Genomic DNA, 288,358 nt, shown 5'->3' on the forward strand with positions numbered 1-288,358 from the left:
TACTCTGTGTCGGTATTCACTCGTGGGAGGGACAGCGTAAATATAGACATCAGGGGAAAGGACTGTGATAAAATTAAAGAAATTAACGTAGACAAAGAGGAGGCTCTGAGTAGTCTGGCAGGCTTAAAAGTAGATAAATCTCCAGGGCCGAATGAAATGGTTACAATATTCCAAAATTCCCTGGGCTCAGGAAAGGTTCCAGTGGATTGGAAAAATGCTAAATTAATGACTTTATTCAAAAAGAGAGGGAAGCAGAATGTGGAAAATTACAGACCAGTTAGTTTAACATCTGTAGCGCACAAAGACTCCGTGAGACGAATAGAGTGAAGTCGATGAGGCTTTATTAAGCGTGTCTGTTCCCCCGCAGCTCGATAGTAGAATGGCCTGCGGGGGAGGACTCCGGCTTCTTATACTCCGCCTTCAGGGCGGAGCTAGAGGTCAACGGCCAACCAGGACCCGGGGATCTGTCAGCCAATGACATTAGGGCTTCCAGTCCCACATGACCCCTAATACATACTACCACATTCACCCCTTGTCAAAAATGAACCCGGCGGGGTGATGCTTCGCATGTTGGTAAGGGTTTACAGGGCTGGTCCTGGGAGGAAAACATTCACATGGCAATACAGTATGTACAATTTTGTCCTGTTTCAACTATTTACGGAAGGTATCGGGAGAAAAGCAAAATGTTCTTGTGAAAAGCCCATATATTGATTTAGATCGACGCCACAAGTCGGTCGGGCGGTCTGGTTGTCCGTGTCGATCGCCTCGGCCCCAGTGGTGGTGGTGGTGCTTGTACCGGTGTTGTCGTCTCCGGGAGCCTTACGGTTTCAGCTTGGCCTTTATTCTTGGTCGGGCCTGAGGGGAGGGGAACCGATCCTCCTGGGAAGGGGGCGGTCGCGGGGTGCGGCGGTGGCAGGAAGGGGGGGGTTGGGTGAATGGTGTCGGGGGGGTGTGTGTGTTGCCGGCGGGCGCCAGATCCCGCAGGGAGACCGTGTCCTGTCGGCCGTCGGGGTACTCCACGTACGCGTACTGCGGGTTCGCGTGGAGGAGGTGAACCCTTTCGACCAACGGGTCCGCCTTGTGTGCCCGCACATGCTTTCGGAGCAAGATGGGTCCTGGGGCCGCCAGCCAGGTCGGCAGCGACGTTCCAGAGGAGGACCTCCTAGGGAAGACAAGGAGACGCTCATGAGGCGTTTGATTAGTGCTCGTACACAATAACGACCAGGTGGAGTGGAGAGCGTCCGGGAGGACCTCCTGCCACCGTGAAACTGGGAGGTCCCTGGACCGTAGGGCCAGTAGGACGGTCTTCCAGACCGTGCCGTTCTCCCTTTCTACTTGCCCGTTCCCCCGGGGGTTGTAGCTGGTCGTCCTGCTTGAGGCTATGCCCTTGCTGAGCAGGAACTGGCGCAGCTCGTCACTCATGAAAGAGGACCCCCTGTCGCTGTGGACGTATGCGGGGCAACCGAACAGTGTGAAGGTGGTGTTCAGGGCTTTAATGACTGTGGCCGCAGTCATGTCAGAGCAGGGAATGGCGAATGGGAAGCGGGAGTATTCGTCCACCACATTAAGAAAGTATGTGTTGCGGTCGGTGGAGGGGAGGGGCCCTTTGAAATCGAGACTAAAGCGTTCAAAGGGGCGGGAAGCCTTAATCAGGTGCGCACCATCCGGCCTGAAAAAATGCGGTTTGCATTCCGCCCAGATGTGGCAGTCCCTTGTGACTGTACGGACCTCCTCTAAAGAGTATGGGAGATTGCGGGACTTGATAAAGTGGAAAAACCGAGTGACCCCCGGGTGGCAGAGGTCCTCGTGGAGGGTTTGGAGGCGGTTAATTTGTGCGTTGGCACATGTGCCGCGGGATAGGGCATCGGACGGCTCGTTCAGCTTTCCGGGACGATACAAAATCTCGTAGTTGAAGGTGGAGAGCTCGATCCTCCACCTTAAGATCTTGTCGTTTTTGATTTTGCCTCGCTGTGCATTATCGAACATGAAGGCTACCGACCGTTCGTCGGTGAGGAGAGTGAATCTCCTGCCGGCCAGGTAATGCCTCCAATGTCGCACAGCTTCCACTATGGCTTGGGCTTCCTTTTCCACTGAGGAGTGGCGGATTTCTGAAGCGTGGAGGGTTCGAGAGAAAAAGGCCACGGGTCTGCCCGCTTGGTTAAGGGTGGCCGCTAGAGCTACGTCGGAGGCGTCGCTCTCGACCTGGAAGGGGAGGGACTCGTCGATGGCGCGCATCGTGGCCTTTGCGATATCCGCTTTGATGCGGCTGAAGGCCTGGCAAGCCTCTGTCGACAGAGGGAAGGTCGTGGTCTGTATTAGGGGGCGGGCCTTGTCTGCGTACTGGGGGACCCACTGGGCGTAGTATGAAAAAAACCCCAGGCAGCGTTTCAGGGCTTTTGAGCAGTGCGGGAGGGGAAATTCCATGAGGGCGCGCATACGTTCGGGGTCGGGGCCTATTATCCCATTGCGCACTACGTAGCCCAGAATGGCTAGTCGGTTGGTGCTAAAAACGCACTTGTCCTCGTTGTACGTGAGGTTCAAGGCTTTGGCGGTCTGGAGGAATTTTTGGAGGTTGGCGTCGTGGTCCTGCTGGTCGTGGCCGCAGATGGTTACATTGTCGAGATACGGGAACGTGGCCCGCAACCCATGTTGATCAACCATTCGGTCCATCTCCCGTTGGAAGACCGAGACCACGTTTGTGACGCCAAATGGGACCCTTAGGAAATGGTATAATCGCCCGTCTGCCTCGAAGGCTGTGTACTTGCGGTCACTTGGGCGGATGGGGAGCTGATGGTAGGCGGACTTGAGGTCCACGGTGGAGAAGACTTTATATTGGGCAATCCGATTGACCATGTCGGATATGCGGGGGAGAGGGTACGCGTCTAGTTGTGTGTACCTGTTGATGGTCTGGCTATAGTCTATGACCATCCTTTGTTTCTCCCCTGTCTTCACTACTACCACCTGTGCTCTCCAGGGACTATTGCTGGCCTGGATTATGCCTTCCTTTAGTAGCCGCTGGAATTCGGACCGAATGAAGGTCCGGTCCTGGGCGCTGTACCGTCTGCTCCTAGTGGCGACGGGTTTGCAATCCGGGGTGAGGTTCGCAAACAAGGACGGGGGTTGCACCTTGAGGGTTGCAAGGCCGCAGATAGTGAGTGGGGGTATTGGGCCGCCGAATTTGAACGTAAGGCTCTGTAGATTGCGCTGGAAATCTAATCCCAGTAAAGTGGGGGCGCAGAGTTGGGGAAGGACGTGTAGTTTGTAGTTTTTGAACTCCCTCCCCTGCACCGTTAGGGTAACTATGCAGAAACCTTGGATCTGTACGGAGTGGGATCCTGCAGCTAGGGAAATCTTTTGTGCACTGGGATAGGTGGTCAAGGAACAGCGTCTTACCGTGTCGGGGTGGATAAAGCTCTCCGTGCTCCCGGAGTCAACTAGGCATGGTGTCTCGTGGCCGTTTATTAGCACGTTGTCGTCGTCGTCTGGAGTGTCCGGGTCCGAGCTTGATCGAGCGTAATTGAAGCGAGACGTGGTTGTATTAGTGGAGTGGGGTCCGTTGTTGCCGTCCAAGATGGCGTCGGGGATGAACAAAATGGCTGCCCCCATACATCGCACATGGCTGGGGGGTCACAAGATGGCGGCGGGGGTGGACAAAATGGCTGCCCCCATACATCGTACAGGTCTGGGGTGGTCCAAGATGGCGGCGCCCTTCCTCCCCTCGTGGTGGCCGGGACCCAAAATGGCGGCGTCTGCGGGTCGCACATGGGGCGCTGGGGGGGTTGGGGAGCGTTAGGACCGCGCGGGGCTCCCTCATCTCTGGGAACAGCGGTGGTCGGGACCCAAGTTGGTAGCGCCGGCGGGTCATACATGGGGTGCGGGGGGGGGGGGTTGGGGAGCGTAAGCGGCGTGCAGGGCTCCCTGTTCTCCCGGGACCGCGGTGGTCGGGACCCAGAGCGGCTGCGCCTGCGGGTCGTACATGGGGCGCTGGGGGGGTTGGGGAGCGTAAACGGCTTGCAGGGCTCCCTGTTCTCCCGGGACAGCGGCGACCTCGCGGGACCGGCACACAACCGCGAAATGGCCCTTTTTCCCGCAGCTCTTGCAGATTGCTGCGCGGGCCGGGCAGCGCTGCCGGGGGTGTTTCGCCTGGCCGCAGAAATATCAGCGGGCGCCCCCGGTGCGACTTGGCGTTTGGACCGCGCAAGCCTGTGGGGTGTCCGGGGGGGGGGTGGGTTTGTCGCGACGGGTACGTACGGAGCCCAATGGGCTGCCACGCGGTCGGGGCCGTAGGCGCAGGTATTACGCGCGGCCACGTCTAGGGAGGCTGCTAGGGCCCGGGCCTCAGAGTCCTAGCGACTCTCTTTCTAGAAGTCTTTGGCGGATTTGGGAGGAATTCATACCTGCCACAAAAGCATCGCGCATTAACATGTCCGTGTGTTCATTTGCGTTCACCGAAGGGCAGCTGCAGGCTCGTCCCAAAATCAGCAGCGCGGCGTAGAACTCGTCCATCGATTCTCCGGGACCTTGCCGTCTCGTCGCGAGCTGGTAGCGAGCGTAGATTTGGTTAACTGGGCGGACATAGAGAGTTTTCAGTGCTGCGAACGCCATCTGGAAATCCTCCGCGATTTCGATGAGGGAGAAAATCTCCGTGCTCACCCTTGAGTGCAGGACCTGTAGTTTTTGGTCTTCTGTGACCCGGCCGGTGGCCGTTCTGAGGTAGGCCTCGAAACAAGTCTGCCAGTGCTTGAAGGCTGCTGCTGCGTTCACTGCGTGGGGGCTGATCCTCAGGCATTCCGGGATGATCCTGAGCTCCATAGTCCTTTTTAGGCACGCTTAATAAATTGTAGCGCACAAAGACTCCGTGAGACGAATAGAGTGAAGTCGATGAGGCTTTATTAAACGTGTCTGTTCCCCCGCAGCTCGATAGTAGAATGGCCTGCGGGGGAGGACTCCGGCTTCTTATACTCCGCCTTCAGGGCGGAGCTAGAGGTCAACGGCCAACCAGGACCCGGGATCTGTCAGCCAATGACATTAGGGCTTCCAGTCCCACATGACTCCTAATACATACTACCACAACATCTATTGTTGGGAAATTGTTAGAATCAATTATCAAGGAAGTAATATCAGGACATTTAGAAAGTCAAAACACTGTCCTTCAGAGTCAGCATGGTTTCATGAAGTGCAAATCATGTTTGACTAATTTGCTCGAGTTCTTCGAAGATGCAACAAGCAAAGTGGATAATGGGGATCCTGTAGATGTAGTATATCTGGACTTCCGGAAGGCGTTTGCTGAGGTGCCACACCAAAGGTTAATTCACAAGGCTAGATCACATGGGATTAGGGTAATTTACTTGCTTGGATAGAAGAGTGGCTGACGGACAGAAGACAGAGAGTCGGTATAAATGGGTCTCAGTTTCTGGATGTCAAGATGTAACTAGTGGGGTGCCTCAGGGTTCGGTCCTTGGGTCCCAGCTATTTACATTCTATATAAATGACTTGGATACAGGGATAGAAGGTTTTATTGTCAAATTTGCAGACAGCACAAAAGTAGGTGAGACAGTAAGTTGCAATGAGGAAATAAGAACCTTACAAATGGATGTAGATAGGTTAGGAGAGGGGACTAAAATGTGGCAGATGGAGTTTAACATGGATAAGTGTGAAGTTATGCATTTGGTTGGAAAAATGGAAAGGTAACTTATTGTCTAAATGGGGAGAGACGTCGGAATGCTCCGATGCAAAGCGATTTGGGGTCCTTATTCATGTCACAGAAAACTAGCATGCAGGTACAGCAGATAATAAAGAAAATGTATGAAATGTTAACATTTATAGCTAAAGGAATAGAGTATAAAGAGAAGGAAGTGTTGTTGCAACTATACAAGGCATTGGTAAGACCGCACCTGGAGTATTGTGCACAGTTTTGGTCCCCTTATTTGCAGAAATATGTAGTGGCATTGGAGGCAATTCAGAGAAGGTTCACTAGGTTGATTCCAGAGATGAGGAGTTTCTCATATGAAGAGAGATTGAACAGTTTAGGCCTATACTCTCCAGAGTTTAGAAGAATGAAGGGAGATCAAACTAAGTGTACAAGATGATAAAAGGTATGGATAAAGTACAAGTGGAGTGGATGCTTTCTCTTGTGGGGCAATCTGGAATGAGAGGTCATCGATTTAGGATAAGAGGTAGCACATTTAAAACGGAGTTGAGGAGAAACTACTTATTCCAAAGGGTTGTGAATCTGTGGAATTCTCTACCCAGAGTGCGGTGGGTGCTGGGACAGTGAGTAAATTGAAGGAGGAGTTAGACAGATTTTTAATTGGTAATGGGTTGCAGAGTTATGGATAATGGACTGGGCGGTGGAGTTAAGGCCAGGATGAGATCAGCCATGATCGAATGACGGAGCCAAATGGGATGGGCCAAATGGCCTACTTCTGCTCCTGGATCTCATGAACTTATACATGCATCCCACGTTGTTGAGTGAGGCGAGGGAGGAAAGAGCAGGGGTGCTGGCAATAAATTTTCAATCCTCTCTGGCCACAGGAGAGTGCTGGAGAACTGGGGGATAGCCAATGTGGTACCATTATTCAAGAAGGGATAAACCAGGAAACTACAGGCCAGTCTGTCTAACCTCAGTGGTGGGTTAGCTATTGGAAGCAATTGTGAGAGGCAGAATTAATTGGAGAGGCAGGGATTAATCGGGAACAGTCAGCATGGTTTTGTTAAGGGGGGATCAAGTCTGGCCAACTTGATTGAATTTTTCAAAGAATTGTCCAGGTGTATAGATGAGGGCAATGCATTTGATGTAGTCTACTTGGATTTCAGCAAAGCTTTTGATAAGGTCCCACATGGGAGACTGATAACGAAGGTAAGAGCCCATGAGATGCCCGGAAATTTGGCAAATTGGATCCAGAATTGGCTGAAAAATGAAATGAAATGAAAATCGCTTATTGTCACAAGTAGGCTTCAATGAAGTTACTGTGAAAAGCCCCTAGTCGCCACATCCTGGCGCCTGTTCGGGGAGGCTGGTTCGGTAATTGAACAAGGCTGCTGGCCTTGGTCTGCTTTACAAGCCAGCTATTTAGCCCACTGTGCTAAACCAGTCCCTGATGTGTTGGGTACTCTGGATCTATGGAGACTGCGTTTACCTTAGCAGTAACATAGACATGCTACCAACACTTGTAATAGTACAACTCTATTTTATTTAACTAAGAGCTGTTAAACATACTTGCACTGTGGGTCGACACTATGTTAGATTGACTGAAGACCTATGCCTAACCTGACCAGCCTATACTGCTAGCACATGGTGGATGTTTGTGCTACTGACTACGGGCTCTGTCTGTCTCAGAGGCTGCATCCCGAATCTGTGGGAAAACTAGTGCCCTCTGTCTTTATAGTGACCGTGCCCTCACTGGTGATTGGCTGCTGTGTTGCGTGTGTTGATTGGTCTTGCAGTGTGTCAGTCAGTGTGTGTCTCTGCAACATCATACACTGATGTGTATATTATGACAGCCCCTATGGCAGAAATGGCAGGAAGCAGAGGGTGCTGGTGGAGGGGTATTTTTCTGACTGGAAGCCTGTGTCCAGTGAGGTCCCACAGGGATCAGTGTTGGGTCCCTTGCTGTTTGTGGTTTATATAAATGATTTAGACTTGAATGTAGGAGGCTTGATCAATAAATTCCCAGATGATGAAAAATTGGTGGGGTGGTAAATAGTGAGGAGGACTGCCTTAGATTATAGAAGGATATAGGGAGGTAAGTCAGATGAGCTGATCAGTAGCAAATGGAATTCCACCTGGATAAGTGTGAGGTGATGCACTTGGCCATACATGATGAACGGCTGGCCCCTGGGAAGCACCGAGGATCAGAGGGACCTTGGTGTGCATATACACTGGTCCCTTAAGGTGGATGGAGTGGTTAAGAAGGCATGTGATATACTTGTTTTTATTAGCCAAAGCATTGAGTTTAAGAACAGGAAGATTTTTCTGGAAGTGCATAACACATTTGTTAGGCCACATCTGGAGTATTGTGTGCAGTTCTGGAATCCACATCATAGGAAGTATGTGATAGCACTGGAATGGATGCAGAGGAGATTTACCAGGGCTGGAGGTTTCAGCTATGAAGAGAGATTTCCTTGTTTTCCTTGGAGCAGAGGAGACTGAGGGGGGATGCGATTGAGATGTATAACATTTTGCAGACCATAGATAGAGTCTATGGTCTACAAAATTATGAGGGGCATAGACAGAGTGGATAGTCAGAGACTTTTTCCCACGGTAGAGGGGTCAATTACTAGGGGGCATAGGTTTAAGGTGCGAGGGGCAAGGTTTAGAGGAGATGTACGAGGTAAGTATTTTTACACAGAGGGTGGTGGGTGCCTGGAACTCGCTACCGGAGGAGGTGGTGGAAGCAGGGACGATAGTGACGTTTAAGGGGCATCTTGACAAATACATGAATAGGATGGGAATAGAGGGATACGGACCCAGGAAGTGTAGAAGATTTTAGTTTAGTCGGGCAGCATGGTCGGCGCAGGCTTGGAAGACCGAAGGGCCTGTTCCTGTGCTGTACTTTGCTTTGTTCTTTGAGTAGAGAGAAAGAAACCTTTCCCCTTGGTGAAGGGATCAATAACCAGTGGGCGCAGATTGAAGGTAAGGGGCAGGAGGTTTAGAGGAGATGTGAGGATGTGCGGACTGCTGACCCAGATTTTGTGTTCCAGACGCTGGAGTGAAATTTGAATGACCTCCTCCTGATTCAGAGTTCAGAGTGCTTCCCATTGAATAATGGTTATATTTCTGAACTGTTCATTTTATACATTTTTAGTTTTGTGAAATTATTTATGCTTTGAGTACATTTTAGCCTGTGGCATATTTCTACCATGAGGACAGTAACTGCATTGGAATAATATTGGAACAAGGTGAAATTAAATATTTCAGTGGCCTGTAGCCGCTAATTATTCCTTCAGAGTACGGGTTTCACTATGATACTCCCACAAAGTTTTACAAAGATTTAATCCTCACGGTTGCTTATTTGAAAATTTCCCAGATTTCCATTACTGCTGAGATACCCTGAAGCTGACATCACTATAGCACACAAATACAATGCCGCAGATGGACAAGCAGTGCCTTCAGGGGCAGATTGACTTTTCAACTCCTCTGTATATTATGCTGTTTCCCATTCATTTCCTAAACTGCCCATATCAGATTTCATTTGAGCCCAAGTCCTGTTGGACTGGAGTATCTGTACGTCTAACTTCAGTATTGTTCGGCCTCTCCATTTTCTTGTCTTTTCCATAGAATTTTACACCAAGCAAAAACAGAATACTCAGTTCCTGGTCTTTGCCAGTGTTTATGCTCCATGCACTGATATGTATGTCGGCAAGCCAGTGAAGGGTTAATTATTACATCTCAGTGTGATTCATCCACTAGAGGGCACCACCAGTTCTCAGTATATAAATCAGACCTCAGGGAATGCTGGGTAGTTAGCAAAGGAGAAAGCCCGAGAACAGCACAAGGAGTAGATTAGATTAGAGAGAGTTAACACGAGGATATTATTAATGACTAAAAGATTGTTGCTTACTGCTATACAGATTCAATATTACTTTATTATTAACTATAGCGCTGTAGTGTGTGTGAACTTCATTTAATTTATCGTCGTCCAATAAATTTGTTTTGTTTCAATCTAATGATTGGTGGTTTATTTGTCATCAAGTCAGCGGACCATTCTGGATCAAAATGCAAAGAGAACAACGACATATAACCACCAAGGGTAACATAACACTCCAACCGCCTCTCGCCATATTTAATCTAGCCCTATTAGAATAGCCATATATTCCTTTACCCCTCATTTGCTTACCTAGTTTCCCCTTAAATCATTCATGCGCCCACCTGAACTATATGTTCTAGACTCGAGTTCCATATTCTAACTGATGTGTTGAGTGTTCTGGATCACAAACAGGTCACCAACACTGGAAGTGGTGCAACTCTATTTTATTATAAGGTTAACTATATTAACATACTTGAACGGTGGGTAAATGCAATACCAGCTTTAACTGTTGACCCTTGCCTAGTCCTAACCAGGTGATGCACTCAGCACATGGTGAATGTCTGTGTTGCAGGCTGTGAGCTCTGTGCTCTGAGCTGGCTGCTACTAGAATGAGCGGGAACTCTCCTGTCCCCTGTCTTTATGGTGTGTCGGCTCTCACTGGTGATTGGCTGCGGTGTTGTGTATGCTGATTGGTCCCACTGCATGTCCATCAGTGTGTGTGTCTGTGTCTGCACCATTATATACTGGTGTATATTATGACATCCTCCCTTTTATATAAAGAACATGTGCCTGCGTGACAATAAATATCATGTAGTGTATGTACCTGACTATGTGTGTGCGTGTTATTTACATGACTATGTACATGAGACTAATCTATTTACACGGGAAGGTGCCTGGTGCAGAGAAATAGGGTGTCACACCAACAACGAAATGAACATTATATACAAACTACTGGAACGATGAAACAGGATAACAGAACAGATCAAAGAGTCCAACATTGTAAAACTCATAAGTCAAGTCTCTGAGGTGGGGGACAAATTCTGGTTGACCGCCTCAAGGGTGGGTCAGGAGCCACCGGCTGAGGAACAGGCTGGGCCATGGCAGAGTGAGGAGGATGCAGAGTATTTGAAATCTCCACATAGTCCAGGTTGGGGACAACAGGAGGGCGTGGCATCGGTGGAGGATCACGTAGCGAGCGTGGAACGAGATGAAGGGCACGCCGATTGCGGCGGCGAATGGAACCATCTGGCAGACGAACCAGGAACGAACGGGAAGACACCTGCCGAAGAACCACAGCAGTTGCAGACCAGCCACCCTCCGGAAGATGGATGCGGAGGTTGTCATCCGGCGCCAGAGCAGGGAGATCAGTCGCCCGAGCGTCATGCACCGCCTTGTGTTGTGCACGAGACTGTTGCATCCACTGAAGGACCGGAACGTGGTCGAGGTCTGGGACGTGAATGGACGGTACCGTGGTCCTGAGGGTGCGACCCATGAGCAGCTGGGCTGGCGAGAGGCCCGTGGAGAGTGGGGCCGAACGATAGGCCAGCAGGCGAGGTAGAAGTCGGATCCTGCATCAGCAGCCTTGCAGAGGAGCTGTTTGACGATGAGGACGCCCTTTTCCACTTTGCCATTGGATTGGGGGTGCAGGGGACTGGATGTCACATGCACAAAGGTGTACCTGCTGGCAAAGTTGGACCATTCCTGGCTCGCGAAGCAGGGGCCATTGTCCGACATCACAGTGAGTGGGATGCCGTGACGAGCAAAGGTCGCCTTGCAGGCACGGATGACCGCCGATGATGTGATGTCGTGCAGGAGTACGGCCTCCGGGTAGTTCGAAAAATAGTCTACAATCAGAACATAGTCCCTGCTGAGTGCATGGAACAGGTCAACACCTACCTTAGACCAAGGGGACATGACCAACTCATGGGGCTGTAGGGTCTCACGTGGTTGGGCCAGCTGGAACCGCTGTCAGGTGGGGCAGTTGAGCACTGTGTTGGCGATGTCCTCATTGATGCCAGGCCAGTGCACAACCTCTCGGGCCCTCCGTCGGCACTTCTCCACGCCAAGATGGCCCTCGTGTAGCTGTTCCGAAGCGAGCTGGCGCATGCTGTGCGGGATCACGATGCGGTCCAGCTTCAGGAGGATACCATCGACTACTGCCAGATCGTCTCTGATATTGTAGAACTGCGGGCATTGGCCCTTGAGCCACCCGTCCGTCATGTGGCGCATGACACGCTGTAGTTGGGGGTCAGCCGCAGTCTCGAGGCGAATGTGGATAAGGCGTTCATCCGTGGCCGGCAGGTTGGAGGCCGTGAAGGCCACATGGGCGTCAACCTGGCAGACGGACCCCTCTGGGTCACACGGGGTGTCGACTGCCCTGGACAGAGCGTCGGCTATGATCAGGTCCTTGCCCGGGGTGTATAGGAGCTGGAAATCGTACCGCCGGAGTTTAAGCAGAATGCGCTGGAGGCGAGGGGTCATATCATTCAGGTCTTTTTGTATAATGTTGACCAGCGGGCAATGGACGGTCTCGACAGTGAATTGGGGGAGGCCGTACACGTAATCATGAAATTTGTCCACCCCAGTCAACATGCCCAGCCACTGCTTTTCGATCTGCGCGTAGCGCTGTTCCGTGGGGGTCATGGCACGTGACGCATATGCAACGGGGGCCCATGATGAGGCCTCATCGCGTTGCAGGAGCACCGCCCCAATGCCGGATTGGCTGGCATCCGTTGAAATTTTTGTTTCCTTCATGGGATCAAAAAATGCCAATACCGGGGCCGTGGTAAGCTTGGTCTTAAGCTCCTCCCATTCGCGCTCGTGGGCGGGAAGCCATTGGAAGTCTGTCGTCTTCCAGGAACAGCTGACCAGGTTCCGGAGAGCTGTGGTATGGGAGGCGAGGTTGTGGATGAACTTCCCCAGGAAGTTGACCATGCCCAAAGATCGGAGGATCGCCTTCTTATCCGCTGGCTTCTACATGGCCGTGATGGCTGCCACCTTGTCTGCATCCGGCCGCACACCCAACCGGGAGATGTGGTCCCCTAGGAACTTGAGTTCCGTCTGGCCGAAGGAACGTTTGGCTCTGTTGAGGCGAAGGCCTTGGTCCCGTATTCGTTTGAAAAAGCGCTGGAGGCGACTGATATGCTCCTGCAGGTTGGTGGACCAAATGATGATGTTGTCAACATAGACGCGCACACCCTCGATGCCCTCCATCATTTGCTCCATGATCCGGTAGAATACTACTGATGCCGGTATAATCCCAAACGTCATCCTGTTGTAGCAGTATCTGCCAAACGGGGTATTAAAGGTACACAGCTTTCTGCTGGACCTGTCTAGTTGAATTTGCCAGAATCCTTTCGAGGCGTCAAGTTTGGTGAAGGTGTTGGCCCGAGCCATCTCGCACGTGATCTCCTCGCGCTTGGGGATAGGGTTATGCCCCCTCATTATGACGCAATTCAGATCCTTTGGGTCACTGCAGATCCAGAGCTCACCGGAAGGCTTCTTTACGCACACCATGGAACTGACCCAGTCGGTTGGTTCCGTCACTCTGGAGAGCACTCCTTAGTCCTGGAGGTCCTGTAGCTGCTGTTTGAGGCGGTCCTTGAGGGGTGCTGGGACTCTGCAAGGTGCATGAACCACAGGCTTGTTTGAGCAGGATTTTGTAAGTGTATGGAAGCGTGCCCATGCCTTCAAAAACATTACGGTGCTGGTCGATGATGGCATTGAGTTGCGCCCTGAAGTCCACATCCTGGAAGGCAGACGTGTCCTCTGGAGAAAGAGAGTGTACTCGTTGAACGAGGTTTAGGAGTTTGCACGCCTGTGCGCCTAGCAGAGAGTCCCTTGACGAGCCCATGATCTCGAAGGGAAGGATGGCTTTTCGCGAGTTGTGCGTCACTTCGAGTTGGCATGAACTGGTAGCAGGAATGACGTTGCCATTGTAGTCCACTAGTTGGCAGGTCGACAGAAGAATGGTTGGATTAACCCCAAGGGTCTGAAAGTCTGACCACGCTAGGAGATTAGCGGAAGCACCAGTGTCCAGGCGGAATCATATCTGGGATCGGTTGACCGTCAGGGTGGCACACCACTCGTCGTCTGGATCAATGCTGTGCACCGACAGCGGCTGGTGGTTTTGATTCGGGGACAGTCTGTTCTTTGTTCTAACAGCGACTCGAAAAGGCTCCCTTGGGTCCTCGGTGTCACTGATCTGCGGGAAGTTGGAATCGGACTCGGTGAACGTGGGTTGAATTGCCTGAACGTTCCTGCGAGGCTGGCTGAAGCGATGTGAATTGGCAGGCTGAGCTGCTCGACAGCAGGCAGCATAGTGGCCAAGTCTGCCACATCGTAGGCATTGTCGCGACTTTGCAGAACATTGCCGCTTTAAATGGGCGGAGCCACAGTTGCCGCACGTCGTGATGTCAGTACGCTCGTTGCGCCACCGCGCATGCGTGGTGCGGTCCTGCATAGTGCACGCCTGTGCATCACGTTCTTCCACGTCACCGTCCCCTCGTTTGGCGCGTACAAGTGCGGGAGGCCGCGAAAAGCGCGCAAAATGGCTGCCCTCATCCAGGCTGCAGCCTTGGAGGTGTTCAATTGTTTGGACCCGTTCCGCTGGTGGAGACCTTGCCGCACCGTTTCAGCCGCCTGTATGTGGGAGTACCGGCTGGTGGCATTTTCATGCAGGACACAGGTCTCGATGGCAGTCGCTAGGGTGAGTTGCTTAATTTTGAGGAGCTGCTGACGCAGGGGGTCCGACAGAACACCAAATACGATCTGGTCGCGAATCATGGAGTCGGAGGTGGGCCCGTAGCCGCAGGACTGCGCAAGGATGCGGAGGTGTGTTAAAAAGGATTGGAAAGGCTCGCCTTACCCTGCAAACGCTGCTGGAAAAGGTATCTTTCGAAGCTTTCGTTGACCTCTATGCTGAAGTGGGTATCGAATTTGAGGAGAACCGTCTTATACTTTTTCTTGTCCTCGTCGTCTGCGAATGTGAGGGAGTTGAAGATGTGGATGGCGTGTTGCCCGGCCGTGGAGCAGAGCAATCTTCCTTGTGTCCGAGGCGTTCTCCCTGTCCGTGGCTTCGAGGAAGAGCTGGAAGCGCTGTTTAAAAATCTTCCAATTGACCCCGAGATTGCCGGCAATGCGGAGCGGCGGCGGCGGGTTGATGTTCTCCATACTTCAGGATGCCGGAATGCTGATTAGTTGCAGGTGGGTCTCAGAAATGCTAGTATGCAACCACTCCTTGTACCATGATGTGTTGAGTGTTCTGGATCACAAACAGGTCACCAACACTGGAAGTGGTGCAACTCTATTTGATTATAAGGTTAACTATATTAACATACTTGAACTGTGGGTAAATGCAATACCAGCTTTAACTGTTGACCCTTGCCTAGTCCTAACCAGGTGATGCACTCAGCACATGGTGAATGTCTGTGTTGCAGGCTGTGAGCTCTGTGCTCCGAGCTGGCTGCTACTAGAATGAGCGGGAACTCTCCTGTCCCCTGTCTTTATAGTGCGTGTGCTCTCACTGGTGATTGGCTGCGGTGTTGTGTGTGCTGGTTGGTCCCACTGCATGTCCATCAGTGTGTGCCTGCACCATAATATACTGGTGTATATTATGACACTAACCACTTCCTGGGTTAAGAAATTCCTTCTGATTCCATAATGGGTTTATTCCATTTGTGGTCCCTAGTTTTTCATCTCCCTCACAAGTGGGAACATCTGGGGCGGGATTTTCTGGTCGTTCCTGCCGGTACAATCCATCTGTCCTGCCGACGGCGACCCCTTCAACCCGCCAATCTGGAGAGTGCAAAGAACGGGAAGTGCATCGACAGCAGCGGGACCGGAAGATCCTGCCTCCGCCGCCACAAAACACGCCGCGGGGAGAGCGGAAACTCCGATCCCTGGTCTACATCCACCTTGTCAAATACTTTCATCATTTGAAAGACCTCTATTGCCTGACCCACAAGCCTTTCAGTTTCTAGAGAAACGAGCAGCAGCCAGTTCAATGTTTTGGGAACGCAGATGAAGGGAGGGCGATGGAAAGGTTCTTGTGTTTTGCATAATAATTGTTGTGATTTTAAAACTCAGCAGGCTGGATGAATATATCCTCCATGTGGAAGTCAGCAAGGTTACCAGTTGTAGAGCAATGCGTGTGGACTAACAAGGCCAAACCCAGACTGAACAAGGGGAAACTTCTATGTTGTCCTAATTCTCCTTCTCTGGTTCAGTGTCAACATTTAGCTGCTTACAATCCCCCAGATTAAGACCTCGAATAGTTTTCTGGCATGAACAATTCTTGTACTTCTTTGTCAAACGATCATGGCACCATTTCTCTCCATTTCATCTGCCATCATGGACACGCAGAGGAAAGTAAAAATCGACAGACAGATGGAAAAATTAGTAGCCCATAGGAAAAGACAGGAATACCGTGGTGTTTTACAATAGCGCTGCTCACGCAACATTTTGTCAAGGGCTGCGATCCCAAGCAATGACCTGTCCAAGGAACACTATCAGGAAAATCTGTTCCTGTCATACTATGGAGCGAAGGAACCCAACTCCACAAGGACGTTCCTCATATGGTGCCTACCCCGTTCCAATCATGCCTCAGTGCTGAGTTTTGCCAGGTAGCTATTCTACACATGCTATATTCTGGGACTGGCTGACCTACTGGTGATCCCTCATTTTCTACTGGAGAGCAAGCGAGGCTACAAACCAGAGGATCAGGGATGGGAAGCTCAATCTCTCAAGTCCCTTCTGCCATTAAATTTGATCATGTATGATTTGCATTTTAACTATCAAATTCTGGGGTGGCACAGTGGTTAGCTCTGCTGCCTCACGGTGCTGAGGACCCGGGTTCAATCCTGGCACGGGTCACTGTCCGTGTGGAGTTTGCACATTTTCCCCGTGTCTGTGGATATCACCCCCACAACCCAACAATGTGCCAAGTGGGTGGATTGGCCACGCTAAATTGCCCCTTAATTGGAAAAAAACGCTATCAAATTCTGCTCACCGACACAACCTCGATTTTCATCGCTCTACCATTGGTGACTGTGGCTTCAGTTGCTTTGTTTTATCTACCTTTGTTTAATATTCCTCAATACATTGACCTAACATGAAAGATATTGATCTCCGTTTTGGATACTTTCAATTGATCTAAAAGCATCAACAGCTTTTTGATGGCAAAAGTCCCAGATTTCCATTATCCTTTGTGAGAAGCGAGATGTAACAGCATCAGGCCCAACTCTAGGCAAAGCTTTCAGTCAGGAGGACCATTAATGGAAACTCAGGGAAGCAAAATAGATTATTGAAGGCTAAAGATAAAGATGGCCTCTGAGCCCAACCACAAATTAGTGGAGCCATCCTGCTGTGGACCTTGAAATCCCAGATACCTCAGAGGTTTCACTGCTTTGGAATGCAAACACGGCCGTTAATGAGCACAACTTTCTTCCCCCGACATGAAAGCTGCCCCAGTTAATGATTGAATAGTAACTTTAATAGCGGGACTTCATTAAGGAAAAGAAGCCTGCTGATCCAGCATTGCAGCCGAAACAAAATCATTAATGCAAATGAACTGCATTGTCACAGATGGTGGAGACACACTCAATTATAGTCAGTGACCTCCTACCATCTGATGGGAACCCTCAGAAACAGGACAAGTTATGTGAGGACTCATTAATTTTGAAAAAGCAATTGTGTTCATATTCAATTGTACATCAATTACAATTTCTCTAATTAATGTTTAAAATGGTGGCTCGCTGTGATATAATTCACTCACGTGGCTTTTATGTAACTGTTGCTCCAAAAGCAGTTTTTCCCCCAGCCCAGTTCCAGAGTTACAACAGCTGAGGTGATTTGCAGCAATCAATGTTGTTGATGGGTGGTCTGTGGTACGAAAAGGATTCTCCTTCCATGTTACCCAACTGCTCTACGCCAAATTCGATGACTTGGTTTATGAGGAGAGGCTGAGTAGATTGGGACTATACTCATTGGAATTTAGAAGAATGAGGGGGGGCTCTTATAGAAACATACAAAATTATGAAGGGAACAGATAAGATAGAAGCACGGAGGGTGTTTCGACTGGTGGGTGAAACTAGAACTAGGGGGCATAGCTTCAAAATAAGGGCGAGCAGATTCAGGACTGAGTTGAGGAGGAAATTCTTCACCCAAAGGGTTGTGGAATTGTGGAATTCCCTGCCCAGTGAAGCAGTTGAAGCTACCTTATTGAATTTTTTTAAGGCAAAGATAGATGGATTTTTGAACAGTAAAGGAATTAAGGGTTATGGTGAGCGGGTGGGTAAGTGGAGCTGAGTCCACAAAAAGATCAGCCATGATCTCATTGAATGGTGGAGCAGGCTCGAGGGGCCAGATGGCCTATTCCTGCTCCTAGTTCTTATGTTCTTAATTCAATTATTCTTTACTTCTCTTTATCATTGACTCCTGGAACTGCACCACCTAGTGTACAGGCTGAGCAATTTTCTACACAACAATCATGTGTGTGGATCTGACAGCAACAACTCGCATTTATATAGTGCCTTTAATGTAGTAAAATGGCCTACGGCGTTTCACAGGGGCGTTAACAACAAATGTTGCCCTGGATCACAGAGAGACTTGTGACTGAAATCTCACTCAAGGAGTTTCATAAGGATACAGGGCGTCCACACCGAGTAAAAATAAGAACAAAGTTTTATTTACAAATGTTATATCTCGACACTACCCAGTCGCCCCCTACCGGGTTCCTGCTTGGTCGCAGCATTACTGGCCAACCTTATATTCACTGGGTAATTGAGATACTCCATCCCCGAGTGGGAGAGCTTGTACTCCACATTCCCACCTGTGTGGGGTATTACAAGGAAGAAAGCATTAAGGAGCATTTTAAAGGATGGTGGACAGGGGGAGAGATTTGGACAGGGAATTCCAGAGCTTGGGACCCAGGCAGCTGAAGGCACAGCCACAATGATGGGGCAATGAAAGCTGGAAATGTGCTAGAAACTAGAATCGGAGGAGCACAGAGAGCTCTCAGGGTTGTAGCACTGGACAAGGTTACAGAGATTGAAGCAGGCGAGGCCAGGGATCGGTTTCAAAATAGGGATGATCATTTTTTAACTTTGGATTTTGCCAGGCAGGGTGCCGCTGTAGGTCAGTGAGCACAGTAGGTGGCTGGATGAACAGGACTTTATGCAAATTAAGATATGGGCAGAAGAGTTTTCAATATTCTCAGGTTTATGAGGTGTAAATTGAGAGATTGGTCAAGAGAGAGTTGGAAAAGTCAAGGCCATACATAACAAAATGTGGACAAGGGTTCCAGAAGCAGCTGATATCTGAGATCAGTAAGAAGTCTTACAACACCAGGTTAAAGTCCAACAGGTTTGTTTTGAATCACCAGCTTTCGGAGCGCAGCTCCTTCCTCAGGTGAATGAAGAGGTGGGTTCCAGAAACTCATATATAGAGAAAGTCAGTGATGCAAGACGATACTTTGAATGCGAGTCTTTGCAGGTAATTAAGTCTTTACAGGTCCAGACGGTGAAACTGTATAGAGGGATAATCACAGGTTAAAGAGGTGTGAATTGTCTCAAGCCAGGACAGTTGGTAGGATTTTGTAAGCCCGGCCAGATGGTGGGGGGTGAATCTAATGAGACATGACTCCAAGGTCCCGGTTGAGGCCGCACTCATGTGTGCGGAGCTTGGCTATAAGTTTCTACTCGGTGGTTCTGCATTGTACGTCCTGAAGGCCGCCTTGGAGAACGCTTACCCGAAGATCAGAGGCTGAATGCCCTTGACTGCTGAAGTGTTCCCCGACTGGAAGGGAACATTCCTGCCTGCCGATTGTCACGCGATGTCCGTTCATCCGTTGTCGCAGCGTCTGCACCTTCAGAAAAGATTGGGAAAGGCAGAATAGAGGTGGGGGTGGGGGGGAGGGGATGACCGTACTGTTTAAGAGATACATTGTAATGTTGGAAAGGGGTGTGAATGGGCAGCAAGGTGGCACAGTGGTTAGCACTGCTACCTCACAGCGCCGAGGACCTGGGTTCGATCCCGGCCTCAGGTCACTGTCCGTGTGGAATTTGCACATTCTCCCCATGTCTGCGTGGGTCTCAACCCAAAAAGATGTGCAGGATATTTGGATTGGCCACATTAAATTGCCCCTTAATTGGAAACAAAATGAACTGGGTACTCTAAAGTCAAAGAGATCTAGGAGTACAGGTCCACAGGTCATTGAAAGGGGCAACACAGGTGGAGAAGGTAGTCAAGAAGGCATACGGCATGCTTGCCTTCATTGGCCGGGGCATTGAGTATAAGAATTGGCAAGTCATGTTGCAGCTGTATAGAACCTTAGTTAGGCCACACTTGGAGTATAGTGTTCAATTCTGGTCGCCACACTACCAGAAGGATGTGGAGGCTTTAGAGAGGGTGCAGAAGAGATTTACCAGAATGTTGCCTGGTATGGAGGGCATAAGCTATGAGGAGCGATTGATTAAACTCGGTTTGTTCTCACAGGAACGAAGGAGGTTGAGGGGCGACCTGATAGAGGTATACAAAATTATGAGGGGCATAAACAGAGTGGATAGTCAGAGGCTTTTCCCCAGGGTAGAGGGGTCAATTACTAGGGGGCATAGGTTTAAGGTGAGAGGGGCAAGGTTTAGAGTAGATGTACGAGGCAAGTTTTTTACGCAGAGGGTAGTGGGTGCCTGGAACTCGCTGCCGGAGGAGGTAGTGGAAGCAGGGACGATAGGGACATTTAAGGGGCATCTTGACAAATATATGAATAGGATGGGAATAGAAGGATACGGACCCAGGAAGTGTAGAAGATTGTAGTTTAGTCGGGCAGTATGGTCGGCACGGGCTTGGAGGGCCGAAGGGCCTGTTCCTGTGCTGTACATTTCTTTGTTCTTTGTTCTTGTTCTTTATTTTTTAAATGAAAAAAAGAAAAGGGAGTGTGTCCTTCAGGGGACAGGGGCAGAATCGATTTGGTTCGAATTGAGAAGCAAGAAAACACATGATCACACGACTGGGAGCATTCTATATGCCTCTATATTGTGAGAGAGAGATAGAGGAACTGGGATGACAGTGCCACAAGACCTCAAAGATGAAATATAAATGCAATTTATTTTCCAAATCGCATTATTTTTCAAGTCATATCTTCAAAAGTAAACGATAGTCTCGCAAATGTCATGTTTGTCATACCAGTTTGCACTGCTCATTGATCAGGAATGTCAAGAACTCCCTTTGAAATATTCAATACACAACTGGATCTTTGCAACAAATGTTTCAATGAAGCTTGGATAAAGACATCTTAAACCGACGCTAAGTATTTAAAGAGTACCTGATAGCTTCAGGCCCGCATACAGTGAAGCTGGCTGTGCTTTGTTTGAAACTCAAATTGCTATGGTGGGACTTAAGCTCACGTGAGTGCAACTCACTGCAAGCACACGATTGCCAGGCTAGCAGCGTAACCACTAGACCATCAGCCCCTACTGAGGCTGAGTGGCTTTAGCCATCCCTATATGTGTTGTGAGTGCCCCATACAGCAATAATATAACACCTTGTCTTTTATGCTCATGTCCATCTGTTAGGTTATCTCCACAAGTCAATTTTCTTCACTGAACCGTTGACGCATAAAATTCAAAGTGCTTCAATAGAAATTGAATTTCCGTGCCCTGTTCAGTGAAAGTTCTAATTCTAATTGCAAGAACTTGTCACAGAGAAAGCAATTTTTATTTTGGGTTATTTGGAGGCCAGTGGATCAAATCCACTTATTAATTCAACACAGACACTCCACCCTTTAAAGCTAATGGGTTTTCCTTATATGTCAGGAACTCAGTTTGAAATATTCAATGCTCCTAATATTTTATAATGGGCCTCGCCAACAAAAGGTTCAGTGAAGCTTTGACAAAGGCATCCATCAGCTTACTTAAGACAACAATAAGCATTTAAAGAGCTCAGCAGAGTACTCATTTTTGCCACAACCTACTAGCCTTCTAGTCACCTTTGTACCTGGTGATTCAGACATAAAACGGATTCTGCATTTCTTATATAACATTCACATGGCTGTCATTTCTCTAAGAAGGAGCAGGGTTGAGAATAACCTCCCCAGTGCACACCCCGACCCGCCTCCATGTTAGCATGCACATCCCTTCAAGGGAGCTTTATCAGACAAAAATTGACACCAAACGATTGAGGGAGATAGTAGGACTGCTTGGCTGAAGGGGAACCAGCATCAAGTGAGCTCCTCCTGAGTGCATCACCAGCATTCCTGTCCCATCCTGTACAAGGCCTGGAAAACCCCTCCTGATCCCTGTTCCCATAATTTTGTACACATTTCAAGCTGTTTCTGTAAAAGATCCTAATTAAAGATTAAATGAAAACATCTATAATAATGTTATAATTCTTCATGTTTTCATTTAATATTTATCAGCCAATGAAACAACAGTGCTAAGAAAGAAATTGCATTCATATAGTGATATTGGTTTAGCACACTGGGCTAAATCGCTGGCTTTTAAAGCAGACCAAGGCAGGCCAGCAGCACGGTTCAATTCCCATTCCAGCCTCCCCGAACAGGCGCCGGAATGTGGCGACTAGGGGATTTTCACAGTAATTTCATTGAAGCCTACTTGTGACAATAAGTGATTTTCATTTCATTTTTCATTTCATATTAGGATATGGCAAAGTGCTTTACAACCAATGAAATATTGCCACTGTTGCGTGGGCTATAAAGATATAAAAACACCATTCACTCATAAGGGATTGTGGAAACACACTGTGGATTCAATTATTAAGAACAGGCATATGTGAACAGATATACAAGGACAGCAAGCTTGAAGACATCAAGAGCAGGGCTGTGTCTGCTGTGTCTTGCAAAGTAAAACTGAGGCTGGATGGAACACATGTTACAGTTCCCAAAAGTGATGGCCTGCTGCCATCTCTTAAAGGCACACTACAGCAACCTAATACCTGTTGAAGTGTCGGCTGGGACCAGAGGGTACCTGGTGGGGGGGCACCCAAACGGCCCGTGGCACTAATTTCCCAGTGGGCAGCACAGTAGCATTGTGGATAGCACAATTGCTTCACAGCTCCAGGTTCGATTCCGGCTTGGGTCACTGTCTGTGCGGAGTCTGCACATCATTCCCGTGTGTGCGTGGGTTTCCTCCGGGTGCTCCGGTTTCCTCCCACAGTCCAAAGATGTGCAGGTTAGGTGGATTGGCCATGCTAAATTGCCCTTAGTGTCCAAAATTGCCCTTAGTGTTGGGTGGGGTTACTGGGTTATGGGGATAGGGTGGAGGTGTTGACCTGGGGTGGGGTGCTCTTTCCAAGAGCCGGTGCAGACTCGATGGGCCGAATGGCCTCCTTCTGCACTGTAAATTCTATGTAACCGCTGTGGTAATGTACGAACAGCAAACACACAAACAGCAATGAAATAAAGGACCAGACAATTGATTTTTGAGTGATGTGGTTTGAGAGATAAATATTGACCAGAACAATGGGGAGAACTCCTCTGCTGATCGTCAAAATAGAGTCATGCAGCGGAGTTCTCCGTTTACGAGACTATGTGCTGACGCAGGGACTGGATTGCAAGTGTTCTATGTTGACAAAAGCAATGCCATTCCCCAAGGGATTCAGGTCCTGTATATGGACGAGCCGGACCGGTGCCTCATAGAACTCGTGCAGCTCCAATGCATGCCAAACCTCATCCCAGCCAAGAAGATGGCACTGGTTGCGCTGGAGCATGCCCATCCTGTTGAGATGTCGGCTGGGACCAGAGGGTACCTGGTGGGGGGGCACCCAAACGGCCCGTGGCACTAATTTCCCAGTGGGCAGTCAGCGGTATGTGCAGCCAGGATGGCTGCCTTGCAGGCTGCACCAATATTGGTCCATGCCCGGCCACACTGACCCCACGGCCCACCTCCTGGCCGCACCACCCCCAGACCTTCCCCGGCCCTGGCAGATGACCCCCGGCCAACGGTACAGCCGTCAGCACACTAGTGATGTTGGGCACTTTTTGTACCTCGTCTCTCTCCCTCAGCAAACACATCTCCGGTTTCCCGATTTGAAAGACCACAAGTGAACCTCGCCATCAATCCACCTGACGGACGCAGAGCATCGCTGGAGGCCTGGAAATTGCCAGGACGGGCCCGTAAATGATCTGCCCATGGCGTTTACTGTACAATTTGCATGGCCACACCAGCGTGCAGCGTAGAATGTAATCTCATCGCTGTCGAGGACTGGCGCCGGCCTCGACTTTCAGACAACACACGATTCTCCCCAATCGTGTTTTGCAATTCTGCCGTTGGCCGATGGAGATTCCCGCCAATGGAACGCTTTAGATCCAGCTGCGAGGAGGGATGGGGGTCTCAGTTTCAGATTTCATACAAACGTCAGCACCCCTGAAGGGCGGGATGCACCTCCTCAGTATTTCATTGGACTGTCAGTCTAGATTTTCATGCTCAACAAACATTTTTCTTTTTAAATATTTTTTTATTAAAATTTAGCAAAGTTTTTCATAATAAATAGTAATAATCCTAACACAGCAAAATAGAGTGAACATTAACATAGTGCAAAAAGAGAATATACAACAGTAATTGACTAGACGTGATCCCACGCGCCTCAGTCTTCCCACACACACCCTCCCAACGGAGCACTCACCCCCACTCCCCTACGGGTCGCTGCTGCTGCTGACGTTTTAATTTTCGCTGAGAAGCCATCGGACGGTATTATGCCCCCGCTCAACAGCAGCAGCTCTGTTCACTTGGCAAAATTATTTACACACAAGTGGGCATATGTTTGTGGTGTTGTCGTCCCTTGCTTCTCTCAGACTGAGTTTGCTGCCGTTGTCGTCTCGTTCGGCTTCTGCGCACTTCCGCTTCTGTGGCCCGTCCGTCTTCCCCATTTTCTCTGTTCCTTTGGATGTTTAGTTTGTTAACGTTTCCCTGCCTCCCCCTCCCTGGCTCTCCTCTATTGTTCCCTGTCTCTTCCATCTATCCCCCCTCCCCCCGCTCCTGCACCCCCCCGCCCCCACACCCCCCCACCCCCCCCCCCCCCCCCCCCCCCCACCCCACCCCCCGTGGCTCGCCTTTCCTTCCTCTTAGATTTAGCTGTCCCCCCCCCCTCCCTGTCTATCTCTCCTTCTCAAGCTTTGGCTACTCGCCCCTGTTTCTTGGCTACCTGGCTATTCTTCTGCTTGTTCGTTGGCCACAAACAGGTCTCGGAACAATTGGGTGAATGTCTCCCACGTTCTGTGGAAGCCGTCGTCTGACCCTCGGATGGCGAATTTGATTTTCTCCATTTGGAGAGATTCTGAGAGGTCGGACAGTCAGTCTGCAGCTTTGGGTGGTGCTGCTGACCGCCAGCCGAACAGGATTCTACGTCTGGCGATCAGGGAGGCAAAGGCAAGGGCGTCTGCCCTCCTCCCCAGGAATAGATTTGGCTGGTCTGAAACCCCGAAGACTGCCACTTTCGGGCATGGCTCCACCCTCACCCCCACCACCTTGGACATTGCCTCGAAGAAGGCTGTCCACAAGTCTGGGGCAGGACCAGAACATGTGGGCGTGGTTGGCTGGGCCTCCTTGGCACCGCTCACATCTGTCCTCCACCTCCGGGAAGAACCTACTCATACGGGTTCTTGTTAAGTGGGCTCTATGTACCACTTTTAGTTGCGTCAGGCTGAGACTTTCACACGTGGAGGTGGAGTTGACCCTATGCAGTTCTTCGCTCCAGAGTCCCCACCCTATTTCGATCCCCAGGTCCTCCTCCCACTTCATTCTAGTTGCGTCCAATACGGTGTCGGCCCCTTCTACCAGTCGGTCATACATGTCACTACAGTTTCCTTTATCTAGTATGCTTGCGTCCAGTAGTGTCTGTCGTGGTTGTTGTGGGTATGTCCCTGTCTCCTTTTGTAGGAAGTTTTTTAGTTGCAGGTACCTTAGCTCGTTCCCCCTGGCTAGCTGGAATTTCTCTGTCAGTTCGCCCAGTGTTGCGATCCTGCCGTCCGTGTATAGGTCCCTGACTGTCAGTGTCCTTCTGTCCTGTCCCCACCTTTTGAAGGTGGCATCAGTCAGCGCTGGCGTGAACCTGTGGTTGTTGCAGATGGGAGCTTTACCCGACATTCTGGTCAGGCCAAATTGTTGCTGTAGTTGGTTCCAGGGCTGGAGGGTGGCTATTACCACTGGGCTGCTGGAGTGTGTTTTGGGTGGGGAAGGGGATGGGAGTGCCACCATGGCGAGGGCCCGGAGGGAGGTCCCCATGCAGGAGGCCTATTCCGCGCGCACCCACTCGGCTTCTGGCTCCTTGATCCATCCCCTTATTCGCTTGGCCGTCGCCGTCCAGTGGTAGAATTGTAGGTTTGGGAGGGTAAGCCCCGCCCTGGATTTTGTTTTTTGTAAGACCTTCTTTGGGATCCTGGCATTCTTCCCCCCCCCCCCCCCCCCCCCCCCCCATACGAACGCCATGATTAGTTTGTCTAGTGCTTTGAAAAAGGCCTAGGGATGTAGATCGGGATGGATCTGAATAGGAAGAGGTACCTGGGCAGCACGTTCATTTTGATCGTCTGGACTCACCCCGCGAGGGAGAGTGGGAGTGTGCTCCATCTTTGCAGGTCCTTTTTTACTTCCTCTGTCAGACTGGTGAGGTTCCATTTGTGGATCCCTTTCCAGTCATGGGCTATTTGGATCCCCAGGTAGCGGAATTTGTGTTGGGCTTGTTTAAACGGCAGTCCCGTTAGTGCTGCCCCACCTACTTGTGGGTGTACCAGGAAGATTTCGCTTTTGCTCATGTTGAGTTTGTAGCCCGAGAAGGTTCCAAACTCTTTCAGGAGCGCGATGATTCTGTCCATGCTGCTCTGTGGATCCGAAATGTAGAGGAGCAGGTCATCTGCATAGAGTGAGACTCTGTGCTCTCTACCTCCCCTTCGGATCCCCCTCCAGCTTTTTGCTGCTCTGAGCGCGATTGCTAGTGGCTCGAACGCTAGAGCGAACAGCAGCGGGGACAGTGGGCATCCTTGTCTGGTGCCCCTGTGCAGCTGGAAGTATCGGGAGTTGGTGTTGTTGGTCCGTACGCTCGTCATGGGAGCGTTGTATAGGAGCTTTACCCAGGAGGTGAACCCTGTTCCAAGCCCGAACCGCTCCAGTACCTTTATGAGGTATTTCCATTCGACTCTGTCGAAGGCCTTTTCTGCATCTAGGGAGACGATTACCTCTGGTGTTCTCTCCCTGGATGGGGTCATTATCACATTCAGCAGGCGCCTGATGTTCGAGGTAAGCTGTCTACCTTTGACAAAGCCTGTCTGGTCCTCTGCGACCACCTCAGGTACACAGTGTTCTAACCTTTTAGCTAGGATTTTGGCCAGTATTTTGGCGTCTGCATTCAGCAGTGAGATGGGTCTGTATGACCCACATTCCGTTGGGTCTTTGTCTTTCTTAGGTATCAGCGAGATTGAGGCCTGTGCTAGCGTGGGTGGCAGTGTGCCCCTCGCTAGCGAGTCTGTGAACATCTCACGCAGGTGCGGGGCCAGTGCCGTCGCAAATATTTTGTAGAAGTCTGCCGGGAACCAGTCGGGTCCCGGCGCCTTCCCCGCCTGCATGGAGCTAATGCTGTCCATGATCTCTCCCAGTGCTAGTGGTGCTTCCAAGCCCCGTTTTTTGCTCTCCCCCACGACTGGAATGTCCAGTCCATCAAGGAACCGTTTCATCCCAGACTCCCCCATTGGGGGCTCTGAGGTGTACAGCCCTTGGTAGAAGGCCTTGAAGGTTTTGTTGATCTTATCTGTTTCTGTTTCTAGCGTGCCTCTGGTATCCCTGATTTGTGCAATTTCTCTGGTGGCTGCCTGCTTTCTCAGCCGGTGTGCCAACAGGCTTTGTCTCCGTGTTCGTATAGGGTCCCACATGCATGGCGGAGTTGGTGCACTGCTTTCCTGGTGGAGAGCAGCTCAAAGTTCCTTTGTAGCTCTTTCCTCTCCGCCAGGAGCTCTACGGTCGGGGCCTCAGAGTATTTACGGTCTACCTCCAGTATGGAGTCGACCAGCTGCTGCCTCGCCACCCTTTCCTCCCTATCTCTTCGCGCTTTGAAAGCGATGATTTCCCCTCTTAGTACGGCCTTCAGTGCTTCCCAGAACGTGGAGGGTGAGACCTCCCCGTTCTGATTGTTCTCGGTGTACTCTGCAATGGCCCGTGATAACCTTTCAGTGAAGGCTTTGTCCGCTAATAGTGCGGCGTCCAACCTCCATGTGGGGTGTTGGGCCCTGCCCGTCTCCAGCCTCACGTCCATGTAGTGTGGAGCGCGCCCCCCCCCCCCCCCCCCCCCCCCCCCCCCATGATTAGTCGATGCATCGCTATGTCAGGGATTTCTGCCATAGTCTTCTTGATGAAGCTCATGTCATCCCAGTTGGGTGCGTACACATTAACTAGTACTACCGGTGCCCCATCCAGGGCCCCGCTGACCATGACATACTGTCCCCCTGGGTCCGTAACCCTCTTTGTCGCCCCAAACATCGTCCTCTTGCCGATCAATATCGCCACCCCCCCTGGCCCTTGTTCCATAGCAGGGATGGTAGGTCTGTCCCACCCAGCCCTTTCTTACCCGCAGCCGGTCCTGCTCTCTCAGGTGTGTCTCTTGGAGGAAGACTATGTCGGCCCTCATATTTCTTAGGTGGGTGAGGAATCTGGATCTCTTCACTGGGCCTTGAGTCCCCTTACGTTTCGTGTGACTATCCTGGTGGGGGGCTTCTGCCCCCTCGCTCCAGTGGGATTAACCATACTTACCTGGTGGATGCGCCCCTGCCCTCCGGGGTTTCCCTTTGTTAGGGGGCCGTCCAGGATGGCCGCTGTCACTGCTCTCTCCATGTGGTCCGGTCCCTGCGCTCCAGAGTTTCCCTTTGTCCCGGGGGAACCCGACATGGCCGCCCACTGTGCGTCTGCCATGCGGGTAGTCCCCTAGACTCTGGGGTCTCCCTTCGCCCAGAGACCGTACTGGGTGGATGCTTGCAGCGATTCCTTGTTTTGAGCCCTTGGTTGTGGCACTTTGTAGCCCTATTGCTATTCCTTTTCTAGCCCTGTTTGTCCCTCCTTCCCTGTGTCGCCCCTCCTCGGTCTCTCCCTCCATGCCCCCCCCCCCCTCCCGGTCTCTCCCCTTTTCCCCCCCTCTCCCTTGTACCCCTCCTTTGTCCCTCTTTCCCCTGTTCTTGTCCCAGTTTGCTCTCCCGTCTCTATTCAGTGTTCCCCCCCCCCTTCCCTCCTGTTGGGGGCACGCTGCGGCCCTGCTTTGTTGCATGCCCCCAGCGCTGGCTTTCCCGTTAGTACGGTGGCCCCCCTCTCGGGAGTTACTGCCTTGCTTCTCCCCTGCCCGGCCTCTACGGTTTTCTGCCCGCTCTTCCCCCGCTCTACCCTGCACTCCTCTTGCTTGCTCTCCCTTCTCCGCTACTCTCGTTCCCTCGTGCTGGGGCCTGGCCTCCCACCTGAAGCGGTCCCTCAGGCAGTGGTTTGTTCTTTGCTCACGGTGCGCTCGCCGTGGCGGGGGCAGGGGGGCCTGGCGTTGCCTCACCCCTCCCCTCCCCCCTCGTCGGCGCGTTGTTGCCCCCTGCCAGGGGCCCCTCATTTCTACCCTCGCGGGTGGTTTTCCAGCCCATGTTCCTCGACGAACTTGTTTATTTTGGCAGGGGCTGTAAAGAAGTATTCTCTTTCTTGGCATGTGACCCAGAGTTTCGCTGGGTACAGCATACCAAAACGCACGTTGCTCTTGTGAAGAGCTGCTTTCGCTCTATTAAACTCGGCCCGTCTCCTGGCTAGGTCTGCCCCAATGTCCTCGTGAATTCTAATGGCATGTCCTTCCCATTTGCAGGTTCTGTTTTTCCTGGCCCAGCGTAGGATTGTTTCCCTATCGTGGTCCCGATGCAGTTTAGCTATAACTGGTCTCGGGTGTTCCCCTGCTTTGGGCTTCGGGCGCAGCGACCGGTGTACTCTGTCCATTTCTGGTGGGCTGGGAAAGGTTTTCTTCCCCACTAAGTTGCCCAGCATTTCGGCCACGTATGCCGTGGGGTTTCTATTTCTCCTCTGCTCTGCCCACGACCTGCTGCACCTCCGCCAGGGCCTTGGCCATTGCTGCCTGCACTGCGGCCTCTATGTCTGCCCTAGCCTCTGCCTTGTTTACCTGCTGATGTTCCCTCAGCGCATCGGCAAAGGCTGCCTTCCAGTTCCAGCTCCCCCCTGGCCCGGGGGGAGACTGCGCTCAACAAACATGAGAGACAAAAGTGTGGCCAATTAAGCCATGGCTCATTACTTATTCCAAGAGATATGAGGCACAATCTAATTACCTCTTCGTGCTGGGCGCGAATCCGCACGAGCCGGTTAGATCGCAGGAGAGGTCGAAATCCTGAACACGGCAGCCGATCGGTTTTCGATCTAACTGGTCCATTCCCGTTGGCAAGATTTGGATCCCGGTGTGGCGAGAAACCAATAATCACAAATTAAGGCCAATCTCAATCCTGTTAATGGGAAGGACCTCTATCAAACGGCCTCCCGTGGTCTAACTGGCTCCCCAGCGAGCGGTCACGCTCAATTTAAAAATGTGATGCTAGCAAAATGGCCGCTGTGGGGATCAAAGGAGGTGAGTAGCCATCTTGGAAATAGGGCAAACAACTTGGGGGCACTGGAGCTGCTGCCCCAGTGTTCAGGGCGAGAGTGGGTGCCCCCAGAGGGGACAGATCGGTCGGAGGTTGGCCATCATCACTGAGGGTCATCCCTGAGCTGGAGGGTGATGGGCTCAGCGCCTACTGGTCCAAAGTGCCACCCCCCCAGATCATGTATACCCATGCCAGGGGCAACTTCAGCATCTGCCTGTCCATCCGATCGAACACTGCCAGGACAGGGCCCTGTCCATGGTAATATGTGATGGTCACTGCAACTCCCTCAGACCGTGATGGCCTCAGGCTGCATGGCTCAGGGCTATTGCTAATAGGCATTAGGCATTGTCAGCTACATGAGCACTCCACAGCTCCCAAGAAAATTCCCATGGGGAGACGTAACATTTTGCAGATGAGTGTTACTGCCTGGCACCCTGATCAGTCTGTGAGGCCTGGACACTCTGCCTGAACACACGAGGCATGAGGCAGAGGCAGCAGCCAACAATAAAACACCCAAGAGCTGGGCCTCAGCACTGGGGACATCCCCAACACCAGAGGATGGGTGGGTGTGGATCGAGGCGGGAACCTGAGTCGGGTCTAAGTAATGTTCCCAGCAGGGGTCTGGGTTCCAATGCCCAGGGGTCCCTGTAATGGCGCAACCTGAGAGCTCGCATGAAATGTAAGGATGGGGGAGTGTTGGGGGACCTGAGGGTCCCAGGATGGAAGCCCTAACTGATTATCGGTCTCTCAACCTCTCCAATTCCTTACAGGTATCACATTATGGATAGTATTTTGGACCCCGCAGCAGCTGTCCTGGCGCTGGCATTGGCAGTCCAGGCGGCCAGATGCTGGCAAAGGTGGCCACAGAGGCTCGATGCGGCAGCCCATGTGAAGAGGCCCGCCCCGCATTCTGAGGACCCGGCTGTCTCTCAGGCCAGGGTAGGAATCCAGAAGGGGAGGCCGGCGATGGGCCAAGGTGTACAGGCATCACTGGTTGAAGAGATGTTGGACAGCATGTGTCGCAGGAGGCTCCGCCTCAACAAGAGGAAGGTGTGGTACCTGTGCCATGTCCTTATGGATTGAGCACCACGAGGAGGGGGAGGATACCCATTCCCAGTGGCCGTCAAGGTCACCACAGCTCTGAACATTTACATCTCGGGATCATTCCAGGGCTCTTGCGGAGAATTTTGCGGCATTTCCCAACCAATAAAGTCACAAATTCCCTGTTTACCTGGGCAGCTGTCTATATAACGTTTGACCTGGACCAGGCCCCGGGTCCAGGGAGTAATAGATGGCACGCATGTCGCCTTGCATGCATGTCACCTTGATGAACTCTGTCGCACATGAACTCTGTCGGGGGTGGGAGGAGTGGAATGTCAGGTCACAGTGCCTTCCCCGTCTGCATGGAGCTGATGCTCTCCATGATTTCTCCCAGATCTTTTGGTGCTTCCAGCTCCTCCTGTCTGTCTTCCCCCACAACTGGCAGTTCCAGTCTGTATCGGAACAGTTTCATCCCCGCGTCCCCGTCGGGGGGCCGGAGGTGTGCAGTCCCCGGTAGAAGGTCTCAAATGCTCGATTGACCTCCTTTGGTTCTGTTACCAGTCTGCCTCTGCTATCCTTTACCTGCGCTATTTCCCTCATGGGCTGCCTGCTTTCTCAGCTGCTGAGCCAATAGGTGGCCAGCCTTGTCTCCGTGTTCGTAGAAGGTCCCCCGTGTTTGGCGAAGTTGGTACACTGCTTTCCTAATGGATAGCAGGTTAAAGTCCATTTGCAGCTTTTTCCTCTCCGCCAGCAGCTCTACGGTCGGGGCCTCAGAGTATTTTCTATCGACCTCCAGAATAGAGTCCACCAGTTGTTGCTTGGCCACCCTCTCTTCCCTATCTCTGCTTGCCTTGAAGGCTATGATCTCTCCTCTAATCACGGCCTTCAGTGCCTCCCAAAACATGGAGGGTGGGACCTCACCATTTTGGTTGTTACTAATGTAATCGCCTATGGCCCGCGATGTTTTTTGGCAGAAAGCCTTGTCTGCCAGGAGGTCGATGTACAGCCTCCACGTGGTGCGCTGGGCATAGCCTGTCTCTAACCTCACATCCATGTAGTGTGGAGCGTGGTTGGAGATAACGATCGCGGAGTACTCCGTTCCCGTGATCCCTGGAAGCACCGATTTCCCCACTGCAAAGAAGTCGATACGGGTGTATACCTTATGTACTTGTGAGAAGTATGAGAATTGCTTTTCTCCTGGGTGCAGAAACCTCCATGGATCCACCGCTCCCATCTGCTCCATAAAAGCTCCTAGTTCCCTAGCCAAGCTAGCCTTTTTACCTGTTCTGGGGTTTGATCGGTCGGTCAGTGGGTCCAGCATGCAGTTAAAGTCGCCCCCCATAATCAGTCGGTGTGTGTCAATGTCGGGAATTTCCACCATGGTCTTCTTTATGAATTCTGTGTCATCCCAGTTGGGAGTGTACACATTTACCAGTACGACAGGTGCCCCTTCCAGGACACCACTGACCATGACGTACCGTCCCCCTGGGCCCGTAACTGTCTTGGTTTCTGTAAACCTTGTCCTCTTGTTAATTAGTATTGCTATCCCCCTATCCCTCGGCCCATAACATGAATGATACGTCTGTCCCACCCAGCCCTTCCTTATCAGCAGTCAGTCCTTCTCCCTCAGGTGCATCTCATGTAAGTAGATTATGTCTGCTTTCAGGCTTCTTAGGTGGGTGAAGACTCTGGATCTTTTCACTGGGCCGTTGAGTCCTCTTACATTCCAGGTAACAATCCTGGTGGGGGGTTTTCGACCCCCCGGTCCTGCAGGAGCACCTTGCTTACCTGGTGGACGCGCTCCTGCACTCCGGGGTTTCCCTTTGTTAGGGGGGGGGGGGGCGTCCAAAATGGCTGTGGTCGCCGTTCTCACCATGAGGTAGGGCCCCCGTGTTCCGGGGTTTCCCTTTGTCCAGGAGGCACCCAACATGGTCACAAGCTATGTGTACACCACGTGGATGCACCCCTGCGCTTCGGGGTCTCCCTCCGCCCTGATGCCCTCCCAAGTGCTGTTTGCGGCGCCATTTTGGTTCCTCCCCCTGCTCCATGCCTGCCAAGGCCTGTGTTCATTCTGTTTCTCTACCTCAACCTTCTCTTTGCTTCTTTTTTGTTCTGCGCTCCCCCTGACCCCTCTCCCCCCTAGCCCCTGTCCCTCTATTCCACCCCCCTGTGTTCTTCCCCCCCTTCTGCCCCGCCCCCCCCCCTCTTTGTGCCAGGCGCTTCCTCTCCCCTGACAGGTACGCCGCGGCCCTCCTTTCTTTCTGCCCTCCCATGTTGGCCCTCCTCGCTAGTACAGTGGCTCCCCTCCCAGTACTTGCCCGGCTCGGGCCCTGCTTTACCCTCCTTCTTCCAGCCCTTTTCTCGCCCTTCTGTCTGCTTTTCTCACCCGCGCTCCCCTTGCTCCGCTCCCCCCCATCGCATTGGGAGAAGAGACGAGCCGAAAGCAAGGCAGCACAGTCCCGTGTAAAATACAAAACAAATGTGTACAGTTCATGATATTACTGTCTCTATTTGCAGGCTGTCCTCCGCTCTTTGTTCCGATTTTTTTTTTTTTTTCCGGCCCTGCAACTTTTATTGTTGTTGCGGCTGTTCCTCCCCCAATTTATTCGATTTAACAAACTCAGGAGCCTCCGCTGGGGTGTTGATATACAGCTCCTTTCCCTTGAATGTTGCCCAGAGTCTGGCCGGGAATAACATCCCACATCACACCCCACTTTTGTAGAGTGCTGATTTTGCTCTGTTGAACTTAGCCCTCCTTTTTGTCAGGTCCGCCTCAATGTTTTGGTACACACTTATCTTCTTCCCTTCCCACGAGCACAGTTTTGTTTGACGGGCCCACCTTTGGATTGTTCCCTGGTCCTGGAACTGGTGCAGCTTCGCGATAATCGCTCTGGGCTGCTCCCCGGCTTTGGGCCTGGGTCGAAGCGACCTGTCCACCCTGTCCATTTCTTCGGGGTTTGGAAAGCCCTCCCTCCCCACCAGCTTGCCCAGCATTTGGGCGATGTAGTCCGTTGGGTCTCTGCACACTATCCCCTCTGGTAGACCCACTATTCTGAAGTTCTGCCATCTGGACCTGTTTACCTGATCCTCCACCTTCCCTATTAGGCTCCCCTTGGTTGTCACCAACCTTCTCACCTCGGCCTCCAGAGCTACAATCCTGTCGTTCTGGTCCGAGGCGGCCTTTTCCAACTCCGGGATTGTTTTCTCCTGCGCCTCCACTTTCCTTCCGAGGCCTTCGATGGTTCGCTGCATTTTGTCTGTCGCCTCCGACAACACCTCCTTCATCATCGTATGGAGCTCTGTCCTGATCGCCTCCTTTATAGCGTTAGCTCCCTTTTCAGCGTGCTTCTCCATTCTTCCCCCTGTGCAGGGGGACGGGACAGGCGCCGCAACCTATTCCTGCTCCGCTGTTCGGTTCGCTAGCTTTTCCCCTTCCTGGTTCGCCTGAACCTCCGTCCCGCCTCGTAAGGTCGCCTGCCTGCGCGCCCGCAGCTCCTGTCCTTTCCCTTCGCTGCTGCTCCTTACATCTCGCCGTCTCCTCAGTTTTTTATTTCCAGGCATATTCCTTTTATACGCCTTTCGCCTTTGGCCGTCTTTTGGTGGGCTTTTTAAGCCACAATTCCCGATAAATTGCCTCTGTTGGGTTTGTTTGAGAGGAGAGCCATCTGATGTGCGTCCGTTCAGCACATCACCGCCACTGGAAGTCTGCTCGGGCTTTAATGACCAAATATCAGGGGCTGGACTCTCTGTTTTTGGGACTATGGCCCCACGCCATCGTAAAAACTGTGGACTTTCACGCCAGAAAAACTGGCGTGAAAAGGCCACATATTCCGAGCCCTGCAGGGGGCTAGCAGTGAACCAGCGTGAAACCAGCAGCTTTAGCTGCAGTTCCGGGCCCCCGCACTTCCGGATCAGAGGCCACGCATGCCGATGGCCTACAGCGGCCGCGCCGTGCTCCATGGCGGACTCAGATCGCAGAGCTGGACCTTAAACATCGTGCCCCGGATCCGCTGCGCGCCTGAACCGGACCGCTCGCCCCAAAATTGCCCGGTCGCATATAAGGTCCCCGCTGCTCTCCGATCGGCACGCCCCCGACCAGGGCGGCCGCGGACTGAGTCCGCAGCCATCATGCTAGTGTTCCGACCGGCAGAACTATGTTAGATCCACACCGTCGGGACTTTGGCCGGCCGGGGGCGGAGAATGGCAGGCCGGGCCTCCAGCAATGGCTGCGGCACGCCGTACTCTCTGAGTACGCTGCTTTTTGGGGCCCGGAGAATCGAGGAACCAGCGCCGGTTCCGATTCCATGCGGGGAAATGGATTCTCCGCCCCGGCGCCGGCCGCAATTTTGGCGTTGGGGTGCGGAGAATCCAGCCCCTAAGGTTGCAAGGCAGCAGTTTTGAAAGCCTGAATTGAACAATGATTCTACCACCTTTGTTTGATATCAATAGCCGTAAAATGAGAAAGTGAGAATCAATGTAGTTGACCGTGTTTTTACCATGACCTAGGAATACAAAGACCGATTTCCTCACAATGGCTGGTGCAACTTCTTCAAGAATCTTTCTTGTCTGTTGTCCTAATGGCCAATTGAAAGGAAATGAAAGCATTTTCTTAGAGGATTGTAATGGCATCTAGAAAGCCATAGGTAGTATTTGTTGAGTTAAATGCATTTTTAAACAAAATGCAGCAAAATTCAACACATCTGAGAATCTATGATTCCTCCTAGAATAAAAGTATATGCGACAGAGTTCATTTAATTCCCACACTTAGCATGGTTTTATTATCGCATCCTGTCCAGCACTGCAGAGCAGCGAGGGGCAGCCTCCTGTGCCTTTATTCCTTTATTCCTGCACACAAGTGAAGAGTTTGAGGTTGCACAAGCTCCCTTATCATGCTTTCAGGTTTTTACTATTTTAACTGGGTGGAATTTTGTGTAAGTGCATGGCATATCGCTTCTGGTAATGTAAATTGGATTCAGACATGCAGTCTGTCCAGAATGATAATATCTGCTCACCATAGATAAATCCACATAATCCCTGTAGCGCAGAAAGAGGCCATTCAGCCCATTGAGTCTGCACTGACCCTCCAAAAGAGTACATTACATAGGCCCACTCCCCCGCCCTATCCCTGATCATGGCCAATCCACCTAACCTACACATCTCTGTACTGTGGGAGGAAACAGGAGCACGCGGAGAAAACCCACGCAGACAAGGGGAGAATGTACAAACTCCACACAGATAGCCACTGAACGCTGGAATCGAACTTGGGTGGCACTTACTGTCAGGTAGCAGTGCCAACTGGCATATCAGTTTAAGACAATCTTTAGAGTAATTCCGCAGCTAAACATATTTAATTAAGAGATTGTTCTGTTTGTCATCAGGGCACATTACCTAATTTATTAACTAGATATAAAAGCTGGCGTGCCGGCTCGCAAAGATGTAGACAATTGCACCTACTTCTGAAAGCAATCTAAAACATGGAGACCATTTTCTTCCATCCATCAATGATGCAATTCACAGCTGTTTGGACACTTGGGATCCGATTCTTATGGAATCAGGAAGACTCCACGGATCTTCAAAAATGGGGTCCAGATGTGGAGAACCCATTTCCCATCCCACTCCCCCGCCATTTCCAACAGATCCAATTTTTTTGCCAATAGGGGGAAGGGCTATTTCATACGGGAGGGAAACCTAAACTCAGCAGGACTATTTCAACTTAGCACTGAATTCAAACAGACTCCATTTTGGCTGTTGCAAGGGCCCTTGATGTGGGTACAGTCTGTGTAACTCTGATAATCTGATACTTTTTAAATCCCCTGCTCTTTAAATTTAAAAAAGGCCATTCCAGTCACTCAGTTTTGTTTTTTAAAACCCTGCTGGACTTGTTTGATTGGCAGGTCATCTGCTGCAGGTTAGAAAAAACAATAGCAGCTGGTCATGCAGTTTCAGTATTTCCCCAAGAGCTATCATTTAGTAATTGTGAATGCTTGGCTCAGTTTCAAAACTACAATTATCTCAGTGGGGATTCTGAGTTCACAATTCCAATGACAGTTTAAAAAGCCTATTGAAAGACTAGCTGTCTTTGATAAATGTTCTGAATAGAAATGTAATTATTTTTAAAAGAGCCTAACCACTTGAGGAGATTTAAAAGCTTTGAATGGATTTTACGAATGGCAGCTTTTCACAATCAGGTGTGTGGAATGAAAGCTGTATTAGCCTGTTAGAAGTGTATTTCGGATGCGATTTATCAGGACATAAACAGAGTGCCGTTTGGGGTACGTTTAGCAGGGTGCGTTTCAACGCCTGCATTGCCAAGAACGACACTGCTATTTAACGGCACTTTGCCGGGTTTTCTTGGCCCCGGTGAGGAACGCCGCACTTAGATCATCTCCTTCACTGGCGAACTGAGCTCGCTGGTGCAGGAGGAGTACTCCCGGATAGGAGAGCCATTTTTAAATGCCGTCCTGATCTTTCGATCCTTTTCAGCCACCCCAATGCGGCCTCCAGACCTCCCCACTGCACCCAACTTACCTCTTCCGGGGCCCTCAAACACCCATGAGAGGCAGTTTGTGAGATTCAACGGCCTCATCACATCATCAAGTCAGGCGCGGAGAGGCCATTAGTTCCATCTTTCACCTCCACATGGCTCCTGAGGTCTGCCTCTGATGGAAAGGTGGCTACAAAGGTGGCATAGAGCATATGAGGGGCAATGAGAAGTGGGTGGCAGTCATTAGTTGCATTGAGTTGGCATGGAGTGTATGAGGGGCCATTGAAGGGATCTGAGGGTGAGAACTATGGGGCCCAACAACTTCCATAAAAGCTGGGGGAAAGTACCAGATAATCAAGGTAGGCATTCTAGCCAGCCTGCTTCTGTACTTGCCTGTCCCTGTAGCCACCTACATTCCACTTGTGGATTGGTGGACCCATGTCCACCCACCCCCACCTCTCCTCACCCTCCCTCCTCCCCCCTCATCACCAATCCCCCCTCCCCCATCCTGCCTCCCTTCCTCATTTCTAAACTGTCCTGTCCTGTCCCCCACCCCCAACCGATCCTGCCCTTCATCTTCAAAATGGAAATCACACGATTCAGGGAACCTTTTACCAAGACAGGTCTGGCATATCGGGACAATTTACAATCAAACTAATTGCCTCAGTCCAGCTTTAACCCTTAAACTCTAGAATGTCCTCCCTAAATCCCTCTGCGCCACTTTCTTCCTTTAAAATGCTAATTAAAACCCATCTCTTTGAACAAGCTTTGATCTAATATCACCTTACTCAAGCTCAATATCAAATTTTGTCTCTTGGCATTTTTATATAGCACCTTGGAATATTTCCCTTTGTAATGGGCTGGAATTTACAGTTTCCATGGGGCTAAGGGGATGAAGGGGGTTGGAGGGGGGGTGAAACTGGAAGTGTGTTGTGTGCTTGCTCCCTCCTCCGTTGTTTGACCACAGTGAATCAAACACTGGGCAGACAATTACCGCTCATCTGGCAGGAAGGTGGCCCATTTGTATTGGGAAGGGGGGCTTCGCACCCAATCGGGCCTCTAGGTAGAGATGCCAAGTCGGAGAGTGATTTTGCCATAAACCAGAAGTTAGTAACGGTCACCAATATAAAGGCCCCTTCTGTCTAACTCTCTGCCTATTTGTTATAACAGCCAAATGCTGTAGTGAGATGGCGAAAACTCAGTCCTATATAAATGCAAGTTGTCATTGTTGGTTTTTTGGTGATGTGTGAAGCCAGCAGGGAAACAGGACAAGCATAAATCCCATATCAGGAATGCTTGATCTACCAACATCATCTTGGTCTCCAGTGCATCATTATTTATTCATTGTGAGATGAACATGCATGAAGACAATTTTAGGCTCCTCTTCATCACTGCAACCAGCTAAATAACCTAATTGATCAGGGATTCACTGACCTAACACAGTGTTTGATGGAAACAACTTAATAGAAGTCTTTCCTTCAATATTTATCCATAGTTAAGCTACTTAAAAGTCACATTTAGAGACAAGATGTTCACGTGTCTATTAGTAATGAGAAATTAGATGGCTACAGCCATGAAATAGGAGATTTCCTGTTGACAGCCTCACTTGTTCCTCTGTTTGGTGCCAGGTTGAGTCAGCTTTTAATGAACAAATTTAAATTAACATTGTCAAAGTCTTCTCATCCATCGTGTACAAAGGAACTGATAGACAGTGGATGTGGCACAGTTTCCCCACAGGGGCCCAGTCAGCGCTGTGGCCATCCATTTGATTAAGATTTTCAATTAGGTACCAAAGTAAAAAACCCTCATTGTGCTGGGACGGGCATCGGATTGAAATGAAGGAAACAATGAAGTCTGTTTCACTTCCTTCAAGTCAGGAAGCCCAGGGATGTGGGCTAGGCCAGGATTTATTATCCATCAATGGTTACCCTTGAGAAGGTGGTGGTGAGCCGCCTTCTTCAACCACTGCAGGTACACCCACTGTACTGTTAGGGAGGGAGTTTCAGGATTTTGACCGAGTGACAGTGAAGGAACATATTTCCAAGTCAGGATGGTCAGTGACATAGAGGAGAACATCCAGGTGTTGGTTTTAATAAGGACACAGGGAGTCCACATCAAGTCAAATAAGAAATAATGTTTTATTTACAAAAAAAGATATGTACACTATCCGGTAGATCACTACCAAGTTCTTTTTCTGCTGGTGTCTTACTGGCCGACCTTGTATACATGGGTTAATTGAGATACCCTGCCCCTCGCGGGGGAGCTCGTACTCTGCCAGGAGCACAGGGAAGACAAGCATCCCCATCCTGTGCTGGATGTTACAGTGGTGTTCCCATGTATGTGCTGCCCTGGTCCTATTAGGTGGAGAGCTCGTGGTTTTGGAAGGGTTGCCAAAGGAACCTTTGAGAGTTCCATTAGTGCATCGTGTAGGTCATACACATTGCTGCTATTGGGCATCAGTAGTGGAGGGAGTGAATGCGACAGCGGTGTTAATCAAGTGGGCTGCTTTGTCCTGGATGGCTTCAAGCTTTTTGGGTGTTATTGGAGCTGCACTCATCCAGGCAAGTGGAAAGCATTCCATCACTCTCCTGACTTGGGCCTTGTAGATGGAAGATAGACTTTGCGAAATCAGGAGGCGAGTTACTCAGAATTCCCAGTGTCTCACAAGCACTTGTAGCCACAGCATTTAAATGGCTGGCCAGTTATGTCTCTAATCTATGGTAACCTCCAGGTTGTTGATAGTGGGGGATTCTGTGATGGCAATACCATTGAATGTCAAGGGGAAATGGGGAGATTCTCTTTTGTTGGGGGCTGTCATTTCCTGATATTTGTGTGACACGAGTGTTACTTGCCACTTATCATTGCGAGTCAGAATGTGATGGAGAGCCCTCCACCAGCCTGGATACATATAGTCGCAACAGCACTCAACAAACTCACATCATCCAGTGCAACCCGCTTGATCTGCGCCTCACCCACCAGCTTACTCATTCAGTCCCCTGCCACCAGTGCACCGAGACAGCACTTCCCAAACCCACGGCCTCCGCCACCCAGAAGAACAATGGACACAAAGAAGCAGAAGGAAAGCCATCGCCTCTGAAGGCTTCTCCAAGACATGGACTATCCTGACTTAAACACATCTCTCCATTTCTGTACCACTGCACAGCAGTGTGTGTCAGCACCTTCTGGAGAGGAATAAAAGGGCAATGGCTTGGGGGGGAAGAGAGAGAGAGAGAGTTGCTGGTGGGTGGGAGGCTTCTGAATCACATTCAGTAGAGAGTGGAGAAAGCGCAAGGAGGGAGGGTGGAAGGGGTGGTTACATTACTGAAGCCTCAAAAACTAAAAGCATATGAAACTAGGACGGCAGTTTGTGACCCATAAGTAAAATGGAACTGAAGTGAGATATTATTTCTAGTCTGTAATCATCAACTCAAACACTAAATCTCGCACTCCCAACCTGTCTGGTCCAGATCACTGGGACGATAGTGATAGCAGTGAGTCTATTGCTACTGTCACTTTTGCGCATGGTTGCAATGTAAATAAAGCACAGCTTCCAATGGAACACTGGCACCTCAGGTTAAATTGTTTTACTTCCTAGTAAGGGGCCAGCATCCTTCATCATCAATCGCAATCCCGCTTGCAGGCCCGAAGTTAAATGAAAAATAAACAGTACATAGCAGGTATCCGGCGTTCCTGCCTCTCGGCTCACAAGGCAATAGCTATAAGTCTGCATCCAGACATCTGGGCACATAATTTGAACTGACACCTCCAGCAGAGTGCTGCAGTGTTGGAGATGCCACCGTTGGATGATATATTAGCTCAAGGTCTCACCAACCCTATCGGGCCGGTGACGTGGAAGATCTTGTGACACTACGCAAAGAAGGGCAGTGGAGTTCTCTGATGTCTTAATCAACATTCGTCCCTCAAGAAAACCTCATTAAAGCAGGTAGATAAATGGAGCTGGAGATAGAGGTCACTCATGATCTAAATTTCTGCCCCATGACATCAACCTTTGAAATGAATCTTTTAACTATTCCCCATCTCAAGTCTTCCCATCATTTTGTTCTCTCCTGATAGATTATCCCTTAACCTTTTCTGCTTCAGTGAATTTGACCTTCCGTTATGTAAAGCCTTCCATTATTTATATTCTCATCCTGGCGGATTGTCTGTTGAGTGAGGCTGAGGGAAGGTGCAATTCCGGGAATGAAGATGTTTAATTCAAAATTACCATGCAAGTAGCTTTGGTAAGATAAATCTGTAACAAAAAGCTGCCTTCTCGTAAAGTTCATTCTTGCTTCCCTTTCTGTCTGTGCTGTGTTAAGGTTACATTGTTTTCTGTGCGAAATTCTGAGCATCAAATAATAAATTCTGCTCTCCAACACTCATTAGTTTTCTGTAATACAATCAGAATTGATTGGAGGGCGTATAGGAGTCAGTCTAAATTAGAGCTGTTTGCCGTTTTGAAGTTTTCTGATGTTTAAAACCATTATAATTTATAAAATTTAAGCAACAGTGCAGGTCTTGATTGGCTACGTTCAAAGTAAGATCCAACTAATATTGTGATTCAGCTCCCACCACCCTGCCACTTAAAAATATTAAATTACCAAGTTTTATTTTGTTTTAAAATAATATATTGTTACAAGCATTCTCCCACCTGACAAGGCTGGTGTTTTGTATCTGGACAACAGCAATGATTTGCATTTATATAGTGCCTTAATGTAATGCTCTGTAGGAAACATTAACTATCAAACAGAATTTGACACCAGTCAAGTAGAGTGTAAGGTACATGATGAAGGTTGAATAAAAGAGAATGGCTGGGAGGTTTAGGGAGGAAATTCTCGTGTGTAGCACATACTTTGATGGAGTATGGCTTCCATAGAATATGTGGGTGGAATCTACCGGCTGTTCACACCAACAGGATATTCCGGTCCCACTGATGGTGCACGGGTTGCCCGGCAACAAGGCATGCAGTCGATGGAAAATCCTGTTGTCAACGGCGGGACCAGAAAATCCCGCTGGCGGGCCTCCTCCACCGCCAAAAAACAAGCAGCAGGATGGTGGGTAAATCCCACCCTATAACTCGGGAATTTGGCGAGCGAGGGAATTCGGCCCAGTGAAGGAGGGGGTTGTTTTTCTGAGATCTTAAAAAACCAAGGAGTGGTCTGAGAAAGAGAGGGACAGACAGTGAGACCTGAGAGTTGAGGTCTAGATTAGTGGGCAGGTGATTCATTGGCGGGTGTTACATTTTTTTTCTCTAAACTAGAACTGCAGTTCAAATTATGACCAGAGAGATAGGAGAAAATTATTAAATTTATAACTTAACTAGTTAGACTATTTAATATACCCTGTAACTACAAATAATCACTGAGTAATATTTCAAAACATGAAACCCTAATTAGTTAAATAAAGTACAATGGGGATTGTGGGGCAGGTAATGTGCTGAAGGCGTAGCACACAGGAGCTGGTGGGTAGCTGGACCATGTGCAGTAACTGTCTACACCTCGAGGGACTTCGGCTCAGAGTTGATGAGCTGGAGTTTGGGTTGCAGACACTGAGATACATCAGGGAGAGAGAAGGTTAACTGGGCATTCTGTTCCAGGAGGCGGACACAACCCTTAGGCTAGGTACTTCAAAATGTGCTCAGGGACAGAGCGTGCCACTCCGAATTAGGCCACAATAGAGATTCAGAAGGCAGCACAGCAGCTGCCTCAGTCCTTGTCACCTCTTTGCCATTGATCTGCTAGCAGTCTCTCTCTCGCTCGCTGCCTCCCTCCCACCCACTGCATCTTTCCCACTTGCCAACCTTCCTCCTCACCAATCCTCCCACTTGCCTACCCTCCCACTTACTGACCCTCCTTTTCATCACAGGCAGGTTGGCAAATTGATCATTTTCGCAAGGGGGTTTTAGTCCAGGGGTAAAGAAGGCTTGCTGGAGTTGGAGCCATGGTGAGACTGCACCTGGAGCATTGCGTGCAGTTTTTGTCTCCTTATCTAAGGAAAGATAAATGTGCCAGCAAGGGAGTGCAAAGAAGATTCACCAGACTGATCCCTGGGCTGATGGGGTTGTCCTATGATGGAAGATTGAGGAGACTGGGCCTGTATTCTCTGGCGTTTAGAACACTGAGTGGTGACCTAATTGAAACATGCAGAATTCTGACAGGGCTCGATGGAGTAGATGCAGGAAGGATGTTTCCCCAGGCTGGGGGTCTAGAATCAGGGATACAGTCTCAGAATACCAGGTAAGCCATTTAGGACAGAGATGAGGAGCAATATTTCACTCAGAGGGTGGTAAATCTTTGGAGCTCTCTACAACAGTGGGCTGTGGAGGCTAGTCAGTGGAGGGATTTTGCACTCTGTCCACAGAGTACTGGCTGAGACGAGGAAATCATCGTGTATCTCTCTAGCTTGACAGCGACTTTTCTCTCCAGATATTCAGCCGCACAGTGCACAGAAAATCTGGAGGTGTGGTTCACACCATCACAGTGGCAGGGCCTGATGGAGCCGGCAACCATGGCTCCAAAGAGACCGGGGCACCACTTATAAAGAACACCCTGATCTGCGCTGAAAAATATACTCCCCCCGCCGTGCCCTGGATATGGGACAACCTCCCGACAAGCAATGTGGCAAACCTCCCCCACCCCACACACATCAGGGAGCCCCTCCAATGGAGCTCCCCATAGGGCTGCATTCCCATGTTGGCACTGCCAGGGGGCACTGCCAAGGGGCATTGCCAGGCTGTCAGGGAGCATGTCCCTCTCCCCTCGGGGGTTATACTTAGTTTTGCACCCCTGGCTGGTCACACTCGACAGCTTCACGTTTTTCAAAAGCAGTTGTGAAACCCACTGACATCACGTGGGCTCGGGCGAATTTTAATTGTGGGGAAGCCCGATAATCATATTTAAATTTACTCAAATGTATTTACGTGAGGTCCCCGCTCTTTCTGGGCAGGAACCTTGTTACATTACCTGCGAGGGGCAGGGAAAATCAGAAAACAATTCTTGCCGATGAGGATCCCGTTTTCCTATTCTCGAGTGATCTTGCGCTGACTTTGCCTTTTGCATTCCCGACTAACACGGGCAAAATCACCCCCGTTACATTCAAGACAGATTGATAGATTTCTAGATAGTAAAGACATCAAGGGATACAGAGATTGTGTAGGGATCTCATTGAATGGAGGAACAGGCTCGAGGGACAGAATGGCCTACTCCTGCTCCTATTTCCTATGCTCCTGTGTTCAGATTAATGACTAGTTAAAGGTGCAGCAGGTAAGGTAGTCTCCCTGGTCAGTTTGGAGTGAGTTGGAGCTACCTTTCCTGACTGTGAAGCATTGTTGGAGTGGGGAAGAGAAGGCTGTGACACCTGGAAGATGCGGTCAAGGCTAGATTGAGGGGAGAATTAGCCCTGGTGGAGTGTGTGGAGACCTGGGTGTGTTCTATATATCAGCTGTGGGCTCCCCATTGGTCCACAGTCATGAAGTTGGGAAGGAGGGTCAAATAGACCATGCTGACCAGCTCATTGCCAGCCTTTTATCCACGCAGGTCCCTTCAGACAGACAGGATGGGTCTTGATGTTGTAGCAGTGGAGGATAGGAATCTACAGAGGATGGCCCATGGTCAGGGCTGGGTGCAGGAATAGCCAGAAGGCCACCAAAGAGCAGCAGCAGAGAGCCAGGCCTTGAACATTAACACCACCATTCCAGGGTTCCATTAGGGACGTGCGTCAACATCCGCCTGCTACCCACAGGTGCTTAAGGGAGTTCACCAATTAAACATTCAAAAGGGTCAATGATTTTGTGTGATACACCTCAGACACTGAGGACCGGGCAGCCAGAGCTGGTGGGTTCAGCACCAAGTACAAGGGACAATTGATTGTCCATATGTAGCATTTAGTGCTCCCTGTTAACAACCAGCAGCGTCCATAAAAGTTATTTCATTCCATCAATGTGCACTGAAAATTAATCATGTCGACTCGTGCTCCCTTCCTAGGGAACTCTCATGACTTGTACATTCCCAGTCACTCCCAGCTGCCACAACAATTTGCTTCCACTGTGAAGCTGCATGGATGGCTCCTGTGTGACAGGATATCCTCGTAAGACCTGACTCGTGACACCTGTGTGGAACCCATGGAAACCTTGTCAGAATATCCACGCATGTATATAATGAAGTGCAGACAGGCAGTGATTGACATACAGGATGACCAGTAAGCACACAGCACAGTGCAGCCAATCACCAGACAGGACACTACCACTATAAAGCCAGAGGGCACTAGGTTTCCCGCTCTCTCTGGACCCAGCCACTGAGACAGTCAGAGTCCACGAGCTAGCACAGTGCAAACACCATGTGGTAGCTAGTCAGTCTGGTCAGGCTAGTACAAGGTCTCCAGTCAGTTCAGTATAGTGTCGACCCACAGTTAAATATGTATGTTAGCTCTATCGTTCAATAAAACCATGTTGGATCTTCCAGTGTTAGAGGTCTGTTTCTCCCATCGCTGCATCAAGTGCAGTCCACACCGAACCGACCTGCCTAACACATCATGGTACCACGGAGTGATACTGAAAATTGACGGACCTACCTCGAGTGAATCAGCATTGACCAGCAAGCAGCCATCCGGTGACATGGAAAACATCCAGCCTCCTCCGCAGCTCCGGCAACCTCGGCACAAATTGGAAGCTCTTCAAGCAAAAGTTCCTCTGGTACATCGAGTCCTCCGACCTCGAAGCAGCATCGGATGCCAGGAAGATCGCGCTCTTTCTCTCCACCGCGGGGGACCACGCCATCCACATCTACAACTCCCTCACGTTCGCTGACGGCGAAGAAAGACAAATCAAAATTCAAAACAGTCCTGCTGAAGTTTGACAGCCACTGCGACATTGAGATGAATGAGAGCTTTGAACGGTACGTTTTCTAGCAGAGGCTTCAGGGTAAGGATGAACCTTTTCAGTCCTTCTTCACCCATCTCCGCATCCTAGCGCAGTCATGTAACTATGACTCGACGGCTGATTCCATGATCCGGGATCAGATCGTTTTCGGGGTCAAACAGTTGACCCTCTCTGTCCTATCGAGACGTGCGTTGTCCATGAGCGTGCTAAGAATCGTTACTCCCACATCAGGGCGGCAGAAACTGCGAAGCTGGCCTCCCACGAGGCAGAATGGGTGCAGGCCATTGCACAAATGCAGGGCCTGAGCATCGAGGAGAGTGGCCATTTCGCGCGCTTTTCCCAGGTCCCTGCGCATGCGCGCCACGACCAAGTGGACGACGGGCCCAACAACCCGACTGCGCAGGTGCACACGTCGACCGACCGCACTGCGCATGCACGATGGCGCACAGAATGCGCTGACGTCGGTGTCATGACGTGTCCGAATTGTGGCTCCACCCATTTAAACCCACATAAATGGAAACTTGCAAGCTGACATAGATGACATCATCACGCAGTACCACAATGTGTTTGACGGAATGGGCATGCTCCCATACCGATACAAAATCCTGCTCAAGCCGAACGCCACCCCTGTAATTCATGCACCTCGCCGGGTGCCGGCGCCCCTCCAGGATCATCTGAAGAAGCAATTACAGGACCTCCAAGACCAGGGCATCATATCAAAGGTCACAGAGCCCACAGACTGGGTCAGCTCCATGGTCTGCGTCAAGAAGCCATCAGGGGAGCTTCGCATTTGCATTGACCCTAAGGATCTAAACTGAAACATCATGAGGGAGCATTAACCAATATCAAAACGAGAAGAGTTGACCAGTGAGATGGCTCATGCCAAATTCTTTACTAAGCTCGACGCCTCCAAGGGTTTTTGGCAAATACAACTGGACGTGTCCAGTCACAAGTTGTGCACGTTTAACACCCCGTTTGGTCGTTACTGCTACAACTGGATGCCTTTTGGCATCATATCTGTCTCCAAGGTATTTCATCGCATCATGGAACAAATGATGGAGGGCATCGAGGGGGTGCGAGTGTACGTTGATGATGTCATTATCTGGTCCACAACGCCCCAGGAACACATCGCTCGCCTCAAAGGTATTCCAAAGAATCCATGAACATGGTCTTCAGCTCAAGAGGGCCAAGTGCTCATTTGGTCAATCGGAGATCAAATTCCTAGGTGACCACACCTCGCAGCAGGGCGTACGGCCAGACGCCGACAGGGTCTCGGCGATCAACACCACGAAGTCCCCGCTTTCTCGGAATGGTCAACTTCCTCTGGAAATTCATTCCCAATATGGCATCCCACACCACGGCCCTCCGCCACGCGTCAAAATGTCGACGGAATTCCAGTGGCTGCCCACACATGAAGAGGAATGGCGCGAGCTGAAAGCAAAGCTCACCACAGCCCCGATCCTAGCGTTCTTCGACCCAACCAAGGAAACCAAGATATCAACTGATGCAAGCCAGGACGGCATTGGGGCAGTGCTCCTTCAGCGGGATTACTTCGCGTCCTGGGCTCCTGTGGCGTATGCCTCCAGGGCCATGACGCCCACTGAGCAATGGTACGCTCAGATTGAGAAGGAGTGTCTGGGCCTCCTAACAGGGATAGTCAAGTTCCACGACTATGTTTATGGCCTGCCGAAATTCACGGTAGAGACAGACCACAGGCCTCTAGTCCACATAATCCAGAAGGATTTAAACAACATGACACTTCGGTTACAGCGTATTCTTCTAAAGCTACGCCGCTACGACTTCGAACTGGTCTACATGCCAGGTAAAGAGCTGATCGTTGCAGATGTCCTGTCCAGGTCCATTACCACACTGCATGAACAAAGTGACTTCATCTGCCACATAGAAGCCCAAATGCAGTTGTGTGCCTCGAACCTTCCGGCCTCTGACGAACGGGTGGTCCCAATTCTTGAGGAGACAGCCTAGGATCCTCTGCTGCAGCGCGTGATGCAGCACCTCAGCAACGGCTGGCAGAAGGGACAATTTCCCCAGTTCTATAACGTAAAAGACGACCTGACGGTGGTGGAGGGAATCCTTGTGAAACTTGACAGAATCGTCATTCCTCAGAGTAAGCGTGCTATGGTGCTGGGCCAACTCCATGAGGGTCACCTTGGGGTCGAGAAATGCCAACGCAGAGCTCGGGAGGCGGTCTATTGGCCGGGCATCAGCCAGGACATTGCCGACACATTCTTCAATTGCCCTACCTGCCAGAGGTTTCAGCCAGCTCAACCCAAAGAAACGTTGCAGCAGCACGAGATTGTGACCTCTCCGTGGTCCAAAGTCGGTGTAGACCTTTTCCACGCCAAGGGGCATGACTACACACTCCTGGTCAACTACTTCTCCAGTTACCTAGAAGTAGTGAAACTGTCCGACCTCACGTCGAAGGCGGTAATCGAAGCCTGCAAAGAACCGTTCGCCAGGCATGGGATACCGCTCACGGTAATGAGCGACAACGGTCCTTGCTTTTACAGCCAGGAATGGTCTGACTTCGCACATTCCTACAACTTCCGTCACGTTACCTCCAGTCCCCACGACCCGCAGTCAAACGGGAAGGCCGAAAAAGGGGTCCATATTGTAAAGCGGCTGCTGTGCAAAGCTTCAGATTCAGGCTCCAATTTTAACCTGGCGATGCTGGCATACTGGGCGACCCCACTGTCCACTGGATTGTCTCCAGCCCAGATGCTCATGAATCGCACTCTGAGGACCACTTATCCAGCCATCCACGTTCCCGACCTTGACCACCTCATGGTCCTACAGAAAATGCAGGAGTCACGGGCCCAACAGAAAGCCACGTACGATGCCCATGCCATGGATCTGCCTGAGCTGGCCCCAACTGATCATGTTCGCGTACAGTTACCGGAGGACGGCTGGTCAGCCACAGCTGTTGTGCGCAAACAAGTGGCCCCAAGATCATTCCTTGTCCGCATGGCTGATGGCTCCCTGTTACGGCACAACAGACGGGCACTGCAAAGAGTTCCACGCCCGCTATCTGACCGGCGTGCCCCGCTGCCTACGATGCCTCCTCCGGACGTACCCTACCACGAGGCCACCGATCTACCAGCAATCCTGCCGGTCCACGTGCCCACCGCAATGCCAGAGATCCCACCTCTCCAAGCGCAGGCGGCTCTGAATCCGTCTCTGCGGCGATCAACAAGAATTCGCCGCCCACCACAGACTACATCTATAGGCTGAGCTTTTGTACATTTTTGTGACTTCACCAATTGGACCTCTGTACATATCATTTTGTTTGCCATATTTCTGCAGTACGACAACCTTCCTATGTAGATACGTTCATTTAGACATCTTTCTGTATATAGTCAGGTGTATATATATATATATATATATAATTTATTTTTTTTAAAAGAGGGGGGAGATGTCAGAATATCCACGCATGTATATAATGAGATGCAGACAGGCAATGATTGACACACAGGATGACCAGTAAGTATACAACACAGTGCAGCCAATCACCAGACAGGACACGACCACTATAAAGCCAGAGGGCACTAGGTTTCCCGCTCTCTCGGGACCCAGCCACTGAGACAGTCAGAGTCCACGAGCTAGCACAGTGCAAACACCATGCGGTAGCTAGTAAGTCTGGTCAGGCTAGTACAAGGTCTCCAATCAGTTCAGTATAGTGGCGACCTACAGTTAAATATGTATGTTAGTTCCAACGTTCAATAAAACGGTGTTGGATCTTCTACAGTGTTAGAGGTCTGTTTCTCGCATCGCTGCATCAAGTGCAGTCCACACCGAACCGACCTGCCTCACACATCAAAACCCAACTGATCAGAGGTACAATTCCTCCCCATGCCTCAACAAGCGTAACCATAGAAAAAACCCTTTCACTCCATTGCTGGCTTCCTCCCACATGTCTGCCCTTTTCCGAGCCCTCACTCAGAGAGAGGGATCGGGAGAGGAAATCGAGAGGAGCAGAGTGGGAGAGAGGTGGTGAGCAGGAGGGTGGGGGAGGTGAGCAGGAGGGTGGGGGAGGGAAGCAATGAGTGTGGCAGTCAATAACCAAGAGCAGCAGCGAGGGGGAGAGTTAGCGACTGGAAGGGATGGCGAGTGGGAGAGCCGGGGAGGGTAGTGGAGAACAAGACAGTATTTTTAAAATTCTACCTGTGGCCTGATTAAAATTATTCACTATCCCAATTTTCCATTTCTATTAATGAGCACTGTTTTGAAAGGAAGCGGGATAATTTCATGAGGGGGTAAAGAATGGAAGGCTGTGTTAATGAGGATAGATGAAGGGAGGAGGCTGCACAAACAGCAATTGGGGACCAATTGGGTTGAATGGCGTGTCTCTGTGCTGTAAAATTCATGGTATTCTATGCTTACTTTACAGCGCTGTTGTCAAAACCAAGGTTGCCACCAGCAACAGGAGAGTACAGAGAAAGAAGTGTCATCTGTCTCCAGATGTGACTCAGTCCAAAGTCTGTGGAAGGCCCAATTCAAACACAGTTTGGAACCAGCTGCCATCCCGTACTGTTTATTACCCTAACCTTAGGTGCTGAACACCCAGCAACTAAAAGCCATAAAACCTTCCCTTGCAGGTATATTTAACCAAATAGAACGTACTCATTTAATTAAAGCATTTTGCAATAATCCCTCTCCAGACACATGAATCATCGGTAAAATTAGCATACTGCACACACTCTGAGCTACCTGATTATCATATTGCATAATATCTGCCTTCCTCACCACTCGACATAGAAGAGTGCTCCGTTGCTAGGAAAAACAGGCCTAAAAAAACAATTTTCCTCTCAGAGCTTCTGAGAACAAATGTTACAAACTACAAGAGGAGGCAATCGCTGGATCACGACAAGACAATATCATTGTCTGAGTAGATGGAGGATACTGCCCGTGAAGCAATGCTTGTTGTGCAACACCTCCTACTGGAGGCTAAGTTGACACAGTCGTTACCTCAGGTCAAATAAGACACCAAAAGAAAATGAGAAAGAGTGAGAGATGGTTTGTGCTGTGACCCTGCTGATAAATTAGAGAGCTGTTGGGCTAGCTGAATAAACAGTACACACTGTACAGGCATTCAGCTGATAAAATGTTCAAGCATTTAAAAGATAATCACAGAAACAAAGGTCACTCTTAATAGTTAACAGTGCAGACGGTTTTATAATCCAAAGACTCTCATTGATTTTACTGCTAATAACAGGCCGTGCATTTTAAACCCGAAACTGCCTGCTTGCTTGGAAGTAGTGCTGTAATTTGCAATTTGTCAAACCTAATGGACACAGCTGTTACTCTGAGGCTGATTCACCACAGTGACTATTTTAGCTGCTTCTAATTGTCTGAGTGCACTCCAGAAGTATTTATTTTTTCCCCCTCCGTTCCTTTTAAGACTGCTGCAGAAACACAAAGCTACTCTGACCCATGAGGAGGTCTACCTCGCTTCCCAGTTGGGATTGCCAATTCTGTTTGGGCATATCCCAGGGGTTTTGTCAGATGACCCCCAGCAGCCCACTGCCCCACCCACACCCACCGCTTGTCACCTGATGAGTCCACCTTTTTACGACAGTCCCATAGATTCCCTGCAGTGCCGATGGGTGCAGAAGGAAGTGCACCGACCCTCTGAAATAGCACCCGATCCCCTAACTAACCATCTTTGGACCCGAAGGGGCTATTTTTTAGCATGGCCAATCCACCTAACCTGCACATCTTTAGGCTGTGAGAAGAAACCGGAGCACCCGGTGGAAACCCATGCAGACACAGGGAGAATGTGCAGACTCCACACAGTCACCTGAGGTCAGAATTGAACATGGGTACCAGGTGTTGTGAGGCAGCTGTGCTAACCCCTGTTCTGCCCTCTGTGCCACCGTGCTGCCTGCTATGCCACTGTGCCCCCTCTGTGCCACCATACCGCCTTCGCAACAGTGCCCCAAAGGCCAACAAAGAAACTCTTCCTTACCTGACTGGATGACTCATGAATGTCTGCCAGTCTATCACCCATGTCCAATATTTTTACAACAAATAACCAAAAGTGCTGGAAGAAATTTAAATAAAAAACACCATTATTTATGGCCTCTCTGATTTTTCTCCCGAGTGTTGCTCACTGCAACAAGATTGAATCTTGATTGCTGGAGACTCCGGGGCAATCCAGGAAGGTTGGTAACACTATTCTGAGTCAGTTCTATGATTTCTTGTTGATTGAATGTGGTCATGTATTAATTCCATTCAGAAGTATGCAATTGGCTGTAAAGCACTGTGGAGTATCCTATGGTTGTGAAAGACACTAGACAAAAGCAAATCATTTCCTTTCTCTATCATATACGGCAGGAATTTTCGACCAATTTGCTTCTGCACAGCCCCACCCCTGCCGCCACCCACCCATCCCAGCGCACCCCTCCACTGCCCACTCTCCGATATTATAAATATTTCACAGCTTGCTTGCAATACAACTCAGTACTTTTCTGCATGAAATAGAATTATACTTTTAAATATGTCTTCATTATTTTTGATTTCTTGACTTCATGTGAAACTCGGGGCTAGTGCAAGACTCAAGTGATGTGTTGCAGCTCCGAACCTTCTTACTTCTGTCTGAGTCGTGAAGCTCAGTTAATAAGCTCCTGGTTCAATTGAATAGGTGTGATGCCCAAATACAGGTTTAAAATTTCACTGAGTGGATGGGAGGCACATAGCTCGCATTCTACAATTTCTCGGTTTATCTTTGGCAGACCCCTCGAAAATTCCCGTGGGCCCCTAGGCCCCAAGACCCTGCTGGGTAGCTCCACATTGGCTGGTAGTGCCCCAATGCCTCAAATTTAAAATTCTCACCCTTGCCTTTAAATCCTTTCATGGCCTTGCCCCTCCCTTCCTCCAGAACAATCTTCAACTCTGTAACTCAGCCAGTACTCTGTCCCTTGTACATTCCCATTCCCCTAACCCCCACCATTTACAGAAATGGGGGAAGATAGTGTTTGGAGGGAGGCAGGATGGAGATGAAGCCTCGGGGTTTCAGAGGCTTTAACATGAGAATGAGAATTTTTTTTAAAGGTGGTAAGGGACCAGGATCCAATGTTAGGGAATGGGGTGATGGGTGCTTAGGACTTGGGGTGTCATTTAATGCGATCTTCTGTGGCGAATTTAGTTGCATGGAGAGCGAGAGAGGTTTAAACAAATGACTGAGAGAAGCAAGAGGCCTGGGCTTACCGCTCAGCACCACTGCACTCATTCACTCACAATTCATTCACTCCCTCACTCTGACTTCCTCACGACCTAAACTCCTCAACCCGCTCTGTGCGCCCTCCTCGTGCATTCAAATTAGATCCGAGAGGGTCAGTTAGGACTGTTTTCCTTGGAGTAAAGAAGGTTAAGAGAAGGCTTGATAGAAATGTTCAAAATCACGAGGGGCCTGGGCATTGTAGACAGGGAGAAACTGTTCCCGCTCATAAAGCGGACACAGATTTAAAATAATTAGCTCAAGAAGCAAAAGCATCGTGAGAAAGAAAACTTTTTTTACACAGTGAGCGTTTAAGGTCTGGAATGCAGTGCATGAGAGTGTGGTGGGGGGTAGGTACAATCGAAACACTCTGAAGCGAATTAGACAGTTATTCAAAGAGGAAGAATGTGAAGGGTTATGGGGAGAAGGCAGGAGAATGGCAAGAAGTGAAATACTCATTTGGTGAGCCACTGCAGACAGGGGGCTAAATGTGCTGTAACAATTCTGTGAAATTCCACAATCTCAGCTTGATCAGTTCACTCCACTCCAGTGACATTGAGCGGTGACACAGCGCACAGGTGTGTTGCTTCAAAACAAGTGATGGATTATTAAAGCAGGTTCCTTTCTCCCTCTGGGAGACATCTGATGTGAAGTTTATTGAGCAAATTGATAGCTGAAAGGAAATGACTTTGTGAATTACGTTTTTGCCCGTTATGACAGGGAAGTGTGGGAACTAGTTGGGTAAACTTAAAAATTATTACAAAAATCAAAATCAGAAAGTGTAATTCGGAAAGTACAGCAAGGGCTGAACGTTAACGGGGTTGGAGCGGGTTTCTGGCTTAACCAAAAATGGCCCAAACCCGGAAGCCACCATTTGCAGTGTAGGCAGGGGGGAACAGGGTTCATACTTCGCACATCCATGGTTCACGGAGGCAGCTGCACATGTAAAAGGCAGCTTCAAACAGAGTAGGTTCACTAGGATGATCCCCGCTATGGAGGGATTGTCATATGAGCAAAGGTTAAACAGGTGGTGTTGTGTTTGGTATTTCTGAGTGTTTCGATTGAACCTGTCCCCACCACACTCTCAGGTATGGCATTCCAGACTTTAAACACTCACTGTGTAAAAAGGTTTTCTTTCCCTTATTGAGTCTCGTGTGGTTAGATAGCAATCTGATATAGAACACGTTATCATAGAATTTTTTACAGTGTAGAAGGAGGCCATTCGGCCCATCGAGTCTGCACCGGCTCTTGGAAAGAGCACCCTACCCAAGGTCAACACCTCCACCCTATCCCCATAACCCAGTAACCCCACCCAACACTAAGGGCAATTTTGGGCACTAAGCGCAATTTATCATGGGCAATCCACCTAACCTGCCCATCTTTGGACTGTGGGAGTAAACCGGAGCACCCGGGGGAAACCCCCGCACACACGGGGAGGATGTGCAGACTCCGCACAGACAGTCTGAAGGGCGGCATGTGGCACAGTGGTTAGCATTGCTGCCTATGGCGCTGAGGACCTGGGTTCGAATCCCTGCCCTGGGTCACTGTCCGTGTGGAGTTTGCACATTCTCCCCATGTCAGCGTGGGTTTCATCCCCACAACCCAAAGATATGTAGGTTAGGTGAATTGGCCACACTAAATTGCCCCTTAATTGGAAAAAAATTAATTGGGTACACTATCATGGAGTCTGATGACTACTCCTCTGGAACTGGCACCTAGCTCTGACCATTCACATGTACGTCTTATTACCCTCTCAATCTTCTTAAGATGGCTGGATGTGTCTCCCTTTGTATCTGAGTCACAGGTCACATGACTTTGGTCCAGCGACCGCATGGCGTGCCTGTACTGCCATCTGCTGGTTGGAGGTCACGCATCATCCAAACATGATATAGCCCATAGGCATATCACCACAGTTTGGGGCTCAACTCATTGGAATTTAGAAGAATGAGAGGTGATCCCATTGAAGCATATCAGGTTCTTAAGCGGCTTGACAGGGTAAATGATGAGAGGATGTTTTCCCTCATGGGAGAGTCTCGGACCAGAGGGCATGCTGGCAGAATAAAGGGATACCAATTTTAGACTGAGATAAGGAGGAATTTCTTCTCTCAGAGGGTTGTAAGTCCTTGCCACAGAGAGCTGTGGGGGCAGAGTCCTTGTGTATATTTAAAGCTGAGAGAGATAGATTCTTGATCAGTAAAGAAATCAAGAGTTATGGGGAAAGGGCAAGAAAGTGGTTGTGAGGAATGTCAGATCAGCCATGATCCTATTGAATGGCGGAGCATGCTCGAGGGGCCGAATGGCCTACTCCTGTCCCTATTTCTCATGGTCTTATTGAAGGGAGGCTGAGAGGTTGAGGGAAGGAATTCCAAAATTAATGGTCCAGAAATTTGAAGGCACAACCACTGATGGTGGTGTTCGAGACCAGCCTTGGGAAGGTCGAATGCAGTGATCTTGGGTATTGGATGAGCTTACAGAGACAGAAGGGGCAAGACCATTGCAGGATTTGAACACAAGGATTTTACATTTGAGTCATTATTAGATCGGGAGTCAATGTAGATCAGAGATAAAAGAATTGACAGATGCAATTCTTGGTTGATCTTGGGGGGAGGAGGAGGTTGGCGTGAGATAGGTTTTGGGCAGAAAACCTATTGATGATCTTGAGGCAGTCAAACCTCAATAGATGAATTGCAAACTAACCAGCGTAAGATACAACTTGCTTCAGCTGATGAAGCAAGGTTTCACCTCTTGGGTTGCAAGTTTAAATAGCAATATATTTGATAGGGGGCATCTGTCACGTTTGGGGTGCCCTAAACCCTCAAGAGTTCTTGTACAACCCTGACTTTCAGCATTCCACATCATTGGATGCCAGGCCGTTCATAGCTACAACCCAAAGCTCGCAACCTCCACCTGCCTCCTCCTTTAAGACATTCCGAAAACATACTTAGTCGTCCAAGCCATAATCCCTGATGTACTTGGTGTCAAATTCTGTTTGAAAACGCACCTGTGAAGCACCTTAGGACATTTGACTACATAAATTCTATATAAATGCAACTTGTTGGCATGTGGTTGGCTTTCAAGCTGAGTCGCAAGATTTTTATTTCAGGAGCGACTGACTATTTGCACAAACATTCACTGAAACAAGCATTATTTTTGCTCAATTAACAAGTTGCGCCTCCGTTGTTGCTGTCATCTCTTGAGTCTGAAACATTTTTGCTTTCCTTCCATGTTATCAGTCAATGTCTCCAAGTAACTCTCGGAATTGCTATTTTAAACTTTGTCCTGGTTTTTTGTGGAGATTTGTTTCAATTTTTCTTTCTGTCCTTGACTTCCCCCACATTATGAACCTGGCTGGAAGGCAACAGCCAATTGAACCGGTCTTGGACTCCACAAAGCTTGGGGGAGGCACTCAACTCTCCAGGAGTCTCCAGGAGTCTCCAGGAATTTCACCAGGGGTTACCTGCGAGGAAAACCCAGGAGAAAAGACACTACAGTTATTTTTTTTCAAAAATTATGTGCTTTTATCTCACTTCCTTTGAACCCATGTTTAATTATAAGAATATTGGAGCTGACCATTTAGCTTGGGGTGGTGCTGGTTGGAGGACGGAGGCCATGTGACGAAACTTGCAGCAGGCACCCAAGCATAGGACCCCTACGGTGCAGACAGAGACCATTCAGCCCATCGTGTCTGCACGACCCTCCAAAAGAGCACCCTACCTAGCCCCACTCACCCAACCTATCCCCACAACCTTGCCTAACCTTCACATCTTCGGACACTAAGGGGAAATTCAGCATGGCCAATCCACCGAACCTGCACATTTCTGGACTGTGGGAGGGAATAGGAGCACCTGGAGGAAACCTACGCAGATATGAGGACAACATGCAAATCCACACAGACACCCAAGGCCGGAATCGAACCCGGGTTCCTGGCACTGTGCGGCAGCAGTGCTAACCACTGTGCCGCCAGCAGAGTTATCAGCGCTAACCAGGATGTTTGCTACATAGGTATGACTTGTGCTTCGAGTTCTCTTCTCCATGGCAAATAAGCACTTAATACCGATATCAAGACTAATGATCAGTTCTCAAAGTCTTATCATGACAGTGTTATAGCCGATGCCTCCTGACAATCTCTAAGGCTGTGTATCATTCCTGGGTGACACTTTGTCCTTCAAGATCAACTTCTTCACATTCAAATAAAAGACCCGGGAGCAGTTGGAGGCCCTCTGTACAAAGCTGTGCTACCCTGGCTGCAGTCATCACCTATATTCAAGAAAACCAGGTCTCTATGTGGCCTAAACCTAACCTGCATGGAATTAAGGTGCCTGGCCTAAAACATTATGGGCGGGACTCTCCAATTTTGAGACTAAGTGTTGATTCCAGAGAGGATTCGTGGACGTTCACACCCATAAAACTGGCGTCAAACCTGGATCAATTTAGCGACTGCAGAGGGGCTAGCACCGGTGCCACAGGAACACAATCGATTCCAATGAAAAATGGCGACAGATTCGCAGAGTCCATGATTGACACTCGAGAGGCTGACAAGCTGCAGCCGCATATACACACTTCACTCCCCACACACACCATCCCAGCCAACAAGATGGCACTGGTTGGGCCTAAGTGTGCCCATCCCATAGATGGATCCACTGGCGCCAGAGGGTATCTAGGGGGCTGGCCTAGGGAACACCCATACGACCTGTGGCCCTAAATTCACAGTGAGCAGTCAGCGGCGTGCGCAGCTGCATGGCTGCCTTCCCGGCTGCGGCAATGGTGTTCCGCACCTGGCCGTCTCCTGGCAACTACCCCCGCAGCTCCCCCCTGGCCCTGGTCCCCCGACCAGCGCCAAAACTGTCAGCAAACTATTGCAATGTTGAACATTTTCCTTCCCCCCCACCCCCCCCCCCCCTCTCTCACTCAGCAGCCACAAAGCGAGTTTCACGATTCTTAAAAGCATAAATGAACCGCATCATCAGGAATTCAGCCCATCGGAGGCGGAGAATCGCAGAGGTCACGGAGAATACCGAGTCGGGCTCGCTAACGGCATGCAAATGATATTTACTGTACGTGCATTCCGGACCTCATTGACGCCGCTGATGAGGTGATGGAGAATTGCGATTTGACATCAAATCGGCGCCCGCCACGATTTTGGCGTCGGAACCAATTCTCCACCCAATTTGCGATTTCAGAGTCAGCCAATGGAGAATCCCACCCCATATTTTTGAAATACTTCTTTGATTGAGAAGCCCAGAGGAACAGGAGAGCTCAACCCCATCACCCATGCCAACTCCCTCTTGCATTAAACCCATGAGGCATTGTCGCCACCTCTCCCACCCCCTACGGATTACTACCTCAACTCCTTCCCCAGTCCCACCTCTGGACCCCATCCCTCCCCCTTTTCTTATCTCCTGATCACTCCCCTCTCTTGCATGATCTTCCTACATTAGTGGCAAAGCCCCAGATTCTGCTTGTTCTCCAGGGAGCTGCTTGGGAGGCCAAGCAGTCTGCAATTCATTGCCCCCGATGTGAATGGGGCTGGTCTGATATCAGATTTGGGGCACACGGAGGTTCATACTGCTGCTTCACAGTGCCAGGGACCCGGATTCAATTCTAGCCATGGGTGACTGGCTGTGTGGAGTTTGCATTCTCCCCATGTCCTTCCACAGTCCAAAAATGTGCAGGTTAGTTGGCTTGGCCATGTTAACAATTGCTTTAGTGTCCAATGATGTGCAGGTTAAGTTACAGGGATAGGGCAGCAGCGGAGTCTTCGGTAGGGTGCTCTTACAGAGAGTTGGTGTAGATTTGATGGGCTGAATGGCCTCCTGATGCACTATAGGGATTCTACAGATGGTGCTGTTCCATCAGGATAGCTGTTCCAGCAGCGGGATCGAATTCTGCTTCCAGACCATTGCAAACCAATTTTTAGGTCTTGTTTGTTGTGTTCCGTGATCTTTTCTTGCAATGATTCTGCAGATGACTTAGCCAGATCTAGGATTTATTAATGTCCACGTGGTAAGGGAACGATCAGGTACAGATACAAGTTATCATAGAGTTACATTAGACTCTCCTGGAACTACCCTTATGTGCAACTGTCCTCGTGTACGCCTTACAACCTTTGGCTGGTAGCCGGATGTCACCTGACTAATGTCTGACGCCACCCTCTGGTAGGTGGTGATCCTGATGAGTACATGGCCACCTGCTGGTGGGAGGTCACACTGCTGAGTATGTGTAATATTATCTACAGGCATATCACCACATTGTTATCTTCAATACACAGTTTAACAAGCGAGAGCTGCTGCTGAAACAGAAAAGTCTGGAAATCTCAGCAGCACAGACAACATTTATGGAGAGAGAAAAACAGAGATATAACGCTTAGGGTTGATGACCTATAGCCAGAACTGGGTAAACTGATCTGAAATTATAATTCAGTTTCTATGTCTCTATAAACGTTGCCACCTGAGTAATTTCAGAGTTTCCTGTTTTTATTTCAGATTTCCAGCATCTGCCGTATTTAACTTTTGTAGAAGTTTGCACTATGGTTGTACTGACCATCAGTGCAATGAAATGGTGAAACAGTGACACTGTGTGGTCACTGTATTGAATTACAATCGTGTTTAGCTGGAAAGCGGTTTCTCAAAAGTCAGTTTTCCTAAAGCTGTTTTGCAGAATGGTGGGTGGGATTTTGCAATAGGGATAACAGCGAGGCTTTATTAACCTCAATATGCCACCACTTTACGTAACTGGACGAATGCTCAAATATTTCTCAGGATATCATTCTCCAAGAGTTCCATTAAATAGAAAATGACAGCAGGAGTGAAAATCATCATCACTTCTCAAACAAAAATAAACTGAAGTCAGAATATCTTCATTTAATAGAACCAGTATGGATCGTTCGACCTGAAGACCGTGGAAGCAGATTCAATACTGACTTTCGAAAGAGATTTAGATAAATATTTGAAGAGGAAAATATTTACAGGACATGGGGGGGGGGGGGGGGGGAGCACTTTTTGTATAATTCTACAGAGAAGTGGCACAGGCACGGTGGTTCAAACGGTCTATATTCTGTGCTTCATGGTTCTAGATAAAAAGCAAGGTCTTTCTCTCTTTCAATGAGCTTTGGGATGCTGAAGATCTGAATGGCACTGTATAACCGCAAGTTCCTTTAATTAGCACTCCAAGCAATAAGTCATCTAATGGTTCCTATTTGCCATTGCAAAATACACTGGTGTTTATTATTCTCTGCACGCAGCTCTTTAACCTCAAACAAAACAGTAGTTTATCACAGCCCTATTGTGAAGACAACGTCCCCGAGTCCACTGCTGTATTAACTCCTTTCGATGGCATTCATTTCAGATGCTTGGAACTAATTACTTCAAATTCACCAACTCTTCAAATAAATCCCCAGAATTGTGTAATTAGTACACAGATCATTTTGCCAATTATAATACGGAGTCAAATTCTTAGATGTATTGCAGGAACTTTTAAATTGAGGGGACATTGCTATGCTCAAGAATCGAGGAATCAATTGCTTCCAATTTTTCTTTTTCATGCTGCTGCTGTCAATCATACAGGCTGATCACAGAGACAAAGGACATTCTTTCAGGTTGCAGACTAGGCCCCTGGTGCCCACGGCCCAGGTAGCGATACGGTCTTTCACTGAGGAAGGTTAGAGAGAGAGAAAATTTGACCTATGAATAACAAAGCACACACAGCAGAATGATCTGATATCCTCTGTCAACATGACGCCATTAACAGTCTGCTGCTGCACCAGGTGTATTAATAATTAATGAGCAATACTTCAGACAGCGAAGGCTGCTTCACTGCTACAGACCAAAACCACTGCCTGGAACTAATTCCCCAGTCCCAATAACAACCATTAAGTGCTTTGGCAGTATCATTGTCTGCCAATTTGTCACAAGATTCAGTCTTGACGAAGTATCCCACCCAAAACATTTACCTTTTTCCCCCCCAGGTGAATTTCCGACATCAATATTTGTTGCCATTTTTTTTTTTTTTAAAGTATCAACATTACAGTCCCTGCACAAATTCATGGAAGTTTTGAAACAGAACTGCCACATAAATACGAGTGCTGATTTGGAGTAGGGCGTTGATTTTCTTTTTCTACTTTGAGTTTGTTACTTAATGTTCCCATTTTTTATATCTGACAGAATTAATGGCCTGTTTCCCTTTTGCAAAGACGGTCACTATAGGCAGTATTTGAAAAGCACTGAACCCTCTGGCAATACCAAGCGCCAACTCACAAAGTTCTTTCTCCCAATGTTGCTGGAATCAAGGCTCACTGGTGGCAGACAAACTGAGGGAAGGGAAAGGCAGGTACTGAGAAAAACCATTCATTCTGCTTCCATTTTGTTTCAACCATGTTCAAGTTCTTGTTCTGTCTGTCCTCTGGTCACTGCCTGTAGGTTTCTTGTTCAGCCTGAAGTGTGGTTGATTTGCCAGTCGGATTTCTTGCTATCCGTAGGATCGGTGCTCTGCCTGTGGGATTTTCTCTCTTCCTGTAGTATGCTAGCTCTGCCTATACAGGTTTTGGATTGCTGATGCTGCCAGGCACATTGCCCTACCACCGCATAGAAAAGATAGCACCGGTGACATACCAGTCAAAGGGCAAGGTAGAAAATAATTATCATAGCAGTATTAATTTACTTCATTCCCAGCAATGGTCAGGCCCGTGACCATGAGGAAGTGTGAGAATTCGATGTTATTTCTGAATCATTATGTCAATATACAATCAATATATCAGTACAAGCAGGAATCTGAAAAATATAAAGAGAGCTGAGGCAGGAGATTAAGGGCGCGATTCTTCGCTCCCGCGCCGGTTGGGAGAATCGCCTGGGTTGCCAAATTTTCCCGCGACGCCGGTCCAACGCCCTCCCGCAATTCTCCCAAGCGGCGAGAACGGCCCCGTCGAGTTCCGTGCGGCGCAGGTCGGAGAATCGCCCGAGACACCCAAAATGGTGATTCTCCGGCACCCCTGCTATTGTCAGGCCCGTATGGGCCGAGCAGCCTGCCCAAAACGGCAGGTTCCCCCCGGCGCCATCCACACCTGGTCGCTGCCGGTGGGAACAGCGCAGGAACGCTGGGGGGGGGGGGGGGAATCCTGCACCGGGGGGGGCCCTCAAATGGGGTGTGGCCCGCGATCGGTGCCCACCGATCGTCGGGCCGTCCTCTCTGAAGGAGGACCTCCTTTCTTCCGCAACCCCGCAAGATCCGTCTGACATCTTCTTGCGGGGCGGACTCGGAGTAGACGGCAACCACGCATATGCGGGTTGGCGCTGGCCAACCTGCGCATGCGCAGGTGATGCCAGTTATGCGGCGCAGTCTTGACTTGACGCCAAGGCCTGGCGCGCGTAAACAACGCGGTGCCGCTCCTAGCCCATTATCGGGCACTGAATCGATCGGGATAGGGGCCGTTTCGCGCCGTCGTCAACATCGACGGCGTTCACGATGCCGCGAACACTCTGCCTCCATTTCGGAGAATCCCGCCCTAAATTACTCTGGGACGATGGGAGTGCCTTCAAATTGAGGGCGACAATGGAGTGCCTTCAAATGGAGGGTGACACGGTAGCAGTGGTGAGCACTGTTGCTTCACAGTGCCAGGGTCCCAGGTTCAATTCCCGGCTTGGGTCACTGTCTATGTGGAGTCTGCACCTTCTCCCAGTGTCTGCGTGGGTTTCCTCCAGGTACTCCGGTTTCCTCCCACAATTCCCTAAAGGCGTGCTTGTTCGGGGAATTGGACATTCTGAATTCTCCCTCTGTGTACCATAACAGGCGCCGGAGTGCTACGACTAGGGGATTTTCACAGTAATTTCATTGCAGTGTTAATATAAGCCTACTTGTGACAATAATAAAGATTTTTTTTAAAAACATGGCTCAGAACAGTTTACAGATGTGTCACTAATGTTACTCCACTTAGGATAGTAAAAGGCATGGGTGGTTCAGACCAAGAGTAGTGGCGAGTAAGTGGTGAAAACAGAGACACAGATGTGTAGTCGTGAGGGAAGGTAGATCAAATGGACCATGGTGAGAGGCAGACATGAGCTGAACGAACCAGCGGGAGGGATAGAGAAATAAAATCGGAGATGGAATATACAAAGAAATTGAGGCAGCCTACTATTGGTTAAGGAATCTATCAGTCAGTCACCACAGTCTCCAAAAGTTTGCTTGATTTTCTTTGGAGATCAGAGGAGGAAGAATATCCCAAGGCTTTCCTCTGAACTAGCTCAAAGATTTTTTTCTTACCTCTCCTAGTTCCTTTCATTTGAGTGCCAAGCCTTACAATTTGCTGTGTGGACAGACTTAACACTTTAGAGAAGGAGTCCAGTAATAAGTGAAGAGCCTGGTACGGCCTCACCCTAATCCTGCCAATTTTCATGGCAGAAACTCATCTGAAAAAGTTTGGACAGCGGCTTGACAGCCATCCAGATTGCTTGCCTGACAGTGGGCAGTAGTGGCAGAAGGCTGCAATCGAGGACCCAAGGGCCTGCTGCACTAAACAGCTGGGTGAGGGTAAGTAATAATGCTATGACCAGGAAGAGGCAATTTGTTGATGGCTAAGTTTAGGAAGGGGGCTTCCATGAGAGGTCTGCAGAGAACATTCCTGCTCCACCTCGGAACTCCCTCAAGAGTTAGTGTTGGCAGTTAACAGTGCATTATTCCGTGTTCTGAGCTGTCCCAAGTCGTACCCCTCCATGGTATCAATAAGCCTCATTCTTCTAGGCGCACTGAATCAGAAGAAACTGAGTGAGATATCTCTTCCCCCCCGAGTTAGCACCTAGGGGTAGGGGGAAAGTGGGAGCAAAAATGCAGAGCAATAAAAAGACAGAATCGGTATTAAAAACAATGCCATTTTTTTTTATTTTGTGTACATATGCAAGGAAATAAACTGCATTAGCATAACAGCCGCTGAACTGGCACACCGTATAATCTCAGCTAATTCCAATCACATTAACACGCATGCTCAGCAAGACAGCTAGTCAGCAAACTAAAATTATACAGTGTCAAAACATTGCAATATTGAAATAAAACACAAAGGTGAAGTAAATGGCACCATTCCAGACAAGGTTACTGGACCTCATATCTAATTAATACATTATCCAAGTGGACTCTGCTCCCCAACAGTGGAAAAGATAGAAGAGTTTGGGTGTCTCTATAAATTTTGCAGCATGCACAACAGCTGTGCTACAATTAGTCCAGGTCAATGAATGGAAACAGCAATACAAACAAAAGTCTACCGGTTTTATCACTTGGGGGGGGGGACCAGTCCACATTTGCTGCCTATTGCACATAGCTTGCAACAATGCGCCACGGCAGAAGAATTGAGGTGACGTTTGAGGAAGGTTTGGGGGAGTGAGCAACCTACAGAAACCAGTCTCTGGTTCGAAACATGCCACTTTCACAGATCTAGCACTGCCAATTCCAGAGTTTCACTCTGCAAATGAAAAATAAAACAAAACCTTTTCCTGGGAACAACTTAACCTTGTTTTTACACCAGCCTGTAGTTATATCACAATGGGTGTTCAGCTCAAACAGTGACTACTAGACATCCTCTCACATTTCAACTAAGGTGAATTTGCACCTGAATGACACTTCAATGCAACGATGAAAGCTATCATGCATCAACATGAACTATGTAATTGACCTGGTAGATCACACAGGGCCAAGCAGTTTAGTAGCAAACACACAGGGTCACAGCGCAGAGCGTGTTCCCAGGCACAAACGTGGGGGAATGTGGGTTTGATCAACTCTCTCTTCAATAGTGGCATAGCTTAAGATACTGCACCCAGCAAAAGGAAAAAAAATTCCTAACTTTCCTTCTGCTCATTATGCAGGTCTATGGAGATTGATTGTATCACTACCTGCCCATCAACACAAACCAGTTCCTGAAACTGGACTAAGTACAGGTCAGAGCAGTAGTACATTTACTGAGCCATTGGGCGACTTCCAATCAGCCTTTCAGTGACAAGAAAATTAAACTTTTCATGGGCTTTGGTAGACTTTAATTTTAGAAAAAGCAAACAGAAACTGAGCTGAAAGGCAGTTGGCTGTATTCATGGGAGTAGTACATTTTGGGGAGTGGGGGGGGGGGGGGGGAGGCCCCTAAGTGATGTATCTTGTGCCGGACTCGGGTGGTGTATCTAATGGAAGCAAAAAAAATGAATGGCCACAGGAGTCTATTGACATATTTTCCAAACACATCATTGGGTCAGTTATTGATCGGCAGCTGAACACCACAAAACCGTCGTGAAACCCTTATTGGATTTGAAATGTTGGGCTTCATGATGTCTTCTAAGGGGGCTGGGCGCAGCAGGTTGTGAACCCACAAGGCGTAACCCATTTGTGATGTTCTGCCAGAAAGACTTCTTCCCTCTTCCTAATCCCTTCAGGCGAAATTTAATAAGATATCCAGGTCAGGTGCATCCAAGTCTTGGATCAAGTGAAAAGCAATTTGAAGGCACCAGGCATCTACGTAACCAACTGTAGAAACGCTACCAGGTGGTTTTATTCATGGGACATTTGTTAGACAATTCGCACATGTGTTCCCTACATTTTCAGGGGTTCTTCTCCCATTGCTAGGTTTTTATGCTAGTTAAAGGGTCTGACCTAGATCCTATGTTAAGACACACCCTTACAGTTTCATGTGAAGCTAACAACAGTTTGGAAATAAGTGGCCATATTAAAAGAATGTTCAACAATTTTCAACCAATCATTTAATGCATGATTTTGATTATCTTTAAAGGCTTTGAGCCTCTGAAAATAGTACATCTTGGGAAACGTAAAGCTCATTTCTAATTTTATTTTTAAAGCTTGACCATCTTTCAGCCGAGAACCAAAGCCAAATTTAACATCACTTTCCAGTATAATGCTAACAAATGAAGTACAATTCCCCCCCCCCCCCCCCCCCCCCCAGGCAATGAAAAGTCCTCTATTTGTGCTTGGGCGACAGAGAGTTGAACCAACAAGCAGTGAATCAACCCAGTGCAAATAAAAACACAGAACATGTGGAATGGGATCCTCTAGCAGAGTCCTGAGTTCTAATGCAAACAACACAATGCACCAGCTCCTTTCCCTACCTGTTGTGTATTTGCAGCATTCATCTGCCATTCTAATGGCATGGCAATCAAACCATCAACTTCTCTGCCTACTTTGTAATAAAAAACACATTTCTAGCTAGCTTACTTAGGCATGCACAGATCACACATCCAAGTCTTCCTCTTCCCCCTCAACAAAATAGAGAACTTGGGATTAAAACAAAAAGTGTCTGGATATGCATCTCAAACCAAGGGCTATGGATCAAATATTGGAAAGTAGGCTGGGTGGCTTGTATTCTGGCTGGCACAGACATAATGGGTCAAGTAGCCCCTTTCTGTGCTGTTAACCTTCTATGATGCTATTTTTTTTTTTTAAAAACTAGAAACAGAACCCCATCACATATTATCTGCCATTCCAGAGCCTATCAGCAAACAGAATTATCTGTCGCCACCAATTTCTACATGTCACATTCCTCAAACTGGTGCTTTGGGTCAATTTTAAACTAATCCACCTGCTGGGGAGGCCAGAGGGCTGGTCAGAAAGCCAGCTTTACACCCTGCTTGATATTGTTCTCCATAGATTTCAAGAGTAAAATGGGGTGGCTGTAAAACCAGAATCACACCCAATTCCATTGCATTTCAAGCTGGTGGGCCAGTTTAAAATTGCCCCTTTGGTTTGATCTTTTCCAACTCCATATAGTGTGCCTGAAAAGAGAGCAGTGCACTGCCTTCCAAAAAAAAGGATTACTATGTCTTGCTCACATCAAGTATAGTATACACAGTGGGCAACTCCAGTATGATCTTCGGCTACAAGGCATTTTGATTTGAAAGTGGTCTTTTTCCTCTTCCCCCTCAGTTCGAATTTGGTATTTTGGGACCAACATGGGAACAACCATTCGGAATATAATGTCCACATATTAGATAACCTTTGAAGGAGACAGGCACTTGAAACACTGCACTAACATACAATGGTTGCAAAACTAGCCCATGGTACTGCCTATTCTGAACCTGTATTAAAACTAGGGACCCAAAAATAGAGAATTTTTTATCTTAAAAAAATCAATGAAGATCTTATGCAAGTACATTTACTCCACCATTTCGGAATAGAAAATCAGCTATCATTCCTCTACAAGTTCATAAAAGTTCTTAAGCAACTAGAAACTTTTAACAGCTGCATATAGCCAGGTTATATACCTATATAGTTTATAGAGTACAAAATACAAGTGTCATCATTTGCAAAGCTTCAAGTATGTTTTTTGAAATGTAAAGCCATATTACTAAAACTACACAATTCCCAGAATTGATTAGCTTTAAAACCAATGGAAACGATAATTTGACGAAGATTAACTGACAACAATTAATTGACATTTACAATGACAATGTTGTTCCGTCTGAACATTTCAGTGTGACACCAGCCTACATGAGGAGCTCAGCAACATTCACATTAGAACTCACATGCAGTCCAATAATTAAAGTACACTCAATACCCACCTACAATTTTAAAAAAGCTTTTTCTTTGGTAAATTGAATTAAAGTACAAAATGATTTCATTGGGAATTAGACCACAAAAACAACTCCTGCAATTACTTTTACTTTCCAAATTCCAAGTATGGCCTGGAAGTTGGAAAGCACCATGCCCGTTTTACCTTCTGAAAATGAGCATGTAAGAGTTCAAAATGGCAGCAACACATGCATACTCAATCCACACGGCCTGACATATTGGCTAGGACTTTTGCTGAGGTGTGCACCTGAAATTGGCATTAAGCCGATGTCCCCTTTGCATTTTGTGCTACGCATTTTGTGGTTAGTTTCTTTAGGTGCTTTGCAGCCAAATCAACGATCCTTGAAAGGACTTAAGGAGTATCCCTCTTGGCTCCTTATTAAATGTGTGGGCTGTAGCCGACCCCTGCTCGTGCCCCAATCCAATTCTCACCCACACCGCTTCCAAACCCTTCTAAGCTCCTCAACTGGCACCAGTGCTGATGTTCCCACTGCTGCCCACCCACACCCCCAGAAGCCCACAGCTAATCAGTGAAAGGCAAAGGAGTCCACGGACCAATTTGCCATGGTCTTGCCGCCTGCCTCAGTAGGCATGGACAGTGCACCAGAATTGCATCCCAATTCTGACAATCCAATTTCTTGATTGTTGATTCTTCTGTGAGGTACGAATTGGCAGGTGCCGTTCAGTATCTCACCCTAGTGGCTATTGTTCTTATGTGAACTTTAATGTTGAATGGTGCCAGATTATTTGACTGCAGAGACATCGCAGCTGAGCCTTCCTGCCCTCAATCAATCTTTACCCAATCACATTACAGGATGGATCAGCCTAAAGGCATCAGGTGTGGGAACGCAGGGTCGATTTCTCCACCCCAAAGGCAGAGATACCAAGGCCAATTATCTCTGATAAAGCAAGTTAACTTAGACAGCATGACAATCAAACCCGCGACCTTCCTGGCTTAACTGCCCATGAGACTTCCGGAGTCATCTTACAGCCATTGACTGTAAAATACTATTTAGCAAATAACAAAGTGTTTATGAACACTTGATTCCTAAAAGGCCTCATCCGTAACATCCCTTCCAGCATTCTGGCTAAGATGAGCAAACTCTGCACAAACCAGTCATTGAACCTGGAATTTTCCCAGTCTATGTGGCTCAGTTCCGCACTAGGCAGTGCACTTATTAACTGAGTAACTGAGGGAGCTATGCAGTGTATTTCTAAATTATACAATTCTACTAGATGTACAGTATATCAATTGTATGAGATTGTATATTTCCTGACAATACAGACTGCCATATAAATTTGCATGCTTTTGAAAAATGTCTTGTACAGTTGTGCAGCTTCAACAGAGTAACTTTAGACCGACGTAATTTATAAAATATGCTTAACCACATGGATTTTTTTCTGCACAGGCCATTTTCTGTTGATTTGCATATATCTTATTTTTTAACTGTTACAGTAGGTGTAGCAACCATTTCTGACGTCATTTTTTAAAAATAAAAGCAGCACAGCAATGACAGCTCCTCACAGAATGTACCCAGTCAGTGGCTTCTTGATGCAGGACTCAAATGCAAAGTATACAAGCTCTGCAGGGACCTCAAAACATTTATCAACACCTATAAAACAAGCAGCAGATGTAACACAGCTTGGCAAAACAAAATGGTGCATACAACAAGAGTAATGAAGTTGGAATGGCTCTTTCCCAGTCACCTCCAAACATCTTATAAAGTTGGTCGATGCTCATTTTTAAATTCCTGAAGGTCAAGATCCAGTTTGCTCCTATTTCAATCTTCAGACCTGGAGTGGAGTGGGGTACATTTTTACAAGTCACTATAGAGTTTCATTATTTCTTTCTTTTTATATTCCCTCCTTATTCTGGCAGTGCCACTACCTCCGTTTCACCCCCCTCCTTTACCCTTCAATAGCACTCAGCATTTAGAAAGCAGGATGCCAAGTCTATACCAGCATACATAATTAGGGAGTATGTTGCTGTGTCTGAGGAGACTTGTCCTCCTATTTTCCGTGGTGTGTGGGAGCAACTGAACCCCACTTAACAACTTCCCAATGACAAATCCACAATACTCTCCTGTGTGGATATCAGGAACAAACCCTCATTTTGAAAGAAATGTATGAGAGGAGAGGGATCAATCACCAAGATCTTTCCTCATTTACTACCTAAGATTGCCATCAAATTGTGCACCTTTTCACAGAAGCTGCATTAATTCTGCTAGTTTTCACAGTAACTGGTCTACTTCGCGATCCTTGCAAATTTATGAAGTGCTACACGTTTAAACCCCATTAGTGACACTCGATGATAAACCATGCAACAAAAAAAAAGATAAACATAATCAAGTGTCTGTCAAAAATAAGAACTTTTTGCTTTCTGTTCTTTACAACCAGGATGCTTTCACTTAAATATATACAGTCAACACTATCTGACCAGGAGTGGAATTATCAAGAGGCTACGGCTGCTTGGGCTTGGATCAAATTGAGAGAAACAAAGAACATGGTCAGAGACAGGGCACAAAGGCCATATCATCTCCAGGTCAGCTTTATAATAGGGGAGCTAATAGCTGTGCTCTTCTCTTCTCCGCTCCCCTCAATGAAGGGACAACTGGGTTTAGATTTGCTTTTTAGGTTGCAAGTCCTGGTTTTGGATTTTACAGCCAGTGCCAGCTTGGCCTCTCAGAATCTCTTGAATGTAGCACAGAGATATCTGACCAGCATGGAACAATTTGCACAAACGGCCATAAACTCAACTGCCTCTTCTTAAGAAACTAGATTCACTTTTAAATAGAAATCCCATTCGATGATAAGTGAGAACAAAAAAGGAATCAATGTTTTATTTATAATTTCCTCAGACGTCAGATAGGATCATTTCCTAAAACCTCTTTTACAAAGGAGGCCACATCTGTTTCGTTGGCATCATGCATCTTGAAGAAAGGGTGCTCCTGTTGAGAAAAAAATAGAAAATTTTCACATCGACTGCAAGACTGGTAAATGTAACCCATACATTCAAAATGCAGTGACAGAAGTGAAGGACTTCTCACCATCAGGTCAATGTAGTTCATTCGATCTTTGGGGTTCTTCTTTAAACTAAAAAAGGAATCGGAATAAAATCAGAATCGGATATCTCAACATTATTAATGCTAGAACGTGCCATGGGCTATCATAACATTACTACATACTGACTATCCCCCCAATCTCTCTCCCACCACCACATCTCTGTAACCTCTTCGAGCCATTCACCCCCCTGCTCAGAGCTCCTCCAATTCCGACCTCTTGTGGATATCTGATTTTCTTTGCCCCACTCAGCTTTCAGCTGCCTGGTCCGGAAGCTCTGGAATTACCACCACAAGCCTCTCCTCCTCTTCCACCTCCTTAAAATCTACCTCTTCAACCAGTCTATTGGTCACGTGCAGAAATAACTCCCTTATGTGGAACAGTGCCAAATTCTGCCCAGTAAAGCTCCTGTGAAATTTCTTGGTACTCGCTACTACGTTAAAAGGTGCTAGATAAATTTAACTAGCATTAAAGTCGAAATTAAAATATTGTGAAAGGTTATTTTGTGGTTTCTCAAAGACACAAGGATCTATTCGCAGTAAGGGTTAGAACCTGTAGTTGAAGAAACCAATAGGGTTTTCTCTTCATTAGCTTGTAGGGATTCTATGGACTCGCAAGAACATAAGAGCAATGAAGCTTTGACAAAGAGTCATCCAGACTCGAAACGTTAGCTCCCTTTTCTCTCCGCAGGTGCTGTCAGACCTGCTGAGATTGTCCAGTATTTTCTGTTTTTGTTTGAGGTTCCAGCATCCGCAGCAATTAGCTTTTATCGATATGTAGCTATCAAGTCAAGTGTCAAAACTTTGTGTGGCAAGATGGCATAGTGGTTAGCACTGCTCCCTCAGTGCTGGGGACCCGGGTTCAATTCCGGCCTAGAGTGACTGTATAGAGTTTGTACATTCTCCCAGAGTCTGCATGAGTTTCCTCTGGGTGCTCCGGTTTCCTCCCATAGTCCAAAGATATGCAGGTTAGGTGGATTGGCCATGATCAATGCGCAGGGTACAGGTATATGTCGGGGAGTGGGCCTGAGTAGAGCCTTCTTTCAGAGGGTTGGTGCAGACTTGATGGGCCGAATGGCCTCCTTCAGCACTGTAGGGATTCTATGGACTCGCAAGAACAGAGCAAACAAGAGATGATTTTGAAACACATTTTAAAAGATGTCTCAAATAAATATCAACAATAATAATTTGTCATTGAGGAGTTATTAAACCATACATTTTCTAGAGCACTCAAGCCAATGTGACAAACCTCAAATATATCTGATTGTTCATATTTGAGAACACATTTGAAAACCTTACAATATTTCCTTATTTAAAAACTAAAAACAATGACATTTAATATTTGTGAAACATTGCCTTAAGGTTGTCTCCCTCAATCGAAAATTGGAATTGCCCCAGCCCATGCAACCCCCACCTTCCATTCCCACCCTGCCAAGGAACAAGAACTTGATTTCTGTATTATTATAATCTGGCCAGTTTAAAAGTCCCAAGGCAAGAAGTAACAGAGACATGTTTACAAGCTTCACAGACTTACCACTGCACTGTGAAATCCACAAACTCCTTGGAGAAGCGGTCTGCAGGCAATTGTGGGGAAGGTTCTTCCACAACTTGCTTTAGCTGTTGGAATGGTGTCCCCCAGGATTCATAGGGAAATCGTAGAATGGCTAGTTCAATCTGCAAAAATATATATTTTTTAAATTCCAGTTTTATATATATATATATATATTATATATATATATATATAAACACAATTAACTGCAAAAAAACACACGCAACTGATCTTTGAATTTATTATATAGTCTTTTCTTGTTAGATCAATAGTTGCAACCCCACTATACAAAGGCAGACTATTGCAGCACGAGGGAGGGCTGCACTGTTGAGGGTGCCATTTAATAAGACATGAAACCAAGGCTCTGTCTGCCCTCTCAAGTGGAAGTAAAAATTCTGATGGTACTATTCCAAAGGAGGGCAGGAGAGTTATCTGTAGTGTCCCGCCCAATATTTATTTTCCAATCAACATTACAAAAAATGATTAACTGGTCATTATCACTCTGTTGTTTGTAGGGACTTACCGTGCGCATATTGGCTGTCATATTTCCAACATGACAACAGTGACTGCATTCCAAAGATGTTTAACTGGCTGTAATGCACCTTGTGATGTCCAGTGTTCATCAAAGGTGGTTTATCAATGTATGTCTTTCTTTTTATAGCTTACCAACGTGATAATCATCTTTTCATTATATTGTTTAAATGCTCATTGCACCTACAGGAAGAAGCTCACAGAGCAGCTTTAACATTTTTGGGCCTATTATTCTCCCCTTCGCCTCCTCCTCAAAAACAAGTGGTTTAGCTGTCGTTGGGGTACTGTCCCACTAGCACTATAGCTCTCTTGTACCCAACCCAAATGGTTTTTTATTATGTCTGTATCTGTATGGAGAACATGAGCAGTCTGTTCAATTAGCCAGTCCTTAATGTTCTGCTGACGAGGGAGGGACTTGAGCTCAGGGACAGAGAAGAGGTTGGGGGCAGGGGTTGCCTGGGGATGGACCGGTGGAGGCGCGGAGCACGGGCTGGAGGCGGGCCTAAAAAAGGGAAGGCTGATCGGCCCGGGGGGGGGGGGGGGGGGGGGGGGGGGAGAGGCAATGAGCCCCCCAACTAGGCTGATCACCTGGAATGTTCGAAGGTTAAATGGGCCGGTCAAGAGAGCATGTATGTTCGCGCATCTTAGGGGATTGAAGGTGGACGTGGTAATGTTGCAGGAGACGCACCTTAGAGTGACGGACCAGGTTAGACTGAGGAAAGGCTGGGTCGGTCAAGTCTTTCACTCGGGATTAGATTCAAAGACTAGAGGAGTTGCGATCCTGATGAATAAGCGGGTGGTGTTTGAGGCGGGTAGAATAGTCTCAGACGTGGGAGGTTGGTACATTATGGTCAGTGGGAAGCTAGAGGGGGTGCAGGTGATATTAGTAAATGTGTATGTGCCAAATTGGGATGATGTGGAGGTTATAAAGAGGATGCTGGGGAAGATACCAGACCTGGATTCGCATAGGTTGGTCAGGTCATGAGAGAGGACTTCAACACAGTTATGGACCCTGGCTTCGAGTGGTTAAGCTCGAAAACGGGCAGGGTGCCAGACCTGGACTCGCACAGGTTGATCATGAGGGGGGACTTCAACACAGTTATGGACCCTGGCTTGGACCGGTCAAGCTCGAAAACAGGCAGGGTGCCAGCAATGGCAAAGGAACTAAAAGGGTTCATGGAGCTGATGGGAGGAGGGGGGGGGGGGGGGGGGGGGGCTGGATCCATGGAGGTTTGGGCAGCCGAGGGTGAAGGAGTTCTCCTTCTACTCACACATGCATAAAGTGTACTCCTGGATTGATTTCTTTATTTTGAGCAGGGCCTTGCTGGCTGGGGTGGTGGACACGGGGTACTCGACGATTACAATCTCAGACCATGCTCCGCACTGGGTTGACCTGCAGGTTAGTACAGACAGTAATCAGCGCCCACACTGGAGGTTGGATGTGGGGCTTTTGGCAGATGAAGGGGTGTGCAAGCGGCTGAGGAAATGTATTCAGAGCTACCTGCAGGTTAATGACACAGGGGAAATTTCAGCAGCGGTGGTGTGGGAAGCACTGAAGGCGGTGGTCAAGGTGGAGCTGATTTCGATCCGGGCCCATAGGGAGAAGGTGGACAGGGCAGAGACGGACCGACTGGTAAAGGAGATACTACAGATTGATAAGAAGTATGCGGAGACCCTAGAGGCAGGGCTTTTAAGGGAACGGCAGAGGTTACAGGCGGAGTTTAGCTACCTGTCCACAAGGAGGGCGGTGGAGCAGCTGAGAAAGGCGAGGGGAGAGATCTATGAACATGGAGAGAAGGCCAGCAGAATGCTTGCACAGCAGCTTAGGAAGAGGGAGACAGCTAGGGAGATAGGGAAAGTAAAGGACGGAGATGGGAACCTGGTTGGAAATTCAGTAGGGGTGAATAAGGCGTTTAGGGATTTCTATAGCAGGCTGTACAGGTCGGAACCCCCTGCGGGGCCGGAGGGGATTAGACAGTTCTTGGAGGGGCTGAATTTTCCAAAGATGGACGGGGAGCGGGTAGAAGGGCTGGGGGTCCCGACCGGGTTGGAAGAGATAGTGGAGGGTCTGAAGGCCATGCAGTCGGGTAAAGTCCTGGGGCCGGACGGGTACCCAGTGGTGTTCTATAAATAATTCTCTGGGATATTGGGTTCGGTGTTGATGAGGATGTTCAATGAGGCAAGGGAAAGAGGGGTGTTGCCCCCGACGATGTCACAGGCAATGATTTTGCTGATTCTTAAGCGGGACAAGAACCCGGAGCTGTGTGGGTCCTACAGGCCGATATCCCCGTTAAATGTGGGTGCCAAGTTGCTGGGCAAAATCTTGTCCTCCAGGATTGAGGATAGTGTTCCAGACGTTATTGGGGAGGACCAGACAGGGTTTGTTAAGGGCTGGCAGTTGGTGGCCAATGTAAGAAGGCTGTTAAATGTGATCATGATGCCCCCGGAAGGTAGGGAGGTGGAGGTAGTGATTGCAATGGATGCAGCAAAGGCTTTTGATCGGGTAGAAATGGGACTATCTGTGGGAGATACTGGGACGGTTCGATTTCGGGCAGGGCTTTATCGACTGGGTCAGGTTACTGTATCAGGCTCCTGTGGCAAGTGTACGGATGAATAGGACAACATGGGACTATTTTAGGCTGCACCGGTGGACGAGACAGGGATGCCTCCTCTCCCCACTGTTGTTTGCGCTGGCTACAGAGCCGTTGGCAAATGCTCCAAGAGCCTCGAGGGGCTGGTGAGGACTGGTCCAGGGGAGGCGGCATGTGGGAGCATCGGTCTGGGCCCCAATCTGTGACAATCACCGGAAATTAATGCCCCGGGGAGTATGGAAGGGGGGGTTGCGGTTATGTCGGAGAGCGGGGATTGAGAGGATGGGGGATATGTTCATAGAGGGGAGCTTTCAGAGTACGAGGGCGTTGAAGGAAAAATTTGGGTTGGCGAGGGGAAACACATTCAGGTATCAGCAGGTGCGGGACTTCCTTCGTAAACAGGTGTCGACTTTCCTGCTCCTACCTCTAAGGGGAATTCAGGACAGGGTAGTTTCCAGAGGGTGGGTAGTGGAAGGGAGCGTCTCGGACATTTATAAGGAGCTTATGGGGTCGGAGGAGATGCAAACCGAGGAGCTGAAGTGCAAGTGGAAGGAGGGGCTGGGAGGTGAGATGGAGGGTGGTCTCTGGGCAGACGCGTTGAGTAGAGTTGGCGCGTCCGTAACATTTGCCAGGCTCAGCCTGGTACAATTTAAGGTTGTTCACCGGGCTCACACGACGGTGGCCTGGATGGGCAGATTCTTTGGGGTTGAGGACGGGTGCGCAGGGTGTGCGGGTAGGCCGGCGAACCATGTCCACATGTTTTGGACATGTCCAAAGATTGGGGATTTTGGCGGGCGTTTGCAGACGTCATGTCCATGGTGTTAAAAATGGGGGTGGCGCTGAGTCCAAAGGTGGGGGGCGGACGTTCTGGCGTTTGCTTTTCTGGTAGCCCGGAGACGGATACTATTAGCCTGGGGGGGCTCGGGGCCCCCGAAGTCGGAGACCTGGCTATCGGACATGGCTAGCTTTCGCTGTTTGAAGAAAATAGAGTTTGACTCGGGAGGGTCGCTATTGGGGTTCGCCCAGGGGTGGCAACCATTCGTCGACTTCTTTGCGGGAAATTAATCAGCAGCAGAGAGAGAGGGGGGGGGGTAGTTTAGATTAGAGTAGGGGGTCAATAAGGGTGGGACCTGTACGAGAGGTTAATGGCTTTTGCACTATGTTTATGGTTTCATGTATATTGTTTATTTTGTTGTTGTTACTATACCAAAAATACCTCAATAAAATGTTTTTTTTTTTTAAATTAGCCAGTCCTTTACTCAACCACCACCCACATCCAATAGGAATGATTACACATAAAAACAGAAGTGCTGGAGATACTCACTGGATAAAAACAAATGACTGCGGATGCTGGAAAATCTCAACAGATCTGGCAGCATCTTTAGGGATAGAAAAGAGCCAACGTTTCGAGTCCAGATGACCCAAAGCTTTGACAAAGGGTCATCAGGACTCGAAACGTTAGTTCTTTTCTCTCCTTACAGATGCTGCCAAACCTGCTGAGATTTTCCAGCATTTTCTCTTTGGTTGCTGAAGATACTCAGCAGTTCTGGCAGCATCTGTACAGAGAGAAACAAAGTTAGCGTTTCAAATCAAACATGACTCTTCTTTGGGTTCTGAAGAAGATTCACAGTTTGCTTGAAATGTTAACTCTGTTTCCCTCTTCACAGATGTTGTCAGAATTGGAGTATTTCCAGAACTTGTGTCTTTATTGCAGATTTTCAGAACCGTCAGCATTTTGATTTTATTATAGAAGTGATGACATGATGTAAAGGGTCAAGAAGCCTACTTTCTCATTCAATAGACTAGGGATGCAGAGAAAAAGTGCCCCAACTATTTCCCTGGCTGAGATTGCATACAGACTGGATATCAAAGCATGGACCTTCTGATCTGCATGACTTAGTAATGGACTGGATAGTGCATTCATCCGAACGGTCGTTGTAAGTTATGTGGAGGAATTATTCAAACAAAAATAAATTTTAAAACAGATGTTAGGAAGAGCTTCAAATTAAAAGTGTGTCAGATGTTCATGAGAATCTAAAAATTATAGTCATAAAGTGTGTTCAAAATGGGCTTGGAAGTGCACGAGAAGGACAAGCTTTGATGAGCCAAATGAACTTTTCTCATTACTGATTGTATTCAAGCTTATTTGATTCTGGAGTTGAAGGGGCAGTCCTTGAAGGAGGGAAACACGCTCTTCAGAACTGAAAATACAACTTCCGAAGATCTAAGGAACCCCTGAAAACGTTTCTGTTAAGATTAACCAGCTGATTTTATTACATACCATCGTGATTCCTAAACTCCAGACATCAGACTTCACATTGTACCCTTTCTGGTTCAGGTCTGGGTTAATCCTCTCGGGCTGCAAAATAAAACAAACTTGCACCATGATCAACTGGCAGGAAAGTATGGTGCAAAAACCACCACCATTGAAAAAGGGAGTGCACAAATAGTGTTACAGAACCATTAGAGCTCAACTCAGATGAAGTATGCCTTTTCCTTTGATCTAATATTATCTCTAATTTCTCTTGTAAGACATGGTTTGCCATTTTTCCCGTTTTATTTTTGCGACAAGCAGGAATGAACAATTGTTGAAGTTCACCCATGCACTCTTTGAATGCTTGCCATTGCCTACCCACCGTCTTTCCTTTATGTAGCATTCCAACTCATCATAGCCAACTCATGTCTCATATCATCGCAGTGTCCTTTATTTAGATTCAGAATCTTGGTCTCAGAATCAACTACGTCTTAAATTGCATCAGGCTGAGCCTGGCACATGTTGCGGACGCGTTGACTCTACTCAACGCGTCCACCCATAGACTCTATCGCTCCTCCCAGCCCCTCCTCCCGCTTGCGCTTCAGCTCCTCAGTCTGCGTCTCCTCCGACCCCATAAACTCCTAGTAAATGTCCGAGACGCTCCCTTCTCCGACCCATCCTCTGGAAACTACCCTGTCCTGAATCCCCCTTAGCGGTAGGAGCGGGAAGGTTGACACCTGTTAATGTACGAAGTCCCGCACCTGCAGATACAATTCGTTTCCCCTCGCCAACCCAAACTTCTCCTCCAGCGCCCTCATACTCGGAAAGCTCCCCTCTATAAACATATCCCCCATCCTCTCAATCCCTGCTCTCCGTCATATCTGGAATCCCCCATCCACACTTCCCGAGGCAAACCAGTGATTATTACAGATTGGGGACCAGACCGATGCTCCCTCTGCTCCCACATGTCTCCTCCATTGCCCCCAGACTCTCAGGGCCGCCACCACCACGGGGCTGGTGGAGTACCGTGTCGGCGGGAACGGCAGAGGCGCAGTTACCAACGTCCCCAAACTCGTGCCCTTGCATGAAGCCGCCTCCATACGCTCCCTTGCAGACCCCTCCCCCACCACCCACTTCCTGATCATGGCTATATTCGCCGCCCAGTAATAGTTACTACAATTTGGAAGCGCCAGCCCGCCCTCTCCCCGACTCCGCTCAAGCATTACCTTCCTTACCTGCGGGGTCTGGCCCGCCCAAACAAAGCCAGAGATCATTTTGTTGACCCGTTTAAAAAAGGACCGCGGGATAAAGTTGGGGAGACATTGAAACACGAACAGGTATCTCGGGAGGACCGTCATCTTCACCGTCTGCACCCTCCCAGCTAATGACAACGGGAACGCATCCCATCTCTGAAAATCGTCCTTCATTTGGTCTACTAGCCGAGCCAGATTTAATTTATGCAGCCGGTCCCATTCCCGCACCATTTGAATGCCTAGGTGCCTAAAGCTTCCCCCTACTAATCTAAACGGCAGCTCCCCCAATCGCCTGTCCTGTCCCCTCGCCTGGGCGCAACCATCTCACTTTTCCCCATATTTAGCTTATACCCCAAAAACCGGCCAAATTCTCCCAGAATCCTCATGATTTCTTCCATCCCCTCTAATGGGTCCGATACATACAGAAGCAGGTCATCTGCATAGAGCGAGACTCTGTGCTCCACAACCCACCAGACCAGTCACTTTCAACCCCTTGAGGCCCTCAAGAGCCATTGCCAACGGCTCTTTAGCTAGCGCGAACAACAGTGGGAGAGGGGACATCCTTGTCTCGTCCCCCGGTGCAGTCTAAAATAGTCCGATGTTGTCCTATTCGTCCGTACACTTGCCACAGGAGCCTGATACAGCAACCTGACCCAGTCAATAAAGCCCCGCCCGACATTGAACCGTCCCAGTATCTCCCACAGATAGTCCCATTTCTACCCGATCAAAAGCCTTTGCTGCATCCATTGCGATCACTACCTCCACCTCCCTACCTTCCGGGGGCATCATGATCACATTTAACAACCTTCTTACATTGGTCACCAACTGCCTACCCTTAACAAACCCCGCCTGGTCCTCCCCAATAACGTCTGGAACACAATCCTCAATCCTGGACGCCAAAATGTTGGCTAGCAGTTTGGCGTCCACATTCAACAGGAATATTGACCTGTAGGACCCACACAGCTCCTTGTTCTTGTCCCGCTTCAGAATCAGCGAATCGTGACCTGTGACATCGTCGGGGGCAGCACCCCTCTTTCCCTTGCCTCATTGAACATCCTCATCAACATCGGCCCCAATATCCAAGAGAACTTTTTATAAAACTCCACTGGGTATCCATCCGGCCCCAGGGCTTTAACCGCCTGCATGGCGTTCAGACCCTCCACTATCTCTTCCAACCTGATCGGGGCCCCCAGCCCTTCTACCCGCTCCCCGTCCACCTTTGGGAAATTCAGCCTCCCAAGAAGTGCCACATCCCCTCCAGCCCCGTAGGGGGTTCCGACCTATACAGCCTACTGTAGAAATCCCTAACCGCCTTATTCACCCCTGCTGAATCTACGACCAGGTTCCCATCTCCGTCATTTATTTTCCCCATCTCCCTGGCTGCCTCCCTCTTTCTAAGCTGCTATGTAAGCATTCTGATGGCCTTCTCTCCATACTCATCGATCGCCCCCCTCGCCTTTCTCAGCTGCTCCACTGCCCTCCCTGTGGTTAACAAGCCAAACTCCCCCTGTAGCCTCCGCCGTTCCCTTAAAAGTCCTGCCTCTGGGGTCTCTGCATACCTTCCATCGATCTGTAGTATTTCCTTAACCAGTCGGTCCTTCTCTGCCCTGTCCACCGTCTCCCTCTGGACCCGTATCAAGGTCAGTTCCCCTCTGACCACCGCCTTCAGTGCTTCCCAGACCATCGCTGCTGAAATTTCCCCCATGTCGTTGACCTGCACGTAGTTCTGAATAAGTTTCCTCAGCCGCTCGCACAACCCTTTGTCAACCAAAAGTCCCACATCTAACCTTTACTGCGGGCGCTCGTTATGGTCTTTACTAACCTGCAGGTCAACCCATGGCCTGAGATTGTGATCGCCGAGTACACCATGTCCACCAGCCCTGCCAGTAAAGCCCTGCTCAAAATGAAGAAATTGATCCGGGAGTACACTTTATGCACGTGTGAGGAGAAGGAGAACTCCTTCACCATCGGCTGCCCAAATCTCCATTGATCCACCCCCACCAAATGCTCCATGAACCCTTTTAGTTCTTTTGTCATTGCTGGCACCCTGCCCATTTTCGAGCTTGGACGGTCCAAGCCAGGGTCCATAACGGTGTTGAAGTCCCCTTCCACGACCAACCTGTGCGAATCCAGGTCCGGTATCTTCCCCAGCATCCTCTTTATAAACTCCACATCATCCCAATTTGGCGTATTCACATTTACTAATACCACCTGCACCCCCTCCAGTTTCCCACTGACCATAATGTACCGACCTCCCATGTCCGAAACTATTCTACCCACCTCAAACACCACCCGCTTATTGATCAGGATCGCAACTCCTCTAGTCTTTGAATCCAGTCCCGAGTGAAAGACCTGACTGACCCAGCCTTTCCTCAATCTAACCTGGTCAGTTACTCTAAGGTGCGTCTCCTGCAACATTACCACGTCCACCTTCAATCCCCTAAGATGCACGAACATACATGCTCTCTTGACCGGCCCATTTAACCTTCGAACATTCCAGGTGATCAGCCTAGTTGGGGGCCTCATTGCGCCCACCCCCCTAGTAACTACACCATATCTTGATGAAGAATTCGGCCATATTATGGCCACTCATCCCCAAGGGGTTCCTCAACATGTTAGTCCAGAAAACCATCCAGGAATTCCTACTCTTATGGTATTGTTACCAATTTGATTTGCCCAATCCATCTGCAGATTTAAGTGATCTATAATTACAGATGTTTCTTTAATCATATGCATCTCTAATTTCCTATCTCCAACATCACCACAACAGTTTGGGGGTCTGTACACAACCCTTCACTAATGTTTTTGCTCCTCTGTTTCTGAGCTCTACCAACACAGACTCCACATCATCGGAGATAATGTCCTTCCTCACGAATTATTTCCTCTTTAATCAGCAAAGCAACTCTGCCATCTTTTCCTTTTTGTTTGTCCTTCCTAAATATTGAATACCCCTGGGTGTTCAGTTCCCATCCCTGGTCACCCTGCAGCGATATCGCTGTAATCCCAGCTATATCATACCAGTTTACCTCTACTTGCGCGATTAATTCATCCACTGTATTGCGAATGCTCTGTGCATTAACGCACTTATCCTTAAGGCTCCCTTTTTAACATTCCTTGTTCTGTTCCCATTATGTTTCTTGTGACCCTGTTTGATTCTGGCCCTTAGTTTCTCTGCCTGTTACTTTTCTTATTCCCCTTTGACTTTTATTCTTATTTCCTCCTCCTCTGACTCCTTGCATAGGCTTCCATTCCCCTGCCATTTTAGTTTAAACCCTCCCCAACCACTCTAGCAAATACTCCCCCTCGGACATCAGTCCCAGTTCTGCCCAGGTACAATTCACCCAGTTTGTACTCTCCCAGAACTGGTCCCAAACTCCCAGGAATCTGAAACCCTCCCCCTCGCACCATCTCTTCAGCCACCTATTCATCGGATATATCCTGCTATTTCTGCTCTGACTAGCAAGTGGCACTGATAGTAATCTGGAGATCGCTATCTTTGAAGTCCTACTTTTCAACTAACTTCCTAACGCTCTATATTCTGCTTTTAGGATCTCATGATTCTTTTTTTACCTCTGTCATTTGTACCAATGTGCACCAGGACCATTGGCTGTTCACCCTCCTAGTACAGAGGAACTGGGTTGCTGTTTTTCAGATAATTTTCAGATTAAACGGAGGCCCCGACTATCTTTTCAGATGGATGTAAAATACCCCACAGCACTCTTTTGAAGAACAGGGGAATTCCTGCTGGTGTCCTGGTCAATATTTATCCCTCAATCAACATCTCTACAACAGACTATCTGGTCATTATCACACTGGTGTTTGTTGCACCTCATCTAGTGTCATCTGGTTGCTGTATTGTGTACATTATAATAGTGACAATACACAAAAAAACACATTATTGATTGTAAAGTGTTTTGGGGCATTGTGAGGTCTTGAAAGGCACTGTCCGCTGTTGTCGTCGTTCTCCCCCCCGCACTCCCCCTCCCCCCACTACATCCAGCACATTAATGGGTACAAATATTCACCAAGAAGCACAGTGCTCTCGGTTGATATAAATATTGAGGACAAGAGAGACATAATTCTAAGTTTACACTCACAGCCATGTACGGTTTGCAACCTGCATCCATCGTTTTGGCAACCGAGTCCACCAGATATCCACTAATACCAAAGTCGCACATTTTCACATGACCCTCTTTGTTAATAAGAACATTTGACGGTTTCACATCTGTAAAGGATAACCAGCGTTAAATATCAGTTACAAATAATTATTATGCATTCTTGCGAAGAGGGGGCAAGAAATAGGAATAAATTAATGTTGAATAAATAATAAGACTGAAATTTCATAAAGTGTGGGACTTTGCGGAACTTTTAAATTAATGAGAACATGTTGTCACCTGGCTACTATTTACCTACATACACGCAGGTAAAGGCACACTCCAGATGACAGAGGACAGGAGGTCCACTTTCAAGAGTATTAAATGACACTGTACCAGAGCACAATATTTCACCTAAAATGTGAGAAAACACATTCCACGAAGGAAATTTGTTTATTCAAAAGGAAATATTACAGGCAATGCAATTCCATACATTTCTTGCATTTTGTTTGATAATCAGCCAGTCAAAACAACATAAAACAATACAGCACAGGAACTGGCCCCTCGGCCCTCCAAGCCTGCACCGATAGTCCGTCTATTTAGAGTGCCAATTTCCATTCTTTACTATTGGTTCTACCTACTACAAAGCCAGAATTAAAAGGTGCCGAGCTTTTGCACCCTGTTCGGATTGCTTGCTACAAAATTAAACATTGGTTTTGAAAACTGAAGCCATTTTCAATTCTAAAATTAAAATTAAATGGTGAGGATATTAAGGGATATTTGGATTTATTTGTCCTTTATGTCCAAAAGTGTTCATTATCTCTCTTTCCCCAAATGTCTCCAGGAAACGGGTAAATAATATCATTTTTAGCTAAATGTCTCCAGGAAATGAGTAAATAATATCATTTTTAGCTTGGTAATATGTTGTTGCTTCTTTGCTGTGGTAACACGAGCTGTCAAGAGGGAGATGCTAAGTTTAGACCAGATCCTACACACGTGAATAGCTCAGATAGTCAATGTAGACCTCCTCAACAGAACTCTAATCAGCTGGAGGGCAGCCCTGAAAGCATTTAATTTGTGGTTCCAGCACACCAAATGAAAGAAAGGAGAATAACTGTAATAAACAGTGCAGGTTTAGTTCCAAGCCTTTTACAAAAAATACCCTCCAAATTAACAATACAATCAAATGATGCTGCAAAAGCACCTTGCTGCCACCTACTGCAGTGAACATTTTCACTCTCAATTAACTTGAGCAAGACACGATTCATTGGTCTGTTCTGTCTGAAATGGTAGCACTCACCTCTGTGAATCACAGACAGCTTGCTATGCAGGTGTTCTAATGCCTTTACAATCTGCAATAGAAAAAAAAAACACAAAAGAAAACCTTTACTGACTTTCTATACATACTGCAATACTGCTGTCAATACTACGCAGCTTTCCTAAACAGGGCACATTGGTGTAAAAGCAAAGAACAATTGTTGAATAAAACTGAAATGGTTTGACAAAGGATTTCTTTCAAATGTTGACCCATTGTTACTCTTTTGAAGTGCTGATGGATCTGTTTTATGTTTCCAGCACATTCTGATTCATTTACAGTCTCCATCGTTTGCAATTTCTCCCCTTCAATCGCTTAAACACATCCTTATGTATTAAGAGGCACATCTTTTGTTATCAAAAGGATAATTACAAGTATGCTGCATTTTCACCACAAGCAAGTGACATGGCAGTATTCTTTTGTCACAACCTGAGAAAACGTACGTCATTGCAATGACGAATTTAGGACGTACATTTTCATGTCTTTTGTCAGCAATTGAGGAGAGAATTATGAATCGGCAGTGACTTTTCCTTATGCATGGGAGAAGGAAAACAGTCTTTCACCTTATTTTTGTGATATCAGTAGGTGCCTTAAAATATGCATCTAGTTATCTGCACCAATGGGCCAAACAATACTGACTCACCCCAATTGTTAAATGCACCAAATATACACTTAAACACCCATTGCAAAGGGGAGGTCAATACGGTGGGATTTTACAGCATTAAATAGAAGGAATAAAGAAGGTAGGTAAACAACAGAAAATTTTGATAGTGCAATAGTGTAAAACAGATGATAGGAGATGGTCTACTTATTTTTCATTCCATTAAAGTCATTGGAATAAATGCAAAACAGGCTGCCGATTCCCACAACCTATTTAACACGATCACACAAAGTCAAAATTTACCCTGAAGAGACCTGCTTGCTGTTTTCCAGGATGGGGACACTAATGCGTTTGATAACCTATTAACCTGCATGATGTATGTGAAATGATGCATATTCTATGAATTTTGCAGGAGGAAAATAACCAACATTCTATTTACATTCTCAAAATTCAGACAAACTCAGGCACTGACAGGTGTACTTTCAAATGCAGTTTCATGTATGGCATTACTCTGCAGTTCCAAAATGGTATGTGGCACAGACACAAGACACTGTTATAGTGTGTCGAGAGGTCTTACATATGCTGAACTCCGGTATATGCAAATTCAGTCCTTTGTATGCGCATTCACAATTTTGCCTCAAGTAAATAGTGAGCTGAGGAACCCGTCTCTCAAGATGTTCAACCACACAAAAACACAACAACCAAATATATAACCTGGCTGCCATGCTAGCATTCGACCTCTAAACGTGGGAGCAATTCCCAGCAGTCTTGCACATCCAGGCTACATGATGTTGAAACTCTCAGGTGTAACCTGGGAGCACTTTGTTCTGAACCATGCTGGGTCTAGATATTATCTAATAGCTCATAAATTAATTTGAACTGACTTTGTTTTAGACAGGATTTACCAGAAAGGATCCAAGAAAACAGAATGATTTGGTTGGGCAAGAAATGAGCAAAGTCTAACAATTGCATGCTATGTAATTACTGGGTTGGTTAGTTTAGTTGGTTAGAACGTGGTGCTAAAGACTGAAAGCACATGAGAACATGACAAAGAGGAGCTGTTCCATCAAGCTCACTCTGCCATTCAACAGGAACCTGCTTGATTTTCAACCTTAACTGTACAATCTGGCACTATCCCCATTTCCATTAATACCTAAAAAATGTATTTACTGCTGTTTTGAATATACTCGATGAGTAAGCATCCACAGCTTTCCAGAGATTCACAGCCCTTGCGAGTGAAGAAGCTTCTCTTCATCTCAGTCCTTTCTTTTTTAAGCAATTCATTTTCCCTAAATTAAGGGACAATTTAACTTGGCCAATCCACCTACCCTGCACATCTTTGGGTTGTGGGGGTGAAATCCTCGCAAACTCGGGGAGAATGTGCAAACTCCACACGGATAGTGACCCAGAGCTGGAATCGAACCTGAGACTTCGGCCCCGTGAGGCAGCAATGCTAACCACTGCACCACCATGCTGCCCCTTCATCTCAGTCCTAAATGGTCCACCCTAATTCTGATGATGGTGTGACCCCATGTTCGACAGGGAAACATGTTCTCCGCATCTAGCTTGTCAAGGCCTTTAAGAATGGTCTGTGTTTCAGACCATCTCATTCTGCTAAATTTCAGGGAATGTAGGCTAAGTCTGCTCAATCTGTCCTCAATGGACAGTCCCATCCTCCGAGGGACCAATCTAGTGAATGCTGACCAGTAATTCTAGGACTTCTTTAGTGAGACGTGAAACTGTGTCATACATCCACAGAAGGCTGATCATTCCAGGGCAGTGATCAATCACTCACCCTTTCGGTAATGCCAGACTTGTCCACTCTCCAGTTGCTTTCCTGTTCAACAGACAGCCAGCCTGGGAAACGTGCAGAGAGGAGTTAAAACAGATCCTGCCATTAAATTCAGCAGGATTGTTTTTCATGTCAAAGTAGAAAGCACCGGCAACGGTTCAACAACAGCGGCTAAATCACCCAAAACAGGAATTACACTGAATGGGTGCCAGAAATAGCAGAGGAAATCAAACTCAGTCTTATTAACACGATGCAAGACTGGCTTTTACAGAAGTAAATGTTGGAAATTCGGCCCATGGTTCGCGAACAGAGCGGCTGCAGCAAAAAGGCTCCCACAGATCCACAAATGCGGCATTTTTCGGGGGTTTTCCCGGCGGGTTTTTAAAAAGAATTAAAACCCTGCGAAATCCGTTCCACGGGACTGAAGAGAAAAAGAAGAGGAGAGACTGGTCCTGGTCAGCGGAGCAGCTGCATGTGGAGGAGGAGTGGGGATCGGACTAAGAAACTGCCTGAAAGTCGGAGCATGGAGGGGATAAGACAAAAAATAAATAAAACATTTTATGCAACTTTTTTTTCCCCCCCCTCTCCTGTAAATTAAAAAAAAAATTCAAATGAAGACTCACGAAAGAAAAAAAAAAAAAAAATCATTTTTAAATTGAGAAAAAACCCTTGGGAGTTTTTTCTTTGGAAGCAAAAAAAATCTCTATCGTACCAAAACCCAGGGGAAAAAAGAGAAAGGCACATAACAGGAATATGCCTGCAAATAATAAATCGGGGGGGATGGTGAGATGCAAGGAGCAGCAGCGAAGGTGAAGGAAAAAAACAGGAGCTGCGGCCGCGCAGGCAGACGACCCCACGGGGCGAGGCGGGGGTTCAGGCGAATCAGGAAGCGGAAAAGCTGGCGAGCCGAGCAGCGGAGCAGGAACAGGACGCGGCGACCATCCCCCCGCCCCGCACAGGGGGAGGAATGGAGAAGCGTGCTGAAAACAGAGATAAACTCCATAAAGGAGGAGATAAAAACGGAGATAAATGCCATTAGAGAGACACTCAGGATGGGGCTCCACACAAAGATGAAGGAGATGCTGGCGGAGACAACGGACAAAATGCAGCGAACCATCAACGGCCTGGAAAGGAAGGTGGAGGTGCAGGAGAAAACAATTCAGGAGTTGGAGGGGGGCGCCTCGGACCAGAGCGACAGGATGGTAACTCAGGAAACCGAGGTGAAAAGGCTGGTAACGACCCAGGGGAGCCTAAGAGGGAAAGTGGAAGACCAGGAAAATAGGTCCAGACTGCAGAATGTTAAAATAGTGGGTCTGCCAGAGGGGATGGAGGGCAGAGATCCAACAGGCTACGTCACCCAAATGCTGGGCAAGCTAGTGGAAAGGGAGAAGTTTCCAAACCCCCCAGAAATCGACAGGGCGCACGGGTCTCTCCGACCCAGGCCCAAAGCCGGGGAGCAGCCCAGAGCAATTATCGTGAAGCTGCAAAGGTTCCAAGACAGGGAAAAAATGATAAAGTGGACCCGGCAGGCGAAATCGAGCATGTGGGAAGGCGAAGATCATAAGGGTGTACCAGGACATTGGGGCGGACCTGGCCAAAAGAAGGGCTGAATTCAACAAGGCCAAATCAGCACTCTACAAAAGTAATGTGAAATTTGGGATGCTATTCCCGGCCAAACTCGAAGTAACATTTGAGGAGAAGGAGCTGTTTTTTAACACCCCAGCGGCAGCGGAGGAGTTCGTTAGAGCGAACAAACTGGGTGAGGGACAGCCGCAACGGCCATCATGAAAGCGACGGGGATGGAAAAGAAAGGGAGAATCGTAACAAAGAGCGGAGACAGACCGCAAACGGAGACAATAAGATCACGAACTGTACACACATGTTTGGTGTACTGCTCGAGACTGTGCTGACTCGTTCCATCTCTCAATGCAATGGGGGGGGGCAGAGCAAGGTAAACGAGGGTGAGAAAGGCGGACAGGAGAGCGAGACAAGGGCTAGCAAAAGGAAGGTAAAACAGGACCAGAGCAGGGCAAGTACTGGGAGGGGGACCGTGCTAGCGAGGACAGCCAACACAGGAGGGTAGGAAGAAAGGAGGGCCGCAGCTCGCCTCTCAGGAGACGCGAAAAGCTGGAAGGGAATCCGGAGAGGAGACAGAGAGCACAGAGTCTCACTCTGTGCAGATGACCTGCTCCTCTATGTCTCGAAGCCACAGGAGGAACTGAAGGCAAAACTACAAATACTGAAATAGTTTGGAACCTTCTCGGGCTATAAACATAACCTGGGCAAAAGCGAGACATTCCCAGTGAATCCAAACGGGGAGGGAGAGAGCTGGAGGGGCTCCTGTTCAAAACAGCCCAGAACAGATTCCGCTACCTGGGGATCCAGATAGCCAGAGACTGGACACAGATCCACAAGTGGAACCTGACCAGCCTGGTGGAGGAAGAAGCGACCTTCATAGGTGGGGCTCACTCCCACTCTCCCCGACGGGAGATGATCAAGATGAACGTACTGCCAAGATTCCTCTTCCTGTTTAGATCCATTCCGATCTTCATCCCCAAGGCCTTTTTCCAAAACGTAGACAGTCTAATGATGGCGTTTGTGTGGGGGGGGGTAAGAACCCGAGAATTCCCAAACAGACACTGCAAAGAAGGAAAATCAAAGGGGGCTTGGCCTTACCAAACCTACAATACTACCACTGGGCAGCAACGGCAGAAAGAGTGAGGGGATGGGTACAAGAACCAGACACAGATTGGGTACAAATGGAGGAGGCATCCTGTAAAGGAACGACCCTCTGGGCCCTGGCCACAGCAGCACTCTCATCCTCCTCAACAAGATACACAACGCTGAGAACATGGACCCAGCTGAGACAACATTTCGGGATAGCCAAAATTTCCTCCATGGCTCCCATATGCGGCAATCACAGATTCCCCCCAACCATGCTGGATACCACCTTCAAAAGATGGAGGCGGGGCGGGGGCACATTGACGGTCGGGGACTTCCACGTAGGGCACAGACTGGTGACACTAGACGAACTGACGAGGAAGTGGAGGCTAGCAAAAGGACAGGAAATGAGACACTTCCAAACAAAACACTTCCTCCGCAAAGAGACAGTAGGGTACCCCAGGGCCCCAGAAACCACACTACTAGATGACCTGATAGGCACAAGCAACAAAAAGGGGGGCTACGTGGGAAAATATACAGACAGAGCCCGGACTCCACTGGACGAGACCAGACAAAAATGGGAGGACGAACTGGGGACAGAGGTAGGATGGAGACTCTGGAGCGAAGCACTGAGCAGGGTGAACTCCACCTCCTCCTGCGCAAGGCTAAGCCTATTGCAGCTAAAAGTGGTGCACAGAGCGCACCTGACCAGCAGCCGAATGAGCAGGTTCTTCCCGGAGGTGGAGGACAAATATGAGCAGTGCCAGAGGGGCCCGGCCAACCACACCCACACTGTTCTGGGCTTGTCCCAAATTTGCTGGGTTCTGGGCAGCCTTCTCCAAGGCAATGTCCAGGGTTGTGGGGGTGAGGGTGAAGCCATGCCCAATAGTGGCAATCTTCAGGGTATCGGAGCAGCCAGAGTTACACATGGGGAAGGGGGCCAAAGCCCCTGCTTTCGCTTCCCTAATCGCACGCCGGAGAATCCTGCTCGGCTGCATCACCCATAGCTGCAGACCGGAGAAGATTAAGTACGCCACCCGAGGGAAGGCTTCCTGGATACTTGGGGGGCAGTTTGTCAGGCTGTTCCAAAACCTGTTCGAGGCCAGCAACGAGGAGTAATCTAATAAGAATTTTATTGGGGGGGGGGGTACTCCCCCCTTTTTTTCTTTCCACTCTGTCCAGAAAATAAAATAAAAGCACAGCAGAAGCTTGGGGGGGGGGGGGGGGGGGGGGGAAACACACAACGGGGAAGGGGGAGGAACCATAGATCAATCCAGAGGGCAACGAAATGCACATAGGGTCAGTTAAACGAAGAACAAACTAAACCACTCTGTATAATAAAGGAAATTAGCGTGGCAAGAAAAATGTGATGCAACTGCTTATAAATATGGGAAATGGCAATAAAATGATTTTTTTTTAAAAATTCAGCAGGATCTATGGAAAAACCCATGCAGGTAAACAGTCTGCAAATCTTCTCTTCCTGTGGCTCTCTTCCCAGTTCCAGGTTATCGGGTCCCATAGGTTCAAAACTAAAATGAAAAGTCCCTTCCTCATCTGAAATTTTCTTGCACTGGGAAAACAAATATTGCCTGTAATTTGGGTTGGAAACTGTTAAACATGCCAATGAGTCTTCATTGTTCTTAGATGCCTGGCTAGCCACCTTAAAAATAAATGGAACTGAGTGTTCTATTCCCGAACACTTTGATTGACACAAAATTCATTGCCAAAAATAGCTTTAGGAGATGCAAGGAAAAGCAGAACTGTTCGCCATACACTGATCTTTATTCATTGTGGAACTCGGGTGTCACAGGGAGCCATGCAATGCAAACCCGAAAGGCACTTATTGATTTACACGTGTAGGATCCACAAATGTATTTATTTAACTGTTTTAAAATAGAATAGATAAGTTTAGTAATTGGAGTAAAATGCATTGAACATTTTGCTAAACAGTATTATCTCAGCCTACCAAAGAGCCACTAACGTGGACCTCTACACTCAAAAGGTTAATTAACTGGAATCCATCAGAATGCCAAATACTTACAGACACAGCTATTTTCCCCAAAATGTCCTCTGGGAATATTTTCCCTTTCTCAATTACTTTTTTGTAAAATTTATCCAGTGAGGTGTCCAGTAGTTCCATACATATCCACACATCACCCTGAAATACAGAATATGATCACCCAAAAAATTAACACTAAAAGCAACATAAACAACTTAGATTTTTACATTTCCATTTACTTTGTCTATTATACTGAATAAACAGCCACTAGGTTTCAAAAGGTTTATTAATCTCCAAATGCATGACAATCCTTTGCCTCAGAGTCCAGCTTGTTTCTATGGTAGAGACACGGAGGAAAAAGAAGCTGAGCTTAGCTTCTACTACCTTCAATAATTTGGAGGAATTTATAATCTAATTCAAGTGCACAAGATGCCAATATTTTTAATAACATCAAAATACTACAGATGCTGGATTTTGAAATAGGGACAGAAAATGCTGGAAAAACTCAGCAGGTCTGACAACATCTGTGGAGAGAACATAGAACATAGGAAATACAGCACAGAACAGGCCCTTCGGCCCACGATGTTGTGCCGAACCTTTGTCCTACATTAATCATAGATTATCATTGAATTTACAGTGCAGAAGGAGGCCATTCGGCCCTTTGAGTCTGCACCGGCTCTTGGAAAGAGCACCCTACCCAAACTCAACACCTCCACCCAACACCAAGGGCAATTTGGACATTAAGGGCAATTTATCATTGGCCAATTCACCTAACCCGCACATCTTTGGACTGTGGGAGGAAACCGGAGCACCCGGAGGAAACCCACGCAGACACGGGGAGGACGTGCAGACTCCGCACAGACAATGACCCAATCCGGAATCGAACCTGGGACCATGGAGCTGTGAAGCAATTGTGCTATGCACAATGCTACCGTGCTGCCCTTAAGAACAAATAAATCTACACTATATCATTTTACCGTAATCCATGTACCTATCCAATAGCTGCTTGAAGGTCCCTAATGTTTCCGACTCAACTACTTCCACAGGCAGTGCATTCCATGCCCCCACTACTCTCTGGGTAAAGAACCTACCTCTGATATCCCTCCTATATCTTCCACCTTTCACCTTAAATTTATGTCCCCTTGTAATGGTGTGTTCCACCCGGGGAAAAAGTCTCTGACTGTCTACTCTATCTATTCCCCTGATCATCTTATAAACCTCTATCAAGTCGCCCCTCATCCTTCTCCGCTCTAATGAGAAAAGGCCTAGCACCCTCAACCTTTCCTCGTAAGACCTACTCTCCATTCCAGGCAACATCCTGGTAAATCTTCTTTGCACCTTTTCCAGAGCTTCCACATCCTTCCTAAAATGAGGCGACCAGAACTGTACACAGTACTCCAAATGTGGCCTTACCAAAGTTTTGTACAGCTGCATCATCACCTCACGGCTCTTAAATTCAATCCCTCTGTTAATGAACGCGAGCACACCATAGGCCTTCTTCACAGCTCTATCCACTTGAGTGGCAACTTTCAAAGATGTATGAACATAGACCCCAAGATCTCTCTGCTCCTCCACATTGCCAAGAACTCTACCGTTAACCCTGTATTCCGCATTCATATTTGTCCTTCCAAAATGGACAACCTCACACTTTTCAGGGTTAAACTCCATCTGCCACTTCTCAGCCCAGCTCTGCATCCTATCTATGTCTCTTTGCAGCCGACAACAGCCCTCCTTACTATCCACAACTCCACCAATCTTTGTATCGTCTGCAAATTTACTGACCCACCCTTCAACTCCCTCATCCAAGTCATTAATGAAAATCACAAACAGCAGAGGACCCAGAACTGATCCCTGCGGTACGCCACTGGTAACTGGGATCCAGGCTGAATATTTGCCATCCACCACCACTCTCTGACTTCTATCGGTTAGCCAGTTTGTTATCCAACTGGCCAAATTTCCCACTATCCCATGCCTCCTTACTTTCTGCATAAGCCTACCATGGGGAACTTTATCAAATGCCTTACTAAAATCCATGTACACTACATCCACTGCTTTACCTTCATCCACATGCTTGGTCACCTCCTCAAAGAATTCAATAAGATTTGTTAGGCAAGACCTACCCCTCACAAATCCGTGCTGACTATCCCTAATCAAGCAGTGTCTTTCCAGATGCTCAGAAATCCTATCCTTCAGTACCCTTTCCATTACTTTGCCTACCACCGAAGTAAGACTAACTGGCCTGTAATTCCCAGGGTTATCCCTAGTTCCTTTTTTGAACAGGGGCACGACATTCGCCACTCTCCAATCCCCTGGTACCACCCCTGTTGACAGTGAGGACGAAAAGATCATTGCCAACGGCTCTGCAATTTCATCTCTTGCTTCCCATAGAATCCTTGGATATATCCCGTCAGGCCCGAGGGACTTGTCTATCCTCAAGTTTTTCAAAATGCCCAACACATCTTCCTTCCTAACAAGTATTTCCTCGAGCTTACCAATCTGTTTCACACTGTCCTCTCCAACAATATCGCCCCTCTCATTTGTAAATACAGAAGAAAAGTACTCATTCAAGACCTCTCCTATCTCTTCAGACTCAATACACAATCTCCCGCTACTGTCCTTGATTGGACCTACCCTCGCTCTAGTCATTCTCATATTTCTCACATATGTGTAAAAGGCCTTGGGGTTTTCCTTGATCCTACCCGCCAAAGATTGTTCATGCCCTCTCTTAGCTCTCCTAATCCCTTTCTTCAGTTCCCTCCTGGCTATCTTGTATCCCTCCAATGCCCTGTCTGAACCTTGTTTCCTCAGCCTTACATAAGTCACCTTTTTCCTCTTAACAAGACATTCAACCTCTCTTGTCAACCATGGTTCCCTCACTCGACCATCTCTTCCCTGCCTGACAGGGACATACATATCAAGGACACGTAGCACCTGTTCCTTGAACAAGTTCCACATTTCACTTGTGTCCTTCCCTGCCAGCCTATGTTCCCAACTTATGCACTTCAATTCTTGTCTGACAACATCGTATTTACCCTTCCCCCAATTGTAAACCTTGCCCTGTTGCACGTACCTATCCCTCTCCATTACTAAAGTGAAAGTCACAGAATTGTGGTCACTATCTCCAAAATGCTCCCCCACTAACAAATCTATCACTTGCCCTGGTTCATTACCAAGTACTAAATCCAATATTGCCCCTCCTCTGGTCGGACAATCTACATACTGTGTTAGAAAAGCTTCCTGGACACACTGCACAAACACCACCCCATCCAAACTATTTGATCTAAAGAGTTTCCACTCAATATTTGGGAAGTTAAAGTCACCCATGACTACTACCCTGTGACTTCTGCACCTTTCCAAAATCTGTTTCCCAATCTGTTCCTCCACATCTCTGCTACTATTGGGGGGCCTATAGAAAACTCCTAACAAGGTGACTGCGCCTTTCCTATTTCTGACTTCAACCCATACTACCTCAATAGGGTGATACTCCTCGAACTGCCTTTCTGCAGCTGTTATACTATCTCTAATTAATAATGCCACCCCCCCCACCTCTTTTACCACCCTCCCTAATCTTATTGAAACATCTGTAACCAGGGACCTCCAACAACCATTTCTGCCCCTCTTCTATCCAAGTTTCCGTGATGGCCACCACATCGAAGTCCCAAGTACCGATCCATGCCTTAAGTTCACCCACCTTATTCCTGATGCTTCTTGCGTTGAAGTATACACACTTCAACCCATCTCCGTGCCTGCAAATACTCTCCTTTGTCAGTGTTCCCTTCCCCACTGCCTCATTACACGCTTTGGCGTCCTGAATATCGGCTACCTTAGTTGCTGGACTACAAATCCGGTTCCCATTCCCCTGCCAAATTAGTTTAAACCCTCCCGAAGAGTACTAGCAAACCTCCCTCCCAGGATATTGGTGCCCCTCTGGTTCAGATGCAACCCGTCCTGCTTGTACAGGTCCCACCTTCCCCAGAATGCGCTCCAATTATCCAACAATCTAACTCCCTCGGTCAACAAAATGAAAGGAGCACCTTACTCCCTCCTCACCTAACTCCCTCGGTCACCAAACTCTCACTATCGCACTCAAAAAGCACCAAATTCAGCACTCCCTCGGTCACCAAACTCTCACTATCGCACTCAAAAAGCACCAAATTCAGCACTCAGAGAAACAGAGTTAACGTTTCAAGTCCATATGACTCTTCTCTGAAGAGTCACCCAAACTCAAAATGTTAACAAACATCATTACCTTGCATTTAGTGCTTATATTATCATTTAGGGACTAAACACAAAATCTAGGCTGACACTTTAGTGCAGCAGGAAGGGAGGACTGCACTGTTGGAGATGCGGTCTTTCAGACGAGTCATTTGCCCTCAAGAGGGTTGAGAAAGATCGTACAGCACCATTTCAAAAGATCATGGGAGTTGTCCCCGATATCCTGACCAATATTCATCCCTCAATCAAAACCATTTTAAACAGATTATCTGGCCATTGTTATGCTGCTGTTTGTGGGGCCGTGCTGTGTGCAAATGGAGTGCCATGTTTCTCAAGTTACAACAGTGACCACACTTCAAAAGTACCTCTTTGTCTGTAAAGCAGTTTGAGGTATCCTGAAGTTATAAAAGCCCCTCATATAAGTGCAAATCGTTTATTCTTGAAGATACTGGAGGGCTTCTATTAGAGTAAATGAGGAAAAATAGTTTCTACTGGCAAGAAGGTCAGTAACCACAGGACACAAATTAGCAATAGCAGCAGGGGGCTGGGTGAGTAGATTCAATAGTAACTTTCCGAAAGGAATTGGATAAATACACAAAATAAAAATTGGAAAAAGATCGGGAACAGTTGGACTAATTGGATAGCATTTAAGGAGCCAGAGACATGATGGTCTGAAAGGCCTGGTGCGATTTATGATACCACGTTCTGTGATACTAATATGGCACTGGAGGTAAAAGCCACATTAATACTTTGCTAAAGTATTTTTATGTGGCGCCTGAAGATGATCTTAGATATTAAGAGATGGTTTCAAAAATAGAATCATTCTCTTGTGTACTGCTAATGAGAAGTTCATGTAGAACATTTCATCAAAACAAATACAGGTTGCTGCAGAAGAGATAAACCGGTTACTTGGTGTCAATTTATGTAGGTCTAGTATCCGCTAAACAATTAGCCAAGTGTTATACAGCTTTGTGCAGCCAAGCCACACCCGTTCATTGCCCAACTACACCATATTGATGTGAGAAGGGCCAGTTGATAATATCAAACAGCACTTTATCCTCATTAGGCCAGTTGTTAACTCATTATCAAGAAAGTAATCTTGAAGCCAATCCTAATGCAAGCGCAAAAGTGTATTTAGAAAGACAAAGGGGGAAAATTTCACCTCAAATTGATTGTCAAGAGTTTGTGGGGTTAGCAAACATTATTTTAAATAGAGGCAAAAATACCTCATTTTCAAAATTCTCAACCCTGCTTTTAAGATTCTCCCACCTCCCACCATGGCCTTTGTCCTTCCCTATATAACTTCTTCCAGCACCACATCCCTCAGAAAGTCCAAAGGTGTGCAGGTTAGGCTGATTGACCACGCTAAATTGCCCCAGGGATGTGCAGGCTAAATTGCCCCAGGGATGTGCAGGTTAAATTAAGGGATTATTGGGATAGGCAGGGAAGTGTGCTTGCGTGGTGCGCTCTTTCAGAGGATCGATAGGCCGAATAGCTTCCTTCTGCACTGTGGGGATTCTATGAAAAATATCTGCATTCCTCAAATTCTGGTCTCTTAAACAACCCCAATTTTAATTCCTCCACGATTGGTCACTGTGCCCTCGGATACCTGGGCCCCCGAGAGTCTGGAATTCCATTCCTAAATCGCTCCACTTCTCTTTAAGGTGCTCCCTAAAACTTCCCTCTTTCTTCCTGCTCTTAAGGTCCCCTTATGTAGCTTAGTGTCAAATGTTGTTTTACAATGCTCCAGTGAGACTCCTTGGGATTTTTTAGAGGCACTACATAAATACAACTTGTTATTATTACCTCCATTCAAACTTTTAGCTTCACATGTCCAATGCTTTGCAGTTGATTCTAATCACTGTTTTGATACAGAAAGTTACAACAAACATACTTGGATTTATATAGCGCCTTTAAAAGGTAAAAGAAAATACCTAAGGTGTCTGGAAAATGGACACTAACCCAAAGAATGCAAAATTAGGACAGCTGGTGAAAGATTAAGAAACATTTTCTTTAAAAAGTTAAATAAAATACAGAAAGGAAATTTTAGACTCAATTTACGTATATTAAAATGCAAAGGAAAGTTGGAAACAAAATCTATACTAAAATTAACGTATTCAGTCCATCAAGTCTGCACCAAGCCCCCTGAAAGAGCACCCTCACCAGGCTGCCATCCTATCCCTGCAACCCCACTTAACCCGCACATACCTGGACACTAAGGAGCAATTTAGTATGGCCAATCCACCTAACCTGCACATCTTTGGGACTGTGGAAGGAAACCGGAGCACCCGGAGGAACCCACGCAGACATGGGGAGAAAGTGCAAACACCACACAGTCACCCAAGACCGGAATTGAACCGAGTCCCTGGCTCTCTGATGCAGCAGTGCTAACCACTGTGCCACCATATGATTTAACTTTTGAAAATCAAAATCCCCTCAGGAAAAGATGCACGGATTAGCAGACATATTATTACTTGAATAGTATTGTGCTAAAGTTGCTTTTGCAACAGTAATGAAAGAATAGACAGGTAAAGGCCTGACCCTGGAGTTTAGAGAAGGTTCAACAAAGTATTGTGAGCAATATGCGGCGTGCAAGTACCAAGATAGTATCAGCGATGAAATATCCGATTGCCTGATACATTCATCATAAAATGTGCAGCAAAATATTATTTTGATTCAAAGATTGCCCTCTATTTCCACAACAGAGTAGACATCAATCACAAAAGTCAAACTAAACTCATTTGTAGCTATTTCCCTTCTCCTAAAAGGTGACGGGAGAGTAATGATGCTTTGATTGACCCATGATAAGATTCTAAACCTCAATTTTCAAACTATACGGTTGAAATTTCTTTTAAAAGATGCTTTCTCCTCTCAAAATTGTCATTAAGCATTTCTCACTACCTCGCGAAACAGAGCTCCATAGAATGTAACTGTATAGAAACAGTCAACAGTTCTCATTGAGATATCGAGGTCCATTAGCAATCTCTTCTGTTCCTGGCTGTTCACAGTTGCCCGGATTCGCTGAAATACAAAATGACAAAATATGCATTAAAAATTTTTATTCCAAGCCTTTCCCTGATGGCTTGAGTGGACAAATGTTTCAATTGGTGAGCAGCTTAACCTTAGCCAAGGTAGCAGTTAGAGAACAAGGGGCCACAACATTGCTGGGCTAGAGAAGTGACCAGTGGCCTTGTTATGTGTGGACATCGCAAGGAAAAAGACATGCATTAACACAGCACCTTTCATGATCTCCAGCACCCTCATAGCCAATTAAGTACTTCTGAAGTGTAGTTACTGTTCACATATCGTTCTGCAGATAGCAAATTTCCATGAACAGTAATATGATAATGATCAGATAAATTATCTTGGTGATGTTGTTTAAGGAATAAATATTGGTGAAGACACTTAGGATAACACCACAAAGTGCTGGGAAAATGCAGCGTCTGTGGAGTGAGAAACAGAGTTAAATTTTGAGTCCAATATGACTCTTTGGAACTCGGAAAATCCAGGCCAAAGTATTCCATGGTACAATTTTCAAGCAGAGCAGAGGCATTCTTCCTGATATCCTGGTGAATACTTATCGCCCAAACAACATCACTAAAACAATCAGCTGGTCACAATCACATTGCTGTTCATGGGACCCAATTCAGTGCAAACTGGCTGCTGTATTTCTTTTGTTGCAACAGTGACTACATTTCAAAAATACTTCACTGGACGCAAGGCATTAGAGATTATGAAAGATACTCTACAAATGCAAGGAAGATGGGCAAATCAGTGAGGGCCTTGCCCTTTCACAACAACAAATCCTTACAGCTGGACTCTGCAAGGTGCAAGCTGCAGTTGAGAAAAATATTTGCGCATCAAAGAATGGTTAAATTGTATGATGACGCTAGGGGACACAACATTTATACATGATGGGCAATATATCACCTCATGTTTGCAATCTACAAATGGGCAATTACAGATTCAAGCAAGCTGGAAGGCCTTGACACGGTGGTCAGATTTAATGTCACAGCAGTGATGCTCAATAAAGAGCAACTCACGTTTGGCCTCGAGTGTCATAATTGAACAAATAGCATTTGACAGTTTTGAGTATTTCCCAGAATGCAGAGAAAGCACAATAAACCATGAAGATAGTTTGGTGCCCGACTCCCAAGAAATTTCAGCACAGAACAGCCAGTCATCCAGGCCACAACTGCACACAGGTGTTCCTTTAGTGTCTGTAAAAGTTTCCTGTCATAAGAGTTCAGAAACATAGAAGCAGCACAAAAGGTTCAGCTTACTGCCAACTCGCAACCAGACCAAGTCAGTGGGCTTACCGTATTCAAAACTCATGGTGGGAAGTTGATGCCATTGAGTTTGGAGGCCAAAATGCTGGGGTTATCCCTGAAATGCTGGTGGGGTAAATCATAAATCCGGGTTAACCCCCCCCCCCCTCTATTAAGGGGTGTCAGCAGAGATTCGGAGATACAGGAGGTAGGTACCTATTTCATATTAGGGTGAAAGCTAACTTTCGATAGTGAACTTCTAATTCTAGTGTAAACAAAACACAAATAATGTGTGAAAATGGTCAAACATAATATCTCACACCGCAAAATCTCCAACAGCTTTATGTACCTCTCCAAGTTAGACCAATAAAAGTGGATATTTCCTCAAGTATTTGGCTGTATATGGGCAAGTAAATAGGCTGGTTTAGCTCAGTGGGCTAGACAGCTGGTTTGTGATGCAGAACAAGGCCAGCAGCGCAGATTCAATTCCCGTACCAGCTGAGAATTCGGAATTCTCCCTCTGTATACCCGAACAGGTGCCGGAATGTGGCGAGTAGGGGCTTTTCACAGTAACTTCATTGCAGTGTAAGCCTACTTGTGAAATAAAGATTTTTTATTCAAATATTTATTGTTTTCAGTAAGACTCCGTTGTGCCAGAGAAGGAAGGGACAGGGGAGGGGGATGGTGAAGGTGGCAAGTCAATCCTGGCAAGAAACTAATGAGGGCCACAACAACCCATTATTCTTACAACTGAATGTTCCAGCAATCATCAACAACAATGAATCATACTCTGTCTGGGACCTGAAAAGCTTGTTGAGCATTATGCAAACGCAGTACATCAGGAGACAGAAGTTAACTGGACAGTGTGATGGAGCAAATCCAGCTGCATTTGCCAGCCTCCATTTTTCCACCAATGATGGAGCTAAATGGCTGTACGGTAAAATGGAGAACAGAAAGAGAGAATTAATTATACCTTCTACATTTCGTGCAACATCAGCTAATTTTTGAGAATTAGAAAAGCAACAATTGCATTGAATCAGTGCAGTGCACTAACCCCTACCTATAGCCACTTTACGAAGTCTTACAACACCAGGTTAAAGTCCAACAGGTTTGTTTCGATGTCACTAGCTTTCAGAGCGCTGCTCCTTCCTCAGGTGAATGAAGAGGTATGTTCCAGAAACATATATGTAGACAAATTCAAAGATGCCAAACAATGCTTGGAATGCGACCATTAGCAGGTGATTAAATCTTTACAGATCCAGAGATGGGGTGACCCCAGGTTAAAGAGGTGTGAATTGTATCAAGCCAGGACGGTTGGCAAGACGTGCCAGATCATCGACATGGATACCATTATTACACGTGAGAACACCACCCACCAGGTACGCGGTACATGCTCGTGCGACTCGGCCAACGTTGTCTACCTCATACGCTGCAGGAAAGGATGTCCCGAAGCGTGGTACATTGGCGAAACCATGCAGACGCTACGACAACGAATGAACGGACACAGTGCAACAATCACCAGGCAGGAATGTTCCCTTCCAGTCGGGGAACACTTCAGCAGTCAAGGGCATTCAGCCTCTGATTTCCGGGTAAGCGTTCTCCAAGGCGGCCTTCAGGACGCGCGACAACGCAGAATCGCCGAGCAGAAACTTATAGCCAAGTTCCGCACACATGAGTGCGGCCTCAACCGGGACCTGGGATTCATGTCGCATTACATTCATCCCCCACCAGCTGGCCTGCGAAATCCTACCAACTGTCCTGGCTTGATACAATTCACACCTCTTTAACCTGGGGTTACCCCATCTCTGGATCTGTAAAGATTTAATCACCTGCTAATGATCGTATTCCAAGCATTGTTTGGCATCTTTGAATCTGTCTATATATGTGTTTCTGGAACAGACCTCTTCATTCACCTGAGGAAGGAGCAGCGCTCCGAAAGCGAGTGACATCGAAACAAACCTGTGGACTTATATACAAACCTATATACAATAGCAATTGACTAGATGTGACCCCACGCGCCTCAGTCTTCCCCCACACACCCTCCCAACGGAGCACTCACCCCCACTCCCCTACGGGTCGCTGCTGCTACTGACGTTTTAATTTTCGCTGAGAAGCCATCGGACGGTATTATGCCCCCGCTCAACAGCAGCAGCTCTGTACACTTGGCAAAATTATTTACACACATAAGTAGGCATCTGTTTGTGGTGTTGTCGTCCCTTGCTTCTCCCAGACGGAGTTCGCTGCCGTTGTCGTCTCATTCTGCTTCTGCGCACTTCCGCTTCTGCAGCCCTCCCGTCTTCCCCATTTTCTCTGTTCCTGTGGACGTTAAGTTTGTTAACGTTTCCCTGCCTCCCCCTCCCCCTCCCTGGTTCTCCTCTATTGTTCTGTCTCTTCCCTCTACCTCCCCTCCCCCCCTCCTTGCTCGCCTTTCCTCCTCTTAGATTTAGCTGTCTTCCCCCACACCCCTCCCCCTCCCCTCTCCCAGTCTATCTCTCCCTCTCAAGCTTTGGCTACTCGCCCCTGTTTCTTGGCTACCTGCCTATTCTTCTGCTTGTTTGTTGGCCACAAACAGGTCTCGGAACAATTGGGTGAATGGCTCCCACGTTCTGTGGTAGCCGTCGTCTGACCCTTGGATGGCGAATTTGATTTTCTCCATTTGGAGAGATTCCGAGAGGTTGGACAGCCAGTCTGCAGCTTTGGGTGGTGCTGCTGACCGCCAGTCGAACAGGATTCTGCGGCGGGCGATCAGGGAGGCAAAGGCAAGGGCGTCTGCCCTCCTCCCCAGGAATAGATCTGGCTGGTCTGAAACCCTGAAGACAGCCACTTTCGGGCATGGCTCCACCCTCACCCCCACCACCTTGGACATTGCCTCGAAGAAGGCTGTCCAGTACTCCACAAGTCTGGGGCAGGACCAGAACATGTGGGCATGGTTGGCTGAGCCTCCTTGGCACCACTCACATCTGTCCTCCACCTCCGGGAAGAACCTACTCATACGGGTTCTTGTTAAGTGGGCTCTATTTACCACTTTTAGTTGCGTCAGGCTGAGACTTGCACACGTGGAGGTGGAGTTGACCCTATGCAGTTCTTCGCTCCAGAGTCCCCACCCTATTTCGATCCCCAGGTCCTCCTCCCACTTCATTCTAGTTGCGTCCAATACGGTGTCGGCCCCTTCTACCAGTCGGTCATACATGTCACTACAGTTTCCTTTATCTAGTATGCTTGCGTCCAGTAGTGTCTGTCGTGGTTGTTGTGGGTATGTCCTAGTCTCCTTTCGTAGGAAGTTTTTTTAGTTGCAGGTACCTTCGCTCGTTCCCCCTGGCTAGCTGGAATTTCTCTCTCAGTTTGCCCAGTGTTGCGATCCTGCCGTCCATGTATAGGTCCCTGACTGTCAGTGTCCTTCTGCCCTGGCCCCACCTTTTGAAGGTGGTGTCAGTCAGCGCTGGGGTGAACCCATGGTTGTTGCAGATGGGAGCTTTACCCGATATTCTGGTCAGGCCAAATTGTTGCCGTAGTTGGTTCCAGGACTGGAGGGTGGCTATTACCACTGGGCTGATGGAGTGTTTTTTGAGTGGGGATGGGGATGGGAGCGCCACAGTGGCGAGGGCCCGGAGGGAGGTCCCCATGCAGGAGGCCTCTTCCGCATGCACCCACTCGGCTTCTGGCTCCTTGATCCATCCCCTTATTCGCTCGGCCGTCGCCGCCGCCTCCCCCCACCATACGAACACCATGATTAGTTTGTCTAGTGCTTTGAAAAAGGCCTTGGGGATGTAGATCGGGATGGATCTGAATAGGAAGAGGTACCTGGGCAGCACATTCATTTTGATCGTCTGGACTCACCCTGCGAGGGAGAGTGGGAGTGTGTTCCATCTTTGCAGGTCCTTTTTCACTTCCTCTGTCAGACTGGTGAGGTTCCATTTGTGGATCCCTTTCCAGTCATGGGCTATTTGGATCCCCAAGTAGCGGAATTTGTTCGGGCTTGTTTAAGCGGCAGTCCTGTTAGGGCTGCTCCACCTACTTGTGGGTGTACCGGGAATATCTCGCTTTTGCTCATGTTGAGTTTGTAGCCCGAGAAGGCGCCAAACTCTTTCAGGAGCACGATGATTCCGTCCATGCTGCTTTGTGGATCCGAAATGTAGAGGAGCAGGTCATCTGCATAGAGTGAGACTCTGTGCTCTCTGCCTCCCCTTCGGATCCCCCTCCAGCTTTTTGCTGCTCTGAGTGGTTCGATCGCTAGAGCGAACAGCAGCGGGGAAGTTGGGCATCCTTGTCTAGTGCCCCTGTGCAGCTGGAAGTATCGGGAGTTGATATTGTTGGTCCGTACGCTCGTCATGGGAGCGTTGTATAGGAGCTTTACCCAGGAGGTGAACCCTGTTCCAAGCCCGAACCGCTCCAGTACCTCTATGAGGTATTTCCATTCGACTCTGTCGAAGACCTTTTCTGCATCTAGGGAGACGATTACTTCTGGTGTTCTCTCCCCGGATGGGGTCATTATCACATTCAGCAGGCGCCTGATGTTCGAGGTAAGCTGTCTACCTTTGACAAAGCCCGTCTGGTCCTCTGCGACCACCTCAGGTACACAGTGTTCTAACCTTTTAGCTAGGATTTTGGCCAGTATTTTGGCGTCTGCATTCAGCAGTGAGATGGGTCTGTATGACCCACATTCCGTTGGGTCTTTGTCTTTCTTAGGTATCAGCGAGATTGAGGCCTGTGCTAGCGTGGGCGGCAGTGTGCCCCTCGCTAGCGAGTCTGTGAACATCTCACGCAGGTGCGGGGCCAGTGCTGTCGCAAATATTTTGTAGAAGTCTGCCGGGAACCAGTCGGGTCCCGGCGCCTTCCCCGCCTGCATGGAGCTAATGCTGTCCATGATCTCTCCCAGTGCTAGTGGTGCTTCCAAGCCCCGTTTTTTTGCCCTCCCCCACGACTGGAATGTCCAGTCCATCAAGGAACCGTTTCATCCCAGACTCCCCCATTGGGGGCTCTGAGGTGTACAGCCCTTGGTAGAAGGCTTTGAAGGTTTTGTTGATCTTTTCTGGTTCTGTTTCTAGCGTGCCTCTGGTATCCCTGATTTGTGCAATTTCTCTGGTGGCTGCCTGCTTTCTCAGCTGGTGTGCCAACAGGCAGCTGGCTTTGTCTCCGTGTTCGTATAGGGTCCCACATGCATGGCGGAGTTGGTGCACTGCTTTCCTGGTGGAGAGCAGCTCAAAGTTCCTTTGTAGCTCTTTCCTCTCCGCCAGGAGCTCTACGGTCGGGGCCTCAGAGTATTTACGGTCTACCTCCAGTATGGAGTCGACCAGCTGCTGGTCGCCACCCTTTCCTCCATATCTCTTCGCACTTTGAAAGCGATGATTTCCCCTTTATGGCCTTTAGTGTTTCCCAGAACGTGGAGGGTGAGACCTCCTCATTCTGGTTGTTCTCGGTGTACTCTGCAATGGCCCGTGATAACCTTTCGTTGAAGGCCTTGTCCGCTAGTAGGGCGGCGTCCAACCTCCATGTGGGGTGTTGGGCCCTGCCCGTCTCCAGCCTCACGTCCATGTAGTGTGGAGCGTGGTCTGATATCACAATTGGGGAGTATTCCACCTTGTCTAGCCCCAGAAGCACCGTTTTCCCTACCACAAAAGTCAATTCTCGTGTATACGTTGTGTACTGGGGCGAAGAAGGAGAATTCCTTCTCCCCCGGGTGGGCGAACCTCCAGGGGTCCGCCGCTCCCATCTGCTCCATAAAGTGTCCGAGTTCCCTTGCCATGCTTGAGGTTTTCCCTGTTTTGGGGCTTGATCTGTCTGTCTTTGGGTCCTGTACACAGTTGAAGTCCCCCCCCCCCCCCCCCCCCCATGATTAGTCGATGCGTCGCTATGTCAGGGATTTCTGCCATGGTCTTCTTGATGAAGCTCGTGTCATCCCAGTTGGGTGCGTACACGTTAACTAGTACTACTGGTGCCCCATCCAGGGCCCCGCTGACCATGACATACTGTCCCCCTGGGTCCGTAACCGTCTTTGTCGCCCTAAACATCGTCCTCTTGCTGATCAGTATTGCCACCCCACTGGCCCTTGTCCCATAGCAGGAATGGTAGGTTTGTCCCACCCAGCCCTTTCTTACCCGGTCGGTCCTGCTCTCTCAGGTGTGTCTCTTGGAGGAAGACTATGTCGGCCCTCATATTTCTTAGGTGGGTGAGGACTCTGGATCTCTTCACTAGGCCATTGAGTCCCCTTACGTTCCAGGTGACTATCCTGGTGGGGGGCTTCTACCCCCTCGCTCCTGTGGGATTAACCATACTTACCTGGTGGACGCGACCCTGCCCTCCGGGGGTTTCCCTTTGTTAGAGGGCCATCCAGGATGGCCGCTGTCACTGCTCTCTCCATGCGGTCGGGTCCCTGCATTCCAGGGTTTCCCTTTGTCCCGGGGGCACCTGAAATGGCCGCCCACTGTGCGTCCGCCATGCGGGTAGTCCCCTGCACTCTGGGGTCTCCCTTCGCCCAGAGACCGTACTGGGTGGGTGCTTGCAGCGATTCCTTGTCTCCAGCCCTTGGTTGTGGCACTTTGTCGCCCAATTCCTTTTCTAGCCCGGTTTGTCCCTCCTTCCCTGTGCTGCCCCTCCCCGGTCTCTCCTTCCCTGTGTCCCCCCCTCTCCCTTGTACCCCTCCTTTGTCCCTCTTTCCCCTGTTCCTGTCCCAGTTTGCTCTCCCGTCTCTGTTGAGTGGTCCCCCCCCCCACCTCCAGCCTGACGCCTTCACCCCTGTTGGGGGCGCGCTGCGGCCCTGCTTTGTTGCATGCCCCCGGCGCTGGCTTTCCCGCTAGTACGGTGGCCCCCCTTCTCAGGAGTTACTGTCTCGCTTTTCCCCTGGCCGGCCTCTACAGTTTTCTGCCCGCTCTTCCCCTATCCTACCCTGCACTCCTCTTGCTTGCTCTCCCTTCTCCGCTACTCTCGTTTCCTCGTGCTGGGGCCTGGCCTCCCACCTGAAGTGGTACCTCGGGCAGTGGTCTGTTCTTAGTTCAGGGTGCGCTCACCGTGGCGGGGACGGGGGGGGGGGGGGGGGGGCTGGCGTTGCCTCACCCCTCCCCTCCCCCCTCGTCGGCGCGTTGTTGCCCCCTGCCAGGGGCCCCTCATTTCTACCTTCGCGGGTGGTTTTCCAGCCCATGTTCCTCGACGAACTTGTTTATTTTGGCAGGGGCTGTAAAGAAGTATTCTCTTTCTTGGCATGTGACCCAGAGTTTCGCTGGGTACAGCATACCAAAACGCACGTTGCTCTTGTGAAGAGCTGCTTTCGCTCTATTAAACTCAGCCCGTCTCCTGGCTAGGTCTGCCCCAATGTCCTCGCGAATTCGAATGGCATGTCCTTCCCATTTGCAGGTTCTGTTTTTCCTGGCCCAGCATAGGATTGTTTCCCTATGCTAGTACCGATGCAGTTTAGCTATAACTGATCTCGGGTGTTCCCTTGCTTTGGGCTTCGGGCGCAGCAACCGGTGTGCTCTGTCCATTTCTGGTGGGCTGGGAAAGGTTTTCTTCCCCACTAAGTTGCCCAGCATCTCGGCCACATATGCCGTGGGGTTTCTACCCTCGATTCCCTCTGGTAAGCCCACTACCCTGACATTTTGCCTCCTCGAGCGGTTTTCCTGGTCGTCCACCCTGCCCTTCAGGCTCCCCTGCGTTGTGCCCAGTCTCGCCACCTCCCTCTCCAGGGCCGTGATCCGGTCGCTCACATCAGTCGCTGCTTTCTCCAGCTCCTTGATGGACGCCTCTTGGGCTTCCAGTTTCTTCCCTTTGGCGTCCAATTTCTCCTCTGCTCTGCCCAGGGCCTGCGGCCTCTATGTCTGCCCTAGCCTCTGCCTTGTTTACCTGATGTTCCCTCAGCGCATCGGCAAAGGCTGCCTTCCAGTTCCAGCTCCCCCCTGGCCCCGGGGGAGACTGCACCTGTCTGCCCAGCTCTTTTTGATGCGACTTCCGTTCTGCCGCTTTGCTCGCTGATTTTTGGTGCCACTTCTCCCTCTGCTTTGGCTCCTTTCTGGCATTTTTCCCCCCTTTTTTTTTCCTCCCCCCCCCCCCTCATTTATTTATTTCCTCCCCTCCCTTCCCTTTTTTTTTTCTCCCCTCCCTTCTCTCCTTTACCACTGCAGAGAGGGGTCGGTTGGACAGTCCCCGCTTCGTTCCCCGCTGCCCGGTCCGGGCCGCCGCTTCTCGCAACCTGCGCTGTCCTGTCCCGGCCGGGGGGAGTCAGTCGCTCCTCCGTTCCCCGCTTAAGTCCTGGCCGCCGCTTGTCCTGCCCTGTGCTCTGCTGCCGTGCGTCACCTTTACCAAATTTAGAGAAAATCTTGCTCGCAGTCTCAATACAAAACGTAGCAGTTTTTTTCTGCACTGTTATTCATTGTGCCACAAAATATGGGAAGTAACAAACCTGTGATTTGAACTCAAATGATATTTGCAGAAAAGAAGGAAGTCCAATGTGGTGCAGAGACAATGGGGTGGGGGTGGGGGGGGGGAAGAGAGATGGGGGGGCAAAGGATTTTGATCCCCCCTTAGCAGTAGTGAGAACGGCGATGCGGACGGAATATTCTAAGAATAGGAAAGCATGGTCTCTCCAGTGAGATTGTGATTTCCAATTTTCCAGGTCCCTTGCCCCCTGGCATGATGAGAAATCCAGTGTGATGTCACGTTGACACGATTTGCAACAAATGTATAACAACAGGAACCTGGCAACCGCACCTCCGAAGCAGGTATCAGATGTGATCTCTCAGGTTGCCATTACCATACAGGATGCCAGGAGCAGAGGGGCAGAGGGGACCCAGATAGTTTCAACTTAGGCAGTTGGGTGAGAAGATTCTGTCTCAGCATCTCAGGGGGTGGGGTTGCTCGCAGGTCGTAGTGCCCCTTTCTGTCTGTGAGCCTCTAGGTATAAAGGGGTTTGGCAGTTGGTTTGCAGGCGACGATTCCCGTGTCATTCGTGCTGGGCCTGTGTCGATATAACCGCTGGGGGATTGCCCTTCTGGAGTGGCAGCGGAAAGTGGGTGGGAGCAGCTGAATCCACAGGGTCAGCACAGGGAGCGACTGAGAGGTTCTTGAGTGGGGTCCCATGAGGGGCCAAGGTTGTATGCGACTCTGAGAAGGGGTGTTTTCCAGCTTCATGAGGCATGGAGACCCCCGTTCAGGAGGGAGACAATTGCAGTCAGAATGAGCCCCCACACCCAGGCAGCACTGTGAAGGCAGAGGGTGTGAGCTGTATAGAAGTTCAAGGCCACTGGTTATGGAGGTCAGGCTGTCAGGGATTAGTTTCTGGGTAGCTGGCTGTTCCAGTTGGAAGGCTTGTTTAATCCACAGCCTGAGAGAGCTGGGAGAATGATGGTACCTTCCAAGGAGGAGGTTGACATGCTAATTGTAGTCTTCACATTTCAGTATGCCTTACCTGCCACAAGGAGAAACCAGTTGCCTGGCTTTTGAGTGCCATGGGAGTTGGAGTGCCCCTATTTGGTATGATATTTTTAATATTCATTTAGTGATCCGCTTTTTGTTTAAGGCAGTTTCCCTTTAAGGGACTGACCCTTTAATTTGTTCCTCAGTTTATTTGATTTAGTTCACTTGGTTGTTTGTGTTCATCAAAATAGTTGGAAGCATTTTATTCCAAAGCCCATACTCACGTCCACATAACAGAGGTGACACACATGTGGCACCTCAGTGCAAGGCGCTATAAATCGCTCATCATTCACCCCATTTAAACCGATGACGTGGTGTGTGTGTGTGGGTGTGTGGGTGTGGGGGTGTGGGGGGGTCGCGTCGTCCATTCCCTAGTGAGGTTGAATGCATTCAACAGCCCTAACACCTCACACTGGGGGAGGTTAGGTACCACCGAGACAAGGATCAAAACACTTCATTCAGGTGGAGTGGAGGGGGCATCTGTGGATGAATGGATGTTGTAGGGCAGGGGAGGGAGTGAGGCTTAGTGGAAAGGTGCTCACATGGGGGAACGGCAACAGAGGATGTCTCAGATGCCGAGAGGGTTGAGAGTCAGAGAACAGTCAGGATTCCTCATCCCTCACTTTGACGTTCTCTTCCTTTCAGTTTATGATTGTGGAGAATCATGGAGCCAGTAGAGTTCACAGTTCTATTGATTGCAATCGACCAGCACCAGTGACATTGATGTGCTGCTACATGTGGCCAGGAACAGCGCATTGCAGAGGAGGGAAGAGGCTAGGTCTGCTGCTCTTCCGGGAGCAAGGCCACAAACGGCAGAGCCATAGAGGAGACATGACCAGATAAAGCTATTCAGATGTTGAACTTCCTACCTCCAGATGTCAGAGCTGCAGTGCCGAAGGCTGCGTCTGTCCCGGGGGCTGGTAGAGCAGGTGATGCAAGAATTGGCACCACATGGATTGGGTCTGTGGCTATTAGCGATAATCCCATTCAGAACTTCTATGCTAGTTTCAGGGCATAGTCCAGTCAGTCTCATAGGTGCATAAGGGAAGTTACAGGTGCACTATCTGTGGGGGTCCATATGTAATCAACTTGGACTGGGACCAGGTGAGCCAGGAGTTTCACCCACATAGCTGGCATGCTCCAGGTGCAGGATGTCATGGATTGCACCCACATGACTCTGGGGTCGCCATTCAGCATGGGCCGCCATTTATGAACTGCAAGGGCTACCACTCCCTCAACGTCCAACTCGTCTGTGACCACGCGATCGCATCATGCAAGTGTGTTCATATCATCGCAATCGACCAGCACCAGTGGCATCGGAAAGAGGTGCCCCACCGATTCAAGGGATTAAATTTTCCTGGGATGAGCGAATCGGAGACAAGCTACCATGAGTGTGGCGTGAATCATGTGGAGGAAAAACTAATTTGTCAAAGTAGCGCAATATTCGGTGAGTTTCCTGCCATTGGCAGGATTCTCGCCGTTTTCTCACCAGAACAGACACTTGAAAGAATCTGGTAAGATTTCACCTAATACAATTGAATCTTGCAGTGCCAATTTTAAAAAATTTTAAAAATGGAAGAATGCAAAAATGATGATTTGGCCCATCATCTCCGTACCAGCTCTTCTAAAGAGCTATTCTAATTAGTTTCACTTCCCTGCTTCTTCCCCACGACCCTGCGATTCTTTCCTTCAGCCACTTCCCTTTTGAAAGTCACTAGTGCACGTACTTCCACCGCCCTTTCAGACAGTAGTTCGTTCAACTTGCTGTGTAAATACATTTCTCCCCATCTCTCCCTGGGAAATTCATTTTTGTGTGTTGCAATAAAACATAGTTGGTAACAACGCAAACAACAATGTTTGATATCTAAAGCTTTACACATTAGCCAAGTGGACAAACTTTCCTTTCCACAGTAGTGTGGCCTTCTACAGACAAAAGGGGGACTATTAATGAGATCTGCTAAATGTAACTCAAATAAGTTTATGGATTCTTGCTCGCATAATGCAGAAGAGCAGTAATCATTTGTTACAACCTATAGGTCCCATTCGATGTCCTTAACATCTCACTATTACTGCATTATTGATAGTGAGATTCCTAGCTCCTTGTAGAGAACTCTATTTCCACACCACTAGATGGCATCCAGAATTATTAAATAAATTGGCAGAGATAACCACAGTGGGACCAGGACTTAGTAAACTACAACAATACAAGTGAAAACACATAGACAGTTTCTGTTATATCAGGAAACAGTTCAAAACATACAGAAAACAAGGACAAGACAAAACAAAAAAGTACAAAGAGATTAAAAAGGGAACTTGAAATGGGAACAAACAGCAAACACAGAAATCCACAAAATCCCTTCAGTGCAGGAGGCCATTCGGCCCATTGAGTCTGCACTGAATGTCTGAAAGAGCACCCTCTGAAAGAGGGGCTGGGGCGAGACCCATACCCTCGCCCCATCCCCATAACCGTGTACATTGATCATGGGCAATTCACCTAATCCACCTAAATCTTGCAAGAGAAAAAAAAAATTTTAAAAATGGAAGAATGCAAAAATTGTCTCCAAAAGACAAATGAATAAAATGGAGATGCAGTGGTACCTGAATTATCCATCACAATGGGAAAACCACTCCACCGCAACCAATGATAACCGTCAATCTGGTTTTTAAATTAGCCTATTTAGATTACCTTATGCTATATATAGTTTTAAAAATGCTAAATCAAGAACCCAGGGACCGTGGAAGTACAAGTTAATTGCATTTTAGCTGCTAAATGCAAAACAAACCGAGACTGAGCAAACTTCTTGCGGAGGATGAACACTGCTGAAAACTGGAGTGATAGTCAACAAAACTCCACTGCAAATAGGTTATGTAAGATGTTGAGTGCTCATGTATTTATGGTCTGCGCAGAAAAGTACAAAATGAAACATGGCACAAGTTAAAAATTGGGTCTCTGTAAACAGAAAACACAAGTTGATTTATTTCAATACAAATACAGCAGTAGACCACGCAGCCTCTTGAATCTGTTCACATTCAGTTAAATCGTTGCCGATTTGTGCATTAACTTAATTCACCTGTCTTTTGCTCCATGTCACTTGATACCCTGACAGAACAGAGATCTAACGATGTCAGACTTTAAAATTTCAGCATTTTGGCAAAGTTCCAGAGATTTTTGTGAAGTGCTTCCTGATTTCACTTGTGAATGGACTGGCTCTAATTTTAAGCTTACATTCTAGGACTTCCTTAAAAATATAAAACTTCAGCAAAGAGCCACAAGGTTAGTACCTTCACAGCCATTATGGTTCCGCTGGGCGTGTGCCGCACTTTCTCCACCACTCCATACGCTCCTCGGCCAAGTTCATTGATTGGCACCAAATCATCAGCTTCAACCTCGAAATTCTGCAATTACACCACAGATAAATATCAAGCTGTTTACTCTCTGCATGAAGTGCATTAGAAAAAGCTGAACCCCCCAATCTGCTGCATGATGCAACTTATTTGTACGCCCAAATAGATGGAGCAAAAGGATTTGATCCAATCTTAACTAGTTTCTTCAGCACTCAGGATCAAGCAAATGAGGTGAATGATCGGTAGAGCAGATCAACCCAGACTATTGTAACGCACATCCCAACAGGAGTGTAGAAGCTAGCTATTTTCTATAGGTAAAAGATAGCTATTTAGCATTAAGCCCCTAGTCTATTAACTACCACTTTGAAACTCACTCATAACCTCAGGTCATTTCAAAACATAGCTTCAACAGAACACAGAAGCAGATAGATTAAAACAGCATTCTTATTCAGCTAACAAATACATTTGCAAGATAAAGTGACCAAAGACAGGGCAGGCTCCAGGCAATGCCACAGGAACCTAAAGGCGCTAATGTCCTCAGCAGCAAACCAGTTCAGGTCGCTTGCGATAACAGCGCTAAATCGCATTCCATAACTCGTACAGGAATTCATCAATTAAACATTTTAGGTACATGGTGCATATTAAAGATGGACAGCTGACCATCAAATCAAATAGATTTGCATCTAACCCAAATCAATTAGGATTATATTGGGGTGTAATTAGATGGCGAAAGACAGATATGATACAGTACGGTAGCATTGTGGATAGCACAATTGCTTCACAGCTCCAGGGTCCCAGGTTCGATTCTGGCTTGGGTCACTGTCTGTGCGGAGTCTGCACATCCTCCCAGTGTGTGCGTGGGTTTCCTCCGGGTGCTCCGGTTTCCTCCCACAGCCCAAAGATGTGCAGGTTAGGTGGATTGGCCATGATAAATTGCCCTTAGTGTCCAAAATAACCCTTAGTGTTGGGTGGGGTTACTGGGTTATGGGGATAGGGTGGAGGTGTTGACCTTGGGTAGGGTGCGCTTTCCGGGAGCCAGTGCAGACTCGATGGGCCGAATGGCCTCCTTCTGCACTATAAATTCTATGAGTATAACTGTGATGGATTTTCTGGATCTCTCTCTTTCATAAATCATCTATATGACTTACTATTCGCTGTCTCCCTGTCTTCATATTGCATTTTCAGACTTTGACTTCTAAAGTTATTGCGAGCTGTTTGCCTAAGCAAGAAAATCATTTTTATGATTCCTTGAAAGTTTCAATTGTCTACAAATTGCCTTTTAAATGACTCTCAATTGTAATCAATAGAAGGCAAATAAAACAATTCTTATTTGCACCTGAGAAGTTTTAACTTAAATTTCTACTGAGTTCTAGTAATCGCAAAGTACACTAGTACCGCATGGTAGATCTAACAACTTGGAATAGTTCGGCAGGAGGGGCGGAGTTCTGAGACGAGATTGGACGACATCGGAGAGGTTCGGAAGATTCGGCAATAATCGTCAGAGAATTGGCAGACATGTAAAGAAAAAATGGGGGGAGACTATGCTTTTCTTTTTTAGAAAAATCAACAAGATTTGGGCAAATAAGTTTTTGATCATTTTCCCATGATACAGCGTATAGGTATATAGTTTTGAATTATTAAATGTTTGCGTTTCTGGTGTTTGCTTCATGTATTAAAACTGGCAGCCAGCCATAAACATCAGTTGATTTTCTTGATAGCGGCCAGCAATGTCATATCTCAGCTCATTTCCTGATGGATGGTGAAATTTTTCCTGCCCATTGCATTTCTTCAGGCTTGTGACACTTAATGAGCTTTTGTCTATCAGTCTTGTCCATCAGGCTGTAAAGTAACTGCACAATTTGAAAGCCAGATTCCTTTCAAGGCTGTTTTTGGAAACTGCATTGATTTTGTGAGGTCCCAGGCACCATTTCTCAAGTGCTTGGTGCATGCGGTTCGAAGACCTGCAATAAATATTTATGTTTGTTGCAAAGCCTCAGGATTGAGCACTTGTCTGCTATATTGGAAAAGGGTTTTAACAGCTTAATTGAGGAAATTATGTAAGATGTTCAAACAGTATTAGCTAATCAGTTTTGAGCAGCCCATCAGAAAAGCCATAAAAAGGGTGACAAAAATCAAACAAGCTTCATGTAGAAACATCAATTTTATATTAAAACTCACGATCCTGCTGTTTTATATTTTATGATGTACATCAACATGGTTGCTTGTCCTCATTTGATTTTTAGACCCGGCATTGGTTTATTTCTCCATACGAAAGCTTTAAAAACTCATCAATATTAAATGTCCGCAAATTGAGATCGAGCTGACCACTAAGAGAACAGTTGATCTCTCAAATAAGTCTGCATATGCACTGAAACTCAACTTATGCCCTCCCTCGCAAAACACTGCAAAATGATTGAACTGTCTCAGTGCTCCTGGATTTTCCTGCAAAATCTGCAGCAAACAAGTAATAAAATAACACTGGGTCTTTTTGATTATAAACCAAATACATCCTTCAAGTAGTGTCGCTTGCTTTAACAACATCAGTTCTGCATAATATTTGCCAAGACCATTGTGAATTACATAATGGCAAACTGCCACTGTTGCCATGGTTAAATCTAATCCTTAATCATAACTGTAATGTATTACGATCCCAGACCAGACTCCAACAGTGGCTAGTATACTGGATCCAAACCCCAATATTTTAGTTTATTTTAAGACTGTGCGGAAAGAATGATTTGCTCCAGGAGTTGCTATGAAAAAAAAAGCTAGGGTTTTCCAGACATTTGTTAATTCTCAGCCTTCTTATTTGTATACATTCCAATTGCACTATAGTGAGAAGAGGGCTGTCAACATGTCAATTATGTTCTGATAAATGCAAGCTTCCTTCAAACAGTTAGCTTTTGTAATTGAACCAATAATTCAGATACAGTAAAACATCCCAGCAATAATACTAGATTGGCTACACGTCTTCACCATCACAACAAGGTATTGACCTAACACCGAATCACTTCCATCTCATTTAGATGATTTATTTCAGATCATGCGTATGGTTTTACTAGGGAAAAGAAGATGTTTCTGTCTTGTTAAATAAACTATTGCAGCAGTTCTTCGCTGTCTAAATAACTACATCAGATGGTGTGTGCAGTACTTTTGTCATATTAGATCTTGTGTCAGTTTAAAGTACAGTGCAGTTTAAACAGCAAACCTTTCTCAACCAACGATGGAGGGTCTATCATGATTTCTGCTAATGTGTAAATGATGCAAGGTCATGCAGATGGAAATGCATCTGTGGGACACCAGATTTTATTACGGTAATGCTGTCAAAAATACAGAAAATATACACCAGCCCACGCTTGTAAATCCCAAAACAAAACTTCAACAGTTAGATGTGTTCTGTGATTGGGTAGTGCTTGCTGAACAATCCGGAGGTGAGCTAATAGTGACACTTTTAAGATAACCAGACGAGCTTGTAACGTGGATCGTTTATGCTTGCTATGAGCAACATAAGCAGTGACTAATTCTCTGCAAACAAAAGGAATATGGTCAAGCCTTGTGCCCTTCCTGAATTACTCAGATGTATGGGAAGCCTACTCTGTTGCTTTCTCCACAGTAACACCATGGCAAAAGATGGCTTGCCAACCAATCAGCAACCCATTTTCCTGTAGTATAAACTATTGTCAATGTTTGAAACTTGCATTCTTGCATTTGGCCTGATGAGTGCGAGACGAAGAGCTTCAACACCATTTCTCCCCTCTCAGCAATAGAAAATGTGGTCTTTTGGAAGTATAATATCGCTGAAGAAAATTTTTATTTTCGCATCAATCAAACAGCAGTATAAGCAATCAAAAGCAAAAGTTCTCTTTCTCTTGCTGCAAAAGGGTTTGTTACGAAGTGTGACAACAACAGTCAACATGGTATAAAACATGAAGGTTTTCAATTTAGTAATCCGCACTATTCGACAATGAATTGTGTGATTTGCCCATCAGGAGGACCCCATACTTGAGAGTTCTTTTGCCCACATCTCAGTTCAGTTCCGATCTACACCAATACTGAAATAGAATTAGAAGTCACGATGGGTAAAATTGCCCAATCCAGAGATATTATCACTCTATGATATAACTCAAAAATAATAATAAACCCTTTACAATCTTTGTTTACTTCAATTTGACATTTGCTTATTTCTATTTGATGTTTGCATTCATTTTCTTTCGTAACCAGATTCAAAATTCTCATCCTGGTTTTCAAATTCCTCCGCAGCCTCATCCTACTGGATCTCCATAATCTCCTCCAGCCCTACAAGAAATCTGCATAACTGCAATTCTGGCCTCTGATGCATTTTTATTGCTCCACAATTGGTGGTCATTCCTTCAGCTGCCTAGGTCCAAAATTCTGGAATTATCTGTCCCTAAAACTCTCAGACTCTCTTATCTATTTCTCTTCCTTCGCCATCAGCTGTGAATCAGTGCTTTGCACTCTCGCCTCTGAACCAGCAGGTGGCGGGTTCAAGTCCCAACAGGATTTTTGATGCTTGCCCTAATATCTCTTCATGTAACTTGGTGTCAAATGTTACTTAATATTGCTCCTGTGAAATGCCTATGGATGGTACAATGTTAACCGCACTTTCAGAAATGCAAGTTGTTATTTCCATGTAATAATAAAAATGAATATATTAGTTGTTTGAGCCAAAAACCCTTTGGCCTGTGTTTGACACTCCACTGAGGAGTGTGGTATTGTACAACGAGATTACAGCTAATCCTGTAAGCAGGTTACTGCAACTAATGACAATTGCAAATCTTTTGAGTCACACTATTCTGCAGTGCATTTTTCTGAAGAGGTATAACTTTCAGAATATAGGCGACAAGGTCCACTTACTAATGTGAAACCAGTGAGAAAAGCCACAAATTGTAACAATTGAATTGATAAAAGAAAATTTGTTTGTAATTCTGCTCGATTAACTTTCAATGTAAGAAACATTTTAAATAAAATACACTAAAATGTTCACAATATGGAATAGTGACTGATTTCACCAAGGTTCATGGAGTTTTATAAATAAAATGGATGCTATAGATCCAAGCACTGTGGATACCTGGGCTACGTGGCCTGCAGTAGTTCAAGAAGGCAGCTCACCACCACTGTCTGCAGGGAACTAGGGGCAGGCAATAAATGCTAGCATAGCCAGTGTTGTGACCGAAGGCAAGGGCTCCACACGTAGTCAGATAGACAGGATACAACAAAGTTTATTCTATTACTCCACAATACAACAACCCTCTAATCCATTCCCCTCAGGGTCCTCTTCCCCGACTTGCTCCCAGGTCACGGTTTATATCCTGAGGGGGTTTCTCCAATTGGGAGGAGGTTATAATAATAATCTTTATTATTGTCACAAGTAGGCTTACATCAGCACTGCAATGATGTGACTGTGAAAAGCCCTGAGTCGCCACACTCCAATGCCTGTTTGGGTACACAGATGGAGAATTCAGAATGTCCAATTCATCTAACAAGCACGTCTTTCGGGACTTTTGGGAGGAAACCAGAGTACCCAGAGGAAACTCACGCACACACAGGGAGAACATGCAGACTCCGCACAGAAAGTGACCCAAGAGGGAATCCAATCCAGGACCCTGGCGCTGTGAAGCAACAGTGTTAACCACTGTGCTACCGTGCTGCCCCTAAACTGTGCTCTGCTCCCTAATCACTGGGGAGTTGGTATTCCAAAGGGTAGGAGGGGAATCTGACACAATGTAGGTTCTGACCCCTTGGGGTAACACCCAGCGACACCCGCATCCCATAAAATTAATTGTTATAAAGCCCCATTAACTAAACTCTCGTTTAACATAGTCTGTTTGAATTTTCCAAAGACATACAACATATCAAGTTATTCTGTACAATCATTATGTTTCTGTATGAACGTTAAACCACTTGTTTCCTAATATGTAATGAATCTTTATTTGGTTATAAATAAAAGGTCTTCAGAACATTTTTTAAAAACAACAGCAACCTGTATTTACATAGCATCTTTAATGTTGTAAAATCTCCCACGGCACTCAAAAAGAGTTTGATATCGAGTCACATGTTAAGGCAGATGACCAAATGCTTGTTCAAAAAGTAGGTTTTTAAAGGAGAGGTAAAAGTAAGGAGGTTTGGAGAGGGAATTTCAGGATGTAGGACGTTGGCAGCTGTAAGAACATTGCCAATACAGATTAGGGGTGCTCAACAAGCCAGAATTGGAGGGCACAGATTACGGAGAGCTGTTTCAGAGATAGGGCGGGGCAAGGCCACGGAGGTATTTGAAAACAAAGATGAGAATTTTTAAATCACTGAAGTGAAAGATTGGGGATTGTTTCAGCGATGGAATTCGGTGGTCTCACTGATGGCGCAGATAAGTTATCAGAAGTCCATCGCAGATTCAAATATCACCAACCTTGCAAACTGTCTGTTTCAGCCTCAAGACAGTTGCCAAGGCAAGAAATTGACTTATAAAATAGAGAACGATGTTGTGGTGGGACTGAAGGCAATGGCTATGAAGGAATATGTACTGAAGGTAGTAGCAGAACTGATAGAAAGGTGAAAGCAGAGGGTTTAAATTGGTTAATGTACAGCTCAGCAACATTAAGAGTCACTCCGATCAGACTACTTAAAAGGAAAGTGCATCTTTCACAAGAGACCCACTATACTCAGTAGACAGTTCTTATAAAGAAAAAATCCATTCCACAAAGGGGAACTCAACATAGGAAAAAAGAGCAATCTTTCAGCCCATCAAGCCTGTTCCACAATTAATAAGAGCATGGTTAACCTGTATCTGAAATCCATCCATCTGCTCACCTTTATTATGTAACCCTCAAGACTTGCCTAACAAATCTCAACCTTCCTCATCTCCTTGATCATGCCTTTAAATTCCCAACAACCGATGTTACTGTTATAAATGTAGAAAATGTAATATAGTTTTATGATAAAGGTTCATAGCTCTTTTCCTCTTCGACTCCTGCTTTGGAATTTCAGCTATTCTAACATCCGCCTAAACATATATAATTGCACTATAATTGGACATTATGAAAATAGCGAAAATATACCTGAAGACTCATAGTACATAAAGGTCCTTTGGCTACATTCCTTGCACAGCTGGTCAACAGAAGGCTAAGGGAGTGCCTCAGACATTGAAAACCACAGCAACATGGAGCTGTCAAGTGTCCATGCCCCAGATTTTGGTCCATTACTTCCTATTGGCAAGTGTTTGAGACTTCCTGTGGTGTGACTTATGCACTGTGCCCAACCCTACTGCTACGGAGGTGCCAACATTCGCAGTGGTTTTGGGAGGGTGTATAATACTTCCTTTAACATTTGACAATCTTTCTACAGTTCGCAGGAGCATTAAAAAAAAAGTGTTCGTTGTAGAGGTTTTTAGTAGTTGATTTAATCTTTATGATTGATTACCATGGGCTCTTTAATAGTATGGTACGGTGTCAGTGGAAACTCTCTCACTGAATAAACGAGGATCAAAGAGGAAATTGGGAAGAAAATGCCAAAGTGGTAAACTAATCTATGCAAGCAATGTAAAACAGGCTTGCAGAGAATTAGCAGCCGATGTTTCACTACGCCTGATCTTATAGAGTGAGAGTTCAAACTCTTTTAGAGAACGGTTTCATTCTCTTACTGTTGCTTTCATTTCATTGGAAATTAAAAAGCTGGTCAATATTTTCAAGTCAATAAAAATAAATCAGCTGTCATTTACTGCAGTCATTTGGCTTGTGTGGACCAATTTCACCACACAACTGTTGTACCCTGATTCCAGGTTCGAACACCCATGTTTAGTGTCATAGCTATATTTACGTAATGCTGCCTCAACCACCTAGTATATGGGAGAATAAAAAGCTATGTGTGTTGAACATGTCCTTGTACTGTATTTAATTATCTTATAGGCCTACCTCTGAATAATAAGAGAAAAAAATAATCCTGAGGGTTCAGAATCATAACATTTAAATTCAGTTTATTTTCAATACTGTATGATAGGTGGATGAGAACCCTCAGGAGAACTACATGCATCCAAGTTGTGATGTGGTTTCTGAACACACTAATCCTCTTTCTAGACGCTCCACTAGTTCTTACATTTCCAGATTGTTTGGGGTAATGGATGGGTCAGGTGAAGGAAGCTCCCACCTGAATTGGCCGGAGGGTCATTTTTTTTTCTGTGCCTTAAACAACAGTGTCCCCAGCAACTGAAATTAATGTAGTGTAATGGAATGGCCAGTGGATGCAAGGCACTCAGCAGCAAAGCTAATTAATGCGGAACAGGCTTGAGACACTAAATGGCCTGTGTTCTTATGTAAGCCAAGAAGCCCACCTTTACAATTTTGAAGCCATTTCTGACCTATTTTCATATTTTTCCTTTTGGCATTTTGCTTCTTATGCTCATATTGGAGCCAATTGTTCTTTGTCTGCAGCATATATACTGACAGCCATTAGGGTTTGTCAATGGAAATTCCCTGTGTGAGGTGTTGGGAAGAGGAACAGGACCACCTGATGACATACCGGGTCAGTCAAAAAGCTTGTGAGGGACTCTGCCTAACCACACCCACAGGGAGGGGTGGCTGGACTTTGCTTTGGTAGACAACTGGTGTACGTGGAGGTTCCAGTTTAACTTGGGAGTCCAGTTCTTTCCTTGGAGTCAGAAGCTCATGGAGTCAAACCCCACTCCAGAAACCTGAGCCCGTAATCCGTTGTGACATGCAATTCCTACACAGTTCTGAGGGAGCTGGAAATGCTGCCTTTTAGATGAAATGTTAAACAAGAAGACCTCGCATTTCTAATGCTGCATGAAATCTGACATATTAAGGTGATACTAGCCTGTAGCATCTAACTGACTGCACTTGCTGGGATGTTAATTGCCCTAATTTTCTTTGGTAATGTTCTTAACTAAATGGAACTGGCTGCAAAGAAGTATCTTCCGAGTCTTGCAAATACAAGATTGTGCACGCCATCAAACTAACACGTCTGGACAGAATGGTTCTGCCTCTAGCTATCAAACCTGCACGTGGCCTTCTTTGTCATGTTTTAGTCTCTGCCCTCAGTCTGGGTCATAGGTTACTAACAAGTTGAGATCCTTTTGTCCCCATCCTTAAAGTATAACTTATGTGCAATTTTCCACTCCCACTAACTAATCTACACCAGGATCTCCAAATGCTGATGCAAATGTGTTGACCCAGGAAATAAAGTACCCGTAGCATGTTAGCATTTAGACAGGATTGGAACTTGTTCTTTAGTCATTCTGGCAGAACTTGCATAGCAAAAGGAAACTCAGGCTATTTGCCTTTGAACAGACATCTAGGCACATAATCAACAAATATCTTGTTTTGATATTTGAGTGAAGGTACAGAAGAACTATACAACTGAAGTACAGTTACTGATGAGTGGCTGGACAATCAAGGTTACATGTCTGCATAGAGGGAGTGTGATCTCCAAAACACCAACTGAGGTGTTATCAAAGGAGTTAAATAACAACTAATTTGACTTTACCACCATAAACCAGCACTTGATAGAAACTAGTCTTGGGATGTAGCACCAAATGGGTATTACTGTTTCAGCCACCGGATATACTCCACACACCCAAAATACATAAACCATTACCTTCAACTGTGTCAACTGAGAGTGTACAGCAGGTGGGTGATGCGTGATATGCTTAGCAAGATTAACTTCTACCCCATAACATCTGGATAAGTAAAATTCCATCATCATTATTCCTAAAGTGGGACTATTTCATAAGATGTAAGAAAAAAGCATACAAGGATTGTTCTCTCTTGAAGTTCCCCAAACAGCAGCTCCAAACAGCAGCTTAGAGGCGGAGAGGTGAATTGCTCCCTGTACTTGGTTAACACTATACCACTGGGATCTGGTTAGCTGAGGTTCAAACTGATAATGCGCCCAAATTTATTCTTCCCTTTTCCAGAGTCAAAATGAATGGGAACATGGCTCGAATTGATTGTGGAGATTAGTGACCACCAGGGTTGCCAATTCTAGCTGGACATATTCCAAGACCTCTGCCTCCAACTGCTGTACCGCCACACTCTCACCAATGGTTCCCGCCATGTCCAGCATGCACTGCCTGCCCACACTAATGAAAGCAAACAAACTCTTCATTGTCTGATTAATGATTCTAGACCATCAGTCAAATAGCCTTTTATTCCCGCCCTGCTTTTTGTTCCTTATGGGAGAATTGGCAATCCTAGTGCCCACAAATCCATTGGCTGGAGCTCCAGAGCAAACAGTGTTCTCCATATACTCTACAGTGCATCTGAAGAGAAATCATTGACCTGAAGCGTGAACTCTGTTTCTGTGTCCACAGTTGCTGCCAGACCTCCTGATTATTTCCAGCATTCTCTGCTTTTAGTGCCTCCGATTATCCTGGGGATGTTTGTAAAATGATGATTCCACCATATTGTTACATCTACTCCCTTTGTAGATTTCTGTTGAGGTTATAATGAAGGCATCCAAGATATTGTAAAATGCTAGAGAGCTTTCTGCAGGCATCGAAGAAACATTTGCAAGATTGAAAGTCAAAATTTTGCCTAAAGGAATGACCTAAATTCATTCGGTTTTCAATTCATCATATATCCCATTTTATCACAGCTGCTGTACCAGCAGTGTTCTGTAGATTGTTATTGAGGAGTTCGGAAACTCCTAACCATTGCTTATAGCTGCACAAGAAATTATTTTTCCCCCCTTTGTAAAGACATTTTCTTTGTAAATAGGCTTCAAATCACTCAAATATCTAACCACCAGTGTGCTACAAAAAGGGTATAAACTCAGGATTTATATTAAATGTATAAAAAAAGGAGAGCTAAAAGGACTTTTTCCATGTAAAGCATTCCATATGGTGAAAGGTCTTTGCAAGTGACTATTGAAATTGAACATAGTGGGCGGCACGGTGCTCCGTCAAGGCGCTGAGGACCCTGGTTCGATCCTGGCCCGGGTAACTGTCCGTGTGGAGTTCGCACATTCTCCCAGTGTCTGCGTGGATCTCACCTCCACAACCCAAAGGATATGCAGGGTAGGTGGATTGTCCACGCTAAATTGCCCCTTAATTGGAGAAAAAATTAAAATAGAAATTGGACAAATTAATGGTAAATCAGGACATATACGCGAGGAAGAAAGTTATTAGTGAAGATGAATAAGCACAGAAATACAGGGCTTCTATTCTAGTTCTAGCAAAGGAAATATAGGAGCCTTAGAGGCAGAATTAGCTGAAATTATAATGGTGAATAAGGGATTGCAGAGGCATTAACCAAATATTTGAATCTATCTTCACAACAGAAGACACAGGAAACATACCAAAAATTGTGGGGAACCAAGAGTATAATGAAAGTGAGAAAAAGTAATTGATATTAGCAAGGAAAAGGTTCTGGAGAAATTATGGGACTATCAGCCAAATGAATCCTTGGATTTGATGGCTTTCACCCTGGGGTTCAAAAAGAGGTGGCTGCAGAAATATTTGATACAATGGTATCTTCTAAAATTCCATAGATTCTGGAATGGTCATCCAAGTGGACTGGAAGGGAGCAAATATAACACGAGTGCTCAAGAAACGAGAGAGCAAATAGGGAACTACAAACCACTTAGCCTTTTTATAACAGAAAAAGGTGAAGGATGATACTGGAGGCAATCTTTATTCAGTTTTACATTTATTTATAGACTGAAACATTGAAAGATACACCTCCTTACTCAATCACAGTTTCAGTAATTGTTTCTTTATATGTGCCCAAGTGAAACTCCAATTGAAAACTTCCATTTAAACACAATTGATGTGAAATTAACAAGCCTGACACCAGTCATTGAAAAATTGCTGGAATACAATATTAAGGATTATTTGTCCCAGTTATTGTGTGAAATCTTCGGCCCTCTAGCCCTCATTACTCACAGCCCCAAAACACAGCCCAAAAACACCCCCCATCATTCCTCAAGCCCCATCCATGCTAACTCATGCCCTCATAGCCCCGTAAAGCCTGTGCCACCTTAATTTCAACTCATGCCAACCCATGCCCCATCCACCACCCATTATCCTTATACTCTTTATGCCAACTCACCCAGCATCCCACCACAGGCAGACCCCAGGGGCCATGATGAAATAAATTAAAGATCTAAATATCTATAACAATTGTCACTATAATAAAGAAAACACTCCTATTCATGAAAGCCCAATTAAATCTTTGAAAGACCCTCAAGTGTTACACCCTGATCAATACAAACAGAATTGTACTCATAATTCCACATCAAAGATACCTAATCGTTCAAATAATAAGTCTTGTCTCTTAATTTTTTTTTAAGTGTTGTGAATTTAAATAATTTGACAGTTATACATCCTTTATTTTGCCTTTCATAAACGTTTATGTCTCCATAAATTTGTGACTCACATGCTGCAGGATAAAACCTTTGTGCAAGCAAAAAAATGGAGTCTGTTTGAACTCAGCACTTTCCCTACTGGCAAAAATTGGATCTATCGGAAACGGAGGCAAGGTTTCCAGATCCAGTTCCCATTCATCATTTTTGATGTTCTGTGGAGTCACCATGAAAATGCAGCTTATTGTCTCAGGATAAGGTGCAACCATTTAGGAGAGAGGATTAGGAGTCTTTGAAATTCTCTACTTTAGAGGGTTGTGGATGTTTGATTGTTGAGTACATTCAACGAGAAGATAGATAGATACGCGTTGGACCTGTAAAGGAATCAAGAAATACGAGGATCTGCCGAGAAAGTGGAGTTGAGGTCAAAGATCAACCATAATGTTATTGAATGTGTAGTGAATGTAGGAATTTCAGAAGTATTGTATTACAGGCATTTAGTGCATAAGGGGTAAAAGCCCAAGTTAGTTAGTGCGTGTGACTGCTGCAATCGTTTTTTTTATATCCTAGTTTGAAAGATAAGTATATTTTGGGAGCCACGGGTGCAACTAAAACGTTTGGGTTAATAGAATGCTGTTTTGATTAAGGGGATTTCTGTCGAGTTAATTAGATTTCAGCTTGGTAAGATGATGTCATTACTGGGTGGAGCCACGGTATCAGGCACTTTGCAGGAAAAGCAGGTTCAGTTGAGAGTTGAATGAAGCTGTGACCAAAAGGCAAGCAGTTTGCTCCGCTTGGTAAGATGATGTCATTACTGGGTGGAGCCACTGTATCAGGCATTTTGCAGGAAAAGCAGGTTCAGTTGAGATTTGAATGGAGCTGTGACCAAAAGGCAAGCAGTTTGCTCTCACTACAGTTCAGTTAAAACAGGTTAACAGTCTTTAAGCAGTTCATACTTGTCAGAGAACAAGGGGAGCTGAAACAGCTTCTGAAGACATTCAGCCAGAGTTTCTGTGCGAGTCTGACAGGCGTCAGATCTTTTCTTTAAAACAGTGCCAAAAGATCTCTTTCTCAAAGAACATCTCTGTAAAGCAAATATTCCTAATGGGGTTTTTTCTTGTTGTTAAAGTAGGAATTAAGATAGCAGTTCTGTTTCTTGTGGTTTCAGTGGGAATACAGATAGCAGTTAAAGGTATTGTATGCACTGTAGCATTGAGTAGCATTGTTTATGGGGTAATTGTAAGTTCTTTTCTGGTATGATGTTAAAGATATTTTAATACTGTGTTAGTAATAGTTTGTTTTAATATACCACAACCCTATTGTTGCCTGGTATGGAGGGAAGATCTTATGAGGAAAGGCTGAGGGACTTGAGGCTGTTTTCGTTAGAGAGAAGGTTAAGAGGTGACTTAATTGAGGTATACAAGGTGATCAGAGGATTGGATAGGGTGGACAGTGAGAGCCTTTTTCCTCGGATGGTGATGTCTAGCACGAGGGGACGTAGCTTTAAATTGAGGGGAGATAGATACAAGACAGATGTTAGAGGTAGGTTCTTTACTCAGAGAGTAGTATGGGCGTGGAATACCCTGCCTGCAACAGTAGTGGACTCGCCAACACCAAGGGCATTCAAATGGTCATTGGATAGACATATGGACGATAAGGGAATAGTGTAGATGGGCTTTAGAGTGGTTTCACAGGTCGGCGCAACATCGAGAGCCGAAGGGCCTGTACTGCGCTGTAATGTTCTATGTTCTATTTCATTGTGAAATCACTCCTGAGCGAGGTATCCTTTCCTCACAGTTTTACAAAATTAAAATAAAACATTGGGGTTTCTGTCCACTACCTTAGACACTGTTGGGGTCTGGTCTGGGATTGTAATAAAATAAGGAGCCAGCTTGAGGGGCCATATGGTTTATTCCTGCTCCTATTGTTTATGTTCTTATGGATCAACATTCTAACCCAATAAAGCCCAAACCCAACTAAAAATGTTATAATGTTATTCAGATGCCATATGCAGAAAACTATGAAACTCATTTACAATACATTTGAGTAATTTCAAGAAAGAAAAGCTTGAAGCTTTCATGATCTCAGGCTGTATCAAAGTGCTTTACAGCAAATAGTGTTTTGAAGTGTAGTTATTGTTTTAATATGCGAAACATGGCAACCAATTTGTGCAGAAGCTTCCATGAAGAGCAACGTGATAATGAACCTTTTAGAGATGTTGATCGAGGGATAAATATTGGCCAGGTTAACTCCCATGCTGTTCTTTGAAATACTGCCGTGGGATCTTGCATGTCCACTTGAGAGAGTCATTCTTCGCCGCACTCTTTAGTTTCATCTGAAAGATGTCATCTCTGACACCGCAGGGCTCCCTCAGTATTCCATTGGGATGTCAGCCTAGGTTTTCCTTCTCGTGTCTCAGGAGTATGATTTGAACCACAATCTTCTGATTTAGAGGCAAGACACATTTCACTTAGCGATTGAGAGAAAAAATATTTCAGTGACCGATGAACTGCTCTACACTATAATCCAAATTTGGCCCTTTGATGGCTTTATGCACCAACAATCCAATATATAAACCCCGTGGAAGCAAACTTTCTGATTTGGATGAAGCAAGTTTAAAATTCTGACTAATGACGACCGCATAAGCAGGGTAGAATTTCACCTTCTAATTTTTTATAGCACACAAATCTGACTTGGCAAAAGCACGCACTGGGAAATATAAAATATTGAATTTGTGTGTCAGTTTTCTCCCTTCCTCTCCTGGTAGTATTGTGTCAGCAGTCTTGCTCCACGTGACCTTTTTTTTTTTTTACATGCAAGTTTAGACAATGATCATGGTGAGCTCTAGTGTCCAAACCCCAATCCTGTCCTCAATCTACAGCCACACAAGCACACATAGTTTCAGACATGAGTAACTACCGGCATGAGTAACTGGATAGCAATTGGAAATAGGAACCCGGTCTAATTTCCAACCCAACCACCATTTTCATAGCATAGAGGGGGCCCCAATGTAGTACAGACTTGACTTCAAAGACAGGGGATCAGACTTGGGGCCTTCCCAGATCCATATAGATCACTACTGGTGAGCCTTGCAAATTACACTTTGCTACTCAATACAAACGTTTTGGCAGTTGCCATCAGTCATTCATAATGTGTTTCTCAGACACAAAAACTCAACTGATCGGTGCAATTTAGAAGCTTTACATTTTAAAATTTACAAGGAAACACATTCATGACTGAACATTAATGCAATAAGCAAATGGCTCTGCATAGATTTTTATCATAATTTTCAGTTATTTAAAATCAGATTACTCACAGGTGGTTGATTAACACCAATTAAAAGTGTTAATTTTTGCAATAAAACAGTTTTCAGTTGTATTAGTCAAACTGCACTCTTAAATATCGTACAGAAATATCGTGCACTTTTTTTTTTTTAAAGTGCTGCCCAAATGCAGTTTAGGTGGATTGGTCATGATAAAATTGCCCCTTAGTATCCAGGGATGCACAGGTTAGGTGGGGTTATGAGGATTGGGTGCTCTTTCAGTGGGCCAGTGCAGACCCAATGGGCCGAATGGCCTCTTCCTGGACTATAGAGATTCTATGAAACACACGTCTCAAAACTCATGCAATATTTGGTGCAATTTGCACCTAAATGGTCAGTTGCTCCCAAAGTGGAAATGCCAGGCCAATATATCAGAGGATATATCTACATTTTTTCTTTTCTTGTAACTGCTGTCCTGGTTAATTATAATTAGAAGTTGGAAGCATAGGAAATCAATGCACACATACACCACCAATTACTACACCAATTAAATCCCCATCATCCTTTAATTCTTCACTCAATATCAGCAAAGGCCATTCTGCATCCAGTTACTGTTCCAGCATCACATAATTTATCTTACAACCCTAATGGTTTTGCAAAACAACGGCCACTTCTTCTACTAAAGATGTAGGATCTCAGCAGGCAAGCATGAAGAGGACTGTCACAGTGCTACGCCTCCTCAGAGCTGTTCCTATTCCTGAAAACTATCAGGGCCCAAGGAATCTTGAACACACAAGTCAACTGTGCATTAAATGAGGCATCTAATCTTTAGGTCAGAAATCAAACTGCATGTAATAAAGAAGTGGAATCCTATCTGCAAGCCTGGAAGTTTACAAAATTTTATCTGACAATTCCATCAAAATTCACAGCCCACTAATCCGCTGCTTTTACGAGGACTGTGACAGGGAGCGAAAGGTTGTTTGAAAACGAGCACTTCAACACAGCACTGCAACCAGTCAACTATAGCATCTAGGAAGCTAATCTAATTGGAGAAAAAGGAAGAGAATTTAGCAAATGGCTTTTGATATCTTGTTTTGAAGTTGTATCACACCGATATGTTACTGCCACAGAAAATAAAATGGAGGGAGAGTGGTACCAGGAAGTACTTTTTATTGAACCTTGTAAAAATATAGAGTGGTTTTTACTTGACACACAATCTTTGATTAGCAGCCCAAGTATTTCCAGGTCACCTCCCAGCTCCTGGGCCACTTCATGATCTCATCAACATGATTGAGCTAGGTATGGTTGGAAGCAGTTCCTTTGAAAGCCTATGGGGACTGAGACTTTAAATTGACTCCAGGATCTTTCCAAAATTGTAAGACTGGACAAAATCTGTTAGCAGAGAGAATTAAAAAGGAGAGAGAGGGCGGGGGGGGGGGGGGGGGGGGGGGGGGGGCGGGGACACAGAGAATCAGGGTTAGAGATGCAGAAATACCAGGATGTAAGAGACAATAAAGCATCAGTGAAATATACAGACAGAATAGCCTGGGCTCCAAAGCTGCAAAACCAATGTGAGCTCATTCATTCAGAATAGTATTTTACTAGTGATAGAATTAGAAAACCTAGGCCAAGGAATAGAATCAGATGGGAGGACAGAGAGAGGGAAAGAAAGAATGAGGGAATGCAAGGCAAGCAGGTTGAGGTATAGATACTAAGTTGTTTTTTTTAAAGTCCCCAAATGATGCCATGGAGATTTCCTCTGGTCCTGTTTGGGACAATAGGCAGCAAGAACCTGCCACTGGCCCCAGTCTAGCGCAATTTATTTCATTCTATCCCAGATAGTCACCCGCTCTTAAAGGTACTCCTTAAATGTGCTTCACCATGTCTTCTTTGGCTGGCTCTGTCTTCATTTTTCATCTGGTTGTATTTATTCTACTGCCACTTTAAGAGACAAAACCTGTGTCTGACCAGTCTCAGTTGTCTCTCTGTCACAATGACCCACAGGTGTTTCTTGCCAGTTCTCTAAAGAACTTCTTCAGAGTGATATGTCTCTCCAAGTGATGCCCAGGATCTTGCATAGGCAACACTGGTGAAAGGGCAACCTACATGATACCTTTGCTGTTCTCTTCCATATCATGCAGGCAGAAATTGCAGTTGGTACTACCAGAGACAAGTAGGCTCACAGCTTCATGGCCATATTGATGGTGTTAGATACCAAGGCCATATGGAGCCGCTGTGAAGCCCGATGCTGTTTTGCCAATTCGTATGTGGACATCAATCTCTACATCTCCACCTCCTTGGAGATGTTGCTTCCTAGGTAGGGGGAAATGGTCGATGTCCTTGACACTCATTTGCATTATGGTGATGGGAGGGCCTCATTGCTGTCCAGCTATAACGGTCTCAATCTTCTTGCAGCTGATGCGTGGATCAACTTTGGTGCCACTGCTCTCAAGGCTGGTGGAGAGTTCTTGGAGCCTGTGCAATTCTTCAGCCAGCAAGGCGGTGTTGTCTGCCAAATGCAGGTCCATCTACCAGTAGTGATGCCAAAACTCTGCACCCACCATCAACTTCCTCACGATGAAATCAATAACCAAGAAAAGGAATGGGGAGAGTATGCAGTCTTGCGGAAGTTGAAAGAGTCTGTGATGCCCTTGCTGGTCTTGGCACAGCAGCTGGAATTGCAGCACAAGGCTTTGAAGATGTCAATATGCCATTCCAGGATGTTGTATTGTCCTGTGTAGCCACCTAAAATGGCTGATTCCCTATTAATTTGGCCAAAACCCGATTTAAAATGGCTAACCGAAAAGGCTGATGGGAAAAGTAGCCAACAGGACACAAACGGACAGCTGCAGACAGAATAGCGTATTCGGCTCTGGGGAAGTCGGCCCAGATCGATACTCAAGACTATTATAGCAGCACATCAACCCAGGCATCTGCAGTTTAATCGGCTATCCCCGGGAACAATTGCAACATATTAGCAATTGAATGCCGGGCCAGACCTGTCGGCGCCTGCAGTGGCCGAAACAAAGACAGGTGAATGACCACCCCCCGATCGAGGAATCGCCCCGTTATTGGACATATTGAACCCAGTGATTGGGAACAAGTCCAATCACTTGGGACTCAGGGTCAAGGGCCGCCCAGAGAGGCGGGAAGCCCCTGGGCCCTATAAAGTGAGGGGCCAAGTTCAGATCACTCTCTCTCTCCCTTCTTCACCTGCTCGCAGCCTTCGCAAGAACCTTCAGCAAAGAACCGTAAGTTTGACTCCAGCGATCGCTACCCGATAAAGACTCCTAGCCATCGACCCGTATCAGCCTTTTTGAATCCCGCGGGCCAGATCCGATTCGATAAGCCATTTGTTTCCCTGACCTGGTGGGCCCTTCCTAAAGTTAAGTATTGGCCAGTAGTGATAGGTTTCTAGATAGATAGTAGGATTAGTGTCAGCATTAATTGTTGTATATAATAAATGACTGTTGATTTCAATCTTACTAAGCGGTGTGCTGACTTATTAATCATAACGCGAGCTTGAACCACGTGGCGGTATCAGAACGATACCTGGCGACTCGTGAGCAAAGGTGACATAATCAGAGGTAATAAAACTAAGGCTAAAAGGAGCAACACCTGCCATGTACCAAAGTGGCTTATGATGGATGCTATCCAATAGAACCACATGTTACTGGGTAGAACCCTCTTATATGTGTACTGTATATACACACCATTATAAAACACATACAGACCCAACTCATCATGAGCATTTTAAAGAAGATTCACCCATTTTCCTAATCGATATAAAGTAAGGAACAAAAATTTATTTGTTTTCTTCATCCGTTCCCCACACCTAAACATACCATAATTGCTTTTGAGAATATACATCATGCCCAACACAGTGGTGTAATCAAGAATGCTAGAATGAAGGAATTTATACAAGAAGACACACAAGAGGAACACAGACACAGGTGAAGTAATTCTGAACATAGTTACAAATGCAAGGTTTTATATGATTAGGTTTTGGGACAGTACCTTTCACGTAGGAAAAAATGGGGCAATGAAAGGGCTGATATGGCCTATTCTGAATGTTGCTCACAACAAACCTTGGGTGGCTTTGTCGTTAAAGGGGAGGTTAGTGGGTGGCAGATTGTTTTACTGGGAAGTGGATACAAGATATTAATATACTGTGAACAATGACCAGACAGCTGTGCTGAAGGTGGAGACAGTGATAGACCTGGATTTATTCGCTCCCAATTCAAGGTACAGAACATATCCCAGCCCCGCAAACCAGGCCCGAAGAATATGCCCAGGAGTGGGAATTCAGGGCAGTTGGCTGAATTGGAAATTGGGCCCAAGCCCCCCGGAACGAGTGGAGAGGCTGCCAGATGTGGAGACAGACTGGCGTGAAGGCCCTGTCTCTGTGCTCTGGCACTTTGTTTTTATTTTATTTTTTTTAAATATGAACAAAACATACCAATCACTCCCCCCCCCCCCCCCCCCTTAAACACTCTCCATGTTTCATCCATTCCACCTCATCTGCTCCATGGCCCTTCATACACCCTCTACCCATTCCCTAGACCAACATGCTCTCAATCATCTCCATAGCCCTAGTCCCAATGCCAACTTATGTCAATCCATGCAGCCATCCATGGGCAGCACGGTGTCACAGTGGTTAGCACTGCTGCCTCACTACGCCAAGGACCCGGGTTCGATCCTGGTCCCGAGTCACTGTCCGTGTGGAGTTTGCACATTCTTCCCATGTCTACATGGGTCTCACACCCACAACCCAAATATAATAGCTTTGCTATCCAAATTAATCCACAAGGTTCAAACCAGCACCTACCAAGCCCAACCTTCACATTCTGGATTCTGGTTCAGACTGCAAGAAACGAGTGTGAGAGAGAGAGAGAGAGAGAGTGAGAGAGTGAGAGAGTGAGAGAGTGAGAGAGAGAGAGAGAGAGAGAGAGAGAGAGAGAGAGAGAGAGAGTGAGAGCGTGAGAGTGAGAGTGAGTGAGAGCGAGAGAGTGAGAGCGAGAGAGTGAGAGTGAGAGCGAGAGAGTGAGAGCGAGAGAGTGAGTGAGAGTGAGAGCGAGAGAGTGAGAGCGAGAGTGTGAGAGAGAGTGTGAGAGAGAGTGAGAGAGAAAATCATTATTCTTCACCATGCAAAATGCAGCTGGAAGCTCACACTTGGACTGAAGCACGAAAGATCACAAGGGTTTAAATGAAGCTGGAAGATTCACCTAACTTTGGCCAGAGGGAGGGAGGGATCTCCAAGGTAACTCACACTGAAAGTCAGTTCAGGGAAAATATGTTATCCGGCTGGAAAATGTCGAAGGGTCTAAAAATCACTTTCGACTCGTCCCTGGAGAATGAAGTGCCTACTTAAAAAGGACAGAGTACAGCTGATCCACATTTTAAGTCACCTTACACTTAACGTAGCTTTGTTTTAACATCATTTTTTCTTTAGGGCGTTTTTCCAATTTGCGTTGCTATTTTCAATTTTAGGTCGTTTGCACTCTGGCCCCGTTTACGCCAACTGTAGTCCAAGGCGGGGCTCAGCCCCCTACAGATTGCCAGGAAGAGGTCCAGGCGCCAGACCCAGATGCAGCTTCCAAGTGGGAGCTAGTTAGAGCCCCAGTCTGTTGGGTCACTGCTCTAGGCTGGGGTGGGGGTTAAGATGAGTGGGGATAGGGATAAGGCAGAGAGTGGGAAAGGAAGCATATAGATGGACAGAGTGGGAAAGGCAAAAGAAATCGAAAATGTAAGACAAACAAAAAGAGTGGAAAGGAGTGTTGTGGGAGTCGCATAGAACCCAGCACGGCAGCACGGTGGTTAGCACAGTTGCTTTACAGCTCCAGGATCGCAGGTTCGATTCCCGGCTTGGGTCACGGTCTGTGTGGAGTCTGCACGTTCTCCCTGTGTCTGTGTGGGTTTCCTCTGGGTGCTCCGGTTTCCTCCCACAGTCCAAAGATGTGCAGGTTAGGTGGATTGGCCATGATAAATTGCACTTTGTGTCCAAAAATTGCCCATCGTGTTGGGTGGGGTTACTGGGCTATGGGGTAGGGTGCAGGTGTGGGCTTGGGTAGGGTGGTCTTTCCAAGAGCCGGTGCAGTCTCATAGAATTTACAGTGCAGGAGGCCATTCGGCCCATCAAGTCTGCACCGGCTCTTGGAAAGAGCACCCTACCCAAGGTCAACACCGCCACCCTATACCCACAACCCAGTAACCCCACCCAACACGAAGGGCAATTTTTGGACACTAAGGGCAATTTATCATGGCCAATCCACCTAACCTGCACATCTTTGGACTGTGGGAGGAAACCGGAGCACCCGGAGGAAACCCACGCACACACAGGGAGGATGTGCAGACTCCGCACAGACAGTGACCCAAGCCGGAATCGAACCTGGGACCCTGGAGCTGTGAAGCAATTGTGCTATCCACAAGGCTACCGTGCTGCCAAATGGCCTCCTCCTGCACTGTAAATTCAATGATTCCATAACCTGGCTACTCAGGGTTTGTTTGGGTGATTTGCGGTTATCTCATTTGATTTTATACAGTATTTCTGTTATATTCAGCGATTTGTTTTATTTTGCAAGTTATTCCAGCTAAGAATGCATGGTGCTGCACACATACGATACAGTATTTCAATTTGTACAGAGCTTCTTTCAGACATTTCATGCCTGGTACAAACAAACTCCAACTTCAACATTGATTGCTACAGGAACCATGATTCACATAAAGTCATTTAACTTAAAGTCAGGGGCAGAATTCTCTGTTTCTACAGCTAAGTGCCGACGCTGGCATGGGGCCAGTGGTGTTTCACGACTGGCAAATCGGCGCAAACCCCTCACCGATTCTGGTACCGATGAGGGGCTCGCATCGGCGCCACGTGAAACGCCCACCTCCCGTGCCGAAAATGGCCGGAGAATGGGCACGTCCCATGTCGCGCCATGCAACATGGCGCCGGCCATGCACCGACCTGACTGCAAACTGCTACCCCACAGCCCACCCCCTGGCCACCAGCCCCCCAGCCTAGTGGCATGGATCCCAGCCGAGCGTGGCAGTGCTGTACACAGTCTGCAGCCGCCACGCTGGGTTCACGATTTCTGTGAAGACACGTGTCCCCTGTCATCGGGAACGCAGTCCATCGGGGTCGGCGCCAACGGCTATGCAACTGCGTGCGTCACGATGATGCCGGTTTGGAGGGGGCGGAGACTCACAAACTGGCGTCGGCCCCAATTCCGGTGTCGGCGTAGATTCTCCACCCGATCACCGATTACGATATCAGCTTCGGGCAACAGAGAACCCCGCCCATGGTTTCCCGGAACGCAACCCCAACTTTAAGTGAGGACTTCCTATAAAACAACTGTAGAGGGGGATTTTGGTCATTTTAAATGATAAATGGGGGATCTTTTCTGTAGTTTAGAGCATAAGTTACCCACTGAAATAGCGATTAGTCAATGTTGCTTTTAGTGCCTGAAAATTTGAAATCTTATGATTCTTTCGGCCAACCACTGGAAGTACGTATTGGTCTCTATGGATATCGTAACAATATGCTTGGTATATTTTTATATACTGGCTTTTACTGTAGATTGAACAGTCTGGACTTAGGCGGTGTCTCGTCTTGTAAACATTGCCAGTGGCTGGCTAAAAACAGTTCCATAAGTGTTTGAACTGCTCAATGCACGATTGAACTAGTGGGAAAAGAAATATTCCATGTCATCCCATCCAAAATTGCTCATTTCTTAAAATAACCTAGTTGGTCAGCTAAATGCCAGCACTGTGATCTAATTACAGACAGAAAAAGCTACAGGAATACACATGATGTCATTCTACTACAATATCTAATTAGTTAGGCACTCCCTTGATATCAGATCAGTCCCTCATTCGATATTTAGTCGAGCTGTACAGTTCAACAGAACCCCTAAAAGGAAAGTGCTATACCATAATTAAATTGGTACTCAGGGGTGCAGTTCATAAAAGGAACAGCCAGGCAGATCACAATGTTCCAGGTGAAGTTGCCAGTGTATGCGGAGTATAGGCCGTAGAGGGGTGGGGGGGGGGGGGGGGGGGGTGACAACAGGGACACTACAATTGGCCTCACTTAACCCTGATATAGGAGGGGGGGGGGGGGGGAGAAATCGGGGATCAGTTTGGCTTTTTGCTGCAAACCAATATCTTGTGTAACCATAGATGAGATCGGAGGTCAAGTTTAGCTGCTTGCCAAGTGAAATGACCTGCCAACATTTTCTATCCAGGTTTTTAGTTGCATGGAACTGCCACTGAAACCACAACAGGAGTCAATGACTTCAGTAAAGGATTCACAGGATTTTACAATACAGGGAGATCATTCCACTCAAGAGTTTAAAATTCTTCATACAGCAATTCAAATCAGATCCCACTACCTTGCTCTGTCCCCTCAACCTTTCCTCTTTTTCAAAATAGGAGAAAATTGGAAGAGGAGGAACTAATAAAATGGAAACCCGCTGGTCTTTTTATGACTGGCTCTTCAGAAAATACGGTTTTGTGAAATGAATGGGTCACCAAAAACAATTTTATTTCAGTGACAGCTTTCATGAATCCAAAAGCTGACCTGCTCTTTGACTTTTTCACCTTATATCCAGCTGGTTACAACCTTCCAACCATTTTAGTGGCATCAATCTATTTATAGGAGACCAAAAGAATTTCACACTACACACAGACAACTGCAAAGGAAATAAATAACTAACTCTAACCAGCTGAGTGCACTCTCTGCTGTGCAACAACATAAAGCCTTTAATAGGATTGTTTTTTAGGTCAGCTTTTAGATCAATCAAATCTAACAAGAGAAATGACTGGGTGCCTCTTTAATATCAACTCAATCTGCAAGTTCCTAATATCAACTCAATCTGCCAGTTCCTGTCAACTCCCCATATGATTACAGAAATTAGTTTTCAGCCTCAATAATATGAACCTTGCAGAACTAAAATTCTTTGGGGATGCCTGTAATTGTAACCATCATCGCAAGCCAGTGTGTAAACTCTTAAATTGCAAAGAAAACGTACAAGAGGATTTTATTCCCCCAGGAGTTTCTAGTACCCCTCTTAAACAACATGGCATTTGTAATCTCACTTTTTATATGCGCTCACTCTGGCTTTTGCACTTCGGCCGTTAAAATCCCACCCATTCCTCCAGTTTCTTAAATTCTGAACCTATTTCCATCTCCCTTTTCTCAAAATTTTTCACTGAAAGAGAGGAACAATAATGAAAAGCAACATTTAATTGAAGAATGTTATATTCACCAGCAGTAAAATCAATTATCTGTGTCTTGCAGATGCCAGGTTAGTGCACCTCAGAGGCACTTTGTGTTGTCACTCCCGCTGCTCTTCTTGAATGTTTTCACTATTTTACAAGTTGATGAAATATGAGGCAAACCAGACAGGCTCAAATTGGGATGTGAGCACCTGGAGCCAATAAAACTCTTGGGTATTTCAGATGTCAACACTTGAAGAGAAAAGGGGACAGTTCACCACTTGTCCCATTACTACTAATCTTAGAGCTCCTTGCACTTCACTCCTGCCAATGCAGGTGCATCAACCAGCGCAGGTTATAGCCCAATTTAATAAAGCCTAAAACAATGGTGCAATGCAAATCCTCATGTTCCCTCGTCAATGAATTCAGTAAGGAGTGATAGCTAATTATCATCTATCAGTCATTATCCATCTACCTCATACTTGTTTCAATAACTTGCCAAACCCTTTCCTAGCTGGTAGATAATGTGCATCGTCTTCAGGCAAACAGAGACCAAGATGAACTTGCCTGTAACCGCCCGAGGATGCCCAAAAAAACTTTACAACCAATGAAGGACTTTTGAAGCGTAGTTACTGTTATAATGTATGCAACAGCTAATTTGCACACACCCAGATGCCACAAACATTAATCGGATGACGAGTAAATCATCTGTTTTTACAGATATTGGTTGAGGGCTGAATGTTGGTCACACTGGGGAGAACTCGCTTGCTTTTTTTGAAATAATGCCACAGGATCTTTAAAATTCATCCGAGGGCAGACAGCCCTTGTTTTATTGTCTCAACTGAAAATTAGCAGCACCTAATCTTGGAGTTTTCTCATTACAGAAGACTATCAAGCTCGTTCTATATTAGACAAAGCACATTATAACTTGCTGATGGGTCAACATTCTATGGATTAGCTTACAGTTTTTGTTGTTAAACGATCAAATTATTTGCAACCATGGTTTTGTACGCTGAGACGTTTAGTTATAAAACTTAAAGAAATCCCACTAACTCAGTTTAAAATAAACAGGCACTGGTGGCAAAACATCTCAAACACTGAATTTTTACAGGACATTAGACTCATGTGGGAATCTATTTTAAAAGTTAAAAGGTTCAAGTAACAGATAAAAATTCTTACCCGATCTCCAATTGTAATGCAGGCTTTTGAATCCAGATCGCGAGGTGGCCTAGAAAATAAATTTGAACAGACATATATTAAAGTTCACAATAAAATGTGTTAACTGTACAAAAAGGGAGATACTACTGTTAAACATACTAGTATATTAGAGTAAACATTCTGCATGGCAGATTTCAAAAATGAGAGATAAACACCATAAAGTTTGCAGAAGAGAGAGAAACTGCAAAATGGTGGAGAACATGAATATAAAAATCAACCTTCTTCCAGATCTAAGAGTATTTTCGGAGCATGCAAAGATCATGTAGGACAGAGACCCATCAGGCTTCCGATGCAGGGTCCACATGGTTGCACCTCAGCCATCCATTATCCTTGATGTAGAGATGCCGGCGTTGGACTGAGGTGAGCACAGTAAGAAGTCTTACAACACCAGGTTAAAGTCCAACAGGTTAACCTGGTGTTGTCCATTATCCTAGTCAGGCACTCTCAGTGAGGAAGTATGAAGATGTAGCAGGATGAGGCACTGCAGGTATCATACTTATGTTATGATCCCTGGTGGTGCTACTACAGGCCAGGAAGGTCCCAGAATGGAACTCTGGCTCAAAAGATTGTAGTTTTTACTTTTAAAAAAAAAAGAAAAAGAAAATGTGGATGAACAGTCACAGGGTGACAGGTCTGTGTGGAGTTTGCATGGTGTCTGCGTGGGTTTCCTCCAGTTCCCTCCCACAGTCCAAAGATGTGCAGGATAGGTGAATTGGCCATGCTAAAAATTGCCACATAGTGTCTAAAGATGTGACAGTTAGGAGGGGTTAAGGGGATAGGGAAGGGGAGTGGGCCTAGGTACGGTGCATGTTCAGAGTGGCGGTGCAGACCCGATGGGCCAAATGGCTTCCTTCTGCACTGTATGATAGCAAATAAATAAAACATATCTTAGAGAGGACTGTCATGGGGTTTAAGGGAATAGAAGTCATGGGAAGGGAGCTAAAGAAAGAAGTCATACAGCTCTTGCCATTTCAGAGAAAAATAAAAGGCCACATCTAGACATGTTCCTTCCTGGTCTGTTACCCTGAATGGTGAGTCAGAAAACCCTGCACCACATCTCACTGCCTGCTGGATCCCCTTGAATAGAGACAGTGTGTCCATTAAACAAGACCTAAAACAATGTCCTCAAAGCCAAATTCCATTCACAATCTTGAATGCCGAGGAAATTCCTAGGGGTCTAAACCGTTTCAATGTATTACACATGGCTCAAGGAACCTGTAACCATTCCTCAAATTCTTGGCTCACTGATTTTGGAAAATCCCACCAAAACAAAACAACCACCCGAGTCATATTATAAAACAAGTACTATCATTCTAAGTAGGGAACAGACATGCTGACAGGTCTGAGCAGTGAGTTCCACTCAAAGGCAAATATGGAATTGCTTAATCATGAGACTAGTCTTCTGGTAATTGTGTAGCAATTTGAGGGGATTCTGGCCAAAAGAAAGTTGGAGCAGAAATATTTTATGCAGCAATGTGATCTGGAATGCAATACGCAAAAGGGAGACGGAAGCAAACTCGAATGTAATTTTTTTAAGAAGAAACATATGCTGACTGTGAGACATGTGCAGGAGTGAGGATGCTCATTGAATCGCTCCGTCAAACAGCCAGCGAGGTGCAATTGACCAAATGGCCTTTGGCGCTGTATTTTAAAGTTTGAAAGGAATCCTACAGCCTATTAATAATAGCATTACGCTACAGAAGCTGTAAATCTTAAATAAAAGAAAAAAATACTGGACACACGTAGCATGTCAGGCAGCATCGGTGGTGAGAGGCACAACATAAATGTTTCAAGTTAACCTGAAGTGGTTATTTTGTTGCTCTCTCCACAGATGTTCGCTAACCTGCTGAGAATTTCCAGCAGTTTCTGATTGTTTTATTGTTCACAGAGGAGAGAAAACTTCTAAGAAAAACCCAATACTGCCCAAAGCTGATCATTATAAATAATTGATAACCCCTCCATTGGAGAACTGCTTCGTTGAACAGTGAATATATAATAAGTGTATCTTTTGTTCACTGGGAAAAAGGTGGTGTTTGTCTATTTTGCTCGATCGGGAAAGGGGGATGTTTGGTTTGTGAAATGCAATCAGTCTGATGTCACATCTGACTTGCCGTAGTTAATTCACTGTAAATTCAATGATAATCTATGATTAATCTAGGACAAAGGTTCGGCACAACATCGTGGGCCGAAGGGCCTGTTCTGTGCTGTATTTTCTATGTTCTATGTAGTCATGTGACACTGCCATGAGGCAAGCCCACTGTAGGCTGTCATGTCTAATCAGTTCAATGAAGACTCTCACTGAGAAGCACGGTTCTTAAAACATTTTATTTTTAATTTTAGAGTACCCAATTATTTTTTCCAATTAAGGGGCAATTTAGCGTGACCAATCCACCTAACCTGCACATCTTTGGTTTGTGGGGGTGAAACCCACGCAGACACGGGGAGAATATGCAAACTCCACACGGACAGTGACCCAGGGCTGTTATTCAAACCCGGGTCCTCAGCGCTGTAGTTCCAGTGCTAACCACTGCACCCCACTGTTCTTAAACATGAGACATGTCAGGAATGGGAGATTTTTGAATTCTGCAACTGCAAAGAAGACGGAGAACCCAGGCACACAAAGGTTCAAATCTTCTCAAAAAAGGGGGAAAAGAACCACAAAAGTGCACACATTCTATCGGCTGCAAAGTACAGAGCGTGTAAAATGTCTGCAGTAAATTCGCCAAACGCAGATCCAGTAGACATGAAGTACGATAGTGACAACATTGGCAGTTTTTCCACTTACAATTACAAAATTACAGGGATTACAAAAGACTTAATCATCAAGCCTGAACCAAGAAGAGTAGCCAAACTTCGAACACTGCTGGGAAGGGGCTACTGCAAAGTATATATACATCCTAAACCTACCAACAAACAAGGGAAAAGGACAACAGAGATTTTGAAAGCCTTGAATTAATGCTTTGAACCCCAAACAACTGTTACATATGAACACTATGTGTCAACACGAGAGTACAAGGTGCACAGGAAAACCATTGAACAGTATGTGATAGCAGTAATCTAGCTCACAGAATCATGTGAATTCGGACAGCCAAAGACTGAATAGTTTTAGGCATGTGAGATCCATTGGTGAGCACACATTTACTGACAGACGAGAAACTGACATTGAAGAAAGCAACAGACGTGCGTCGAAATGTGGAATTTGTGAAATGTCAGCTAGAGCCCATGTCTGGCAGAACAGACCAGGAGATGCAGAACAACCAAGCCAATGTTTAGTCATTCCAGGCTAAGAGAGCAGAGAAATTACAAGGGCAGGATGCAAATACTGCAGAGGGCAGCACACAAAGGAAAAGAACGATTGCTCGTATGGAGTAAGCAGTGTTTTAACTGCAAGAAGCAGAATCATTTCACACACTAATGTTTGATGAGAGAAAAGCAACATAAGCCTATACAGATGGCCCGAGACAGATATCAGCAGAAGCGTTTGATGAAGAACTGTACAACAAAGAACAGGTTGATTCAGTCATTGGAGACAAATGGTTTGGGACTGCTACGATGATGACCCCAAAAGGGAAAGTATTAAGTGAACAAGAAGTGTCGGATAGACACTGGTATGTCATGCAACATGATTTTCACAGATGTGCATGAAATGGCTCAACATGGCGATCTAAAAATAAATCACTCAAAAGTAAGATTGAGACGATATGATGGCACAATACTCATAGCGAGAGGACAAATTAGCCTGGCGACCAAATGCGATGGCAAGATAGAACATCTGGAGTTCCAAATTCATAGCTGGGACGCAATGGCCATTTGGCACAATTGGAACAAGCTAGTAACCCTAAATGTGGCAACAGAGAAAGGGCAACAAAGGCCCCCAGAAGGAAGGCGACAGAAAAACCCAGAGTGAAGGAAAAGAAAGACTCCAGAGCAAGGGTGGCAATATTTAAGTAAACCACAAAAGTTAAGTGCAATGAAATATACGAGCCAAAGCAGGAAAATGTTCACATCAGAGCTGAACTGATTTGAAGTACAAGATTCAAGCTGCGTATAGACCCACAAAAACACATTAAAAAACTGAGGCCAGTGAGGGTACAAACCTTCAACACTCTAAACAAGAGTCGGCTCACGTGGAAACTTGGGAAAGGCAAGGAGAAATTGTCACCTCAAATCATTCACAGTGGAAGTGAACAACCAAATATATCTGCGCAACAGTGAAGCTGTTGCTTCACTGCGATCGGCCAGTCAGGAAGCAGCGATCTCACCAGCTGTACCGAGTACAGAATTACCATTAGTACTAGAGGTCCACGTGTCCTTATCAACCCCAACAGAACAACTACAGTCACCAAGGTAAAAGGTGCCACAGGAACAACACTCTTGGACAAGGAACATCACCCAGATGAGCAGCCAATATCAATGCACACCCATTCCATGACGATATCTGAACGATTTAAATTCCATGACCACGATTTAGCGGCCATGTAAGCCACGAGGAATTCCCATAATGGCCGCTAAATCTCACGAGATTCTAAAAATTTGATTCTCCACGGCGAGATTTGTTATCGATCTTCCAAGTTTCTCCTCTGATGACGAGGTCAGACCCCCACCTAAGAAGGGCGTGAGCTTAATTTGCATGTATTACCATCGTATTAGCGGGTGTCATGATGCATCGTCCACCCTCGTTGAATCTTCCTACCCAATTGGCGTGACATCTCATATGCCAGCACAAAGCACTATGGTACTGAGGGAGGTTGGAGATGAGTGCGCGTGCTACGACTACCCACCAAGGAGTAAGGGGGATAGATTAGCACAGCCTAGCACTGAGAGAGGAAACAATTATGCCCATTTAGTAAACTGAGATTTAGGCTTGTGACACTGATTGACCCTCCTGATTTAACCTTTGCACCATCAGCTCCCCACATCGTTGCATCCAAGGCTGAGCCTCAGTTGGTGAGGGCTGGCAGACCTAGTGCCTCGGAAACAAGGGCCAAGGGGTCCACTTCTCCTCAGGGCCACAGTTCCTGCATTAGCAGTCCCACACCCACCATCTGAATGAATGTGTCCAGGTGTGACCAGGAAATCCAAATCCCTCCTGAAAGGGCCTTCAATGGTCCCATGTGGGTAGGTGGGCTTGGGTAGGAGGGCTAGAAACACACTCATCCTAACACAGTTCCAGGAGTCACAAGGTTAGGTAGGACACTTGTGATCCTTCAAACATGGCCCTACCCATGTTCCCTGGGGCTAATAACTCAGGGTGATGGAGAGTTAGAAGTTTACTTTTACAGCATGGAAACAGGCCCTTCGGCCCAACCAGTCCATGCCGCCCAGTTTTTACCATTAAGCTAGTCCCAGTTGCCCGCACTTGGCCCATAACCCTCTATACCCATCTTACCCATGTAACTATCTAAATGTTTTTTAAAAGACACAATTGTACCCGCCTCTACTACTACCTCTGGCAGCCCATTCCAGACACTCACTACCCTCTGAGTGAAGAAATTGCCCCTCTGGGCCCTTCTGAATCTCTCCCCTCTCACCTTAAACCTATGCCCTCTGGTTTTAGACTCCCCTACCTTTGGGAAAAGATGTTGACTATCTACCTTATCTATGCCCCTCATTATTTTATAGACCTCTATAAGATCACCCCTAAGCCTCCTACGCTCCAGGGAAAAAAGTCCCAGTCTATCCAGCCTCTCCTTATAACTCAAACCATCAAGTCCCGGCAACATCCTAGTAAATCTTTTCTGCACTCTTTCCAGTTTAATAATATCCTTCCTATAATAGGGTGACCAGAACTGCACACAGTATTCCAAGTGTGGCCGTACCAATGTCTTGTACAACTTCAACAAGATGTCCCAACTCCTGTATTCAATGTTCTGACCAATGAAACCAAGCATGCCGAATGCCTTCTTCACCACCCTGTCCACCTGCGACTCCACCTTCAAGGAGTTATGAACCTGTACTCCTAGATCTCTTTGTTCTATAACTCTCCCCAACGCCATACCATTAACTGAGTAGGTCCTGGCCTGATTCGATCTGCCAAAATGCATCACCTCACATTTATCTAAATTAAACTCCATCTACCATTCGTGGGCCCACTGGCCTAATTGATCAAGATCCCGTTGCAATCCTAGATAACCTTCTTCACTATCCACTGTGCCACCAATCTTGGTGTCATCTGCAAACTTACTAACCATGCCTCCTAAATTCTCATCCAAATCATTAATATAAATCACAAATAACAGTGGACCCAGCACCGATCCCTGAGGCACACCACTGGTCACAGGCCTCCAGTTTGAAAAACAACCCTCTACAACCACCCTCTGCCTTCTGTCGTCCAGCCAATTTTGAATCCAATTGGCAACCTCACCCTGGATCCCGTGAGCTTTAACCTTCTGCAACAACCTACCATGCGGTACCTTGTCAAAGGCTTTGCTAAAGTCCATGTAGACAACGTCTACTGCACTGCCCTCACCTACCTTCTTGGTCACCCCCTCAAAAAACTCAATCAAATTTGTGAGACATGATTTTCCACGCACAAAGCCATGCTGACTGCCCCGAATCAGTCCTTGCCTCTCTAAATGCTTGTAGATCCTGTCTCTCAGAATACCTTCTAGCAACTTACCTACTACAGACGTTAGGCTCACCGGTCTGTAGTTCCCAGGCTTTTCCCTGCTGCCCTTCTTAAACAAGGGCACAAAATTCGCCACTCTCCAATCTTCAGGCACCTCACCTGTGGCTGCCGATGATTCAAATATCTCTGTTAGGGGACCCGCAATTTCCTCCCTAGCCTCCCACAACACCCTGGGATACATTTCATCAGGTCCCGGGGACTTATCTACCCTGATGCGCCTCAAGACTTCCAGCACCTCCTCCTCTGTAATATGCACACTTCTCAAGACATCACTATTTATTTCCCTTAGTTTCCTAACATCCATGCCTTTCTCCACCGTGAATACCGATGAGAAATATTCATTCAGGATCTCACCCAACTCTTGTGGCTCTGCACATAGATGCCCTTGTTGATCCTTAAGGGGCCCTACTCTGTCCCTAGTTACTCTTTTCCCCTTTATGTATCTGTAGAATCTCTTTGGATTCTCCCTTGTACTATTTGCCAAAGCAATTTCATGTCCCCTTTTTGCCCTCCTGATTTCCCTCTTAACTCTATTTCGACAATCTCTATACTCTTCAAGGGATCCACTTGATCCCAGTTGCTTATGTACGTCATATGCCTCCTTCTTCTTTTTGACCAGAGTCTCAATATCTCGAGTCATCCAGGGTTCCCTACTTCTACCAGCCTTGCCCTTCACTCTAAAAAGGGAATGTGCTTACCCTGCACCCTGGTTAACACATTTTTAAAAGCCTCCCATTTACCAGCCGTCCCTTTGCCTGCCAACAGTCTCCCCCAATCTACCTCTGCAAGTTTCTGTCTGATACCATCAAAATTGGCCTTGCCCCAATTAAGAATTTTAACTCTTGGGCCAGACCTATCATTCTCCATAGCTATCTTAAAACTAATGGAGTTATGGTCACTTGTCCCAAAGTGATCTCTCACTAGCACTTCTGTCACTTGCCCTTCCTTATTTCCCAAGACGAGGTCAAGTTTTGCCCCCTCTCTAGTCGGTCCATCCACATACTGAATGAGAAATTCCTCCTGAATACACTCAACAAATTTCCCTCCATCCAAGCCCCTAATGCTATGGCTGTCCCAGTCAATGTTGGGAAAGTTAAAGTCCCCTACTACTACCACCCTATTATTCTTGCAGCTATCTGTAATCTCCTGAATACTTGCTGCCCATTAAATGCAGGAGGGTGATGATGACTTGCAGCAAGAAAAGGGTTGGAATGCTCCTCAGAGATACTGCAAATGTCTGACTCCAGTCCAGCTGATGGCAGCTCGCAGATCCCCCATGGCTTGGGTCATTTCAGAGCGATGATGCGCAGTCAGTCGGTTTGGTTGGAGGGTAGGCAGGGGTTGGTTTAGCACCGTGGGCTAAACAGCTGGCTTGTAAAGCAGAACAAGGCCAGCAGTGCGGGTTCAATTCCTGTACCAGTCTCCCCGAACAGGCGCCGGAATGTGGCGACTAGGGGCTTTTCACAGTAACTTCATTTGAAACCTACTTGTAACAATAAGCGATTTTCATTTCGTTTCATTTCAGGATTCCCTTTATAATTACCGAGTCCCGACACTGTCGGGGAAACATATACACCGAGATGACATCATCACAGAGTGGATGAAAGCGGCGCTCTAAGTCCAAATGCATCCCTTACGTGAGATATGCCGCTGCTTTCACCAATCAGTGGAATCAGGCAGCTTAAAAGTGGTTATGAGTGAGTTTTAATACATAGAGAAATCAAATATACACAAACGCAGTATTTACATCCCTCAATGTCTAAAATCATCCATGCCCATACAGTGCTGCTACAATTTCCTAACCCACACTATGTGTAGGTATCGCCCCAAGATCCACATCAGAGATCGAGTGGGCCTGCTGTTTGCCACCCCCTGCTGTCCGAGATGACCTTGGTGGGTGTCCTCTGGAGGTCTGGGACCTGGACGTGGAGGCCCCGGCCTACCTGCGGGTGGCACAAGTATCTCGGTGCCACCCTGCTCTCACTGCTGGTCCAGAGGCGCCTCGGTCTCTGGAAGGGGTGGGTCAGATGGATTAGACACTCCCAGGGTCTCCTGTCTGCCAGAGGGTAAAAGGTTGCTCTCCTCACCTCCACAGCATCCAACATGTTGTGTCAGGGCACCCTCAGTCTTGGGGCTGACGTTCTTGCTGCTATTCTCTTGGCTGGACTGTAAGCAAGTGCCGTGGAACCACCAATTGAACTGCTCAGATGACCCGGGGCTGCCGATTTAGACATTATTCCCATGAAAAAGTGGCGAACAATTCCGGTCTTGATCATGACTATGGGGCCAGCAGGATTCACTCCGGTTTTCGCGCCAAGGATGACACCAAGCCAAATTCTGGGACGAGTCCGGCCAATGTGTGCAATGTAAGTGCAGAGACTGATGAGTGGAACAAACAGTTGTTAATACACAAGAACAGTGGGTGTATAACGGGCAAGTTGGGAACTCCCAGTCACACAGGATCGTGCATGCAAATATGCCTTTTGTTCACGAGGAAAAGGGGATGTTTGCATCTTTTGTTGGGTATGCAAAAAGGAGTGTTAAGTTTTGAAATGATGCAATGCCACGAATCCAATCTGGCTTGATGCAGTCATGTGACTGCCATGGAGATGAGCATTGTGAGCTTCCATTTCTGATCAGTTCAACAAATACTTTGAGCACTGCTGTCCTGAAATGGAATCTGCCCACTTGGACCAATTTGGCAATGGAGAAAGCTGCACATGCATGATCTTCACTTGTGTGGTTGTTTTAAATGTCATAGTATGCATAATCTTCTGGACGGTTGGGAAGGTTCATCAAGACTGGGGACTCAAAAACCACCTACAGCTGGAAACAAAATGACAATCTCTTGAGCAATATTTCCTTTAAATTAGAAGCCTCACGGAGACTCCCGGTGGTAGCATATAGAGGGGAAATCCCATGCTGGGTGGCTCATGCTTGAGAGTTTTAAAGTCTGGTCCTCAGGGCAATTTGCGAATGACTGATTGAAAGAATATACAAGGAAGGCAAAGGATGTCAAAAGGATTAAGAAAAACAGCCGTGAAGAAGGAAGGGAGTGAGTGTGCAAGTGTGCACTGTTGAGTGAACGGGCCAGACAGGGAGCTGGCAAGATGGCGGAGGCTGGGCTGCCGGTTGGGACCGCACTGTTCACAGCAGAGAGGATGACCGAGGTAATGTCTTTGGAGCTGGAGAAGCAGTTTGCAAAGCACATGGAAGTGTTGAGGAAGGAGAAGACGGTGGGTTTGAAGGCGTTGGTGGAGGAGGCAGTCGCCCTGGTGAGAGTTGCTGTGGCAAAGATATCGGCCGAGGTGAGGGAGCAGGGCGAGGGGATGAAGGGAGTGGAGGAGGCCATGTCGCAGCACAGCGATCGGCTCACCTCGATGAGGGTGAGCTGCAGAGGGTGAGCTGCAGAGGGTGGTCAAGGCCAATAAGGGACTTCGAACAAAGCTGGAGGACCTGGAGGACTGCTCGAAGCGGCAAAATTTGAGGATTGTGGGCCTGCCCGAGGGGATGGAGGGCTATGGCCGACGGATTATTTCGCTGAAATGTTGGTTGAGTTGATGGGGGAGGGTGAGGAGCCCTCTGGGTATGAACTGGACCAAGCTCATCGGTCGCTGAGGCTGAAGCCAAAGTTAAATGAGCCAAGGGCAATGATCATCTGCTTTCACAAGTACCACATGAAGGAGAAGGTGTTGAACTGGGTGAAGCAGAAGCAGGAGGTGCCGTGGGCTGGTGCTGGAGTTCACATATACCAGGACTTGACGGTGGAGCTGGCAAAGAGGGGAGCGGCTTTCAGTCGAGTTAACGGGCAGCACGGTAGCATTGTGGATAGCACAATTGCTTCACAGCTCCAGGGTCCCAGGTTAGATTCCGGCTTGGGTCACTGTCTGTGCGGAGTCTGCACATCCTCCCAGTGTGCGCGTGGGTTTCCTCCGGGTGCTCCGGTATCCTCCCACAGTCCAAAGATGTGCAGGTTAGGTGAATTGGCCATGATAAATTGCCCTTAGTGTCCAAAATTGCCCTTAGTGTTGGGTGGGGTTATGGGGATAGGGTGGAAGTGTGGACCTTGGGTAAGGTGCTCTTTCCAAGAGCCGGTGCAGACTCGACGGGCTGAATGGCCTCCTTCTGCATTGTAAATTCTATGATAATCTATGAAGATGGCATTATACAACAGCAGGGTGCGATTTGGTGTGGTGTACTCAGCGAAGCGGAGGGTGACCTACAACGCCAGAGATTTCGACTTTGAGACAGTGGAGGCATTCATGAAGGAAGAAGGCCTGGGACAGTGTGAAGACTGGAACTGAAGAGGGGTTGTGGACTGTGAAAGAGGAGTTGGGAGAGTGTGTAAATGTGTTATTTTTTGACCTACATGGTTCTTTATTTACTTCATGCTGTTATAGAGTTTAAGTTTTTTGATTGTCATTCTTTGTCACGATGGTTATATGTTTTTTATTGAGATATTTGGGTTTGATTGTTTTACTGGGACTGGGTGGGAGGGGAGGGGAGGGAAAGTCCTGGGTGGTGGCCCCCGCACTCGCTAATTTAAGTTGGCTAGTGAACTGAGGCAAGGTGGGGGGGGGCGGGCTGCGGACATTGGAGTCTGGCGAGCAGGTTTTGGTGGGCCTAGGAGGTGTGAAAGTGGGAGGGTTAAGAGGATCAATCCTGGGTGCAGGCTTTTCAAGAGGGAGTGCATGGGGGGGGGGGGGGGGGGGGATTCTGGGAGGGGGGTTCGATGTTAACAATGGATAGGGGCGGGTCAGACTCATGGGGCAGGGCCCGGTGTTACGATGATGGTGGATAAGAAGGGAGGGGGGTGGGGGTAAGAGACCCTCGGTTTGGATAGTTATGTGTAACGCAAGGGGGTTGGGTGGCCCAGTCAAGAGATCAAGGGTGTTGCCGCATCTGAAAGGTTTGAAGGCTGATGTGGCGATGCTGCAGGAGACTCACTGGAGGATGAAGGACCAGGTGAGGCTCAGGAAGGGCTGGGTCAGCCAGGTGTTTCATTCGGGATTTGATAGTAGGGCTTGAGGGGGTAGTGAGCCGCAATTGAACCCACGCTGCTGGCATTGTTCTGCATTACAAGCCAGCTGTTCAGCCCACTATGCTAAACTAGCCCCTTGTGAAGGAAATGTGTGGAGCCATCCCCGACTTGGATTCATAGCACAGTTCTCATAGAATTTACAGAGCAGAAGGAGGCCATTCAGCCCATCGAGTCTGCACCGGCTCTTGGAAAGAGCATCCTACCCAAGGTCAACACCGCCACCCTATCCCCACAACCCAGTAACCCCACCCAACACTAAGGGCAATTTTGGACACTAAGGGCAATTTATCACGGCCAATCCACCTAACCCGCACATCTTTGGACTGTGGGAGGAAACCGGAGCACCCGGAGGAAACCCACGCACACACGGGGAGGATGTGCAGACTCCGCACAGACAGTGACCCAAGCCAGAATCGAACCTGGGACCCTGGAGCTGTGAAGCAATTCTGCTATCCACAAGGCTACCGTGCTGCCCCGTGATTCACACAAATTGATAGTGGGTGGGGACCAGAACCTAGTGCAGGAGCCGAGATTGGACAGGTCACGGCTCCGCTCACTTGTCCCGTCGGGGGGGGCGAAGGCGTTGGCTGGACTAATGGCAGAAATGGGAGGGGTGGACACTTGGGAGGTTTTTTCACCCAGGGGAATGGGAGTACTCTTTTTCTCCGCGGTCCACAAACTTTTATTTGTGGTAGGGAAGGCGCTGTTGGCTGGGGTTAAGGAGTTGGAATACTCGGCAATTGTGATATCGGATCATGCGCCGCATTGAGTGGATATGGTGTTGGCACAGGGGGGGGAATGCAGGGGCCGGGTTGGAGATTAGATATGGGGCTGTTGGGGAACCGAGGGTTCTGTGACAAGATTGGGAAAGTAATCGAGAAATATGTGGGGTTCAATTGCATGGGGAAGGTTTTACAGGCAATGGTTTGGGAAGCTCTAAAGGCAGTGGTGAGGGGGGAGGTGATCTCGTTTAAGGCAAAGGTGGATAAGGATGAGAGGGTGGGGCGCCAAAGGGTAATAGATGAGATGCTGGAGGTAGACAGGAAGTATGCAGAAGATGGGGATCCAGCGAAATTGGAAAAGAGGAAGGAGCTACAGGCGAGGTTTGACCGGCTGTCCACAAGGAAGGTCTACAAATATAGAGAGAAGGCGCATGTTGGCAGGCCAGCTTTGGAAGGTGGCAGCGGCGAGGGAAATTGTTCAAGTGCGGGATAGGGCAGGGAAGTTGGTGGTGGCTCCCGATCAGAATAGGGCGAGGAGTTTTACGAGATTGTATAAGATCAAACGGGGTTTGTGAAGGGGAGGCAGCTCTTTTCGAACATCAGGAGGGTATTGAATGTGGTTATGGCACCAGCGGAGGGGAGGAAGACAGTGGTTGTGGCATTGGATGCCGAGAAAGCATTTGACAGAGTAGAGTGGGAGTATTTGACGGCAGTTCTGGAGAGGTTTCGGATTGGGCTACAATTTGGAGATTGGGCACGGCTGCTGTACAGGGAGCCATGGGCATGTGTCCGCATGAATAACATGAATTCAGGATATTTTGCTCTGCACGTGGGACCATGCAGGAATGTCCTATGTCCCCCCCCCCCCCCCCCCCCCCGTCGTTCACGCTTGCGATTGCGCCATTGGCCATCGTGTTGAGGAGTTCGGAGGTGTGGAAAGGCATCGTTTTGGGGGGGGGGGGGGGGGAGCCACAGGGTATCTTTGTATGCAGACGAATTGCTGTTTTATGTAACGGAACTGAGGTCAATGGGGGGACATATTGGAGTTGCTTCGAGTATTCGGGTCTTTTTCGGGATATAAACTGAATTTAGAGAAAAGTGAATATTTTGTGGTGTCTCGGCCAGGGGTACGGGGGCTACCATTCCGTAGGGCAGGACTGTGTATGTTGTTGATGACGATGTATGGGTGGATGGTGGATTCCTGATTCCTTTTCTTTGATGTTTGTCTTTAAAATGTTGGGGGCTGTTTGGGGGTTGGTGGGAGGTGGGCATTGTTGACCAGGGGTTCGACATTGTATTTGTTATTGGTGATGGGTTTAAATTTGGATGAAAATGTGAAAAAGGAAAATAAAAAGCTTCTTTTTTTTTTTTAATTGAAGCCTCGCAGCAAACTGAAAGTACCAAGCAGGCCATTCACAGACCTTTGAGAAATTGCAGGTGTGCGACAGTGCAAGAATTATAGTATCATGCACTGAAATACACAGGTCATATCCAACAAGAAAAGTTAGAAGGATCTCTGCCCCTGATATGGTGCTCCAGTTCCTCATTGCTTATAATTCCAGTCTCCTGCCAGCTGCTACATTGCAATGCAGACGTGGAAAGAAGGTTCCAGATGTTAAGTGATCACCTACCTTTACAATGGTCAGGTCAGGCCAGGCACAATGGGTGTTTTGGAATATTTCACTTTCAGGCCTTCAAAAGCAAAGAATTCCTGTCGCAATCTCTCCAAGCAGCTTGGAAGAATTATCCAGCTTGTGGCTGGCTATACAGACCTGGAAAGCCCTGGGTTGAATTCCCAGTCGGTGTTGAGTTACCTGGTCTGAGTAGCTACTGTAGAATTAGGGTCAACAATTGGTTTTAGTCATGCTTGCATTCTTGATTGTTACATGTGCAGACAATGTACCAGGCCTGGAGCTAGATTAAATTATGATATTCTGACAGTCAAACAAATAGTCACCGTCATTAATTATACATATGTCACACATTAATAACAGTCACTTGGGAAAGGTACTGAAGCACACAAGTATCACTGAATCTAAATCAGTAGCCCTTATGGAGAAGGGAAGACGACAAAAATGTCCAATAAAGACTTCCTATTGTCAACATACTATTTAAATAGGTTGAATATATTTGTTTAAACAAAATTATACACAAGTTGAGAAAGGGACCAAAGATTAACAAGGAAATAACTTCAACATTTTTCTCTCCACTGGGTTTCAATTGATCCACATTCCCCTCATTTTGAAAAACAAACACCTGGCAACACACGTTGCATTACCTCAACATCATATTGTATGCCTCTTTTATTTTAAAACACATACTAAATGAGAATTGTACAACACAGGACTAGCTTGCAATAAAATAATCCCTCATTGTAAAGTACGAGAAACAGTTTAAGAAATATCTATGGTCCAGTATGTAAATTTGGTCAAACGTTCCACCAGCAGTTATCTGATGCAAAGCTACATGGCAAAATTCAGTGGCCACATTGAAAATGAGAATCGCTTATTGTCACAAGTAGGCTTCAAATGAAGTTACTGTGAAAAGCCCCTAGTCGCCACATTCCTGCGCCTGTTCAGGGAGGCTGGTACGAGAATTGAACCGTGCTGCTGGCCTGCTTTCAAAGCCAGCGATTTAGCCCTGTGCTAAACCAGCACCAGGTGACAACCTCCATAGACCATATGTACTTGAAGAGTTCTCGGATTCCCAGTCTACAGATTTAATTGGAGCCACGGTAAGGGAATTAAAGTTAGCCTGTTGTCACTGGACCCGGGGGGAGAAACCAAAGAGGCTTGCAATACTTGAGTGCTATCCAATTGCTCTTGCAAAGTGCATGTGTGTTAATGTCAAGGCTAGGAGAGTACAGGGTCACACTCGGGTCCACTAGGACAAGGAGTGCTGGAGATCAGTTGATATCAGTGGAGCTGTACCCAAACCTGAATCTTTAGAAGGGAGAAAACTCAGATGACAAGTACAAAAATTCTCATGCATATAGTTAGATCAATAGTAAAACATATTCACGTATCCATTCTAGCTAAACTTTCTAATCTGGCTGTGCAAGTGTTCCAATGGACAATAGACTCCCAAGATTTGCTTGACTTTATAAACCACTGTCTCGTGGTTTAAAACACATAAAAGTTTTTGCAGCTTTCAAAATAATTTCAACCACAGCAAAAAGGAATTTTCACTCAATTTCTGATGCAGAGTACAAAATAATATTAAATAAGCTGTCAAACTAGCACAACTTTATTGACAATATTCTTAGAATAAACAGACTAATCAGATTCCTCATTTTCAAAATTTAGTTGGCTTTCACTTCTGGTCTAGTCTTTCTTCCCTCCTCCCACATTTGCAATTAGTGTTTGCACTAGTACTTTGCCTAATGGCCATTATTCCTGGACATTGAATGCCAGCAAATATCACATTAAACCTCTTCTTGTGACATCCACATAGACTCTTTTAAGCAATGCTCACTGGATGGCAATTAGAAACAGGAACACTGTCCAATCTTTTTTTTCTCCAATCACTGCCCCAAGAGCACTCTGTTTTTCTCACTCCCATTTGTCAACACCAACCGAACCTGCAACTTCTGATCTATATGGTCTATTGCTATGCTGGGCAGTGTCTTTTGCTATAAAGCCATTGGAGGAACCTTCACTACTTCCTTTAAATGCACACGCACACAGAGGTGCAAAAATGCAACTCCAGTTTAGTAAGGGTTTTCTTACGTCGGGCTCGTAACTGGCTGTTTGAAGACATCATCAGAGATTTTTAAATTAGGTTTTTTCTTCACTTTTGCTGTAAAACAAACAAAAACAAAAATCAAATGATTACTGGTTTTCACATTAATTTCATAGCAAAGGGTTTGATATTGGACATTTACCCTTTGCACTTATGCAAATTACTTTATTTACTTATCACCAATACACTAACAATTTTGACGTGATAGAACATAAGAACATAAGAACTAGGAGCAGGAGTAGGCCATCTGGCCCCTCGAGCCTGCTCCGCCATTCAATGAGATCATGGCTGATCTTTTGTGGACTCAGCTCCACTTTCCGGCCGGAACACAATAACCCTTCATCCCTTTATTCTTCAAAAAACAATCTTTATCTTAAAAACATTTAATGAAGGAGCCTCAACTGCTTCACTGGGAAAGGAATTCCATAGATTTGACGAATGTGATATAAAATAGTTACTTTAGAGATATTAGTTAATGTAATGTAGAAATAAGCCACTTTGATTCTGGCAAGTAGAGACAAAGGATTTTAGACCGCATGGGAAAAAGCAGGAAGAGGTGTGTCTATGAGAGTGATGCTGAATTGATAGGGGCCGGAGAAAGGGATTGGAAGTGAGCCAATCAGAATAGATCAAACAAGTCAGGAGGGACATAGGATGACCTATGGGTGTCGAGTATGTGAAACTTGATGCCATTTGAATGTATCAGTACTGATCTCTTTGTCTGGGACATTCACTTAGTTCCCGGGGCTGCAGAAAGCAACATGTTATCTGTATCACTGTGGACTAGGTAGCTTGCAAGCTGAATAAAATAACTTTTGTTATACTTGCAAATCCCTCTCGACTTTTATTGAGGCCAGACTGACGGATAAAGAAATTTGGGAATCAACAGATTCACAACCCTTTGGGTGAAGAAGTTCCTCCTAACACAGTCCTAAATCTACTTCCCCTTATTTTGAGGCTATGCCCCCTAGTTCTGCTTTCACCCGCCAGTGGAAACAACCTGCCCGCATCTATCCTATCTATTCCCTTCATAATTTTATAGGTTTCTATAAGATCCCCCGTCATCCTTCTAAATTCCAACGAGTACAGTCCCAGTCTACTCAACCTCTCCTCGTAATCCAACCCTTTCAGCTCTGGCATTAACCTCGTGAATCTCCTCTGCACACCCTCCAGTGCCAGTACGTCCTTTCTCAAGTAAGGAGACCAAAACTGAACACAATACTCCAGGTGTGCCCTCACTGACACCTTATACAATTGAAGCATAACCTCCCTAGTCTTAAACTCCATCCCTCTAGCAATGAAGGACAAAATTCCATTCGCCTTCTTAATCACCTGTTACACCTGTAAACCAACTTTTTGCGACTCATGCACTAGCACACCCACATCTCTCTGCACAGCAGCATATTTTAATATTTTATCATTTAAATAATAATCCCTTTTGCTGTTATTCCTACCAAAATGGATAACCTCACATTTGTCAACATTGTATTCCATCTGCCAGACCCTAGCCCATTCATTTAACCTATCCAAATCCCTCTGCAGACTTCCGGTATCCTCTGCACTTTTTGCTTTACCACTCATCTTAGTGTCGTCTGCAAACTTGGACACATTGCACTTGGTCCCCAACTCCAAATCATCTATGTAAATTGTGAACAGTTGTGGGCCCAACACAGATCCCTGAGGGACACCACTAGTTACTGATTGCCAACCAGAGAAACACTCATCAATCCCCACTCTTTGCTTTCTATTAATTAACCAATCCTCTATACATGCTACTACTTTCCCCTTAATGCCATGCATCTTTATCTTATGCAGCAACCTTTTGTGTGGCACCTGGTCAAAAGCTTTCTGGAAATCCAGATATACCATATCCATTGGCTCCCCGTTATCTAGCGCACTGGTAATGTCCTCAAAAAATTCAACTAAATTAGTTAGGCACGACCTGCCTTTTAGGAACCCATGCTGCGTCTGCCCAATGGGACAATTTCCATCCAGATGCCACGCTATTTCTTCATTGCCGATAGATTCCAGAATCTGCCTTACTACCGAAGTTAAGCTCACTGGCCTATAATTACCCGCTTTCTGCCTACCTCCTTTTTTAAACAGTGATGTCACGTTTGCTAATTTCTAATCCGCCGGGACCACCCCAGAGTCTAGTGAATTTTGGTAAATTAGCACTAGTGCATTTGCAATTTCCCTAGCCATCTCTTTTAGCACTCTGGGATGCATTCCATCAGGGCCAGGAGACTTGTCTACCTTTAGCCCCATTAGCTTGCCCATCACTACCTCCTTAGTGATAACAATCCTCTCAAGGTCCTCACCTGTCATAGCCTCATTTCCATCAGTCACTGGCATGTTATTTGTGTCTTCCATTGTGAAGACCGACCCAAAAAACCTGTTCAGTTCCTCAGCCATTTCCTCATCTCCCATTATTAAATCTCCCTTCTCATCCTCTAAAGGACCAATATTTACCTTTTTTTGTTATATATATTTGTAGAAACTTTTACTATCTGTTTTTATATTCTGAGCAAGTTTACTCTCATAATCTATCTTACTCTTCTTTATAGCCTTTTTAGTAGCTTTCTGTTGCCCCCTAAAGATTTCCCAGTCCTCTAGTCTCCCACTAATCTTTGCCATTTTGTATGCTTTTTCCTTCAATTTAATACTCTCCCGTATTTCCTTAGATATCCACGGTCCATTTTTCCTCTTTCTACCGTCCTTCCTTTTTGTTGGTATAAACCTTTGCCGAGCACGGTGAAAAATCGCTTGGAAGGTTCTCCACTGTTCCTCAACTGTTTCACCATAAAGTCTTTGCTCCCAGTCTACCTTAAGCTAGCTCTTCTCTCATCCCATTGTAATCACCTTTGTTTAAGCACAAAACACTAGTGTTTGATTTTACCTTCTCACCCTCCATCTGTAATTTAAATTCCACCATATGGTGATCGTTCCTTCCGAGAGGATCCCTAACTATGAGATCATTAACCAATCCTGTCTCATTACACAGGACCTGATCTAGGGCCGCTTGTTCCCTCGTAGGTTCCATTACATACTGTTCTAGGAAACTATCGTGGATACAATCTCTCAACTCCTCCTCAAGGCTGCCTTGACTGACCTGGTTAAACCAATCGACATGTAGATTAAAATCCCCCATGATAACTGCTGTACCATTTCTACATGCATCAGTTATTTCTCTGTTTATTGCCTGCCCCACCATAATGTTACCATTTGGTGGCCTATAGACTACTCCTATCAGTGACTTTTTCACCTTACTATTCCGGATTTCCACCCAAATGGATTCAACCTTATCCTCCATAGCACCGATGTCATCCCTTACTATTGCCTGGATGTCATCCTTACATAACAGAGCTACACCACCTCCCTTACCATCCACTCTATCCTTCCGAATAGTTTGATAGGTTATCCTTCCTTGTACCCCCAGCTTCCTTGCAGCCTTTGACATCCTTCCTGCATTGCCCAATGACATAAGCCTTCCCTTCAATGTTTTCATCCTAAACTATTTGGAACACACCCAGTATATCACCAGCAACAGTTTCTGTTGCTTCCTGGTTTTCCCTTTCCTTATCTACACAAGATCAGTTTCTACACAAAAACGAATTACAAGCAGGTCTACCTCGACAGCACTTACTTTGCCCTCATAGAATCCCTGCAGTGCAGGAGGCCACTTGGCTCATCAAGTCTGTACTAACCCTCTGAAAGAGCACTCTCCCTTGGCCCACTCCCCCACCCTATCGCCGAGATCCTGTGCATTGATCATGGCCAATCCACCGAACCTGCACATCTTTGGACTGTGGGAGGAAACAAGAGCACCCAGAGGAAACCCACGGACACGGGGAAAATGTGCAAACTCCACACAGTTACCCAAGGTGGGAATCAAACCTGGCGGTGTGAGCAGCAGTGCTAACCATGGCCACCTTTTGTCTGATATCACAACTTCCTCCAGCTTAACGCTGAATATGAAGGAATATAAACTGAAGGTGTAAGCAGAAGTGGATGCGCCCAAAAGACAATATCTGTCAACTCCCCTTTATTCAAAGTCGCTTCAACGAAATTATCTAATTATTGTTTTTAAGCACTAAATTCTTACTTTCCTGTGATACTGGTGTTGCTTAATTCAAATTACTGGATAATACAACTTCCTTACACAATAACAAACACTTTGAACAATAAGGAAAACTTGCAGGCACCAATAGAGCCTCAAACGTCACAGCACTAAAATAATTTGGCATGATACTAATCAGAATCCACGTGCTAACCAATCAGTGCTCTCTTCTCATACAAATATAAGTTGCTTCCTATGGATTTGTATTCCCGCGATAGTCCTGATAAGTGTAAGACGAAAAGCTTCAACTAAATTTCTTTCTTCAGCAATGCTAAACAATAGCAAAATCTTTGGTTAGAAATCCTGCTTAGTTGTGAACAACACTAATACAGTTAAATGTACTTTGTTCAGGCTAATTAACCACCTTCACTTTAGCTTCATCTGTCTCAACTTCCAGAGAGGTGACAACATTTGTGGGAATTTTTCCTGCTCTGCCACTTCCTACTAGAAAGCAGAAGACTTGAATTTATACAGTCCAAGGTGTCAGACAATGAAATATGTTTGAAGTTGTAATGTAGGAAATGCAGCAGCCAATCTAAACATGACAAACTCCCACAAATCAAAGTGATAATGACCAGGGGAGGGATTCACCCCAAACAATTACTACGTGTATTATGGTCGGGTTTCACAAAGTGATTCCCACCGGTATTTGGGTGCGATCCAGATCGTTATTCACCCACAGTCATTTTTTTGGAGCTTGGGAAGATTCTCACTGAATCCTCACATGGAGGTTTTTCTGCAGTGGGGAACTAACGACGCCTCAGAGAAAATGGTTATCCAGATCTAAAAGTTAGGCCGAGAGTTCCCCACACCCCTGGACATCACAACACCCCACCCATGGGCAAGACTTCCATCCCTCGACCCTGAGGGCCATGTCCCCGCCATCACTAAGAGTACACTTGACTCATTGGCATCGGGGCATTGCACCCCTTCCTCCAACCAAGTGAGCATACTCAGCTATGGGGCACTTAGGGCCCCTCCCACCTTTTAAGGCCATCCCATTTCAGGCCAACCCCCATACACCTGCTTCAGGCACCCAATCTTCACTTGCTCCACCCTTAATAGCCCCCCTTCACCCCACTTTTCAGTCCCGTTCCCCTCCTTTCAGGCCCTTCCACCATGCACCTGCTTCAGGTCCCCCATCCACCCCCACCAACCCCCCCAGTCTTCAAACCCACCCTTCATACATACCTTCATGCCTTGCCCATAGGAGGCCCCCCTTCATTGTGTATGGCTCCGCTACTCGAGGACATTGTACACCCTGGCACTGCCCCTGGGCACCCCTGCAGGACTGCACATATTTAAATGAATTTAATGACTCATTTAAATATGCTGATCTGGATCATGCCCAGCAAGGGCATGCTCTAGATAGTGTCGGGCACAGAGTCAGATGCATCGCACTCTGCTTGACGCAAAACCCATTTTTGGCCTCTCCTCCTATTCACTGGGAATATCAGCACCTGGCCCAATGCAGTGGGAAAACTGTGCCCCAGATTTTCTTTTGTCCAGTTGTTGGCGTCCTTCCACCAAGGAAATTGTCCTTCCACCAAGGAAATTGCCCTCATCGGGACAAAAATAAATTATAAATGAATATTCAATTAAAAACAGATGTAAATAAACATGTTAAGATTAATGATAAGAAATAAATTAAGGTCAGAAATGTCTCATTTGTTGCTCTCTTTCCAACTCTGATCTACTTGCTGTGCATTTGTGTCATTTTCTGCTTTTATTAAGATTTGAATTTGTCAGTAACATCCCTTTACTCGCTCAAGTTAAATCTCCCAAAATTTGGGCCAGGGAAAATATAGCTAGAGAGGTTGCAGAGAGGTGACGAGATAAAAAGACAATAGTGTTGAACTGCACACCAGTGCATCGTTTGGAAACTCCATAATTCAACCATCCTTATACAATTACATGTGCAAATCCTACAAATGGTTGAGGTACCTCATCGACGTCCACATTTAATTTGGTATTTGCCAGATACTTGATACGGTCTAGTCCAAATGCCAAAAATCACATGATTTGCTGCAGCCATCTTATAGGCTTGTTTTATTCCTCTTAAGTATTGACTGAAAGTTCATAATATGGCATGCATGTACTGGGCATGACACTTTATATAAAGGAAAAGACTTTTAGAAAGCTCTAGTTTAGATGTTCATAAATCTCAGTCCAAGACTATTTTACTATTATAGAAAACTATAAGCATCTGCAAAATGAAAGCAGCAGACACATCAGCATCTGAAAAGAAACCAACTACCAACCCACCCCCTCTGTTGACATTTGCTAGAATGATACTGGAGCTAAAAGGATTAACTTTGAAAGATTGGTCACGAACGTAGGAGCAGGAGCTCAAGTCTGCTCCAAACTATTTAACCTGATCATGGCTGATCTTCTCCCTCAATGCCATCTTGAAATGAAATGAAATGAAAATCGCTTGTCACAAGTAGGCTTCAAATGAAGTTACTGTGAAAAGCCCCTAGTCACCACATTATCCCCGTGTCCCTGGAGGTCACTGGCATCTAGAAATCTTTCAACCTCTGTTTTGAACATATCCAATGACTGAGCCCCCACAGTCCTTTGGATAGACTTGTATTCCCTTGAATACAAGATTATTAAGGGGTGATCCTTTGGTCAGATACTCCCTCAGTGCAGTTGGGCAAGAAGTTCCAGGATTTTGACACAGTGAAGATGATGGAACGGTAACATATATCCAAGTCGTGATTGGAGGGGAACTTCCAGCTGCTGGTGCTTCCATGAGTCCCAAGTTCCTCTTGCCGATAGAAGTTACAAGTTTCTGGTGATTTTGAAGAGAGGTCTTGGCAAGTTTCTGCAATACAACTTGCAGATGGAAACATTCTACTGCTGGCCTAGTAGTAACGTCACCAGACTAGCAGTCAGGAGTCTCTCGGCAGGCAGAGATATTCCTACTCCTGACATAACAATTCCTGACTTGTGTCATTTTGGTGAAAAGGCTTTGGAGCAGGGGTCAAAATAATCTAATCTGAGGGTTCTTCTGAGGTTTTCTCCAGGGCTACTTTTCGATTCTCACTGTCCCCTTATTTATTTTTAATAAATATTTTATTAAAGCTTTTCCAATGAGCGTTTTTACATAATAAAAATAGAAATACAGATAGTAATAAAAAATAACAATAAACATATCCCAAAAGCTTACAATGAAACTACTTACACAACAGAATTTTTTTTTTTATAAACAGTACAAGGTGGGTTTTGTCTCCATGCCCAACTCACATTATATCAACAGTACCCCCACCTGAAACCCCCCCCTCTCCCCCAGGATGCTGCTGCTGCTGACACTTACTGCTCCCCTAGAAAGTCAAGGAAAGGTTGCCACCGCCGGGAGAACCCCATCAAGGACCCTCTCAAGGCGAACTTTATTCGCTCCAGGCTGAGGAACCCCGCCATATCGCTAACCCAGGTCTCCACACCCGGGGGTTTTGAGTCCCTCCACATTATCAAGATCCGTCTCCGGGCTACCAGGGAGGCAAAGGCCAGTACCTCGGCCTCTTTCGCTTCCTGTACTCCCGGATCCTCCGACACCCCAAATATCACTACTGTTGGACTCGCCTTCACCCGAGTCTCCAAAATCCTAGACATCACCCTCGCAAACCCCTGCCAGAATTCTTTAAGCGCCGGGCATGCCCAAAACATATGGGCATGGTTCGCCGGACTCCCTGCACATCTCGGGCACCTGTTCTTCACCCCATAAAACTTACTCATTCTTGCCGCCGTTATATGCGCCCGATGCACCACCTTAAACTGAATTAAACTGAGCCTGGCACCACTGCCCAGGGCGTCGGCCCACAGGCCCTCATCCAGCTCCTCCTCCCACTTGCCCTTCAATCCCTCCACTGAGGCGTCCTCCACCTCCTGATACATGTCCGACACCTTCCCCTCCCCTACCCAGATGCCAGACACCACACTGTCCTGGATCCTACGCGGGGGCAGCAGCGGAAATGTCCCCACCTGCTTTCTAAGAAAGTCCCGAATCTGGAGGTACCTGAACGCATTCCTTGGGGGTAGGCTGAACATCTCCTCCAGCGCCTGCATTCTAGGGAAAGTCCCGTCTATAAACAGGTCCCCCATCCTCCTAATACTTGCCCTATACCAGCCTTGGTATCCCCCATCCAACCTACCCGGAGCAAATCGGTGGTTATTCTACTGCCCCCAGATCCTCAGTGACGCCGTCACCACCGGACTAATGGTGTATCGCGCCGGCGAGAACGGCAGCTGAGCCATAACAAGTGCCCCTAGACTGGTGCCTCGACACTACGCCGCCTCCAACCACCCCCACGCCGCCCCCTCCTCCAACATCCATTTCCTGATCATGGCCACATTGGCCACCCAGTAATAACTGCAGAAGTTCGGCAGAGCCAGTCCCCCTCCCCCCCCAAACCTGTCTACGCTCCAAGAATAACCTTTTGACTCGCGGGGTTTTATTCACCCACACAAATCCCATCACAATCCTATTCACCCGCTTAAGAAAGGACGTGGGAATGAAAATGGGGAGGCACTGAAATACGAAGAGGAACCTGGGGAGAACCGTCATCTTCACAGCCTGCACCGGTCCCGCCAAGGAAAGCGGGAGCAATATCCCACCTTTTAAACTCTCCCTCCATCTGCTCCACTAGCCGGGTTAAGTTGAGCCTGTGCAGGGCATCCCAGTTCCTGGCCACTTGTATCCCCAAGTACCAAAAGGTCCTCTCCACTATCCTGAGCAGGAGCTCCCTCAGTCTCTCCTCCTGGCCCCTACCGTGGACAACGAACAGCTCACTCTTCCCCACGTTCAACTTATACCCCGAGAACCTCCCGAAGTCCCCCAGGATCTGCATGACCTGCCCCATCCCCTCTAACGGGTCAGAAATATACAACAGTAGGTCACCCGCGTAGAGGGAGACCCGGTGCTCCTCCCCTCCGCACACCAGTCCCCTCCAATCCTCCGAAGTCCTGAGCGCAATGGCCAACGGCTCAATTGCCAGGGCAAACAGCAACGGGGACAGGGGACACCCCTGTCTCGTCCCCCGATGCAGCCGTAAATATTCCGACCTTAGCCGGTTTGTGGACACACTCGCTACAGGGGCCTGATACAGCAACTTGACCCACCCTATAAATCCCTCCCCAAATCCAAACCTGCCTAGCGCCTCCCACAGATACTCCCACTCCACCCTGTCAAAGGTCTTCCCTGCGTCCATCACAGCCACCATATCTCCTCTCCTCTCCTCTCCTCCCCCCCAATCGGGGCCCCCAGTCCCTGCACCCGCTCCACTTCCACCCTTGGGAACCTCAACCGGTCCATGAACCGTCTCATCCCTTCCCCGGGGGGGTTCAGACTCGTATAACCTTCCGTAGAACTCCCTGAAGACTTTGTTGACCCTCTCTGGGCTCAGCAACATGTTGCCTTCCTTATCCCGCACTCCCCCAATCTCTCTGGCCGCCTCCCTCCTGCGCAGCTGGTGCGCCAGCATCCTACTCGCCTTCTCTTCATACTCAAACTGCCCCCTTCGCTTTCCTCCGCTGCGCCTCCGCCTTCCCAGTGGACAGCAGGTCAAACTCCGCCTGTAATTTCCGGCGCTCGTTCAACAGCCCCCCCCTCTGGGGCCTCCGCGTACCTCCTATCTACCCTGAGTATCTCTCCCATCAGTCTCTCCCTCTCCTTCTCTCTATGGGACCTAATGGAGATTAACTCTCCTCTAATGACCGCCTTCAGAGCCTCCCAAACCACTGCCACCGTCACTTCTCCTGTGTCATTCGCTCCCACATAATTCTCAATACTCCTCCTTATCCGTCCGCACACCTCTTTGTCCACCAGCAGCCCCACATCCAGTCGCCAGAGAGGGCGCTGACCCCGTTCCGCCCCCAGTCGCAGGTCCACCCAGTGCAGGGCATGGTCAGAGACCGCAATGGCAGAGTATTCTACCCCCTCCACCCTCGGGATTAACGTCCTACTCAACACAAAGAAGTCTATTTGCGAATAGACTTTATGGACATGGGAGAAAAAGGAAAACTCCCTCGTCCTTGGCCGCGTAAACCTCCAGGGGTCCACTCCCCCATCTGGCCCATAAACTCCCACAAGGCCCTGGCCGCCACCGGCCTCTTTCCCGTTCTGGATTTGGAACGATCCAAGCTCGGATCCAAGACCATATTAAAGTCCCCTCCCATAATCAGGTGACTTATCTCCAAGTCCGGGATCCTACCCAACACGCGCCTCAAAGTCCGCATCGTCCCAGTTCGGGGCATATACATTCACTAACACCACCCGGGCCCCCTGCAGCTTGCCACTCACCATTATATACCTGCCCCCCTTATCCGCCACGATGCTCCCCACCTCAAATGCCACTCGTTTACTGACCAAAGTAGCCACACCTCTGGTCTTTGAGTCTAACCCCGAGTGAAACACCTGTCCCAACCATCCTTTCCTTAGTCTCGTCTGGTCCGCGAGCTTTAAGTGCATCGCTTGCAACATGGCCACGTCCGCCTTCAACCCCTTTAAATGCGAAGACACGCGGGACCGCATGACCGGCCCATTCAGGCCCCTCACGTTCCACGTGATCAGCCTGGTCGGTGGGGTAACCACCCCCCATCCCGCCGACTAGCCATCTCCCTTTTTCGGCCAACCGCGTGCCCCCGCCTCCCTCCTTCAGATCTTTCCCCGGCGGCCCCCTCGCCCGACTCTCCCTCCTTTCGGCCGCCCTACCCCCCCTCCCCCGCAGGGTAGAGGGGCAAGCGCCATCTGGGTCCTCCCCATGCGCCGGACAGCCCGTCCCGTGCGTTTCCCACCCCCTAGCACCGAACACCTGGAAAACAAAACACCTGGAAAACAAGCAAAACAAACAACAAAACCCCCAACCAAACGAGGGCAGATATGCCCATAAACTTATGCTTTACCCGCCGTCCTCCCCTCGGTCCCCCCCCCCCCCCCCCCCCCCCACATTTCACCCCCCTACAACAGTCCCTTAGTTCAGGTCCAGCTTCTCCTGCCTGATGAACAACCACGCCTCGCCTGGAGTATCAAAATAGTGGTGCCTGTCCTGGTATGTTACCCACAGTCTCGCCGGGTGCAGGAGCCGAAACTTCACCCCTTTACCATGGAGGACCGCCTTCGCCCGGTTAAAACCTGCACGCCTCCTCGCCAGATCAGCTCCCAGGTTCTGGTAAATTCGGATCTCGCCATTCTCCCACTTACTGCTCCACTCTTTCTTCGCCCACCGCAGGACTCGCTCCCGGTCTGCCAAGCACTGAAACCGTATCACCATCGCCCTCGGTGGCTCGTTTACCCTCAGCTTTCTGCGAGCGAGAACCGTGTGCCCCATCCAGCTCGAAGGGCCGCGGGAAGGCCCCCGCGCCCATCAGTGTCCCCAACATTGTGGCCATGTACATGCTCGCGTCCACCCCCTCCACTCCTTCAGAAAGGCCCAGGATCCGCAGATTGTGGCTCCGAGATCTGCACTCAAGGTCATCCAGCCTCTCCTGCCATCTCTTATGGAGCGCCTCGTGCGCCTCCACTTTCACCGCCAGGCCCAGGATCTCGTCCTCGTTCTCCGCCACCTTCCACCTCACTGATCTCCTTCGCCTTCTGGGTCACCACAATTTTCTCCATGGAGGCCAGCATCTCAGTTTTCAGCTCCATGAAGCAGATTTTCAGGAGCTCCTGCTGTTCTTTGGCCCTCTCCGGCCGCCATTTTGTCCCCCCGGACCTTCTCTACCTTCTTCCCCGGGTTCGCGCATCTGCCGGCTCCGCTCCTGGTCCTCTCCATGCACCAGCTTGGGGGGGGGGGGGGGGGGGCTCTCCCACGTCTGTTCCCACGCCAGTCCCTGCTGTTAACTGCCGCCACCGCTCCTTTTAGCGGCCCGAAACACCGATCCCGGCGGGAGCTGCCGTTCGTGTGACCTAGCAGGTCATGGCCTCTAATGGAAGTCCACTGTCCCCTTTATTAGATGATGCAGCCAAATAGTAATTCGGTATATGTGTTGATTTTTTTTTTTTAGGGATTCCTTCTATAGATGGGTACGGTAGCACAAATAACAATGCACAATATATTATGAAATCCTTTATTCTTCATGCACTTGATAGCGGATTCAACAGAAACGTTCAAAAGGGTATGGGGTGATATTTGAAGGGGTAGAAGTTCTAAGGCTATGGAAAAGAGCAGGAACCAGAACTAAGTGGATAACCTCTGCAGAGGGTTGGCATAGATACGATGGGGAAATTAGCCTTGCTCCGAGCTGCAGAATTTTATTTATTATCTTCTGGAGATGTTTATGATTAAATGAGTTGACAGGCTAGGTAGAAACCATTTCCTATGGTCAAGGCACACAGAACGAGAGAACCTAACCTCAGAACTGTAGCTAGATCATTCAGGGTGATGTCAGGACAATTCTTCACAAAGGTTAGCAGAAATCTGGAAATCTACAGTCACCAAAAAAGCTACTGAGACTTGGAGCCAATTGAAAATTTCCAAACCAAGATTGATAGATGTTTGTTAGACAAGGGTATGAACCCCAGATATGGAGTTAAGATGCAGATTAGTTATGATTTAATTGAATGTTGGGAACAGACTCAAGTGGCTGAAGAGCTTATGCCCGTTTCTGTGTTCCTATAACTGCTGTTTTGCATTATGAGCATTTAAAGTGAATTAAATGAGCAGCATTTGAAGATTTGTTCCCCTTTTACTTGGTTATTCTCAAGTGATGATGCAATTACGATTACATAAAAGTAACACACTCCTCCCCCACTCTCTTTTACAGAGTACTGGATTACTCAATGTTCACTGTGTACCACTGCTATTGTTCCTTCACCCATCCCACTGAGTCATCTGCTTCTGTCATCGGCACCTGACAGGAAATTTGTGATTTTCTTCCAGATAAAATGATAGAAAACAAAAATGTTGGCACCTGCACAAACAGAATTACAATAATGACCGCCTGTTGTACTTGGCCATCAGATAGCTCTTTTGGAGCTGTTACAAGATTATAACAGAGAACCCAGGACACATGAAACTTTGAAAATAAAAATGCCAATCTCTGCTTTGTAAGTAACAATTGACTGAATCAATTCTACAGTCATCAGTTGAAGGGGACTGGAGCATTTTGCCAATTTTGTCATCCACATGGTGTCAGGATCAAGCACTTCCAGGTCCAATCAATGCCTCAAGGTGCCTCAATTAGGGGGGTGGTAGCATATGGGTACTGGACTAGCAACACAGAGGCCCAGATTAATGTTCCAGAGACTGAAGTTCACATCCCAACATGGCAGCTGGAGGAATACAAATTCATTTAACAAACCTGGAATAAAATCGTTAATAATGATCATTAAACTATTAAAATATCATAAAACCATTCTGGCTCACTAATATCCTTCAGAGAAAGAAATCTGCTGTTCTTACTCGGTCTAGACTAAATCTGACTCAGGAACCACAGCAATCTGCTCTCTGAAAAAGCCTCAAAAGCCCCTCAGTAAATGCCAATTTTACGGGAGGGTTACAAATAAACCAGGAGAGGCACAAGAGCCACTTATGGATTCAGGTTTCCTCAGAATTTCTCCAGTCAAAGTGAAATCCACTTAAACAGTACCCGGTAATTATTTTTCAGATGATACTGGACTGGAGAAGACCAAGGCAGTGGGATCAGTATTGGATCGTACTCACAAAGATTAGCACAAGACACAACAGGCCAAAAGGTCCTCCTCCTTTGCTGTAAACATCAAACATCAATGGCTTCACTTTGTTTTAGTCTTAGAATTTTACTTTTAACTTTGGGGAGTTTACTTTTATCTTATTTCCGGGCCAGAAGTTTCAGTTTCATTTCACTTACAATCTCAAATAAATTTTACTTGCAATCAGAGGTCTGGTTCGTTTGGTTCCTACATTTTAGTTACTTTTTAAGTCCTGTTTTTTGTCCAAAGCATTTTTTGTATGAACTTTTCAGAAATTTCTTTTGGAATGGACTGTTCAGAAATAATAAACTGGAGCTTGAATGACAGAAAAAAAACAAATCAACACCCTTACTTTCTATTTCTTTCCCCCCCTTCAGGGCTGAGAAACCCATTTTTGATCTTCCAGCATTCTCTGCTAGGAGTTCTTTCACCTCCAAATTCCCCCATTTTCTTACCAGTTATCTTCATCTTGGCCTTTCTCGCGTCTTTCAACTGTATTAGCCAGCTGCGCCAACCTTTTCTTCTTCTTATGCATTTTCATTATGATGGAGATATCTGTTATATCATCTAACTCTGCTCTTCTATTATGCAATTTTCAGGCCTTCAGCTCAGTTACTTCCTCTCTATGATTGAAGAGATTGAAATCTCTTTCCGCACCCACCCACTTCCCATTTCTCTTCTATGTGTCAGCTCACAAGAAGGCTTGCTTATATTTCAGTTTGGTGTCATGTGAGTGTATCTTTAAGAAATGGGTGCTTATAAATGGGTGTGTATATAAATATCTGTGTGAGAGTAGCTTTAAGAAATGGGTGCATTACTGCAGTGATGTCAGAGAGTGGGTGGAGCTGGGCTGTCTGGCAGCTTTTTACTTTCATTTTAGGCTGTTTGCTGCAGGGTGTTTTATAGTTTTGTTTCCAGAGCTGGATAGCTGCAGACACAGCCAGAAGGGGTATTAGTCTCTCTCCCTGTAATCTAAAGAATGTAAATCGATCCTTTGGTGATTTAAAACTAATAACTGCTCTCAGTAGTGACGTTAATCTGATGTGCTTCTGATAAAGGTTATGTTTTTAAGTCTTATGGATGTTAAAAGGAAAGCTTAAAGGATTACTTAGTGTTGTAGTCTTTGGGGGTTGTATTTGAATTAATGGTTGCTAAGATGTTCACGGTTTGTTTTAAAAAGGTTAACTAGAGTTCATAAATATTGTTTTGCTTTAAAGAATACTTTTCTATTTCTGCTGTACCACACCTGTAAGAGTGGGCCGTGTGCTCCCCATACCACAATCTATTAAAAGTTGTGGGTCAGGTGAACTCCATGATACGCTTTGGGGTTCCCTAAACCTTTTGTCCAATGTCCCATAACATTGGACAAAAGAGATTCTACACTTTTCCAACTGCCAACAGACCCATTATTGTGGTTAGCACTGTTGCTTCACAGCTCCAGGGTTTTCGGTTCGGTTCCCGGCTTGGGTCACTGTCTGTGTGGAGTCTGCACGTTCTCCCTGTACCTGCACGGGTTTCCTCCAGGTGCTCCAGTTTTCTTCCACAAGTCCCGAAAGATGTGCTGTTAGATAATTTGGACATTCAGAATTCTCCGTGTACCCGAACAGGCCCCAGAAAGTGGCAACTAGGGGCTTTTCACAGTAACTTTATTGCAGCGTTAATGTAAGCCTACTAGTGACAATAAAGATTATTATTTTCAATGTTGCCCCTCGCCTGAGGTATGGTGATCCTCAGGTTAAATCACCACCAGTCAGCTCTCCCCCTCAAAAGGGGAAAGCAGCCTATGGTCATCTGGGACTATGGAGACTTTACCTTTATGTACGCTAACATTTCCCAACTTTAACCAAGAAGGAAATATCTTGAACATACTGTATTTTTAAAATGGATAGTGATACAGAGATTCCTTTTTTTTTTATTAAACACACAGCATCAACCAGTTCCTAACTTTAATATAAGTATGGGTCTACCCAAATTACCCCCAACAGAGCCATAGATAGCTACTCCCATCAGGCTGCAGTTTAGATTTTTAGAGACAGCGAATCATCAGTGAACAATCAGCAAAAGTTCAGAGCTGTACGGATGGAGGAGAAATTGGCTGCCGACAGGTAGAAATCCACAGGGTTGACAGAGACAGACGGATTCAGACGGATTCACCAAGTGCAGTGAAGGAATTGGGACGGTTTCTATTTCTTAGAAATAACTTGAAGTCAAAAGCACAATAGCAAATTGGCTAGACTTACAGCCAAAACATTGAAATTAGAAAAAGCAGTTTAAAAATACGATATGATTTGGACAAAATCCATTTAGAAAGATGTGATTTAAAAAAAATTTTTTTAAGAGTATCCAATTCTTTTTTTTCTAATTAAGGGGCCATTTAGCTTGGCCAATCCACCTACCCTGCACATCTTTGGGTAAGGGGGATGAGACCCAAACAGACAAAGGAAGATAGTGCAAACTCCACACGGACAGTGACCCGGGGCCAGGATCGAACCCGGGTCCTCGGCGCGGTGAGGCAGCAGTGCTAACCACTGCGTCATCGTGTCATAGATACATAGAAGATAGGAGCAGGAGGAGTCCTTTTGGCCCTTCAAGCCTGCTCCGCCATTCATCACGATCATGGATCATCCAATTCAATAGTCTAATCCTGCCTTCTCCCCATAGCTTTGATCCCATTCTCCCCAAGTGCTATATCCAGTCGCCTCTTGATATTCAAAGTTTTAGCATCAACTACCCTGAAAGATGGGAAATATAATATAAGGTGAACAAAATGGGAGACGTGCATTCTCCATGTAAAGCATTGGATGAAGAAATAATAAAGCTGAAAATAAAAGTCTTGCTCAACATAATAGTCAACTTCTCTATCAAATCTAGCAAACCAACAACAAATTCAACAGAAAGATACATCTTGTAGCCAAAACAATAGAATAAAAGTTCGAGGAAGCAGTGATCCAACAAGTTTCTGTAACTCCTTGAGTAAGGCAGACATCAATCATTGAAAACAATGCAAAAAGGTGTCACACTGCTAATCCCTAATGTACACTCCCTCAATACTGCACTGAAGTATAATTTTTGTTCACAGGCTCAAGTATCTGGAGTAGGGGATTATCTACAACCATCCGACTCAGGGACAATCGTGCTTCCACTTAACCATGGCAACATAAATTGCATAATTAGGACAAGAGGACATGAGCTCAAATGAATATCAAACCAAATTTGAAGCGTATTGGAAGTGAAAATCGTGACTAATGTAGCAATTGGATGCAACAATGTAGATTTTGCAGAATTCCAAATGGATGATCAAGGATGGCTTCCTTCACTAATGTGAACATGTCCTCTGGCAATCCTGATTTGTTAACAAAAATGCTAAAAAGTGGTTGGCGCAGTGGTTAGCACTGCTGTCGCACGGCATCCAGAACCCGGATTCAATCCTGGTCCCAGGTTACTGTCCACGTGGAGTTTGTACATTCTCCTAATGTCCGCGTGGGTCTCACCCTGCGTGGACTGGCCACGCAAAATTTCCCTTCAATTGGGAAAAAAAAATTAAAAATTATTTTTTAAATGCTAAAAAGATTGGCAATCATGCATTTGATCCCAGGGTATTGAGAGAAAAGCAAGCACCATATGGCCAATAAATGGATCCCCTTCTCCAACCCCCCCCCCCCCCCCTCCCCTCCCCACAAACCTCACTGAAAATAAACTAGAAAAAATGTATGCCCCACACGAGCCAAAATTTTTAAAAAATTCTTAGGAAGCGAAAATAACATTAAAACAAGAGATTGGTGTGGAGGAAAGAACACAGGACAAGCAGAAATATTTTAAACGGTTATCTTTTAGTGTTTGTGTCAGTGTTACAACAATAAAGCTGATACTTTGTTTCACTGTTAGAGTGCACTTTCAAATGTGCAATGCATTATGTAAAGCACCAAGATATTTCAATAGCTCTATAAAATCAACCTTATGATGAATTGAAAACATTTTTTTTTTTTTTATAAAAAGGTGCTCGCCCCAAGTCTGGAATTTCTTAAGCAGTTTTAGGTTTATTACAGCACACATTACAGTTCTGGTGAAATGTACACACCGCATATGTGACAGATTAGATAAAGAGAACTGAAGTTTTCCACAGAGTCCAGATATACTATAAGTTTGAATAGGAATAAGAGTTTGGAACAGAACACCTTGAGGAAACCGTCCAAGAATGCTGCTCAGGAAAACGCCTTCTGTTCTACATTTTGCCCACGTTATAAGAGTTATATTGATGTTGGTGGTGTTACGGATCAGACACACACTAACACAACACACAGCAGTTACTATAATGATGAAATTGCAGAGTGCCACACTAAACGTACATGTTTGTTTGATCTACCTCTGTCTGCTGATCTAAAGGTAAGGTTGCCGATCTAAAGGTAAGGTTGATACCTTTTTAAAATAGCAGAACAATTTCATACAGAAAGATTAATATAATTTAATTAATGAAACTGAATTTCACTACAGCTATTGCATGACCTACTCAATTTCTCAACTGTATGTATTTTGGTTTTTTTATTAAATTACAATTTGATCTGTTACTTCAATGTTTGCCTTATGCAGAGTGTGTTGATGGCATGTTTATTTACAAAGAGTCTGAGGATACTGACCTAAAGATTTATGAGCATACAATATTTTTGGATTGAACCATCTTTTACAGTGGTTTGGGCAGCCTCTAACCTAGTCTAAAGCACCAGCACTCATTAAAATCAAGTGAGCCAGGCCAGTCTTCTGTAACTCCACCGCAGTTTGGTACGGTTTAGCATTTTGCAAAAATAGGCATTTACTGAAAGGGTCTGGGTGCTCTGTAAAAGAAAGTGGTATGTTCATCCCTAGCCTTTCATTTTCCTTTAAGATTCCACCTATGACTCGGTAACATACTCAATTTCATTCACTGATGTAGGTGGAATGAGGTTATTGACTGAACACACAACAGATTTCATACTTTGGTGGACGGCAAGTGTGAAATGGATTTTATTCCTCAACATTGTTCGCCAGGCGGAAGGAGCCACCGGGCCCCAATGATTAAAGGTTTTGTAGGAAGCAAGCAGCTTTCTTGTCAAAAGCACTGCATATGCATTTTCTCCACACGTGCTGGAAGGTTACCATGACACAGACCCAATTTCTGGTGGCACATAAACATACACGGTGTACCTTGAAAAGTATGCACTGTGCCAATTTTATTGTGGCTGGCGGAATAGCATGCATTGGGCTAATTTTATTGTGGCTGGCGGAATTAAAGAAATGTCCCTTTTGAAAACAAACTTAAAACTTGAGAAAATATGAGATGATAAACTTAAGCTCATTACTTGGAAGCAAATTGAACACTGAATAACTAGACCTTGCAGCAGGACACCTAAGTCAGGTGCACTACTAATATAACAGGCTTCTCCAGTCGCCCATTCTTGCTTTTTAATTCCTTTTTCTTTCAAAAGCAGAGTAGATGATGGTAACCCAATACTCGCGAATGCTCTGCATCAAGATACGAATTGTACAAACTGGCTGGCTTCCAATTCTTATTCATCTAGGCTTTATATTAAAAATACTGCCCGTAAGAGGATGCATCCTTCACAAATGGTGTATCTAATTCACAGCAACTAAACAATCTAGCTTCAGATCTGACACTCCCAAACTATTACAGTGCCAGAGGGTTTTCACTGAATTTATTGATTCTACATTTTCTAACGGTCAGCATGCTTTGACCTAACATGGTGTTATTTGGGAGTTTGAACGTACAATTTTGGTGTGCCAATCATAGAACTAGGAAATCCAAAAGATAAAGGACATACCTTTCAGAGTTGGGAAATGGTGGACATACCAGCAAATTCACATTGCCGGTTAGCATGTTGTCTTCCTGACACAGTTGCGTCTTCCAGTGATTTTGGCTATAGTGAATAACGACAACCCACCCAAACGTGTCAGGTCATTATGATGCAAACTAGTAAATTAAGGAGTTTGTTGAAGAGTAGAATGAGATTTCTGAGGGGAGGCATGGGAAACAGGCAGGGTCATAAGTGCGTCCATGCAGAGGAGGTGCAGCACAGGAGGGAGTCAGTTTATAGAGGTGGGAGCAATTGCGTATGAGGCCTAAAAGAGTGAAGGAGCAGAGAGCACCATGCATGACACCGGGGACCAATGCAGCTCGGAGTTTAATATGTAAGCGCTAGGGCAATTTAGGGGAGTGCACTTATTTTATTTTAAATAACCTTCATTGTCACAAATAGGTTTACATTATATCTTGGTTTCGGACAAAGCTCGGCACAACATCGAGGGCCGAAGGGCCTGTTCTGTGCTGTACTGTTCTATGTTCTATTAACACTGCAATGAAGTTACTGTGAAAAGCCCCTAGTTGCCACATTCCAGCACCAGTTCGGGTACACGGAGGGAAAATTCAGAATGCCCAAATTACCTCATAGCACATCTTTCAGGACTTGTGGGTGAAAACCGGAGCACCCGGAAGAAACCCACGCAAACATGGGGTGAACGTGCTGACTCCGTACAGACAGTGATCAAAGCCAGGGATAGAACTTGGGACCCTGGCGCTGTGAAGCAACAGTGCTACCCACTGTGCTGCCCTACCTTGCAGAGGTAGTGGGGAGTAGCTAAAGGGGGGGGGGGGGGGGTGAAAAGAGAGAAAGAGGAGTTCAGGCAGCTGTTGCAGTGCAGCAGGTGGCAAGCAAGACCATCCAGGATGGGCCAGACTCTACCCTACCCTAGTTGAAGCCCTGCTTGTCAATCAGCATGGCTTCCGGGCAGGGAACCCAATGGTGATGTGATGTGCACACCATGGAGTTAAAAGTCCATAACATGCAGAGAGCCCAGAATTCGGTGGTCCCTGTGCTCTACTGGTTCCCAGCTGATCAAGAAAGAGAGAACTTTTCCTCACCTACCCCCAGCACCTGCACTGAACGTAAAGTGCCAGTTTGGCTGGTAGCCCTCATGCCTGGCAGTTAAAAGGTCATGGGGTTCAAACCCCACTACCGATTTGAGCATTTAATCCAAGCTGGCATTTTTATGCGATCCTTGCAGAGTGTTGCATCTTTTGGATAATATAGCAAGTCCCAAAGCTTGTTCAGCAGCCTTGTTGCATTATATGAAGAGGAGGGATTTTGTCTTGGGTCCTGGCCAATATTCTTCCCTCAAATCGAGCATCAAAAACAGCAAGTTTGTTTCTCCAATCTTGCTGTGAGCAAACGGTCACATTTCTGCTTTTACTGGTAAACCACATTTTGGGGTGCTGAGGTGATGAGTAATTGCTACATAAAATACAAGTTTGCTCTTTTCTTAAAAATATATTGCCAAGTTAAAGTGCAAACATGACCACATTTTCCAGAAACTGAATTTTCCAACAAACATTCTTGTCAATAACAAATGCAACTGCAGAAGCTCCCAAAATTTGGCTTAAGGCCACAACTGTAAACTATGTCAAACTTGCGGGAAAGTTAAGCAGCACCGCCTCAAGTGTTCAAACAGTTTAGTAAGAAAGAGATGCAGTGCTTTTAACAAATGCCCCATTATAGTAGGAGTAAACCACTTACAAATATCAGTTTGAAAATTCATAACTTCCCATAGAAGAATGACCACAAATCAAAATATTGGCAACTCAAAGATCTGGATATCAGATGGAATCGCTACAAGTTTGTCTGTTCCGGAGATAGAATGACAAGGGTGAGGATTTATAATCAAGCAGGACTTGGGAAAAGGTACAACAGCTTGCAGTCATTTTGTCTCATTGGGCCAGAAACATTAGAGACGACCATGACTGAAGCATGTTCAATGGATGAACAAATATAAAAACAGCTGGTGTTCAATTCCCAGTTCAGCGCTGCATTAGTTTACAGTAGTCAAGGTTGCAGTTGCAGGAAGTGGGGAGGCCTCAATTGGCCGGAGCATCCCAATCTGACCTGCTGGAAAATACAGAGTCAACTGTGGCTCAATGGCAGCATGTCCGCCTCCAAGTCAGAAAGTCTGAGGTTAAAAGTGTCTCGTCACAGCTGCAGCATATAATGCAGGCTGAAATGGCAGTCCAGTAATGACTGCGGACTGCACTCTCCTAGGTGGCATCTTTCAACTAAAGCATTAAAACAAAGCCCCCTCAGGAGAAGGCAAAAGCAATATTTCAAGAAGACTGGGGAGCTTCCTCTGGTGCCCCAAACAATATTTATTGGTCAACCAGCATTACTGGAACCAATTATCTGGTCATCATCACATTGATGTTTGTAAAACCCTGTTGTGCACAAACTGACTGCCACATTTCAGACCTTACAACAGTGTTACACAATACTTCACTGGCTTTGGGACATCCAGAGGTCATGAAAGGTGCTGTATCCCCAAGACCACAGCCTTGTACCCTGCGCCTGCAAAAGTGCGGATTCTCCTGCCAGCTCACATCACACTCACCTCAGCACTGGCAAGGGGAAGAAAATGGGCAGGGTAGCAAGCAACAAAGTCCATGAGTTCAGTACATGTGTAGGACATGATTTACGATGCAATGTCACAATGCTGACTGTCTGTGCGGAGAGTTTCCTAGCCTGCCTGTGAAATGCCTTTCAGTAAAATGGACTCTGCGGCTGATGAGACAGTATTTCGTCAGAAATACTATCATATTAAAATCTCCTGGACTGAGAAATTGGGGGGCATTTTAAGAGTCTCCAAGCCATTCTGGGTTGTTGCGACAACCAAACAGCGCATCCACCAAACTAACAAGACGAGCTTCAATTAAGTTTGTTAGATATTAATTAACCATCTCATTTTATCTCTTTATCGTGAAATATTCAGCAAACACTTCCATACTCATCAGGATATGAAAGTCAAATTTTCATAACTCAAATGTTCAATGTGTTTATTTCTTGTGCATCACTTAAGAAGTTGACACAACAGTTAAAACAAGTGTTTTAAAACAGAAATAAACTCTCACTCATTACATAAATGAACACAGCAGGGAATTTAGGAAAGCAATTCAAATTCTACCAATGTTCATAAATCACTTGTTCAGTTCATAACATCAGAAGCACTAAAACAACAACTGATAAAGGCACTATGTCAATGCAAGTTAAGATGGCAAGACATACCAAGGAGCTTCACAAGAGTATTACCATACTCTGTAACTCTCAGCCAGATTACCATTATTCTATTGTCATTGCATGGTATACATTAACCAATTCAGAGAATATATCGGGATAACATTTTACACAAAACTAGTTAAACAGGTTGTGATTTCACTACTCGTCCTCTCTCACCTCATTGGGTTACTTTAATCTTCCTCTGACCCAAGGAACAGATAATTGATTCCATCTTCTTGTGACCTAGTTATCGAGTGGGTGTTCCATGGTACAGGAAGTCAATGCACAGCACACTCAGAATTTACTTCCTGGTGCTAGTCAACTATAGTCAGTTGCTTCTACTGCAACCTAGAGTTCACTTGTAGCAATCACCTTGTTGGGAAGAACATACAGCAGGTTGTTGGATGCATGCAGATAAAGGTCTTTAAGGATGTTAAATAGCCTTTTTCAGTGGATATCACCCCCTTCCCATTTTTTTTTGCCTGCTTACCTGAACGTACTACCTCATGTTGAGGTACATTTCCACAAGTATCATGTCCCCTACTTAAGTCTTCATATGGGAGCCTAAAATAACAACTGATAACTTGCATTGACATAGTGCCTTTAAGATGGCAAGACATACCAAGGAGCTTCACAAGAGTATTACAAGACAGAATTTAACACTATGCCACATGGGAAAATATTAGCACTATGCCACATGGGAAAATATTAGGAGAAAGATTGATCACAGAGGTAGATTTTAAGAAGCACCTTAAAAGGAAAGAGGGGGTTTTATACAGAGGGAAAGAATTAGGTCTTTGGGCCTAGTCAGCTGAAGGTGTGGCCACCAATGGTGATGAAAACTGGGGATGCACAAGAGACCACAATTGGAGAAGCAGCATTCTCAGGGGATGTAGTACTGGAGGAGGCTAGAGAGATAGGGAGGCCATCAAGGTGTTTTTTGTGTATCCATGTTTATTCCTATTTGGAACAAGGTCACTTTAAGAGTTCAATCACGTAACATACTGATGACATCAGCAGCAGTTTGAGCATGCCTAACCTAGCAGCCAGTGAGAAAATACCTTTCCAATAAAGCTCGTTTGGTTTTGTAGCTTTCTGGCTTCCAAGTCTGTACTTCAAAAATACCACAAAGAAACTGATGCCGAAGAAATCAGAATCTACATTGCAAACAACCGGAAAAGAACTGCAGACATCTGGTAGAGTAAGAAAAATTGTCGATCCACACTGCAGCCATCCAAAAAGGATTAAGATAACATTGCTACACCAAAGGTAACAATGGACGGGTGCCAAATAATAGCAGCAATCATCGAAGGAACCAACATTTAAAACAAAAATTTGGTGAAATCAGAATCAAAAGGAAGCTTGCCACGTGCTCCGCCCGAAGAGATCTGGAATTGCGCTCCCTCTACTGCAAGTAGCAAATAGGTAACAAATACCCTGCAACAATAGTTTAGAGCCAAAGGAGTTTGACAACATCCCTTGCAAAACTCAGAAAGGAACAGGCTGAGCTCAGCGTTACCTTGTTTAAAGGAAAAATAAACCGAGGTCGTGCTAAAAACGTGGTGGCACATTTATGCTTACGCAAGCTTTCCCATAATAAAATGGCAGGTGTTTTTCGCACCATGGAACAAAATGGTGAATGAACCGAGTGCTGAAGCTCATACACTGAAAGATTCAAATACTTTGCCCAGGCAAACAAAAATTTGGCTGACAGTCATCCCAGCTTTCCTGAGTCTGAAAACCAATCATGAGATTTCGGAGATATTGTAGTGTTATGGGCCAGGGTTTAGAGAACCCCAAAGGGTATCATGGAGTTCCCCTGACCCACAACTTTTAATAAATTGTGGGGAGCACACGGCCCACTCTACAGGTGTGCTACAGCAGAAATGGAAAAGTATTTTTTAAAGCAAAACAATGTTTATTCTATGAACTCAAAGTTAACCTTTTAAAACATAGTGAACATCTTAGCAACCATTAATTCAAATACAATCCCCAAAGAATACAACACTAAGTAATGATTAAGCTGTCCTTTTAACATCCACAAGACTTGAAAAAACCTTCAAAACAGAAACACATCAGGTTAAAGTCACTACTGTTATGAGTTTAAATCACCAGGATCGATTTACAGTCCTTAGATTACAGAGATAGATTCATACACCTTCTGGCTGTGACTGCAACTATCCAGCTCTGAAAACAAAACTAAAACACACCATGCAGCCTGCTCAAAAACAAAAGTAAAAAGCTGACAGGCAGCCCAGCTCCACCCACTCTGACACCACTGCAGTGGTAAACACCCATTTCTTAAAGGTACTCTCACCACAGATATTTATAAACACCCATTTCTTAAAGGTACTCTCACATGACAGTAGGGCCACCTCACTTAAACCGTTGGTCATTGTTGAGAGGTTCAGGTTCCATAAATGTAACCAACAATTAGGTTTGAGCATTAAAATCCATAAAATGTCGGCTGAGACCCGAATACAGACACAGATCCAAAATTGCCATGGACGTGCAAAAACTGGGCACACAGCAACTGATTGCTAGAGAAAAGATGAAAAATGCAAGAACTGTAGTTAAAAAAGGGCACATCGAACATGTGTGTCCAAACAAGAATTATAAAGAGCAAGACCCAAATACATCAAGTGTAAATTGAATAGAGGGGAAACTATCCACACGAGGCAGGAAGGGTACGATAGAGGGCCAGATTCACAGTCAGGTGATGAACTGTCATTGAACGCACTGGCCATTGCGGGCACAACGAGCTGTCACTGGGTCACTCCTTTACTGGGCGGACAACTGGTGAAAATTGGTACCAGAAACTATTCACCAAGAAAAATTATGAAATATCACCCTCAACGAGAACACTAAAAACATAGAACAGGGAAATGACGTATTGATGACATCATTGGCAGTTTGGGCAAGCTAGTCAGTCTAACAACCTGTGGGAAAATAGCTTTCCAATAAAGCTAGTTTGTTTTGCAGCTTCATGGTCTGCAAGCCTGCACTTTAAAAATACAGGATAGGGGCAGCACGGTGGCACAGTGGGTTAGACTGCGGCCTCACAGCGCTGAGGTCCCAGGTTCGATCCCGACTCTGGGTCACTGTCCGTGTGGAGTTTGCACATTCGTTTGCGTGGGTTTCGCCCCACAACCCAAAAGATATGCAGGATAGGTGGATTGGCCACACTAAATTGCCCCTTAATTGGGAAAGAAAATGAATTGGGTATTCTAAATTTAAAACAAAATTAACCACAGGATGAGAATTTTTAAAACTACAGCTTTGCTGGACTGAGAGCCAATGTAGATAAGCAAGCTCAGGGAGTGATGGGTGAACAGGACTTGATGTAAATTAGAATACAGGCAGCTGAATGCTGAACAAATTAAGGTTTATCAAGGGTGCAAGGGTAAGTGTTGCAAGAAGAGTGTCCAATGTGTTTCAGAGGGATGGAGGTGTAATACAAACTCGCCCTCAACTAATGACCATACACAGGCAGGGGTATCTTGGATAGCGATCCAGGGCAGGAACTAGGATAATTCCCTCTTTAGTGCAGGGAATTGAGGCCTTAAAACTTCCACGGCTGAAATCAAATAACTCAGGGCAGACCAGAGAATGAATGGCAAGATTAAATAGTTCAGCAGACAGTCAAGCATGTTTTTACACATTAAGCCACAAGAACAGATCTATTACTATTTAACTACTGCCATTTCCATTTTACACTGCAAAACATGAAAAATTCTGGATCATTTGGTCAATAGGGGCAGCACGGTAGTTAGCACAATTGCTTCACAGCTCCAGGGCCCCAGGTTCGATTCCCGGCTTGGGTCACTGTCTGTGCGGAGTCTGCAAATTCTCCCAGTGTGTGCGTGGGTTTCCTCCGGGTGCTCCGATTTCCTCCCACAGTCCAAAGATGTGCAGGTTAGGTGGATTGGCCATGCTAAATTGCCCTTAGTGTCTAAAATTACCCTTAGTGTTGGGTGGGGGTACTGGGTTATAGGGATAGGGTGGAGGTGTGGGCTTGGGTAGGGTGCTCTTTCAAAGAGCTGGTGCAAACTCGATGGGCCGAATGGCCTCCTTCTGCACTGTAAATTCTATGATTCTATGTAACTACCTAGCACCATGCACAATACCTTGTGGGGTGGGGGGGGGTCTCATTCATAAATCAGTATCTTGTGCAAGTCCTCCTCAATCACTAGATCAATGAACCATAGGTTGGTAGAATGGTTAGAGCACAGAAAGACCTCTTTGGGCCGGTCATGTTTGTACTGGGGGGTCTCTGCAAGATCAACTCACTTAGTCCTACATCCTGGCCTTTTTCCTGTAGCCCAGCATTTTTATTTCTCGTCCAGTGCTTATCAAAGTTCCTTTTGAAAGACACAATTGAACCTGCTTCCGCCACACCCTTAGGCAGTGCATTCAATATCCCAACCATTCACTACGTAAAAATGTTTTATCTCGTGGTATGAAAACAAATCTCAGAATAAAATGATATATCTGGGATAAGAACAGAAAATGCTGGAAAGACTCTGCAGATCTGGCAGCATCCGAGGAGGGAGAAACAGAGTTGACGTTTCAGAGAAGAGTCTGAAAAGAGTAGGCCTTGTGGTTGGAGACATCATCTGATCGGCTTGACTTATGCCCTGTAGTTTACTACCACAGGTACTGCTAACTCTGCATGCTTTTCAACAATCTAGCTCAGCATTCCAATTGGTTCTAAACACGACACTCAGTACTCTGAATAGCTGTCTTATGAAGAGAGATCGAGCAGTTTAGGCCTATACTCTTGAATATAGAAGAATGAGAGAACATCAAATTAAGGTATACAAGATGACAAAAGGTATTGACAAAATAGACATAGAGCGGATGGGGCAATCTAGAACGAGAGGTCTTTGTTTTAGGATAAGGGGTAGCAGATTTAGAACAGAGACGAGGAGAAATTACTAGTCTCAAAGGGTCATGAATCTGTGGAATTCACTATCCCCTGTAGTGGATTCCAGGACAAAGTAAATTTAAGGAGATGGACAGATTTTTAATTAGTAATAGGTTGAAGAGTTGTGGAAAGCAGGCAAGAAAGTGGAGTTGAAGCAGAGAGGAGATCGCCCATGATCGTACTGAATGGCGGAGCTGACTCAAGGGTTGAGTTGCCTACTCCTAGTTCTTATGTCTCCTAATAATTCAAAGTTAAATTACTTATCTTTTCTTAGCTTGTTTCCTGTCCTTCGCTTACACACTATTATTATACCTTGGGTCTCACAGACCCCGCTTGTGACTACATTCTCAGTCCTAGAGTGTGAGGCAGAAAACCTGCATGTCCAACTCAAAGATAAGTGGCTGAGAATTGATGGCCTCAGGACAGGAATGCTTACCACAACCATTCATCCTGCTGCTTGATGCACCACATGTTGCTGCAAAACAGATATATCCATTGTCAGCTAGGATTTCTTCTCAGCCGAATGGAGTATAGTGAACAACTAGTCTCCAATTCTTAAAGCAAGTGGATCATGCAGTTGGAATAACCCAGAATTATTTTTTTAAATTGTAAATTGTAAGATGCAGTAAATATTATTCAGTACAGACACCTTTTCATTTTTAAATGGTGTTCGATTTATGTTGGCCCCATTCAAAACCAAGTTGACTATCCCACAGGATTGCTATTGGAAGTGGGGTAAGTTAAGTGACTGACTCTCTCCTTTGCAGCCCTCACATAAAATAAAAACAATTAGGCCACCCAGCTGACCAACCTGCCATACCCCCAATACACATAAATTTCTCAAACTTGAGCTTTCCTCAGCCTTTTATTGAGTAATCAAGAGTGAAGTACATCCCACGGTATTAACCGACATTAAAACAATGTCAAATCATGTATATTCCAAAGAATTTTAAGTTGGCTGTATTTTAGATTGAATATTGTGGGTTATTGCACAATGAAAAGCATTTTCAGCACACTCTATAAGGCCACCAGTTTTTGCCGAGAACAATTCTATTTATAAAATACAAAATAAAGCCTATAATAATATAGGATTACCATTAACCATTTGGTTCTTTCAAGGTTAAGCAAACTCTTGAAATTGGATTTGCCTTTTGAAGAGTATTTGCTTTGATAAATTAATTTAAAAATAAAAATGGGCTCCACATCAACAGAAAGTACAAATAATATGATAAAGTTGATCGGTTATTCTAAATTAAATTGAAAAAGAATAAAGGCTGCTTTTTCTTCTCAACCACTCTTGTTTTGATGTGGTTATAAATTAACTACCAGGAATTACCGACAGTGAAACACAACTCAATCCAATGTACTATGCCAAAAATTGTACTTCAGCCCAATACATTTAGTTTTAAGGCAATATGCTCCCTGCAAGATGCCCCCACGACCAACTGCTCCCATCAGCAATTCTCATTAGTATTGTCCAGCTTGGCAGACGCAAATCTGGACCAGCAAATCATTGATGTCTTTGCCTATTGCTTTTCATAATTCAAGACGACCCAAGATAAAAATCTCTCGCATTCATCCTTTGTCGACATAAATAAAAAGATTTCTGTGCATAAAGTGTTGGCATGGTGACTCGGAGTTACATTGCAAGATCACATCTATGTCGCTGACATGTGTCTGAAAACAAACTCGGAGTTGAGATGGGAAATACTCAGGTCCTGATTAGAAAGTCATTTCCAGAATACATTCAACAACCAAGCATTTTGCTAAACAGGTCAATTGCTGAATTGCCCTAGATATAGAAAAGGATGTTCAACAGGTTTCATTTCTATTTTGAACACACAGATCAAACATGTGCTCAGCTTCAAAGCGGCAGTACCACTGTGCTAGCTAACTAAGCTCTAAAGCACTGTGCTGTATACAACTACTTAAGGACATTTTTATCTCATGTTTTCTGTTACACTAATACTAGGTTTATTTTTTTTTTAATCAAGCTACATTGGTAACAACAGCATTGCTCAAGAGCAGAAGTAAAAACAGTAGCACAGTCAATTCCATGCACACGTTTGAGGCCACGACAGAAAATCCCTGCCATGTACATGTCTCGCTAAGCTCAAGATTTTTCTTACACGATCAGTCATATTACAGTTCATGCACAGCCAGATACCTCAAATGAATCATTGCTTAATCATCAATTTTCATGATGCTGGTTGATGGGTAGTTACAAAAATAGTGCCATGGGAACTTTTATGGTCACATGCAAGGGAAGACAGAGTCTTTTTTTAAAGGTTCATCCAAATGACTAGGCAAATGACAGTGCAGCACTCTCAGCCTGGATGATATACTCAAGTCTCTGGAGTGAGACTAGGACCCACAACCATATGACTCAGAGCTGAGTGTTACCCACTGAATCATGTCTGACATGAGGACAAAGCAATGGAAGGAGTACACTTTAAGAAGGCAGCGAGTATAGAAGCAATGCAGAGAAAAAGTTTCAGAGAGTACGGAAGAGACAGCTGTGCATTCTAATATTTTATGATGTGCCGAATACTTACAGCACCAGCTTAATCTAGCTTTTCATTATCTAAGTGACCATATACCAATAATATAGTGAGTGATCCACTCACAACATAAATGGCACGGTCTACTATCCTTTATAGGACTAAGATTCATGCATTTATTATTGGGGTTGAGGGGATAAAGATATAGATATGGACATAAGCATGGAAAATTTCAAAATGCCACAATGTTCTTCATTTAATTATAAAGCACTGCCCGAGATAATCCAACTTGAAAAAATGTTTCTAAAAGATCAAGCTACCACTTAGTTTAATTACTGAGCTATAGTAATACATGGCTTGTGTTTGTTTGCATAGAAAATCATCAACTACAGGGGCATGACGAGGACTAAAAGCCCAAATTTCATAGCAGGTTGTGGTCAGACTTTAGAACCAGCTTCAAAAGTAGCTTTTGGAAAGGTAGGATGTGTGGTCCCAATTGTCCACCTCGGGACTTGGTAGATAGGTCCTCCTGATCCGATATATGGGATATCTCACATTACAGTAAACAGTGCCTACAATTGTGCTATCAAGCCAGTTACACAATGGACAGCAATCAAATAAAAACACCTTCTTAGAGTTACTAAAACTAGGGATGCAAATCTCACAAGCCACCTCACCCAAGTCTTGGTCGCACCTGTATGGATTAACAATGGAAACACAGCAGATACCACAAACAAAACGACTGAATATTTGCACTGCTTTGGGAGGTGGCACCTACGAGCTAGTGCTCAGTATTTACACAACTAAACCAGGCTCCCTTATCCTGGTAGCATACACTAACAAAAAACGGTGGACAGTGACAAGAAGCTGGATTAAGCAGTGTAAATGCTCACAGGTACTGGCCTTCAAAAGTGCATTCTAAAATAGTTTTACACTTTAATGAATCGCAATCAGGGAGAGTTAAAAGCATTTAGTGGTTTCATTCCAAGTGATGATTTACTCCAAGAAAGTGCTTTAAGATTAAACAAAAATATTATGTCATACAGCTTTATTCACAAGTGGACAACAGGGAAAGCATTGCGGCTGGAGCAGGCATCATGGAGATCTTTATATCTAAACAATGGGACAGGAGCCTCATGTCAAGAGGAATGATTAATATATGGCCAAAAGGGCAGGATTTAAAAGAGGCTGGTAATAGGCTGGAAAACAGAGGGCATTTAGGAGTGTGAGTTCTATAAAAGTAGACGTATGATCCCAAGATCTGTGATGAGTATCATTCTTGTCACTGCAGTTTAATCCTAGCCTTTCTTTATGCACCAGCAGTAAAAGATATACCAGCAACACAGGACACCATCCTCTAGCAATAGCAGCTCCACTGTCTTGCTGTCGTTAGTGATGTTACAGTAAAAATGCAACCACCATCCTGATCGTTTCCAAATATTGCAGAATAAAATCCCATTGCCCCTTTTAAAACCCATTTGCCCCAACTTGAAAAGTTGAAGCACTAATTTAATAATCTTTATTAGTGTCACAGGTGGGCTTACATTAACACTGCAATGAAGTTACTGTGAAAATCCCCTTTTGCCACACTCCGGCACCGGTTTGGGTACACAGAGAGAATTCAGAATGTCCAATTCAACTAACAAGCACTTCTTTCGGGACTTGTGGGAGGAAACCCGCGCAGACACAGGGACAACGTGTAGACTTCGCACAGACAGTGACCCAAGCCGGGAATTGAACCTGGGTCCCTGGTGCTGAGAAGCAACAGTGCTAAACTATGAACTTTGGTACAATAGTATAAAATATTGAGATAACAAAGAAAGGCGATACTGAATCTCATCAAGCTTAACATCCAACCGACAGTGACAATGAAATTCAAAATAAAGAATCACTGAATTATAAAAATTTACAGCACTAAAGGTGGTCACTTAGTCTGTGCCGGAGAAAAGAGGGGGGTTGGGGGGAGAAATCAGACAATGGGTGGGATTTTTCATCCCCCCCAATGACGTGTTTTCTGGTCGAGGAGGAGGCTCGCTATTGGCCATCTTTGGATCATCCTACGGTGTTTGTTCTGTGTGTCTCGCCTGTCCCAGCACTGGGGAACCTGCCGCACTGGGGGGGGCATTATATCAACGACAATGGGACCGCTGGAAGGGCCAGAAAATCCTACCCAATGATTTGCACTTACATGGCAAAAACATCCCAAAGTGCTTCACAGGAGTGATTTGTAGATAAAACTTTTCCCTAATCCATACGTAGAGATATTTTAGGCTAGTGAGCAATAGCCTGGTCAAAGAAATAGGTTTACTGCATTGCCAACTGCCTACTCTTTGTGGTGTCTACAGTACTTGGGACAGCTGTGACTCCCATCAAAAGATGCACAGAGGAAAGAAAGCGGTCTTCCATCGCATTGGAGATTAGCCAGTTGACGAGACACATCCAGCCTGCCCATATTTTCACCCATATTCAAATTAACTTGGAAAGCTGAATCCAGCTGGCTAACCGAGAGAGAGTGATATAAAGAATCTGCAGCAATTGCAGATAAACTGATCACAGGGTGCCAAACTTTTTCACACATTGACCTACAGTATTGCTCATGTGCTGTATTCTGCACTACTGCTTAGTGCTGCTAGCAACATTATGGGCAAGATTCTCCGACCCCCCACCGGGGGCTGGCGTGAATCCCGCCCCCGCCGGTTGCCGAATTCGCCACCACCGGATATTCAGCGGGGGCGGGAATCGCGCCACGCCGGTTGACGGGCCCCTCCCCGCGATTCTCCGGCCCGGACGGGCCGAAGTCCCGCCGCTAAAATGCCTGTCCCGCCGGCGTAGATTAAACCACCTACCTTACCGGCGGGACAAGGAGGCGCGGGCGGGCTGCGGGGTCCTGGGGGGGGGGGGGGGGGGGCACGGGGTGATCTGGCCCCGGGGGGTGCCCCCACGGTGGCCTGGCCCGCGATCGGGGCCCACCGATCAGTGGGCGGGCCTGTGCCGTGGGGGCACTCTTTCCCTTCCGCCTTCGCCACGGTCTCCACCATGGCGGAGGCGGAAGAGACTCTCTCCACTGCGCATGCGCGGGAATGCCGTCAGCGGCCGCTGACGCTCCCGCGCATGTGCCGCCCGGAGATGTCATTTCCGCGCCAGCTGGCGGGGCACCAAAGGCCTTTTCCGCCAGCTGGCGGGGCGGAAATTCGTCCGGTGCCGACCTAGCCCCTTAAGGTTGGGGCTCGGCCCCCAAAGATGCGGAGCATTCCGCACCTTTGGGGCGGCGCGATGCCCGACTGATTTGCACCATTTTGGGCGCCAGTCGGCGGGCATCGCGCCGATACCGGAGAATTTCGCCCCATATCTTGTGGGTCTCAGAGCCAAGGGATAACATTGTAACCAGTAAGGATAAAAACTAGAATTAGTCTTCAAGGGTTCCCTAGTGGTTTAGTAAGACATCACAGTTAAAGTGATGAGGCACAACTCCCTGTATAGATGGTGAGCAAACAAACAGATTTTGGAATATTAAAATAATTTCATTCATAAAAGGCAAGTCAAGGAAACAGTGGAAAATGGTACGTCCAAAAATAGAGACAGTCACCTTTTTTTGGTACAAGTCAGAAAGCTTGTTGATTCGTGCTCCACTGAAGGAAGCAGTTATAGAACATAGAACACAGAACAGTACAGCACAGAACAGGCCCTTCGGCCCTCGATGTTGTGCCGAGCATTGTCCAAGACCAAGATCAAGCTATCCCACTCCCTGTCATTCTGGTGTGCTCCATGTGCCTATCCAATAACCGCTTGAAAGTTCCTAAAGTGTCCGACTCCACTATCACAGCAGGTAGTCCATTCCACACCCTAACCACTCGGAGTAAAGAATCTACCTCCTATATCGCCCACCCTGAACCTTATAGTTATGCCCCCTTGTAACAGCTACATCCACCTGAGGAAATAGTCTCTGAACTCTATCTATCCCCCTCATTATCTTATAAACCTCTATTAAGTCACCTCTCATCCTCCTCCGCTCCAAATAGAGAAGCCCTAGCTCCCTCAACCTTTCCTCATAAGACCTATCCTGCAAACCAGGCAGCATCCTGGTAAATCTCCTTTGCACCCTTTCCAATGCTTCCACATCCTTCCTATAATGAGGTGACCAGAACTGCACACAATACTCCAAATGTGGTCTCACCAGGCTCATGTATAGTTGCAGCATAACCCCGTGGCTCTTGAACTCAAGCCCCCTGTTAATAAACGCTAACACACTATAAGCCTTCTTCACGGCTCTATCCACTGGAGTGGCAACCTTCAGAGATCTGTGGACATGAACCCCAAGATCTCCCTGTTCCTCCACATTCCTCAGAACCCTGCCGTTGACCCTGTAACCCGCATTCAAATTTTTTCTACCAAAATGAATCACCTCGCACTTATCAGGGTTAAACTCCATCTGCCATTTTTCGGCCCAGCTCTGCATCCTATCAATGTCCCTTTGCAGCCTACAACAGCCCTCCACCTCATCCACTACTCCACCAATCTTGGTGTCATCAGCAAATTTACTGACCCACCCTTCAGCCCCCTCCTCCAAGTCATTGATAAAAATCACAAATAGCAGAGGACCCAGCACTGATCCCTGTGGTACATCGCTGGTAACTGGTCTCCAGTCTGAAAATTTTCCATCCACCACCACCCTCTGTCTTCTATGTGATAGCCAGTTACTTGTCCAATTGGCCGAATGTCCCTCTATCCCACACCTCCTTACTTTCTTCATGTGCCGACCATGGGGAACCTTATCAAACGCCTTACTAAAATCCATGTATACAACATCAACTGCTCTACCTTCATCTACACACTTAGTTACCTCCTCAAAGAATTCAATCAAATTTGTGAGGCAAGACCTACCCTTCACGAATCAGTGTTGACTATCCCGGATTAAGCTGCATCTTTCCAAATGGTCATAAATCCTATCCTTCAGGACCTTTTCCATTATCTTCCCGACCACCGAAGTAAGCCTAACTGGCCTATAATTACCAGGGTCATTCCTATTCCCTTTCTTGAACAGAGGAACAACATTCGCCACTCTCCAGTCCTCTGGCACTATCCACGTGTCACCCTCACCCTGGTCATTCTTTTATTTCTCACACAAGAGTAAAAAGCCTTGGGGTTTCCTTGATCCGACCCGCCAAGGACTTCTCATGCTCCCTCCTAGCTCTCCTAGGCCCTTTTTTCAACTCATTCCTTGCTACCTTGTAACCCTCAAGCGACCCTACTGAACCTTGTTTTCTCATCCTTACATACTCTTCCTTTTTCCTCTTGACAAGACATTCAACCTCTTTTGTGAACCATGCTTCCCTCACACAGCCATTTCCTCCCTGCATGACAGGGACATGCCTATCAAGGACACGCAGCATTTGTTCCTTGGACAAGCTCCACTTTTCATTTGTGCTTTTCCCTGACAGTTTCTGTTCCCATCTTATGCTCCCTAATTCTTGCCTAATCGCATCATAATTACCCCTCCCCCAATTATAAACCTTGCCCTGCCGTATGGCCCTATCCCTCGCCATTGCAATAGTGAAAGACACCGAATTGTGGTCACCATCTCCAAAATGCTCTCCCACAAACAAATCTAACACTTGGCCCGGTTCATTACCCAGTACCAAATCCAATGTGGCCCCACGTCTTGTCGGCCTATCCACTTATTGTGTCAGGAAACCCTCCTGCACACACTGTACAAAAACTGCCCCATCCGAACTGTTCAACCTATAGAGGTTCCAATCAATATTTGGAAAGTTAAAGTCACCCAAGACAACTACCCTGAGACCTCCACACCTATCCATAATCTGTTTTGCAATTTCTTCCTCCACATCTCTATTACTATTTGGGGGCCTACAGAAAACTCCTAACAATGTGACCGCTCTTTCCTATTTCTAACTTCAGCCCATATTACCTCAGTAGGCAGATCCCCTTCAAACTGCCTTTCTGCAGCCGTTAAACTATCCTGGATTAACGATGCTACTCTTCCACCTCTTTTACCACCTTCCCTACTCTTACCGAAACATCTATACCCGGAACTTCCAACAACCATTCCTGTCCCTGTTCTTACCATGTCTCCGTAATGGCCACAACATCGTAGTCCCAAGTACCAATCCACTCTCCAAGTTCACCTACCTTATTCTGGATGCTCCTTGCATTGAAGTAGACACACTTCAACCCACCTTTCTGTCTGCCGGTACACTCCTGCGACCTTGATACCCTCCTCAGTACCTCACTACTCTCGGCACTGGCTTCTGGACTACAGCTCGTTTTCCCAGCCCCCTGACAAATTAGTTTAAACCCCCCCGAAGAGCCGTAGCAAATTTCCCTCCCAGGATATTGGTGCCCCTCTGGTTCAGGTGCAAACCATCCGGTCTGTACAGGTCCCACCTTCCCCAGAATGTGTTCCAATTATCCACGTACCTGAAACCCTCCCTCCTACACCATCCCTGCAGCCACGTGTTTATCTGCACCCTCTCCCTGTTCCTCACCTCACTATCACGTGGCACCGGCAACAAACCAGAGATGACAACATGGTTTGTTCTGGCTCTCAGCTTCCACCCTAGCTCTCTAAATTCCTGTTTTAAATCCCCGTCCCTTCTCTTACCTATGTCGTTGGTACCGATGTGTACCACAACTTGTGACGGCTCCCCCTCCCATTTAAGGATTCTGAAAACACCCTGGCACCTGGGAGGCAACATACCATCCGTGAATCTCTTTCGCTGCCACAGAACCGTCTATCTGTCCCTCTAACTATCGAGTTCCCAATAACTATTGCTCTCCTGCTCTTCCTCCTTCCCTTCGGAGCCACAGGGACGGACGGACTCAGTGCTGGAGATCCGTTCACCGTGGCTTACCCCTGGTAGGTCGTCCCCCTCAACAGTATCCAAAACGGTATACTTGTTACTGAGGGGAACGACCACAGAGGATCCCTGCACTGACTGCTTCCTCCCAGCCCCTCTCACCGTCACCCATCTATCTTTATTCTCCGGAGTAACTACATCCCTGAAGCTTCTATCTATGACCACCTCTGCCTCCCGAATGATCTGAAGTTCATCCAGCTCCAGAACGCGATTTCTGAGGAGCTGGAGAAGGGTGCACTTACCACAGGTGAAATCAGCAGTTATCTAGGCTGATCTCCCAAAGCAGCAGTGCTGCATTATGAGAAGTGCAGTCCTTTGGTCAAGATGTTAAATCTAATTCCGGTGAATGTAAAAAGTCCCCAAGCATTATTAAAAGAGCATGGGGACCTCCCAGTATCCTGACCAACATTCCTCCCTTAAAACGGCAGGGAGCAGCACGGTGGCACAGTGGTTAGCACTGCTGCCTCTCTGCACATGGGACCCGGGTTCAATCCCGGCTTTGGGTGACTGTGTGGGGTTTGCACATCTCCCCATGTCTGCGTGGGTTTCCTCCGGGAGCTCTGGTTTCCTCCCGCAGTCAAAGGATGTGCGGGTAGGCCATGCTAAATTGCTCTTTTGTGTGCAAAAGGTTAGGTGGGGTTATAGGGCTAGAGCAGAGGAGTGGGCAGAAGTTAGAGTGCTCTTTCATACGGTTGGTGTAGACTCGATGGGCTGAATGGTTCCTTCTGCACTGTGGGAATTCTATGAGCTGCATCCTAAACTGGTCATTCATCCTTTACTGCTCACATAACAGCTGCTATATTTGCCTATATCGCAATGGTCGCCGAATTTCAAAATAATTAATTGTAGATCTGATATTGCCAAGAGATGTGATAAGACATTATTTAAATGCAAAGTTTGTTTCTTTTCCAAAATGTTAGTTCTTAAATGAAGATTTTAATAGAACTGACCCTCTATCTGCAATGTGGAGAATGAAAAATAACATGGCCGTTTATCTAATTTGACAAATTTATGCATAGATTACAGAGTATACAAGTTTATTTATTAAATACAGGATTTACGAGATGGGGTTTTGATCTGAAAACATCAATCAAAAGTTAGATTTTTAAAACCTCCCAGATAGCTCATCAAAGAATCCATCTGCTGTGGTATTAATTCATATCAAACACAAGGCTCCAACTTTAAAGTAATAGTTTATGGCAAGTTGGCTTATTTCACACAGAGCAGTCTTAAGGAAACTAATCTTCTAACCCTGGACTTGCAAGCCTAAAATGGGGTTTTTGCTCCTGACAAGCGTGTGCATACTCGGGGAAATGGAGACCAAACTCAAGAATACATCCACCACATGGTTGAATTCCATCACAACCGTCTTCCCAGGAAGATACAAAGCAAAAGCACCAGATAATGGTCAGCATCTCTAGAACCGTACTCTAACACGAGTCACTGCTTTTAAAAGAGCTGCAGAGATTTTGGGTTGGATGTATTAGCATATAAGTATAGCAAAATCTCCATGGTGCTATTCTCCATGGCGCTATTCACTAAGTCAAAAGTTGTGATGTCAGAAAGGACAAAACTATCTACCTGTAGCCATCTGGGATGGCCACTTCCAACAAGAAACATGGACGTTCACAAAGCCTAAAGGGAAATATGGACAATGTAAGATTCAGGCAGGCACAGAGCAGAGAATCCAGACAGCATCGAAACTCCCAACCGATTAGCATTTAATGGCTCATCTCCGTAAGACAAAGGATTGATACTCAGGTAACCAATACAATTCCAGACACATTGGCGCCACCCCCTTTACTCAGGAAGCATAAACAGCAAGGTCAATGACCGCTTAGGACATGCCCAGCCATCAAGGAACCCACCCCTTTATTGGCTCAGATCGAAGGCAGTGATCGAGAACTGCCCAATTAATTGGGTCCAAACCTAAGGACTGCCCAAAAGAGCGCGAAACCCCCAAGGATAAAGAGAGACACTGCCATGTGTTCGATCTCTTTTGGACCTGGCGCTCCGGCAATGTCCATCTCCAACCACGACCAGAAGCAAGTTCAACGCTCGCGACCGCTACCAGACGGATGATCCTAGCCGAACCGCAGTTACTTCTCCAGATCCAGCCGATCCAGATTCGAACAAAGGCCACTGTTCCTCTGACCTAAGCCGGGTGCCTGAAGTTAAGTACTGGTTGTCATAATTGTTAGGTGTAGTAGTATTTATGTTGCACGTGTAAGTTAATCTTGTGTATAAATAAAGTACCACTGATCTTGAACTAACTAACTGGTTGTTTGGCTCTTTGATCGATACCCGGTTGAACCTTGTGGTGGTATCATTTGATACCTGGCGACTTGGAGAGCATATCATATCACTATCTAGATTAAAGGGCAACTTTATTGACTGCCATATTTATAACAAGTAAATATAGCAACATACCATAACACACAATATATTATTCTGCTGCTAAGGGTCAGGTGGGCAGCATGGTAGCACAGTGGTTAGCACAGTGGCTCCAGAGCTCCAGATTCGATTCCAGCCTTGGGTCACTGTCTGTGTGGAGTCTACACGTTCTCCCAGTGTCTGCGTGGGTTTCCTCCGGGTGCTCCGGTTTCCTCCCACAGTCCAAAGATGTGCAGGTTAGGCGGATTGGCCATGATAAATTGCCCTTAGTCTCCAAAAAGGATGGGTGGGGTTACTGGGATAGGGTGGAGGCATGGGCTTAAGTAGGATGCTCTTTCTAAGAGCCGGTGCAGACTCGATGGGCCAAATGGCCACCTTCTGCACTGTAAATTCTATGATTCTATGCAACCCTTTAATTGCTTAGTATTCGTGAAATTAATTCTTTGATGATTAGTTGTTAGCAAATTCAGTCAATTAGAGGTCATCAGCCTTTTTTTTAAAAAAGTTCAATAGCCAAGGTCATTAGAAACTACGCATTGTTTATTTATTATTGTGGAGGAATTGTTCTTAATAGTCCAAAAGATTGCTTTTACTTTTCTTTGTAAGTATGATGCAAAATGTGCATTCAGAAAAGCTTGACAGCTAAATGTAACACACACAGGGTGCACCATTTTATGTCTAAAGTTGGACAAATGGGATGCATGTCCACCCCTCCATTGCGTTCCTTCCTGGGGAAGGTCCTACTCAAGTCTCACACGAGACCTCAGTCCATTGGCATCATCGCTCATTTTTCTTGCCTTTGGAGTGCCTTTCCCTAGCTGGGCTCCAACCAAAGGTGAAAGGGCCCACCCTACAAATGTGAGGGAGGGCGCACAGACTTGTAAGGCTGTAGTACTTTTGCTGGATGTCATTCCAGTATCCAGTCAGCACTCCAGTCTCTGCTCACCGGGGCTGCCTGGAGCAGGCTCAAACCCAACTCTGACTCAAGAGACAGGAATGTTACCACTAAGCCAATGATTTATTCCTGATTATGCATGTTTTTTACAAAATATTTATGTTGTTCCACTTACTTTGCAGTGTCGTAAACTTTGAACAAACTAAATTCAGATACAAAAGCTTTGGTGTGCATCTAATAATGCCATACCGAATCTGAAAGTGCTTGAGGGAGATAGCGAGTGCCCCAAATGGGAAGGGTTTCCAGAACTAACTTCAATCACCTCATAAGAAGAGTTGAAAGTTATTTTTGTAATATAGATTATGTAATCCACCCTCTCCTTTTCAAGTTAATTTACACTGCCTTATTGGTAGGACACATGCACACATTTTCAAAGTTTAAAAAAAAATCAAAAACCAGCAAAATAGTGCGTAACTTAAAGAAAATCATTACAAGTTTTCCTATCTCCAGACGTGCATGGTCCCAAGAACACTAGCAATCCAAAGCCAGAACACACAACACAAAAGCTCCAAGACAAAGCAAATAGTTATCTCCACCCAAATGCTTCTATTAAAAAGAACAATGTCCAACAAGCAGACTGAACTGGTAACTGAGCCAGTAACTGAGCCAATGCTCCCTTTAAGATGAACACTCCCAGTCGCAGGGTGCCCATTAAGTGCTGCAGAGTACTGATATAGTCAAGTATGTGTGCTGCAGATTTCTATATAGATCATGCTGGGTCAATTTAAAGAACAAAACTGCATGCAAGAGTGCAGAGCTAGCAACCTCCAGTTCCCAAAAGCTGGCTCCATTTGCTGTTTGGCACTGCAACTTACGGTAACTCCCTACTTTAGGTCTCTGCTGCAAACAAGCTACTGTAAATGAAGGCTGATTGTGCAACAAATGGAAGTAAACAAGCTAGCTCCAAAATTCTTGCTGCACTGAGCTAGTTCTATGCTCCATGCACTTGCAACACACAAAGGTTTAAACGACTTAGATGGGGTCAAGCTTGTCAATAAAATTGCAAAACTTACCTTGTCTCTTGTCCATGAGTTCCCAGAAGTGCAGCTGAGGCGTGACGTGCCTTTAGGGGAAGTCTCATGCACAAACTCAAAGAACTTGCTGCACTCTTTGGGCCTCACTCTGCAGACCTGCATGCATGCTGTTCTTGCAAAATACTCTGCTGTTGCTGCTTTGCTTTACAATGCTTTCTCCTTCACCTCCCCCTTTCTTCTCTCTGCCGCCTGATACAAGCTGATGGCAATTTGCTTCTTTATGTTAAAGATACTCCCGTTGCCAACTGCACCGGCATCAGTTCTTCCTTTCACCTCAGCTGCTATAAGCTGAGTAAAAGCTGCAGCAATAAACCAATCTCAACCATGACATCACACAGGAAGTTGGAAAGAAGCCAAACAAGGAGGCTACAGGAGGTATGAATTTTTAAAAACACACTCCAAAGTGTCTGAACGTGACTATGATCTTTACGTAGGTAGCCTTTTGAGGCGTTCTCCCGTTTAAACATTAAAAAAACACAACCTTAAGGAGCTGGGTTCTGAAGGAAATGCTTTATTGAACAAACTACCTCCGCACAAGTGTGCGATTGGTCTTTTTCTTCACCCAACTCCTGCAACTGCCATCAATGGCATTTTGTTAATTACAGAAAATTACAGCACAAAATGAGGCCACTCGGTCCAAAATGCCCATACTGGCTCTTTGAAAGAGTTATCCATACCCCCGTTCTTTTTCCATAGCTTTGCAAATTTCACCCCTTAGTCCTATTATAACGGTTTCCGATCCACTTTCTCGTGGCACAATACAGATCAAAATAATGTGCAGGATTTTAAAAATTCTCACCTCACCATCTCTTATGCCAATTATTTTAAAAGAAGCAATTGTGACTGCTCCATTAATCCCAAGAGTCCCAGACAAAAGCAGTGCACAAGGTATGTTTCAAATCTGCAGGTTATGGGCCCTCTGACAGCTTGTTGAAGACTAGTAACACAAACAAAATAAAAATGAGAAAATGGCACTCGTACTTTGGGTATCCATTTGAACACTACATCCAGCCCCTTACCATCAACCAAGGGATACCTTTACACTGTAACATCAATACTATAATATGGCCACAATGAACAAGAGAGAAATAGAGAGAGGCGCATTGGTGGTGTCAGGCCCAGTACAAGCAAACCATATTTGAACCATCAGTCAATACATTAAAACATTGGACATGGACACAAACAAACTATTTAAATAGCAGCTGCAAATTATGCAACTTTTCTCCTTCACCTCCCCTTTTCTTCTCTCTGCCACCTGACATCATCTGATGGCAATTTGGACGACAGACAGTATCAAGTGCCTGGTGAATACCTAATTAAATAGGTAAGAGTACCTCACAGGTATCTGTGAGGTACATACATTGCATTCTTTAAGGATGGGCCAGCTACAGACTATAGAGTTTCCAAGCTGCCTGTCTCCATGTTTCCTACTGGACAAAAGAGATCAAAACTCAATAGCCACCATCAGTTTCATGCTGGCTTCCCCTATTCAAAACAATTTGGGTAGGCCTGAGAAGTGTTCACCCTACGGTCATGTGATTGAAATTGGGTTCAGGGACTTCATCTTTTATTACCCCAGGACTCAACAGAACCATCATTTGTCAGCCATTGAGAATCAGACTTCAAAATAAGTCAAACACTTAAGAACCATATTCAACTAAATTAAACCTCACAACCTGCCATGAACCTTCAACAAGGCCCTCACTTCAACTTTAAATCATCAACTTTATTCAATAAACCCCATGCCAGCAACGTAGGAAATTGTAAATCAAGACACGGAATTAACTGTAATATATAAAATTGAACCAACTTTCTCTGTATCCAATGTGTGTGCACGTGTACATTCATTCAGGAGATAAAGTTTTGACATTATGTGAATTCGGGATAATTGCACGAGAATAACCGTTATTTTTAATTCCAGAAAACTTGCTGAATTATTTAATTAGAATCTACACACCTCTTCCAATACAAAACACACTGATTTTGGGCAGACAGTGAGCACATACATTCTGTCCGTGATAGTAGCAACACCTGGGTCTTACTAAGGAAGTAAAGGCAGCAGGTTGCTGACCAGTTAACCACCTCTTTGAGCAGACAACACTGGATGCCACATTTTGTGCATGGAGGGAGGGCTGGAAGAGAGTGGGAGATTTATTTTTGGAGGGGTGGTTTGCCCACTTGGAGGAGCTGAAGGAGAAATTTGGGCTTTTACACTCGGACATATTTAGATACCTCCAGGTGCGAGAGCTGTGTCAAGATGTTTTTTTGGCTTTCCTGGTGGTGCAGCCAACTTCCTTATTGGAGCAGATTCTCTCCTGTTCAGGGTCAGAGGAGGGCAGTACATCTGGCATGTATGCACTAATAGCGTGGGAAAGAGTGGAGTCCGGTGGAAGGGGTGAAAGCAAAATGGGTGGGGGAAGTTGGGGCCAATTCTGGAGGGAGGGGTGAAGAGAGGGTGAATGCCACATTGTGTGCAAGGCTGAGCCTCATTCAGTTAAAAGGTAGAGTTTTGAGCGCACTTCAATTAAGGTGAGGATAAGCCCTTTTTTGTGAGGGGGTGGAGGATAGGTGCAAGTGCTGCTCAAGGGGGCCCGCACACCCCACACACGTTTTGGTCCTGTTCCGAGCTGGTGGGTTCCTGGAGGTCCTATTTTGACACCATGTCTGCGATCCTAAGTATTGAGCTGGAACCCTGCCCCCTGGCGGCTATTCTTGGGGTTTCGGATGTTCCAGAGTTGCGGATGGGTGTGGATGGCCTGGCCTTCACCTCATTGGTGACAGAAGCGGATTCGATTGGGCTGGAGGTTGGCAACACCGCCGAGTTCTTCAGCGTGGCTAGGGGATTTGACGGAATTTTTGCACCTAGAGAAGGTCAATTCAAGGGGAGAGGGACGATTGAAAGGTGGAGGCCGTTTATATTGTATTTCAAATAATTGGTCACTATTAACTGTTGGGGGGTGGGGGGTTCTTACCTTTTTCTGCTTTGTTTTTATTATTTTTGGTAGGTTGTGGGGTGGGGGGATTTGGTGGGGTGGGGGGGGATTTGATGGGGTTGGTGTTTTGTTTGTATGTTTTGTAATTTCGTATAAAATGTTAACAAGTTCATTAAAACATTTCCAAAAATAAGTAATGTGGTGCAATATGTGACAAGTTGTGAAATGTAGGTGTGAAGCTTGCAGAATTTCTAAGTGTGAAAGGGAGGTGAAGCTATGAAAGTGAGGCACGAGTGATCAATGGAGACTATTGGTACATGAGTGAAGAAAGTCTGGTGCATTCAATAAAAAGTATGAACAAAAAGTGTGAGGCTGGGAATGTATTTGATTGATTAGGAATTTGAAGACACATTTACGGACCTTGAATGCTTAGAAACGTCTTTGAACTCCGTGTGGAACTTCATCCAGGTCATCAGGGGTAAATGTCTATTTTTTTCCCACTGTCTCTGCAGTGTCTCCTTGTCCACGGTGGACAAGGGACATCTATGCTCCTGTCTGCCTCCTACACAAGGCCCCCATTTCTGCATCAGAGAACCTTGGAGCACCCTCCTCCTTGTTTCACCATAGTCGCTCTTCCCACCGGTCAGATACTCATTCACGGTCACTTCCAGCACTTGCACCAGCTTAAATGAACCTTCCTTAAAGTGGGGCAGGAAGACAGGCTAATCTGAACTTGTGCTAACTCTCACGATTTTGCACTCCTTGCTCAGACATGCAACCGCTCAGTGCACTTAGTGTTAGGCGCAGACTGCAATCAGGTAAATGAGCAAAGGTTTGTTTGCTGCCTGATCAGGAAAAGCAGGTGTAGGTTAATCACGCATTGTGATCTCTAAGCCAAATTTCAGGCCTTATCCAATTTCACGGCTCTTATTCCACAATATGAAGTGGGACAGGGAGTTCTCCTGGTGTCCTGGTCAATATTTTTCCATTACTCAACATTATCAAAACAAAAATTGATTCATCTAATCATTCATTTATTGGCTGCATTTTAAAGTAATTTTATCAAATTAAACATTTCAAGGTACTTCAATTATATACGAAGATAAAAGCAAGTGACTGTGGTTGATGGAATCTGAAACAAAAAATGCTGCTAAATCTCAGCAGGTCTGACAGCATCTGTGGAGAGAAAACGAGTTAACGTTTAGAGTCTGGATGACTCTTAGTCAGAGTTCTGAAGAAGAGTCATCCAGACACGAAACGTTAACTCTGCTCTCTCTCCACAGATGTTGTCAGGCCATCTGAAATTTTCAAGCATTTTCTGTTTTTACTTCAATTACATAATCAGGTACTATGGAAATGGAAATGATGGACGTAATTTAACAGGAGTCCCGTTTTGGGCAAGTTTAGCGGGCTGTTATTCAGCGCTGACCCCGCTATCAAACCAAACTCTGTTCTATTTTTGGCCCTGGCGAGGAACACCCTGCCATGCCTGCATTACCTTCATTTCCTGCACGGACCAGCTCAGGAGAGATCAGGGCACAATTTTCAGTGCCGCTCCAAACTCTCAACACCCCCACCGTGGCCTCCAGAACCCCCCAATCACCATACGCCAACTTACCCATTTGGGGATTCTCATAAAATCCATACAGTACAGAAGAAGGCTATTCAACCCATCGAGTCTGCACCGACCCTCCGAAACAGCACCCTACTTAGGCCCAGCCTATCCCCGTAATCCTGCCTAACCTTTGGACACTTAAGGGGTAATTTAGCATGGTCAAGCCATCTAACATGCACATCTTTGGACTGTGTGAGGAAACCGGAGCACCCGGAACAAACCCACGCAGGCACAGAGAATTTCCAAACTCCACACAGACAGTCACAGGGTTAGATCCAGATTGCAAAGTCTCGCAAGATCTTCAGAGTGTCCCAAATCTCGCAAGTGCCTCTGGTGAGATTTAATGGCCTCGTCACGTCACTGGGTCGGGTGTGATAAGGCTGTTCAATTGTGCCCAATATTTTATGATAAATAATTTTCGATAATTCTGGTCTCAAAAGTACAATAAAACAATAGAGTTCCAAGAAGGTGATGCATCACATTAACATCTGGACTGCACTACATCTGGATATGCTGTGGGACATCCTGAATTTGTGAAAGGTACTAAATAAACGCAAGTTCCGTCCCTGTTTCTTTCTTTCACAACATGATCGGAGGCAGGATTTCCTCTGTTCAAGCTCCTGATCTCCATACCAAGCAGGAGATCTGCCAAAATTCTACATGGTTCATGTATGAGAAAATGGGAGGAATAAAAAGGAAATCGTTCCATACACTCCTTAACAGCACCAACAACTGTAATATTAGTCTTGAGCCATTACTGCCTGCCTGCCCTCTCAGACAGGGAACGGTACTGTCAAAAAAAGCAGGCAAAAGAAGATGACATATAAAGGAAGGAAACAGGATGTGGTCCAGGGCTTGTACACCACCCATTAATCACACTGGACTACTCTGAAGTTGTGCAATTAAAAAGCAGCATACAACCTCAAATTAATTTTGCTATTACTCTTGCTCCACACAAACACAAAATCCCCCAGCTTTTCCAAATAATTAAATTATACCACAATGATAGATTTTGAAGATGAGAAGCACCCTACAAAAAACACATTGCAAATGTAAATTATACATTTGATATATTAAAAGGGTATGAGGATACTGGAGCATGTTATTGAATTAGTAATCCAAAGGCCTGGACTAATGATCCAGAGACACGAGTTCAAATCCCACTGTCGCATTGGAGAATTTAAATTAAGTTAATAAAAGTTTGGAAGGGAGAGTTAGTAATTATGACCACAATATTAGCAGATTGTTATAAAAACCCATCTAGTTCACTACGTCCTCACCAGGTCTGGATCCAATGTCCTCACCAGGTCTGGACCTATATGTGAATCCAGACCCTCAGCAATGCGAGGGACTCCGAGCTGCCCACTGTAATTTCCTAGCTGCCCACTGTAATTTCCTAGCAAGCTTCGCAATTGTCTTCACCATCACTTTCTCAAGGGCGATTAGGAATGGTCAATAAATCCTGACCTTGCCAACAATGCACAAATGAATTGAAAACAATACCAGTGTTAATTAATCATCCCCTCACTCCACCAGTAAGTACCATCTACAGGTTGCAATGCAGAAACTCACTAATATCTCCCAAACCAGGGACCTCTAACACCTAGAAAGACAAGGGAAACAAGAGCACTCCAGTTTCCTCTCAAGTCACACACCATCCTACCTTTCATTATCGCTAAATCCTAGACACCTTGTGTAACAGCACGGAAAGTGTATATTGTTATGGGCGAGGCTTTTCAGAGCCCCAAAATGTATCATGGAGTTCAACCAACCTCACCCTTTAATGTATTTATTGCTTTTCCGAGCACACGGCCTTTTCCCTAGGTGTGGGATTACAATTATGGACACGTGGGTTTTTAAACACAAAACACTGTTTATTCCATGAACTCAACTTCACATCTTAAATAAACATTGGATCTCTTAACACCCCTTACTTCAAAGATAACTCAGAAAATATTGCAACAGTAAATAATTCCTTAAAATGTTCCTTCAAACTTCCAAGAGACTTAACACCTTTAAACAGTATCACATCAGGTTAAAGGATATATATATATATATTTTCTGTAGAATGGCAGAGACTGTCGCAAACTGGCTTTCTACTTTTAAACTGCTCTCAGCAAAACTAGCCAGGCACTTTTTAGCTGCTCTCAGCAAAACCGAACTGCAAAACTTGCAGCTCTCTGGAAACACAGACACAGCTTTTAAACTGAAACTAAAAACCTGCAAAATGGCTGACCTGAGCCGAGATCCACCCACTCTATGACATCACTGGTTTCTTAAAGGTACATTGCTTAACCCAAGAATGAATAATTTTAAAAACTGACAAATATACAATACTCAAGTAAACACATGCGTTTGTGTAAACACCTAAGACACTATAGTTTGATGCACTGAGCAATTTTTTGTATCATGCACAATTTTCTGACTAACATCTATAGGCAACATACTTGCAAAAGTTATTGAAAATCCCTCAGATGCTCTGTCCTTGCAAACCTTCAATACCAATGTACACATTGGAGACTATTAGGCAGGGGAATGTGGATGAAAAAGAAGGTTCAATAATTTTACCAACTGTTTCTGGGTCAGATTCAAGGATTTTGGTCTCCAACCACAGAACAGTAGCTGTGAATGGACTTTGATTTATCCACCCTTCTGATGACAATGCAAGGTTTAGAGGGTGGAGGTAGAAAATGGGAGGGGGGGGGGGGGGAATTCAATGTGTTCACCCATGATCACGAGTCAGCAACACTTGTCTGACATTCACACGCCTTCTAACAAGGACAAGCTCTGTCATGATGCTGCCCATGGTAAAAGGCTTGGTATCAAAGATAACGGGAGATGATCAGCAACTTGGCCAAGAACCATCAGCTTCAGAGAGAAGAGACTCAAATATCTACCAAAATTACCTCTCCATGCCTTCTGTGCAGTATGATTTCATGCTTCTCAAGAATTAAATCCTACTTCAAGTGGGATACCCTGCTTGCAAAGAATGCAATTTGGAGAATCAGGGTTCCTTGGTGGAATTAAGAGAATAACCATCATTGATTTTAACATAATGAAGATGTAGAAGAGAAGGAAGAATGTGTAAATAAACATATTTGGAATGCAGGGAAGAGCAAGACTATTTTGGGATGGGGGAGTTGGGAGGAGAAACAGACATGCTTGCCAATATCACAGCATTATCACTAACGCCTAGGCTGAAGTTCCAACAGTCCCAGCCCTAACTACCACAAAGAGTAAAATCACAAACAAAAACAGAAAGCTGCTGGAAATACATAGTAGGTCTGGCAGCGTGTTTGAAGAGAGAAACAGAGTTAATGTTGAGTCGAATAGGACGCTTCAAAATTAGAAAATCACAACTCTGACATCAGTAAATTAATCATCAAATTGTCATCAAGCCCAAAAATACACCACTGGAACAAAAGATTCCACCTGCTGTTCACCCACACTTCCCCAACTCCTGGACTCTAGACTTGGGTGTTCAATAAAGGTGAAAATAGATTTAAACAGATCCAAGAATTTCAGCAGGAGACAAGAACTTCAGCAGGAGACCTTTATAATAGATTAACTAAATCTAAATAAAATCAAGGAAATGGTACATCATCATCTCCAGTTTGCAGGAAGCAGATGCCTAACAGCCCATGTATATAGGGCAAGGTTTTTTTAAAAATTACACAACACATCCCTGTTGACCTCATCCTACCTATCCAATACTTTCTCACGTCTATCAAGCTTACTATTCACACACCTGATTTTAAACTAAGCATGCAAGGGGTTTTCCACCCTCACACCCCCCCCTCCGCCCCATTCACCGCTGAAAGCATAATTTCTGCTGTTGCCCGCAACTGTTGGAGAGTTATTTCTTCACACTGGTTTAGACAAGAAGCTTGTGAGTGTTATCTGCCAATCTAGGAAATCAAAATCAATCCTATCCAACATTCTTAGGACAGTTTAGAACAGGTTGCTCCACGCAATCAGAAGTGAGAGCCTTGGAGATTTAGCTTTCCCCAGTTGGAGATGCGGAGGTCAACTGCAGCATTCCTTCTGCTACCCACCCAAGAAGTTGTACAAGACATTGGTACGGCCACACTTGGAATACTGTGTGCAGTTCTGGTCACCCTATTATAGAAAGGATATTATTAAACTGGAAAGAGTGCAGAAAAGATTTACTAGGATGTTGCCGGGACTTGATGGTTTGAGTTATAAGGAGAGGCTGGATAGACTGGGACTTTTTTCCTTGGAGCGTAGGAGGCTTAGGGGTGATCTTATAGAGGTCTATAAAATAATGAGGGGCATAGATAAGGTAGATAGTCAACATCTTTTCCCAAAGGTAGGGGAGTCTAAAACCAGAGGGCATAGGTTTAAGGTGAGAGGGGAGAGATTCAGAAGGGCCCAGAGGGGCAATTTCTTCACTCAGAGGGTAGTGAGTGTCTGGAATGGGCTGCCAGAGGTAGTAGTAGAGGCGGGTACAATTGTGTCTTTTAAAAAGCATTTAGATAGTAACATGGGTAAGATGGGTATAGAGGGTTATGGGCCAAGTGCGGGCAACTGGGACTAGCTTAATGGTAAAAACTGGGCGGCATGGATTGGTTGGGCCGAAGGGCCTGTTTCCATGCTGTAAACTTCTATGATTCTAATTAATGCAGCATAGTACAGCAATCCAAACGGAGACTTTCTAACCTATAGCGGTCCAGTTAAACTTTACCAACAGAGGCATATGGGGGGGGGGTCTTGGGACTTTATATCGATAAATAAATATATCCAAGATAAATATTGGACAAGGTTTTCCAGCAATTCAAAGGTCAAAAATCTAGCCTAGCCTTCAAGGCTTTGTAGCACTTATTTAAGAAGACTCCCTCAAACCTTAGTTAAAGGAGGGCAGATGCATTGGCTCATCCAAAACAGTTACAGTTTTGACAAGAAATAAATTCGCAGGTTAATCAAAGATGTAATATTTCAGGTAGTACCCTTCACCTGACAGTTCTGGTGAAAGGCCCAATCAAATTATTGACATCTATTTGTGCATTTCAAGCCTTTATTTCATTTTTGCAGGTTACCTTTCCACCTTCAATTTAGACACGTCTGTCCTGCTTCACGAATAGCAGGAAGAGGGGTGCCTAATCTACTGGTCAATTTGTTGCATCCATGCCACAGCTTCAGTTATATTAATAGAATTTAAAATTATTCTCTGTACATCATGATTTCACGGGTTAGTGGTCCACCCACTCTAACCTTTTTGCAGAATATTCAAGGCATAACACAAGCTTTTAATGGAAGTCAGCTGGTTAGCACACTTGGTACAAAATAGCAAGGTATAACGTCTGCAATTTCCCATGCAGGAGGTTTCAATCTCAAAGAATATGCACTGAGCAACAGATGAATACGTGCCCAAGGAAGAAAGGACTGGGTAAAATTTAGAAGGACCAGCCACTGACTTCAATTACCCGTTCACTGTCAGATGACTCAATTGTATGACTGCTTACAGTACAACAGACTCAAGTTAGAGCTGCATAGTCAGGGAAATGAGAGTTTTGACAAAAAGACCACTTGTGCTAAAATAAAAAGATAAAACGTTATGCTTGAAAAAACCCCAGACGACCTGGGAATTTTGAAAAATTTGCTTGACACTATTGCAGTAATGCTGTAGCAGGTGGGCTACTGATTTTATACAAAACACGATGTACAATTATACAAACAAAGTTTGCATTGATTCCAAGCTAAAAATCACCTTGCATTTGTCGCAAGCTGCATAGAAGTAAATGTGCATGCTCAGTCATTTGACAATAGTTTGTTTAATGTTTCAGATACTGGTAGGAGTTGTCATGATATACACCAGTATATCATGGTGCAGATACACACACACTGATGGACACACAGCAAGACCAATCAACACACACAACACCGCAGCCAATCACCAGTTAGAGCACACTCACTATAAAGACAGGGGGCATCAGAGTTCCCGCTCATTCGGGATGCAGACTCCTACAAGGACATAGCTTACAGCTTAAAGCACAGGTCCTCACCATGTGCTGAGTGCATAGACTGGTTCAGACAGGCATAGGTCTTTAGTTTAATCTAACATTGTGTTAACCCACAGTGAAAGCATGTTCAACAGTTTCTAACTTAATAAAATAGTGTTGCACTATTTTAAGTATTGGTGGCCTGTATGTGTTCCACGGATCCAGAGCACCCAACACATCAGGGGTCATAGTGTGTTATAGTTCATTCAGGAAGTACGAGGTGCTGTGGCAACATGCAAATCTACATGCATGTTGTAGCCTGGAGCTATGGAAAGCAATGGTAGAGGCGCCAACTTTCTTTCCATTAAATGGCTGACAAGGAAGCTCTTGCCGCCAGCCACTGGCATGTGTTGGAAGAATTTGCAGGTTGATACTTAACCTGTTTGGCTGCGTAATGAATGCTCCACCCTTAGGCTACCAAGTCCTGGGGTGGGACTCAAATCTGGAACTTCTGTCTCAAGAGGCAGCGACATTACCCACTGCACCTCGAGATCCCATGCACAGGTAAATCAAAGAAAAGATAAACTGATCAGACTAAAATTCTGTACTGAACAGGTTCCAATGATATCATACTGCTGTAGTTTGGCAATGCTTTAGTTAGCCAAGGTCCGGAGTCCTGGAATACCCTCCCTAAACTTCTCTGCTGCTCTACCTCTCTCTTTTCCTTTAATACTTTCCTTAAACCCCACCTCTTTGACCAGGTTTTCGGTCATCTGCCCTAATATCTCACATGGCTTAATGAATTGGTTTGATAATGCTCATGTAAAGTGCCTTGGAATGTTTCACATTGTTAATCGTGCTATATAATGCAGGTTCATGTTTGCACATCTTGAACAATCCCTCCCAATGTATCGGATTTTGAAAAAATCCTGAAGATGCAAAACATAAAAACACCATACCCTAGGAGAAGCAAATAATTTGCATTTGCCCTAATACTGTTGGTTCTGATGCATGAATGTATAATTTAAATAAATACCATTCTGGAACACAGGTTACCTTTTCTTTAAATATACAGGTTACCTTTTCTTTAAATATATACTGTTGTCAATAGCAGCAATGGCAGGTAACTGAGGTTACACATCCTCTAAAGAGGCAGGTTATCCAGATCGCCTTTTATATTCATTAATTGGATGCAAGTGCTGCTATCAAGGCTACCATTTATTGCCATCCCTAATTGATCCCAAGGAGGTGGCGGTAAGCCGCCTTTTTTGAACTGCTGTAGTCCATGCAGTATAGGTACACCCACAGTGCTGTTTGGGAGGAAGCTCAGAGATTTTGACCCAACAACAATAAAGGAACGGTGACATATTTCAAAGTAAGGATGGTGTGACTTGAAGGACAACTTGCAGGTGGTGGTGTTCACAAGCGCATGCCGCCCTGGTCACTCTAGGTGCTAGAGGTGACAGGTTTGGAAGGTGCTGTCAAAAAGAGCCTGGAAAAGTTGCTGCAGTGCATTTTGTAGATGGTAAACACTGCTGCCACTGTGCCTCAGGGGTGGAGGGAGTGAATGTTTAAGGCTGTGAGTGGAGGGCCAAATCAAGTGAACTAATTTGACCTGGATGGTGTAGAGCTTCTTCAAGGTTGTTGGAGCTGCACTCATCCAGGCAAGTGGAGAGTGTTCCATCACACTCCTGATTTGTGCCTTGATGGACAGGCTTTGGAGATCAGGAGTTGAGTTACTCTCTGCAGAATTCCCAGCCTCTGACCTACTCTTGGAACCACAGTATTTATATGGCTGATCCAGTTACGTTTCTGGTCAATGGCAACATCCAGATGTTAATGGTGGGCAAGTCAGCACTGGCAATGCCATCGAACAATTAGATTGCTCAATTCTCTGCCTCATGCCTGTATGGCAGAAATGTCATTTTCTCCTCCAAAGGCATCTGTGCCCTTTTCTGGCAGTGTGCCCTGGCTGAACACCAAGTAAACCAACACAGGTCAGGAATGCACTCGCAATGGTCAGTGCAGATTTTGCCCACCTTTTTGGAAAAACATGCAGCGAAAAGAAATTGTAGATGGAAATTTGTGTGTGTGGTTGTGTGCCATCAGCTTCCATTGGATTCCCCACATTGCAGGTGAGATGAACTTGAAGGTGGCAGTGCGTGTTTATCAGGTTGTAATCGGCACACACATGAAGCAAACCAATTCCACACATCAGCAGTATAATGCCCAGCAAAAGACTGAAAGATTATACTTCTTTTACACACTAAATGACCAGTTCAACATCAACATTCATTCAGACACAAGACCAACCTATAGAGGAGCCTTCACATTGCTACCTATCCAGAGGCACTCCAATATAACCAACTGCTGTTTCTAAATGCTCCATACTGCCTTGTATATCAAACACACGTGCACACTTCACCTCATAATATTAGAAAACCTCATTGCTGCCTATGACGCTGAGGACCTGGGTTCGAATCCCAGCCCTGGATCACTGTCAGTGCGGGGTTTGCACGTTCTCCCAGTGTCTGCGTGGGTTTCACCCCCACAACCCAAAGATGTGCAGGATAGGCAGATTGGCCATGCTAAATTGCCCCTGTTAAATTGCCCCTTAATTGGAAAAAATAATTGGGTACTCTAAATTTTTATTTTTTTAAATAATATTAGGAAGCCCCAGGACAGTGGGTTAAACATTCTCCTTACAACATACCGATGGGATGAAAGTTGTCGGTGTCAGCCGCGGCCCAGTCTAATTCACTCTCCTGCCCACCCTCCTTACCCTTCTCTTTTTAAAATTTTCCTTTCAAAGGTTTTAACAGTTCTGTTTCAACCATTCCAATTACTAACCAACTTCTGGCTAAGGAGGTTTTTTTCTAAACACCCCCTTTAATTATTTTTGTTGCCATCTTAAATGTGTGCCCATTTGTTACTGTTGCACCTACCAAAGGGAATAAGCCATCACTAATAACCTCAAAGACCTCTATCCTATCAGGTCAGCCCTTAACTTTCTCAGACGCAGTAACAAAAGACGCAGTAACAAAACAAAGTCCTAACTTTGAAAATTGTTGCTGAAGGAAAACGCGAGTTTATATTAGCACCTTTAGCGGAGTAAAATGCCCCAAGGTGTTTCACAGGAAAGTAATCAGGCAAAATTTTATCAGAGCCATATAATTTGGATAAGTGACCAAAAGCTTGGTTGAAGAGCAACTGTTTGAACCATTTAAAAGTTGGCATTACTTTTAGATCTCTCACATTGGCAGCAGCCCAGCATAGCCTATAGAGATTGCCCCAAATGTGGGAGACACACATGCACACCGTTACCTCAAAGTAAACTTCTGTGTGTTGACAAATCTATAGCTTCAATCAGATTTTTTCTGTAGCCTTCATTTTAAATGCTGGGGCAGCTGATTCAATGAAACAAGCCAACCTTAATATGGATCATTTGTTTGTTTACCCTTTGGTAATTAATAAATGGTGTCATACCCATCTTCAAACAAACATAAGGCAGACCATTTTAACAGCAAAGGAAACAATCTTTGAAAGAAACTATAAAGGCTTTACCAATTCCCACACATCAGCATGAACGACCTGTCCAAGTTCAAGACTGGAGCACAACAACTGTCACCTAAAATACATCTCCTGTCAGCTAGTACACATCATTAATTGTAACTCATCTTATCTACCAGCAATTTCCATTCTTTTATTCAAAAACAAGTTGGTTTCAGCTGCTGAGTAATCCAGTGCCGCTGCAAAGTGACCCTACACCCACATATCAGACAAACAGAGTTGATTACATCCTGCTGCCATCCTTCAATTTCTGTGATTTAAGACATTCCCCTAATTAATCTAAATTGGATTCCATATAGTTCAACATTATTCTGCAAATAATAACATGCATTTATAATGACACCTCTTAAAATGTAAAAAAAGAGGCCCAAAATACTTCCTGGAAATAACTAGGCATATACAATAAAGTATTCAAGTAAAGTTGCAACATTATAGCAGCAAGTACAGGCAGACCTCAGACATTCATCTGAAGTCACGACTGTATTAAGCCTTCGATCAGTTGTATAGCCCAAGGTATTTCCAGCTCCCCTTCGCTTGGCAGATTTGCTGCTTGCTTCGTGTCTCCGACCCCGCCTGTCCACAGGACGTTAGGATTGTGTCAATATTGTGGGGTGCAGAGCTGTGCCAGCTACTATAGAGCAAATCAGCACATTGCAAGTAGTGATTGGGGGAGGGGGGCGGGGGGTCGTGACCAGGAGCATGCAGGAAACCAACGTGTACATGCTTTTTAACTTAGCAATTGCATTACTATGTAATTTTCAGGTTTCCTGACCAGTTAACACAAGTAATGAAGTACGATGATGACAGGCACAAATTGATTTCAACTCCAGTATTTAAAGGGACATTCCAACCAAGAAACTTGATGGATTTGGGAGCACAGAGGGAATTGCCAGAATGAAGTCCAGATGTACAAAGGCTGTGTTTTGTTTTAGTGCCACCTCCCTGGGTCCAATGGTATGGACTGTAGAGAGAAACTCTTCCTTACTGATAGGAGGAAGAAGCCCATCAATGGAACAAAGATATGGCTGGAGGTAGCAGAGGAGATCAACATCAGGACTGTGTGCCATGCTGGTGATTCAATGCTGAAAGCAGTTTAATGGCCCAAGCAGGACAGGAAAGGTGAGCACACTCATCTACATACTGACATATCAACCCAATCCCGGGCAGCACGGTGGCGCAGTGCTTCGCATTGCTGCCTCACAGCGCCAAGGTCCCAGGTTTGATTCCGGCTCACTGTCTGTGTGGAGTTTGCACATTCTCCCTGTGTTTGCTTGGGTTTCGCCCCCACAACCCAAAGATGTGCAGGGTAGGTGAATTGGCCATGCTAAACTGCCCCTTAATTGGAAAAAATGAATTGGGTTGTATAAATACAAGTAGTGCTATGTGTAATAAGGAGCCGTTTGGATGGCTAAAGGTAACTTTGTCTTGCAGGGAGCTGGTTAGGGAGGGGGGGGGGGGGGGGGGGGGTCTTTGGGATTGGTTCTGTTTTTGGGCGTTTGTTTTATTCCCAGCTTGAAAGCCTTGGAGGGTAAATTTGAATTGCCAGCAGGGAACGGGTTTAGGTATTTGCAGGTGCGAGACTTCCTGAGAAAGCAGGTTCCGGCCTTCCCGCTGCTGCCGCCACGGGGGAATACAGGACAGAGTAGTCTCTAGCACCTGGGTGGGAGAGGGGAAGGTATCAGATATTTACCAGGAGCTTTCGGAGGCGGAGGAAACTCCGGTGGAGGAGCTTAAGGGCAAGTGGGAGGACGAGCTAGGAGGAGAGATAGAGGCGGTTCTATGGGCGGATGCTCCAAGCAGGATTAATACCTCATCATGTGCCTGGCTTAGCCTGATAAGGTAGTCCACCGGGCACACAACAGTGGTTAGGATGAGCAGGTTTTTCAGGGTAGAGGACAGGTGTGCAAGGTGCACGGGAAGCCCAGCAAATCATGTCCACATGTTTTGGGCATGCCCGAAGCTTGGGAGGGTTTTTGCAGGGTTTTGCTAAGGCAATGTCCACGGTACTAAAAATACGGGTGGTGCCGAGTCCGGAGGTAGCGATCTTTGGAGTGTCGGAAGAGCCGGGAGTTCAGGGGGCGAAAGAGGCTGACGTCTTGGTCTTTGCCTCCTTGGTAGCCTGGAGACGGATCTTGTTAATGTGGAGGGACCCGAAACCCCCCCCCCCCCCTCCCGAGTGTAGAGACCTGGGTTAGTGACATGGCTGGGTTGCGCAGTCTCAAGAAGATAAAGTTTGCCTTAAGAGGGTCAATGTTAGGGTTCACCCGGAGGTGGCAGCCATTCATCGACTTTCTCAGGGAAAATTAAAATGTCAGCAGATGCAGTATTCTGGGTGGGGGGAGAATGTTTATTATACCATGTTGATGTCATTGTTAATGTTATTATAAAAATGTTCAAATACCTTAATAAAAATATTTTTTTTTAAAAGATGGGGAGATGAGAGCCACCTAGCTATGTGGTGACAAAATTAAATATCAGACAGCCACATGGTATACAACACTTACTCATTTTGATGTCAGTGACGAGTGAAATATGATCATGTACATAACAACCACTTAAAACATGTACCTTGACAGTTCTAATTCATGTCTTTCTCCTCCAGGGCCATCAAGCATCTCAACCGGAGCCACTTCCTGTAGGAACGACTCCTTCTCAAAAGAGGTCACTCATTCTGAATGTGCACCGTCACAGGACTCGTGCAGACCACTCGCCAACTCGGGTTCTCAAACTTTGTTGTGTCTGATAAGACAAATTGTTGGGCATTTACTTGGCGTCTCACACATCACAAGTGAACAAAAGTAGATGGTGGGGAGGAGTTCACATGATGCTCCACGCTCGACTCATGCTGGATATAGGTGTTAAACCTCAGGGACAGTCAATTGACAGAGTATTTCTGCAGTAAAATCAGGAAGGAATTAGTGTTTTATTGGCAGGTGTTCCAGCTACACTGTGCAGACCTGCAAGGATTTTAGAGGAGTATCTCTCAAGCGTGAGTGGTATGATGTTGTGGGTCCTTGTAATGATATGCTCTTTCATGGAAAAAGTGGCTATCTGCATGGAGCATCAAATGCAACAATCAAACGAGTGCACGCAGGCCTTCACCAATGGCTTGTAAACTCTGAATACCATTGTAAATAAGATGCATGATATCCGAGCCCTGATCATTCATTGTCCATCTGATCTGCAACAAAATATTCTCCAGCGCATGAGGGATGATGGCGAAAGGGGATCTGGAAGTGAGCATTTAGCACAAAGTGCTTCCACTTCTCACTCATTACTCCCCTCACCACCATGCCAACATTGTCCCAGTCAGTATTCTCATGCTGTCTCGTGTCAGTGATCAAAGGTGCAGGTTAGTAATCTTTACCAGAGTCCTTAAAGGCTCCAAAACCCAGAGGGTACCAGCAAAGTACATCTGAGACGGAGCACAGAGTGTGACACAATGTTAGTTTGGTTATTTTTGAGCCACCTAATATAGTTTCTTCCCTCCACTCCTCACGAACCATTTTTGGTTGCCATCTGGTAAGTTGTCTTCATTGTGCTGAATGGCAAGTCATGAATTGATGTTGAGCTGGGGGGGTTGCAGGGCATTGTGACTGGATGCTTGCAGGGCAGCTTGGTGTTGAGGGTATGGTGGAATACACAGTAAGGGGTGGAATGGCTTTTGCATGCAGTTGCCAGACGTATGGAAAGGTGGAATGTAACTATACCTCACAATACATTTCCAGCCAGAAGCAAAGTGCATCACTGTTGGTGGAATGGCACATCATGTCCAATCTAATAATAATCTTTATTAGTGTCACAAGTAGGCTTACATTAACACTACAATGAAATTGTGAAAATCCCCCAGTCGCCACACTAGCCTGTTCGGGTACACGGAGGGAGAATTCAGAATGTCCAATTCACCTAACAATAACATCTTTCAGGATTTAGAATCATAGGATCCCTACCGTGTAGAATGAGGCCATTCAGCCCATAGAGTCTACACCAACCGTCCAATTGAGCACCCCACCAAGGCCCACTCCTGCACCCTATCCCTGCAACCCCACCCAACCTTTTGAACACTACGGGCAATTTAGCATGGCCAATCCATCTAACCTGCACATCTTTGGACTGAGGAAGGAAACCAGAGCACCTGAGGAAACCCACGCAGACACGGGGAGAACGTACAAACTCCACACAGACAATCATCAGAGGCTGAAATTGAACCCTGGCGCTGTGAGGTGGCAGTGCTAACCACTGTGCCACCTCTCGTCCTCCTCAGAATAGTCTGTAGATGCTCTGGGCTCTACACTTTGTTCTGCCTGCAGACCAAACATCTATGCAAAGCGCATCACATCATAACCATTCTGGAGATCTGCATTAAAATGCAAAAGGGATTAGGGAGACTAGACTGCTGCCATGGACTGAAGCATCCAAAGGTAGAGGAGCCTAGAACTAGAGAGCATAGGTTTAAGGTGAGAGGGGAGAAATACAAGAGACCAGAGAGTGGTGAGCATCTGTAATGGACTGCCAGAGGTAGTGGTAGAGTCGGGTATAATTTTGTCTTTTAAAAAGGTTACATGGGCAGGGTGGGTAATGAGGGTAATAAGCCCACTTGTAACACTAATAAAGATTATTATTAGATTGGACATGATGGATTGGATTGGGCAGGGTGGGTAATGAGGGATATGGGCCAAATGCGGGCAAGTTGGACTAGCTTAGGTGATAAAAACTGGGCACCATGGGCAAGCTGGGCCGAAGGTCCTGTTTCCATGCTGTAAACATCTGTGCTGCTCTATTATGGCAGCCACCCAGGAATTTTGAAGACCCCTTTTTGGGGTTGCACACCATCTGCAGATTGACGGAGTCAAAACCTTGGTGGTCGATGAACACTATTGGGTGACCTGGGGATGCCTTAATTTCTACAGATGAACATTTGATGATGTCTGGCACCCGTGAGAAGCTAGAGCCACAAACCGGAGGGCCTGCTTATGTTGATTGGTGTCACTGCAGGCAAAGTTGACATAATTGTAGGGTCCTGCCAAACAAGCCTTCAGTCATATGTCTGATGTGTTTGAGTGCTGCCGACTGTGCAATCCTGTATGTGTCTCCAAAAGAGCTCTGGAAGAAGCGAGAGGCAAATAAGTTATGGTGGTGTTGACTTTGACAGCCACAGTTAAAGCATAGGCATCAGTTTCAATTGTCATCAGGCCTTATTCCAGAAGCTGCAAATGTCTGACACCACCCGAGACAGGAACCTGAGCCTCCGGAGACATTAAAGTCCCCACATGTCAAGAATGCTTATCCTCGGTCTGTTGAGCCTATACGCTGAGTATGTCTTTCCGTGAACTGCAGCTCTCTCGCTCTTCCTATGCAGCTGGAGGTCTGGAGGAGCAGACAGTTGTAGCTCCTGCTGTTCTTTCTTATGCTGGTCATCTTGGTCTTCCACCAAGGTCCAAAGTAATACAACATAATTGGCATCCATACCGATCTGATAGATCAGAGCTCCAAAGTACAGATCAGATATAGAAACCTCCAATGCGATCAAAGTTACAACTCAGCACAAGCACGGAGAACAAAGCCTTTCACACAAGTAAGCAAGAAAGCAGCTGTGACGCTTCAGTACTTATCAGCTTATTTCCTTGTAATGTCTCTAGATTCCTCAGTTGCTGCTGTGTTCTCAACTTGCTGACAAGTTCTCGCAATCACAAGACCCAAAGTTAAATTGCAAAAGACATATTAATATCATTGACAGTTGACGTATTGAAATTGACAAACTGTCTCTCCTGATGGGATTGTTTCATGCAACCTGGTGCGCTGCTGTTAAATGCAAAAGTCAGCAGGTTGGAGCCAGCTTTCCAACAATGTCAATTTTCCTGGTTTTAACCCCACCTCTCCAACCACTCCAAACTCACATGCTCTTGCACATTAAAATTCAGCTCAAGGTCTTTGCACGCGAGGTTACTATGAACTTCTATTGGCATGGCTATCATTCAGATAAATTGCAAAAACCATGAGCGTGCAAGATACAAGCTGCAAATTGCCAAGACCGCGTGGAACTTTCATTTAGCTGAAAAGTGTGGTTGTTGGAGTAGTGTTCTGTTACCTGGTAACTTAAGTGCAAGAACATTAAGAATAAACTCTGTCAGCAATGAAAATTTCAATGCTTTTCTCTTAGGTGAAGCAAATTTACATCCCTAATATGCAGCCACAATTTTGAACATAGGAAGCTCTGCAGCCTGCAGGTTCACAGGCAGGCTAAGATTTATGTTTTTCTTTATTAAGGGGCAATTTAGCGTGGCCAATCCACTTAGCCTGCACATCTTTGGGTTGTGGGGCGAAACCCACGCAAACACGGGGAGAATGTGCAAACTCCACACGGACGGTGACCCAGAGACGGGATCGAACCTGGGACCTCGGTGTCGTGAGGCAGCAGTGCTAACCACTGCGCCACCATGCCACCCCAAGATTTACTTCTTTAAAGTCTTTTTTTAAAATATTTTTTATTCTCCTTTTTCACATTTTCTGTCTTTAAAGTTAAAACTCTATTCCATGGTTCTTCAGTGTAATATTCCACCATATAGAAAAGGTTCTACCCAGCCTCAGCTGAGGGCAGTGATATAGGGTGCTTTAGTGATTTCAACTCGACGGAGTTACAGTGCACAGAAAGAATTTTGATTAATACTGTGCCTTTCATGATGTTAGGAAGTCTCAGTGCTCTTTTGCAGCCAACATGACTTTCGATTAGAGCGTGCTTATTGGTATAATGTAGGAACACAGCCAGATTTTCCCCAATAGCAAGCGCCCACAAACAGCAAAGTGAAAATGACTAGATAATCTCTTTTGAGTGATGTAGGTTCAGGCATAAATATTTTTAGCACACCAGTGAAAACTCCCTCAGTCTTCAGAATAGTGCCTTGGGATCTTTTACATCTACTCGGGTGCAGACAGGTTGCTGTTGAATGTCTCACCCAAAGACAGTGTGGTAATACCAGGTATTGCAGTACCTGAGAGGTGGATGACCATTGGCTAGACCCAGGAGTGGCTAGACCCAGGAGTCTACCATTGGCTGATGTACATATACTCCGCCTCCAAGAACCGATGCCATCCCAGCAGCCTTCACTTTCTGTATCAAAGTTGCTGGGGAACAGTTCTAGCAGATTAAAGCCTATTAGTTATGACTCACCTTGTCTCGAGAGTAATTGATTGCGCATCAATTTAATCTGCTACAACTTCAGTTGAAAGGATGGATCACCGTATCAAACCAGAGTGCCTTCAGCTCAGCCCCCACGCGGACAACACTGCTGCTATCTTCAAACATTGGCTGGCGTGTTTTAAGGGCTACCTCAACACGGCCGCCGACACCCCCACGGAAAGACAAAAGATGCACCTTCTACACCCCCACGGAAAGACAAAAGATGCGCCTTCTACACTCGCGGGTCAGCCCTGGGATCTACCCTCTGATCGAGGAGGCGGAGAATTATGCTGCAGCTATCGAGCTGCTAGAAGGACATTATATCCGTCCTGTGAACCAGGTCTACGCCCGTCACCTGCTGGCGACTAGGAGGCAAAGCCCCGAAGAAATGCTGGAAGACTTCTATCGGGCACTGCTGGTGTTGGGCCGAAACTGTGGCTGCCCGCCAGTTTCAGGGAACGAGCACACGGAACTTTTGATCAGGGATGCTTTTGTGGCAGGTATGACTTCCCCCGATATCAGCCGAAGGCTCCTAGAAATGGACACACTGGGATTTACTGAGGCACGGGCCCTGGCGGGGTCCATGGACGTTGCGTATATTGCACTGGCTTTTGCTCCCGGACGCGCGGTGGCACCCCGTTGCGGCAGCGCCCAGACCTTCCCTCTAACCCCGCAAGCCTGCGCGGCGAGACGGCCCGCTACCGCCGCCGGACAATGTTGCTTTTTCTGCGGGCAGGCGAATCATCACCGCCCGCGCTGCCCAGACCGCACCGCCACCTGCAAAGGGTGCGGCAAGAAGGGCCACGATGTCAGGGTCTGCCAGGCCTGCTCCATGGCCACGGTCTCCAGCGACGATCGGCAGTCCCTTTTTCAGGCCCCGACAGTCCAGCGCCCACTGCCACCCCCCCTATCGTCAGGCCGCGTGCGACCCACGGGCGCGGCCATTTTGCCCCTCGGCCACCACGCTGGGCGCCGCCATTTTGTCCCACGCCGCCGCCATTTTCTGCATCCCCGGACTCCATGTGCGACCCATGGCTGATGCCATCTTGGATGGGGCCCCAGGCCCCCAGCACAGCCGACAACACGCTGCCCGACCAGAACTCTCCTTTACTGCAGCTGGCCTCGGTGACTCTAGACCAGAGTCGGCCCCGGACGCTAGCGAAAGCTACAATGACGATCTCCATCAACGGCCACGTGACGTTGTGCCTGATCGACTCTGGGAGCACGGAAAGCTTTGTTCACCCCGACACGGTAAGGCGCTGTTCTTTTGTCACCCATCCCGTAAACCAAAGGATCTCCCTGGCCTCCAGGTCACACGAGGTGGAGATAAAGGGGTTCTGCCTAGCGAACCTCATTGTCCAAGGCAGGGAATTCCTCAATTTCCGCCTGTACGTCCTGCCGCACCTCTGCGTAGCCACCCTCCTTGGATATTTCCAGTGCCATCTGCAAAGCCTGACTTTTAAATTTGGCGGCCCTATACCCCCCCCCCCCCTTACTGTCTGCGGCCTCGCGACCCTCAAGGTCGACCCGCCTTCCCTGTTTGCGAACCTCACCCCGGATTGCAAACCAGTCACCACCAGGAGCAGACGGTACAGTGCCCAGGACCGGACCTTTATCAGGTCGGAGGTCCAATGGCTGCTGAGGGAAGGGGTCATCGAAGCGAGCAACAGCCCCTGGAGGGCTCAAGTAGTGGTGGTAAAGACCGGGGAGAAACATAGGATGGTCATTGACTACAGCCAGACCATCAACAGGGTTACGCAGCTGGATATACTCTCCCCCATATAGCCGACCTGGTAAACAGGATTGCGCAATACAAGGTTTTCGCCACGGTGGATCTCAAGTCTGCCTACCACCAGCTACCCCTCCGTAATGGTGACCGCCAGTACACTGCCTTCGAAGCAGATGGGCGGCTCTATCACTTTTTAAGGGTTCCCTTCGGGGTCTCGGTCTTCCAACGTGAGATGGAGCGAATGGTTGACCGGTACGGCTTACGCGCAACGTTCCCGTATCTTGACAACGTCACCATGTGCGGCCATGACCAGCAGGACCACGACACCAACCTCCGCGAAAATTTCTCCAGACCGCGAATATCCTTAATCTGACTTACAATAAGGATAAATGCGTGTTTAGCACCGACCGTCTAGCCACTCTTTTTTTTTTTATAAATATATTTTATTGAAATTTTTCGTTCACAATTTTTTCCCCTTACACATCAAACAAAGAAAATTTAACAGTACATGTAATATGATAACTACAATCTAATAAAGAGTAACTAACTAACATGGTAAACTAACCAATTAACATAAAATGAAACTTTCCCCTCCCCCCTCCCCCCTGGGTTGCTGCTGCTGGTCATCTATCTTCCCTCTAACATTCCGCTAGGTAGTCGAGGAATGGTTGCCACCTTCTGGTGAACCCTTGAGCCGATCCTCTCAGCGCAAACTTAATCTGCTCCAGTTTTATGAACCCCGCCATATCGTTTATCCAGGCCTCCAGTCCGGGGGGTTTCGCTTCCTTCCACAGGAGTAAAATCCTACGCCGGCCTACGAGGGACGCAAAGGCCACCACATCGGCCTCTTTCGCCTCCTGCACTCCCGGCTCATCCGCAACTCCAAATAAAGCTAACACCCAGCCTGGTTTGACCCGGACCTTCACCACCTTCGAAATCACTCCAGTCACTCCCCTCCAGTGCCGGGCACAACCAAAACATGTGTGTGGTTTGCCGGGCTTCCGCCGCACCTCCCACACTTGTCCTCCACTCCGAAGAACCTGCTCAACCTTGCTCCCGTTATCATAGAATTTACAGTGCAGAAGGAGGCCATTTATGTGTGCTCTATGTAGCACCTTAAATTGAATCAGGCTAAGCCTGGCACACGAGGAAGAGGAATTTACCCTGCTTAGGGCATCAGCCCACAGACCGTCCTCTATCTCCTCCCCGAGCTCTTCTTCCCACTTTCCTCTCAGTTCGCCCACCAACTCCTCCCCTTCTTCTCTCATCTCCCGGTATATCTCTGACACTTTGCCCTCCCCGACCCACACCCCCGAGAGCATTCTATCCTGGATCCCGTGTGTCGGGAGCAATGGAAATTCCCTCACCTGTTGTCTTGTGAACGCCCTCACCTGCATATACCTAAAGAAATTTCCCCGGGGCAGCTTATACTTTTCCTCCAACGCTCCCAAGCTCGCAAACGTCCCGTCTATAAATAAATCTCCCACCCTCCTAATTCCCAACTGGTGCCAGCTCTGGAATTCTCCATCCATCCTCCCTGGGGCAAACCTATGGTTGTTCCTAATTGGGGACCCCACCAGGGCTCCCAGCACAGCTCTCGGTCGCCTCCATTGCCCCCAGATATTTAATGTTGCCGCCACCACTGGGTTAGTGGTAAATTTTTTTGGTGAGAACGGTAGTGGCGCTGTCACCAGCGCCTCTAGACTCGTCCCTTTACAGGACTTTCTCTCTAGTCTTTTCCACGCCGCTCCCTCTCCCTCTATCATCCATTTACGGATCATCGCCACATTGGCGGCCCAATAGTAGTCGCCCAAATTCGGCAGCGCCAGTCCCCCTCTGTCTCTGCTACGTTGTAAGAACCCCCTCCTTACCCTCGGAACTTTTCCTGCCCACACGAAGCTCGTGATGCTCCGGTCTATTTTTTTTTTAAAGAAGGCCTTAGTGATCAGTATAGGGAGACATTGAAATACAAATAGGAACCTCGGGAGGACCATCATCTTTATTGCCTGCACTCTGCCCGCCAGTGACAGTGGCTGCATGTCCCACCTTTTGAAATCCTCTTCCATTTGTTCCACCAGTCGTGTCAGATTAAGTCTGTGTAAGGTTCCCCAGCTCCTGGCTATCTGAATCCCCAGGTATCAAAAGTTTCTTTCCACTTTCCTTAAAGGCAGGCCATCTATCCCTCTACTCTGGTCCCCAGGGTGTATCACAAAAAGTTCACTCTTCCCCATGTTAAGCCTATATCCCGAGAAATCTCCAAACTCCCTCAATATCTGCATGACCTCGGTCATCCCCCCCCCACTGGGTCCGTCACATACAACAGTAGGTCATCCGCGTAGCGTGACACTCGGTGTTCTTCTCCCCCTCTAATCACCCCTCTCCATTTTCTGGAGTCTCTCAGCGCCATGGCCAGTGGTTCAATTGCCAACACGAACAGTAATGGAGATAGCGGGCATCCCTGTCTTGTTCCCCTGTATAGTCGGAAATACTCCGATCTTTGCCGACCCGTGACCACACTTGCCGTTGGGGCCCCATAGAGGAGTTTGACCCAGCTAACAAACCTGTCCCCGAACCTCCTCAGCACCTCCCATAGATACTCCCACTCCACCCTGTCAAATGCCTTCTCTGCATCCATTGCCGCCACTATCTCTGCCTCCCCCTTTACTGGGGGGCATCATTATCACCCCCAACAGCTGTCGCACGTTGACATTTAGTTGTCTCCTCTTTACGAATCCTGTCTGGTCTTCGTGCACCACCCCCGGGACACAGTCCTCTATCCTCGATGCCAGCACCTTTGCTAGCAATTTGGCGTCTACATTTAGTAGTGAAATGGGCCTATAGGACCCGCACTGCAGCGGATCTTTATCCCGCTTCAAAATTAGTGATATCGTCGCCTCCGACATTGTCGGGGGTAGAGTCCCCCCTTCCCTGGCCTCGTTAAAAGTCCTCACCAACAGCGGGGCCAGCAGGTCCACATATTTTCTATAAAATTCCACCGGGAACCCATCTGGTCCCGGGGACTTCCCTGCCTGCATGTTCCCCAGCCCCTTGGTAACCTCGTCCACCCCAATTGGTGCCCCCAGGCCTTCCACCTCCTGCTCCTCCACCCTCGGGAACCTTAATTGGTCCAGAAACTGCCGCATCTCCTCTGGTGGTCAGAAGGTCGAACTCCGTCTGGAGTCGTCGTCTCTCCCTGTACAGTCCCTCCTCCGGGGTCTCCGCAAATTCTTTGTCCACCCTTAAGATCTCCCCCAGTAATCTTTCCCTTTCCTTGGCCTCTGTTTTCCCTTTGTGGGCCCTGATGGAGATCAGCTCTCCTCTGACCACCGCCTTCAGTGCTTCCCATACCACTCCCACTCGGACCTCCCCGTCGTCATTGGCCTCCAGGTATCTCTCAATACATCCCCGCACTCTTCCACAGACTCCCTCATCCGCCAACAATCCCACATCTAATCGCCAGAGTGCACGCTGCTCCCTCTCCTCTCCTAGTTCCAGGTCCACCCAATGTGGGGCATGATCCGAGATAGCTATGGCTGAATACTCAGTTTCTTCCACCCTCGAGATCAACGACCTTCCCAAAACAAAATAAATCTATCCGGGAGTACACCTTATGAACATGGGAGAAGAAGGAGAACACCCTGGCCTTCGGTCTAAGAAATCGCCATGGGTCCACTCCCCCCATTTGGTCCATAAACCCCTTAAGCACCTTGGCCGCTGCCGGCCTTCTTCCGGTCTTAGATCTGGATCTATCTAACCCTGGGTCCAACACGGTGTTGAAGTCTCCCCCCATTATCAAGTTTCCTACCTCCAGGTCCGGTATACGTCCCAGCATCCGCTTCATGAATCCCGCATCATCCCAATTCGGGGCATATACGTTAACCAACACGACCTCCATTCCCTCCAGCCTGCCACTCACCATCACATATCTGCCTCCACTATCTGCTACAATGCTCCTAGCTTCGAATGATACCCGTTTCCCCACCAGTATGGCCACCCCTCTATTCTTTGCATCCAGCCCTGAATGGAACACCTATCCCACCCGTCCTTTCCTTAACCTAACTTGGTCCGCCACCTTCAGGTGCGTCTCCTGGAGCATAGCCATGTCTGCCCTCAGTCCTTTCAAGTGCGTGAACACTCGGGCCCTTTTAATCGGTCCATTTAGGCCTCTCACGTTCCACGTGATCAGCCGCACTAGGGGGCTACCTGCCCCCTTTCCGTGTCGACTAGCCATCACCCTCTCTAGGCCAGTCCCATGTCCCGATTCCGCGCTCCCACTCGTTCCCCAGGTGGCGCATTCCAGCCCCGACCACCCTTTCTTTAGCCAGTTCCTCGTTGATTTCAGCAACAGCCACCCAGTTATCCTCTCCCCCCCCCCCCCCCACTAGATCCCCATCTAACGTGATTGCTCCCCCCATATTACTTCCGCAAGTCAGCTGACTTCAACTGACCCCGGCTTCTCCTGCTCACTCCTTGACCCCCCCCCCCCGTGTGGGGAACTCCCATCTACCTTGCGCCTATCTTCCCGCCATCATCTTTCTGGCGCGGGAACAAGGACAGTAGGCTCCATATTCTCTGTAGCTGTCCCGCCCCTTGTGGCGCAGCTCCCTCTCCCACCCCACTCCCATTCCTCATCCTCCGCCTATGTCTCTTCTTTTCCCCCCCCCCCCCCCCCCACCGGCGCCCACATTTCTTAGTGTCCCCCCCCTTCCCAATTTACATCTCTATATACAGCGACAGTGACATTTCCCTCTAATATCTGTCCCTCAGTTCCGATCCAATTTCTCGTCTTTAATAAAGGTCCATGCTTCTTCCGCCGTTTCGAAGTAGTGATGTCTCTCCTGGTACGTGACCCATAGTCGCGCTGGCTGCAGCATCCCGAACTTCACCTTCTTCTTGTGTAACACCTCCTTGGCTCAATTAAAACTCGCCTTCCTTCTCGCCACCTCCGCACTCCAATCCTGGTACACCCGTACCACCGCATTCTCCCATCTACTACTCCGTACCTTTTTGGCACATCTCAGAACCACTTCTCTATCATTAAAGCGGTGAAATCGCACGATTGTCGCCCTAGGTGGTTCTCCCGCCTTTGGTCTCCTCGCAGGGACCCGATGAGCCCCCTCCACTTCTAAGGGGCCCGAAGGGGCCTCAGCTCCCATCAGCGAGCTTAGCATAGTGCTCACGTAAGCCCCGCAGTCCGCTCCTTCCACTCCCTCAGGGAGACCCAGGATCCGAAGGTTCTTCCTTCGTGCTCTGTTTTCTAGGGCCTCAATCCTTTCAATGCACTTTTTGTGGAGCGCCTCGTGCGTCTGTGTTTTGACCACCAGGCCCAGGATCTCGTCTTCATTATCCATCACCTTCTGCTCCACCACGCGGAGCTCTGTCTCCTGGGTCCTTTGTGCCTCCTTAAGACCCTCAATTGCCTGTAGCATCGGGGTCAGCACCTCCTTCTTAAGTAGCTCCACACACCGTCTTAAGAATTCGTCTTGATCGGGCCCCCATGTCGCCTGGGCTTTCTCCTCCGCCATTTTGCTTCTTTTTCCCTCCTGTCCCTATCGTCGAGGATTCTTCGCGATGTAGCCGCCGCCGTCGATATTTTTCTCTTTCGTTTGGTGGGGGGGGGGGGGGGGGGGGGGAAGACTCCCTATTAACTCACCCCACACCGGGTTGCGTCGTGAAAAAATTCCCCGTTGGGGCTCTTAAAAGAGCCCGAAGGTCCGTTTGAGCTGGAGCCGCCGAAACGTGCGGCTTAGCTGGGCATCGCCGCAACCGGAAGTCCCGTCTAGCCATTCTAGGCTACGTAGTGCGAAGTGGAGTCATAGGCCCCGACCCTGAACGCATGCGTCCCCTCATGGAATTCCCCCTCCCTCACTGCCCCAAGGCGCTGCCTCGGCTTCTTCAGCTATTATGCACAGTGGGTCCCCAATTACACAGACAAGGCTCGACCCCTGATCCAGTCCACAACCTTCCCCCTGTCGACGGAGGCCCGCCAGGCCTTCTGCCGCATCAAAGTAGACTTTGCAAAAGCCACGATGCGCACCATCGACAAGTCCCTCCCCTTCCAGGTCAAGAGCGATGCGTCCGACACAGCTCTGGCGGCCACCCTCAACCAAGCGGGCAGGCCCGTGGCTTTCTTCTCCCGCACTCTCCATTCTTCCGAAATACTCCACTCCTCGGTCGAAAAGGAGGCCCAGGCCATAGTAGAAGCTGTGCGACACTGGAGGCATTACCTGGCCGACAGGAGATTCACTCTCCTCACGGACCAACGGTCGGTTGCTTTCATGTTCGACAATGCACAGCGGGGCAAGATCTTGTGGTAATACCAGGTATTGCGGTACCTGAGAGGTGGATGGCCATTGGCTAGACCCAGGAGTCTACCATTGGCTGATGCACATATACTCCGCCTCTCAGGGCGGAGCTAAGAACCGATGCCGTCCCAGCAGCCTTCACTTTCTGTATCGAAGCTGCTGGGGAACAGTTCTAGCAAATTAAAGCCTATTAGTTATGACTCACCTTGTCTCGAGAGTAATTGATTGCGCATCAGACAGCATCTCGGACAGTGCAGTATTTCTTCAATACTGTACTGAGGTGTCTACCTAAATTCTGTGCTCAGGTTTCTGGAAGGAGAATTGAACCAGCAACCTTCTGACTCAGGAGGTGAGAGTAGGACCACTGAGCCACGGCTGCCAAAGCAACGTCAAAGACTGAATAAGATTATTGCTACTCATCTGGGCGATCCCAGTGTCTCACAATTCTTCCCATTCCTCTCTAGCAAATTCATTCTAGGCACTCCTATTTTCTGATACAAAAAGAGCAAGGGAATGAAAATAATCCAGAGCCCCAGCGCCTGATCAGTGCTACTGAGAATTGCACGTGCCTGAATATTGGATAACAAAATGTACAATTAGCTATGGTGTTGTCACAATGGAATAGCTTTGTAACTCACTCCATGGGCTCAAACATAAATACTGGCACCTGCAATGAGGTATTAAAGGGTGGACAGCATCCATAAAATCAGGAGGCCTGCAGGAAAGGAAGGAGGTAAAATTGTGTCAAGGAACTTCAAGTTAACATATGAGAGATTGTGCTTTAAATATCATCTTTTGAGAGGTGAAGGTGCATTCAGTAATGCAAAGTTGTGTTCCTTCATGCATAGATGTGATACACCATCTTACACAGTTACATAGGGACCAAGATGTCAAAATAATTCAACACAGTTGGAGAAGAGTTATCAAACTGGTTTTCTGCTTTATTTAGCTCTTGATCTTCACCCTCCTCTCCACCCCATTTTGCAACACAAGGAGGGTGGCGTGGAGATCACGTTTTACCTGTTGTTTTGATCATATCCCCCCTCCACTAAAGATACTCTGTTGCCACGACTCCAGCATCTACTTGGGATGACACAATTGAAATTGGGAATTCACCCGAGGATGAAAAGTGGGTATGTAAGGAGGGTGATGGTGGGAGAAATTGCAGGTACACCACATTGTATTACCACACAGAGGCATTGCGTACCACACAACAGTTCCAGGATGGTGTGGAGTTGAAAGTGCAAAAGTGATTAAGTCAGCATCTTGACAAGCACCAACTGTTTTTACAGTGCAGAGTTGTAAAAACAGGCACTTGACCTCCTACAAGAAAAACCATGTGGCATCATAGGACAGGAATTTTCATTACTCATCAAAGCATGACTTAAACCAAAATTTAACTACTCATCATTGTGTCAGCTTCATTTGAAAAAGTAAAAGCAACTCAACACTGAACGTTCATTGATTAAACATAGGTATTGGGCATGTAGATGTTCCAGTCGCCAATCCATTGATACGGTAATATTTACTCAAAACCAACCAGGCTGTAAGATATTGTGCCACACCAACTACGGTTTTCTATCCTCTGGTTTTCCTGTAACAATCTCATTTTAATACTGAATGGGTAAGGACCTAAAGCACAAAACTATCCCGAATACAGCACCAAGTGGTGCATTCACTCAGGTTGGTCTTAGGGTAGTGCAGTAGGCCTTGCTCTTCTGAAGTTGGAGTTAAAATTGTATTTATTTAGCACCTTTCACGCCCTCAGGAAACCCCAAGGTGCTTCACAGCCAACAAAGTACTCATTGATATAATGCAGACAGCATGGAAGCCAATTTGCACACAACAAAGTCCCATAAGTAGCATTGCTGCCTCATGGCGCTGAGGACCTGGGTTCAATCTTGGCCGCGGGTCACTGTCAGTGTGGAGTTTGCACATTCTCCCTGTGTCTGCGTGGGTCTCACCCCAATAACCCAAAAAGATGTGCAGGGTAGGTGAATTGGCCACGCTAAATTGCCCCTTAATTGGAAAAAAAAGAATTGGGTTCCATAAGGGTGGCGATACATCACACCTCAGAGCAGACTCCAACTCTGATATACCGGACCAGGGTGGGGGCATATGGAGGTGTTGCTGAGCTTTGGTGCTTGCTCCTGACAATGGACCAAGACATGTTATCCCCAGCACTAATGACAACACATTAATGAGAATATACCAGCCTTCCATACTTAATTTCTTACACAATAAACTAATTTCTTCCATAATAATCTAATATTTTGCTCACTGGCTCTCAAAAGTGCATTAGTAAAGGAATAAATAATATAAAGAAACACACAGGTCGAACACAAACCTCTTTGGCGTATTTGCATCTGCTCTGTTCAGCAACAATTCATTCTACTCTTATTAAAAACAAGTGTGAATGCCCCCTAACTGGCCACTTTATTTCATTCATAGAAATAGAAAGGGGGGTTGAATTATCGAGAATTAGTATTTCCAGCAGAAACCAAACAAAAGAATGCTCAGCTGTAGAGGTTTTATTTGTGGGTATTGTTCATTATGGGCTTACATTTGAAAAGGTCAGACTGTATATATCTGCATGCTGCACTGCAAGTGACAAAAAGCTGCTGTATGAATCACATCCACACGTAACAAGTCTTACAAGGAAATCTGCTGCTCTTAAAAAATCATCTACATCTTAGATTTTAATGTCCACTGATACTAATCCAATCAGATAACTAGTCAACAGGAAACCTTCTGAACGTTCAATCATGTTGAGTCTGTGGGTATCATTCTGTAACTACGACTACAACCATGCATTGGCCATGAGTCACTCCACCCATTCAGGAATATTACACTGACTCAGCCCACTGCTGACTCACAGCCATGACTACAGTACATCCACACAAAACAGCAAGCAGCAACAGGAAATAAACTGATTTGTAAGTGATTTTAAAGTGATTTCCTATTGAAAGACATTGCCTCTCTCCCCCTCCCCCCGTAACCAATGTTAGGGACAGTGGTAAGGATGTTCAGGTTTTATAAATAATATATCGAATAAGGTTTTATAAATAATATATAGAATAAAGTTATGCTTTCTTTTTCACTATTCCAGCTTACTTCGCTGTATAATCATATAATCCCTACAATGCAAGAGGCCATTCAGCCCATCAATTCTGCACCGAACCTGCAAAAAGGGCCTACCTAAGCCCACTCTCCAGAGCTATCCCTGTAACCCCACCTAACCTTACATGAAGGAGCAATTTAACATGGCCAATCCACCTAACCTGCATATTTAACATGCACAGTTCCTCTATGCAAGTCCCTTCTTGCATTTAAAAAAAAAACTTTGTGCAGATGAATACCGATGCCTATTACCTCCTACTGATTTTACACATCAAATAATCCTGTGTCACAGACTAAAAATTAAAACCCTTTTACATGTGTAACATAGGTGTGAAAATTAATGCCGGATTAGAGCGCACATGTATATTTTTTATTTTCCTTTTTCGCATTTTCTACCACATTTACACCCACCAACAATAAGCAATAATCAAAACAAATATGGCAATCCCCATATCAATAACAACGATCCCATCCTCCCATCATCCCACCAAACATTAGCCCGCATGTTCACACAAACAAATGACAAAAAGGAATTAAGGATCACCCATAGTCACCATTAACACACAATGCCCCCCTCCCAACCACACGTCCCAACTAATGTTCAATGTTATCCACTTCTTGAAAGTGCATAATGAATAATGCCCATGAATTGTAGAACCCCTCCATCCTTCCCCTCAGTTGAAACTTAACCTTTTCAAGAGTCGAATTCCAACAGATCCCCCACCACGCCAGGGCACAGGGTGGAGAGGATGCTCTCCAACCTATCAGGATCCACCTTCGGGCGATCAACGAGGCGATGGCTACAACATCTGCCACCGCACCAGTTTCCAACGCTGGCTGGTCCGACACCCCAAATATGGCCTCCCGGGGGTCCAGTTTCACGTGCACCACTTTAGAAATTACCCTAAAAACCTCCTTCCGGTAATCCTCTAGCTTTGGACAGGACCAAAACACACGAACGTGATTAGCAGGGCCCCCCTCCGCAACGTTCACACACATCTTCTACTCCTTCAAAGAATCGGCTCAGCCTCGCCCTCGTGAGGTGTGCTTGGTATACCACCTTCAGCTGTATCAACCCCAACCTCGCGCACGAGGTGGAGGCATTCACTCTCCGGAGCATCTCACACCAGAACCCCTCCTCCATATCCTCTCCCAACTCTTCCTCCCGCTTTGCTTTGATCCCTTCCAGTGATGCCTTCTCTTCCAAAGTCGTTCTGTAAACCACTGACACTACCCTCTTCTCCAGTCCCCGTCGTCAGCACCTCCTCCAGCAATGTGGATGCCAGCTCCACCGGGAAGCTCTGTATCTCCTTTCTGGCAAAATCTCAAACCTGCATGTATCTAAACATTTCCCCCTGCTCCAGCCCATACTTCGCTTCCAGCTGCGCACAAGTATATATAACACACATATCACAGACAACATACAAATGCGTTTAAAATGATGAATTGGTGAATACACATACACAGAAGCAGTTTTAATGATGGATCGGTGAAAAGAAAGCAGTTTAGAAAACAAGGATGAAAGAGGAAGAGGGCAAAAATAATTGAAGATAATGTTAAAGTGCAAAATATATGAAAAGCATATAATGAGAAACAAACGTGAAATTGAGTCAATTAATAAATATCGTGCAATTGAGCCAATGCCAGACAATGAACCTCAGATCATTGCACTCACCTTTGGAAAGAGACATGATGGATGGATGGATGTTGGAGATTGTTCAACAAATCCAGATAATGCAAAAGTTCATGGGTGCGTGTTTTTCCCCCGTGACGCCCGCTCACAGTCAGTCAGGCAGCCTCAGTGAGGAGGGGGAGGTCTGATTGCATTCAGCTCGGATTCACTGAGGAAGCTGCAGCTCCCACTTGGCTCTGCCAGTCTGGGATGTCCAGGCTAAGAATGGAGAGGCGAGGGCAAAAAGCTCCCCGCTTAAGACAGCCGCGGGGCTGATTTCATAATGCGGGGGGGGGGCTGGAAATTAAATGACTGAGGCGCAAACAGGCGCTCCCACTCCAACTTTCCGCTGGAAACTAGTTTTAAATTCCTCTCATCTTCGGCCCTCCCTGGCAGGGGGAGGGAGCGCGCGCGCCGCCGGCCCCGCCCCTTCGGTCTGATTGACGGCCTACGGCAGCCAATCACCCCCTCCGCTCCCAGGCCGTTCGCCAATCCCTGCCGAGCCCTGTCCCTCCGTCCTGATGGACGGCGCTCCGCACCAATCGGAAGACGGCATTTTGCACGGTTGCGGGACCAATCCCATGCCGGGTGGGTGGTGGCGGTTGCTGCGGCGCGCGCTCCGCTTCAGCCGTTGCTGCTCTTGCGGCGGGGCTCATTTCAAATGTGAATGAAACTCGTTAAGAAGCAAGTGTAGGAGCAGCCGGGTCGAAACCGGCGGCGGGTGAGGAGGGGCCCATCTGGAGCCTGTCACTGGCCGCCTGACTGACGGCGCTCTCCTCCAATCGGAAGGCGGGGTGGTGCCGTCAAGCTGCGCACTGGACCAATCAGTGCTGAGGAGGGGGCGGGCCTTGCTCCGGGCTGATTGAAGCTCCAGGGCCCATTGATTTCCCTGAAAAAAATAAACACTTTCTTTTTAAACGTTTTCTCGCCCAACTGCAAGCGGATGAAAGGTTATGCAGCATTGTTGCGTTTCCTGGTGCCTTCCGAATGAATGTGAGCTGCCCTGCGAAATGGAAGGGCATCTGCTACAGTGGAATGTTATTGTGCCTATATATAGTTTGGCTGATTTTCTTCTCACCTAAATATAGTTTCATGATTAGCAGTGAAATCGCCTCCAGGTCTCAGCACCCTGTGTTAGGCGTGGCTTTGAAAAGCAGCCATGAGTCACTTGAACAGGAACAGCCAAATTTGGTGGGGTTCCTCCCCCTTAAAAGAATTAAGTGTAACTCTTGAAGGGCAGCACGGTAGCATGGTGGTTAGCACAATTGCTTCACAGCTCCAGGGTCCCAGGTTCGATTCCGGCTTGGGTCACTGTCTGTGCGGAGTCTGCACATCCTCCCCGTGTCTGCGTGGGTTTCCTCCGGGTGCTCCGGTTTCCTCCCACAGTCCAAAGATGTGCAGGCTAGGTGGATTGGCCATGATAAATTACCCTTAGTGTCCAAAATTGCCCTGAGTGTTGAGTGGGGTTATGGGGATAGGGTGGAGGTGTTGACCTTGGGTAGGGTGCTCTTTCTAAGAGCTGCTGCAGACCCGATGGGCCGAATGGCCTCCTTCTGCACTGTAAATTCTATGATAATCTATGAAGAGACTGCAAACCCACCCCTCTCTTCCCTTCCCCCCCCCCCCCCCACCCCAGTTTAGTTTATTTTTGTCCTCATAATTACAGCCCACATTCGTGCTAACCCCCCCCCCCTTTTTTTTATTCCCGCTGCTTCAGATGATGAGGTACTAAGAGTGGGGCTGGAAGTGACAAAAACAAAATCATAACTTGAAAATAATACACCCTTGGATAATATTAGGGTAAACAAATTGTTCGTAAAATTCAGACCGGTGTGTACTTTTCTCACATGCAGACATCCCAAGTTTCCGAACTCCATTCCAGGAAACACCACTGTCTACATAGTCAGTATTTGATCTAGATGTCTCTTGCTTGCCCCACCCGCTTTGAAATAAAATAAGTTTCACCACTGCCCCCTTCCCTGCACTGACGTAATTTCCACAGATTTAATTGTGATTATTCGAGAGGAAGGGAAATAATTAGTGCATGTATACCTCAAACCTGTTTCTGCCTTCAGGATTAATTTGCCACATTCTTGGGCAAAGTTGAACTGGCTTAGGATGCAGGGCAATTTGCAGAATATTATTACATACAGACTCTTCTGGAAGCAGGATATCTGCCCTGAGACCCAGGAAGTACCAACTTGCATCACTTTTTTAGTTTCTTTCACATTTATTTTAATCAGCTTTATTTTAAGCACCAGCCAGCAACTGGCAAATAAATGCAAATAGTCCTTTGACAGTACCTTGCATGGAGAGATTGATATTTGACATATGAGTAAAGGAAGGCAGTGCAGATGTTACCCTAATTGAGCATTAGCAGATTTGCAGCTGTCAAATTGTGGGAATAAATCCATGGGATTTATGGTATCAGCGAGACAGAAATATGGTTCGGGAAAATTTGGTGGATAGTTTTATTTGAAAGGGAGGAAAATAAGGATCAAGTTTAAAACCTATAGGTTCTAAATTGGAAACAAAATGTTAACTTGTATCTGGGCAGATTTAACTGCTACAGGGCCCATGGTTTATGTAATTTTTCTCGCTCCCATTCACTGGCTACAAAACATGCACTTATGAAGATGCTTATTACATTTCTGGGATCTAAAAAAAGTTTTTTTTAAGTGCCATAAAAAGCAATAGAATGAATGGCCAGTTAACTTGTGTTACCTGGAGAATACATTTTTATCTTGGCACCCTTCTGATCTTTAAATTGCACCATTGGTTATTTAATATTCACCAGGAAATCTAATGCAGCATTCTCCCAGCACGGCAGTGAAGTATCAGCTTAGACACTGTGCTTATGTTCTGTAGGTGAATTGGAATCAACCTTCTAAAGGTAAAGTGCTACCAACTGGCCCAAACGGATATCTAAGTACGCAGTAAATTGATAGAATATCTGCTGCTCCAAATTAATGTGGCTTTGTTTTATTATCGAAAAATAGTCATTTGGTTGTGCAGAACTTGAGTAACCTGGAAAAAGGACGCATGTAGAAACCTTTCATCTTGCACTCATCAGGATATTTGCAAGAGTGCGCAATATAAAGGGAACAACCACTTATATTTCATGAGAAGAGAATGCTGATTGATTGGCAAGTGGACTCTGATTGATAGAGGTGTTATCGGTTAACTTGGAGAGATGCAGGAGAGAGTTACATGAATGATATGATTCCAAGGGTGAGGGACTCCAGTTACATGGATAGATTGGAGAAACTGGGTTGTCCCTCTCGGAGAAGAGAAGGTTGAGAGGATATTTGACAATGGTGTTCAACATCACAAGGGATCGAGACAGAGTAAATAGGAAGAAACTGTTCCCATTGTCAGAAGGGTGGAGAATCAGAAGGCATCATAAGGTGAATGACAAATGAACAAAAAGGCGTCATGAAGTAAAATCTTTTTATGTAGCAAATGGTTAGGATCTAGAATGGGCTGCCTGAGAGTGTGGCAGAGGCAGATTTAATAGTGGCTTTCAAAAGGGAATTGGATAAGTACCCAAAAATGTTTTAAATGGTATGGTTATAGGGAAAGGGCTAGAAATTGGAGCTAGTTGAGTCCTTGTGCGAGATTCTCCGACCCCCCGCCGGGTTGGAGAATCGCCGGGGGCTGGCGTGAATCCCGCCCCCGCCGGTTGCCGAAGTCTCCGGCACCGGATATTCGGCGGGGGCGGGAATCGCGCCGCGCCGGTTGGCGGGCCCCCCCTGCTCGATTCTCCGGCCCGGATGGGCCGAAGTCGCGCAGCTAAAATGCCTGTCCCGCCGGCGTAAATTAAACCACCTACCTAACCGGCGGGACAAGGCGGCGCGGGCGGGCTCTGGGGTCCTGGGGGGGGCGCGGGGCGATCTGGCCCCGGGGGTGCCCCCACGGTGGCCTGGTCCGCGATCAGGGCCCACCGATCTGCGGGCGGGCCTGTGCCGTGGGGGCACTCTTCCCCTTCCGCCTCCGCCACGGTCTCCACCATGGCGGATGCGGAAGAGACTCCCTCCACTGCGCATGCGCGGGAATGCCGTCAGCGGCCGCTGACGCTCCCGCGCATGCACCGCCCGGAGATGTCATTTCCGCGCCAGCTGGCGGGGCACCAAAGGCCTTTTCCGCCAGCTGGTGGGGCGGAAATTCGTCCGGTGCCGACCTAGCCCCTCAATGTTGGGGCTCGACCCCCAAAGATGCGGGCACCTTTGGGGCGGCGAGATGCCCGTCTGATTTGCGCCGTTTTGGGCGCCAGTCGGCGGACATCGCGCCGTTTCCGGAGAATTTCGCCCATGATCTCAGCAAGTTAGTATGAAATAAAAGAAAAGGGCAGCACGGTAGCACAGTGGTTGGCACTGTTGCTTCATAGCACCAGGGTCCCAGGTTTGATTCCTGGCTTGGGTCACTGCCTGTGCGGAGTCTGCAAGTTCTCCCCATGTCTGCGTGGGTTTCCTCCCACAAGTCCCGAAAGACGTGCTGTTAGGTGAGTTGGACATTCTGAATTCTCCCTCTGTGTATCCGAACAAACTCCGTAATGTGGTGACTCGGGTATTTTCACAGGAACTTCTTTGCAGTGTAATATTTTTTTTTGTTTTATAAATTTAGAGTATCCAATCAATTATTTTCAATAAAAGGGCAATTTTGCATGGCCAATCCACCTAGCCTGCACATCTTTGGGTTGTGGGGGAGAAACTCACGCAAACATGGGGAGAATGTGCAAACTCCACATGGACAGTGACCCAGAGCCGGGATCGAACCTGGGACCTCGGTGCCGTGAGGCAACAGGGCTAACCCACTGCGCCACCGTGCTGCCCCATTGCTGTGTAATATAAGCCTACTTGTGACAATGATAAAGGTCAGAAAGGTCTCCCTACTGTTACCATTCTATACTCCATATCCTTATGATATTTCACACTGTGCCAAGTTTAGAGGTTTCTTTGCTCTGCTAAAAACTGTGGTTAGATGCGTAAGATTCTGAGGGGGCTCGACAGGGTGGATGCTGATAGGATGTTTTCTCTCATGGGGAATCAAGAACCAGTGGGCACAGTTTTAAAATACTGGGTCTGCCATTTGCGGCAGAGATGAGGAAGAATTTCTGCTGTCAGAGGGTAGTTAGTCTTTGGAATTCTTTTCAGGGTCATTGGATATATTCCAGGCTGAGTTAGACAGACTTTTGATTGACAAGGGAGCCGAGGGTTATGGAGGACAGGCAGGAGAGGTGGAGTTTAGGTCGCATCCAGATCAGCGATGATCTTGTTGAATGATGGAGCAGGCTCAAGGGACCAAATGGTCTACTCCTGCTCCTAGTTATGTTCTTATTTAGTAACCCTGGCAGCCAACTTTATTTAATCCAATCAAACTCAAATCACTGCACAATTCACCTTCTCACACTGTTCCCTCAATTTTTAACACATTTGAATAGGTATAACACCTTAGCAGTTCCATGACCTGCTGAACCTTTTACAATTAAGGCACGTATGGGGGTGAGTTAATTGGCCAACAATCTCTCTCCACCTTGGTACTCCTGGGAAGTGAACTCAGGCTGAAGGCAAGCCAGATATTTTCCTCGATTACTACCATTTCAAATGAGTAGACCTGGCAGAGAGCAGTCTTGGGCATAGGCTTGCATTAACCATTTTTGACACTGTTAACAATGGAACATAGAATCCTCAGTTAGCTGCACTCCTGTTAATCTTCCAACCCAGTAATCCAACAGAATTTCCGCAGATTAAAACCTCATTGCTCGGTCTCTTTTATTTGTGTTTAATCTCCCATTCCTGGTGAACAACATTGCCTTCCTTACTAGTATTTTTTGTCTTTTTTTCTGTTTTCTGATGCGAATACAGCGATGAACATTTTTGGAAAGAGATATTGCACTGACTTCAGTAGAGCAAGACTGAAACATGCGAGCAGCAAGCACTCTCAGGCCAAATGGCAGGAGCCTTATTAAAATATTTATATTTTATTTATATTGTATTTTGGATTGCTAATTTTAGTCTTTCTCTGGGCTCATGTAATTGAACATTTTATGGCTGAGCTAGCGGATCTTAAAGGGATTTCCGCAGGCGCCTGGAATAACCTCCTCCTATCCCCACCAAAATATTTTTGCTTGCTGAATTCTCTTGAATGGCCTGCTGGCCCACTTCTCTCCACTCACTGAAGGCACTTTCCTCTGCTAAGCCTCAGCTTCCCATTTGCTAGTGGCCATTCTTACTATCTCAGTGTGACAGTGAGTGCCAATAAGCTATTCAAATAGTGAGTCTCCAGTGAGACAAAAGCACCAGCAGGGGGCTGTTTCTGTGCTGTACATTCTAGTAAAGAGATGGGCAGGAAGTTGAAAATCTATCTCCCATTGGTTAACAAATTTTAAAAACGAATTTGTCAACTTATTTTCAGAATTTGTCCCTTATTCCCAGATATTGCCAATGACATGTTGATTAAACTGGCCCTCTTTGTGTGATCTTGCTGTACCCAAATTAGCTGCCCCATTCCCCACAGCACAGCAGTGTCTACACTTCAAAGTGCTCCATTGGCTTTGAAGCACAGTGCAGAATCTTGAGGTTGTGAAAGACACTATATAAATGCAAGTTCATTGCCTGTTGTTTGGCACATGTCAGCATGCACATTAGCTGCTAGCTTTGCCTACAGAACGGTGACTGCACTAAGTCATTGGCTCTGAAGCATTGTAAGGGTTACATAAATAGAAAGTTCTGTTAAATCAGTTTACATCCTTTGCTCTAAAAGTAGAGTGTGACCTGCTACCTAATCTCCTGTAGGTGGTAGTACAGCCCCATACAAACTCAAACAAACAGTCGCAATGAAAATACCAGTTAATCTACATTACCCTGCACTAGTTGACAAAGAAATGCAGTTAGGAATAATTAAAAGGTGGCAGGCCCTACCGAGTTGTTACAGAAATGATTTTTAACGTAGAATAGTGAAGATGTGTAACATGTTCATACACGTGTCAGCATCTCATATTTCAACTCCTGTGGAAACGATATCCAGGATCAAAAAAAACCTCATATCGTGACTAAAAGCTGGAGCCAGTCTTCAATCAGCCTGTAACTACAGCTCAATGTCTAATGCTCATCATTTTAATTGCTTTTGGTATTTTTGTATAAATAAAATGGCATGAGGAGAAGCTGTTATTTATTCACCTCCTCATGAATCATCAAGTCAAGCCATTCATTCCAGAGCTCCTCATCCTGTATACACATGTGCACCCTGACATTTTAGTATTAATTGTTTGTTGCAGCAATGTCAATTCCATTCTGATTGGCAGTATCATCTTCTGTCTGTTGACTCACGGTAAACTGTTGGAATAGTACTATCACGCAGTCACTGAAGTAACTGGCTGTATGAGTTTTAATGAACCCTTAAGAATAAATTTGATGCCCCCAGTAATACACTAACTCCGTAACAATATCGTGGTGGGAGCATGAGATCATTGACTTTACTATCTGGATTCAAAAGTGCTCGTGATATGGGTATGAGGAGTCTTCTGACAGTGGGATTGTTGAAGCATTTTAATATGAAGTTCATTGATGCTCAGGTTTGCCTGGAGATTAGAATTCTCACTGCACTGGTCCTCTGCCTCCCACCCCCAGTTAATACATGTGGAATTCATCTGTACTGTAAGGTATGATATCATAGAATTTACAGTGCAGAAGGAGGTCATTCAACCCATCGAGTCTGCACCGGCCCCTGGAAAGTGCACCCCACCCAAGCCCACACCACCACCCCATCCTTACTTGGGACAAAGTTCCAACCAGCATGTGATAATGGAGTTAATACTGCGGAACATGGCCTGGTCGAATGTAGCAGGTCATGGTGGTTAGATGACCATAAAGGTCAGGGAGAAGAGGTCAGTGTTGTGAGGGCAATACATAACTAGTATTTTGAGTTAGTGGGCAGGTCCTGGTGTGATTTTTGATTCGACCTTTGATTTTTTTCCCACTTGCACAAGGCTTGCATTTTGCAACAAAATGTTTGTATTTCAGCAGGATGATTCGCGATTGTAACATGCTGTAATTGAAAGCAAAAACACTCCATTTGATTGAAGAATAATTCCTGTGAGGTCAGGTGGCTAAATTCATGTCTTTTAAAGGCATACAATTTAATGGAGAGTGAATAAAAATTTAGAACTCTAATAATTGAGGTGATTATTATTTTTAAAATTGATTTTTGTTCTCAGTTTAGTGGTTCTAATTTAAAATATAGGATTCAAGGTTATTGGAAATACACCAAGGAAATGACGGATAAAGGTCAGATCCTGCTTGAGAATGGTACTGTAAATGTTCTACTTGCCTTTTCTCAAAGAATACCTGTATTATGCCCAATCCCAAGAACTCAGGATTCAACATGGCTTGGTGCAACTTGTTATTTTACTGCCTCCAATTTCTACTTCTGAAGGCACTGACTCACTGAAAGAGGGTTCCATGGGCACATTGCGCTTCCCACTACCTCACCCAGTCAGCCATTGTTTACCGGCTAGCTTAGACAGCAAGTGTCAACAAGCTATGGTTCTGGCACTCATCCCAACGTCCCACGTAGTTACCAGCAGAAGTTACCAGATAGTAATCAGGAGCACAAACTGTGACTTGTTTCATTTTGCTTCTCCGAGTCCAAGGACATTGAAGCCATAGGAAGTACTTCCTTTTTTCCGACTTCGGCCAACTAGCTCAGCATAGAACGGGGGAGTAAACTGGAGATCTTCCATCTCTATTATCTACACATCTTAATTGTTTATATGTTTTTGGAGGCACCTAAATATGGTAAGTAGATAGTCCAAATGACTGCTATTAACACCATGTTTTGTGAGGATCTCCTTGTTCCTCCACTTCTGGCCTCTTCACCATTCCCATTATGAACTGCTGTGCCATCAACAGCTGTAGTAGCTTCAGCTGACTGGGCGCTAGGCACTGGTAACGCCTCCCCAAGCCTCTCTACCTCTCTCTCCCTTCAATGAGGTGCTAAAACCCCCACGCAAAGGACCAGGGGCGAGATTCTCCGACACCCCGCCGGGTCGGAGAATCGCCGGGAGCTGGCGTGAATCCCGCCCCCTCCGGTTGCCGAATTCTCCGGCACCGGATATTCAGCGGGGGCGGGAATCGCACCGCGCCGGTTGGCGCCCCCCCCCCCCCCCCCGATTCTCCAGCCCGGATGGGCCAAAGTCCCGCTGCTAGACTGCCTGTCCCGCCGGCGTGGATTAAACCACCTACCTTACCGGCGGGACAAGGCAGCCCGGGCGGGCTCTGGGGTCCTGGGGTGAGCGCGGGGCAATCTGGCCCCGCGGGGTGCCCCCACGGTGGCCTGGCCCGCGATCGGGGCCCACCGATCCGCGGGCGGGCCTGTGCCGTGGGGGCACTCTTTTCCTTCCGCCTTCGCCACGGTCTCCACCATGGCGGAGGCGGAAGAGACTCCCTCCACACGCATGCGCGGGGATGCCGTGAGCGGCCGCTAACGCTCCCGCGCATTCGCCGCCTGGAGATGTCATTTCCGCGCCAGCTGGCGGGGCACCAAAGACCTTTTCCGCCAGCTGGCGGGGCGGAGATTAGTCCGGCGCGGGCCTAGCCCCTCAAGGCTGGGGCTCGGCCCCCCAAGATGCGGAGGATTCCGTACCTTTGGGGCGGCGCGATGCCCGACTGATTTGCGCCGTTTTGGGCGCCGGTCAGCGGACATCGCACTGATACCGGAGAATTTCGCCCCAGGTATTTGAGCGCCTGTCCCAGTATGGAATGGTGTCCAATTTTGTTTGACAACACTCCTATGAAGCAACTTGGAACATTTTACTACATTAAAGGTGCTATACAAATTCAAGTTGATGGTTTTTCTGGGCAAGTGTTTAGGAAATGAGATCAGTCTACAACTAAAATACACATGAACAGAGTTGACAAGAAAATAAGGATTAGATATATTTCTCGGGGTGAGAAAGATCAAAGGATATAAGACCATAAGACATAGGAGCAGAAGTAAGGCCATTCGGCCCATCGAGTCCACTCCACCATTCAATCATGGTTGATTTCGACTCCATTTACCCGCTCTCTCTCCATAGCCCTTAATTCCTCGAGAAATCAAGAATTTATCAACTTCTGTCTTAAAGACACTCAACGTCCCGGCCTCCACCGCCCTCTGTGGCAATGAATTCCACAGACCCACCACTCTCTGGCTGAAGAGATTTCTCCTCATCTCTGTTCCAAAGTGACTCCCTTTTATTCTAAGGCTGTGCCCCCGGGTCCTAGACTCCCCTGCTAATGGAAACAACTTCCCTACATCCACCCTATCTAAGCCATTCATTATCTTGTTTCTATTAGATCTCCCCTCAACCTCCTAAACTCCAATGAATATAATCCCAGGATCCTCAGACGTTCATCGTATGTTAGGCCTACCATTCCTGGGATCATCCGTGTGAATCTCCGCTGGACCCGCTCCAGTGCCAGTATGTCCTTCCTGAGGTGTGGGGCCCAAAATTGCTCACAGTGGGAGGGGTAGATGTGAACAGGTCACTGACTTGGATCATCAGCCATGATCATAATGAATAGCACGGAGCAGGCTCGAAGGGCTGAATGGCCTCCTCCTATTGTCAATGGGCTGTGTAATTGCATCATGAACTTGCTCCTTGTTCTCCAACACTGACTTGACGAAGTTGTTCAAGTCATTGGCCATTGTAAATAAATAGTTTGTCAGAATTTTCTCAAAGATAAGTTTCCAGTATTACCCCAGACATACGTAACGTTGTTTATTGGCAACAGCTTGGAGTTCCTAGATTGCACCACATGCGTAGCATAATAGTCTATGTAAACCAAGGCTCTCAGTATTTTTTATAATCTTTATTGTCACAAGTAGGCTTACATTAACACTGCAATGAAGTTACTGTGAAAAGCCCCTATTTGCACCACATATGCAATGTTGCTTATTCATGTTGTAAACAGCACTACAAAATTTAACACATTACTCCATTCTGCTGGTTTCTATCCATAGAACATTTCAAGATTGAAGGGGTTTGTGGGCTTAAAGTCAAATCGCGCTGTGCCTCGATACAAATACAGTGTACAGATATGAGTACATGTACGTGTACAGTACAAGTATACTGTCAGAATCAGAGCTGCACTCCCACACCATGGTAGAGGGCTCAAAAGCAGTGTGTATTCGGAAATTAAACGTCAGCATCTTTGTGGTGTCAGTCTCTAATGTGTGGTATACTCTTCATTGATGAGAGAGACGTCTTAGTTAAGTCTTCCCTCAACCATTGGGATGAACTGGTTTCATGCTGTTATGGACCTTGCTGTTCACAATGCCGCATGCCTTTGCCCGCATAGCAACACATAATTGTACACTCGATCGGGATCCTTTTGCGAATTTTCTGAAAGAAGTGATCAAGCACCATAAGTACTAGTTTTGTTCTTCCTTTGTACCAAGATTTCACCACACGCAAAGCTTGTGTAAACCAAGACTTCCAGAGACAGCAATAACAACGGAGAACTGCAAGCCGTCTGTGAGCACATCGCATTGGCATCAATCCGGTTGGGTGAAAGGTCATCAAGGAAGTTCCTTTTCTGGTAATTAAAAGGCAGAAAGGCATTATCGCCCCCGGGGACTGACACGATCTACGTCGGCTGGAGATAATGAAGCTGCTTCATTGGCATGTACAACGCTGGTCCAAATACTACAACTCCAATGGCAAACTGCCTTGGTTTTATGTTCTGACTGGGGACACTCACTGCAAGTCAAGACCAGTCAATAAATTTGGAGCCAATTTTATTCCTGCAATCGGGGACAGCCTCGTTATATTACCGTAAGAAAAATGTTAAAATACCTTTGTAAACCTAATAAATTTACTGGGATGCACAGAATTTCAACACATTGTCAGTTTACTAAACACTAGAGCCCACTCCATGGAAATGCATGAGCTAATCTAAACTTCGGCTAATCTGCTGCAGAATGTCAACCTACCCTACATCACCTCCCTTCCGGTCACAGTGTCCAGAATTCTGGATGCAGACATACATTCACCAGCTCTCAGCATATCATGTTCCTTCTTTATCCAGATTTCAATGGTTCAGCACACTGTCAAGTCGCTGCCCAGATCCAGATATGGTTTTCGTACATTTTTTCTATTGTTTCTGTTTAGATTATGTTTCTCGATGAATGATCCATACAGGGCGTAGTACAGAGATTAGCACAGTAACTTTTTTTTTAAATCTCAGACGAACAGCCGTAGGGGACTGAGTTTATGCTGATCCAAACCCAACACCTCTTGGCTAAGTGACTACAAATGGAGTGCAATAATTTGCTACTTTTCTAAGTATTTTACCCTCAAAGGAATAGTAGTTTTGACTCCCACGTCAAGGCTGTGGCTGGATATGGTACTTGAATGTCACAGGCAAAGCAACAATAATTATGTTTGCAAATAAGAAATACTGTTAATGCAATTTCCCCGTAAGTGGCCATTTTAAATGGCCACCGTCGTGGTTGACAAAATACAATTTGACTGTAGAAGGCATCACACTTCCCTACCAACCAACAATCCGGACCAAAAACACTGATGAATCACTTTTATTTCTCCTCTCAAACATAAGGAAGCCAGTGGCAGCTTTGAACTTCAAGACCCCAGGAATCAAAACTCCGACCCTCTGGTTAGATGTGGTTTAGTATTGCACACGATGCTAATTTTGCACCCTGGATCACTGGGGCACATGGGGCTGACTTCAATGAATTTGCTGGATCCGACTTCTCATCCGCATTGCATTCAGCATTCTGAATATTCGCCGGCTTTCATTAAGTTCACGCTGGAGGAGGGAATTGATGTAGTGATGATATTCCTCCCTCAAAGTACTTTCCTGTTATCGGATTGTTGTCAACAAGGACTTCGGTGAAATCTAACGACATGCATATTAAAAAAGTGTCCAATGTTAAGTTGGGAAAAATCAACAATATGATTCTAAACAAATTTGCGCTACATCCCCACAGAGCGTGTTGAGATTTATAACAACATCGCACATTGATGCAGCGCCTATTCCAAAGTGCATCACGGTCCTGTAATCGCATAAAAATCGACACCAAGCCAAAGGAGGCGTCAAGACACGTGATCAAAATTCTAAGGTGTGCGTTAAAAGGGAGAGAAAAACGAGGACGAGAATCATAAAATCGAGGTACTGCTGGGTAGCCTCTCATTAGTTGCCGGCCTGCTAGCAGTATCCTAACTTGCACTAAGCCCCATTCACCCTATCATCATTTACTTACATTGATTCCTGGCCTGGCAACACCTTCATTCTCCACCTTATTTTCAATTCCGTCCAGGCAGCTCCACCATTGTTTTAGCCCCCAGTGGTCGGCTCTGTGATGTCTCCTGTGACAGCAGGGCTTTCATTAGATGCATTATTCACCAGTTATGAACCAGATAGTTCCTGTCACCCAGCTGCTACCTCTGTTTTAACATGGTGGCCCAAATACTGAATGGTGCGGAATAAATGCATCATGACTGCTGCCACACATGCATGGGTTGATGGCTGCCTGCGCCATTGGGAAGCCTGGTATCCTGGCAACACCACCTTCAGAGAGAGAACAATAACACCCGCCCCTCTTTTGGCACAAAGAACTTCAGTCACCTCCCTTATGGAGCACTGGATGGTGAACTGGGAGCATTTACAGATATCACTTGCTATTCTCTGGAAGGATTCCCGACACAAAGAAATTCGGGGTCACTATTACTTTCACATCATTGGTAGCAACATCCTCACCCTGCTCTGAGGTTGCTGATCCAGTTGGATAAGGCATCAGTTCTCCATAAACACCATCTTATGAAACAGAGTTGACATCTGCACTTCTCCTGGCTGAAGCTGAGGTAATTGAAATACTTAAATAAAAGCAAAATAATACTCTAAAGAGTCAATTGGTCTGGAAACATTAACTCAATTTCTCTCTCCACAGACGCTGCCAAACCTGCTGAGTTTTTCCAGTATTTTCTGTTTCTGTCTGAGAGAAATACTCCCAGAACACCCTGGGCAGATAGAACATTCTGCTGAGAGCACTTTTCTCCTTTCTGCTCCTCCCTGTATGAGCAGCTGGTCCTCAGCTATACTGCTTCCACATCTTGCTCTCATGCTGCCTGCCAAGGGGGGCTTGTATCTGACCAAAATCTTCACAGGCCTTCTCTACATGCAGCACCACTCCGCGTTGACTTCACCAACTTTAAACAACCCCTCAAAGCACTTCCACAAACTCAGCTAGCGTGTAGAAATTAAATGCGAAACTAACCTGAGAGTACTGGGCCGAATGGCCTCCTTCTGCACTGCAGAATTCACTGATTCTATGATTCTATACTGGAGCAGTGAGGTGCACAGCGGCAGTGCTGGTATCAAGTCAACGTTCCACCCTGACTGATGTCACCATCTGCCTACTGTGCATTCTTCCAGCGCAAGGTCCGACTGTCCACTCAAATGCCCTCACCAAAATGGTGCCGAGCATGGGTCACGCCAGAAACACCGGCAGCACTGAAATTATGGGTTCAGTGGAGCCAGAATCTGGGCCCTTCTTTAAAAGAATTTAACAGAAAGTGCACACTAACAGAAAATGTACACTAACAAAGTATACACTAACAGACTGGGGAACAGTAGCGCACTCTTTAGCACTGTGGCTTCACAGCGCCAGGGACCCGGATTCGATTCCCGGCTTGGGTCACTGTCTGTGCGGAGTCTGCACGTTCTCCCCGTGTCTGCGTGGGTTTCCTCCGGGTGCTCTGGTTTCCTCCTACAGTCCCAAAACACATGCTTGTTAGGTGAATTGGATATTCTGAATTCTCCCTCAGTGTACCCGAACAGGTGCTGTAGTGTGGCGATGAGGGGATTTTCACAGTAACTTCATTGCAGTGTTAATGTAAGCCTACTTGTGACACTAATAAAGATTATGATTAATAGAGAGTGCATACTAACAAAAAGTGTCCACTAACAAATTACTAACAGACTAATAGAAAGTGCACAATAACAGAACGTATACACTAACAGAAAGTGCACATGAATAACAAAGTGTCCTTGGCCCAACCATCTTCAGCTGCTTCATCAATGACCTCCCATCATAAGGTCAGAAGTGGGGATGTTTGCGGATGACTGCACAATGTTCAGCACCATTCTCGACTCCTCAGATAATGAAGCAGCCCATGTTCAAATGCAGCAAGACCTGGACAATGTCCAGGCTTGGCCTGACAAGTGGCAAATTACATCCGTGCTACACTAGTGCCAGACAATGACCATCACCTACAAGAGAGGATCTAACCACCATGCCTTGACATTCAATGGCATTACCATCACTGAATTCCCCACAATCAACATCCTGGGGTGTTACCATTGATCAGAAACTGAACTGGACTAGCCATATTAATGCTGCGGCTACCAGAGCAGGTCAGAGGCTAGGAATTCTACGGCGAGTAACTCACGTCCTGACCCCCAAAGCCTGTCCACCATCTACAAGGCACAAGTCAGGAGTGTGATGGAATATTCTCCAATTGCCAGGATGAGTGCAGCTCCAACAACACTCAAGAAGCTGAACACCATCCAGGACAAAGCAGGCCACTTGATTGCTCCCCCTTCCACAAACATTCAAACCTTCCACCACCGACGAACAGTGGCAGCCGTGTGTACCAGCTACAAGATGCACTGCAGTAACTCACCAAGGTTCCTTAGACAGCACCTTCCAAATTCATGACCACTACCATCTAGAAGGACAAGAGCAGCAGATACCTGGGAACCTCACCACCTGGAGGTTCCCCTCCAAGTCACTCACCACCCTGACTTTGAAATAAATCACCGTTCCTGCACTGTCGCTGGGGCAATATCCTGGAACTGCCTCCCCAACAGCACAGTGGGTGTACCTACACCGCAAGGACTGCAGCGGTTCAAGAAGGCAACTCACCACCACTTTCTGAAGGGCAACTGGGATGGTCAATAAATGCTGGCCTAACCAGTGAGTGACACCCACATCCCATCAGCTGAATTTTTTAAAAAACTAACAGAAAGTGTACACCAACGGAAAGTGCATACTAATAATAAACTGTACACTAACAGAAAGTGTACACAAATAAAATGTACACTAATAACAAAGCATACACTAACAGAAAGTGTACACTAACAAAAGTAGCAGGGAATTCTTGGCAGTTCTCCCAGTCAGCTATTGTAACTTCAGTGGGGACCAGTGTAGTGTCCAGCAGAACTGATTATCCTTGCTAAGGCTGCGGTGACCAATGAGGAGAATCCCAGCAGAAATATCCAGCTAGGATTTTTCTGTATTACTGATAGATAAACAGTGATGTTTCACATCTAGTTACAGAAAGGTTTTAAAAACTGCTCTTTTTAACGTAATTTTGCTTTGCATTTTTTCTTATTGAGAGGTGTGGTAGCACAGAGGTGATTCTACTGGTATAGTAACCCAGAGGCCTGGGTTTATGAATTTAAATTTAGTAAATTAAAATAAATCTGGAATAAAAAGCTAGTGTCAGCTAACCATGAACCTATGGAACAGTGCTAAATAACTATCACTATAACTATAATAATTTCCTTTAGGGAATGGAATCCAGTCTAGTCTATATATGACTCCAGATCCACAGCAATGAGGTTGACTCTTAACTAGCCTCTGAAATGGTCCTAGCCAGTCACCTAGTTGTCTTCATGAAGTTGGCTCACCACCACCTTCTCAAAGGCAATTAGGATCGGCAACAAATGATGGCTTTGCCACTGCCTCCCAGATTTTCTGAAGGAATCATTTTCTTTGTTTCCCTCTGTGCGGTGCTTCTTTGCAATCGTTGGATATTTCGTGAACTCTAATAATACCATCTTGGGAATTCTGGCTAGAGGTAATCTCCATGCTTGAGAGCATGAGCAGCCACTATTATTTCAGAAATGTTTCTAATTGACATTGAGCCCAAGTCAAGGGAGAATAAATGTAAGATAGACACGAACAGATCCAGAAAATGAGAGAATTTCTTTGCATAGGAAGCCCTGGGAATGTGAAACTTGCTGCCTCATGAAGATAGCATCAACATATTTAAGTGGAGGCTCGATGTATGCGCAAGTGAGATGGGAATAAATGAACACAGGGGCCAGAAGAAAGGCGGTAATTAGACAAGGAGGTGGCTAGTATTGAAGGAAAACACTGGCATAGACAAGTTGGACCAAATAGCCTTCTTCTGTGGTTTAGATTCTATGAAATGCTATGTAATTCACATAAAAATGTCATTCTGTACAGAATCAGAGAAATTAGCTGCAATTTGCAACACGAGCAGCGTGGTAGAATTATTGACAGGGATTCTCCATTTGGGAGATTGAAGGCGATAATCTCCGTTGCCCGACGCCGATATTGTAATCGGCGATCGAGCAGAAAATCCCTTCCAATGCCCAAATCGGGGGTGGGGCCGGTTTGACACCGGTTTTCTAGTCTCCGCCCCCTCTGAAATGGCGTCATCGGGTCACGTGCAGCAAGCTGTTAGAACGGCGTTGGCGAATCACTAGAAGGCCCTCCCCCGATACTCCACCCCCAATGAACCGAGTTCCTGATTGCGCGGTGGACATGTGGTCTGAGGGAACCCGGCGTGGCGGCCGCGGACTGTGTCCAGCGCTGCCACGGTCAGCCGGGAGCCATGCTGCTGGCCAGGGGTGACTTAAGCGAGGGCTGGGGGGACTGGCGGCGGGTGGCCAGGGGTCACCCTGTGGGGCCGTATTTGGCAGGTCGGGTCCGCACATGCCCGACACCATGTTGTACGCTGCAACTGTTGCAGGTCATCGCCGTGCGCATGCGCGGCCACAGACCCGGCCGTTCACCGCTGCTTTTGGAGTTTTGGGGGAGTTTTACCGGCTCCGCTGCTAGCCCCTCACCGGTCCTGGAATCGGTGAGGGTTTGGCACCGATTTTGGCATAGTAAACATCACAGTTCGCACGCCGGCGTCAGCACTTCGCCGCAGAATCAGAGAATCCAGCCCTAAGAATCCCCGCCAGGACTGAATAGCATGCGATTCACATTTCCATTGGGGATGCTATCCCTTCTGCCATTCAGGACAGCAAATTTGCAGCACTCTGTAATCACTGGGGCAGAATTACCGCCAAAGAGCCTGACAGCTAGAACTGTTTTTAAGTGCCCCACTCACCACATATTCATTGCAACCAAGATAATGGCTCTTAAAAGACCTGCCCCCGAGTTCAGGAGTCCGAGGTTGACCCAAGGCCTGATGCCAATGAGTGGAGGAGGGACAGCATGTTCCCCACAGCGGGACGCAGACTCAAGCACACCCTGCTGAACATGGCCTGGGAGAAGGTGACAGAGGCAGTCAGCATGCCGGCAGCATAGAGCACCCGGAGAATTGCCGGGTCCATGGCCGCGCATGCACACGGCGGCAGACTGCAGCAGTCATGTCGTGATACGTGCTCGCGGACCGGACCGTGAAATAGTGCCTCCCCGCGCACCCCAGACCACCCTCCCAGACTGCCCCAGCCCCTGATAATGTTCCCCCTTGCCCGCGGATTGGTCTTCCCCCGATTGTGACGCCGCTGGACTGAGTCCGCAGCCACCTTGCCGAGTTCCCGATGGATGAAACCACACGCGACCGACGCCATCGGGAACTCGGCCGGTCGGGGGCGGAGCATCGGGGGGTCGGGCCTGAGGCAACATTCTGAGGCCGTCGATACTCCGCTTTGGAGGGAGTGGAGCATCGCAAAAGCGGCACCGCTCCCGATTCAGTCGGGAACTTTGATTCTCTGGCCGATCGCTGAACGCGATTTCGGTGTTGGCGACCGGAGAATCCAGTCTCTGGTGTATGAGGGGCAGCCTGGGTGGGCTCCCACATCACCAGAGGCTCTCTGAGCATTCATACCGCACAGACAGCAGTGTGAGTGGCCAGGAGCCTGTGAGTAGCACCAAACAGATGTGTTTAAATCCACATACTGCAGTAATGGTGGTTTGAACCAAGCCATCATAATCCGAAGGGGGGCACTCCGAGTCCATGAACCTGGCACCAAGTAGATCCCTACTGTGGTAAACCACTATTGTATTGTATTGTATTGTTACATGCCTGGGCTTGTCCCTGCTGGCTCCGCCTGTGGCTCCTCCACCAGGTGGCTGGTCTCCGCCTCTGATCCAGTTCAGGATCAGAGGCCAGGAGGCTTTCTGTTTAGTGTATTAAAGCCTCAGTTACGTTCACTACTCGTCGTGTGTTCATTGATGGCATATCACCTACTACTGCCCCTGACCTGGGCAGCCAGAATAATGACCCCCCCGCCCCCCCCCCCCACAGCGATCCCAACAATCTTTGAGGGTTGTTGAGAGTTTTTTTTAGCCTCCCGCTCCCTCTCAGCAGCCATGGAGTCCTGGCTCTGCTTGTAAATACTTGCACCAATTCGCGCCTGTGTGACTTCCGCCTAAGAGGGGTGGAGCATGAAGTGTCCAAGCTGCTTCTGATATTTAAATCCATGGACAATATGGATCCACCGGTGTGGGGTACAAGCTTCAATAACACCGCCAGAAAGGGACCCGGGCATGACGACTGAATCAGCAACGAGTGAAAAACAGGGGGCTGGATTCTCGGTTTCTGCGACTACGTGTTGATGCCAATGGAAAATCCATGGACTTCTACGACTGGAAGATTAGTGTTGCACCTGCACCGATTCTGCTACCGGTGAGGAGCTGGCATCTCGTGGAACACCATCGAATCCCATGAAAAACAGTGCGGGATTTGCCGGGTCAGTGATGGACACTTGGAGGGCTGACAAGCTGCAGCCGCACTTAAACATCCCCAGGGGGGGGGGTCACCTATATGACCCTAAAGCGGGCTGTCAGCGGCATGCGCAGCTGCATGGCTGCCTTGACGGCTGCGGTAATGGTACTGCGTACCCGTCTACCTCGACCCCACAGCCCACCTCCTGGCCACCCCCCACTTCTCCCCCTGGCCCTGGCAGAGGCCCCCCGGCCAGCGGCACGACTGTTGGTGAAGTATGACGGTGCTGGACACTGTCCGTACTCCCTCTCTCTCTCTCAGCTGCCACCACGCCAGGTTCATGATTTGTGAGAGCACGCGTGGACAGCGCTGTCCGGAACTCAGCCCATCGAAGGCAGAGAATCGGGGGTGGGCCTGCTGATGATATGCAAACGTTATTTAAAGTACTTGCGGCGTGCATCGCGCAGTTTCCAAGGTGACGGTGCATCCCGATTTTGCATCAAACCAGCGCCTGCTGCGATTTTGCCGTCAGAAGCTATTCTCCGCCCGATTGCACGCCCGGATTTAAGCCTCGGCAGACGGGAGAATCCCGCCCAGAATTTTTCCACTGCGAGCTATTCTCCGCCCAATCGTGATTCTCACTGCCGGCCTCGCAAAGCGGAACACGCAGCCCTGTGGAGACTTCTGTCACACAGGACTACACGCTACTGCAATGTGGCGTCTTCAAGTGGCATTTGGCAAGTTCAGTCAGTCTGAACAGAGCAATTCACCGTGCTTCCTATTCTTTGTCATTCATTTCTATTTATCGTGGTTCCAAGCCAGCATTTATTGCCCCGAGACCATTGCAGACCACGTGATGATGGTGCTCCCATGATAATGACAGGCAGGAAATACCAGCATTGGCAGTGATGAATGATTGGCGATAGATGGCCAAGTTAAGCTGGCGTGAAACGTGCAGGTATTTTCAAGAAGCTGATTTTATCGCAAGGAAGTCCTGAAAGATTAAAATTTGTTTAAAAAGTGACTATTATTGAGTCATCCAATTGAGGCAATTGTTACTTTGGACGATGAGCAGCCACCCATTGTAGATTTCTCCCAAACTTTCTTTCCACCGAAAGGGAAATGGCGAGCGATTAATAACAAGCAGAGGATCTGAAATTATCCGTTTTATATTATCACCAAAAAAATTATCTCCCGTGTTTTTTATTTGATATTTGTACAGCGCAGCTTAGAACGGGGGAACCAGTTAGAATAGGCTGTGCTACCAGCGTTATTCTGAGCAATGCACATAAACTGCTTGGGAGGCATGTGTTGGGTGTGTGTGTGTGTGCATGTCTGTGTGGGTCATGGCCCAGGGTGCTATCTCAATAGTAACCGGTACCAGTTTCACAATTAATTCACTGCAAATAAATCACCGGTAAATAGTCCACCAGTGCAGTATCAGTCATGCATGAAATGGTATTGCTGAAGCATGGCAGTCTCTCTCCAGTGTAGCAGGATGTATACATTTCGAATGGATATCAAGTTAATTAGCCGTGCGTTTAAACATTTAAGCACATCAAAAGAAGGGACTGAATTCATTGCTATTCCCACAACACAAACTCCCAAGAGCCAGTAATTATAGCCCTTTAATTACTCCAGAATATTTATCTTTTTAATGATGCCCACTGTGGACTTTGCGAAGCAGTTTGATCTAGTTTTGGGTTTCTCTGATGGCAGACTGCAGTTCCGGGTGCTGGCGTCAGGATTCAGCGGGCTATGTATCATTTATCAATCGCAATATTCACGCTATAGGATTAGTGATTACCAGTTGGTCACCCTTGGGTTCCCCACATTCTACAAAGGGCAGGGTTTTGGACTTGGGGTTGGGGTCAAATGGGGGTCAAGACGCCACTTTGTGTGGTAAAGTCATCGGCCAATGAGTGGCCAGAGGGTGGAATTACCCTCCTACATCCGATAAGGAGGACGGGAGGACCATCAAAGCCGGAGAGCCAATACAAATCCATCCCAGCCTGTAGTTGAGAAAGAGAGAGCACCTTCCCCTTCCATTTTAAAGCACTCTCTCTGCAAACTTTCAAAAGTTTTCAACTCAACAACTGGGTCACTCTAGTAAAGAGGGAGCCCCTTTCCCGGGTGGTCTTTGGCCACAGCTGTGGTCAGGCACGGGAGGAGGGCCTCCAAGCTTGCCTGAAGAACTAGCCCCCTTGTGTGCCACCAGGAGACGACCTTCAGATCCCTTGTGTGCCACCAGGAGATGTCCTTCAGATCCCTTGTGTGCCACCAGGAGACAACTTCAGATCCCTTGTGTGCCACCAGGAGACAACTTCAGATCCCTTGTGTGCCACCAGGAGACAACTTCAGATCCCTTGTGCGCCACCAGGAGACGACCTTCAGATCCCTTGTGCGCCACCAGGAGACGGCCTTCAGATCCCTTGTGTGCCATCAGGAGATGTCCTTCAGATCCCTTGTGTGCCACCAGGAGATGTCCTTCAGATCCCTTGTGTGCCACCAAGAGACAACCTTCAGATCCCTTTTCTGCCACCAGGAGACGACCTTCAGATCCCTTGTATACCACCAAGAGACGACCTTCAGATCCCTTGTGTGCCACCAGGAGACGACCTTCAGATCCCTTGTGTGCCACCAGGAGATGACCTTCAGGCCCCTTGTGTGTCATCAGGAGACGGCCTTCAGATCCCTTGTGTGCCACCAGGAGATGACCTCAGGAAGCTGGCCCAGCTCACGATGCCTCGGGGGGCCTGCCAGCCAATTGGAAAATTTGCAGGAACATGAACTGCAAACCAACACACTGGCGACTGCCATAAATTTCTGCATCCACCTCCATACACGCCCCAATTTGGGGGCTATAATTACAGCCCCATGTGTAATCTACAGTTGCAGCAACATTAGGGAGTGACAGATAATTGGACATCAGCACTTGCTGATGTAATTCAGAACACAATTTAAAATTCAAACATTTTATCCTGGTTCTTATAAAGAAGCTTGATTTTGTATCAATAATTATAGCTAACTAACAAAATGTACGTTAATTTGAGTATCAGAGAGGTTGAGTCGATTAGGGCAGTATAGACTGAGGATCCAAGAGACACAGCAATGGGGCATGACAGCACCTCCACTAGTAGGTGTAATTACAATGTGATAAGTTTACATGTACATTTTCCATTCTAAGTGTGAACAGAGAAATTTACGATGAGAGAGATCGCCACACTGACTTAAAATAGTTTTTTTTTCAATAAATCTAGAATACCCAACTATTTTTTTCCAATGAAGGGACAATTTAGCGTGGCCAATCCACTTAACCTGCACATCTTTGGGTTGTGGGGGTGAAATCCACGCAGACATGGGGAGAATGTGCAAACTCCACACAGACTGTGACCTGGGGCTGGGATCGAACCCGGGTCCTGAGCGCCATAGGCAGGAGTGCTGACCACTGCGCCACTATGCTGCCCTGACTTAAAATAGTGTTACATGTTTGGTTTTTGCCTTAGATATTCCCTGGGTTACAGCAGCGCTAGTCACATCTATTAAAAGTCTAAGTGTGTTTAGGGATGTACCTGAATTCTTCAATATGAGATAGCAGAGCCCAAGGGTGATTTGAGCTAGATATTTGTGTCTTTTGCAAATGTCCCTGTGCATTCCTCTGAAATCTTTTCCAAGGCATACTTTGAAAACGTTTGTAAAATGAGATCAGATATGAATTATTGAAACACTCTGTGTTAGATGAAACAGATGTACAATAAAATGCTTACAGTCAGAAACAGTTCATTCAATCAGTACAATTTATCTTAACATAGTAAAATAAACAATAAATATGCAACCCTGACTCACATTGCTGAGGTGTCTCTCAATTTAAATGATTTAGCTTATTTCAATCTTGCATCCTAACTATTTCAGTCGATCAATGTTTGTGACCTACACCCAGAAGGATTTTTAAATTTCTCTCATCTTTTTACTGCACTGCAATTTGATTAAATTATTCAGTGTTTATCACAGTTCTGGCACCAATCCTGGACACCTGCAGTCTTTGGTGGACCCCCCCCTACTTCCAGGTCAAAATGAGCACACGAGCATAATGGGGGCTTATGCATCCATAAGCGGCCATAGCACTATCAAATTACCAGGTCTTCAAGTGGCTATGGTAATGTCCTAAACTGCACAGGACAATGTCCCCTGATAAAACTGCATGTTGCAAAGACACTGAAGGGATACAATTACCATGCGACATTCTGAAAACCAGTGCAGCAGAAATCAGGTGGGTTCCATAATTGAAGAATGGCCCATTCTCACAGGTTCAGCAGCCTCAGTTCCAAGTCCTCAACCAACCCAAATTCTGTAAGCAGAATAACAGGTGGCTGTACTCTGAATATTGTAAAATAGTAATTTATGTAATCTAGCAGGCAGTAGAAATAAGGAAGTAATATACATTAGTGTCTCAGGAATGTGGCATTTGATCCAATTCCGGTGATTAACTCACTTGCCGACTCCCCAAAGTCTATCCAAGTTAGGAGTGTGATGGGATACTCTCCACTTACCAGGGTGAGTGCAGCTCCAACAACACTCAAGAAGCTCGACACCATCCAGGATAAATTGGTCCACTTGATTGGTACCCCAACCACCACCTTAAACATTCACTCCCTTCCCACTGGCGCACAGTGGCAGCAGGGTGTACCATCGACAAAAGGCAATGCAGCAACTCACCAAGGCTCCTTCGGCAACATTTCCAAACCCACAACCTCTCCTACCCGGAAGGACAAGGGCAACAGGCACGTGGGAATACCATAACCTGCAAATTCACACACCGTCCTGACTTCACTGTCGTTGGGTCAAAATCCTGGAACTCCCTCCCTAACGGCACTGTGGGTGTACCTACATCGCATGGACTACAGCTGTTCAAGAAAGAAGCTCATCATCACCTTCTCAAGAGCAATTAGGGATGGGCAATACATGCTGGTCTAGCCAGTGAGATACACATCCCATAAATGAAGCAACATCACAAGACTCTTCCTCCAACATTCACACCAGACCTTTTTTCAGCCTTCTTCAGAGAAACATACATGGGAAAGGTCAAACACACATTATTGCAAAATATTTACTATCCTGAAAATAAAGAGAATCCAGCCAGATAAGGTTATATTGGCAGAGAACATGCTTCAACAATGAGACTGACACTAAATACCACAAACAAATCAAATGCTTTCTTTGAAACTGGATTTTTTCTCAACTATATATTGTTTCGAAGTAGAGAAACAAAGGTGCAGACTCAGGGTGCATAGTACAGGCCAACATCAAGGTTACAAAAGCATAGGCAAGAAGATGAAAAGTATGAATGATTAGATGGCACCAAGGTTGATTCTAAAAGTCTGAAATTGGTTGACATAAGGAACTTTGTGGGAAATAAGGGGTTTCCAGCAGATCAGAAGGGACGAAAGAAGAAGGTTCAGCAACGTGATTAACGAATAGGGTGGGCTCGTGGCGCAGTGGTTAGCACTGCTGCTTCACGGCACCGAGGACCCTGGTTCAATCCCGGCCCCGGGTCACTGTCCGTGTGGAGTTTGCACATTCTCCCCATGTCTGCGTGGGTCTCACCCCCACAACCCAAAGATGTGCAGGGTAGGTGGATTGGCCAAGCTAAATTGCCCCTGAATTGGGGGAAAAAAAGAATTGGGCACTTTTAATTTTGAAAAAGTTCCAAACATATTTTGAAAACGTGATTAACGAATACAATGGAGAAAATAATAGAGGGGGAAAAGGAGTAAAAAGGGGCAAATTATCACCCAGGACAATGGAGCAGACCATGGGACTCAGCAGTATGTATGAGCGGTGGTAATAGAACTCTCCTCAACAGTCCATGGCATAAGATAGAGCAGTGTGATTACAGCCCATGAAACAACAACCAAGTTATTTTTGTTGGGCTTTTCATCTGAGGAGTGATATTTCATCTTGGCTTTCTGCCCCAATAATTTGAATGTATGATATTAATTCCTCATTCTTACTCAAGGAATTTCTGATTCGTATGCTCTCTGTTGATATCGCCCTGGTAGCACCCCTGGCTCCAGTTGCATAGAATAAGGACAGTAGCAGCATGGGTACATAAATGGCTAACAGATAGAAAACAGAGCGTGGTGGTGAAAGACTACATTTCAGACAGGAGGCAGGTGGTCCCCAGGGTTCAGTACTAGAACCGCTGCTGTTTTTGATATACTTTAGTGTCTTTGACTTGGAGGTGTAAGGTATAATTCTCAGAATTTTCTGATGACAGAAAACTTGGAAATGTGATAAACAGTGAGGGAGCTGGCTGATAGAAAATCACATGTGCATGGCAGATGAAATTTGATGCAGAAAAGTGTGAAGTGATACAGTTACTGCACAAGAGAAGAGCTTATAGTGTTGTGGGTAATATATTAGCATGATGAGAGGATTGGTTAAGTAACAGAAAATCGAGGATTGGGTTTAACGGGTCATTTCCAGATTGGAAAACTGTAACTAGTGGAGTGCCACAGGGTTGGGAGCCAGGGCCTCAGCTATTTACACTATACGAATGTCTTAGAAAAATAAGTAGAGAGAATTCAAGCTAAATGGTAGAATTTTAAAGCGGTTGCAAGAACAGTGAAATTTTGCACAAGTCTTTGAAGGTGGCAGGACAGGTTAACAAAGCAGTTCAGAAAGCAACTTTATAAATAAGGGTATATTAGCCAGGGAACTGAACCTATATAAAATATTAATTTGACCCAGACACAGAATTGCCAATTGGACGCATCACACTTTAAGTAGGGAAGGCTTTGGAGAGGATGCAGCAGAGATTCACTGGAATCTTTCTAAGAATAATGGATTCCAGTTATGTGGATAGATTAGAGAAGCTATGTTTGTTGTCTTTGGAGCTGAGAAGGCTTATCGAAGATTTGAACGAGTTGCTTAAAACCATGGAGGGCTTAAATAGTAAACAGAGGGTCGATAATGAGATGGCAAAGATTTCAGGTGAATGGCAAAATAATCAGATGTGTCAAGAGGAGCGATCTTTCTACACAACCAATGGTTAAGGATTGGAATGCACTGCCTCAGGGTGGTGGATACAGATTCAATACTGGCTTCCCAAAGAGACTTACATAAACACTTGAAAAAGGGGTCTATGTAGAAATGTGGGAAAAGAGCAAGAGAGTGGGGCGAAGTGGTATCAGGAAAGTTAGAGTTTTAATAGTTTGTCTTTTGTAATCCAACTGTCACATTCTCATATTCTGGAAAACAAGCTTGTGGGAATGTGACTGGTTTAATTGGATTGGAAATGGAAAGACTGCAAAGGTCAGACATCAACGAGAAGGTGTGAAGGCAGTTGATTTTAATATGGTGATGAAAAGAGGAAGTTAGTGTTAGGAAAGAGTTAATGTTCCCTAATACTTCAGTTGGAATTGGGGTTTTAATTGTTTACTCGGTTGCACTTATTGTTTAATAGACTGGTACCAAATATAAAGGGGATACAGGTGGCACTATAGTGGTGTTGGAGAAGTGATTACTGAACACTTTTGGAATTGAAGAAGTTGAGATCTGCTTTCCAGGTTTTATTGTAAGAGCTATCATTGGAGTTTAACAGTGAGGAGCACTTGAATGAAAATTTACAGAAACTAAAGAAAGAAGTAGTGTGAAGTTGGTTGTTGCATTTCAAGGGGGAACACATTCAAGTTGGAAGATTGTAAATAGATAAGCAAAGATAGGGTAAGTGTACTTTTAACATATGGTAGCCATGAAGTGAAAAAAAGGGATTGATCAATTCTGGGAAAAGGTAATTTCTTTTTTAAAATATATTTTATTAAAGTTTTTCGATCAAACAAAAATTTCCTATTTTACAACTTTGTAATAATATATACATTGATCGTTTTTTAAATAAATAATATGCTAACTAACGGCAACTGCCAACAACAAAATAAGAAACAACAGAAATAGTAACTTCGTAAAATCTAATATATAAACACACACACACCCCTGAGGACCCAAATGAGTCCTCTGCCCACAGCCCCTCCTCTATCTCTTCCCCCAGCTCCTCCACCATCGTCTCCCTCTCGTCTCTCATTTCCCTATATATATCTGACACCCTGCCATCACCCACCCATGCCCCGAAATCACTCTGTCCTGGATCTCTTGCACCGGGAGCTGCGGAAATTCCCTCACCTGTTGCCTCACAAATGCCCTCACTTGCATATAGTGAAATGCATTCCCAGGTGGCAGCCCATATTTTTCTGTCAGTGCTCCCAGACTCGCGAATGTCCCATCTAAGAACAAGTCCTTCAATTTCGCAATTTCTGCTCGCTGCCAAGATTTAAATCCCCCATCTATCCTTCCCGGGACGAACCTATGATTGTTCCTTATCTGGGACCACACTGAGGCACCCGTCACTCCCTTATGTCATCTCCACTGCCCCCAAATTTTTAGAGTTGCCACCATCACTGGGTTTGTGGTGTATTTTTTCGGGGAGAACAGCAACGGCGCCATCGCCAGTGCTTTTAGGCTAGTTCCCCTACATGACGCCATCTCCAGTCTTTTCCACGCCGCTCCTTCCCCTTCCCTCATCCACTTACATATCATTGACACGTTGGCGGCCCAATAATAATCACTTAGACTCGGCAGTGCCAGTCCCCCTCTGTCCCTACTGCGCTGCAGGAACCCCCTCTTTACTCTTGGGGTCTTTCCAGCCCACACAAAGCTCATAATACTCTTGTCCACCTTTTTTAAAAAAGGCCTTTGTAATCAGTACAGGGAGGCACTGGAACACAAAAATGAACCTTGGAAGAACCACCATTTTAACCGCTTGCACCCTGCCCGCCAATGACAGGGGCACCATGCCTCTTTCATCTGCTCTACCAGTCATGCCAAGTTAAGCTTATGCAAGGTTCCCCAGTTCCTGGCCACCTGAATCCCCAAATACCGGAAATCCCTTGTTACCCTCCTCAACGGTAAATCGTCTATTCCCCTGCCCTGTTCCCCGGGGTGCATCACAAAACGTTCACTCTTCCCCATATTCAATTTATATCCTGAAAATTCTCCAAACTCCAACAAATCATCCGCATATAATGACACCCGATGCTCTTCTCCTCCTCTAAGTACCCCCCTCCATTTCCTGGAGCCCCTCAGCGCTATGGCCAGTGGCTCAATTGCCAACGCAAACAGTAATGGGGACAGGGGACATCCCTGTCTTGTACCCCTATATAGTCGGAAGTGGTCAGATCGTTGCTTATTTGTAATCACACTTGCCACCGGGGCCCTGTACAGGAGCTGAACCCATCTAATGAACCCCTCTCAAATCCAAATCTCCTCAGTACTTCCCACAGGTAGTCCCACTCCACTCTATCAAATGCTTTCTCTGCATCCATCGCCACCACTATCTCCGCCTCCCCCTCCGGTGGGGGCATCATCATCACCCCCAGCAGCCTCCGTATATTAGCATTCAATTGCCTCCCTTTAACAAACCCCCGTTTGATCATCATGCACCACCCCAGGGACACAGTCCTCTATCCTCATCGCCATCACCTTGGCCAAAAGCTTGGCATCTACGTTCAAGAAGGAAATAGGCCTGTATGACCCGCACTGCAGCGGGTCTTTGTCTCTTTTCAGGATCAGCGATATCGTCACCTCCGACATCGTCGGGGGTAGTGTCCCCCTTTCCCTAGCCTCATTAAAGGTTCTCGTCAGAAGTGGGTCCAGGTATTTCCTATAGAACTCCGCCGGGAACCCATCCGGTCCCCAGGCCTTCCCTGCCTGCATGTTCCCAATTCCTTTTACCACCTCCTCCACCTCAATCTGCGCTCCTAGTCCTGTCATCTCCTGTTCCTCAACCTTCGGGAACTCCAGCTGGTCTAGGAAACTTATCATTCCCTCTTTCCCTTCCGGGTGTTGAGCCTTATATAGCCTCTCGTAAAATACCTTAAACACCCCGTTCACCCTCTCCGCTCCCCGTTCCATCTTTCCCTCCTCGTCTCTAGCCCCTCGGATCTCTCTTGCCGCCCCCTCTTCCTAAGTTGTTGGGCCAGCAGCCGGCTCGCCTTCTCTCCATATTCATACTGCACTCCCTGTGCCTTCCTCCATTGTGCCTCCACCTTACCCGTGGTCAACAAGTCAAAGTCCGTGTGCAATCTCCGTCTTTCCCTGTATAGCCCTTCATCTGGAGCCTCCGCATATTGCCTATCCACCCTCAAAATCTCCCTCAACAATCTCTCCCTTTCTTTACCCTCTTGTTTCCCCTTAAGGGCCCTTATGGAGATCAGCTCCCCTCTAACCACCGCCCTCAGCGCCTCCCAGACCACTTCCACCTGGACCTCTCCGTCATCATTAATCTCTAGGTACCTTTCAATACATCCCCTCACCCTTACACATACCCCCTCGTCCGCCAACAGTCCCATATCTAATCTCCAGAGTGGGCGCTGTTCCTTTTCCTCTCCTACTTCCAGATCTACCCAATGTGGGGCACGATCTGAAATGGCTATAGCCGAATACTCCTTCCTGCCACCTTCGGGATCAGCGCCCTTCCCAGGACAAAGAAGTCTATCCGGGAGTACACTTTGTGGACATGGGAGAAGAAGGAAAACTCTTTACTCCTTGGCCTAGTAAATCTCCAGGAATCTACTCCTCCCATCTGCTTCATAAAGCCCTTAAGCACCTTGGCCGCTGCCGGCCTCCTCACGGTCCTAGATCTGGACCGGTCCAGCCCTGGGTCCAGCACCGTGTTGAAGTCCCCCCCCCCCCCCCATTACCAACTTTCCCATCTCCAGGTCCGGGATGTGCCCCAACATACGCTTCATAAAGTTCGCGTCATCCCAGTTCGGGGCATATACATTCACCAGCACCACCGCCTCACCTTGCAGTCTGCCACTCACCATCACGTATCTACCCCCACTGTCCACCACTATGTTCTTCACCTCAAACAATAGCCGTTTCCCCACCAGTATTGCCACCCCTCTATTTTTCGCATCCAAGCCCGAGTGGAATACCTGTCCCACCCATCCTTTCCTTAATCTGACCTGATCCGCCAGTTTCAGGTGCGTCTCCTGAAGCATGACCACGTCTGCCTTTAGCTTCTTTAGGTGCGCAAGTACCCTTGCCCTCTTAATCGGCCCGTTCAACCCTCTCTCGTTCCACGTGATCAACCGGGTTGGGGGGCTCTTTACCCCCCCCCCCCCTCGTCGACTAGCCATCCCCTTTTTTAGACCTGCTCCTCACCCGGTTCCCACACACCCGCATTTCCCCCCGACGGCGCCCTCCCGTCCCGACCATCCCATCCCGTAACAGCTCCCCCTTCCCCTAAGCAGCAGCAACCCAGTTAACCCCCCCCCCCCCCCCCCACCGCTAGATCCCTCTCTAGCTTAGTTGCTCCCCCATATTGCTTCCGGAAGTCAGCAAACTCTGGCTGACCTCGGCTTCCCCCGTTTATCCTTAGCCTCCCATCATGTGAGGCCACCGCGTTCTCCCACCTGCTGCTCCGTGTCTTTTTCGCCCATCTCGGGACCATCTCCCTGTCCTTGTAGCGGTGGAACCTCACCACTATTGCTCGAGGTATTTCTCCTGCCTTTGGTCTTCTCACGATTACTCTATACGCTCCCTCCACTTCCAGGGGGCCCATCGGGCCTCAGCTCCCATTAAGGTATGGAGCATCGTGCTCACATACGCCCCAATGTCCGCTCCCTCTGCCCCTTCGGGAAGACCCAAGATTCTTAAGTTCTTCCTCCTCGAGCTATTTTCCAGGGCTTCCAGTCTCTCCATACACCTCTTATGCAGTGCCTCGTGCGTCTCCGTCTTCACCACCAAGCCCTGTATCTCGTCCTCATTTTCGGCAGCTTTTGCCTTCACTCCATGGAGCTCCATCTCTTGGGTCTTCTGCGCCTCCTTTAACCCCTCAATCGCCTGCAGCATCGGCGCCAGCACCTCCCTCTAGAGCTCCTCCACACATCGCCGGAGGAACTCCTGCTGTTCCAGGCCCCATACCAACTGGCCTCCCTCCGCCGCCATCTTGCTTCTCACTTCCCTTCTTTGCCGCTGCTCCAGAGGATCCTCCGTAATCTGGCCACTATTATCCCTTCTGTCCATTCACATCCGGGGGAACTCCCTTCTATGTCGCCTCACAGTGGGTTTAGCCTTCGCAAATTGCCGTTGGGGCTCCCGATAAGAGCCCAAAAGTCCATTAAAACGGGAGGTGCCGAAACGTGCGACTTAGCTGGTCATCGCCGCACCCAGAACTCCGGAAAAGGTAATTTCTAACGGATAGTGAAAAAAACAATAGAGTGCAAGATCAAAGTGGGAAAACAGATTTAAGAAAACATTGTAGATTGTGTGTGTGTGTGTGGTAGCTAGTGAGATCTCAAAGAAGACCGTGTGTAGGCATGGCCAGACTAAAGAACCAATTTGATGTTGCCCCCAGAGAACATCCCACAATTAGCAGGGCATTGTGTGGTCATGTTACTGGAAGTTTATAGATTGGAAAATCAATCAGGATTGTTGCCACCCAAGGAGAAGTTATCTCTGAGTTATTTAACCAAGGTCAGTTTGGAATGGTTAAAAAAGTACTGTTAGCTGTGTCAAGTATTCTTGTGTTTTAAGTGTAATTTTTATCTTTAATTTTAATACATGTTCAACTTTAATACAAAATCATCACAATTAGTCCTTCACTCCAGCGGGACTCTCCGTTCCTTCACTCCAGCGGGATTCTCCGTTCCTTCACTCCAGCGGGATGCTCCGTTCCTTCACTGCAGCGGGATGGTCCGTTCCTTCACTGCAGCGGGATGCTCCGTTCCTTCACTGCAGCGGGATGCTCCGTTCCTTCGCTCCAGCGGGATGCTCCGTTCCTTCGCTCCAGCGGGATGCTCCGTTCCTTCGCTCCAGCGGGATGCTCCGTTCCTTCGCTCCAGCGGGATGCTCCGTTCCTTCGCTCCAGCGGGATGCTCCGTTCCTTCGCGGCAGCGGGATGCTCCGTTCCTTCACTGCAGCGGGATGCTCCGTTCCTTCGCGGCAGCGGGATGCTCCGTTCCTTCACTGCAGTGGGATGCTCCGCTCCAGCGGGATGCTCCGTTCCTTCGCTCCAGCCGGATGCTCCGTTCCTTCGCTCCAGCCGGATGCTCCGTTCCTTCGCGCCAGCGGGATGCTCCGTTCCTTCGCGCCAGCGGGATGCTCCGTTCCTTCGCGCCAGCGGGATGCTCCGTTCCTTCGCGCCAGCGGGATGCTCCGTTCCTTCGCGCCAGCGGGATGCTCCGTTCCTTCGCGGCAGCGGGATGCTCCGTTCCTTCGCGGCAGCGGGATGCTCCGTTCCTTCGCGGCAGCGGGATTCTCCGGTCCCACTGCAGTGGATGGAGATTTGGTCAGCACTAAATTCTCCGTTCTTGCTGGCAGCAGTAGCGGGGTGGACTCACAAAGGAGATGCCTGCTCACTGCCTTTTTGACTAGCTTCGTCCTCTTGCCTCACCTTCAATTTCTGTGTTTGTGACTGCCTGATTGATGGTGTTGTTTCATATTCACTGATCTTTCTTGATTTTAGTGTATTTGAATTTTCTGAAAGAGCAGGCTTTTTTGCATTCCTCAGTCCTGGGGGCCGAGTTGCCATGCTCTCCTCGCTGCTTGGCGACAGCTACCTCGAGTCCCAACCGGCTGGCTGGCTCACTCACCACCTGCCTCACTTTTTTTTTCTCAATTTGCCCAGTACCTCGCCTCAATCAGCTGCCTGGCGATGGCCTGCTTAGCCCTCCTCGGCCTTGGCTTGGGGGTCGAGTCGCCACTGTCCGCCTTGTCATATGAGAGTCCCTTTAAGAAAAGTGTGTTTTATCAAATGGCTGTAGTGATGTCATTGTGTGGGTGGAGCTGGAATGTGATTCCGCTTTTTACTTTTGTTTTGAGCTGGATGCTCTTTTTGGCTCTGTTTTAGTTCCGCTTTCAGTTGGAGAGCTGCATTCAAAGCAAGCAGATGTATACTGGTTTCTCTCTCTCTGCATGATAAAGAATGTCTCCAGATCACTTGATGATTTCCAAGTAATGCCTGTTTCTGTAATAGGAAGGATGTGGAAGCATTGGAAAGGGTGCAAAAGAGATTTGCCTGGATTGGTGGGTGGGTCTTATGAGGAAAGGTTGAGGGAGCTAGGGCTTTTCTCATTGGAGCGAAGGAGGATGAGAGGTGACTTAATTGAGGTGTACAAGATGATGAGAGGGATAGATGGAGTGGACGTTCAGCGACTTTTTCCTCGGGTGGATGTAGCTGTTACAAGGGGGCATAACTATAAGGTTCATGGTGGAAGATATAGGAGGGATGTCAGAGGTAGGTTTTTTTACTTATAGAGAGTGGTTGGGGCGTGGAACACACTCCCAGCTATGGTAGTGGAGTCGGACACTTTAGGAACTTTCAAACGTTTATTGGATAGGCATATGGAGTGCACAAGAATGATTGGAAGTAGGTTGATTTGATCTTAGTTTCAGACTCGTTCGGCACAACATTGTGGGCCGAAGGGCCTGTACTGTGCTGTACAGTTCTATGTTCTATGAATGCCAACCTACTGTCTTTCTTAAAAAGGAGTTTTGGCTTATGGATGTTGTTAGGGAAGTTACTAAGGGTTACCTATAGAGCATTGTATCTTTTTGGGGAATTATCAGGGTTGGTAGTTGATAAGATGTTTACTGTGTGCTTATAAAATGTTAACTTGATTCACAGAATAAACAAACAATGGTTTTGTTTAAAAATACTTTTAGTTCTCTGTTGCTTCACACCTGTAAAGTGGGCCCTTGTGCTCCCCATAACCAAAATCTGTTAAAAGTTGTGGGTCAGGTGAACTCGGTGATATACTTTGGTGTTCTCTAAACCCTGACCCATATTAGCCTTGACGACATCTTGCTTCCGAGTTCCGACCAGCTGTCTGGCTCACCATCTCTCTCCCTTCTGGCTTTTTTCGGCAATTCACAAAAAGTTAGTTAAATAGACACAGGAGATCCTCGCCTTGACTGCTGCCTCACCCACTCCTATTCTCCTTCGTGTTCACCAGAGTTTTCTAAGCGAATTCGACCAGAGTCTGATGTCGCTCTACAGTTGCTGACAGGTTGGTCTATCAGGCTCTGATTGGTGCCCACAGAGACGGCCCCCCCCCCCCAATTGGTTGGGGTCATGTGCCTAGGCATGGTGTTTCATTGCAAATTAACCTCTGTGTCCTAGACTTTGACTCGTGCCAACCAAATTCTCTGGGCTAGAATGTGTGAACCAAACGGTGCAAATACACTTCTCCGTAACTGTTTTGGACTCTCTTTTAACAACCGCTTATGCTTACACAAGACCGTCAATGTTCAGAGGTGCTTCTTGAGGTGGAGGTGGGAAAAAACGGGCACCAAAGAGGAGATGAGACTAAAATGAGGAGTTGAATGAAGAGATGGTCTTGGAAAGCTTTTTGAAGGGGGGAGGGATGGAGCAAAGGTTTCGGGAGAGAGTGACGAAGGCTAGGGTGAAGAGGACTGCAAGCTTTCTTACTGATGATGCAGCAGAGAGGTGTAGGACTGGAGGAACACACAGATCTCCAGATGATGAGGAGATATTAAAATCAATGCAGTGGAAAATAAGGGGCCAGTGGGGGACAAGAAGGATACGGATGACAGGAGTATCAGGAGGGGGTATGAACGGAGGGGAATGCTAACCCATGACCTCTAGCACTAAAACGGACAAGGGTGGCAAGTCACAGGGAACACCACCGCCTGCAGGTTTTCCTCCAAGCAACTCACCATCCTGACTTGCAAATATATCGCCGTTCCTTCACTGTCGTTGCGTCAAAATCCTGGAACTCACTCGGAACAGCACAGTGGGTGTATCTATACCTTGGGGACTGCAACGGTTCAAGAAGGTTGCTCACCACTGCCTTCTGTAGGGCAATTAGGGATGGACAATAAATGCTGGCCTAGCTAGTGGAAGCCCACACCCCGTGTAGCACAATCAATCACTCACGAGACGAGATGAGAAGGAGTCGAACAATGGCTTTATTACGCAGACTTGTTCCCCAGCAGCACAGTTACAGAATGCGGCTGCTGGGAGAACCCGGGCTCTTATACTCCGCCTTACTGGGTGGAGCCAGCAGGCGGCTGATCCAATCGGGATCCAGTGTCTATCCACCAATAGCCTCTCGGCATCCCAGGGTACCTTAATACCCCTAATACATACCACCACATTCACCCCTTGTTAAAAAGGAACCCGGCGGGGTAGTGGGCCGTATGGTGGTAGGGGTTTCCAGAGTCGGTACCTAGGATGCCGCTAACACGGCGACTGTGCTCCAATATTAACTACTTACAATGCCGCTTTTACTGGGCGGGAGGGAGGGGGTGATTGGTGTTGGGGGGGGGGGTGTGTGGCTACAGAGGGGGTCACTGGTGTTTGGGAGGGGGGGGTGGGGCTCCGGCGGGTGCCAGGTCCCGCGGGGAGACAGTGTCCTGTTGGCCGTCGGGGTACGCCACGTAGGCGTATTGAGGGTTCGCGTGCAGGAGATGAACCCTCTCGACCAACGGGTCCGAATTGTGCGTCCGCACGTGTTTTCGGAGCAGGATGGGTCCCGGGGCTGCCAGCCAGGTCAGAAGTGATGTTCCGGAGGAGGACTTCCTAGGGAAGACAAGGAGACGTTCGTGAGGTGTTTGATTCGTTGTTGTACACGGCAGCGACCGGATGGAGTGGAGGGCGTCCGGGAGGACTTCCTGCCAGCGGGAAACTGGGAGACGTCTGGACTGCAGGGCCAGTAGGACGGTCTTCCAGACCATTCCGTTTTCCCTCTCTACCTGACCGTTCCCCCGGGGGTTGTAACTGGTCGTCCTGCTCGAGGCGATGCCCTTGCTGAGCAGGAATTGACGCAGTTCGTCGCTCATGAAGGAGGACCCCCTATCGCTATGTATGTAGGCGGGGTAACCGAACAGTGTAAAGATGGTGCCGAGGGCTCTAATGACCGTGGCCGCGGTCATGTCAGGACAGGGGATGGCGAATGGGAACCGGGAGTATTCGTCAATCACGTTCAGGAAGTACGTGTTGCAATCGGTGGAGGGGAGGGGGTCTTTGAAGTCCAGGCTGAGGCGCTCAAAAGGATGGGAAGCCTTTATCAGGTGCGCTTTATCTGGCAGGTATAAATGCGGCTTGCACTCTGCTCAGATCTGGCAGTTCCTGGTGGCGGTCCTGACCTCCTCCGATGGAGTAGGGCAGGTTGCGGGTCTTTGCGAAGTGATAGAACCGAGTGACCCCCGGGTGGCAGAGGTCCTCATGGAGGGTTCGGAGACGGTCCACTTGTGCGTTGGCACATGTGCCGCGGGATAGGGCTTTGGAAGGCTCGTTCAGCTTCCCGGGACGATACAAGATCTCATAGTTATAGGTGGAGAGTACGATCCTCCACCGCAGGATCTTGTCGTTCTTGATCTTGCTCCACTGTGCATTATCGAACATGAAGGCAATCGACCGTTGGTCAGTGAGGAGAGTGAATCTCCTGCCAGCCAGGTAATGCCGCACAGCTTCCACTATGGCCTGGGCCTCCTTTTCCACTGAGGAGTGGCGGATTTCTGAAGGGTGGAGGGTGCGTGAAAAAAAAGGCCACAGGTCTGCCCGCTTAGTTGAGGGTGGCCGCCAGAGCTACATCAGACACGTCGCTCAAGACTTGGAAGGGGAGGGAATCGTCGATTGCGTGCATCGTGGCCTTTGCGATATCCGCTTTGATGCGGCTGAAGGCCTGGCGGGCCTCTGTCGACGGGGGGAAAACCGTGGACTGGATTAGCGGACGGGCCTTGTCCGCGTTGTTGGGGACCCACTGGGCGTAATAAGAGAAGCCCAGGCAGCGTTTCAGGGCTTTGGAGCAGTGGGGGAGGGGGAACTCCATGAGGGGGCGCATGCATTTGGGGTCGAGGCCTATCACTCCATTTCGCACTACGTAGCCAAGGATGGCTAGACGGTCGGTGCAAAACACGCATTTTTCCTTGTTGTACGTGAGATTCAGGGCGTTTGCGGTCTGGAGGAATTTGTGGAGGTTGGCGTCGTGGTCCTGCTGGTCGTGGCTGCAGATGGTGACGTTGTCGAGATACGGGAACGTGGCCCGCAAACCATACCGATCAACCATTCGGTCCATCTCCCATTGGAAGACCGAGAACCCGTTTGTGACGCCAAATGGAACCCTTAAAAAATGATAGAGCCGTCCATCTGCTTTGAAGGCAGTGTATTTTCGGTCACTCGGGCGAATGGGGAGCTGGTGGTAGGCGGACTTAAGGTCCACCGTGGAAAAGACCTTGTACTGTGCAATCTGATTGACCATGTCGGATATGCGGGGGAGAGGGTACGCATCAAGCTGCGTGTACCTATTGATGGTTTGACTATAGTCTACGACCATCCTCTGCTTCTCCCCGGTCTTTACAACTACCACCTGGGCTCTCCAGGGACTATTGCTGGCCTGGACTATGCCTTCCCTCAGCAGCCGCTGGACTTCTGACCGGATAAAAGATCGGTCCTGGGCACTGTACCGTCTGCTCCCAGTGGCGACTGGTTTGCGAACAGGGAAGGCGGATCGACCTTGAGGGTTGCGAGGCTGCAGATAGTGAGTGGGGGTATGGGGTCGCCGAATTTAAACATTAAACTCTGGAGATTACACTGAAAATCCAATCCCAGGTGTGTGGCAGCGCAGAGGTGGGGAAGGACGTAAAGCCAGTCGTTTGTGGAATGCTCCGTCAAAAAATATTAATGTTTTCAAAGTGATTCAATGGGATTACTTCTCCTAAGTACCAGCATTACATAAAATTGTATGAGAGTTCGATCATCAATGAATACAACTTCCTGTTATTGCCAACAATCACCATACAAGCCTCAACTTGCAAACACCTTTTTTATTGCATCAGGATTTCATTTTTATGAGAACTAATAACAGTCAGTTTTGGTGAAGAGGAGTGATGCAGAGCCATGGAAATACACCCAAGCATATGGAAATGCGTTGAAGAAACAATCCCACTGAGACACACCGATCTGTATAAACTCATTAAAACACACAGAGCTATATAAATGCACTGAAACACACAGAGCTGCATAAACTCACTGAAATACACAGCTGTATGTGGTAGTACCAGGTATTGCGGTACCTGAGAGGTGGATGACCATTGGTTAGTCCCAGGAGTCTACCATTGGCTGTTGTACATATACTCTGCCTCTCAGGGAGGAGCTAAGAACCAGTGCCATCCCAGCAGCCTTCACTTTCTGTATCGAAGCTGCTGGGGAAGAGTTCCAGCAGATTAAAGCCTTCAGTTATGGAATCACTTCGTCTTGAGTGTAATTGATTGCGCATCACTGTATAAACGCACTGAAATACAGAGCTGTATAAACTCACTGAAACACACAGGGCTGTATAAACTTATTCAAACACATAGCTGTATAAACTCATTGAAACACACTGAGCTGTATAAACACACTGACCTGTATAAACTCACTGAAACACAGAGCTGTATAAACTCACTGAAACACACTGAGCTGTATAAACTCACTGAAACACACTGAGCTGTATAAACTCACTGAAACACACTGAGCTGTATAAACTCATTCAAACACACAGGGCTGTATAAACTTATTCAAACACATAGCTGTATAAACTCATTGAAACACACTGAGCTGTATAAACTCACTGAGCTGTATAAACTCACTGAAACACACCTAGTCGCCAGCGGAAGAAGCTCTAAGGGAGTAGGTCGCACATTTGTTGGCTCCCGTTTCGGTCTGACTTTTGGACCTTTTCTCCTGACTTTTTTGCGCTTTTGAACACGAAACTGGAAAGCAATAGTACTCAGGCACTGAACCCATACGGAGTTGTATGGACTTAAGAAGCCGTACCGTAAACAGCAGATGAAGTGGTCAAGCAAGGGCACGGTGGAGGCTGTGAGAGAGACCAATATGGCCGGTGTCCAGCCTACAACGGAGCAGCTGCTACAGGCCATGCAGGAGGGCTTTTTAGCTCTGAAACGCGATAATTTGGAGCCGCTCCAGAAGTCGATGGACCGATTGGGGGAAAAAAGGCTGGATGACCAGTCTGAGAAGCTCCAGAAGCTGGAGAAGACGGTGGAAGAGCAGGCCGACTTTCAAACAGTGGCAGACATGGAGATTCGGAGGTTGAGGGATCAACAAAAAATTGTCCTGGAAAGGATGGAGGACCTGGACAACAGATCTCGCCGGCAGAATGTAAGAATTGTCGGCCTCCCGGAGGGGGCTGAGGAGCTGGATGCCGCCACGTATGTGGAGGGGATGTTTCAGAAGCTGTTGGGGAACGAGGTGTTCCCTCGCCCGCTGGTGGTGGACAGGGCACACAGAGTGCAGGTGAGGCAGCCACGACGAGGGGGTCCGGTTCCACAGGTACCTGGACAAGGAGCGGGTTCTGAAATGGGCCAAGAGCACAGGAAGCTGTACCTGGGACAATAGCATCCTGCATGTGTACCAAGACCTGAGCACTGAGGTGGCCAGGAGGAGGGGAGGCTACAGAACAAGGTGAAATTCGGGCTGCTTTTTCCGGCGCGACTGTGGGTTACGTAAGAGAGCCAGTACCACTATTTCGAGGAACCCGAGGAGGCGATGGACTTTGTTAAGAAGCGAGAGCTGGCTCTGGGCTGAGACCAATTGGACTCATGGTAGAACTTTTAAGTCTATTTTGTTTCTCTCTCGCTTTGAGAGATGCCTGCATGCTTGGGTCCGTTCTTTTCGTTTTTTCGACCTTTTTAGGTTGATGTATTTTGATTGTGATGTGGTTTTTTTTTTGTTCTTTTTCGTGGTTTCCCCGAATGTTTCCTTTTTGGAGTTTCTTGTTTGATAGGGGGGAAATAAAATAGCTAAAAAGGTGTGGTTATGATGGGGGTTTCGGGGGAATTTTTTGCAATCTTTTTCTGTGTGTGGAGGGGAAGGGCTGAGAGTACTTCTTATCTCTATCTGTTTGATCTAAATTGCACTATTGTTGGGGATGTCTTTGACCTATGTGTTTTAAGCAGGACTGGTTTGGGGGAGTGGTATGGATGGGCCGGGGGAGGGGAGCCAGGGAACAATGGGTAAGAGACGCGCTGGCGCCGAAGCAGGGAGCCACCAGGCTAGCTGGGTAGGCTAGTCAACGGAAGCCAGGTTTGGGGGGGGGGGGGGGGGGGTCATACAGTTAGACTAGAGCAGGGGTTAGGTGGTAGGATGGTGTTACGAGTGGGGGAGGTTGATCTGCTGACGGGGATGGAAACGGGGCATGGCAACAGTGAGGAGGTCATGGGTGGAGCCGGCCAGGAGGGGGGCCAGAGGAAGCACGACACATGGCTGGGGGGCTGGCCAAGGGAAGGGGATGGCTGATCGGCAAAGGGGGGGGGGGGGGGTCGAAGTGCCCCCAACCAGGCTGATCACCTGGAACGTTAGAGGGCTAAACGGGCCAGTGAAGAGGGCGCGTGTGTTTGCGCATTTGCGGGTTCAAAAGGCAGACGTAGTCATGCTGCAGTAGACGCACCTGTGTGGTAGTATGTATTGGGGGTCATGTGGGACTGGAAGCCCTAATGTCATTGGCTGACAGATCCCGGGTCCTGGTTGGCCGTTGACCTCATACTCCGCCCTGAAGGCGAAGTATAAGAAGCCGGTGCCTTCCCCCGCAGGCCAGTTTACTATCGGGCTGCTGGGGAACAGACAAGCTTAATAAAGCCTCATCGACTTCACTCTATTTGTCTCACGGAGTCTTTGTGCGCCACAACCTGAAAGTGGCAGACCAGGTTAGGTTGAGGAAGGGCTGGGTTAGTCCGGTATTTCATTCGGGGCTCAACACTAAGACGAGGGGGGTTGCGATCCCGATTAATAAAAGGGTTCAATTTGAGGCGGAGGGTACTGATGCGGATGGGGGCGGCAGACTTGTTATGGTTAGGGGTAAGCTCGAAGGGGTGAGAGTAGTGTGTATGCCCCTAATTGGGACGATGTAGATTTTATCAGGAGGTTGCTAGGGAATATCCCCGATTTGGACTCACGCAAACTGGTCATGGGCGGGGACTTTAACACAGTCCTGGACCCGAGCCTGGATCTGTCGTGTTCAAAAACGGGCAGGTTGCCAGCGATGGCAAAGGAACTGAGAGGGTCCATGGAGCAAATGGGGGGAGCTGATCCGTGGAGATTTAGCCGGCCGTCGGCGAGGGAGGTTTCGTACTCCCACGTACACAAGGTGTATTCCCGAATTGATTTCTTTGTCATGAGTAGGGACTTGCTCGCCTGGATGGTGGGGGCAGAATATTTGGCAATTACCACATCGGACCATGCTCCGCACTGGGTAGACCTGCGGATTTGTGAGGATAGCTTCCAGCGCCCACAATGGAGGTTGGAAGTTGGATTGCTTGAGGACGAGGCGGTGTGTCAGAGACTGAGGAAATGCAGAATTACCTGCAGATAAATGATACCGGAGAAGTCTCAGCAGCGGTGCTCTGGGAGGCGCTGAAGGCAGTGGTGAGAGGGAAGCTGATCTCAATCCGGGCTTATAGGGACAGGACAGACAGGGCAGAAATGGACCGACTGGTTCAGGAAATTTTACGGACGGACAGGAGCTACGCGGAGTCCCCGAGGCCAGAGTTACTCAGGAAACGACAGAGGCTGCAGGCCGAGTTCGGGATGCTGACGACAGGCAAGGCTGTAGAGCAACTTAGAAAGGCAAAAGGCACGATATATGAGCATGGAGAGAAGGCCAGCAGAATGCTCGCGCAACAACTAAGGAAGAGAGAAGCGGCTAGGGAGGTAGGAAGGATAGCGGGTGGGGAGGGAAATCTGGTGAGGGACCCGGCAGGGCTGAACAAGGTGTTTAGGGACTTTTATAGTAAGCTGTACACTTCGGAACCCCCCCCCCCCCCCCCGCCCCCCAGGGGACCGGAGGGGATGAGGCGATTCCTGGACAGACTGACCTTCCCAAGAGTGGGTAGGGTTGGTAGATGGACTGGGGGCCCTGGTTGGGATCGAAGAGGTACTGGGGGACCTGAAGGTCATGCAGTCGGGTAAAGCCCCGGGGCGGGATGGGTATCCGGTGGAGTTTTACAAAAAGTTTGCCGAGATAGTGGGGCCGTGCTGGTCAAGGTTTTTAAATGAGGCAAGAGAGAGAAGGGTTCTACCCCGATGATGTCGCAGGCCACTATTTCGCTTATTCTGAAACGGGATAAAGACCCGGAGGCCTGTGGGTCTTATAGGCCGATCTCTTTGATCAAAGCAGACGCTAGGTTACTGGCCAAGATCTTGGCGACTAGAATTTAGGACTGTGTACCAGATGTAAGCGGAGGACCAAACCGGGTTCGTAAAGAGTAGGTAACTGGCAGCCAATCTATGAAGGCTGCTTAATGTGATTATGATGCCCCCGAAGAGCAGGGAGGCAGAGATAGTGGTAGCTTTGGATGCGGAAAAGGCTTTCGACTGGGTCAAGTGGGACTATCTGTGGGAGGTGCTGGGAAGGTTTGGGTTCAGGGAGGGGTTCATTGACTGGCTTAGGCTGTTATACCAGGCCCCAGAGGCTAATGTAAGGACGAACAGGACAACATCAGATTACTTCAGACTACACCGTGGGACAAGACAGGGTTGCCCTCTCTCCCCATTGCTGTTCGCACTGGCCATAGAGCCGCTGGCAATTGCTTTGAGAGCTTCAAAGGACTGGAAAGGGCTGGTCCGGGGGGGAAGTGGAACATAAAGTCTCGTTATACGCGGATGACCTGTTGTTATACGTATCGGACCCATTGGCAGGGATGGATGGTATTATGGAAATCCTGAGGGAATTTGGCCGGTTTTCAGGATATAAATTGAACATGGTGATGCGACCATCAATTCACACGAGACGATGAGTGGAAGTGAACAGTGGTTTTAATCAGCTTGATCTGTGCCTGCTGTGACTGCTCTGTACTGAGTGCCGCCTACAGGCTGCAGATCTATATACCACCCCCGAGGGGGTGGAGCCATAGGCGGAGCCCACATGGCCATCAACATAACACAATACAATGTAATGTAATACAATGGTGAATGGTAGCAGTAATACGTTCACCACACATGGCTAAGAGCGAGTTGTTTGTAATTCAGCCAAGGGGGCAGGAGACTAGGCTGAAGGGTTGCCATTCAGGCTGGTAGGAGAAAGCTTTAGATACTTGGGGATACAGGTGGCACGGGACTGGGGCAGGTTGCATAAGCTCAATCTGTCCCGATTGGTGGAACGAGTGAGGGAGGAGGCTCGGGGCTGGGATGCGCTCCCGCTGTCACTAGCGGGGAGGGTGCAGACTGTTAAGATAACAATTCTCCCGAGATTCTTGTTCATATTTCAGTGTCTCCCCATTTTCATCCCAGGTCCTTCTTTAAGAGGCTGAATAAAATTATCCTGGGATTTGTCTGGGCGGGGAAGTCCCCGCGGGTGAGGAAGGTGATGCTCGGAAGGAACAGAGAGGAGGGGGTGCTGGCGTTGCCGAACTTTAGCAAGTACTACTGGACAGCCAACATAGCGATGTTAAGGAAATGGATGGTGGGCACGGGGTCGGTTTGGGAGCGGATGGCGGCTGCTTCGTGCAGGGGCACCAGTTTGGTGGCCCTGGTTACGGCGCCTCTGCCGCCCCCGCCGGCGTGGTACTACACCAGCCCTATAGTGGTGCCGGCTTTGCGGATCTGGGGCCAGTGGAGGAGGCATATAGGGGAAGTGAGAGCATCGGTGTGGACCCCAATCTGCGGCAATCACCGATTTGCCCCGGGGGAACATGGACGGTGGGTAGACTGTGGCGGAGGGCGGGGATTGGGAGGGAGCTTCCCGAGCATGAGGGCGTTAGAGGAGAAGTTTGGGCTAGCGGGAGGGAATGACTTTAGATACTTCCAGGTGCGGGATTTCGTGCACAGACTGGTACCGTCCTTCCCACGCCTCCTGCCAAACGGGAGGCAGGACAGGGTAGTTTCTAGGGGAGAGGTAGGTGAGGGTAGAGTCTCAGATATTTACAAAGAGCTAATGGGAGCAGAGGACACACAGACTGAAGACCTGAAGCTTAAGTGGGAAGAGGAGCTCGGGGGGGAGATGGAGGATGGTATTTGGGCAGAAGCTCTGGGCAGAGTAAACACGACTGCAACATGCGCCAGGCTCAGTCTGATCCAGTTTATGGTTGTGCACCGGGCCCACATGACAGTGGCCCGGATGAGTAAATTCTTCGGGCTGGAGGACAAGTGTGCCAGATGCACCGGTGGGCCGGCTAATCACGTGCACATGTTCTGGTCGTGCCCTAAACTCGGGGGGTACTGGCAGGGATTCGCGGACATCATGTCCTGGGTTTTGAAAACTGGGGTGGTAATGAGCCCTGAGGTGGCAATCTTTGGGGTGTCGGAGGACCCGGGAGTCCAGGAGGAGAAGGAGGCCGATGTCTTGGCCTTTGCTTCCCTGGTAGCCCGGTGACGAATACTGTTGGCATGGAGAGACTCAAAGCCCCCGAAGACCGAAGCATGGCTATCGGACATGGCGAGCTTTCTCAGTCTAGAAAGGTTAAGTTCGCTTTGAGAGGTTCGTTATCTGGGTTTGCCTGGAGGTGGCAGCCATTCATTGACTTCTTCGCAGAGAGTTAATTGTCAGCGGGCGGGGGGGGGGGGGGGGGGGCGCAGGGTAGTGTCGAGTAGGGGGTGGTTTAGGCAGGCCCTTGCGAGAATGGAGTCGTGCTTTGAACTGTGTTATTTGCTTTTCCTTTTGTACGGTACTATACAATGTCATTGTTTTATATGCCAAAAATACCTCAATAAAATTGTTTATTAAAAAAAACACCGGTGGAACTTCCGGGTGCGGCGATGACCAGCTGAGTCGCACGTTTCGGCAGCTCCCTGTGAAACGGACTTTTGGGCTCTTGATAGGAGCCCCAACGGCAATTTTGACGGCTAAAAACACTGTGCAGTAAACCAGAAGGGAATCCCCCCTGGATACGGATGGAAAAAGGAGGAGAGAGTGGCCAGATTGCAGTGGATCCTTTAGAACAGCGGCAAGGAAGGCAAGCAAAAACCAAGATGGCGTCGGAAGGTGGCAGTTTAACATGGGGCCCTGAACAACAAGAGTTCTTGAAATGCTGTGTGGAAGAGATCAAAAAGGAAATGAAGAAAGAGCTGTTGGCCCCGATACTACAGGCGATCGAAGGGCTAAAGGAGGAACAAAAGACCCAGGAGCGGGAGCTTCGGGTCGTGAAGGCAAAGGCAGCCGAGAATGAGGACGATATACAGGGCCTGGTGGTAAAGACGGAGACGCAGGAGGCACATCAGAAATGATGTGTGGAAAGGTTGGAGGCACTGGAAAACAACGCAAGGAGGAACAACCTGAGGATTCTTGGTCTTCCTGAAGGTGTGGAGGGAGCGGACGTCGGGGCATATGTGAGCACGATGCTGCACTCGTTAATGGGAGCGGAGGCCCCGGCGGGTCCGTTGGAGGTGGAGGGAGCATACCGAGTGATGGCGCGAGGACCGAGAGCAGGAGAAATTCCCAGAGCCATAGTGGTGAGATTCCTCCGTTTTAAGGATAGAGAAATGGTCCTTAGATGGGCGAAGAAAACTCGGAGCAGTAAATGGGAGAACGCGGTGATCCGCGTTTATCAAGACTGGATTGCGGAGGTGGCGAGAAGGAGGGCGAGCTTTAATCGGGCCAAGGCGGTGCTTCATAAAAAGAAGATAAAATTTGGAATGCTGCAACCGGCAAGACTGTGGGTCACATATCGAGGGAGGCACCACTACTTTGAGACGGCGGATGAAGCGTGGACTTTTATTGTGGAAAAAAAACACCGGTATAAACTCACTGAAACGCACAGAACGGCATAAACTCATTAAAACACACACAACTGTATAAACTCATCAAAACACAGCGGTATAAACTCACTGAAACGCACAGAGCGGTATAAACTCATTCAAACACACAGAACTGTATAAACTCATCAAAACACAGCTGTATAAACTCACTGAAATGCACAGAGCTGTATAAACTCATTCAAATACAGAGCTGTATAAACTCATCAAAACACATAGAACTGTATAAACTCAGTGAAACACACAGAGCTGCATAAATCATTCAAACACACACAGCTGTATAAACTCATTAAAACACACAGAGGACTTCCGGTGGCGTGGGCGAGCAGGGCGGCCGCAACAACAAGAGCTCCCGCCGGTGGCCGCGATTCGTGGCGATTTCAGCGAAATCCCCGAGTCCTCACGCAATCCCCGACTATCGTCGGCCTTTGGGACCGCCACGAGCAGCCAGCAGGGCCGGTTTAAAAACCGGCGAAGAACCCCGCCGGGTGTCGGGCGGCGGGGGCTGAGGCGCCGGGCCCGGCGCAGCAGGTCAGAGCAGCGGGGGCGGAGCTAGGATGAGGCCAAGGCGGCAGGCCCGAGGCCAGGGCACTATGTAGGGAGGGTGCTCCACGTCGGATGGCTCCCACCTAGGAAGAAGGTTGAAGTCTGGTCCCAGGTGAATGCAGAGGAGAAAAAAAGAAGGTTTAAGGAAGGTTGGTGAAAGTTATTTTTTCTCCCCCCCCCCCCACCCCCCCCCCCCCCCCCCCACACACTTTTTTTTTTCAAAAAAAGAATGTCAGATTGATGAGGGTGAAGGGGGAGAGAGGAGAAAAGAAAGAAGATAAAAAACAATAAGCCACTAAAGGATGCGAAGAGCAGCGTCGAAGAAAGGAGGAAACGCGGGTTCGCCGCCGAAGGAGAAGACGAGCAAAAGTGTTGACAGGATGGCGGAAGCCGAACTGCAAGGCGGGGCCGCACTACTTACGGTGGAGAAGATGACCGAGGTGATGGCGGTGGAGTTGGAAAAACAGTTTGTGAGGTACATGGAGGCCTTGAGGAAAGAGACGGCGGTCGTGTTGAGGTCATTGTTGGAGGAGGCAACCGGCCCGATGAGGGTGGAGGTGGCAAAGGCATCGGCCGAGGTGAGAGAGCAGGGCGAGAAGATGAAGGAGGTGGAGGAGGCCGTGACACGACACAGCGACCAGGTCACCTCGATGGGAGCTGCGGAGGGTGGTGGAGGTTAACAGAGGGCTCCGAGCAAAGCTGGAAGACTTGGAAAACCGCTCAAGGCGGCACAATTTGAGAATTGTGGGCTTGCCCGAAGGGACAGAGGGCCCAAGGCCAACGCAATACTTGGCTAGAAAGTTGGCGGAGCTGATGGGGGAGGGTGAGAGCCCCACCCTGTACGAGCTAGACCGAGCTCATCGGTCATTAAGGCCGAAGCCCAAAGTGAACGAGCCGCCAAGGGCAGTAATTATCTGCTTCCATAAGTTTTGCATGAAAGAGAAGGTATTAAGCTGGGTGAAGCAGAAGCGTGAGGTGCTGTGGGATGGTATTGCGGTTCGGATCTACCAGGACTTGACGGTGGAGTTGGCAAAAAGACGAGCGGCGTTTGGGCGGGTGAAGGCGGCTTTGTACAAGAAGGGGGTGCGATTTGGTGTGGTGTACCCGGCGAAGTTGAGAGTAACATATAATGCCAAAGACTTTTATTTTGAGACAGCGGAGACGGCTGAGGCCTTCGTGAGGGCAGAAGGCTTGGAGCGGAACTGGAAGAGGGACTGTGGACTGTGTTTGAGCGGCTGGAAAATGTACAAATGTTACAACTTTCTTTTTACTGATTTGTATTGAAATGTACTTCTCTTTGCATTGTTACAGAGTTCAAGTTAATGGCGTTCTGTGTTGCGACGGTTAAATGTTATGTTAGTGAATTGTAGGGGTTGGATTGTTGGGTTTGTTTTGGTGTTTCTTTCTCTGGGACTGGGTGGAAGGGGGCGAGAGGTCTTGGCGGGGGGAGCCAAACTAACTAAAGTCAGTTAGTGAACGGGGGTGAGGTGAGAGGAGGACTGCGGACGTTGGAGCCTGGATAGCAGGCTTCAATAGGCCTACGAGGCGAGCAAGAGGGGGTGGAGGGATGGATGTTGGGCGATGTTTTTGTAGGGGGGGTTCTTGGGAGGGAGGGAAGGGGTTCGATGTTAACCATGGACAGGGGCGGGTCAGGCTTATGGGGCAGGGCCCGGTGGTATGATGATGGTGGATCAGAAAGGTGGGGGGGTGAGAGACCCCCTGTAAGGATAGTCACGTGGAACGTGAGAGGGCTAGGAGGTCCGGTCAAGAGGTCAAGGGTGCTTGCACATCTTAAAAGTTTGAAAGCCGATGTAGCAATGCTGCAGGAGACTCACTTGAGGGTGAAGGACCAGATGAAACTTAAAAAGGGCTGGGTTAGCCAAGTGTTTCATTCCGGATATGATGGAAGGGCTTGAGGGGTAGCGGTGCTGGCCAGCAAAAGGGTACGCTTCCAGGTGGAGAAGGTGGTGGCAGATCAGGGGGGTAGATATATGATTGTGGCAGGGGCGCTGGAGGGGAGATTAGTGGCGCTGTTAACTGTATAAGGTCCCAATTGGGACGATGTGGGATTCGCGAGGAAGGTGTTTGGGGTTATTCCCGACTTGGACACGCATGAGCTGATTGTGCGGGGGGACCGGAACTTGGTGCAGGAGCCAAGGTTGGACAGATCACGGCCGGTCCCATCAGGGGGGGGGGTGAAGGCGCTGGCTGGGCTAATGGTGGAAATGGGAGGGGTGGACCCTTGGAGGTTCCTGCACCCAAGGGAACGGGAGTACTCTTTTTTTCTCAGCGGTCCATAAGGTACACTCGCGGATCGACTTTTTTGTGGTGGGGAAGGCTTTGCTGGCTGGAGTCAAGGGGTCAGAATACTCTGCAATTGCAGTGTCAGATCACGCTCCACATTGGGTGGAAAAGGTGCTGGAGAAGGGGGCAGCGCAGAGACCGGGGTGGAAACTGGATGTGGGGCTTTTGGGGAACCAAGTGAAAACCAAGAGAAAATTGAAAAGGTAATTAAGGAATGTGTAGGTTTCAATTGTACGGGTGAGGTGTCGAAGGCAGTAGTCTGGGAGGCTCTAAAAACCAGCGTGAATCTCACCGCTTTTGCTGCAGATACGGGCCCTGCACGTCTGGATCGGAGGCCGCGCATGCGCATGGCGATGGCCTCCAGCTCCATGGTGGACTCAGACTGCGGAGCTGGACCTTAAACATAGTGTTCCCGATTGGCCGCCCGCCCGACCCAGACCACCCACCCAAAAATTGCCCGGCCGTGTATAAGGCCGTACCTGCCCTCTGATCGGCCTGCCTCCGACCAGGGCGGCCGCGTTCTGAGTTCACAGCCGCCACGCTAGTATCCCGACCGGCAGAGCCATGTTAGATCCACGCCATCGGGGCTTCGGCCGGTCGGGGGCTTGGAATGGCGGGGCAGGCCTCCAGCAATGACCCCAGGTAGGGGATATGTGGCGAGAGTACGCTGCTTTTCGGGGCCCAGAGAATCGGGGAACTGGCTCCGGTCCCGATTCCATACGGGGAAATTGATTCTCCGCCCCGGCGCTGGCTGCGTTTTAGGTGTCGAGGTGCGGAGAATCCAACCCCTTATATTTAAAGCAAAATGACACCACACTGTGTGTGCTTATTACTGCAGCCCTGCCAATTTATTTTGAATACCGGTAAATTTACCCACGGATTCTGCATTGATTATCAGAACACTGGGCCTGGCTGATCACACTTAGTTGACCAATATTTATCCATGAACCAAGACTGAAGCAGTTTATTGAGCTGTTATCTCATTGCAGTCTGCGGGCGTTTGCCACTTGCAATTCGGTTGCTGGATTTCCAACATTACGACAGTAACCAGACAGCAGAAGTACTTGATTGGCTGCAAAGCACTTCACGGGATCTTGAAGTCATGAAAGGCACTATATAAATGCAACTTCTTTCTTTCTTTTGAATATTAATTATAACAATTTGCCTGATGATAGCAGATTGTAGCTTTTGTTTTCACACTGCATTGGTGGCCATTTCCCGATTATCCAAGTCCAACCCGTTGATCTTTTGTGTTGGAAGATTTATCATCAGCTTTCTTTCCACTTGCGCACTAAATTCTACTGGTGATATTTTTTTACACTGAATTACATTTTTAAAAAAAAATTACTTTCATGACCAAAGCACTTTAATTCCAGTGAAGTCATTTTTATAAGTGTAGTCATTGGTGTAGTACAGGGATGCTGAAATCTTTCTGTTTATTATCAATCTGTCAGGAGTAGAGTTGCTTCCTCTGCCTCTAGAATATTCCACGTAATTTTGCCTTAATACAATTAATATTCTAAAGAAAGAACAAACTTAGGGCAGCCTCCCCACCCTGTGCCCTGGCGTGGCGGGGAGATCTGTTGGAATTCTTGACTCTTGAGAAGGTTAAGTTTGACCTGAGGGAAGGATGGAGGGGTTCTACAATTCATGGGCATTATTCATCATGCACTTTCAAGAACTGGATAACATTGAACATTAGTTGGGGGGCGGGGGGTGGGAGGGTTGGGGGGGAGGGGGGCGATGGGTGTTAATGGTGACTATGGGTGATTCCTGATTCCTTTTTGTCATTTGTTTATGTGAACATGCGGGCTAATGTTTGGTGGGATGATGGGAGGATGGATCGTTGTTATTGATATGGGGATTGCCATATTTGTTTTGATTATTGCTTATTGTTGGTGGGTGTAAATGTGGTAGAAAATGCGAAAAAGGAGGAGAATAAAGAAATTTTTTTTAAAAAGCACCTTTTACAACCTCAAGACCTACCGAAGCAAGTTAAAGTCAGTTAGGTACTTTCGAAGTACCTTAATGTTATAACATAGGAGAAACAGCAGTCATTAGTACGCATCAAACTCGCACAAACAGCAACGGGATGATGATCAGAAAATCTGTTTCAGTATTAATGACTGAGGGACAAATGTAAGTCAGGACATCAGGGAGAACTCCCTTCTCAATACTGGCATGGGATCAACCTGAGAGGCAAGCAATTTAATATCTCATCCAAAGGATGGAATCCTGGGGGTGGCGGGGATAGGGAGGGTTAGGAGGGGATGGGATCCCTTAGATCTCATTTCTGAACATCCTATTTATCCTGTCCTGTGTCCTGATATGTTTGAATCAGGCTTAAAAAAAGCAGTTGGTTGCCACAGTTCTTTTCATAGTTCAACACCTCTGGTCAGTGTCTTATCTTAATCAAACCTAAACTTTATCAAGCTTAAGCACAACATTTAGTCTCAATCTGTAATCTTATAGTTGCAGCTCTGTAATTATTCTCCTCCAGCTCTTTATTAAGTTAAACCACAGTAGGAGGCTGATTAATGCAAGGGTTTGGAATAGTGTTCCTTAAACTCTTGGTTCCAGGTTCAAGCCGAGGTCAGACTTATCAGATGAAAATGTTTTCCTCTGTGTTGGAAGGATCCAAATCCAAACAAAATTGAGCCAAACACATGGCTGTCGGCACAACAAGGCTATCCAAAGTTCTCTTCAAATTGGTGTGAAATTTGGAAGAATGAAAGAAGGGATCAGTGGTGAGAATGGACCTGGGAGCAAGCAGAAAATGAAAGTGTCGTCAGAAACTGCATAAAGAAAAAATTGTTTAGAAAGAGTAAGCAGTGAAACTAAAGTGAGGGAAAATCTGACAAAGTAATGTTGTTGCAGGCATGGGGAGGAAGAACTCTTGACAGTGAGTAAATCAGGTGGGTAAAGAAAACATGGGCTGGATTCTCTGCACCCCAATGCCGAAATCGCGTTCGGTGATGGGGCAGAGAATCCGTTTTGGCTCTGACATCAGGGGCGAAATTCTCCTACCCGCCCCGCCACATTTCTGCCCTGACCGGCCGGCGGGAGTCTCCGTAACACGGGCCGGTCAATGGGGTTTCCCATTGTGGGGCAGCCCCATGCCGTCGGGAAACCCCCGGGCGGACAATGACACCCCAGAAGCGGCGCCGGTGTCGTAATTCTCCACCCCCTGAAAAGTGGCGTACTCTTGGAGTACGCCACCCCAATTATCCACTGCCTCAGGCCTAAGCCTGAGGCCCGCCCTGCGGTGCTCCAGCCCCGATCCGCCGAATTCCCGACTGCGTGGATTACGTGTGCTCACACTATCCGGGAAGCTTGCATGGCGGCTGCCGACTCAGTCGGGGGAGAGCCAATTGGCGGGCAGGGGGCTTCATTCGGGGCTGGGGGCAATGTGGGCGGGCGGTCGAGATGCCGATGGGGGCACTAGTTTGGCAGTCCAGATCGGCGTGCTGAGGCTGCTATAGAACATGCCGCCATGCGCATGCGCGACCTTTGAACCGGAAGTGCTAGGGGCCGTATTGGCAGCTAGAGCTGCGAGCTCTACGCTGCCTCCCTGCTAGCCCCCAGCAAAATGGCGAATCGGTGCCTTTTGATACCAGTTTTCCTGGCGTAAAAAGACCACTGTTTTCAAGCCTGTTTTTTTAACCAAAACTGTCTATCTAATTTAAATTCAGGCCACCAATAAACAAGTAAATAAGAAGGGCAAGAGGTGTATCAGTGTGCGGGTGTTTGTGGAGAGTGAGGCCATCCCATTTGGCCATACCTGCAGGAAATGTCTCTGCCATCAGGGACTTCAGCTCAGAGTTGCTGGAATGCGTGTTAGAGACATAAGTGAGGGAGGAATTTTTGAATAGTTTAACCCAGAACACACACACCTCAGACAAAAGCACAGGTTCAGGAAGGGGAGGCTGTGACTGTCAAGCAACCATATTGTGGGGACTCGTGGGAGGTTGAGGAGGAGGTCCCTCAGCTCCTGGTTACGTCTAGCAGCTGTAATACATGTTACATGTGAGGACACGGGGGAAAACTTCATGGAGGAGTGTCAATGCAGACCAATTAAGGCACTAAGTCTCAAAAGACATGGGCAGAATAGAAAGTAAACGTGCCACTGTGAACCCATTTTGGGGCTTGAAAATTGCTGTGACTCCTCAGTGGGAGCTCTGACAGCAACTTGGAGAAAGACCTGTAGGAGCGGGGTGGAGGCCTGTGTGAGTTGTGGGATAGTGGGACCTCTGGAAGCTGGAGGGGTCCGAGGGGGTGTCCTGTGAAACCTGGAGTGGGCATTGTAGGCATTTAATCTTCGTTGTTTTTTAAAAAACATACATTCTCAATGTTCTTTGGAACAGAAAACATGCCTCAAACATTATTGGTCATTTAGGCCGTGGCCACTGTTGAAGCAAGGATTTATAGGGGCCTCGCAGTTTGCAACCACAGAAATCCAACTTGTGACTTATCGTTTGGGGAGCCCTGCCCTACTGATGTACCATCAATGATGACGAGACGAAAATGGTGAAACAATTGAGGCTTTATTGCACTAGGTGTTGAGCCTCCTGCAGCTGGAAAGAGAATGGGAGCAGCGCAGGAGAGCATACACTTTTATACATTTTTGTGAGGGTCACGAAGAATCCAGCACGCGTTTTAAGGATGCAAAGTAATAACATTTATTTACAATAACATATATATATATATAACAGCAGCAGCAACTTCCCTTGCTGCACACTCCTTCCTGCTGGTCCCAAACTGGCCAGCTTTATTTATACACGGAGTTTACTAATGGTTTCTCCGCCACCCTCATTGGGGAAGCTCATACTCCCACAGGATTGTGGGATTGTCATTAGTCCCCAGCCAGTGGTAAGCAGGCAGGTTATAACATCCCTCCCTCCGCAAAGTCCAAGGAATCCACCAAAGACCCTGGGGAAGGAGGGCGTCGGACTCGTTTTGCCGCAGGCCGGACACCATTTGCACGTGGCGCTGGATCAGGCGGCATGTAATGAGACAGAGACCAGCGCTTCCGTGATGAACGGCGTAACGATTGTACATCCACGGCACGTGGGCCCGAGGATTCCCCCTCTGATGCGTCCTGTGTCTCCATCTCGGAGTCAGAGTCTGCTGCCTCTGTCATCTCGGCGTCTCTATCTCCGCGTGGTTCTGTAATGACCTGAGCAAGCTTTGAGTGAGGCACCAGAGGAAGATTGTGAGGACTACCTTCCATTGTCTCTGGTCTCTGTGGCTGTAGCAATGAGCTCCGGGGGCGGGGAATCTTTGGAAGGGATAGTCTTCTGGACTGAACGTGGTCTACATGTTTGCGCTGGAGACGACCCTGGGCTTGCACCTGGTAAGATATAGTGCCCGTTTGGCAAAAGATTACGCCAGGAACCCACTGGGTCACCGGGCACAAACCGCCAAATCGGCCGATGCCGAGAAAACCCCTGTCCCTGCCGTTCTTGTGAGCGGCGTACTTTTGCGCCAATGTCTGGGAAAACCATATTAAGGCGGGTGCGAAGTCTCCGGCCCATTAGGAGTTCTGCGGGAGCTACCCGAGTCACCGCATTGGGGATGGTCCTATACGAAAACAAAAAGCGAGCCAGTCTCGTGTCCATTGATCCGGAAGACTGCTTCTTTAGGCCTCGTTTGAATGTCTGCACTGCGCGCTCTGCCAACCCATTTGAAGCCGGGTGGTAAGGGGCAGTGCGGATATGGCGTATGCCGTTCATCTTCATGAACCTCGCAAACTCCTCACTCGTGAATGGAGCGCCGTTATCCGTGACCAGCACCTCGGGGAGGCCATGCGTACTAAAAGACAAACGCATCTTCTCAATTGTTGCGCAGGACGTTGTGCCCAGCATCTTATGCACCTCTAGCCATTTAGACTGGGCGGCGATTAATAGAAGGAACATGGATCCTTGAAAAGGGCCTGCGAAATCCGCATGCAAGCGCGCCCAAGGCCGCCCTAGCCATTCCCAGTGATGTAGGGGCACAGCCGGCGGAAGCTTCTGATGCTCCTGGCAAATGGAGCAGTTTTGGGCCACCTTCTCAATGTCGGAGTCGAGGCCTGGCCACCAGACATAACTCCGGGCCAACATTTTAATTTTGGTCACACCTGGATGCCGATTGTGCAAGTCTCTTAGTATCAGCTCCTGTCCTTTTTCCGGGACAATCACACGCGTCCCCCACAAGAGAATCCCATCTTCGTCGTCAGTTTTGTGAGGGCCACGAAGAATCCAGCACGAGTTTTAAGGATACAAAGTAATAACATTTATTTACAATAACATATAATATATATCTATATATAACAGCAGCAGCAACTTCGCTTGCTGCTCACTCCTCCTTTCTGGTTCCAAACTGGCCAGCTTTATTTATACAGGGAGTCTGCTAATGATTTCTCCGCCCCCCTCATTGGGGAAGCTCATACTCCCACAGGATTGTGGGATTGTCATTAGTCCCCAGCCAGTGGTAAGCAGGCAGGTTATAACATACATTGCCTGCAGGGAGGAGCCAGCAGGCTGGGATCTACTGTGTTAACTGTAATACAGTGGCAGTATCGTAATACACGTAGTGTTTGACCAGCGGTGTTTACCACATTCACCCCCTGTTTAAAAATAGTTCAGTGGGAGTGAAAAACAGCGTTACAGATTGAGTCTGTCGGGGGCTGTGACCCTCCGCCGCGATCGCCTCAGTCCTGGTTGTGGTGTGGGCGCCAATGTGGATACCTGTGACTCCGGGAGCGTGTTGTCCTCTCCTTCTTCACCCAGTAGTGGGTCTGGTGAGGGGACGTATGCTGCTGGGGTGGGAGCTGTGGTGAGGGTCGCTGGTGGGGGGGTGAATGGCGCCGGGGCGGGGGAGGCAACCGGAGGGGGAGGGGACGGTACCAGGTCGGGGGTGGTGGTGGTTGTGGGTGGGGACCCAGTGGGTGGGGACCCAGTGGGTGCCAGGTCCCGGAGGGAGACTGTGTCCTGTCTCCCGTCGTGGTGTGCCACGTAGGCGTATTGTGGATTTGCATGAAGGAGGAGGACTTTTCGACAAGGGGATCCGATTTATGACTCCTCGCATGCTTCCGGAGGAGGACGGGCACAGGATCTGTCAGCCAGGCTGGGAGCGAGACCCCGGAGGTAGACTTCCTAGGGAAGGCAAACACACGATCGTGAGGGGTCTAATTAGTAGCAGTGCACAGGAGCGACTGGATGGAGTGGAGCGCATCGGGGAGGACCTCATGCCAGCGGGAGACCGGGAGATTCCTAGACCGAAGGGCCAGTAGGACGACCTTCCAGACCGTCGCATTCTCCCTCTCCACCTGCCTGTTTCCCCGGGTGTTGTAGCTGGTCGTCCTGCTCAAGGCGATGCCCTTGCTGAGCAGGAACTGACGCAGCTCATAAAGGAGGATCCCCGATCGCTATGGATGTAGGTGGAGAAACCAAACAAGGTGAAGATGCTGTGCAGGGCCTTGATGACCGTGGCAGACGTCTCGTTGGGGCATGGGATGGCGAATGGGAAACGGGAGTACTCATAAATTATCTTGAGAAAGTACACGTTGCGGTCAGTGGAGGTTGGGGGTCATTTGAACTCCATGCTGAGGCGCTCAAAGGGGCGGGAGGCCTTCACCAGATGCGCTCTGTCTGGCCGGTAGAAGTGCGGCTTGCACTCGGCGCAGACTTGGCAGTCCCTGGTCACGGTCCTGACCTCCTCGATGGAGTAGGGCAGGTTGCGGGCCTTGATAAAATGGAAGAACCGGATGACCCCCGGGTGGCAGAGGTCATTGTGGAGAGCCCGGAGTCGGTCCACTTGTGCGCTGGCACATGTACCGCGGGATAGGGCATCCTGGGGCTCATTGAGTTTCCCCGGGCGATACAAGATCTCGTAGTTATAGGTGGAGAGCTCGATCCTCCATCTCAAGATCTTGTCGTTCTTGATCTTGCCCCGCTGTGTATTGCTAAACATGAAGGCAACCGACCGTTGGTCAGTGAGGAGAGTGAAT

The 288,358-nt window shown here is 47.1% G+C and overlaps 1 protein-coding gene across 2 annotated transcripts; it reads right to left on the minus strand.

The window, feature by feature from the left end:
• Positions 1-64,608: 64,608 nt before the first annotated feature.
• LOC140394130 (dual specificity mitogen-activated protein kinase kinase 3-like) lies at positions 64,609-231,436 on the minus strand. Of its 2 annotated transcripts, none has more exons than XM_072481006.1 (12): positions 231,038-231,436; positions 155,379-155,448; positions 139,221-139,269; positions 113,174-113,287; positions 99,123-99,242; positions 92,049-92,165; positions 84,939-84,990; positions 83,642-83,769; positions 78,319-78,396; positions 72,901-73,040; positions 71,355-71,400; positions 64,609-71,255 (listed from the first exon to the last, which is right to left on the minus strand). In XM_072481006.1, the coding sequence occupies exons 1-12, from the start codon at positions 231,051-231,053 to the stop codon at positions 71,169-71,171; spliced, it is 1,017 nt and encodes a 338-aa protein (XP_072337107.1). In that variant the 5' UTR covers positions 231,054-231,436; the 3' UTR covers positions 64,609-71,168. The 2 variants fall into 2 exon arrangements, with proteins under 2 accessions (XP_072337107.1, XP_072337109.1); XM_072481008.1 differs by lacking the exon at positions 231,038-231,436 and adding an exon at positions 196,933-197,243.
• Positions 231,437-288,358: the final 56,922 nt, after the last annotated feature.

Source organism: Scyliorhinus torazame, chromosome 17, assembly GCF_047496885.1.
Source record: "Scyliorhinus torazame isolate Kashiwa2021f chromosome 17, sScyTor2.1, whole genome shotgun sequence".
In the NCBI taxonomy this organism is placed as follows: domain Eukaryota; kingdom Metazoa; phylum Chordata; class Chondrichthyes; order Carcharhiniformes; family Scyliorhinidae; genus Scyliorhinus; species Scyliorhinus torazame.

What these genes read in the sequence shown, in the direction of transcription:
- LOC140394130 (XM_072481006.1), bottom strand. An exon ending in GTTGCAAACCGTACATGGCT is followed by an intron (nt 78,397 to 83,641) that starts GTGAGTGTAAAC and finishes TTTATTTTGCAG; the next exon opens with CCCGAGAGGATTAACCCAGA. An exon ending in TGAACTACATTGACCTGATG is followed by an intron (nt 71,256 to 71,354) that starts GTGAGAAGTCCT and finishes TTTTCTCAACAG; the next exon opens with GAGCACCCTTTCTTCAAGAT.